We start from the raw sequence: 214,357 nt of genomic DNA, 5'->3' as shown, positions 1-214,357 counted from the left end.
TACCAAAATCAATCATTGTTTAAAGTCACCTTTTCCTTGAAGAACAAGCTGTCATGCTGTGAGAATGAGCAGGACCAAAATGCAGGCAGGAGAATGGGAGCCACATGGTGAGTCAACAAGATTTAATTAATATAATCAAACACTTACACAGGCAGGGAAACAGACAGGAACACTGAGACGTGGAACTAGGGAGGTATGCAACAGCAAGTGCAGTAATGCAGAGTAATCCAGTAGCGAACAAAGAAAAACAGAGAACTTAAATACTGATGGAAATACAAGGAGAATGAATGAGCTAGGAGGGGAACCAATCAGGAGAAACATGAAACAGCTGGTAGACAAGGGCTGCACAACACCGGGAGAGAACGACTAATTAATGTGAAGAACATGGAGGAAGATGACCAGAAGAGAAGTAAGCAATGACTACATTGAACATAAAGGAGGGACCAGATCTATATGAAAACATATAAACTAAACACAATACCGGGACGCAGGAAGTAACAAAATAACCAGAAGGAATCCAAATAAACCTGAACAGAAAAGCACCTGGCTAAGCAGAAAGTAAACGACACAAAAACCTAACAGGCAGATCCTGACACAAGCAGTAAATGAAGGACTACCGTGATAATCCTTTCTCATTTTCACTAGTTGCACTCTGTGTTATCTTCTTCACAGAAAGCTAAGATGTTTTGTAGCTTACCCTTGCTGGACAACTATACAGGTCCTTCTCAAAATATTAGCATATTGTGATAAAGTTAATTATTTTCCATAATGTCATGATGAAAATTTAACATTCATATATTTTAGATTCATTGCACACTAACTGAAATATTTCAGGTCTTTTATTGTCTTAATACGGATGATTTTGGCATACAGCTCATGAAAACCCAAAATTCCTATCTCACAAAATTAGCATATCATTAAAATGGTCTCTAAACGAGCTATGAACCTAATCATCTGAATCAACGAGTTAACTCTAAACACCTGCAAAAGATTCCTGAGGCCTTTAAAACTCCCAGCCTGGTTCATCACTCAAAACCCCAATCATGGGTAAGACTGCCGACCTGACTGCTGTCCAGAAGGCCACTATTGACACTCTCAAGCAAGAGGGTAAGACACAGAAAGAAATTTCTGAACAAATAGGCTGTTCCCAGAGTGCTGTATCAAGGCACCTCAGTGGGAAGTCTGTGGGAAGGAAAAAGTGTGGCAGAAAACGCTGCACAACGAGAAGAGGTGACCGGACCTTGAGGAAGATTGTGGAGAAGGGCCGATTCCAGACCTTGTGGGACCTGCGGAAGCAGTGGACTGAGTCTGGAGTAGAAACATCCAGAGCCACCGTGCACAGGCGTGTGCAGGAAATGGGCTACAGGTGCCGCATTCCCCAGACCTGGGCTACAGAGAAGCAGCACTGGACTGTTGCTCAGTGGTCCAAAGTACTTTTTTCGGATGAAAGCAAATTCTGCATGTCATTCGGAAATCAAGGTGCCAGAGTCTGGAGGAAGACTGGGGAGAAGGAAATGCCAAAATGCCAGAAGTCCAGTGTCAAGTACCCACAGTCAGTGATGGTCTGGGGTGCCGTGTCAGCTGCTGGTGTTGGTCCACTGTGTTTTATCAAGGGCAGGGTCAATGCAGCTAGCTATCAGGAGATTTTGGAGCACTTCATGCTTCCATCTGCTGAAAAGCTTTATGGAGATGAAGATTTCATTTTTCAGCACGACCTGGCACCTGCTCACAGTGCCAAAACCACTGGTAAATGGTTTACTAACCATGGTATCACTGTGCTCAATTGGCCTGCCAACTCTCCTGACCTGAACCCCATAGAGAATCTGTGGGATATTGTGAAGAGAACGTTGAGAGACTCAAGACCCAACACTCTGGATGAGCTAAAGGCCGCTATCGAAGCATCCTGGGCCTCCATAAGACCTCAGCAGTGCCACAGGGTGATTGCCTCCATGCCACGCCGCATTGAAGCAGTCATTTCTGCAAAAGGATTCCCGGCCAAGTATTGAGTGCATAACTGTACATGATTATTTGAAGGTTGACGTTTTTTGTATTAAAAACACTTTTCTTTTATTGGTCGGATGACATATGCAAATTTTGTGAGATAGGAATTTTGGGTTTTCATGAGCTGTATGCCAAAATCATCCGTATTAAGACAATAAAAGACCTGAAATATTTCAGTTAGTGTGCAATGAATCTAAAATATATGAATGTTAAATTTTCATCATTACATTATGGAAAATAATGAACTTCATCACAATATGCTAATATTTTGAGAAGGACCTGTAAAGTCAGCAATCTTCCCTATTGTGTAGTCCAGAAGATGCCAATAACTGACCATTTTGGTACTAAAAATCATTTTTTTAATTGGTTTTTTGCTGTACCCCGCCTCCTACCCATAGACTGCTGGAGATAGGCACCAGCTTCCCTGTGACCCATTATGGAAGAAGAGGTATAGAAAATGACTGACTGACTGACTGACTTTTAAAAAGCATTTTATTGTTATACCTTAACGCATCACTCATTTGATTATCACTATTAATCTGAGTTGACTTAGCGTAATTGTTTTATTTGCTATATCTTTCCCATGTATTTTTATTTGCTCTGACTAGAACATATTCAGTTGAAGCATTTTAATTATGTTGTGCAATTGGGCAGTGGGTGACAATAAATAAAATTAGATAGATAGATAGATAGATAGATAGATGACGTGTTAGTTTCTCTTTTTGAACTGAATTACTGAAAAAAATAGTTTTCTGTTTGCTCAGATGTATTCATATTGTTTAGAAAAAAATCACATATTTGGTATTTAAAGAAGGGCTTCATGAAGGTCGGTTCCCAAGCAGTTCCTAACTTAGGCAATAGAGAGCAGCATTGCATCATGAAAGCTTTTATTTTCACTGTAGCTCTGTAACCGATATTTAGATTAGTCCATTGTCTTAAAGCACAGAACAAAATAAGTATTTCTTTGTATTCAAAGACGTTTAATCAAGTTTAAAGTGATTCTATTTCTTATTTATCAGTACATCTTGAATTATTTTACGGGATGTTTTTAATTGCCTTTTATAATAAAATGTTAAGGATAGAACTGTCTACCTGCTCAGGTAACTCAAACATAAGAGGACGATGTTAAAATCACATCAACAACAGCTTTCTCATTAGACACAAGTTATTGTCATATTTATGTTTTTTTTGTTGTTGTTGTTGTTGTTGTTTTTACGTGTGTGTTTAACGTTTGCAGCGATGTGCAGCACTTTGTTTCAGCTGTGGTTGTTTTGAAATGTATTTATAAATAAACTTGATCTGGTGGGGCTGCACGGTGGCGCAGTTGGTAGCACTGTTGCCTTGCAGCAAGAAGGTCCTGGGTCTTGGGGTCTTTCTGCATGGAGTTTGCATGTTCTCCCCGTGCATGCGTGGGTTCTCACCGGGTACTCCGGCTTCCTCCCACAGTCCAAAGACATGCCTGTTAGGTTAATTGGTCACTCTAAATTGACCTTAGGTGTATGAATGAGTGTGTGCATGGTTGTTTGTGTGTTGCCCTGCGATGGACTGGCAACCTGTCCAGGGTGTACCCTGCCTCTCGCCCATAGACTGCTGGAGATAGGCACCAGCTCCCCCGCGACCCACTATGGAATAAGCGGTAGAAACTGACTGACTTGATCTGGTATGGTATTGTATGAGTATTTCAGAGTAAAATGCTTAAAAATGTTTGACGGGTTCCCATTATTAGTAAAGGAAATACAGCATTATCTGCCCAGAGATATGAGAACATTAATGCAGTTAGCATATTAATTCCCGCTCTCTCAGGCTTGCAGCGGAGCATCAGTTGTGCAGTATAAGCTTGTGTGGGCGCAGCAAGGCGCTGACCATGGTGCTGATCTAGACTCGCTGGAAATAGACCCTTCCGTGAGTTTTTTTTTTTTTTTTTTTTCGGGAAATTCCACCTCAGAGTGCAGATAGGGCGGACAAAAACAGCTTCAAATTCCCGGGCTAGACTCCATTCAGCCCCCTAATTGTTTGAATATTCGCGCTTTCACGTCCGTGTTGATAAGCCTGGTCGGTGACGTCAAAGATAAAAAAAATAAATAAATAAATAAAAACCGGCGGCCGCTGTTTCTGCGTTACACTGTCCCAGCCGATGCTGACACGCACACCTCCGCCGGGCGGCGAGCGGGGCGTACGCACACGGGCTTGACTGACACATGCTGCGGTATTCTCCCCGCTGTATGGCGGTGGATTAGGTGTATGCTAATATCGACAAGTAGAGCGGAGCCAGCGGGGTCTGAACGGGCTCCTTTGCAGCCATGGCTGAAGGCGGAGAAGGAGAGGATGAGATCCAGTTCCTCAGAACTGTAAGTAGCTACATTCACATTTCCTGCAGCTCATCCGGTGCCTGAGAAAATTTGTGATGTCCAGTCTTTCATGTATGGGACTGGGAGATTATTTCAATCGATTACCTGTCACTGACATGCTGTTTTCACCAGGTAGCTTTTGATAACCCTCTGCCTGTTCGCAGATTTTACAGGCGTTGTATTCCTCTTTTGTTTTGCGCATGGCACACGTTCAGCTATTGTGTTTTCCTGCAGTCTCTGTCTAAAGAAGTTATCAACAGCAATATTCCCGATGTGGTAAACTTGCCTTTGCACCTTGCTGCACCCTTTTTATCATCATGGGTTCACAGTTTTTACAGAAATATTTTGGTTTTAGTTAAAATATAAAAAAGAATCAGACATCTGTTTGAAAGCACTTGAGAAAAAAGGTAGACATGAAGCCGCTTTTTAATGAATTCAACTGTGCTGCACTGGCGGAATAAGATCCATGTCCCAGTGATAACCCCAGGGGTTCTTGCAGCATGAGCTAAGAGGCACATATCCAACCTCCCTAACCAGATCAATCACCCTTTTCAGTTGAAATAGTATTTCAACCTGGAAAACAATTTACTTGTAGGTGAAGTTGGGTAATCGAAAACAACAGACTTAACATACATGAGTACTGCTAATTCTGGTAAATAAATCATTAATTGAAATGAACATGTTTGAAACAATAGTGGAGTTTAATTAGTGAGCTCATTCATCCTGTGAATAAACATGCGTCCAACAGATGGCCCTTATTTAAGGACAAGTCAGAAAATGTTATACATGCTGGTTATCTGAGCGGGCTGCACTGTGGCATAGTTGGCAGCACAGTTGTCTTGCAGCAAAAAGGCCCTGGGTTCAAGTACTGGCTTGGTGTTTGCAGGTTATCCCCCTTACATGTCTGTGTTCCCTCCGGGTTCTCTGGCTTTACTGCCAAAGTCCAAAACATGACTGTTTATTGGTCCCTGCCTCTTGCCAATAACTACTGGAGATAGGCACCAGCTCCACATTGTGACTCTGCGTGGTGGGGCTGGTGGATTTAGAAAATGAATAGATGTATGATGGTTATAGTGTATACCTCTCCAATATCTGACAAAGACAGTCTTTTCAGTTATTGTTCAGAAGAATGGCAAAATTTAATTAAAAAGTTTATTGGAGGGAGTAAAACACATGGAGAACTCCAGAAAATCATAGGCTGTTTAGCTAAAATGATTTGAAAGGCCATAAAATGCAATCTGAAATCAGAAAGATATTGTAAAAAAAGGAAAATTACTATTCCAGCGGATTGAACATTGGACACTGCAGGAAGAAAAGCTAGCCAATGATCAGCTCCAGGGTGATCAAAGATCTACAGTCACCTATAACTACTGTGACAATAAGAACGTGCACATGTAAAGCCAGTATCAACAAGAAGCCCCTGCAAAGTTCTGTTGTTTAAAGAACCAACATGTGCTGAAAATATTTCAATTTGCCAAAGAACACATTGACTGGCCTAACTGAACTGATAAAAGCAAAATACTTTTTTTTTGTCTAAACAGTTTGTCTGACAACCCTCAAACATTGCACTGAAGCCCCTATATACTGGGACGAATCGTAGCACAGATGTCACGCTGTGGGAATGTTTCTTAGGTGTCAGGGCTATTTATCACATACTGGAGATTATGGATCAGATTAAATACATTTGAATACTTGAGGAGGTCATACTGCTTTATGCTAAGGATTAAATGACATTAAAATCTATATTTAAACAAGACTGCAAACCCAAACACACCAATCAGTGAGCAGCATCATGTTTCTAAACATGGTGTTTCTGAGGCAAAACCAAGAAAATACTGATGAGTGTACTGTAGTCCAATCATTCTGGGCTGGAATATGTTTCAAAGGTACCAGAAGTTTGATTAACTCCATGCGACACAGATATAAATCAATTCTCAGAGACCGGAGTTTACATCTGAAAATTCATTCAATAATTCACACAAAAGCAAAATCTTTAAAATAAAAATTCGATTTTTTTCTTTTTCACTTTAATTGATAACTGATACATTTCTTTCCATGTTTTAATCTACAGTACAATGTACAGTGTTTCCACTGCATTTTTGTGTATGAAAATTTAAGCTATTGTAAGGATTGTAAGCTTTACCCATTTTTTTAACACACTGCTGTTGTTTTTAACAAAATTGTGTTTCAGGAAAAAGACAGGCTTCAGAACAGGTTTTGTTCAGCTCTTAATGCTATGGTGCCATGCAGGCATTTGCGGTTTGGATTAAATGCATTTCTTTAGCAGAGGTATTGTATTTGAGTCTGTTGGCAACTGCTGACAAATACTGACAATGACATGATTAGTTAAAGTATAGTCAAAAGCATTTTGAGAGACATCATGACTGAAAATGTATGATTATACAGGATAGATGGAGGAGCCAAGAGCTGGAGGTCTTCCAGAGAGCCCCCCTGAGATAGTAGGAGGTGTTTGGTTGCACATATCACAAGCACTGCTGCTTGTGGTCTCTCTTTATTAAGCTCCTCACAGATGGCCAACTTATTGCTGATTGAGGCAACCACTGCATCACTGCTCTTCTTTTTTTCCAAGCCACTGCCAAATTCACTGATTAGATTTAAATTTTGAAATCTTGCAACAAGCTTTTAGCTTGCAGTAAAAAAAAGTCCTAGTATGAAAAATGCAAGTGTCTATAAAATGATCCAATATGGATTTTCACTGTTCTTTTGTCCACATAATTTCGTTCTAGACCTATCTGTCCAAGGAACATTATTCTTGAAGTGCTGGTCCTTGTCTTTATTTTTTGTGGCACACTTCAGTGTGATCTATGTGTTTTTCTTACAGAACAAATAATTCATTTTTGCACACCTCTAATGGATGTTAAACTTGTACAGTCTCTTTCTGATTGTAGAAGCATGCAGTAGGTCTCTTGATGAAATCTTAGGCTTTTTGGAGACAATCTTCGGTCTGAAGGCCAAATACAGCTCTTTTGGTCTTACTATGGTGGTCACTCTCACTTCAACGGTCAGGAGCACACCATCCTAAATCTTTGATCTTTATACAAGGCAAACCTCCTTCAAAATGTTTTAAAAGGTCTAATCAGTTTAATTCTTTGGTTTTACCACATGAATTTGAGTACTGTTAAAAATGTTATTGCAATGAATTAATATATTCATTATTACAAATATGTTGGAAAAGCACACAGCCCTGTGTAGGATGTCCTAATTTCTTTACATCACTGTAAAACATTCATATCCATCATCTCTTCAAGTCCAGGATATGTAATGCCATGTCATATTCCACAGTCTGCCTTTCCTGAATGCCCCAATAGTGTTCCTGTGCTCTGTGACTCCGTCTTTAAATTTTATTTTTGTCCATGCAATAACAAAACATGAACATCAGCATTCCGATCTGTAGATGACGTGTAGTGTTACAGTTTTAAATATGTTTCATCTGATGCACTTGGGATCTGCTCAGGTTCTTGTCTTCAGATGTAAAATGTTGATGCTCTCAACTGGCATTTGCATAGCAGAATCAGTTAGATTTATTTACCCTAATGACGGGAGCAAAAAGTGTCAGGCATGTACTTATAGAATTTGATAAAAATTTAAGCTGTTTCCTAGACTGACATTGAGTTTTCAAAGGTCCCTTCGTTTTTCTAAGAAAACCCGATACCTTTTTTGCTGCAGCTACACAACCTTTTAAACGCAGCACAAAGAGGTCAACACATCAGCATGTGTGCCACTTCAAAATAGAGCTGACATTTCAGTAGCATTTCTTCTCTTTATATGCCTTGAACTTAAATGCCACACACAATGTACACTACTTTCTTCTTCAGACAGCGGTGGTTGTTATAAATGTGTCATTCTGGTCTGCTTTATTCCAATTTGTCAGATTCACAGAAATAATCTGTTCCCCTCAGATCTTACTCTGGAAGAAGAAAACATGAAAACGAAACAACATTAACCAACGGAAAGCTCCAGTTGTTTTTAAATATATGGCTTTAACAGGTTGTTGCATTTCTCCATACCAAATCAGCTCAGAGACTGGATGATGTTTGGGTAAGCTTGGAGTTCATATGTGCAAAATTGTGTGTGCTGAATGCAAATGCAGAGCCCTTGCCGTGTGGCGCAGTCAGGCTGCAACAGACGTGCCACAGCAGAGCACAGTGCAGAAATAATTCAACATTTAAGCCAGATGCACTGTGTAACAGCCTAGGGTAGAGAAGAACCATAGATACAACCTTAAACATATGAATGTGGACATATGACTTAGGCATGCCTTTCTGCATTGCCTAAGTCAGTTTTGCAGAAACAAAAGCCCATCTTGATGCACAAATTCCCTATTCCAACAGATATATGCAGACACATCTTACCTTTATGTTGTGTGGATACTGAGAGACTGTATTTCTCACTAGAATTCAAATGTTTATCATTATTGAAGTTTGGGAGTGTAATAAATCAGTTTTCAAACTGTCTTTTCTCTAACAACACAAAGTAATTTCCCTGGAGTAGGAGCAGAAATTACCCCTACTGGACCGGTGCCTATAAACCCAGCTCAGTGGGAGGAGAGGTGGGAAGAGGAGAGAGTGAGAAGAGCAGGGATATCTCTCAGCCATGGGTAATTTGATGTTACAGGATGAGGAACGGTACTGATTGTGAGGCTGGAGATAAAAAGAGAATATTCTCCTACAAACTGCTGTCTAATTTCAAAGGGAGCAGCTAATAAGCCTTTAAATTATGTTTTGTCCTGTCTGCAAGCACCCTCAGATGGTTCATCTCCATCAGCAATGGCTTCATAACAAGCAGTAGAGTGAATAAAATATTACCCTATGGTTGAATTGCTCAGGGCACTCTTTATTTAAGGAGGCCTTTCCAAATGAATCGCTTTGTCTAGAGCACAAATTGAAATTTTATTTTATTTTATTTAAAATCATGATGATATTATATGTATTATTATGCAAAGATAAAATATGCTAATACACATGAACAGCATCTCTATTGTGAGGATTCCTGCTAGGTGATATCAAATTTTAGGTATCTATTAGTGGTTTGAGTGGGTGACTTTGAAAGGCCAGACTAGGGCTGTGACTAATGCACTGTGGCAGTGCAAGGCTTGTTTATGTGAAGGCACAGACCTCGCTTTGCATCCAGGCGATGATTATTGATGCAGCAGCACAGAGGAATAATGCAGTGAGCCGTGAAAAGCTGCTTCAGAATAAAGACGGAGAGTGGAAGAGCTGTGAAGCATTAATTTCGGATGAATCCTGGGCTTCAAATGTAGAGTTGTGTACATCCTAACTTGTCTCTGTTATGCACCTCTATTGATGTTTGCTTATTTTTCTTTAGTCAAAATTTGCATATGTTTGTGTTCCTTGTTTTGATTTTTTCTTGCATGTACAGACCTGCAGGGGCTTTGTATGTTATGAGTTAGTTTTGCTGGTAACTCAATGTACTCGTACCCGTACAGGTTGTACTCGTCCTCGTCCGCTTTATCCGGGACCGGGTCGTGGGGGCAGCAGACTCAGCAGAGAGGCCCAGACGTCCCTCTCCCCAGACAGCTCCTCCCGCTCCTCCGGGAGGAGCCCAAGGCTTTCCCAGGCCAGCCGAGAGACATAGTCCCTCCAGCGCGTCCTTGGGCGTCCCCTGGACCTCCTCCCGGTGGGCCTGCCTGGAACACCTCCCAAGGAAGGCGTCCAGGAGGCATCCGGTATAGATGCCCGAGCCACCTCAACTGGCTCCTCTCGATGTGGAGGAGCAGCGGCTCTACTCCGAGCCCCTCCCAGATGGCCGAGCTCCTCACCCTATCTCTAAGGGAATGCCCGGCCACCCTACGGAGGAAGCTTATTTCAGCCGCTTATATCCGGGATCTCGTTCTTTCGGTCATGACCCAAAGTTCATGGCCATAGGTAACAGTAGGAACGTAGACCGACCGGTAAATCGAGAGTTTCGCTTTTCGGCTCAGCTCTCTCTTCACCACAACGGACCGGCACAGCGCCCCCATTACTGCGGCAGCCGCACCGATCCGTCTGTCGATCTCCCGCTCCATTCTTCCCTCACTCGTGAACAAGACCCCGAGATACTTAAACTCCTCCACTTGAGGCAGGAACTCCACTCCAATCTGAAGAGGACAAGCCGCCATGCTTGTTAACTCAAGGAAAGCAAGCCAATACAGTTGTGAATATATGTGATGGCACCCCTGGAGACAGATTTTAGAATTATTAGAACCTCCAACAATCCTCTTAAAAAAAATTATTTAAACTTTCCTTTTTAATTTATTAGAGTTTCTAGGAATGTCCAGGGTATGGTAAAGCAGTCCAGCTGGGGTTGATGTGAAACAAAGGATGAATATGTGGAAAAGCACTTCATGGCCATTGTTAAATGGTGTCTGTGATGCTGTGGGTGTGTTTCTGTTGTAAATGCTCTGAGATGCTGTTAGAATGCATAACGGTATGAACTATTTCAAAAACCAAGGGATCATCAAAAAAAAATCTGATAGACTCTTTACAAAACAATTTTCATCACTGAGTCTTTCAACAGAATATTGATCCAAAACATGTGACCAAATCATCATAGACAGACAACACGGACACAAAGTCAATCTTCCGTCTCAGTCCCAAGACCTAAACTCAATTAAAAACCTATGGGGTTAGCTGAAGAGAAGAGTATATAAGAAAGAAGTTGGGATTATGTATGATCCAGACAGATTTTACAAACAGGACTGGTTAAAACTTCCTCTGTTTGAATTCTCCAAAATTGTAAAACATTATAGTGGCCTCTGGTTTTTATTACACCAGTCCTTAAATCACTGCCTCACAGTTCCTAAAATGATAGAGTTTAAACCAGAGGCAGAGAGATGCAGTGGAGAGTATTTTAATGATAAGATAGACAGGACGTGCAATAATGTAATGAAAGGAACAGGACATAGGACCATAGTGGAAAAACAGCCAGAGATGCAGCAACAGAGAGAGAAGCAGATGAATCCAGAGCAGATTAACAGAAGAATCCAGCAGTGAGTAAATATAATCAGAAACTTTAAATACTGAGGGAAGTGTGGAGAAAGGCATAACGTGCAGGTTAGAGCAATCAGGTGATAATGGGGAACAGCTAAGGCTGAAGGAAGCCAGAGGAGCTGATGAAGGGAGACTAATCAACACAGAGGCGCTGAACAGAAAAGCAAAGAAAACCCAGGGTAACATCTAACACAGATCTTACAGAAATAATTATTTGAGCTTTTCATTGGCTTAAATATTTTAATTTGAATGTTTCTTTCTTTTGTGTGATAATGTCTAATTTTTATATAGTTGTATGTGGTGCTCCATTCGTCATTTTGACATATCTGGTCTTTTTTTTTCTTGGTGAGATTATGGTACTGCAACAGAGTATTCATTTGTTTGAATGATTCTTTACACATCCTCTAAAGGTGGCAACACTTTTTTCAGCATTTGCTTCTGAGATGGTAAGAGAGTGAGACAGTGTCCAAATTAGTTCTATTCATAATTCAAAACTCTAACTAAAACATCTTTAGTAAAAGATGATCCCTGCTGCAAAATTATTGAGATAAAAAATTATTAAGATTAACATGAATTTATTCCCCAGCATGGGAATCCATCTCAGCACATCCATGCATTCTCTTTGACACTATTATAAGGTTTGCTGTCATTTCATGGCTAAGTTAAAGGAAGTAATAGCTTAGTTTCATTAAATGTAATGGTTGCAAAGCATCAAATGATGCAAAGAATCAGAATTGAGATACAAAGACACATATTTCGATGTGAACTAGTACCGGGAATGTTACATTGCCTTGTGTAGTTTGAAATGATTTCACAGAGAATATTTAGGGTTGTGGAATCTTGGCCATCCTCCTCTTCATTCACTGCCTTGCAAAAATATTCATACCCCTTAAGTTTTTTTTCACATTTTGTCATGTTAGAGCCACAAACTTTGCAATTTAGATGGGATTTTTAACCAAGGGTCCAACTTAAAGTAATGTATAATTGTGAAGGGGAAGGAAAAGTTTTTTACAAATACAAATATAAAAGTGTACTTTGCATTTGTTTTCGTTCCCTCTGAGTGAATTTGAAGGACCACCTTTTACTCAAATTAAAGCTCCAGCTCTTTGTTTAGATTCAGGTGTTAACAGATACACAAATGTTCTATATTGAGCCGCATTTACCACTAAATACATCTTGCATTGATAAGTATCATGCACCTTTCGGTAAAAAAGTTGTTAATATGAACATTTCTGCAGGTGTAGAAGCAAGCAGGGTGTTATCTTGTATTCCTTTCATCCTTCTTTCTTTCCTCCATTCTATTCTCCTTCTCTCCCCTTTTCCTTTTTGCCCCCTTTCTCTCTTTTGTGCTTCCTTTTTTTTCCTTTTTATTTCTGTCACCGTGTCCATAACAATTGAAATAATCCCAAACCAGTTTCTAATAAGGTTTCTTCTATAAATATCAAGCAGAGCTTCTAAGCGTTAGCTGTAATGCTCCACTTGTGAAAGTAAATTTGTTGAGTTTTTTCTTGACACTCAGACAACAATTCTAAGTGCTGCTCTGCTGGACAGGACGCAATAAAAAAAAAAAAAAAAAAAAAGCTACAGCTCTTTTAGGGCATGTCTCTACTGGGTTTGCTCATCTTGACACTAACGTTTTAGCGCATTTTGCTTTGGAAAAATAGCTCAAGTTCAGTCAGATTGGATGGAGACATTGAAGTCTTGCCACAGATTTCCCAATTGGATTTAGGTCTGGACTTTGACTGAGCCATTCCAACACATGAATGTGCTATGATATAAAACATTTAATTGTAGCTTTGGCTGTATGGTTGGGTCCATTGTTTTGCCTAAAGAAAAACATCCAGCTTCCGAATCCTGACTAAAGAAAAGCATCCCTACAGCATGATGCTGCTACTGCCATGTTTCAGTATGGGGGTGGGGCTTTCAGTATATTGTGCAGAATTAGTTTTCCTCCACAAAGAAAATTTTGCATGTAGGCAAATAAGGTTAATTTTGGTCTCATCTGACCAGAGCACTCCAATACATCACTGGGGGCAACCTTTAAACATAATTTCTCATTCCTTTCTTTTAACAATGGCTTATTTCTTGCCATTCTATCATATAGACCAGATTTGTTGTGTGCATGAATAATAGTTGTCCTCCTAACTGAATTTTGGATCTCTTGAGCTCTTAAAAGTTACCATGTGGCCTCTTGGCTGCTTCTCTGATTAATGCTCTCCTTGCCCAGCCTGACAGTTTAGGTTGACGGCCATGCCTTGGTAGGTTTGCAGTTGTGCCCTACTCTTTTCATTTTCTATGGATGAATTGTACATTACTCTGTGAGACTGGTGTTTTTGATTTATTCACTAATGTTTTCAAAAACTCATGTAAGGCCTTTTTGCATTTATGCAGGATTAAAATAAATACAGATGCTACAATTTACAAATTAAGTCCTTGTTAAGGGCAGCTGCTTTTACTGAATTCTTATTTAAAGGGATGAGAGTATAAAGAGCTGAATACAAATGCATGTCAAACTTTTCACATAAAATATTTTTAAACATTTGACCATGTAATATTTTCTTTCCACTTCACCCTTCTTTTGTGTCGGTCTGTCACATAAAATCCAGTGAAAAACATTGACGTTTGTGGTTGCAACTTTCGGGGTGTGAACACTTTTGCAAGGCACTGTAATGTTAAGCAGTTGTTTTTGACACTGGAAAAGTTTAAATATCAAATGAATAAAATTCTTAAAGTGGTTTAATTAAAAATGCCAAAATGCTAAAAGTATGTCAAACCTTATGGATAGAAGCTTTTCCTGAAATTCTGAACACGCTTTTTTTCTGTGCTGCACAAGACTCTCCAGCTGCAGTGTCAATTTCTCTCATTTGGTTTATTAACTCAAACTAAAATTTATTCACAGTTCTGAGAAATGCAATTTCAAGAGCTCAGCTTGCAGATAGTGTGTCCCAGGCGGTGTGTGTTCCAGTGAGTGTGTGCACGTGCCACTTTTGTGAATCGAAGTGTTGCTGTATGATGAAGATGGACACATCAGATAGACCTCTGATATAGTCACGAATTAAGCCAGCAGGTCTGCCTGGAGAACACCCCGTGTAAAGCTGCTGTAATGAGCTATTGATTGTGCCACTAAATTAAGAAATTTCCTTTGCAATGTTGGTGGCATGCAGTAAGCAGGCCTGAATGATCGGGTGTTTTAGACAATGAATATTTGATAAGGCTAAGTAGAAAACTTTCTCCCATAGAGAACCTTTCCTTCATAGATTAGAACCCCCAGCATTGCTGCCCTTTATGTTTTAGTTAATGTCCAAAGAGGTCTTTGTATGACTGTGCTGACTAATGTGTCTGTGATATCTTTTGTTTTGTCCCTCTGCAGCACACTTCATGCAATTTACAATACAGTTTTGGATAAAAGAAACTTCACATTATTAATTCAAATTACATTAATGTCAAACAACATCAATCAATCCTAATGCTCATATTTCAGTACTTTCTATGATTTGCAGGTAATTTAAACTGTGATTAAATACATACAGGTCTTAGTAAAAAAAACATCAGCTTGTATGAAATAAATATGGCAAATCCCTCAAAATTCCTAATGTTTTTATTTTTGGGGACAATTCCTCACATTAAAGTCCCCATATAAAAAAACCAAACACTATATTGCCAATTTTACACTGTATTGCCAAAAGTAGTTGCTTGTCTGCTTCCACAATAGTGTTTAATATGATGGCGGTCCACCCTCTTCTGGGAAGATTTTCCACAAGATTTAAAAATATTTTCATGGGAATTTTGACTATTCTTCCTGAAGCACATTTGTGAGGTCAGACACAGATGCTGGACAAGAAGACCCGGCTCACAGTTTCTGCATTAGTTCATCCTAAAGGTGTCCTGTCAGGTTAAAGTCAGGATTCTGTGTAGGTCAGTCAGTTCTTCTAATATAAAACTTATCATCCGTTTCTTTACTGACCTTGCTTTGTGCACTGTTGTACAGCCATGTTGAAACAGGAAGGGGCCATCCCCAAAAATGTTCCAATAAAGTTGCAAGCATAGAATTGTCCAAAATGTCTTGGACTGGAGAAGAATTAAGAGTTGTGCTGGAAATAAGGGTCTGAGTCTATCTCCTGAACAACACCCACAAACCATAATCTCTGCACTAAACTTTTCTCTTGGCAGAATGCAGTCAGCCAAGTACCATTCTCTTGACAGCTGTGAAACCCAGACATGTCAACTGGATAACCAGACAGAGCTTGGCAATGGAACCCCATTTCATGAAGTTTTCTATGCATTGTTCTTGAAGGGCATATAACATTTGGTGGTCTGTAGCTATTGATTCTGCAGAAAGTTGATCTCTGAGCAGTATGCACTCCTGCTTTGTTGCTTTGGTTTACTTTTCTTCCACTTTGTTATGAAACCACTAACAGTTATGGTTGGAATATTTAGTACCAAGGAATTTTCATGAGCTAACTTATTGCACAGGTGCATCTTGTCATGGTAACACACTGGAATCCACTGAGCTCTTAAGATGAGCCCATTCTTTCAGAGATGTTTGTAGAAGCAGTCTGCATGCCTTTGTGCTGGATGTTATACACCTGTGACCATGAAAGTGATTGTAGCACCTAAATTTAACATTTAGCGAGATTTTGTATTTCGGTGCAACATGCAGAATGACGTGCACATTTAATTCTAATAAGACAGTTATTTAAAAAAAATCATAATCACTCCCTCACAGAATATACAAAATATGACAAAAGAAAACACAATCTTAAATCTAAGATTAAACCACAGAAGAAAAATATTGTTTGCTTTGTTTCATGTTTGGGTTCTGTTGGGACTGGAGGTTTGATTGGATGAGAAGCAGATTAAACCCTAACCCTAAGGGCAAGCAGGCCAAACACAGAGACATATTAGAAGCACAAAGATGAAAAAAACATAATAAATATGTTTTCAGAATATGGGAAAAAAATTGTGAAAGGTTTCCAAAGGTTACCAACCTCAATCCATGATTAAATTCAAAATAGTTAAAATTAAAATAAACAGACAAAACCAGAAAAGACAAAGAATAAATCAAGAGAACACTTTAATGAACAAGTTATGAATCTACACTTTTAATAAATATGATGATAGATAACACAATATGGAAAATTAAATTTGACTAAAATGACATTTCCATAGCCCTGCGATGGACTGGCGACCTGTCCAGGGTGTACCCTGCCTCTCGCCCATAGACTGCTGGAGATGGGCACCAGCTCCCCCGTGACCCACTATGGAATAAGCGGTAGAAAATGACTGACTGACTGACATTTCCATATAATGTGACAAAATAAACAATGTGTCTGCAGGACTTAATGCTAAGACAATCTGTCAAGGAACATAAAAACGTATGTATACTGAAAATCTGATTTAGCAGATGCATAAAAGTGGAGGTAAAACAGGAAATGTAGCAAGTAAAATTGACCGGAAGTCATGAAAACTAGGAAATCAACTAAAGAGAAATCCAAATCTTTCTCAACTTTCCCAAATGACTTGCAGTTCATTTAGGATCGCGCTAGTTATGCAACTGACATCCCTGTTACTACAGAAACCATGTCAGCGCTTGTAGCATTTTACAGCGCATAAGAATCATTAAAAACACTGCTATTGGTTGTGCTTGTGAATCATTCCCCTCCTACATAAAGCAGCTCTGGTATCTGCTGCAATTAAGTCCAATGTTCTGTTTCCCCGCTGTGCCTCTAATAAAACCACTTAGACGAGCGTTTACTGCTTTAATCTGCTACTATTGAGGCTCGTTTGCAGAAGGAAGTTTAGTGACTTAAGATTCTTATGTAAACCAGAAAAGTCTAAAATTATAATGCTTGAGTGTAAGCTTTGGATGAAGCTCTTCTAATTTCACTAGTGACTTTAGTGATGGTCAGAGATGAATCAAACTGAATTGGCTGATGGTGTGTAAATGTGTAATTTTATGGTACTTGCACATCATTGCTGTGTGTCGGAACACAAGTTGCATTTATGGTAAATAAAAGGTTATTTTCATCTGATATTGACAGTGGGGATTGCTCATAAAAGATTCAAGATTGCACCACGGTGGCAGTGACAAGAGGAGTTTTTCACCTTTTTTATTGGGCTTATTGCTACAGAGTCAACAGTGCGTTATGAGAAAATGCACTCAGCAGCATGCAAGTCAAAAGATTCATGGTTGTTGCATTTGCAGCAAGTATAATCAGTTATACATACACTTGCTATCAGGTTCTGTTTTATACATTTTCAGTCATCAACAACAACATTCTTTGCAAGCATGTAGCTTTTCTTTTACTTTTTTTCAAGGCTCTGCAGTGCTTGTTTGGAAACTTTTACTGCTGTGTTTGTATCTAACCCTGCAGGTGAGAGACTGCACAAAGCTAGCTCTTAGGCTGTGCATCTCTGCAGCATTTCTCAGTTTCCCCAAACCCTTACTCCTGCTCCCTTTCAACTACAGCAGTATTTTTACTGAGGATCTGACACTTCATACATCCCTTAAGAGGCTTTCAATGGCTTTATCTTTAAATGCAAAATCATAGTCAAGAGAGTTGATTTTGTACTGTGGAAAATTCTCCTGGGAGAGGCTCTCTTATACGTTTTGTGCACAACCACACTCTTTTTCTGGATATTTATTTCAAGATGTTTCTCTGCACTGGTCAAACAAAGCCCTTGTTTTAATATTTCTACTTTTCATGGCTCTATTCTTTGAATCTCAGTTGACACCAGAGGCTTCTACCTTTCTGTCATCACCATTCTCTCATCAAATAAATTTTGTATTTAAAAGTAAAGTGCGACAGGTTGTAAAACAAAAGCATGGAGATTAGACTGAAAATACCCAGTCAGGTGAACCATTAAAATACATTTTTATCCATAAAAGGGTGATGCTGCTGTAGCAGTAGGCATGCTACAATCAACTGGAACCGATAACATGATCATGTACTAATTTTAGTTTAAACTACGCAAAGGCAAAAGACAAAGAAATCTAAAGAACAAGAAGGCTAGCATTACTTCTATTCTACTCACTCCCTGTTACAGGCTAAATGGTGATGTATATGGCTAGGGATTTGAATGTTCAAAATATTTTCTCACCTGATCCAACAAGTGAGATAATATCCAACAGTCGCTTCTTCATAAGATCCAACATTCACCAAACGTTTATAGAGTGAAGAAATACATTTTATGGAAATGAATTCTAACTTTAGTCTGAGAGGTGTTAGGGAAAGATCAGGAAGAATTCAAAGTCTTTATGCCACATTGGATGTATCACCTTTTAACATCAGAACAAGAAAATCAGGTGCCTACTCTGGTCTGAATCAGGCTATTGTCTAACACATAGGACTATGTAGATCACTCAGGCTAGAAAGGCTCTGGGTTTCCGTTTATTTGTTGGATGCCTTGAAGGTTTCTCCATATGGATTTAGAGCAAGGATGGATAGGATGTGGATTTTTCATTTAGAAAGTTACTAAGTGACACGCTGTACACATTCAAGGTGTGGAAAATCAAAAACCTCGATGAAACTTCACACAGACATTAGACAAACGTAGCAAAGCATATGATCCAAAAAACATTTATTGCTACCGAATCCGATAGGAGGATCAGGGCTGGCTCTGACCTGGTTGGCAACATTTTTTAATGGGTTCACTGGTTTTGTGTTGCTCACTCTCAATGGATTTAGCTCTTCCCTCGCCAGCATGTGCTTCTTGGAGATAAGAGGTTAGACAGACTATGAATACCATGGCTATTTCATAAGACACAGCCATGGAAAAATTGATTCAATTCCTTTTCTTTTTAAACGATTTTCTTTTGCCTAGAAAGAGACTAAGAATATCAATAACCTATTGCTGTAGTTAAAATGCCTATCTCATGACTGGGGTTGTTTTCACGTTTATTGTTTCAAACATGTAATTATTCTATTGCATATAAAGACTGGCTCACTTTCTAACAATTACTACATTTACTGAGTTATTGTCATATTGCATGGAGTAGATGGACCAATGTGCAGACAGCAACTTGGGAGGCGCATGGTGAGTAGAAATCTTTAATAATAATGGAACTGAGAACTTACAGAGGAGTGAACAGGATTTGGAGCATAGGCGATGAGACTGGCATGGAATGGGCTGGCAAACAGTAGAATTCAGTTGCAAATAAACACGGGCAAGGAGCAAGAGGAATGGATCAAACTAACGGGAGATCTTGGCAAAGAAACAATGACAACCAACTAGTATATATATACACAGTGAGAGTGGGAGAATGGCAGGGCGAACATGTGAGGGCAATCAAGTAAGAATGAGCAATAGCTGAGGAGAATTAAAGCAGGAAGCTGAGGGAGAGAGAGAGAATAATAGCAGGGGCGGACGGGGAAGAACATGGGGAAGAAATCTCACAGAACATAATGAATAAAACAAGGCAGGAGCATAAACTATAAACTAAGGGCAAATGAATGAACTTATAAGGCAGCATCTAACAAAGATACAAGATGTAAATAAGGAAACAGGGTCATAAAATAAAACTCAAAACCACCCACAGATCCTGACCGTTGTCTAATCATGATCAGTTATCATTACAAATGCATTTGAATTTCTAAATGAGCAATCCAAATTATTTAAAATCTTATTTCTCTTCAAGATCCATAAATAAAATAAATATATATTTTTTCTACTTTCTGGATAAATTCAAAATGAAACAGTCTTAATAATGAAACTGTAAATTCCTCCAGGTTTTAGGACATAGACATCTGTAAAAATAAAACCTAAATATAAATAAATGCATGTTGTGTGGTGAATGTTTGCATTCTCTGTATCAAAACTATGAATTAACACATTTGGAATTATATATTGAATAGGTGGATACAGTACACAGCTGATAGTCCTACTGAATAGACTGTTAGAATTTGTATTATGGCAAGAAAAAAGCAGCTAAGTAAAGAAAAACGAGTGGCCATCATTACTTTAAGAAATGAAGGTCAGTCAGTCCGAACAATTAGGAAAACTTTGAAAGTGTCCCCAAGTGCAGTCACAAAAACCATCAAGCGCTACAAAGAAACTGGCTCACATGAGGACCGCCCCAGGAAAGGAAGACCAAGAGTCACCTCTGCTGCGGATGATAAGTTCATCCAAGTCACCAGACTCAGAAATCGCAGGTTAACAGCAGCTCAGATTAGAGAACAGGTCAATGCCACACAGAGTTCTAGCAGCAGACACATCTCTAGAACAACTGTTAAGAGGAGACTGTGTGAATCAGTGTGGGGGTGCTTTGCTGGTGACACTGTTGGGGATTTATTCAAAATGGAAGGCATACTGAACCAGCATGGCTACCACAGCATCTTGCAGCGGCATGCTATTCCATCCGGTTTGCGTTTAGTTGGACCATCATTTATTTTTCAACAGGACAATGACCCCAAACACACCTCCAGGCTGTGTAAGGGCTATTTGACCAAGAAGGAGAGTGATGGGTTGCTGCGCCAGATGACCTGGCCTCTACAGTCAACGGACCTGAACCCAATCGAGATGGTTTGGGGTGAGCTGGACCGCAGAGTGAAGGCAAAAGGGCCAACAAGTGCTAAGCATCTCTGGGAACTCCTTCAAGACTGTTGGAAAACCATTTCAGGTGACTACCTCTTGAAGCTCATCAACAGAATGCCAAGAGCACAGGAGCAGTAATCAAAGCAAAAGGTGGCTACTTTGAAGAACCTAGAATATAAAACATATTTTCAGTTGTTTCACACTTTTTTGTTCAGTATATAATTCCACATGTGTTAATTCATAGTTTTGATGCCTTCAGTGTGAAGCTACAATATTCATAGTCATGAAAATAAAGAAAACTCTTTTTTCTTGTAAATAAATAAACAAATTAATATTTACAATGTTTTTACAAAAGAGGAAGACAACTTAGACAACATACTTGTGTTCAATATGTGTGGGATCTGCCAAGATGTTAGCTGCCCTTTTCCTGACTTTAACCCTGTAGAAGTCCTGCTGATCTTCTATGTGGACGTAATTGTTTGTTGTAGTTTGGACCTGTCCTGTTTTGTAAATGAGCCAAACCACACTGTGATGGGCAAACAAAGGACAGACTGCATAATGGCGGTGAAGAGAACTACCAGCAGCTCCTGTACAAGGTTGCACTTTTTGAGTTGCTGAAGGATTTATTGTCTCTGCTCTCTATGTGTGAGGACCAGCTCAGGTCCCAAAAAAGGGTTGTTCCTAGGGACTGGAAGTAATCCACAGCTGACACAGAGTTGAGAATAGTGAGGGAAGGTGGTGCGGGGGTTTGCTCTCCGGAAGTCCACATTCATTTCCAAAGTCTTGACCAGGTTAAGCTTCAAGTGGTTCTGATCACAGTGGACCAGCTGATCCACCTCCTGTGTGTATGCAGACCCATTAGTCTCTATCTGATTCTGCACAGCTTCCAGTGAACCAGTTTATTGTTTTTGTATGTGCGAAAGGTTTTGGTCTGCAAACCCCAGTCCTCTCAAAAACTAATATAGGAAGTCACTGTTTCAGCATGCAAATATGATGTTTTGTTTGCTTATTGACTTAAAACCAACAGAGTTACCACAACTGATATAAAAAGACTAGAGTCGCAGTAAAATATTGTGATATCTGTAAATAAATGAATGATGTCAGGCCCATCACAAATGTTTGCCAAGTAACAGGTCGACAAAGCGCATAAAAGTGACCTAACCAGTTTCTAACAACTGGATTACTTTTCATAAAAAGAAACATAAAACATATCGATAATGCTATCTCAGGTAATTGATGCTTCCCCAAAGAATATCCAAACAATGGGTTTTAAAGAATGATATAGACTGAACTGTTGTAGGTTTTGAGAGCATAATGCCATTTTCTTTGAAGATTAGACACAGGCTGTGGAAATTGGCTAAATCAATATCAGCCATACCTAACATTGATCTTCTAGACTATAGCCAGTTCCTTTACTTCCATGGCCTTTGTTTATTTTTCTGTGCTGTGCTACAATGTCTGTGAATTCACTCAGGAATGAGGCAGCGTTTTGTCAACAGAAACAGTGGACAAGAGAAATACTTTACACCTTTTGTTCTCTAAAGCCTACTGCTGTGCAGTAACATTGTGCCCCTCAGCATCACCTGTGCTATTTTGTAGTCAGTGAGAGAGTGCAATAACATAGCAACTAATATCCCAAGGTAATTGTATTGCCTCAACTTCAACCTTTTGGGAACAGTACAAACATTAATGTCCTGTGTTGTTCTTTCATATTTTAAGTACGTGCAGTTGAAGCCCTAGGGCAATTGTACACAAGTCAGACAATAGATTATTGGAAACATCTGGAGCATTGATGAACACCGGTCTCCCTTTTCTTATTGGAATGAAATCCAGCATAGGCAGTGTTCGACCTTGTGGATATTTTTGAACCAGTTGAACACGCTTGATCAGTAGCAGATTTGTTTGTTAAAGAGACCCCTTTTTCCTTGAAGGACAGGGATATCTCTGTAGGAGCAAATAACATAAGGATGAGATGTATTCCACACCATATGGTAGGATGAGTGAAAATAAAGCCAGAACTGTGCTAATGGCTTGATTAAGTGAGCTCTAGCAATATTTTCACAGCAAAACTCCAAAAGGCACAAAAGCATTAACAGTTAAAGAGAATATAACATTTTTACAACCTTTCAGTTGTACTGTTCAGACATGAAGTGTACAAGTTGTGTTAATTTCTGTGTCCGAAATCAAGAAATATGAAAAAGAGAAAACAAAAACAGTGTGAAAGGAGAAAAGGTAGCACAAGGCAGCAGAAAATGCCACCAAAAGCTTCTGAATGACTATATTTTGTCTGGAACTCAATGTCCACTCACGATAACGTTTGCAGCTTAAATTTAAATAATATAATATAATAAAATGCCAACATGTAATAACATAATTGGTCTGTGTCACAGGCAGAGCTAGAGGGGTGGCCAAGGTAGACTGGTCACTACACATGGTGTTGAAAGATGCATGATTAGTTAAAAAAGATGAAGACAGATATGATTTATGGTCATTTCAATGTGCAAGGCAACATGCGTAATATGTGCACTGGTACACACTGTTTTTGGAAGGTTTAGCCGGGCCCTTCGGCCGGTCCCACACATCCCCATTTTTGTAACAGTCTAAGAGTGGTGCTCACCAAACAGGAAGAGCAGTAAGGTAGAGTCTGAAAGCATGTCAAGTTTTACCACCATATGCAAGAATAAATAAAAATATGGAGGGAATCATTACTGCTAATGTTTTATGGACTGAACTGAAAACAGCTAAAAAGTTACACTTATGAGACCAAGACCAATCTTTTTAGTAAGAGATGTACTAGGAATGCACTTCCATTATTCTGCTATCAATAGTGAAATATAGGCAGATTTTATCTTTATTTTATCAGTGCCACACACTGTTTAACATAAGAACTACAGCAGTCCATCTGTGCCTCAAGCATGTATAGCCAAAACATGAAGAAGTTACATGAGAACACATTATCTGTTAATTTGTTACTCTCTAAGTGCATGTAGAAAAAAGGCAGTTGAGGAAAATCAAAGTTACATTAACAAAAATGCAGAAGTTGTATCTTTAACTGCAACTCATAATACTGGACTCATTCTGAAACTTATAACTGACAATGAGGGTAATTTTTCTTGGCTATTTTGGATCAAATCGCAAAGCATAACCCCTGCTAGTGCGAGAAGCCAAGATGCACATGGAAATGCAAAGTAAAGAGAGAGAGAGATACATAGACACATAAAAGTAAAAAGCAGAGAAAACAATTGTCTTAAGTGATACACTTTATACCCGCAAACACTAGCTGTGGCCACTATAGTGGTCTGGTTGGGTGGCTGGGTTGGTGGGTAGATGAGTGGGTGGGTGAGGAAAAATCAACCCTTATCTCCCTGTTTACTTCCAGAAAGCTCACCAGCGTTCCTACATAGATGATATTTGCAGCACTCCATCTTTTTTCTGTTTTGCCAGTAATCAGCCACACACCCATCCAGCATAGCTGTCTTAACATTTTTTTCATAAGAAAAATACCCATGTCCTTTATAAAAATAGTCCAGATCCAGATGCTGGCACTTGTACCGTGTTCTCAAGAGAGGTGTGGCCACAAAAATGTAGTCCTAAAGACCTTTCAAAATGTAATATCTGTTTTTCATATTCCATATATTTAATATTTGTTAGTTTTATGGAAGTTATGATATTTGTCCTTTAAATCGGAAATAACCAGGCTGGTGGTTTTTAGTCTCATTTACTGACAGGCTACATCTGAAAAATTGACAGAAATATTAGTGGGCCCTCTGACCTTTTACAATTGTGGCTCATAATGTCTTTTCTGAGTGTAGGATTTATATGAGCCCTACAGTAAGAAAGAAGGGAATTAAACACTTAGCTATTATTTAAAACCACTGCCAACAAAGGCAGAGTACTGCTGTAAGGTGCTGAAAAACATTTTATAACCTTCCTGCTGAGAAGTTCAGCCAGCCTTAAAGCATCCAGACTAAGGGAGTGTCTCAGTCTGCACACAGGGCTCACTTATATGCCATATAAGCTTTCTCCTCAGACGACCTGCTATACAACAGCCCTCATTCTCAACACACTTTGACTTGTTTGCCAAAATCTGCACACCGCAAAACAAAAACCTAAAGCAACTACAAAAAACATTTGAGAGTTAGCTGCTTTTCACTGCAGGCTATTTGTCTCACAGAGATCACCATACCTGTCTAATCTGGAAGATGGATTGCCTTGGCCCATATGGTTGCTGCTGTTTCACCGCTGTATAGTCTGGCGTATTGTGACTGGGTAATTATGTTGCCCACAGTGATTAGACTATCCAGGTCTGAGGCACAATATTTGCCAGACGACTTACATATACACACCTACACACACCCAAACAGCTTTAGAAAATCAATTATGCACACAACTGTTGAGCTGCCTCATTTTAATTTGTCCTCTAGTGATATGAGAGTATATTTTCTACTGGAATTCAAGATGAGCTTGGTGTAGGATTTTGATTGGACTGGTTGATGATGTCTTACTCTTATGGGCTTATATGTGAGCTAGAAATCTAAACTAATGTTGCATATCATAGAATTAGATCTTAAGCACAAAGTGTAGAAATAAATTGAGCCAATCTCTTCAGAGTAAAACCTCCCAGCTGCATGCAGTTTTTGCCTTCAGCTAGTAGACCCTTGCACCCTTCAGCAACAAGATGTAATTGTCGTGAAGCGACATCTTTGGTCTTTGTTGTGGTGTTGTGTTTTCGACCTTTCATTTAGTTTGGGTTTTGTCTAAGTTCCTTTAGTGGTTTCTTTTCTATTACTTGTTATGGTTTTCTTATGACTATTATTATATTTGTTGTTATTCTAGCTCCTTTGTCTTCCTTGTAGTTTCTAGTTTAGTTTCCCATTTAGTATATCTGTGTTTATTTATGTGTTAGTATTTGTTCACCTGCGCTCTTTGTTTACTAGTTTATTTTCTCTGTTCCTTCTCGTCCTGGTTCCCTTTCTGTGGATTAGGTTTTATTTACAGTCAGGGTTTCTTTATGGGTTCTTTGTTAAATATTAGGTTTTGGTGTTTCTTCTATTCCCTCTAGTTTCTCAGTTTACTTTAGTTAATAATTATTCTAGGTTCTTATGTCTCTTTTGGTTTATTATCTTCGTCTATAGTTTTGCTTAGGTCTGTTTCCCTGAGTTTTGTTATTTATAGTTTTGTTTTTGTAGTCAGGTTTCTTTGGTCATGTTATTGCCTAGCTTCCCTCATGTTCCCTTTCTATTCTAGTTTGGTCACCTTAGCAACCATCCAGATTCCCTTAGTTCTCTATAGCCTGGTCCACACCTGATTTCCATTCTCATCTGATTACCTGCCTCAGTATCTCATTGGTCCATACTCCACTTCCCTCTGTTCATAAGCTTGTTTGTTCTTCCCTGGTTCCTTTGTTCGTTCACCTTTCCTCGTCTAAAGCTTTGACTACTATGTTCCTGCAGAGTCAACTCTGTAGGTTTTTGGAGTTTCGACTTGTGTTTTTGTACCTGCAGTGATTTTTGCTACATTCTTGCTACGTTTGGAAAATGTTTTGAACTTATCTTTGAATAAAAGAAGAAGACTCCTTTAAACATGCAGCTGCTGAGCTCTTGTCTTTGCTTTGGTCACTCTAAACCTCAGAACGCGACACTAATGCTGCCAACCTCTGGAAAGAGCTTAAAGGAAGGCCAAAATTTCCCCACATCAGCTTTAATTTGCTGTGTACTCTCGGCCTGGCGTTGTTGCTGATGTGTCTGTCTACGTGTAAGCTCTTCTCTCCTTCTGTGTGTGCACTGGGGGCAACATGTTCAGCAGTATTCCCCAAGATGAGAGTATTAGCAGTCCCATTTACACAGCAACACTGAGTCATGAGAACAAAGCCTTCCTCCTCTGGTCCAAAGTTTTTTTTTTGTTCCCTTTCTCTTTCCATCTCCACTGCTGTCATACCACAGTGTGTGAGCGCATTAGGCTACAAGGTTGTGAATCACTCCAACAGTAGACCAGCAGAGAGCTGTAATCTCTACCAGAATATTCTGGAACAAACATATCTCGCCTAACAGGGCTTCTTCTAATATTGGAACAACATAATATGAAATGATCTATGTATTGTATATGACTAGCTGTTTTTATCATCCAGTCATTATCATCAAATATGGTTATGTGCAACAATAGTTTTATTTTAATATGTTTACATAAATATATACAGTACTTTGCAAAAGTCACAGGTCATGAGTCAATTCTTATATTTTGTTTTCATTTCAAATCAGACTTTCTTATAATCTTTTTTTAATCCCAATTTCTAGTATTTCTTCAGGCTTTCTGAATATTATCCAACATTTTCTTTGGACAGTATCTAACTCCTTTTAATTCTGGCCTTTGAACCATTCAAGAATAACAGGAGCTTGTAAAGCTCCTTGCAATGTTATTCACACTTCATGAACACATGATTTTAAGGCAAAGGATTTGGAGTTTTCTTAATTTTACAAATAAACATTTGAAAATTTTTGCCTCCTTTTGCTGCATTAAAGTTGTACGTTTTTGAAATATGTCTCAACCATCTTTGCACATCTGTAGACTGAAAGTGCTGGCTGTTGTACTACACAATTGCACAAGATAAGTAAGACTAAATGATCATAGAGTCTGTAAACGTCAGATTGCTTGTTTTGCCAAAGATTCTTAACTTGACTTGGGTCTGCACGTTGGCTCAGCCATTCTAAGACATGAATATGCTTTGATTGAAATCATCCTGTATACCTGTGGCTGAATTTTTAAGGTTGATTTCCTGCTGGAAAGTGAAAGTCTGCCTCAGTCTGAAGTCTTTTGCTGCCTCTAACAGCCTTTCTTTCAGGACTTTGTATTCAGCTCCATATATCTTCACATTACCATGCCATCCTTGGCAGGTTCATGAAATAATGGTCTTCTTTCCCGATATTTTTCTGTTTTCAGATGCTGGATTGAACAGTCCCCTAAAAGATGCTCAAAGCTTGGATTATTGTTTTGTAACCTAAACCTGCTAAACTTCACTTTATCCTTTACCTGTGTGTTGTGTTCATTGATTATCATTATGCAATTCAATCACTAATGTTCTTTAACATACCTCTGACGTCTTTGCAAAGCAGCTGTTTTCACTTTGATTAAATTACACATAAGTAGACTACTTAGAATTATGTAACTTAAGACATCTAGCTGTACTGGATTTTATTTAGAAATATTAGAGTAAAAGAAGCTACATACAAATACATGCCACACCTTTCAGAGTTTTATTTGTACAAAAAGAATTAAATACCATGTATCAGTTTCCTACATGTTCACAAATATGCTCTACGTTCTGATGGTGTCAGTCAGTCAGTCATTTTCTACCGCTTATTCCATAGTGGGTCACGGGAGAGTTGGTGCCTATCTCCAGCAGTCTATGGGCGAGAGGCAGGATACACCCTGGACAGGTCGCCAGTCCGTCGCAGGGCAACACACAAACAACCATGCACACACTTATTCATACACCTAAGGGCAATTTAGAGTGACCAATTAACTTAACAGAATGTCTTTGGACTGTGGGAGGAAGCCGGAGTACCCGGTGAGAACCCACACATGCACGGGGAGAACATGCAAACTCCATGCAGAAAGATCCCTGGCCGGGAATCGGACCCAGGACCTTCGTGCTGCAAGGCAACAGTGCTACCAACTGTGCCACCGTGCAGCCCGTTCTGATGGTGTTTCACATTAAAATATCGGAAATGTTTTCAGAATCAGAATTTCTGGTGAATAAACTGATTCCCAGCATCTTATTAACTGAATCCAATTTCTTAAAGACAAGACTTTCCAGTATCATTCATCTTCTGCACATAGTTTTTAGGCCTTATAGTCCTTCGTTTTACCTCCATTTGTCCACTTTCCTTATATTTAGCACACTGCTAAATATAAAGTCATTGCCAGGTACAATGACTAAACTGCCAAATCCCAAAGAAAACCTTTGAAAAATCGTTAGAAAGTCCCTTGGCAAGACCATTGTAAGAGATTACAAGAGATTACTCCCTAAAAAGGGTTGTGAAACAAAATTTACTTTTGTAGAGCACAGAAAAATAATAACATAATTTTTGTCAGTCAATAGTTCTCTAAATCCCAAATCCCCACAGTTTTTAAAAGTCTGTAATAAATAAAATCCAGTTATCTCCTCTTCTGCTTTACTAATAGTAGATAACTTAAAATGGGGCTGAAGAACTCCAGGTCTTTCTATCTATTGTCTGAACATATATGTGTGTGTGTGTGTGTGTTTGTATGTGATATAAGAAAGTTGATGAAGGAGTGTGTGTTTGAAGAAGGTATAACCAGTGCCCATCCAGCAGTGTCAATCTGTCCTGGAGCAAAGTCTCTGCATTTGAGCCAGTCTCTATTTAGTGTTCACAGGAAGCATGCTCTGGGTGATGATGAAGATTTATTACCCATTACGTTGCAAAGCAGTGCCACATGGGGACAAAAACAAGTGGAGGCAAGTTCAGCAATTTCCTGCTCTACTGTGTATGTGGCTCTGATCTTTTTCCATCACTGTACCTTCTTCTATCCCTTTCTTCCTCCTTTTCCTTCTGTGTGTCTCTGTAACCTTGAGCCTCCTCCCAAGGGTGCACTTGGGTTAGCTTGATGTTGATTCACCAGATTCTTTGGCACGGCATCAAGCTAAAGAGGACAGAGCAAATCTGACTTCAAAGAGCGAGGCTGAAAGATGTTGCAGCTGGTGGAGAGGAGTCTGGATTTTATCACCACAGGTCTTTACTTTAATGGAATATACTTAGCAATAGCAATTTCCTCTTAATGGGGGGTATAATCGACTTTTCTGTATGAGTGTCATTTAGGTTTTTACATACCATGCTGAAGTTGAACACTGTTTTGAAAACTTTATTTTACATTTTAGCATAGATCTGTCCATGCAATGCAAAATGTAATGACAATTATGCAAAAAGTATTATCACACATAGTCAGATGCATTAATTTCTTTGTCGAATTTATATATGCTTTTTCACAGCACTGGGTGCTTAAGGCTCTTATTGTAAGAAAGTCATTTTATTATTTTGCCTGTCTTGCCGAGTGTAAGCAGACCCTCAGCTATAATTCCAGTGGTCCAACAAATCTGACAAATAGGTAACAAGTTCAACAGACAAACCAGACTATTCTGAAGACCACAAATATCCAACTAAAAGTTAACTCACTTTGGCTGCTGAAGTTGCTGGAGAGGGTTACTCATGTTGTTTCTTTTTGCTTGTTGTTTCGACAAAAACATTTTCAAAAAGTTGTCTTTACATTTAGATGTTGCTGTCTTTGCTGGTTGACGTATCCCTGCTTTAAATTCACTGTTTTCTGCTTGCATCTGAGATACTGTGTTTGATAAGCAATGGGAAAATAAAGGTTTTTATCTTTATTGTCACCTGTTTAAATGGTATTTTTAAAACCACAAGACAGGCCATGTCAAACTTTTCAATGGTAGCCATTAAAACCCATAGGTGTCTCTTCTTTGCATTGGGCCATGTGCTCACAGTGTGCTTTTTTGACTTGGACAGATTACAAATTTAAACAAACCATAGATACAGTGGTGCCCCCAGGAAATGCAGAGGAACTCAAAGTGACAGCATATTAAATGTTGTTGTAGCTCATATTATACAGTTTTCTTCAAAGAGCCGTTGTAGATGATGAAGGCTGTGGGCAGGAAGGATCTCCTGTAGCGGTCTATCTTGAATGAATGTTGTTAAATCTATTTTTTAGGCACTAAAGTTGTATTACAATATAAGCTGATACAATGTCAGCACAAACATTGAATTTAAACACTTTTGATATTTTCCCGAGGACATATGGCTTTTTTTGTTTTATTTTCTGCAGCCTGCAGTAAAGTAGCATCTTCCAAAGAGGCATCCTCTCATCCCTCCTATTAAAAACAATGAGTCTAGGCCCACTAAGCATTCATGTTGTGTTTATAGTTAAAATAAAGCACACTATTTATATACTTAGATTTTAGAACAAAGAAAGACAAAAACAGAATAAATATATATTCTTGAAAGTTACTTTCCATGTGGAAAATGAAGGACATGAGAATTCATTATTCCATTATTTTGTTGTGGAAGGTCTACGCAGATATTTCATAAAAAAACAATACAAAACATAGGAAAACTACTAAAACAAATTACTGTTATATTTTGAACACTGCTCAGGTCTGTATCATTTCTGGCCATGTTGCCGATTCAGTCTATCATAATTTTCCAATAAAAACCTTTTTGTTTTGTTAGTTTGTTTTGTTGAAGTCCGTGGCTGTAATGAGACAAAGTGAGAAAAAGTTTATTTCAAGCACTGTATTTGTCGGGATCTGGGTTGTGTTTGTGTATTTTGTGCTTGCAACTTGTGTTTCAGTGTTTCCAGACTGTGCTGAAGTTCGCAGGTGTGCTGGGTGACAGGTGCGACTTATCCTGCTGATTGCTTGGTGGAGTATTTAAGCAGGTGGCTGCCAGTACTTCGATACCAGAGTGTTTGCCTTCTGTGGTAACAAGCTCAGCCAATGCAAAGTCTATGCTTCATCTCTTGTTTTTGGATTAACTTTGTTCATGTGTTTTTGCAGACCAAGTACCAGGACCTTTTGGATTTACATCTCTGAACCACGGATTCTGTGAGCTAAGTGTTTCCTGGTTAAACTTCGTTTTGTGGATTTCGTTCTCTACTTCGTTTTGGTCTGGATCTTCGACCAAGCTGGCAGTTTCCTGCAACCTTCATCTCCTGGACCAAGAACTAAGCGTAACCTGTCCACCCTCCACCGCAAGTATCAGCACAAGGAAACAACCTCACCTTTTCACCAAGCACAATTAAGTCACAACCAAGTGATCAACTAAGTAGACTGGATTTCAACAACCCGAATCCCTCTATCACTGGCGACCTGACCACATCCATTCATTAAGCCGGATGTTTCCTTCCCGAAATTTCTTGTTTATTGCCATCTCCATGTGTTCCCTGTATTTACCAATTCTCTTCCCCAACAGTTGGAGTTTTGCCTGTTTACGTTCCCTATTCATTTTGTTCCCAAATAAACAACTTTTATTACTTTTCATTCTTTCTCCAGAGTGTTCTCTGTATGTGGGTCAGAGCTATTTTGAAAATAATGACAGTATTAGAAATGTGTTAGTTATTTAGTTAGTTATGTCAGTTTTTCAAATTTAATCACCAAGGGTAGAGTAAATTTGAAAGAGGTTTTCTGGGACCCGTTTCTCTCTTTGCGTTTCTTTGCATCACTCAGTTGAGGCTCGAACTTTTGTTTCTTCATTAGAGCCACATTGCAAACATATTTAGGCAGCCTAGCTGACAGTGGCAGAATCTCTGAGTCAAATATTTTCCTCAGATCTTAGTAACTGAGTCATTCCAAATTAGGGAGAGCATCGTCTTTCATGCAACCTAATGTCTCTGTGTATGACTGATAGTAGTGAGTCCTCTGATTCCCTACTGTGTGTAAGTCAAGTACTACAGGGGATGAGTAAGTAAAGCTTAAGTGTAGGAAGAATGAGACCGAAGCAAATTCTGTTTGCAATGAGTGGATCAATATGGTCCTTCTGTGGGCCGAATCAGCCCGGTGCTTTCTCACCCAACAATGAGACTAATGGTATGTTCTGTCCAAGCCAAGTGTTGGGTTGCCATAAAGGGCTATTAATTTCAATCTACATCTGAGTTGAATAACATTTTTATATTGATTTGTGCCACTTGGCATCATCCAAATCCTTTCCAATAACTGCTATGAATGACACTATCAGATCCAGTAGTGGGTGTTTGCTCAAGTGTTTCCCTCCTAGCAGCATGCAGAGTAAAACGTAGTATGGATAAAAACACAAACTATAAACATAAACCTTTACAGACTTAAATGGAGTTCAAATGAAAATTCAGAATGAAAGACACCCTCGCCGTCTCCACCGTCCAATGACTTCCCCGTGCGTCTCCCGGCCTTCCAATCAGCATCCTGTCTGCCTGATTCATCATCCAATCACCTTCCGACGCCTTGTTTTTAAAGGACCTTCAGCTGTGATCCTCCTCGCTTGTCAGCTGAGCTCATCCCTCTTCCACCCCACCTCCACCATCTTTCTTCACATCTACTCCTGGCTTCCTCGCTCCCAGGCTGCCAATCCACCACCAGTGTCGGATCAGGGGGAATACATCTCTAAATATAAGCCTTACAAATGTTCATCTTAGCTCATGTCATTCTCAGCATTCATGTCTTCCTCCTAGGTCTGAGCGCCAAAGATATAATAATGTAATTTCACATCATTAAAACTTTTCTAATTGCCAACCCTTTCTTTGTGAGTCTTTTCAGATTGAATTAATAGTTCAACTGAAGGTCTTTCAAAGTCTGTCATGTTTTGTTGTTTTTTTTGTATCCAGTCAGGACAGCATATTGTTCAATGTGTGCTTAAAAAAACAAGGAAAGTGGACAACTGCAGGAAAAAGAAATAGTTTAAACCTTAGCACCGGAAACATGTACCTGTGACTTGAACTTTAAACTACATAACTCTGTTTTTGCAAATCACTTCAAATAGCCTTGTAGAACTAGTTTAATCATAACAAAATCTAACACATGGAAGAAGTGTCAAAACATGTTAAAACATGAGGGGTATCAAGCTTCAATCAAGCTGTTTATCTACAAGCTGGACAGCTAATGTAAGTTTTTCATATGGGGCTGATTAAAAATAATTTTATTAAGGTTGACAATTCTGTTTTGTTTGGCTTAGAATACAGAAAGCTGATTGATAATTGTATCAAACCTTTTATATGTTTCAGGTTACAGGGTGGAGACTGAATGTAAAAACATGAGTCATGGCATAATTATAATGACTGGTCCCAAACACTAAAAGTATTTGAAAATCATAAAACTATATATTTAATCAAGAAATAGATGCTAATAAAGATATACATGATGAGAAAAATTTTTATGTTTCAAATACATAGAAAAGGGGTAAATCAAAATAAAAATGTATTTCACCCAACTGGTTATACATTGTTTTAAATCACAACTGTACAATACATTTAAATAAATGAAAGACTATTAAAAGCAATAGAAATCCAAAGTAACAGTATTGTACATACAGTATTGTATTTTGAGTGTTTGTTTCCTGGTCAAAAAGTAGCATTTGGATTAGTTGTAGAGTTGTTTTATTCATTAATAGTTTTTTTGACTGATAAAAATCAGAAAATGTATCAATTTAGTTCCTGATTTTATTGGTGATGTCAATTTCTAGGTTTTTACCTAAAGATTTGTTCATTGGATTAATTTAAATTATTTTTAATTCTAAGGATAAAATAGAGATCTCATTCTTCTTGGTTATGCGTCTAATGAGGTCAGCTCACCAGAAAGAAAATATTCAGCCTTAAGACTGCATTTGAGAAATTATGAGATAGATTGATTCAGGAATATTAATGCAAAATGATGGCCCTTAACTTTACTACAAATTTAAAAGATTATCATAAGGAAAGATAGGAAGAAACGAGTTAGGACTCAAAACTATTGAAAAAGAAGTTTAACTATTTTGATGAAATATTTATTTCCAGAATTGTGTTACCTACTAAAGTAACTATTATTGACTTTATATTTTTATTGCCAGTAACTAAGCCTTTATAATTTCACTTCTTTAAGAAAACATTTTTTTATAAAAGTTATAAGACAACAGCAGCGTACACATTTGCAGGTTGTGGTTGTCATGGCCCTAGGGCTTGTCATAGTGATTTTCATAGTGTGCTTCTGCAGGCATTATCTCCTTGAGCTCTCTAGTGCTTCTCTTCCCTATTTCTGACTATGTGCTGCAAACGCAGTGTGCTGCAATGTAACGCTATAAAAGAGTGCTTCACTGTTACTACCACTAGTGCTGCTGCACACTGCTCTCAGCACAATTCCCTCACATTAAATAATGGAGCTGGCAATTGTGCAGAAGCCCCCCCTCTGGCTGTCCCAAAGCAGTCGATATCAGCAACTTTCTGCTTGCTCTGCTGTAATAAAGAGTAACTATGTCCATTTCAGCATTTACAAGGCCAATGCTTTAAACATAGTCAAGTCTTAAAGACAGCAGTGTCATCAGATGTTTGTTTTAAGACATGGAGACCCAACAGAAAGTTGCAGTTCAATTTCATTTATTTATTATTTTATTATTTTAATTATTCTGTTCATTAACCTAAATGCTGCACACAATTGACAGTTATGAATACTTCACTGGCAGGCATTGGCCATAAACAGTAGTTAAAGTAAAAGTTTCAGTGGAGGATAACACAATGCCAATTAAAATAATGATTAAAACCTCATCATGTTAGTGAATGTTATTCATTTTGGGACTTTAAACATTCATTAGAACGTTTTTTCAACTTTAATGACATCAAAAACCACTGCACAAGTTTGAATTTGTTGTGAATTTTCTCTTAACTCCCACATACTTCTAAATTATACATACTAACTCCAATGTATATCTACAGGTCTACTAATACTGTATTGCATTAGATGTTGTTTAAAACATCTAATAATACTACACCTAAATCATGCGCTTTTTGTAGCCATAATTCTCGCTAAATACTTGAGCCCTCTGCTTGACAGAATTGGTACTTACTTAAACAATAGTTGCTTTCCTGGAAAGGTCTTGGCTTCAAAGTGCAGCAAATTTTTATAAGGTTAATGTTAGCTTTCTTTATCCATTCAAAAACGAGTTTGTAATCATTGTCCAGTTGGAAAATCCAGTTTTGTCTAAGTTTCAGTAGTCCATCGTGGTAAAATTGAAGAGTTTGGAGCTGGTCCTCCTTCTCCATTATCTCAACTGGTTGGTGAAACGCACAACTACCACTGACAGCAAAAAGCCCCACAACATGATGCTACCACCACCATGCTTGACAGTTGTTAATGTTCTTTGATTAGAAATTCACATGTTCATTCCTTCACACATTTGTCAGTTTAAACAGTTTTCTTCATTCTGACACATTAAAATGCTTTTGAAATGGCCTTTCCAAAGCCTAAATATGTGGACAATGCTTCCCAGGATCTTAAAACATGAGGAGTATACAATTTTGCTTAGTAGTTATTTTCAAGCTGTTTATCTATGTGCCTAACAGCGAATGTAAAAGTATTTTATATGGAGCTGGTTAAAAATAGCATTCAGATGGTTCTGGTCCACATAACCATCCAATTGAAATTAGTCTTCTTTATAGATGTAAATTTTTAAGGGACATTTAGTCAGATAAAATTAAACAGGGTGTGTGTATGTATATTTTACAATGTAAATATAATACAGATAAATGTGGATTTGCATCCAGAATCCAAAATAAATCCAACTTCCATTAGCTATAGCTGCTTAGTCTTGCAGGGTTGTAGGTCGATGGGGGCCTCTCTCCTGCGGTCACTGGGTGAAAGTCTGGGTACACCCTGGACAGTGTGCCAGTTCATCACAGGGCAACACGGAAAATACAACAATCTATGCACCTAAGGACAAATGACTAATTCACCCAACAGTCATTTTGCTATGTCAGAGGAAGCAGGAGTACCAGTAAACAACCAATGCATTCACAAGGAGAACATGCTTTCTTGCTTTAAGATAATCGTGCTCACAGCTGCACCACTAAATCCAACGTTTTTTCTTGTCTTTGAAACTCACTAAAATCGTTGTATTATCAGTCCATCCTGGAAAGAAATGGTCCAAATGCATTAATATTCCTACCCATGATGAGTCATATGATGAAAATCTTTCACCAGCACTGCATACTCACACAAATGCACACACAATGCCGCACATTGTTATTATACTAATGCAATATGAAAGGCTTTCAGTGACTTGCTTTACGTACATAAAGACATTCAGTTAACTGTCTCATTGTTTAAATGCTGCAGCCAATTTTACTCTAGTGTATTTGTAAAGTTAAAGAAGTTTGGGTGAAGAGAATAAAGAGATCAGCTATAACTATAATCACTGTCTGATTGATTGATTGATTGATTGATCCACTTCTTAGTATTTATCTTCTTGCAGTACAAGAGTCATGCAGAAAGATATGCCAAAGTTTTTTTTTTTATTGATAAAGGGGCTATATATCTCCTCGCGAAGATGTTGAAGTGATCACATATGCTTACTTTGGCTTTTTCATATTTTCACACCTGTATTAGCCTTTTTAACAAAGCAATCACATTATAAAAAAGCTTTTCAAGCAATGTTTTTTTACACTGATACCTTCCTACAACCCCTTGCAAAAACCTTACACAACTCTCATCAATAATATGTAAAACAGGAGAAAAAATAACACAATGTCAGTAAAAACCTTAATATTTTTCCGCTCTAAACTGTACTTTAAATGGAGAAATACAATAAATGGAGAAACAGCACTACCTTTTATTTTAAATAAGCTTTTATTCTTTTAGATAACCTTAAGGATAAAAATAAGGATAAAAATAAGCTGCAGTTTTTATCAGTATGGTTCTGACCTTCTAAATGATTTTGTTTTGTTAAGGATCGTTTTTCCAGCTTCCACCATGAATTTGTCAGCATGGGATCTACACTCATTGTTGGCCAAGTAATTGAGTTGAAGTACTTGAAAAAGTTGTTGAAAAAATATTTTTGCAGCAATTGTTGCCTTAAAAGATGAGTCATTTTATTAATTTTGGATTCCAACAAAATCTGAACACTTCAGCATTTATTAATTTGCACTGGTTCTCCCAAGTTGGGCTTTTGGGCACATAGAAACAAACAATATTGTACAAAGTTTAAAATATTAAATGGGTATAAACATAACACTCATAAAGACCCAATAGCACATATAAACAAATCACAATACTATCAAATCGATAAATAAAATAGTGTAAATCATTTATGACCAGATATCAGGTCTTTCTCTGAAAACACCTGTGTTAATTTCTCAAAACAATTTTCTCTTTTCACTTATTAAAACCCATTTTTTATGGTTTAAAATGCGCTATTTAAATAACATTAAACTAATCTTAAATTCATATTTGATAACTTAAAAAATATCTCATGGTTTAAAGTGTGCCTTTTTAAAAACTGCTCTATTTAATCCCAGTGAAATTATTCTGGGCTGCACAGTGGCGCAGTTGGTAGCACTGTTGCCTTGCAGCAAGTAGGTCCTGGGTTTGACTCCTGGCCGGGAGTCTTTTTGTATGGAGTTTGCATGTTCTCTCCGTGCATGCGTGGATTCTCTCCGGGTACTCCGGCTTCCTCCCACAGTCCAAAGACATGCCTGTAAGGTTAATTGGTCTCTCTAAATTGCCCATAGGTGTATGAATGAGTGTGTGCTTGGTTGTTTGTGTGTTGCCCTGCGATGGACTGGTGACTTGTCCAGGGTTTACCCCGCCTCCCGCCCATAGACTGCTGGAGATAGGCACCAGCTCCCCCGCGACCCACTATGGAAGAAGCGGTATAGAAAATGACTGACTGACTGAAATTATTTAATCTGTTTCATAGAGAAGCAATTAGCAAACTCTGAGAACATATATATGTATATTTATAATTTTTCAAGTACTGAATTAACTCCCAGTAGATTAATTTGTTGAAAAGTGAACACATACTTGTGAGAAATCAGGAGGATCAAAGCTACAATGAGCTCTGTGACAATGTAAAAAAATCATTGAACTCTTTCTATTAGCTGTAAATGACAAATTTTTTGCATTTACTGTTTTTACTTATCTAAAGGTTTAATCATACAGTTTATTTTCCATGCTCTAACATAAAGTTTACCCTAACCATACCTACTATCGTTATGATGTTTTGACTTCTTCTGTAGTGTACTGTATGTTTTCTCGTTCCAGCCTTCTGGTTTTGTCTTTACTTGCTTCAGGAGCCAGCAACTTTAATTTCTTCTTAAAGGAATTAGCTGATTATTTACATTGTTTCACCTGAAAGCTCTCATGTTGTGGCCTTGTTACCCATCAGTCGGCCTGGTGCATCTTGATCGACTCTGAAAGAAAATAGTTTTTTCCAAACTGAAGATTTAATGGAGTTCTTGAGGTGCAGTGTTTAATTTATAAATAAAATTACTTTATAAATCTGCTATCTGCTGTATTTGTAGTACAATTGTGTTTGTACTTTTTTTTCCTATATGAGATCTAAAAAACATTTGAAATTGCCATTAATTATGATAATCAGTTTAATTGCTGGTGCTTTTTCTTCTTGTGTGGCAAGAAATAGTCTTCATATCCATATAATTAATAAACCTAATGAAGGTTTATTTCAAGGGTTATGATTTACTATTTACTGTCATGGTTTGTTTATGTGGATCATGCCATTTAACTACCTCTAATACTGGTTTAGGATTCTAACCTAGATCCTCAGTATGCCTCTGAACCTTACAAACAGGGTGGCAATCCTGTTAAAGAAGAATGCTCTTCAAAAACTTGGAGTTAGTAATTACAACCTTACAACTTTCTCCTGGCATATACTATATTCTGCAGAAACAGATGTTTTGCCATTATCCATTTTTTCCCCTTGCTCTAGACTACATGCAGTATATTATAAGTTCAGTTCAACCCTCATTCATTTAGAGTTTTTTTATTCTGTCTCCTTCTGTTTTCTTTTTTTAACCACTGTTTGAAAAAAGTTCTTCACTCACAAACCAACACTGTACAAGAATCTCCTCTGATTGATGAGCTAGAATTGGCATGCATGTGGGTGAATGTGGTTTCTCTCAGGATGTGACACCCAAACACACACACACACACACACAGTCAAACAGAACTGTTGTTTGCACAGAGACACAGTTTGAAGTCAGTTTTGTCTTGGCAGGATGATGAAGTGGTGCTCCAGTGTGTGGCGTGCATCCAGAAGGAGAATCGCAAGTTCTGCCTGGCTGCTGAAGGGCTGGGCAATCGCTTATGTTACCTGGAGCCTACATCTGAGGCGAAGGTAGGCTGACTCCGTTGATGGCGCCATTTAAATCTGAAAAAAAAATTGTTCTGTGGAACCCAGATGCATGTTACTGAAGCGAGGCAGCTCTGCTCAGAATCATGCACTTAATTTGATTAAATTTGTTTGCATTGCATTTACATAATAAACCCTATGGTCATGCACACATTCACTAACGGAATCAACAAATGCCACATAAAGCAGAATGCATAAAATGTGGATTGCATGAAAGGATCCATCCATTTAGATAAGAGACATCTGTGAACTGTGTTCTTATTTTGGACCAGACAATTAGTGAAGCCAGGCTACGAAGCCTAAAGAGGCAGTTCAATGTTTCCTCAAAGCAAAAGCAAAGCAGCTTTAATTGACCGCGGTCTCACTGATGAGTTTCTCCTAAAAAGGTTCAGCTACAGCATCATATCTCTGTGGGGCTGCTGTAAGATGATAAAAAAAAAACTGGAAATACACGCTTGGATGTGTTTGAGGAATTCTTCTAAAGAAGCGTTACCTGTAATTGCCTATTTTTGTTATTACAATTACATTTGCAGTTTTGCGTGACCAAGTAATTAGGAAAATGTAATTGTTTCACTTTGTAAACAGCTGGTTGCCACCTTAATACATTTATTAGTACAGCATCCATGTTATAAGCCCACCCACAGTCAGGTGTTCCTCTTATTAGTTGGAAATGCCTCATTGTTGCATTTCACTTTATTGTTTGTCCATCTGTATGAGATTAAGCCAGTTTAAGATAGCACCATTGATGAGGTTAAAAATTAAAGATACAAGATAGTAGGAAATAGGTGAAGCTAAAGAGTTTAATTTAAATTTGCATAAGACCAGAGATCCATAACCTGGTAAAGTTTGGTATGGTCTCTCCTTCAGGTCTCCCAACCTGTATGTGTGTTAGAGCGGGAGGTTAGGCTTTCACTCCATATTGGATGGTAATTACACCTGACAAGTATGATGGATATTTTCTCTTTCTTGCACTTTGTCTTCATTACCTGCTGTTTTTATGAAAGGCATCACCCCATTTTTGGGAGCAATGACAGAGATTTGAAAAAACACCCCAAAGAGGCAATTTAGAGGTGTGCGATTCAATAGGAGGACTCCTTTTCCAGGGTAAACTAATGTGCTAATGAAGCACATAACCTGGTTGATTACACGAGAGCATAGTTTAAATAGCAGCATCAATTGGTCTGTGAACATCTGCTTGAATGTGATTTAGAACCAACAGCTTTTGTCTGTTAGAAACCTAATATTATGACCACTGGAGATAGGTCCACTTACCATTGCATCAGTAATACTATGTCTTTGTTTTGTACCCAGTTTGACAGTCAGTACCTACAAAATGCATATTATTAACTTAAGATACCTTCTTTACTAATCATCTGTTTTACCCTTGCAAAGGTTTTCACTTCTCTGTAACTTTTGCACATTTTGTAACATCCCACGGCTCCATTACAATAAAGCAGATTCAGCATATTTTCCTTGAAAGATTTGGTTTAACTTAACACTGAAGACTGCCTTTAAATGATACAACAAAGCTGGTTATCAACTTGCTAACAGTTTGCTAGGGATTTTAGCTCATTCCTCCAGACAGAACTGCTGTAACTGAATTGCATTTGTAGGCCGCATTGCTCACGCGCACCTTTTCAGCTTTGGCCACAATTGTTTTGCCCCGTTTTCCGTCTAAATTTAACAGTAGTCATTATGGCCAGACACTTGAGTTTTTGCTTCTTTAGACCACAGCACATGTATGCAAAAAGCCATGGTCTTTCTGGCTGAATGCATCTGCAAACTGTAATCTGCTTTTAGAGAAACGGTTTTTTTGTGAGCTCTACAAGTCTGGTTTATCTTTTGGTTTAATTTACAGATGCCTGAAGGTGCCATGTTTATCTGTTTAAACAAATATGCAAGTATAAACACAATGGGAATATCCAGCTATCATACAATCATCAGGAAGCAGATGGGTTTTGTAACGTAAAGTGATCAACAGGTTTTGGTGGGAAATGTGCCTATCAACTCCAGAACAAAAGAGCTCCGTCATTATCCACAGTACAAATATGGCTGAAGGGATACACACAATGTTTAACCCATGTCATACAGATTAACATGCACGTTTACTAAATATTGAGGAGAAAATGTCTAAAAACGTCTGGATATGAAGAAATTAGGGGAAGAAAACATTTAAAACAACTACCTCTCTTACTGTTCTTGGATTTTGCAAATAGAAATAATTCTGGTAATCCTAACTGAGAAAAAACAGGACAGTTTAAGCCTCATTTTATGTCAGACAGTAAGAAAAAAAGGTATGTGTCTTTATACAATGAATGTAAACATCTCATTTCAATTGTTTTAGTTCTGCTGACATCACTCACAAAGATTTCAACAAGTAATTAAAAAAGCAATATTTTTATTTTAATTTAGGTATCTTGTACTTTAAACAACCAGACTTTGAAGAGTGTAAAAGTTAGCATTAAACGAGGTTAGATTGACCTGCATGGATGATCTACTTAAAAAGGAGTTCAGAACTGAAATAGGAGGCAGGCAGAGTTTTCAGGTTGGTACCATTTATCTTGTAGCCACAATGTCCCCACAGCAGCTTCCCCATTCTGTCAGTTATTTAGCTGGCCTGTCTGGTGCTGGTCTGAATTGGATTTTGGAATGCAATTTGGCAACTTTTCAAATTTTCTTATTGAGCTTCTTCTAAGACTTATCTGCTATATACACATACTGAGATCATCCAGAGAGAAATTAATGTTAATCTCTTTAAAGTACTGTTTAATTAATGTCACCCACACATTTAGGATGAACTTTCTTTGAAACAAGTAGAAGTGCAGCAGTCAGCTGTGATTTTATGAGTGGGAATCTAATCATAGTATCCCTACAGACCTGGGAGCAACTTTCTTTTCTGGCTTTTCTGGGTTTCTTTTCTGGCAACCACAATAAGACTTGTTCAACAACTGACAACAAGTTTCTGTTGTATTTTTGTCCTTTATAGTTTTCTGATTATAAGGATAATCTACGTTTCTGAGTTCTTGATATTTTCCTTTTTCATCTTTATTATTATTACTTAATTCAAAATCTGTTTTTAACATGGAATAAAATATTCTAAATGTTTAAATCTGCCAAACTAGGATATCACACTAGCAATCATTCAATCAGTAATCACGGCTTAAAGAAACAGATTATTGATATCATGACGATATTTTAAATGTTTTAAAGCCTGTGTTGGTTGTTGTTGCAGTATGTGCCCCCAGACCTGTGCATCTGTACCTTTGTGCTGGAGCAGTCTCTGTCTGTTCGGGCTCTACAGGAAATGCTTGCTAAAAGCGGACAGAACAGCGAAGGGGTGAGTGCTGAGATGCACACACTGATATATACACCACTATACTTCAGCTTACCATTAACCATCATCCCTACAGTGCACACATTAGAAAACAATTTCACTTTTCTAGCCTTCAAAACAATAATTTAGGCTGCTGAGGTCTATTACTGGAAAGCTTAAAAATCAATGAAGAACGCCTTTTTGTTTTGGGCCCTCAAGTCTCATTCAAGGAGTTGTTCAGATTTGCAGGAAAAAAGTTTGTCATTTTCTTGTTTTCTATTCCATCAAATTTTGCTGCTCTAATGTCATCTTAAAGGTTTGGAAGATAACACGTTTTTTTTTTTTTTTTTTCCTTCAAAGTTTGAGGTCCTATGTTTCTCTAAACCTTGATAGAAATCATGAAATAATACTGTATTATTGCTTTCTTTGTAGTGTTTCATTTGCAAGATAGAAAATTTGACTTTTTTGTGTAGTTCATTGTTCACTTCAGTCAGAAGATAGACAATTAAGAAATTTGTTCAAAAAAGCAATAGTTGTTTACATTAGACCTTATAATTTCGAGAAAACCTGCGGAGTCCAGGATCTATGGAGCAGATGTGTGACCAAGAAAGTGTGACTGACTATTGTATGTATCTATGCTTCAATGTATCTTCAGTTCGATGTTTATGCCCTACAAATGTTTTAATAATAATAACAGAGAATAAAAGAAAACAAATGTAATGTGAGAGATAGTTTTAAAGATGCTTTTGTGATGATTATTATATCTTTTTCCTATTCCCTTTCCCAAGAGTAATGGTGGTAGTTTGGCTAGCTCATATCAGCTAGTTAACTGGAGTCAGTCACTTAACAGACATGTAACGTATTTTGCCATCTGTACCTGCATTGAAAATAGTTCTAAGTGATGATCCTTCAATTTTAAATTTTAAATTTTAAATAAGGTGTTTCCCATGCGTTGATATATTTCCAAACAGCCAAATTTGTCCTTGTCCCTGTTTAATAAGGAAAAGGCAGAGCATTTTACCATCTTACCAACAGTGCCCAGCAAAAGTTTGGAAAGGAACGGTTTTTAACCTGACTATATTGATGTTACTTATGATTTGTTTCCACTGTACAATGTTTTACCAGGGAAACTTGCACAATTAAATGCAGGAAATACAATAAACACATTGCAGGGTGGTGTTAGACAAAGCCCACAGAGCTTAAGTACGTATTCCACCCAAATAATTTTAAAAAACAGAGAAAAAAAATTATACTGTTGTAAAAAACTGTATTGTAAAAAACTGTATCATTAATGATAAAGAGTGCAGAAAATACGAAGACTACCTTTCAAATTTTGCTACAAGAATAATTAAAATAAGATGAATGTCTAAGCTTGGTTGCTGCCATATTGTGACATTTCTGGCTTGGTACTGTAAGCTGGTCTGAAGTGTGTCTTTCTGACATTGACACTAAATAGGCCCTGCAAAAATAAGAGAAGGTGCAAATAGTTTTGCAGTCTCCTAAAAGCACCTTTAAAGAAAAATGGTCCATATACGAGCTGTAAAACAGGGTCTTGGTATTGTGAATCTGTTAGCACATCAGACATTTCATGGAGACCTTGTGAAGCTTTTATCTGAAAATGAGAAAGCAGTATAGAATGTGTCTTGTAGCTCTTGTTTTACAGGCCCCACTTTGTTGCTAGACTTCAGAGAGGCAGTTGTAATGAGCACAGTTAAGTTCAAGATTCTTAGCTTGTCCAGTCACTGTGAGGAAATTAAAAGGCCAAATGGGCCTATCACATTGGTATGGGCACTCTGAATGTGGAGAGGTCAGGCAACGATGAATAATGATAAGGATGGAGGGTATGCCGACATTGTTTTCAGTACCTGGATGCTCTTTTTTGACCATTTCAGTGAGATGCTTTGATCATACGACAAAAGTGACCTTGAACTAAATTCGACCCATTAAGTTAGTGGTAGATCTGTAGATAAAATCTGCATGTTTCATCAATATCATTTGGATGTAATAAGTCACAATTTATCAAATCAATCTGAGCCACTGACAATATGTTGGTAGGCTTCTTCTTTAAGTTTAGCCATGCAGTGACAGATGTGTAATTCTCCACTGTTTATCTTCTGTTTTCTGTGTATAATCTTCATCCTGTGCATGATAGACACGCGGCCCGGATCGATGGGTATGTTCACCAATCATGCCATTACCCTTGCATCCCTTGTGCATGCATTGCACATCAGATAAATAACAATACATAAAATACTATTCTGTTCTCTCCTCATTCAGTCCTTGTGGTTTCTCCACCACATTTCATCACTGAATATTAACAAATAGTTTGAAAGTGTAGTTTTCTCACACATGAATTGGTTATAGGAAATGATGGATGTCTCTTGCGGATTTTTCTGTATTTCTGTACTATTGTTTAATAGGATTTTGTTTACTAGTGTGGCTTCAATAATGAATTAGCATCAGATTAACACTTAATAATTCACATCCCACTGCATAGGATGAGCCCTCGTTTGTCACAGTATTTTCCTCCAATCAGAGTGGTTCTAAAAATGTAATGAAATGATGCAAATAGCCCAGATGGCACAAATATTTCTATAATGAAAAGAAAATGTTTACAAGTGATGTGGTCATAAATGACTCCCAGCATGATCCTATTTAGTGTTTCCCTGTTGCCTCTGATGCTGCAAGGCTAAGGATCTTCTTAAATCCAGACTCCTTAACGCACAAATACAGAGATGAAAGAAGGCGTCAGGAATAGAGGTTGTTACCACAGGGGACTGTTTGTGCACCAGAGTGATGCATGTCAAGACCATTTATTTCACTGCTGTTTTTGAGACTGTTGGCTTAAGCTGGAGATGACAGCTTGAGATAATTACATCAAATGCCCACTTATGTATTTCATATATAATATGTAATATTTATAATTCCTTGTTTCATTCAGGAGTTGCTCTGTTTACGGTCAAAATGACCTCTTTTTAATTCAATGAAATGTCCTAGTTTGTGAAAAATGTATTAATACTTATTTACAAATGTTTGCAAAAGTATTCACACCCATTAACCTTTTCTCATTTCCAGCTACAAACTTCATGTTACAGACCAACACAAAGTAATACCTAATTGTGAATTAAAATGAAAATCTTTTTTTTTCAACATTCTTTTTTGATCTACTTTTTTATATCCAGAAATCTACAGTATTCTAGCACTTACCCCAAGGCATGATCACAGTGTGAAATTCTCAGAGTGTAATAAGAAGTAAAAAAGCCACACTTTCATGGTTTTTACACAAAAAATATAATACAGGATCTCATTGCTTTTATTTAAAACACAATAGCACCAATGACTCAGTTTTCTAGAGGACATCCTTAATGTGCCAAATATTAAGACATGCTAATGAGTTGTGAGGACCCAAATACAGAAATCAACAGGTAGGAATGGATAAATTTGCATTTTCAATAATGTAACAGCAGGCATGGAGACAAAAACGAAGAAACATTCATGCACAACAAATTCCAAAAGGAAACAGGTGGAACTGACATTAAATTAAGAATCCAGGGAAGTGAGATTTTAGAGGGTGATTGCTAGAATACATTAGTCTGATGAACTGAATGAAGGGAAAATGTCATAATGTAAGTACATGTGAGGGAAATCTGAGATCAGGGAACAAATCTAAGCATGGGTAAAATGATCTGAAGCATGCAAAACCCCCAAAACAAAGACTATAAGGTAAACACAAGGAAAACAATGTGATTTACTTGGCAATGATTAAACTGAACAAAAAAAGCAAAACAAAATACATAAAACCACTAAAATTCAATTCAGTTTATTTATATAGCACCAATTCACAACACATGTTGTCTCAAGGCACTTCACAAAAGTCAGGTACATACAATCCAATTAATCGTAACCATTGAACAGTGCAGTCAGATTCAGTTATTTATTCAAATTGGATAAAAAGTTTTTCTATCTAAGGAAACCCAGCAGATTGCATCCAGTCAGTGACTTGCAGCATTCCCTCCTCCTGGATGAGCATGTAGAGACAGTGGACAGTCACTAGCGTTGACTTTGCAGCAATCCCTCATACTGAGCATGCATGTAGCGACAGTGGAGAGGAAAAACTCCCTTTTAACAGGAAGAAACCTCCAGCAGAACCAGGCTCAGTGTGAGCGGCCGTCTACCACGACCGACTGAGGGTTTGAGAGAACAGAGCAGACACTCAAAGAGAACAAAGAAGCACTGATCCAGAAGTACTTTCTATGGGAAGGAAAAGTAAATGTTAATGGATGTAGCTCCTTTAGTCGTTTCACCTAGAAAGAAAGAGCAGATAAACTCTGAGCCAGGTTTCAAGGTTAGAGTCTGAAAGAGAGCACATAGAGTTAGTCACTGTAAAAGCTCAGTCAATCGCCATGTCTAGGAGAGAGAAAGGGTTAAACACTGAAAGACAGGGCTATGTGGATCATCGGTAGAGGGTGAGCATTAAGTTGTTGCCAACAGAAGTTTGGACGATGCCCTTCTCCAGAAAGGTGTCACAGGTAGACACAGAGCCAGGCCAGGTGTAGCTTCTAGGAAGAGAAAAGAGAGAACAAAGTTAAAAGCTGAAATAACAGCAAATAATGCAAAATTGGAGAGTAGTGTGAGAATGTAGTGAAGAGAATGAAAGTGATCATTATGTCCTCCAGCAGCCTAAGCCTATAGCAGCATAACTAGCTCAGGTTAACCTAAGCCACTCTAACTATAAGCTTTATCAAAAAGGAAAGTTTTAAGCCTAGCCTTAAAAGTAGACAGTTTGTCCATCTAGAAAATACAAAGAGAATCTAAAATTACTTAAAAATGAACTCAAATTTGAAAAATCGCTTAGCTAGGCTGTTGTGGTTGTGAGCCTGCAGTAGTTTGCTTCATAGACATACAGCTCATAGCTTGCCATTTGTAGTGTTAATATAGCTGGAGAAACCTGCTCATTAGCTCACTTTCTTGGGCATTTCATTTCAAGGTCTTTACCAAGTAACAATAATAGTTGTAATAGTATGACGGAAAATTTTGTTGATTTCGGAACTGCAACTTTTAAAACCTTGAGACACCTTGATACGGTAACTGGCACATGCTCACTTACAAGCAAAAATTTTCAAATGTATTCATATTTAAATCTAGTCTATCACTTCTAACAACTTAACTTGTGTTTTTATTTATTCATTTTTTTGGCAGTTGACCATTGTTTTTATTTAGTTACTGAAAATGTAAAAAAAAAGAATCCTACTTTCCAAGCTTTTGACCTTAATATCACAAAGAAATGAAGCAAGTTCTGTTTTATTGTGTACAATTATGTTTGAAATATCATCTCACTTGATAATACCTAACTTGCATATTTGAAGCCAGCAAATATAGCAGCATAAAAACTCTTGGCAATCTCATCTAGGTAAGTTTAAATGCTTGTTTAGTTGCATCAGTCAGATTATTATACTTCCTGTGGCTTGAAATAGCCATTTTCAAGCTTCATGTTAACAGTGTATTCTCTTGGCTCACATGTATCAGTGTTCAATATCTTATACCTCTTCATCATTCTTTGATATCACAGGAAGCAACAACAGAGGGGAAATGGAGTTTGAATATGTCTCATCTGAGACTCTAAAATCAATACTCCATCGAACAGATGGGCTTATCAATAGACAGTGGCTAGGGCAAATGGGTAGTTCAGGCTGATTTAGCTAGAAGGCAGTGAGACACACTGAGGGCCTGCAACACAAAACAAAAACACACTGGTGGACATTCCATCCCTATATTTAACACAGTATCAAAACAGAGCTGACTGACCTGTTGTGGGGGGTGCTGGTTTTTTCCTGTCCTATTTACATCCCTCCTTTAGTGTGAAAAGCCACAGCCGTGTATCCATGAATAAACTACCTTAGGGCTCGCACTCCATGAGGATGCATTTTCCAAAATGTCATACTGCTAAACTGAAATTAAGGTGCCACATGTGGGCAAACGTCTTTCCCTATTTGGTTGATTAAGCCAAGAGTTTTCTGCAATTTGCTGTAAGACATTTAGGATTGTTTTTTCTTGCCTTCAGCACTGAAAGTAGCATCTAGACCCAGATTTATTGGTTGGGGTGATTGCAGCTCGATGTGCCTCGCCGCATTAAGCTCAGTGCCTCAGCCAGCAAATCGGAGCAAGCAGCAGAACAAAGGTAGCCTGGAAACCAGTGCTGCAGTCTGCGTAGCACAACTGCATCAAGTCACAGGCGGGTTATTTTCCCAGTAGAAAGTCAAGGCAGGTAGAGATTGGAGGAAGAAAGAGAATGAGGAAAAACAAAACATATTGAAGCCAAGGAAACCATGTTATAATTAGCAGTGAAATGTTAGGGGAGCATAATTTTGCAAAACAAATGTCACTGTAGGCATTTGTAACAGCTGTATTTTGCTTCAGTTCATTTTAACATATTTTTGTGAAATATTACTTTTTAAGAGTTTCTTGATGGCATGACAATGACTATGTTTTGTAAACTGGCAAAACAAGTCAGCTTGTTTCCCTTTACTCCCTTCACTTTTTTTTAAATAAGCTCAGAACCAGAAACAGTGCCTTTAAAAGTATTCACACCCCTTAAATTTTTTCTCATTTCATGTATTTCATTGGGATTGTATGTGATAGACCAACACAAAGAAGTGCATAAATGTAAAGTGAAAAGAAAAATGAGGCATGGTTTTCTAAACCGTTTTCCAATAAAAATCATAAATGGGTCATGTGCATTTGTACTCATCTACTCTGCATCAATACATTGCAAAATAAAATTTTGTTCCAATTGCAGCTGCAACACTTTGAGGTATGTCTCCACCAGCAGTGGCACTTTCTGATATGGACTGTATGGTGCAGGTGCAGGGGGCTTAGATAATAAAATAATAGTTATCTGGCAATTCTGTCCTGAACAAGTTTTCTACTGCTTTTATGCATGTTTAGTGTAGTTATCCTCTGCTTGCTGCTGAGAATAGGGATTTCTGTACGACCATATAGAATTCTAACTGGAAGGATAATTTCCATCCTAGTCTCTAGTCTTTTGCAGTCCCTAAGAGGATTTCTTCTAGGATGGCCCGATATTTACCTTAATCCATCTTTCCATCAACTCTGACCACATTCCCTTACCCTGTTGAAGAAAAGCATGCTCACAACATGGTGCTGCCATCCACATTTCTCACTTTGGGAATGGTATGTTAAGACAGTTTGTTTTCTGAAGGTAATAGGTTACACAGGTTTTTCTTTAGGGGTATCATAAATGTATACCACACTTTTTAGATTTGTATATCTATACAAGAATTTGAAAACCATGAATCAGTTTTTTTCACTTAACAATGAACTACTTTATGTTAAACTATCTCATTAAACCCCAATCCAACCCCTCTGGAGTTCATGTTTTTAATGTGGTAATATGTGGAAAAGTTTAAGAGGTATGAATAATATACTAACAAAAGCAATAAGGCGCAGGCTATCAATAAAGCTCTGTTAATAATGACACTCTTTCTTACATTTATGCTTCCTAGAGGCTCATAAGGAAGGTGAGTAAGATAGAAGAAGCTGGCCGAAAAGATCAACAAAACCTCCTCCTACATTTCTCCTCTTACATTTAAAACCAACACTAAAAACTATGGAGCATAAGCATCCCTTGCTAACACCAACACTGCATCAACAGCTGACTAGAGACATCCATCCTTCCCACAAGTCTGTAGTGGGGAAAGATGAGCCCGTATCTGGTTTGCGTCTGGATACAGGTGCCAGTAGCACCATCTTCTTGTGGGCGTGTCAGATTGCATGTTTTCATTGGTGAGAGATATTCCCCCTGCCTGAGGTCATACACAGTCGGCAAGAAGAGCCTCGCTGAGGTCAACAACCAATGTCAGAGGTCAGATGAAGATGGAAGAAGCCGAATGAAAGACCGTTGGGGTTGCTGTGGGTGGAGCTCGTTCTAAACTGTGTTTTGTATTTATGTCTTTGTGTGGGTCTGAATGATGTCTACAGGCAGCGCACAGCGGTGGACACAAGACTCTGCTCTATGGACACGCCATCCTTTTGCGGCATTCGTTCAGCTCTATGGTTAGACATCGATCACAACTAACAAATATTTCAGCAAAGCTTTAAACCTCCTATAGATATTATGTTATATATCACCACTCTTTCATGACGTCTTTTGTGACTCAACGTGTCTGTTGACCACAGTACTTGGCCTGTTTAAAGACATCAAGGTCCCAGACAGATAAGCTCTCCTTTGATGTTGGCCTCCAGGAGGATTCAACAGGTAAGACAAAAGCTTTACAACAGCTTTGCTTTTGTTCTTATAATTTCCACTTTTTATTTCCGCTTTTGCTATTTCCCCCTGTCTTTGTTTTTATCTCTGTCAGGTAACTTCACTGTAATTTTCTCTCTGGTGTCTCAGTGCCCACCTCTTTATCTATCCCTCCGTATTTGCTCATGAGTCAGTTATAGCTTCTTTTTTACATTTCAGTTATTATTCCCTCAGGAGCACTGTACACTCAAAGTGGGCCTCTGTTGTCAGCAATGATTACATCTTGGCTGCATGTTTGAAAGTCTTGTTGTAATATCATGATACTTGCAGCCATTTTTCCCTTGCTGCTGCTGTTATTTCTGTGCTGTGCAGTATTTTAATGAGCAGTTGTTTCAGTATGATGTTAAAAGATTGTTTCTGTGACACATTTTTCACATCCACCTTCCTGTTGGCTGTAATCATGTTGCACTGTTAACAATGATACAATACCTCAGCATAATGTAGTTGAGCTTAAACACAATCGTATATATATTTTTAAGTTTCTATTGTTTTTTTAGAAGGACTTCAACAACAAAAGTACATTATTGAAGCCTACTTTGCACTACCGATGCATTGATGAGAATGTTATGGCCGGATCCAATCTCTGGCTTTTTAAAGCTTTAACCTGCCTATTTAGCTTCAAGAACTTTGCATCAACAGATTTATTTTTATTATTATGCTCCTTTTTCATTTTAAATGCTAAATGGACTGAATTTTTATATCACCTTTCAGGTCATATGACCACTCCAAGCCCTTTACACTAAAGCCACTTTCTGTCAATGCCAATCACAAACACGCAAACATTCATACACTAATACGCAGGTTTGTAGGCAACTTGGGGTTAAGTGCCTTTGCAGGAAGAAGCTGGAATCACACCTACAACTTTTGGATTGCTAAAGAGCTGCTCTAACCACTAAGCCATAGCAGGTAGACTTGAATGCTTCATTAGTTATGGATAAAACTAAACACAAGCTAAATAAATACATTAATACATAAAAGGATCATAATGGGAAATTTTAATGATTTTTTTTAATGTTTCTTAGTGTTGCCTTGCAAGAAGGGACCTGGGTTTGAATCTTAGCTTGGACCTTTCTGTCGCTCTCTTTGAAACCCTGCATGAATTATGAGGGTATATAAATGGATATATGGATGAAATTGAAGTAGTCAGTATGTATAACTGTGTTTGGCATTGTAGGTGAAGCCTGCTGGTGGACAATCCATCCTGCCTCAAAACAGAGATCAGAAGGAGAGAAAGTGCGCATCGGTGATGACCTCATCCTTGTTAGCGTGTCCTCTGAGCGATACCTTGTAAGTTTAATGTTTGCCATTTGATCCTTAAACACCTTCACCTTGCTCGATGTATTTGTGTTTATTAGGGCTTGGAAGGAAAATACTGACTCTTCTTAACCTTATGTGATGAAATGTTATAGCTTAATCCCAATTGATTTAGCACATGCCATCATCCTGAAACCTCTCTCCAGAAGTAGTTTTAGATTTTTTTTTCTTTTTGCATAACTGCAAGACTGCTTTGATTAAATTAAACTTGATATGTACTGGAAGTGTCTGGATCAGAGGATTATAATTTTATGAGACATGACTGATTTTAAATCAGCCTCTTCTATTTCCATCCTCGTCACATTCATCCCCCATTAATGATAGTAATGAGATTTTTGCACTTTTTAAATGACCCAAGAGCCTCTTTTAATATTTGACTTGCCTTATTGTGTCACTGTACTTAACCCAGAGAACATTTCTTGCGATTCATATACAGTTGTTGACAGCTTCCAGGCAACGTTTGCCCCCCAACTGTGGCTGATTCATGGACAGATGACCTCTGTCGCCTTATAGTCACCAATGTCAATCTCGTTGTGTGTCCCAGCTGTCACATGCATGATAATATATAGAAACAGGCAGCACCTAAGGCCTGCAAAGCACTCCAGGGAGCAGGAATGATAAGGACACAGCTGTCTTAAAATACAGTATGTTTTTAGGATTCATAAAGACTGTGTCGAAGACATTTATTTAATTAACATCGTCATGGAGACAAAAACCTCCGAACAATTAACATGCCTTCAACTCAGCTTTATGGTTTGAAGAAAATGCAGATTTAAAAATCAAATATTTCCTTTTTAGCGAGAAGTATACTTTATTTCCCTTCTTTTGACTAATTAAAGTACCAACTGTTGTATCACTGTGTATAAATGATTGACTCCTCCATGTGGCGTCTCTTGCAGCACTTATCTATCTCCAATGGCAACATCCAGGTGGATGCCTCCTTCATGCAGACTCTGTGGAATGTCCACCCCATCTGTTCTGGTAGCAACATAGAAGAAGGTAGAGACTTCACATATTCATTTTATTCAAGGTATTCTCAGAACATATTGACTACCAGACGAATGTAAAACACTTGTCTTAGATTCATTTAAAATTTGGCTTTACTTTAGTCTGTTCTCTGTATCTGATGATATAAATGCTGTATCATTGTACTGTGGCTTGCAGAGGTATTCATGTCCCTTAAGAGTTTTCACATATTCTCAGATTCTCACTATACACTTCGGGGTATTTTACTGGTATTTTATACGATAGAACAATAAAAAGTAGTGGATGATTGTGAATAGACAGAAAAATGTAAATGGTGGTCAAAATGATTACAAACAAAAAACTGGGCCAGTTCCCAGCCGAGTGTGAAGCAGCTGGCATGAAGATCAGCTCCTCCAAGTCCGGGGCCATGGTTCTCGACCGGAAAAGGGTGGCTTGTTCTCTTCAGGTTGGAGCGAAGTTCCTGCCTCAAGTGGAGGAGTTCAAGTATCTTGGGGTGTTGTTCATGAGTGAAGGGAGAATGGAGTGGGAGATGGACAGATAGGTCGATGCGGCTGCTGCAGTAATGAGAATGCTGTGCCGGTCCGTTGTGGTGAAGAGAGAGCTGAGCCGAAAAGCGAAGCTCTCGATGTACCGGTTGGTCTACGTTCCTACCCTCACCTATGGCCATGAACTTTGGGTCATGACTGAAAAAACGAGATGCCGGATACAAAGGCTGAAATTAGCTTCCTCGTAGGGTGGTCGGGCGCTCCCTTAGAGAAAGGGTGAGAAGCTCGGTCATCTGGGAGGGGCTCGGAGTAGAGCCGCTGCTCCTCCACATCGAGAGGAGCCAGTTGAGGTGGCTCGGGCATCTATACCGGATGCCTCCTGGACGCCTTCCTCGGGAGGTGTTCCAGGCACGTCCCACCGGGAGGAGGCCCAGGACACACTGGAGGGACTATGTCTCTCGGCTGGCCTGGGAACTCCTTGGGCTCCCCACGCAGGAGCTGGAGGAGGTGTCTGGTGTCTCTACTGACTCTGCTGCCCCCGCGACCCAATCCCGGATGAAGCGGAAGATGACGAGTACGAGTACTAAACACTGAAAAGTATAAGATGCATGTGTGCTCAACTTTACTCTAATAACCCTAAATAAAATTCCAGTGCAACTACTTTCCTGCAGGATTCAGCTAATAGTAAATAGTCTGCCTGTGTGTAACTTAATTCCTGTATAAATACAACATCTTTGCTGAAGATGTCAGATTGATAAAGACCAAGGAACACACCAGATATGTCAGGGATAAAATTAAGGAGCTGCAGAGATAGTAACCTTTTGGTCTATATGCGAAAAACTGTGTGGCAGAACACTACCTGTACTTTACCTTGGGCATACCATTGTACATATATTAAAAACAGGTGGTGGAAGCATTATGTTGGGGGGATGCCTTTCTTTAGCAGGGACAGTGAAGGTGGACAGGGTTGTTGCATATAGCTAAACACAAGGGAATCCTGTTGGAGGCTTTAAAATATTTGAGACTGGGGCAGAGGTTCACCTTCCTTAATTGTTTAGAGCTATAATGCAATGGTGTGATAAAGCAAATAAGTTTTCAGACTGGCCCCATCAAAATCCAGACCTAAATCCAACTAAGAACATGTACTTAACTTGATAATTGATGTTCACAGAATCTATTCTGCCCATTCTTCTTTTGAAAAGAATGGTCAGAATTTTCTGTCTCTGTATGTGTAAATCTGGGAGCATTCTACAAAGTATTTACTTGGGGAGTATTAATACAAATACACCAAATGTAAATTATGGTGCTTCTTTGTCTATCACATGTGCTACTTTGTATTGGTCTATCACACACAATCCAAGTAAAATACACTGAAGTCTGTAGTTGTAACATGACAAAATAGTTAAGTATTTAAGGGGTATTAATACTTTTGCCAAGTCACTGCAAAAGTGTTGTTTTAATTCATACAATGATTCTGTAGCAGCAGCAAAAAACAGAAGAGAGCCTCTTTTTAATTAATCTTGTGCTCCTCTATCTCCAATAGGTTACCTGTTGGGTGGCCATGTGATGCGCCTATTCCACGGTCATGACGAGGTGGTGAGCATCCCAGGATCAGACCAGAGTGAAGAACAGCAGAGGTGTGAAACAGAGGCAAAATACCACACAAGAGCTCAGAGTTAACTATTGCCTTTGCCTTCATCTCCCTTTAATAAAATGTCTGACCAGCATAAAAACACAAAAGATGGCAGGATTAAAACAGAGATGAGGCAGGAAGAATAAAAAAACAAAACATACAGGGCTTGAAGTGGGTCATAACTACAGGCATGGCCATACACACACCCAACAAGGTGCTAGGAGACGTGCTTCTTCCTGCTATTGGACACACAGACACACAGTGTCTATTTTTAGAACAGAGCATAGCAAACATGAGAGCAGGATTGGATAATTCATTTTAAGCTTTGGCTTTTCTCCTATTGTTGTCCTTGAAATTTACCAAAAGCAGATTTCTTTTAAGACACATTCAATTTTTACAATCCTGACCAAACATACTGCGAGCTCATTGGTGGTCACAGGGTGATGTGTGTTCTCTTTTATCTCTGAGCCCAGTCACCCATATATCGCTGATAGACATTGTCGCTATGGGATATCAGAACACACGTGTCTCTGTTTGAACAATGGTGTGCTGTTGTCACAAGGAATGAATGCTCCCTATATATTAGTGTGTGTTTACCTGTTTGAGCCCAACATCTCTAGAAATTGGGGTGATGAATGAGGGCTGTAGTAAGGGAAGAGGTTCTTCAGAACTAGAATGAAGGACCTTGATTGTGGCATTCACAGTCAGATCAAACACTTATGTGTCTCTGGCTTCCCCAGGATAGTCAACTATGAGACTGGTAAAGCAGGGGCCAAAGCGAGGTCTTTGTGGAGGCTGGAGCCACTACGAATCAGGTTGGTAATATTTCCTTCTTTCCTTTCCATTTTACCACTTCTACGTCTTCTATGTTTCCACTTTACATGTATTTGTCTTACATTAGTTTGGACTTTCGCCATCTTCCTGTCTGTAATTTTGTTTTTCTCAAATGTTCCTTTTATTATCTTACACCAAACCTTTTTTCCTGTCACAAATATTTTATCATTTTTTCTACTTTTGACCCTGTTGAACTTATTATAATAAAAATATTATTAATTGCAATTTTCTTTGTCACATCAACACAAGATACACAGCCTTGCAACATTATTTATACATGTCTTTCAGGATTGCCCTGTGTTTAGCAACATCATCTCTGACCAGGTTTCCTTTCCCTGTTGAAGCTTAACGTTGTCACCATGTTTCGTTCTGGGGATGGTGTTTTCAGTAAGATGCAGAGTTAGTTTCCCACCACAGATTATGTTTTGTCAGCCTAAAAGCTCAATTTTTGTTTTACCTGGCCAGAGCACATTCTTCCACGTCCTTGTTGTGTCCCCTAAATAGCTTATCACAAACTTTAAAAGGGACTTCTTGTGGCTTTCTTCCAACAAATTCTTCCATAAAGACCAGATTTGTGTTGTGCACAATTAATAGTTTTCCTTTCATTACACCCACCTGAGCTGTGGATCCCTGCAGCACCTCAAAAGTTAACATGGATCGCTGGGCTGCTTCTGTGATTAAAGCTGTGCTTGCCGGACCTTCATGATAATGTTTGTTCAGTGTTCAGTGTTCTCAAACCTCTGAGTCCTTCGCAGAATACAATAAATGACACAATTTAACTTACTAAATGGGGAATTATGAAAGCAGTTGGTTGCACTAGAATTTATTTAGGGGTATCAGAGTAAAGTGAGATAAATCCACAAGTCATGTCATTAATACCACATTTTCAAATTTTGTTTGTTGTAAAACATTTTGTAAACCATGAATCACTTTCCTTCCATTTCACAGTTTGAACTGCTTTGTGTCCGTCTCTCACCAAAAATTCACAACATATTCATCTGTCTGAGTTTATAATGTGACAAAAAAGTTTAAGATGTTTTAACACTTCTGCAATGCACTGTAACCTGTCACCAATGCAAAGATAATAAATTTATCTATCCTTTGCAGTTGGAGTGGAAGCCACATCCGCTGGGGACAGCCTTTTCGACTACGTCACCTGACGACGGGTCACTACCTGGCCTTGACTGAGGACAGGGGGTTGGTGCTGCAGGACCGGGAAAAGTCGGACACCATTTCCACAGCTTTCTGCTTTAGAGCATCGAAGGCAAGTACATGCACACAGAGCTGTAATTGCACACACATTCATTAGCAAAATATATGCCCTTCAAAGTGTTCCTCAATATGCATTACATGGGATCTGGCAAATCACCTCTGAATCTACGAAGCAGCTTATTTTAGATTTGAAATTGATTTAATTGATCTTATACTTTTGTATAATGTGTTTTTTGGTTGATATTCTGACAAATAAAATAACAATAGAAATGATTGACTATAACAGTCTATTAGTGTTGAAATTAAAAATGTCCCTGAATGTAATTTATTGCTGCAATTTTCATAACCACAATGGGATCATAACAGCTGGTCAGCTCCGTGAACAGTGATGGGTTGAGCCATTAAGAGCAGATGCAGTTGACATTTGGCTGTTTGGGTTAGATGCTTTGTGTGCTTGTTTGGTTTCGTGCAATTGTTCCTGTCTGTTTCACATGACAGCTTTCTTCATTCTCTCCTCAACCTGAACAGGAGAAGCTGGAGCAGAGCCCCAAGCGGGATGTCGAGGGCATGGGGGTGGCAGAGATTAAATATGGAGACTCGGTCTGCTTCATCATGCACGTAGCCACAGGTCTGTGGCTCTCCTACCAGGCGCCTGATGTCAAATCTACTCGACTGGGTCCCCTCAAGAGAAGAGTGAGCCCTGGCACACAGAAGCATAAACATAAACAAACAAAAAAGATAAATAAGAATCCTTGGAGCAGATAATTACTCCAGGAATAATGAGCACAGTGGATACAATGATGGTTAATGGCATTTTATTTTAGTTCCATTAAATCTGAGAAACTTCTTCTCTTGGATTTGTTCCTGTCAAAAATAATACACATTGAACCTTTTTACATTTGTCATATTACAAACACAAACAGTGTATTGTATTTGAATTTTACCTCTTATATTTAGTTGAAATACGACCAAATGTAGAGAGGTTTGAGGGTTAGAGTACCCTTGCAAAGCATTGTATGCATTCAGTAATTCCTGTACAATCAGATAACCTACAGTTTTCAGCTATGTTCTTGGTATTGTGTCTCAGTGCTTTCTGAGGACGCTCAAATCTTTTTCTTGCTGTCTTTGCTTTTGACTTTTATTCTACAGGTCCTTCTCAAAATATTAGCATATTGTGATAAAGTTCATTATTTTCCATAATGTAATTACAAAAATTTAACATTCATATATTTTAGATTCATTGCACACTAACTGAAATATTTCAGGTCTTTTATTGTCTTAATATGGATGATTTTGGCATACAGCTCATGAAAACCCAAAATTCCTATCTCACAAAATTAGCATATTTCATCCGACCAATAAAAAAAAGTGTTTTTAATACAAAAAACGTCAACCTTCAAATAATCATGTACAGTTATGCACTCAATACTTGGTCGGGAATCCTTTGGCAGAAATGACTGCTTCAATGCGGCGTGGCATGGAGGCAATCAGCCTGTGGCACTGCTGAGGTCTTATGGAGGCCCAGGATGCTTCGATAGCGGCCTTTAGCTCATCCAGAGTGTTGGGTCTTGAGTCTCTCAACGTTCTCTTCACAATATCCCACAGATTCTCTATGGGGTTCAGGTCAGGAGAGTTGGCAGGCCAATTGAGCACAGTAATACCATGGTCAGTAAACCATTTACCAGTGGTTTAGGCACTGTGAGCAATTTACCAGTGGTTTAGGCACTGTGAGCAGGTGCCAGGTCGTACTGAAAAATAAAATCTTCATCTCCATAAAGCTTTTCAGCAGATGGAAGCATGAAGTGCTCCAAAATCTCCTGATAGCTAGCTGCATTGACCCTGCCCTTGATAAAACACAGTGGACCAACACCAGCAGCTGACACGGCACCCCAGACCATCACTGACTGTGGGTACTTGACACTGGACTTCTGGCATTTTGGCATTTCCTTCTCCACAGTCTTCCTCCAGACTCTGGCACCTTGATTTCCGAATGACATGCAGAATTTGCTTTCATCCGAAAAAAGTACTTTGGACCACTGAGCAACAGTCCAGTGCTGCTTCTCTGTAGCCCAGGTCAGGCGCTTCTGCCGCTGTTTCTGGTTCAAAAGTGGCTTGACCTGGGGAATGCGGCACCTGTAGCCCATTTCCTGCACACGCCTGTGCACGGTGGCTCTGGATGTTTCTACTCCAGACTCAGTCCACTGCTTCTGCAGGTCCCCCAAGGTCTGGAATCAGACCTTCTCAACAATCTTCCTCAGGGTCCGGTCACCTCTTCTCGTTGTGCAGCGTTTTCTGCCACACTTTTTCCTTCCCACAGACTTCCCACTGAGGTGCCTTGATACAGCACTCTGGGAACAGCGTACTCATTCAGAAATTTCTTTCTGTGTCTTACCCTCTTGCTTGAGGGTGTTAATAGTGGCCTTCTGGACAGCAGTCAGGTCGGCAGTCTTACTCATGATTGGGGTTTTGAGTGATGTACCAGGCTGGGAGTTTTAAAGGCCTCAGGAATCTTTTGCAGGTGTTTAGAGTTAACTTGTTGATTCAGATGATTAGGTTCATAGCTCGTTTAGAGACCCTTTTAATGATATGCTAATTTTGTGAGATAGGAATTTTGGGTTTTCATGAGCTGTATGCCAAAATCATCCGTATTAAGACAATAAAAGACCTGAAATATTTCAGTTAGTGTGCAATGAATCTAAAATATATGAATGTTAAATTTTCATCGTGACATTATGGAAAATAATGAACTTTATCACAATATGCCAATATTTTGAGAAGGACCTGTATATCATCTGATCATCTGTGTTTCCCTCAAGGCTTGCCTTCATTCTGAGGGCCACATGGATGACGGATTAACCCTGCAGCGCTGTCAACACGAAGAGTCTCGAGCCGCGAGAATCATCCGCAACACAACGCTGCTCTTTAACCGATTCATCAGGTATGCGACACATTATTCATCTATGTGTAGAAGGATGTGGAAATTACCCATTAAATTCAAATTATCCACTTAAAACCAATTAGAGATATCTTGAGACGGTTTATCAAAGACATGCAGGTAATTTAAGCACCTGCTGATAATGAAGTAGCATAACTATTAAACACAATACAGCCCATTCTCTGATAGACCATGATGCGAAGAACATAGCGGAAGCCTGAACATTGATCTCTCAAAGCAACTTCAGTCTTTCTCACAGTCACACATCGTGAATGTCACCAGTGGAAAGTAGTGCTTTAGGCCTGTGAGTTTTGACTGAGTGAGAAACCAAAGCTACAGACAGCTCGCTCAGTGGACCTATCTTATGCTTGTAAACAGGCAACTACTTTAGCAGAGATGGAGGCCAGCTTCAAAAAGAGACCATTATAACTGAATCCTATTTTTATTTGTTATCAAAGATCACTCTATCCCTCTGGGTCCCTTTTGTGTCAACATATGAGGAAGTGTTAGACTCTCTCCTGTGTCTGTGACACATACATCCCCCCCTTTATCCCTCCCCCGCATATGACCGAAGCTATTTTTAGCACATCAGCGGAAATCAGTTATTCAACATGAATGAACTTGTGGGTTAAACACTGCTAGTCATCACTGACTCTGGTTACATCCGCACAGCCTCCCAGTAGGAGGGCATTTTATTGCCATTATGATGTATGGGGCAATTTTAAAACTATAAATGATCGTAATTCTCAGAGAGAATTGTTGTAATTATGTGTCTTGCTTCTGTGTCTCCATCACAGAGACCTTGACAGCCTGAGCGCTAAGAACAGGACCCCTGTAGCCTTGCCTGTCGAGGAGGTGCTCCAAACACTGAACGACCTCATCACCTATTTCCAGCTCCCTGATGCTGAGCTGGAGCATGAAGAAAGGCAGATCAAGCTGCGCTCACTCAAGAACAGGCAGAACCTCTTCAAACAAGAAGTGAGTGCTACCATTACAAAGGCCTGAGTAAAGTTGTGGCTCTAACATTTAAGCCTTCATCATACAATACCCAAAAACCAAAACAGCCTTGATGCGTTCTCCAACCCACAAACAAAACCAATCCATGATGCCGAAAGGTCGCTGTTGTGACTGAAAACCTTCTAAGCTTTAACTAAAGCCACACTCCCAATATTTAAAGTGAACCTTTTATTTCAAAGCAGATCTGTGATAAACCGACAGCACAACCAGTCAACCAGTGTACATATATTTCAAAACTGATAGCTACCAACACAATTACACTGAACAGATTACCTATAGTTTCTCTTATTTAAACAAATGTCACTTTGGAACCTTAGCCTATGATCCAAACTGCCTATATAATGCAAATGTTTTTAAAAACGCATATCTTTTATGGTTTAATCTTCTTGGAAAGGGGTCCTTTATTATTTAACCTTTCTACAACCACCAAATCCAAAGCTGTTTTACAAGGGTGACCTGGCTAAGAGGTTAACAACATAAATCATAGCTCTAAGTATGAAAGACAGATTCTAAAATATTCTGCAAATTTTTTTTTTTTTGTGTCCCCTTGGCGGTTTTTTCAGTGACCTTAAAAGTTTCCTACCAGCACCAGTTTGGTCTCCTATAAAAATCAAAGGGCCAGTTAGAATATCTTGGACCAGTGAAGAACATACCCACTGATTAAAGATCTAAATATGGCTGGCTATGTTATGGCTTGCGAGATAGAGGACCCCAGAATGCAGACTAGAAGGCAGCATGTCGGTAAGTAAAAAGGTTTAATAACAAAAACTCACTCACAGCTGGAGGCAGGAACAAAACTTCTAACAGGCAGGCGAGACAGGAATGGCATAATCCAAAGCAAGACTTGGTTTGAGAACAAGACATGATATGAGAAATGTTTCCGCGATGACTAACTGAACAGGTGTGTATATATGGAGTGAAAACCAGGTGGAACAAGGAGACAGATTAACTTGGAGCAGGTGAACCGAATAAACTTAATTGACAGACAGAACAAAACGTGGCTGCGGCAAAAACAGACTCTAATTTACAAACAAAACCAAACTTGACAAAACATGAACAAGACTAAAACATGACCAGAAAAATAATAAACAGAAGCATGATTCAAAATCTAAGAATAATAATAATAAATAATAATAATAAACAAAAGAACGATTCAAAACCTTAACTGTGAAAAACATAAGAAGAAACCCGAAACCAAAAACCAAACAACCCCAAATCATAACAGGCTAATCAAAACATCTATCGGGCCTTACAGTTATTTGGTTTAAGATTTATGGCTAGACATATACAAGGGTCTGCAGTCACTTAGAGTCTTTTTGGAGTCTTTGATTGGCTTATTATTTTCCAAAATCTTTTTAGGGCACAGATCTCAGACAGAAAACTCTATTCTTCTTTGTTCAGTATTTTTTTTCTTCACTTTCCATAAAAATGGAATTCAATAAAATGTTATTCAATTTCTATTTGTAAAGGTATGACTTCTTTCTTGCCTAATAACAACAATTTTGTTCTTAACCATAAAACAAAATATTTTCTCAACTTGATTTATTTTATTAATAAAAAATATATAAGCTTTTTTTTTGAAGGGTCATGTAGTTTTTGTGGCCCTAGGAAAATTTTATTTAGCTGGATCATGAACAAAAATGTTTGTCTGAATTGTAAAAGTTACTGACCTCTGACTTATGACCTGACTTATATCTTGAAACCCCTGGCGGCTCACCGATGCCAATTAATATGCGGAACTAAACATTACAAACCATGACTGAAAACCAGCGATTTCTATGATTTTACTGCATGTTTGTATGAGCTGAAAGAAGAAGGAAACCTGCAGAAGTGTGAGAGTGGTAAAAGCAATTGATCCTCAGAGGATGTTTCATTGCTGTTCCGGATTTGGAGGCACTGGAAATTAAGGTGTCAGCAGTTTCAGTGTTATAAGTTTTCCCTGAAGCTAGGATGAGCACACTGAAACTGCTAAGTTTCCAGAGCCTAAATTATTTTTATTAATTATACAGTATGTCAGCTGGTACACTGAGTAGCCCTTTGACATCAAACATGCAAACTTTATTTGTTCTGCATCAATATACATAACATCACCTAATCTTAAGGAGATCCATCCATCTATTTTCTATTACTGCTTCTTTCATAGAAGGTCAGGGGGGAGCTGGTGCCTATGTCCAGCAGTCTATGGGTGAGAGGCAGTGTACACCAGGCCAGTCCATCACAGAGCAACACACAGAACAAACAACCATGCACACACCCATTCACACCTAAGGGCAATTTAGAGAGACCAATTAACCTAGCAGTCATGTTTTTTGACTGTGGGAGGAAGCCAGAGTACCTGGAGAGAACCCACGCGTGCACAAGGAGAACAGGCAAACTCCATGCAGAAAGACTCCCGGCCGGGAGTCAAACCGAGGACCTTCCTTCTGCAAGGCAACAGTGCTACCAACTGTGCCACCATGAAGCTCATCTCAAAGAGATATTACCATCAAATATTTACAGCTTTCAATCTTACTTTTTTATGGCTAATATGATAAAATGAAAGCCCCTGTGTAGTTCCTGATATATTGCCTTCTGAAGGTTAATTTGTCAATGCACAAAGCTGACTCATGATTTTTGCTGGCATTATAAATCATCTAAAATTTCCATTTGGTCTTTTTTTTAACGCCCTCCGTTTTGCATATAAGATCACTGTAGATATTCCTCTGTGGCATTAATCACTGTCACACGTTAGAAGAGAGAAAGTTGCATCTTTGATGGTCCTGCTAATTGAAATCTGGAGACAGGTTTCACAAATGAAGTTCTATAAATTATTAATTAGAGCGTGTCTTCGATATGAGATGTCTTGATGTTTAATTGTGTGGAATTTGGAGTCCACTTAACTACAAAACAAAGAAAATAAAACAATACAACTTTTGCACATTGCTGTCAAGTATTTGGTTGCACGAGTACTGCTGCAGTACTTAAAGGACATATCATCAGGGAGCCAGCTGCTGATCTATTCTGAACAAGTTAAATGAGATCCTTTTTAAGATACATAAAGATCAGATATTTGCTTGTTGCAGATGGTGTGGTTTTGTTGGCCTCTTCAGAATATAACCTTCTGCAGGCACTGGAATGGTTCGCCATAAAGTGTAAAGCAATTGGGAGGAGAGTTAGTTTCTCCACATCTATGGTCATGTTTTCCACCAGAGGAAAGGTGGACTACTCCTGCTAGATTTAGCTCAGTCTTTGCCTCAAGTGAAGGAGTTCTTGGTGCCTTGTTCTCAAGTGATGGCAGGATGGAGCGGGAGATGCATGACCCTCTGTCATGGTGAGCAGAACCCAGGTTTGTTGGGTTCACTTAAAACTAAGATCCAACTTAAAATTAACTTATCTGAAGGAGCAAAGACAGGCATTTGGAGGGAAGGAGAAGGACTATCTAAGCAAAATGGTTTAAGGGTGGAGTCGGATGTCCGACCCTGCCCAATATTTGAACCCTAGCCCAAACCCAGCTAATTCTCGAGCCCCACCCCTCCGCCCTATAACAATGGCAGCTTTACTAGTACCCCTCCAGTGCACTCATGAATAAAGTGCGTTCCTGTTACTGACAACATTGGCTCATCTATTTGCTTCAGTCACTTTCAGGAATGTCCATCACTTTATCTGTTTTTCTAAAAAAAAAAGTTTCTTCTGGTATTTCTTATCGTGTCTTGACACAAGCTTGTGAATTTTATTCAGCAGTGGTGACCATTTTTCAACCTTCACTGCCTTTAGCGCTCTCTGAAAGACATTCAGAGAGCACTTCTTATGCTTCTGAATGTTTTCAGAAGTACAAGAAGCTCTTGTACTTCTGTGAATCAGTTCGAACCTGATGATAATGTTTGCCTTTATGCTAGGGCTGCATTAGCAAAATATCACTTTATGCTATATCCGTATTGAGAAAAACTGCATGAACTGCAATAAATGTTAACTAATTATTGTCATACTATGCTTTCAGGCTCTTGATGCCTTTAATATACTAGGTGACACTTGTTTTTTAATGCATCATGAAAGGTTTTAGAAGAAAGGAAGAGGTAGTGAAGTGGTCAGGTCATTAACAACCTTTTTATAAAACCTTAGATGGAAACAATATATTTCTTTTTCTTGTAGCTGGATAGACTGCTCATTATCTGGGGTTTATGTTTGCTACTAACCCAGAGTGTCAATATAAGGCACAGATGATTTAACAGTTTTTAATAATTTTTTTATTTATTGCAAATCATATTATTATGTCCCAAGTAGCAATGTACATCGAAATTATAAATGTAAGTCACAGTAGTCCAGCTCACCCATAGGTTAATCTTTTCAGAATTGTGGGTCAACTAATTACAATTTAGCTTTATATTGTTTAGATAAAAAAAATGCAAATCTACTAAAATCTTTAGTAACAAAAATTGAACAGTTAAGGTCTGTGATTTCTGTATGTATCTTAGGGCATGCTGACCCTTGTCTCCAACTGCATCGACCGGCTAAACGTCTACAACAGTGCGGCCCATTTTGGGGAGTGTGCTGGGCCAGAGGTCGGAGCAGCCTGGAAAGACATTCTCAACTTGCTTTATGAGCTGCTGGGTAATAAACTGGTTTCACAACAATCCCTCATACACACACATACAAACACATATGTATGGATAAGCACATTTAGACTAACTCTGTACTGTAATGAGTCTCAGAGATGGGAGGTTTTGAGATATAAAGTGGCTGGAACTATGATTATTTATTTCCCTGCTGATCTGGCAGCTAACTGAGATGACAGCAAACCAGCTATTCAACTATAGATGAACTGAGAAGTCAGCTGTTCTTTGGACTTGGCCAATTTTTTAGGTTGAATAACCCTGTCCATTGACCCAACTGTGGGAAACTCAAAAATCTTCTCTTTTTATAACCAAAAACTGCAATGAAAGCACTCTTTGGTCTGAATGCTGTTTTATCCTTTTTTCAACCTCGCATGGAATGTTTGGAAATGTTTCCAGTCTTTTGAAAAATCTTTGTTATCTACATTCTCCTCAGAGTACAGTTGTATTTGTAATGCTGGCCATGCTAACTGTGCTGATCGCTAATATAAGATGCTAAAGTCTGATTAAAATGTGAACTCTGTAATCATTATGTCTTTGCGTAATAAACAAAAACAGTAAAACACAGTTTTATAGCAACTATTCTTTCACACAGAAGATGCAAAATTGCCCTAATCCTAATATAAGTATTTATATAAGTATTTATAGGCCACTTATGTTAGGAAGGCTAGACAAAAATATGTTGTTTTCTTATATCTTCTTATATTACAATTCTTACAGATAAATCAGAGTTAGCATGTCATGTCTTTACAAAAAAATCAAAAACCAGAAACTGTCCAGAAACACCAATCGGTGCATCTCTGAGTTAAACACTAGTGGGTATGTATCCCACTGGATACAAAGGCATTGGGAACCTTACAAAAGTAAGGTTCCTAATGCAGCTATCCCCCTGGCACACACCACATAGGAAACCTCTGTGTCCCTTCTTTGCTCCTTTTAGTCAATAAATGTCAATTTTCATCATTATCTTGTCTATCTGTTTTGTTCTTGCCATGTTCTTCACATGACCCAGTGTCATGGCCCTCCTGTCCAACAATCACTTTTAACTTCTTGTACTCTCCTGTTATAATCTGTCTAACATATTTCAGTAGACTGGCCCAGCCTATTTATTGTATACTTTCACTCTCCCACTATGTCTGCACATCCTGCTACCTTATGCAAAGTTTATCTTTCATCCTGCCAAACTGAAGTCTTTCTGCCCTTCAAGAATGTCCTTCATGCTCTTGTTTATACTGACTTCACCTGCTGACTGAAATTAGTCTCCCAGCCACGTCTCTCTCTCACGCCCCTGTTCCCTCCCCCACACACCTGATGTAGCGCAGCGCAAACTGGATTTGAGATGCCTTCTTCCTTTCTTCCCTGTCTGTCTGCATCCCATGACCCTGTCTTTTTGCTGCTAGGGCATTCATTAGGTTGGTTTATTTGGCAGAAAGTGTTGATGTCTTCTCCTTGTCCTACCTCTTTCATCTACCTTAGGCACCTTCACAGATTAATATTTATAAGAATGCCAAAGCAGAACCTCTCACTTAACTGGCTTTGGCATTAATTTAAGGTGTCTCCTTTTGGACGACCTTGCTATGTATCATGTAACTGCTGAAATGGACCCATCAAACCTGTTAATTCCTTGGTGCAAAGTCTGACTCACCCAAACGTCTTGTGACTTGCAGCGGCGTTAATCAGAGGAAACCGAAACAACTGTACCCAGTTCTCAAACAATTTGGACTGGCTGGTGAGCAAGTTGGAAAGACTTGAGTCTTCTTCAGGTACTCCCCATCATTCTTGTAGTTATTGTACTGTGCATCCTGTAAGAGAAAAGCTTTTCAAGATAACAGCTGAGAAACATTCCCTTGCCTAAATGAACCTTTGAACTGTTGGCAGCTTTTATAAGTAGAGATATGTATGCACCAGCAGGGTTTCCTGTTGGTCAATGCATGTTGTCTCTTTGACAAATGTCCTCTCCTTTGTCTTTCCCTTCCTCTGTTGTTAACTAATTGATTAATTTTGCTGCTGTGCAGGCATCTTAGAGGTTCTGCACTGCATCCTAATCGAGAGCCCTGAGGCGCTCAATATCGTCCAGAAAGGACATATTAAGTCCATCATATCCCTGCTCTACAAGCATGGTCGGAACCACAAGGTAAGCACTACTAGCTATGCTGCAGTCAGTTTTAATGTGTGACATCATTGCAATGTGAAATACACCTCTAGGTTTTAGTGTTGACATGCAAGTTAATGCAAGATAGATACGGTGCCTTGTGGAAGTATTCAAACTCCTTACATTTCTTTCTTTTTTGTCATGTTACATCACAAACAATGATGTATTTTATTGGGATTTAAAGTAACAGACAAGCACATAGTAGCACATAATTGTTATGTGAAAGAAAAAAAAAACAACTGTATGCATTTTTATTCAACCCTACCTGAATCATTACTTTGCAGAACCAACTTTTACTGCAGCTATAATAGCTATAGTTTGGATGGAAGGCTTCTGTGCTCAGTAATTTTCAAGTCTTGCCACCAATTCTCAATTAGATTTAGGTCTGGGCTTTGACTAGACCATTCTAACACATGTATATAGATTGATCTAAACTTATTCCATTGTAGCTGTACAGGCTGTATCTTTAGGATTGCTGCCCCAGTCTGAAGTCTTTTGTAGCTTTGAACAGGTTTCTTCCAGCACTGTCCTGTATTTTGCTCTAACCTCAACTGGAACCGACTTCCCTGTGCCTGCTGAAGAAAAGCATCACTACAGTGTGAGGGTGCTACCACAATGTTATATGGCTGGGATGGTGTGTTTAGGTTGCCATTTTGTGTTGAAATCTAGTAAAATGTTTGTGGTTATTATGTGACAAATGTAAAAAAAGGTTTAGGTGTATGAATACTTTTCCAAGGCACTGTAGAAAGCATATAAAGTTGGACACATGTATAGGTGGAAAATGCAACATTGCATATGCTGTCACAACTAAGAATAAAAAACGTGTGCTGTTTTGATGATTTGGTTACAGATTTTATTTTTTAAATATTTCTTTAATCTATTGTTGTATGAAAATAAAACATATTATATATAGGACATGACAATGTGGTCCAAATACAGTACATTATACATATCCAAAAAAATTGACATGATATTTTAGAGTCTGGATTGCAAGATGGAGTATTGCTTTAGGTTTTTTCTTTAATACTTTTACACAATATACGATCTGTTGTATTTTTGTAAACTTGATGTTGGCTTTAAATAATGGTACAGCTTGGTAAGGACATAGTTATCATGTCGTATAGAAAACTCTAGAATGGAAACAGGTTTTTTTACCATGTAAGAGGGCAGTAGTTTGAGGTTCCTCCTGGGGCTACCATGTTAATTTGAGACATTAACAATTTTAAAGTGGTCAGTAAAATTTCCAAAATGCAAAAGGTAGAACAATCTCAAGTAACGCCCTAAATTCTCAAGGAAAACAAAACAAAAAATATTTAAATGGATGCGCAATTTTTACATAAGCAGCTCAGATTTCGAGGTGTTAGTTCTGCTTTAGACCACTGGCATCTGTTAGTTCACTTTAATGTAAGCTTTGTTCACCATTCAGCCACAATGAAGGTTGGTTGGTGGTTTATTTGTCTTATATTGTCACAGGTATCACAAGATGAATAGGAAGAATTGTGAGTTTATGGTAAACAGCCACATTTAAGCCAATCTTTGAAGACTGTTGAGATACAGTTAACAGTACAGTAGCTCATCTTGTAGATTAGTGTTGTGTTGTGTACGCTCATTCATTGAGTTAGTGTCTATATACACATTATTACTAAGCTAAGTGTTTCTAATTTTCCTATCTATATGTGAGATTTTGTTAAATAAAATAGCATCACTTTAGCCAAGCAGGGAGAGTAACATCAGACCTTAAACTAGGATTTTGTGAAAACTGTGCTTGCATTTATCTTCATGCTGTCCTTACCTAAAGGTTATACTCAACTCACATTTAATTCAAAACAAGTTTTCCCTGGAACTCTGAGTTTTTCTTCTTCTCTTAGCTATTTATTGACTGTACAAATCTTGTACCAGCATAAACCTCCACCCCTGGCAGAGGGTTTCTGGGATGTTAGGTTGTGTCGTCTTCCTGATATAAATAAAACTGTTTACCACTGTAATAAAATCACATAGCAGACACTTGGCTAAGCCAGGTCATAAATCTGCCTGAATATATAATTTTTCAATGGAGGCAGAAGGAAAAGGTCAATGATTAAGTGGCCTGTCACCCTTGGCTGAGCTGAACCTCCCTGACCATTTAATTCTGTGCTTTGTTAAGTGAATATTATTGGACATGTTTTTTACCTCCAAGAAGCATCACAGAGTAATTATGCCATGGTTAAATGAAAACTGGCTGTCCCCAGAGCAGCAACCTAAACAATGATTAGCACCGCAGGCCAGTAGCCATTTGTGGAAAAGTATAGATTCATATCTATGTGCTTAATAAATAAATGAATAAAGAATAGATTTAATCAGCTTCTGGGGAGCTGTTGTGGTCTTTGTTATTTCTTATTATACGTCCTGCTGACTCGCTCTCTTTTTCAGATTCTGGATGTGCTCTGTTCGCTATGTGTGTGTAATGGTGTAGCTGTGCGAACCAATCAGAACCTCATTTGTGATCACTTGCTGCCCAAAAGAGATCTGCTTATGCAAACCCAACTGGTCAATGATGTCCAGAGGTGAGAAAACTATTCATTCACCCCAATGCCAATCATATCTCTTAGATATTTTACTTCAGTGATTATTTTATTACCAACTGAAAGCAGTGAAAAGTACAAACACACTGTCACTGGAGCCAAGCAACTGTCTAAACTCATATATAAACTAAAAGATTGTTGACAGTTTTAGTTTAGTTTTAGTTGTAAATCCCTTTGTAAACACAGTTCTGCAGGGAAACAAACTCTTATTGAAGGTATTTTCTGCTTATATCACTTTGTTTTGCGATGGAATTTCAGAGAAAAAAAGAAAACAGTTGTGTTTTGCGTCTTCAAAGAAAGGAATGTAACACACCAGTTAGAAAGCCATAAACTGTTAAAATACTTATCTACGTCATCACAAGCTATTCTGGGCAGACAGTAATAGTAGGAACAGATCAAATAGATATTTAGGATGGCTTAAGCACATAACCTTACAGTAACATGACAACAAGCAACGTCTAAAGGTTATTTTTGCAACAAATCAGCCTATGAGTATATCGTTCCCACCAGGCTACAAGGAAACACAGCTGTTTGTAAACCTTCTGGATAAAAATTGGATCAAAATGTGCACTTTTTTTTAAAGGGATTTCAATAGACTCCATGAAGTGACTTGTTGGAGAAGTTGTCATTAGTTTTTTGTTTTTTTTTACCACCGGGGTTTGCTTGCACGCAGTCACTATAAGATAACAGGTATTATAACATTTTTGTCTATCACAGCTCTCACTAAAATTAAGCGATTCGTCTTCCTCTTATGGTTCATCCTTCTAACTCTGTTAGTGTTTTTTGTTTATTTTGAGTTTAACAGGTGCTTCTACCCTGTTCTCTTCAGTCTGTAATTGCTCCCAAGTTTGATAGAGTTTTAATTGCAGTGACATTTTGAGGTTTTTTTGTACATTTGAGTTTAGTAAAACATATCACCAATCATTTTAAGGACCCCTGTTTAATTTTTCATTAACACAAATAAGAAATCGACATATCACATGGCAGCAACTGAAATCATTTAGGCATGTAGACATGGTCAAGATGACTTGCTTATGTTCTAACAGATCTTAGGATTTTCTCACACAACCATCTCCCAGGTTTTCAGAGAATGGTCTAAAAAGCGAACCGAAGACCACATCTTGGTCTTCTCAAAATGGCTCTTTACTTCAGCTGGGACGTTTAGATGGTGGGGTCACAATTTGATGTAAAAACATGGAAGCATTCATCCATCCTGCTTTGTATTAACAGTTCAGGCTGGTGGTGGAAGTGTAATGGTCTGAGAGATATTTTCTTGGCACAATTCAGGTCATTTGGTACCAGTTGAGCATTGTTTAAATACTAAAGTGTGCTGTAGTCCATTCCCTTTATGACCACAATGTACCTATCTTTTGATAGTACCTACCAGCAAGATAATGTCCAAGTGACAAATCATCTCATCATCTTTCTTGAACACGACAGCGAGTTCACTGTGCTCAACATTCATCAGATCTGAGTCTTCAGACTTCTTTTGGGATGTGGTGGAATGGAAGATTCTCATAAGTGATTTGTAGCTGGCAAATCTGCAGCAACTCAGGTCCATCTGGACCAAAATCATACTCATAAAGGTATCATTATGGCAGGCTGACATAAGTCATCACTAAGAGAATATAGTACTAGAGCAGTTGATAAGTTTACAGAAGGCACAACACAGAAAGGAAACACAAAAACAAACTTAAAACAATCAAACTCATCTTTAGATAACAAACAATAAATTTCCTGCAGTTTTTAATAAAGGTATTTAAATTAAAACTGTTGGCACTTAGACTTATCTTTTTTGCCTTATGTGCACTATTCTCGAGGATAAACTTTCACATTTACAGTACAGTTCTGGCAACATGCTCTGATGCACATTAATTATTTGACATTTCACTTCATTTTCAGCACGAGACCAAACATCTTCCTTGGGGTCAGTGAGGGCTCTGCTCAGTATAAAAAGTGGTACTACGAGCTGATGATTGACCAGGTGGACCACTTTGTCACCAGCGAGCCCTCCCACCTCAGAGTAGGCTGGGCCAACACCAAAGGATATGCACCCTATCCTGGAGGAGGGGAGGGCTGGGGGGGCAATGGAGTTGGGGATGACCTCTACTCGTATGGCTTTGATGGGCTCCACCTCTGGTCAGGTGAGTGAGAGAAATAAATTTGTGAAAGTGTGTTTGGTTGTTACAGTAATAACCTAACAAATAAAAGATGAGAGGTATTCCTGGGAGTCAGCCAGGTTATATCCAGACAGTCAGTACCCTGCAGGGGTGACTTCCTTGCCCAGACTGTGTGTAGAGGTGTGTAAATGTGCTCCATCCTGTTTCTGTTGGAAAGATCTGGTCTGTGCCAGCACAGTTCACCAGGTTCACATTCACACACTGGTGTGTTTGCCTCCCAAACAGGTCGCATCCCGCGAGCTGTTGCGTCTGTAAACCAGCATATCCTGACTTCAGAAGATGTGGTGAGCTGTTGTCTGGACCTGGGAGCTCCCAGCATTTCCTTCAGGATAAACGGACAGCCGGTCCAGGGCATGTTTGAAAATTTTAACACAGATGGACTCTTTTTCCCCGTCGTCAGCTTTTCTGCAGGGATCAAGTGAGTGTTTATTCCCTTCTGCTCTGAGTTGTTGGATGAATCTACTCTTCTTGACACAGACATCAGTGTTTTACCCAGAACCTACAAAACCTAAAATTCTACCCAAACGAACAGTTGTGCTCAGAGCCTTTTTGCTATGAAATATATAAGAAAACACTAAACAAACGAAGAAAGGGGATAACCAGGTATTGGACTTACACATGTTGGTTTTGTAATATAATCCAATAGTGCACAAAGTTTTAAATGAACACAGGGAAACATACCAACAACTTCCACAGGCTGTAAAACAATTTAAATTAAAACAAATTTGGAGCCACAAACAAATGGGTTAAACTTGTTTGATTATTGTATAGATTTCACTTTGGACTTTTTTTAAAATAACCTTTATATTATATTGATTCATTACACAAGGAGTGATAGATTTCAAATTTTTATCTCTGTTAATTTAAACCATTTTGACAGTGATTGAATACCCAAAATTTTGTATCACAGAACATACGAATATTACATAGGGCAGGTAAGAAACATCTTTTTACAGAAATGTTATGCTGTTACTATGTTACAGTCTAAAAACATTTATGGGGAAGACCACTAATTTATAATTGTCCTATAGACCTTTACAGTTCACTCGGAGGAATAGCCACAATAGCTCATCGTAAAGAACATGGCTATTCACAGAGTGCTGTATCCAAAGTTTTCTTTTCAGAAAAAAGTAAGTTCTGCATTTCCTTTAGAAATTAAAGTCTGGAGGAAAAGTAGAGAGACACAGAGTCCCAGCTGCTTGTGGTCTTCTGTAAAGTCTTCACAGTCGGTGATGATTTGGGGAGCCATGTCATGTTCTGAAGTATTATTAAGAAGAAGATCAGAAACACCAGATCCTACAATGCAGATGAGCTTAAGGCCATTATTAAAGCCACCTGGACTTCTTTAACACCTCAGTAGAGCCACAGGCTGATCGTCTCCATGCCATGCCACAGTGATGCAGTAATTCATGCAAAATGAGCCCCAATCAAGTGTTGTGTCCATGCACTGTCCTGTAAATAGATATGCTTGTCAATAGGCTGACCTCTCTATCTTAAAGACTTCTGGTTGACATTGTTTTATTTCATATGTACAATGCTAGTGTGAACACTGCTGAATGGGTTAAACACCAACAAGCTTGTGCTTGCAACTGACCCAGTGAACGATTCCATGGATTTAAACATGTCGTGAAGTGACAGTCACAACTTTGTGCTCAATAATTGAGGGCTGCAGTCAGAGTGAGGCTTGGTTATGTCATCTCTAGTACTCGAGAAGCTATTTTGGGTAGCCCCTTGAGGTATACCCTTTATAGTCATGGCAAAAAAACAACTTTTTTTCTGTCAGAGTTCAGCTTGCCCCTGATTGATGGGGATTAAGAGATGTTATTTTTTCTGGGTTTTTTAATATTACTATCTTTTTGTGAAATATTCTTTTATTCTTTTATTCTTTTTTTCCCTGATAGAAGATAACAGAGGACCTGTTTTTTTCTTTTAAGGGTACGCTTCTTGTTGGGTGGCCGACATGGCGACTTTAAGTTTCTGCCCCCATCAAGTTATGCTCCGTGTTATGAGGCTTTGCTGCCCAAAGAGAAGATGAAAGTAGAGCCTGTGAAAGAGTACAAAAGAGATGTGGAGGGAGTCCGGGATCTGCTTGGAACCACCCAGTTCACCTCACAGGCCTCCTTCATTCCCACTCCTGTGGAGACCAGCCAGGTAACCTCATGAGATCAGTTTGAAGATTCACTTTGCAACAGGAAGAATTCAAAATAATTTCTCTGCCTCAGGTTGTCATGCCGCCTCACTTAGAAAAAGTTCGGGATAAGCTGGCTGAAAACATACATGAACTGTGGGGCATGAATAAGATTGAGTTGGGATGGACTTACGGCAAGGTAGGAGGACTCCCACAGCATTTTCTTATTTTCATCTCTTTGACAGAAAGATAAAAAGCATGCTCCATACATTTTGCCACATTTGTCAAAAAACAAATAAATTAACATCCGTATTGCATATTTTCTAAATACAAAAAAAAATAAATCAATAAAGTGGAAAAGCATTAGTTTTAAGAAGCAATAACATCTCAAAAGCCTGTACGTCATCTTGCTTTCTCTTCTATAATTTGCTCTTCACTCCTAAAAGAGGGTAAGTGGAAAAAAGATCACTAATTTTGTTTATGTCTATTGCTTTTCATATCCCTCATTTAGATGCTTCCTTCCAGTTTGTTTGTGGATTGCAAACTTGTTTTGTTTTGTGTGTTTTAGTACTAGTCATGAATTATTGTTTCACCCAAGAGAGTTTGAGAATTTAAAAGTAAAGTCTGGTTTTTAATTTGCTCCATTAACATTTTTATTTTCTTTGTAAAGAAAAACCCCTTGTCTGAAAACAAGTGTGATTTTTCTCATACAATCATTTAAATGTAAAGGGCGGATGGTTTCACAATTCAAAACTGCTGAAAACCTGTTTTTGTGGAGAACTGATTTTATGTCATGTAAAATTATTTTCTGCAAAAGTTAAATATAAGTATTTGCACAGCTTCATATGCTGGAGCTGACAATGGTTAACTTAGCATAAAAAGCTAAGGAGCTGGCTTGACACTTTTTAATTTAAGCTCTTGCAATTGTTTCAGTTATTTAGTTTTCAACAAATGTCTTACTGAAATCAAAACAGGAGTGACATTGTTCTTATCTGAAGGTTTAATGAGTTATAGGCACTACTAATGTTTTGCTAACTTAAAACTTACCTAGCAGGGCTCTTTTGAAATTTAAAATCTTCAACAATTTTCATATTTTTCTTTTATGAGGTTTACTGTCGATATTGATTGTTTTTAAACAAGCTTTAAATATTAGGAAATACTCCTGTTATATTAGACTAGTTCTTTTGCTCCATTGTTTTAGTAAAACTCTGAGCGGCTGATTTGTATTTTATCCTATTTCAATGTTTTTTTTTACTTCTAGTAACTGATAATATAATTAAAGTTTTTGTCATACCTGAAAGCACAGGAGTGCATCATATTACAATATATTTTTTCTACAATATCAGTTTCAAATAAATACTATCTTTGTCAAGCTATTTGCGAGGGAAATGCTCTGATTTAACTTTTAGACATGTTAAACTGTTAAATCATTCATTTATTCATTTACTGCAAACATACAGCAGCCTTATGAAGCATTTATGTAACCGATCATTAATTACACTTATTAGGAGTATTTTTAACAGCTGTTACAGCTTTGGAGTTAAACAGGAGTTCAGTATGTTTTCAAGACAACAACAAAAGATAACAAAGGTGACATTTAAAATCTTATTTAACATCATATATTAGTGATTAGCATGGTTATCATTACTAACTGTGAAGAGAAGCCTTTGTGATTTCCATGTAGAGGAAGTAAAAACCTTAATTTAGATTTCCAAAAGACAACATTTTAAAATCCAGTTTGTGTCATGAGAGAAAATTCAGTTTTCTTGCTAAAAGCTTTTTATGCCTTTTAGGCTTCCTCTGATTTTATTTTAATTGCCTAATTGATATGGAAAATAGCTTATTTTGAATCTTCTTACAGCAGTACCAACTTTCACATTGAAGTGTGTTGTGGTTAGTGTGAAAGATGGTGCTTTCACTGACAATAAAAAGAGAAGACACCTAGTTTCCAAGCAGCTGATCAAGGATAATTGCTAATCAAGCATGACATAGCCCTATTCTGGTCACTATGAGACTTCCTGGCACATCTTTACATCATTACCGAGGAAAGACGTCATTAAAACTCAAAACAGCTTATAAATAAATCTTTTTATAATGATGAAGTGGAGAAGAACCTCTTTCAGATGATTTTCTGTAACCGAATATTGTTATTTACACGATTTATATAACCTAATGTGAAGATGGAGGCTCTGCTGACATTTCAAAATTGTGAAATTTCTGTTTTGTTAAAGTGGACATATCATGCTTATAAATCCTTCCTTTTCACACCTAAATCATTCAGTTGTGGTCTTTATAAAGTGGAACTGCAATGCATTGGTCTGAATTCCTTGTTATTGTAGCTCCACAGGCCCCTCTTCTGAGGTGCGTCTAAGAGCAACTCGTGTGGTCTCTTTAAATGCTGTTGAGGCGCTTCACACCCCAACCCCCTCCAGGTCAAGGTGCTCTTCAATTTAACCTGTTCTGACATTTTTGTAGTTTAATAACAATTATCTAGCGCCGCAGAAACAAGACAAAGACAGCAAAAACATTGCAAAACTGTTTATGTAATAATACTATTCCAAACATGCAGTATGGTTATGTCCTCAAGAACCTAAACGCAGCACACAGCGCTAACATAAGCAGAAGGCATGATGACACTGCTATCAAAACAATGGCCAGGACATCATATCAACACACAATAAATTCATATCTAAAATAATGTTTGTTTAGCATTCCGTGTTATTTTCAGCTTATGGCTTTGCTGTGTCTGTCGTTTCCGTAGACAGAAGGGACTGACCTCTTAATCAAAGGAAGTCTTTCAGCAAATCCTTCTTGATACTGGTGGAGGTCACTGAAGGCACTCGTCCTTGAAGTGGGGGAAATATGAATTTCCCCACTGATGTCGGTAGATTTCCATGAAAAAAAAAAAAAAAACAGGCACTTCCAAGAGGTTCTGATGCTGGGGGAACGGTGTAATGAACTGTGTGGGTTAATACACCAAACAACCAAACCGAACTCATCCTCTTTCAGTGTAGGCATACTTGAGCTTGGACTAAATCGTAGCGAGAAATAACTATGGCGGACACGCGAAATTGATCAGCCGGAGGTCCATGACTGTATTTAGCTGTTCCATAGCAAATACAGTGACGTAACAGTTGGAAAAACATAACAGATGATAGAGAAATCTGAACTGACTGAAAAATATGACCCACATGTATAAGGCTTAACAAGTGGATTTTTCTTGCTATGTTCCGTTTAAGCTACTGTAAATGTTTGTTTCATCTTAGTTTCAGTTTTTACAGCTATCTGTTGGGAAACAACCACAGCTACATATTTATACATAATACATAGACTTGCATGTTTTCTTAACAAATACTCACCATTGTCATGTTGTCTCTAATGAACAGCATTGCCAAAGGGATTATTTGGCATAAAGTGCAGCATTGAGGGATGCATTAAAGTGCTTAGTATTCCAGTCGCACACCTCTCTATTTCAATCCCTGAAGAAAACATGCTTCCCCGTTCCTCTTCCATAACATGTTCACTAAAGAGCAATGCCTTATCATTGCCAGCAGTTGCACCCTAAACCTAGACCTCATGCCTGCCCCCTTGTTAACTCACAGTGACTTACAAGGATGTAGTTTCCATATGCATTTATTTACAAAGACTTTTTATACGTTAAAAATTAATATAGTGTTAATGACGAGTAACCATAATAAAAATGCACAAAGACTGACATGTTTTCACCCTTACAGATAAGAGAAGATAACAAACGACAGCATCCATGCCTTGTTGATTTCTCCAAGTTGCCAGAAACAGAGAAGAACTACAACCTGCAGATGTCAACAGAAACTCTAAAGTATGTTGAGGTTTTGAGTGGACTTTGCTTACTGTTAAAATTTTTGTTTTTGAAGAATGGAGGCTAGATGCAAAAATAGTCTCACTCTAATCTGCCTTTTGTGAGAGACTTAAAGTGTGTTGCCTATAGCAATTTGTAAGAGTATGATATATAGGGATCCTTTTACAGTTTTCTTCCACTTCACAATTATGTACTACTTTATGTTGGATTGTTTGGTATTTATTCTCAATCAGATTGGATCAGGGCCAATTAGAACTCTTTCTTTTATTTGTGATGAGATGTACAGTCTCATCAGTGGTCATGTTAAAGTGATGAATGAACAAAATCTGCAAACTTCCATTTGTTTATTTATTTTTTTCTCCATAGGACCTTGCTAGCATTAGGTTGCCGTATTGCTCAGGTGAATCCAAACGCAGAGGACTCCCTCAAAAAAATAAAATTACCCAAGAAGTAAGTTGCAATTTTTGTAGAATCAGAGACAACTGTTAAAATATGACTTATTTCAAAGGATGTGTTATAAACATGCATTTTAGATGCATGTACTGTACATGCCTCTGTGAGATCATGCGGAGCATTTCCAGCCACGAAAGGCAAAAAAAGGATGTTATTGTTGATTAAAAACTCTGATCTGATGTTAAGATGCACATCCAGCTTTAAATATTAGCAAAGAACTGATCCCTGTGGATTTATTCTCAAATACTATAGACCTATACCTGAGGTAGAAATACTCATTATTTTCCCCCCTACCAGCTACATGATGTCCAACAGCTATAAACCATCCCCTCTGGACCTGTCTGACATCAAACTGACACCAGGTCAGGAGCTGCTGGTGGACAGACTAGCAGAGAATGCACACAATGTGTGGGCCAAAGACCGCATCAAGCAGGGATGGACTTACGGCATTCAACAGGTTTGCTCAGATATATTTTATACAGTTTCCTTCTACCAAAGCAGACACAAGCAGAGTTTTTTCATAACAATATTTTTTTTCTTAATAATGTATTTCTTCCCAAGCTTGTTTATTTATGTACCACATCTATGTGTAGCTTCTTAGAGCATCCACTTAAGAGTCTGACTTTTCATTGCTGTAACCTTTCAGTACGCAGTAAGGTATTCTGTTGGGACAGAACATGCTGTGCAGAACACAATCACATTTAGTTAAAAGCAACAAGTACTCAAACTGTGTACACACAGCTGCAGATTTTCTTTAGCTGGATGTTTTAATACTGTTTCCATGATTTTGAATAACGTTTATATCATGTCTTTGTTCCGTCTGTAAATAAATAATTTGTCCGTTTTGCACACTCGCTATGATTGCGCTATCATTTATAATTTATTTTACAAACGTTTTACTAGTACAGTTTTACAATTTATTTCAAATGTTTTTTTTTTCTGTTAATTTGAATGATTATGGCTAACAGCTATTGAAAATGAAAAAATCAGTTTCTCAGAAAAGTTTAATTTTAGATGACCAATAAAAAAAGTATTTTTCGTACAAAAATGTTACATTATATTATGTAATGATTTTTAAGAAGTTAAGAACTTCTCATGTTTTTACAATGTAAATAACTGCAGTCGGCATAATTACATTACAAGCCCAAAAGCACTAATTGTCTAATTAACCTTGAAATTAACGGGCCTGACAGCAAAGTTAACACAACACAGTTTTCATCACTGAGCCGACTCTTGATAGCATAAAGCTGATGAGACAATTGTTTGTGAAAGATTCATATCAAATAGGTATATAGATCTCCTCCTTATGGCCTGTTCTCCATACAGGACCTGAAGAGCAAGCGTAACCCTCGTCTGGTTCCCTATGTGCTGCTGGATGAACGTACCAAGAAGTCCAACAGGGACAGCCTGCGGGAGGCTATTCGCACCATGATTGGTTACGGATACAACATAGAGCCTTCAGACCAGGAAGGAGGTTAGTTTTACCATACCACTGCTTATTAAAATATACTGTTTGTACAGTGTATTTTGTACACAGATTTTGTGGTACACAACAAATTGCTGATTGCATTATGTCCTTTCTTAATTTTACAATGCAAATGTGTGATTTTAGCAACTCATTCTATTAATTTAGGTAGATAGAGAAAAATGATAGGGGCATGCAACCACAGGGCAATTACTATCATTCTCTTAATTAATGTTTTTTTCTGTACTTGTTGCCTTTACAATACGCTATCTGGCATGGCCTCTGTCCTCCTGGCCCTGAAGGCCAAGTGGTTGAACGACTCAGCATTGATAAGATCCGCTTCTTCAGAGTCGAAAGAACATACGCGGTGAAGACTGGAAAGTGGTACTTTGAATTTGAAGCAGTCACTGGAGGAGACATGCGAGTAGGCTGGGCCAGGCCTGGATGCAAACCTGATGTGGAGCTTGGTACAGATAAGCTTGCTTTCGTCTTTGATGGGTATAGGGTAAGCTTTAAATTAGACCAGAATCAGTCTGTTGTTGTGGTCTTCATATTCAAGCCTGTTTCTCTATGCATGTGTTGCACACAGGGCCACTGTCTGAACATGGGTAGCAGGTTGTTTGGGCGCTGCTGGCACGCTGGGGATGTAGTCGGCTGCATGATCAACATGGAGGACAAGTCTATGATTTTTACCCTTAACGGAGAGATCCTGATTACCAGCAAGGGCTCTGAACTCTGCTTCACTGACTTTGAAACTGAGGATGGTGAGAAAGCTCACATTTAATTATCTGACTCACTCATACTTGCTTTAGATCTAGGAATGTCAAACTGATAAGTTGATGATAGGAAAAACTGTTAGGCATAAAACATATGTTTAAAATAAGTAGTTCCCAGGAACAAATTCTCTCTTATTATGACAAAAGTCTCACTGCAAATGTTGAATTGATTTTCCTCCAGCTTCTGTTCCCTTTATGTTCTTAGAGTCTCATTGTTTAATCCCTCCGGTTTCTTTTCTTCTCTCCTCCTTACTTCTTTTCTTTGGCTGTCCTTCAGGGTTTATTCCAGTCTGTAGTCTCGGCCTAGCTCAGGTGGGACGCATGAATCTGGGGAAAGATGCGAGCAGCTTCAAATACTACACCACATGTGGACTGCAGGAGGGATTTGAACCCTTTGCCGTCAACATGAACCGGGAAGTCACAATGTGGTTCAGCAAGCGTCTGCCCACATTTGTCAACGTGCCGAAGGACCACAACCTCATTGCAGTAAGATGGAAGTGCATTTCAGTAAGATTTGGTGGTTAGAAATACAAAACCAGTGAGAATTGAAAGCTTTTCTCCCCATTTGCAGGTAACAAGGATTGACGGCACCATCGACAGCCCCCCATGTCTAAAGGTCACCCACAAGGCGTTTGGCACCCAGAACAGTAATGCTGACATGGTGTTCTGTCGTCTCAGCATGCCGGTAGAGTTTCACTCCTTCTTCAAGCAGAGCCCTGTGGTAGACATAAACGGCGTGCATGAAGAGGATATGCTCAAGGTTAAACACAGGTGCTGGATCTCGTAGAAATATAATTTAAAGTCTTAATGCAATAATGAAACTATTATGTCACATTGGTTTCTGTAAGTACAGCATACAGTGCCTTGCAGAAGTTTTCACCACCCCCTCCCCTTAAACTTTTTCACATTTTGTTACTTTTCAACCAAAATCTCTAGTGTATTGCGATTTTGTGCAATAGACAGATACAAAATAGTATATAAATATGAAGTGGATGAAAGAAATTATACATCATTAATTTATACTTCTTTACAAATAAAATCTCAAAAGTGTGCTGTGCATTTGTATTTAGCTTTGCTGAGTCAATATTTGTTGGAACCATCTTTCCTTGCATCTACAGCTGTATTTTGTCATATTGTAGCTGTGGTTGTATTTAAGATCATGAGTCGTAATGGAAAGTGAAACTCTGCTCTATTCTCAAGTCTTTTGCAACCAGCTAACTGATTTTCTTCTAGTATTCCACAATGTTTAACATCCCCACAGCATGATGCTTCCAGCACCATGTTTCATGCAAGGGATAGTTTGCTTAGAGTAATGTGCAGTGCTAGTTTTCCACCATACAGTCTTTTGCACGTAGACCAAGAGGTTCAATTTTGGCCTCATATGACCAGATCACCTTCTTCCACATGCTTGCTCTGTCCCCCGTATGATTTGTAGCAGACTGAAAACTGGACCTCTTATGAGATTTCCTCTTGTCGCAAGTTACGTGGAGTACAGAACAGGTAGCTGTCCAGTCAAGACATTCTCCACCAGAGCCGCGGATCTCGGCAGCTCTTTCAGAGCCACCATGGGCTTCTTGATTGCCGCGCTCCATTCTCTCCTTGTCTATTTTTTATGTTTATGTGGACAGCTATATTTTGGAGTTGAGGTGACTTTTGAAGGCAATTGGTTGCAATGGATTTATTTAGGGGTATCAAAGTAAATGGATGGATACAGATTTATGCCAAACCTTTCTGATTTTTATTTGTAAAAACCTTTGAAAACCATGAATTTTTAGCAACGAAACCCTACTTTGTATTAATCTATCACATATAATTGCCATAAAATAAATAGATGTTTCTGTTTGTTAAGATACAACATGTGAAAACATTGTTTCTGAATGATCTAAGTATTATACCTTATCTAGTATTTTCTATCAATCATAATGACCAATAATCTGTCATTACCTTTTTAAATTGGCCTTGTGTAGATATCCATTGAGATCAGTGCGGCAAAGTGAAGAAAGTAGACGAGTGGACTACAGCAGCATCACCATGGTATCAGAAATTCTTCTCTAATGGTACCTTGTATTTGAAACCTCCATTTCTCATTAGCTCATTAGTTCTTTGTTTTGTAACAGTACTACCACTCAGTGAGAATCTTCGCTGGTCAGGACCCTTCCGGTGTGTGGGTTGGATGGGTTACCCCCGACTACCATTACTATAGCAACAATTACAACCTCAGCAAGAACAGAGCAGTGACTGTAACCTTGGGTGACGAACGTGGACGAGTTCATGAAAGGTAAGCCTCCTTGTCCTGATTTCATGTACTTTAAGTTTTCTGTGTTGTAAATGCTGAAAAAAATGGTAATTTCTGCTCATACATGAACAGTGTGAAGAGGAGTAACTGCTACATGGTGTGGGGTGGTGACGTGACCAGTGCCACACACACCTCCAGCCGCAGTAACGTCGACCTGGAGATTGGCTGTTTAATAGACCTGGCCACTGGCCTGGTGACGTTCACTGTCAATGGAAAGGAGATATCCACATCCTACCAGGTGCAGATTTAATCATTAAGCATTTTGATTTTAATAGGTTCTTCTGTTTCTAGTGCAACATACTAATTCTAAATGAGTGTCAAGACTAAAGATAAATTCTTCAAAAATACTACAAAATGACAAAATGAAATGCAAGAAGAGGAACTCAAGTCTAATTCTTGTTTTGTGCTAACATATTCCAAAATATTTGATTAATCATATGATCCAATTTACTAGTATTTGGTGCTCTCTAGCCTGCAGTGTCATAATTTTTTTAAACTGGTTAGACGTGAAGGTTAGAGTCTAATTTACCTTTCATATTTTTGAGCTATGACAGGAAGAATAATTATATTTTCTTCATTTAATTGTCATTCAACTGTCTCTAAATGGCAACTTTGGAAATTGATAACTGGGGACAGCTTGTGAAATAACAAATAATACAGTTTTGTAGTAAGTGAATATTCAGTAATTTTTTGTAGTTAATATGCTACCCATAGAAAGGACAACAGTTATTTTTATCCCTGGAGATTACAGTGAGAAATATACATACTCTCAGCATGGGCATTAACGTCTTTAATTTATTAATTAAGGGCTATGACTGACTCCTGTGAACCAAAAAAAAAACTTCTGCTCCAAAATCAACATCTTCCAGTGTGACCTAAACTAGCTACTTCCAACATGGACTACCCAAATCCCTTATGAGGAAATATTTATGGTCTTTTTTGGTCCTAGTGACAAGAATTATCGTTGGAGGAGTGAATGTAAGTGTAGAAAATGACTAGCAGGTCCTAGTGGAAGGTTGTACTTCTGGAGTTGCACAGATAGTATAGTGTTTGCTGGGCCTTCTTCAGAACTGTGCCTATATGTGAAGTCCATCTCTGGTCCTGAGAAAGGGTGGTTCCTAGGAACCAGAAGTGATCAAAAGGGTAAAGTGTTGTTGAAGATGGTAAGGAGAGGGAGTATGAGGGGTGTTTTCTGGCTGTTTACCATAATCTCCACACTCTTGAGCAGGTTAAGTTCAGGTAGTTCTAATCGTACCAGTGGACCAGCCGATCCACCTCCTGTCTGTATGCAGACCTGGTCCTGGATCAGATCAATAGCAATGGCGTCAACTGCAAACCTCATGAGTTTCGCAAACATGTCCGCTGAGGTGCAGTCATTTGTGTACAGAGAGGAGTGGGAAAAGAACACACCCCTGGGGGCGCTGGTGCTGATGGTTCGTGTGCGAGAGAAGATGCTTCAGAAATAGCAGGCTTACTTGAAGCCATGGCCATGACCTCAACCCTATTGAAAATATATGGTCTATGCTTGAAAGCTGAGTTTGTGTCAGTTTAAATGAACTCCAATTCAAGCAAGGTGGGTGGTTAAATATCAAATGGCCTGAAAGGCCTGAACTTGTATCGTGCTTTATCAAGTCACCAGCGACCCCAAGTGACATCAAGCCTTGAAGAGATAATGGTTAAAAAAAATCATTAAAAGCACAAACAAATATGACAGTCATGCCCATGATGAGTGTATGTTGACTGGAACTGTATATGATGTTTACAATGATTTTATTTTATTAAATAAACAATTGCAATGCTTTATGTCATGCATAATTTAAATCTCAGCTCAACATTTCTTTTGTTTAGTTTTTTGATCTGCAAAAAAAAAAAGATATGAAACATTTGTATTAGGTAATGAATGTGTGTGGTCATTTCATTTAGGTCAATTTAAAGTTTTAATAGCTAATGCTATAAGCATGAATTTAGTTAGAACTGTTTTTATTTATATTTTAAAGCCTTTTATGTATTTATACAAGTCTCTCTTTAAACCTTGGTAAAGTCATAATGGGTTAGAAATATAATATATATAGTATAATTTAGTAAATTGTTATCTAATGCTTTTTGATATTACACTTAAAATATAATGGTGTACGTATATTTTCATTAACATGTCCTGTGTTGGAAATAACACAAAGTTTGATAATTTTTGCCCAATATTCAGGCTGGTTTCATATGTTTTTAAAGTTTCTTTACCCCAACCAGTCATTTAAAATTAGCTCCTTTTTAAATTTTCCGCTCTGCCCACTCTGTCTGCAGTTTAGCGTGTAGCTTGAGAGTCAGTCGCTCTACAGCTTTGCATATTTTCCTGACAGAGAAATGACGTCTGTATTGTTGAACTCCTGACTTTGGAATATGCTTTTTCTGGACGTACTTAGAGAGTTAAACCTTGAATAGCTTTTGAAGCAGTATAATCTTCTTACATTTTCTCCTTGCCTAAAGTCTGTGAGGCTGCACCCAGTACTGACTCACCCTACCAGTCAACACTCAAATGATCACACACACACTTCTTCACTAAGTAATACTTTTACATGACGCATCACTAAACTGCTTTCTGCAAGTCCTTCTCTCTTGTTCCTACCAAAACTTTTATGTTTATTTATTCTTTACTTCTTCTTTTCTCTGCTCCAGGTGGAACCAAACACAAAGCTCTTCCCTGCTGTATTTGTGCGACCCACCAGCCCAAACCTCTTTCAGTTTGAGCTGGCTAAAATAAAGGTGGACTCCTTTGTTTTTTCCATTACAACGTTATTGTTTAACCATTTTAAACATTTCGATGTATCTATCTATTCCAGAAGATGTTATTTTTTGTATTAACTGAAACATTCTCAAAGAGCTTAAACGTTTTTTTTATATATTTGCTTGTGCTGCACAGAATGCAATGCCACTGTCATCAGCCATCTTTAAGAGTGAACACAAGAATCCGGTGCCCCAGTGTCCGCCCCGACTAGATGTCCAGACAATCAATGCAGTGCTGTGGAGCCGGATGCCCAACACCTTCCTCAAAGTGGAAACAGCCAGAGTGAACGAGAGACAAGGCTGGGTGGTTCAGTGTGTGGAGCCCCTGCAGATGTTGGCAGTTCACATCCCTGAGGAGAACAGGTTGTGCATCGGATTCAATTAACTGATTGATAAAAAGCACACAAGTCCTTACTTTTTCTATTAATTATACATTTCATATTTATAAATCATTATAGGAGATGTGTATGGTGTTTATGAAATGTTAACATTTACAGGTGGCCAATTGCTGAAGGGGACAACAACATGTAACATAATAAAATAACTTACACATTCTACAATAGTATGGAATTTAATTTTGTATTTTTCTGGTCTAGTAAGATATGTTTAAGGAAAATAGAGTTTGAGAAAATATTTGTTTCAAGACATTTTTCCTTCCTTCCTTCCTTCCTTTGGAACACTGTCCACTATCTATATATATCTATATATATATATATATATATATATATATATATATATATATATATATATATATATATATATATCTATATATATACACTGCTCAAAAAAATAAAGGGAACACTCAAATAACACATCCTAGATCTGAATGAATGAAATATTCTCATTGAACTCTTTGTTCTGTATAAAGTTGAATTTGCTGACAACAAAATCACACAAAAATCATCAATGGAAATCAAATTTATTAACCAATGGAGGCCTGGATTTAGAGTCACACACAAAATTAAAGTGGAAAAACACACTACAGGCTGATCCAACTTTGATGTAATGTCCTTAAAACAAGTCAAAATGAGGCTCAGTATTGTGTGTGGCCTCCACGTGCCTGTATGACCTCCCTACAACGCCTGGACATGCTCCTGATGAGACGGCGGATGGTCTCCTGAGGGATCTCCTCCCAGACCTGGACTAAAGCATCCGCCAACTCTTGGACAGTCTGTGGTGCAACGTGACGGTGAATGGACAGAGACATAATGTCCCAGAATCGGATTCAGGTCTGGGGAACGGGCGGGCCAGACCATAGCTTCAGTGTCTTCATCTTGCAGGAACTGCTGACACACTCCAGCCACATGAGGTCTAGCATTGTCCTGCATTAGGAGGAACCCAGGGCCAACCGCACCAGCATATGGTCTCACAAGGGGTCTGAGGATCTCATATTGGTACCTAATGGCAGTCAGGCTACCTCTGGCGAGCAAATGGAGAGCCATGTGCCCTCCAAAGAAATGCCACCCCACACCATTACTGACCCACTGCCAAACCGGTCATGCTGAAGGATGTTGCAGGCAGCAGATTGTTCTCCACGGTGTCTCCAGACTCTGTCACGTCTGTCACATGTGCTCAGTGTGAACCTGCTTTCATCTGTGAAGAGCACAGGGCGCCAGTGGCGACTTAGCCAATCCTGTTGTTCTCTGGCAAATGCCAAGCGTCCTGCACGATGTTGGGCTGTGAGCACAACCCCCATTTGTGGACGTCGGGCCCTCATACCATCCTCATGGAGTTGGTTTCTAACTGTTTGTGCAGACTCATTTTGCAGGGCTCTGGCAGTGCTCCTCTTGTTCCTCCTTGCACAAAGGCGGAGGTAGCGGTCCTGCTGCTGGGTTGTTGCCCTCCTATGGCTTCCTCCACATCTCCTGGTGTACTGGCCTGTCTCCTGGTAGCGCCTCCAGGCTCTGGACACTACGCTGACAGACACAACAAACCTTCTTGCCACAGCTCGCATTGATGTGCCATCCTGGATGAGCTGCACTACCTGAGCCACTTGTGTGGGTTGTAGAGTCCGTCTCATGCTGCCACGAGTGTGAAAGCACCACCAACATTCAAAAGTGACCAAAACATCATCCAGAAAGCATAGGTACTGAGAAGTGGTGTGTGGTCTCCACCTGCAGAACCACTCCTTTATTGAGTGTCTTGCTAATCACCAAAGATTTCCCCGTGTTGTCTATTCCATTTGAACAACAGCTGTGAAATTGATTGTCAATCAGTGTTGCTTCCTAAGTGGACAGTTTGATTTCACAGAAGTTTGATTTACTTCGAGTTATATTGTGTTGTTTAAGTCTTCCATTTATTTTTTTGTTTTACAAAATCAGATGTTTCATCTAAGGACTGCTGTTCTACAGAATTCAGGTTTGTGGAAACGAATCAGCTAGTTGATGCCAAGAGTTAGTTGCCATCAGTCTGGGATGGGTTCTCAGGCTATTACTACGCTGTTTGACAGCACAGCACAAAACATTCACAAGTGGAAAACATCCATAAATGATGACAATCCTCGACGTAATCTGTGAAATTTATCTATGATGGCGTGTTCAGAGTGATATGCAGTGTTCATTTTTTTTATCTTTTTTTACTTTTTTTTTTTTTTTACTAATAGGGCTACTTCTGAAGACAGTTGCACTGGATTTAAGTTAGGATATCAGAGTAAAATGTTTCTAGGCTCTCACATGCTAGAAATATATTTATTGAGTTAATTGGTCACTCTAATTTTCCCTTTGGTAAGAGTGTGTCTGTGCATGGTTGTTTGTCCTGTGTGTCTCTGAGTTCTCCTTTGATGGACAGGGTAGGTATTCAGGGCGGTGCCCGATGACCGCTGCGAGATAGACACTGCTCTCCCTCCCAACCCCACCCGACCCTGCATGGGTGGGTGGATGGATGGATGGATGGATGGATGGATGGATGGATGGATGGTATAAACTATAAACCCCACACTTTTCAATTTTTTTAAAGTAGGAAAACAAAACCAGGAACACAAAAAATTGAATATATCCTTTTCCTTCCACTTGCACAATTTTGCACCCCTTTGTGTTTATTTTTCCCACAAAATCCAGTTAAAGTACTTTCATGTTTGTTGTTGTACTTTGACATGATGAAAAAAACAATTAGGGGGTATGAAGTTATATTTTTATGTTTACTATCCAGAGATCATATTCAGCTGGATACATCTTGTTGAAGAATTGCACAAAAATCTAAATATTATTGTAAATGTTGTATATATCTTTTCCTTTGCTTTCAAAGGTGTGTAGACATTATGGAGCTGTCAGAGCAGGAGGACATGAGAAAGTTCCACTATCACACCTTGAAGCTCTACTGTGCTCTCTGCGCACTGGGAAACACCCGCGTTGCCCATGCCCTCTGCAGCCATCTGGACCAGTCGCAGCTTTTATACACCATCGATAATCAGTACCTCTCTGGCATGTTGCGGGAGGGCTTCTACAATGTTCTGATCAGCATCCACTTAGAGACAGCCAAGGAGGCCAGACTCATGATGAAAGACGAGTTTATCATTCCAGTCACAACTGAGACACGTTCAATTCGTCTTTTTTCCAGTGCTTCCAAAAAGCACAGCCCGCCAGGGGTGGGGCTCAGCACCTCCCTAAAACCCCGACTCAACTTTACCCCACCATGCTTCATCAGCACTAAAAGGGATTATCTGTTCAGTCCCCAAATCCCTCTGGATGCACTTAAGGAAAAAGCTATTTCAATGTTGACAGAAGCTGTTCAAGGCGGCGGGCACCACATTCGAGATCCTGTTGGAGGAGGCGTAGAGTATCAGTTTGTGCCAATCCTGAAGCTCATTAGTACCTTGCTGACGATGGGAGTTTTAGGTAGCGAGGATGTTCAAAAGATTTTACTACTCATTGACCCAAATGTGTTCAGAGATATGCGTGAAGAAGGGGTCACAGGACCCACAGACAAAGAGGGACTCACTGGGACTGAGGGAAAGACTGTTGAAGCAGGAGAGGAGGAGGCAGCCAAGGAGGCCAAACAACCAATGAAAGGACTTCTGGAGAAGAGGCTGCCAGAGCCCGTCAAGCGACTGGTAATAATTAAAACTAGAAGTATAAAACAAAACAGCATTGCAGCAAAGCAGTTTCTGCAAAACTGAACCATGGGTTTATGTGTGCTGTAAGCCAAAATAATCAAAATCAACAGAAATAACATTTGGAGTATGTCGCTTTGTGTAATAAATCTATATAATACATCAGTTTTGAGTTATGAATTGAACAGCTGACATAAAGTTATTATTCTCATAATAACTTTATGAGAATATAAGGATTTATTGAGAGTGAGTACTAATTTCCTGCTAAAAATGGCCACAGCTTTGTTCTCAACCACATACTCAATAAATGCTTCACTGTAATATGCCTTTTAGAGCTCATTCAAACATGAAATTATGTCTTTTTGTGTGGAATGATGTAAAAGCTCAAAGGCATCTGAGTGTTTTATCAAAGTCTTTATTGTAAAAGAACACAAAAAAGTACTGAAAACCATCTTAATCTCTGACAATTCTGTCATCTCCTTTTTTCTGTTCTCCAGATGTGTGAGCTGCTTCATTATTTCTGCGACTGCGAGCTGAAGCACCGTATCGAGGCTATTGTGTCCTTTTCAGACAGCTTTGTCTCCAAACTGCAGTGCAACCAGAAGTTCCGCTACAATGAGCTCATGCTGGCTCTCAATATGTCTGCTGCTGTTACGGCAAAGAAGACAAAAGAGTTCAGATCGCCTCCTCAGGAGCAGGTGAAACACAGCCACAGTTAAAAAGGACTTGAAATAAATTTGAATGTTGGACATCAGAAACAAAATTGTGAGCTGGCATCCACATTTTGACTAAATCAGTCAAAGTCTGTGTTTATTTGAAACTATGGTTCTTTAGACAGAGCCAACCAATGACTGTAACTGAACATAACCGGCTTATGCAGCAGTCATATACGCACAGACACTTCCTGTAGACTGCAACCAGGGGACTTTCCTCAAATACAGCAGTTTGCTTTTTTAAATAATTTAGCAAAATGCAAAAAATTACAGCCATCAAGATTATGTTACGCAAAACTATTGCTGTTTATGGATTATTATATTCAATTTCATCCAGTACAAATTCACCAATAAGAAATATAATAAGGTGGACACAAAACTGAGGAACACATCCAACAGAAAATCTTTAACTGACATGCTATAAGACAACGAAGGAGACGCTTGTTAGTTTGCACATACTGTCCTGACATTTGCTCGTTCATTCAGTATATGACAATGTTTTTCTCCAGTATGTGCATTCATATTCTTTGCCAACCTATCGATATTACCCCTAGCATAACTTCTTTACACACATTTGTCAAACAAACAAAATTTACTATGGAAAACCCTTTTACTACCTCTATATGTGGCTAATAGGCTCAACAACTTTGACTCCTCATTCCCAGTTGCAATCTGTAATCCCACACATCCCAAACAATGTGTGGGTGTGCAAAGCCTGTAATTTAGTCATTGTTTCTCTTGAATGTTTAATTTACCCACAGATCAGAACAAAATAAATATATGTGAACTGATGTTTTTATTACGCACGGTCCTATAAGGTTTCAAAACAAATCTGGTGAAAATACTTTTTTACCCTGTTAAAATAATTGTGTTGCATTTTTTATAATAGAAGATAAATAGCTATGAATGTCTGATCAGAACTTTTTGTCCCAGATACAGGTTAGAGTAATTTAAAAATGACTATTCTTCTTTCTACTATAAATGCTTGATGCTTTTCTTGACAACAAATTATATTTTCTTCCAACCAGAGTTTCTACAGGTCAGCTTTATTATACTTCTCCAACTTAACTTGGTTTAGAAAGCGACAATAATGTTCTGTGAACACATCACTTAAAACGTGCTTAGTTTTTATTAATTTTTAAAGATATATCTGACTTAACACATACAAGTGCATTCTCAATTAAGTACCAACAGTTTTCATTTATCACAGTTTGCTTTAGTGGTAGGATAATATTAGGATGTTTACTCTGTTTTCATATGACCTGTTGATAATTCAGCAAGTGACAGATTTCTTGCTGGTCCAGTTAATCATGTGCAGACATAATTTAAAGAAGAAATTGTTCTGCTCCTTTTGAATGTTGCAAAACCTAATGACAATGACTTATTTGTTGTACAGCAGGAGCTGTCTGTGCCATTTTAAGTGCTAAAGGCAGAATAGGTCACACAACACAGACTGACAGGAAGCTACAGCTGCCTTTCTTTCACAGTAATGGCCATATAAAAGAGTGAAAAAGGCTTAGATCTCTAGCCAAAAACATATTTTGTCAACAAAATAATATAAAAGAAATGTATGAATTTTCAAAGCTGTAAACATGAAAATAGGCAGTGGTTGTTAAAACATGGCTGCGCATCTCACTGGAAGTTCATCGGACAACAGATCGAAAACAGTTCTTGAGAGCTGGGTTTTGTCAGGAAGTCCTGATATAATCATTTAAATAATAAAAAAATGCCACGATCAAGACCTTAAGACAATGCCTGAAATTGGATTGATTAATCTAGAACATTATCATTTTTCAGAACAGTATTAATGAGTCCTAACTTGATTGGATAGTAGGACCATGAGTTTGTGCACTTCTTTTCTTCAATCAGTGCATGTCTCTGCTTTACCATGTTTCGTGTTCCTAGCTTAAAAGTGTTGTAAAAAGAAGTCAGTCATGTGACCATAACTAATTTATTATGAAATGTTTACGGGGTTGTTTATAGGGTATATAGGTTGCAAATTTTAAAACCCTTTGCACATCTTTTATATTAGTACGCACATCTCCTGTTGCATTTTTTTCACACTTCTATTCCTGTTTGCCAAATTATCTAAAACAGGCAAATTGTTAAATCACATAGCAAATTGAAAGGCTTCTTCTGAAGCTACAATATGTGGTCAAAAAGAGAGTCTTGCAGGCACCCTGTCTCATACTGTGGATGTAACTAGATAGCGCCTATAATTTTTGCGTATGAATGGGTAATTTCCCATCCAACCAGTCGTCTATAGAGGTTTGAATCATTAATCTTTCAATTATGCTTTTTGGCCTCAAGAGAGTGACAGTTGCCCCTTGCTCCAAATGTTTCTGAAACTGTCCCATATTTTCAATAAACCTTAAAGGCAAATTCATCTTGTGCAGCGCTGAGAAGGCGCTCTCAGCCGAGGAATCACACAAACTTTCAGTTTAGTGCCTCTTAAAAGTCACAGCTGGAGACAAAGTACACCACTTCACTTAAACGTCTTGCATCCCCCTTGTTTGCCACTGCAAAGAGCTATTACCCACTAAAGCAAATTGTTTTTGCATTTTTGTGAATCTGACTTCGATACATCATGAGATGACATTCAAAATGAAAAGCAGGATGAGTCATCAGTTAAAACATAAACCTTTAATAGAGAGGAACAATTTCATTGAAACTCAACTGCATATATTTTAGAGTGAATACACTTGTCTGATTTTATATTTTATCTAATTTCAGATCAACATGCTGCTGAGTTTCAGTATGGGAGACGACTGTCCGTGTCCTTCGGAAATACAGGAGGAGCTATATGAGTTCCACAACCAGCTGCAGCTTCACTGTGGTAAGACGCAGACAAGAAAAACTTTATGAGCTTCTTCATTGGTTGTGCTTACTGTATAAATGTTTTTTTTTTATACATTGCAGTGAAGATATATTGCACTAATCAAAATTAGAATGTACTGCAGACAATGGCACCATAACCTGTTGCTATAGATGAACAATACACAGTAGGCTTGATTAAAAATAAGTAGGCATTAAGATCAAGACTTTGGCTCTTTCTGTACTTCTTTATGTCATATAAACTTGGGTATCAGACAAAGGGCCTTATAAAGTATCCACAACACTTACACTTTTTCACATTTTGTTTAATTATTACCATTATTACCTCAGGATTTTATGTAATATTATTGAAAGAAAGTATTGCCTAATTGTAAATTGTAAAGAAAAATGACATGTTTTTTTTTACAAATTAAAATCTGGAAAACATGGTTTGCACTGGTATTCAGCTCTCTGAGTCAATACTTTGTTGAAACAAAAACTTTAAAAAATGTTTTGAAAAGCATGTATTATTTTTGCAATTATGGTGTTCTATCAAATGAAGTGGCAATAAAATACATAAAAAATATTCAAAAGAAACATTAAGGTGTATGAATTTCTGCAAGGCACTGTAAAATCTAATCAGATATTTGCAAAAGCTTTTGGAGAGAAAGACTAGCTGGACACTTGAACAGGAGCTCAGTGGGCAGAGAGATTTATATCGGGGGCTCTGAATCTCCCTCTTTCTCAGTGGACGGCATGGTGAAAACTGGCCAGTAAATCCTAGATGTATTTAGTTCTAAGACCCTGTAAGGCTTTAAAGGTGAGTAATGACTTGGTCCATTGTTTCATTGCTCACCTGATTTACACTAAACTTACAGGTTCTTTTCAAACACGAGATTTGTGGTAAGGTAAGAGAGCTGAACTTTTTTGAATAGCGTTTTGGGGCCTGTTGTTGTTGCTCTATTTAAACATTTAAAAGACAGAGAAATATTCATAAATGGCAATTTTTTGCATCTTATATTATACCAAAAATGCTATTTTGTGTCCTGATGTGTTATCTACAGTGGCTGTAAAAGGTTTTTTTGACCTAAAAAAGAACATGAAAAACATTTGCCACCTTTAATGTTACAATATCTTATTTAATGTAACTGAGAAACACACACGTTTTTAGGGAAAAATATCAGAAGTAAAAAAGGTTCAATAAGTGTGCCCACTCTTACACTCTTATATATTTTTAAAGCACCTTTGAATCAACCCAGCACATCTTAAATTGCTGATATTTGCCCACTACCTTGTGTACTACATTCTCTAAATCTGTCAAATAGTGACATCTCATGTCCACTGCCGGCTTCAGATGACTCCACAGATTTTCTTTCAGATTTAATTATGGACAAAGTAAACATTTTTACCAGGTGGTCATTGTAAATAAGAAATACATTTTTAATAAATGACCTTGTTAAAAAAAGGTTAAATCTGTAAAAAAAATAAAAATAGACCTCACTGTAATCCTGCAAAATGAATCCCCCCTTTACCATCAGCTTTCTCACAGATGTAAAGGTGGATTTACACTTATATTTGGAAACAAATATAATTTTATCCCCCCTGATGAAAACTGATGAAAACTGTTTCCATGTGAGGAAAAACAACCCCTGATAATGATGCTGATGCTACTGTGTTTCATTGCAGGCATGGTTATTATTTAGTGATGTGCAATGTTGTTTTTGTGCCAAACTTACTTTGGAATTGTGGCCCAAACACTTAAGTTTTGTTTTATCAGATCATAACCCATTCTCCCACAAGCTTTTAGACCTCCTTAATATGCTTGTCAAATACACAAAGGTTTTTCATTTTGTCAGTACATTGTACAACAACACAGAGAAACATTTTCAAATACAGTAGATGATGCAATTTTTTAGGCCTATTGATCATCATCTCTGTCTTAGCAGAGTGTGTGCCTAAGAAGACTAAATATTAAAACAAAGTATTTCTCTAAGGGTGTGGACATGATTTGTCATGCTGCATTTTTATTCTTATTTTAATTTGTTGTATCATAAAGGCTTGGCTATTTAACACGGCTGTGTACAGTTTTGAGAGCCACTGTATTTCTTTATTACCAACCCATATATGATCGTTTTTAAGGCCGATTTGACCCACATGCAGAGAACACTCAAACAGAGAAACGTTTAAAGAATTTATTAACAATGTGTGAAATGTACAAGGAGCAAAGTTTCCAGGAAGGCCGTCTGACTGGAAGGGAAAACAACAAGGTGAGTTCAGATTGGGATACAGACTTGCTAATTCTGTGGTTAGGCTTACTATTCGGGTGGGCGATCCGCCAGGGGGGAGATGGTTGGGAGTCTGGGACAGTGAGGTAGTGCTGATTCCGTTGGGGCTTCTTGATGATTCAGGAGGAACCGTGGGAGGGTGGACAAGGTTTGCTTAACCAGACAGAGAGGTATCCAGGGCAGCCTGCTGCATGGAATGAATCCAGAGTCCAGACTGTGATCAGAGGTTTTCTTGAGATCTCCAACAAGGAGCAAGGCTGAGGTGCCTAAGACAAGGTAAACAGACTTAGTAAAAATCCTCATAAAACAATCACAAGATACAAGGTATATGGCCAGGGAGTACTACCATGAAGGGCAAAAACACTCAGGCGAAGACGTGCAGGTGAGCCGCCCTCATATAGTCCTCTGAACTGATGAGTCAATGAAGAACACCTGTCACACCTTCGGTCCTCCAGCTCCGCGGCCCCTAGAGGTGGAAAAAGGAAGCAGCAGGCACGGAGACAACCAGACTCTGACACCATATTGTGAAATGTCAGCATCAGCAGTATTGTTTACAAAAAAAGCTCTCCCAGCAGAGGATTTATAGTTCAGTGCTTCTCCAATTGTTCTGACATCTTGATGTTTTCTTAAATAATTTAATTACCCAATCCTACTGCTGAGTGAACAGCGGACCCAGCTGTGCTGCATAGCGCCAACCTGTCCTGGTATGCCTCCCCCATCTCCTATTCATAAAACAATAAATTATGACTTAATACTGCCAAGAAATTGGGAGAGTGGTGGTTTACATATTGTTTTTTGAATCGAACACAGATATTTTTCTTTACATGCTCAAAAACATAAGTAAAATTCTGTTCTAATCCTAAATGGATATTGTGTTTGTCCTTTTGTGCCGTCTAGGAATCCCGATGGAGGAAGATGAAGAAGAACGGGATACATCTATTAAAGGTCGCCTCCTTATGCTGGTGAACAAGATTAAAAGTCAGTCTTATAAAGCACAAGAACCAAAAGAGAAGAAACAAGCTGCACCATGTGAGGAAATCCTTACTTTTCTCCTATCACTGTAATTATTCCTAGAGCTGGAGTGCTTGCTAAATGTAGAATGTAGACTGGCCCAGTGGCTTGGATTAAATTTGATTTATATGCCCAATGGAAAAAAATCGCAGGAATTATAACGATTGAGCTGAGAAATAAATGAGAGCATGTTACATCTATAAATGTTCAACATTTAATAACAAGCTCTTTTGCAAGACAGAAAACTGTATTTCTTTTGATTGTTTTAACACAAAATGTTGTTCATAATGCTTTGTATTTTTTTTACATAAAAGCAAAAGCTTTATTTATTTCTGTTCCTATTACTCCACGACATTTTGCCTCTTTTTGTGCAGTAAGGTACTTTACACACACACACATATATATGTATATATATATATATGCGACCCTTTTTTCAGTTACTGGCCATAACTCTGTAATTGGTGTCACATTCATATAAATGCAATGTTTTCAAGGCACAATTAGCCCACTGTGTTTGACACAGGTGAATGTGTGCAGATGCAGAAATAGAGAAGAGAAGGCAATGAGATTTATTCTTTACAATGTGGTTTCAAAATAAACGTCTAGTGTATTAGATGTTTGTTTCAACGCAAAGTTAAGGAACAAACTACTAAAATAAGTAATAATATATTATTAATAACTAATGAGATTTATTTTCAAAAACTGTCAAAAACTAAACACTGAATTTCTTCAAGAACTGAATGACTTTATTAATTGACAATGACAATTTCTCAACAAGCAATATATTAATGTACAAATCCCATTTGCCACACTGTTTAAAAGTGCAAACATTTATGTATATGCAAATCAATTCCACACTACTGTGTCTTCTCCATCTTTTAAAATGCTAAATGCTGACCGCACATAATGCCTGTTAGACCACAGGTATGGTCTGTCTCACTGAATATAAAACCTACCTTAATCATTGTTATTGACATTTTCTGTTTCTTTCTAAATTATTGAAACTGTTTTCTTGCTCAAAACTACAACATTTACGCAAAAAGGTTAACCAAAAATATACAACATGAACTCATTTTTTATAACAGCTTAATAATTGTCGTTTTGACTTATATGTTGAGTATTACAGTAATAATAGTGTTTTCTGTAACATTTAAATATTATTTTTTTAAACTTGATTTTTTTAGCTGTTTTGAACACACAAATAAAACATAAAAGGGATGTCATGAAACCATAACATGGAGTTTAAACAAAAATTCAACATGGAAGACTCACCACCTTGTCTTACCCAATCACTCCTCTCTGGCTGCTCCAATCAACAGCAGGTCCGCACTCCTTCTTGGCCAATCATCTCCCAGGGCATCACTTTTAAAGACCATCTGCATGAAAAATACCGCTCTTCTGCTGAGCTTTGACCCTCCTCCACCCCTTCTCCACCATAGGCTCCCAACTCCTTCCATACCAAGGCCTACGCCACCACCAGGATCGGATCCCAGGGGGGAAGACGTACCTAATCATAATCATAAGATGTTTATTCAAACTCATTTCATCCTCAGCGTTCACGGCTTCCTCAGGGATCTGAGCGCCAAAGAAATAATCTTTCATTAATAAACTCTTTAACCGTCTTCTTGTTGTTTCTCCATTATGTGAGTCTTTCCAGGTTGAATTATTAAAACCATGGTAAACCTTGATCATAGTAACTGGCCCAGGCCTAGTTTGATGTTTCACCCTTATTTTGACATTTCCTGGAAGCTTACAGCTGATGTTGTATTGTTTCTACTGATCTATCAGACTCTTTTTAGAGATACACATTTGCCCTCATTTACAATCAAGGTGTACTTCCCTTAAGCCTTAAATATATATTTAGCTAAATATAATAAATGACATGTGTCTAAAAAACATTTTGGTCCTGAAAACCGTTTCCTCTCCCTTGATGTTTCAGTACTCTAAGAACCAACCTACAGTACTCTTCACACACACAAGCATAACTTATTGATCCAATTTTATTGAAGCATTAGGGGTAACCCACATGAGTGCTGTCCAAACAGATGTCTTCTTTTTAAAAGCACTATTAGCAGTGTTAATTTTACCGCAAAAAAGCCTGGAAAGGTTTTTTTGTAAACCCAGTAATGTACAACAAGGATTAAAAGACAATGGCACTGCTTTAAAATATATTTGATGTTCTCAGACAGCTGTAAGTTACAGCCACTTTCAAATCTTGGCCTGATAAACACCCATTGTTATTGATACTTTTTTGGGGGATAATTTTAACATGTTTTCTCTCAGGATGTTGGTTTTGTTGCCAATAATTAAGATGGGTTGTATAATAATTTAAACAAAGCAAGTGCTCCTTTAGCATGATTTAAATGGTTAAAAATGTTCTGTTGTTAAAATGATACTGAGTGATCTTAACTCGACTTTCTCTTCAGCTAACCTGAAGGAGCTCATCTCTCAGACGATGGTCAGCTGGGCCCAGGAGTGTCACATCCAAGACCCCAAGCTCGTTCGCAAGATGTTCAGCCTGCTCAGGAGGCAGTATGACAGCGTCGGGGAGCTTCTCCGGGCAATGAGGAAGACCTACACCATCAGTGCCACCTCGGTTCAGGATACCATCAACCTCCTGGCCTCCCTCGGTCAGATCAGGTCTCTACTGTCTGTTCGCATGGGCAAAGAGGAGGAGAAGCTCATGATTGATGGACTCAGGTAGGTTGCTGGATCTGCTAACTAACCTTTTCGGGGTTTATTTTCTTCTAAAATATAAAATGCCTTGCAAGAGTAATCATACCAGTTGAACTGTCTTAGTTTTGTTATTTAAATGTAGTTTTGAGATCTTTTGTGATAGACCAACACAAAGTGGCGTATGAATGTATGTATTAGTATGATTACTAAAGTATGATTACAAAATTCTGTTCTGTTATTTTTTGTTATCCGCTTCTAGTCACAACCAATGTTCCTTATTTTACTTTGCAGTAACATCATGAACAACAAGGTGTTTTACCAGCACCCGAACTTGATGAGAATTCTGGGAATGCACGAGACTGTAATGGAGGTCATGGTGAACGTGCTCGGAGGCGACAAGTCTCAGGTTTGAAAACATCTACCTTATCATTAGGTGTCAGTCAGTCAGAGAGACACCCACAAAACACCCCCTTACTAGTAACAATATTGCCCATATCATCATGAAGTTTGGCCATTTTCAAGCATAGTGTGCAATGCTTTGTGTGTGAATTATGGTTAGCTTAATGACATGGTTCTGACAGCATCTTGGCAGAAAGACAGGAAAAGCAGAATGTGCCTGCGAGAGTGTGTCAGGCCTTGTAAATATCAACAAGGAATGAAAGCATGTGGGAGTATTTAATGTTAGAAACCGGGTGTGCCCGGATTAAAACACCATGTCTAAATCAGCCTTATCTTGCAAGATGACAGCCTAATGCATTTAAATTCACAGTTAATGTTGTTGTGTAAAATACTTAAAAAAAACAAAAACATATTGGCTACAAAAACAAATTAAAGTAATGATATTGTTTGTATATGCCACTTTACAGGAAATTGCCTTTCCCAAAATGGTGGCCAGTTGTTGTCGCTTCCTGTGCTACTTCTGCCGTATCAGCCGACAGAACCAGAAAGCCATGTTTGACCACCTCAGCTACCTGCTGGAGAACAGTAGCGTAGGGCTTGGTACGTACAGTTCTGTTTTGTAGCCCAATCATGTATTGAATAAGCTCACCTGCCACATGATTTTAATGCTTGTAGAAGACAAGCTAGTTTGGAGTAAATCAAAATATTCTGGATAAATAATTCTTGACTGAAGAGCACTGATAAGAGTTTTCTATTTTAACATTGAGTGTTTCATTCCAGTGGAGTTCCTAAGGAATTAATCCTCAGACATATTCCTATTTCTCTGTACCTGTTGTCTTTGGGGTCTACAGTATTCTGAAAACAAACAACACGTCTCTTCCACTGCTATGCAGATGATTGCCAGATTTGTTTGTCTCTAGAACCAAATGATAAGTTCTCCATCCAGCCTTTACTAAAATAACTTAATGATAACAAGGCATGGATGATTGTGAAATTTCTGAGATTCAATAAAAAAACAAAACATTTTATGAACCCTATACTCTGTCACATAACTCTTGTAGTCATCTTGGTTCTCTGGAGCCATATCTCTGGTGTATGCTGCAAATCATATAATGGATCTGGATTTTAAATTTAATAGAAAGATCACCTTCGTTTTGCAGAAAAGCTTCTTTCAGTTAGGATTATAGAGCAAACTGAAGTCAGTTTGGTCACCTCTGTGGTATGTTTGTTTATGCCTTGTATTTTGTCTGGTACATATTTTTGCTGTGCAGCACTTTGTTGCACATTACCTTGTTTTAAAAATGTACTCTTTAAATTGAACATGCATTATAGAAGTACCATAAGAAGTTCCAAGTACCACCATACAGATGTTTTAAAACAGTAATAAAACACAACTTCTCATTCAGGTCTTATTAAAACAAAAACAAAAATGTATGCTTAATTTAAGGATGAAGTTTAATTTTGAATTCTATTTAGTGAAAATTTCCCAGTTGCTATTTGATGAAAGGAAGATCCTCTAAAGTTAGATATTAAAGTTCGAGATTTCTCATCAGCCCTTGGCCCAAAATCCAAAATAACTGTTGTCACATATAGTGGCAGTTGCAGTAATAAAGATTTTTTTTGTTGGGGTTTTTTGTAATTCAGATTTTTTTGTATCTTATTAAATACATAAAACATACACTCTTTTTGTTGCTTGTATTGCTGATAGTAGTTGCTGACTGTGCTCAGTCACTGCTGTATTTCCCGACTTGCAGCCAGGTCATGGTGGGTTTGAGGTATTTTCCAAATACGTATTCTGACTTTAGAGGCAAGCAAAATGAGAGGGTCCAACTGTTTAATCTTTGACCTCTTTATTCCCACCTGCACTTTTCTTCTACTCTTTTGAGTAGTTTCTGTTTGTCAAGGATCAGTGTGCTGGAGTAATCCATCTTTTTGGCTGTTTGTACTTATTGTCATTTGATTTGTTTTTCTGTGTCTGTATCTGTGTTTATTTTCTTTGTGATTGTATTGTAATTGTTCTTCCTCATGGACAGCATTTTGAATGTCTTGTTACTGAAAAGCGCTATATAAATAAACTTACCTTACCTTACCTTACCTTACCTAAAAGCTCTACATTGAATTTGTGTTAACTTTGTAAATGATTGACACCAACATTTCCTCTATCTTTGAAGGAAAATCCAAATAACACCGTTGTTACTTCCACCAACCGTGGTACCAGGGGGTGTCGAATGACGAAATGTTATAAAGGGGAAATAGCACCCCCTGCTGCTTGTTGAGATTTTGCTGTAGTGTGCATCAAAGGGAACTCACATGAAAATATAACAGTCACCAGTATCTGACTTTATGTGTCCTTGGCATTTTAGCTTCACCAGCGATGAGAGGATCTACTCCTTTAGATGTAGCTGCATCCTCTGTGATGGATAACAACGGCCTAGCTCTGGCACTGGAGGAACCTGATCTTGACAAGGTAGGAGTTGGGACTTCTTGCCGCTTAGTGCAAAGTTAATCTGTTTGATTCTAAGACACAAATTAAGATGATGGATAAATGCAAAGATATCCAACAAATATGTTTCCTTCATTTTTGTCCTTATATAATGAAAACCCCATTTCTTATCTGTAGGTGGTCACATACCTGGCTGGATGTGGTTTGCAGAGCTGTCCAATGCTTCTGGCTAAAGGCTATCCAGACATTGGCTGGAACCCCATAGAAGGAGAGCGTTATCTCTCCTTCCTGCGTTTTGCAGTCTTCGTCAACGGTATGACTGCTTTTACCCACCAGTTTCTCTTTCATTCAATATGTCACTGTTTTTTTCTGCTTGTTTTCCCTATGTAAACATCAAAGGCTTCAAATAACTTAATTTACCTGCCTATGGCAGACCAGCAAATGGTGGTGTATGTATGATAAACATGTATTTATAAAGAGCAAGCTTGCTGTATTTTCTTGTCCAAGCTCACAGGGTTTTGTGTTTGTATTCAAGGAGAGAGTGTGGAGGAGAACTCAAGCGTTGTGGTCAAACTGCTCATCCGTCGTCCAGAGTGTTTTGGTCCTGCCCTGAGAGGAGAGGGAGGAAACGGCCTGCTGGCTGCGATGAAGGAGGCTATTAAGATCTCTGAGACTCCCGCTTTGGACCTGCCAGGCTCTGTGCATCGAGTCAGCTCTGATCTGTAAGCCAAAGATATTAAATAGATCTAAGTGAAGATCAGTGGCTCATCATTTGACGCCTAAGTCATTTTATAGTGCCCTTTGAAAAATGTTATTTTCATTTTCTTTTATTTATTTTTTCTCTGACAGGTCTGCAGATGGTGATGATGAGGAGGAGGTGGTCCACATGGGCAATGCAATCATGTCATTCTACTCTGCCCTCATTGACCTGTTAGGACGCTGTGCCCCAGAGATGCATGTATGCATTTTTTGGATGTTGTGACATTTTGTTGCTTCTGCTAAACATTTGATTCAAGATGCACTGATCAGAGATTTGTCGCTGATTTTCAATCTCTGGTTTTGGTGAAGCTCTGACCTGGAGATGCTAGTTTGGGATGTTTCTGATTTCTCTTTAAGAACTATAAATACCGGCATTCAGAAATTTTTTTCTAGCCTTCTTGCTGTGAGCAGGAAGCAATTAGTTATGCTGGTACCAGAGGTTATGTTACACCATGTGTGTGAGAAAAGTAAGATAGGGTTTTACAAATATTTTAAAACAAGACAAACATCATACAAGGGACATTTTAAGCTGCAATGCAAAGGACATATTTATAATATATTACCGGTTAGTACGATTTGCATGTTTTTTGTTTTTTACAAACTGTAAGCACCGTTGTCTCTGTGTATTACCTGGACAATAAAGACAGTTCCCTCTGAGATTTCCCAAAGGGAGCCAACATTTTTGAAGCCCCCATGTTGTATGACATAGAGATGTTGAAAGCTTAGAAGGATAAAACAGATCAAATTTGCCGTAATATGGTCAGCCTTCCTGGTTTTTACTAAAGCAGGCCGTTTGCCAATTTGATTAAACACCTGCAAGGCCAATACACAATGATACCATGTAGTGGAGGACTTAAAACGACCAAAAAGGCAGAAGTGTGAAATGGCAAAGTCTTGCTCTGATCAGCTTAAAGGGCTCGACTTACCTCTCAGTGTCTAATCACCTGAGCTTCTTGTACCACATAGACTAGTGTGCATGTGCAAATGAAAACAGTTATATCACACAGGCTTTGCAGTGAAGAGGGCTATAACTATAAATTAGGCTTTAATGAACATATGACCTCCCTCAGTAGTAAATTGTTTCCTTTTAAACCACTTCTAAAACCTTTTGTCATTGCTCTGACATAATTTCAAACACCTCACAGATAATAAAAAATAGCTACATACAAGTGTCCTACGCAAGGTAAAAACTTCAACACCATAAAGTGATCTTACTGCAACCTGTTAGGACTTTGGTATGCTGCGTTCACATATTGGAAGAAAATATGTATATTTTTAAGTTTGCGACCTCACCTTCACCACTCATGGCTGGTCAAGCTGATTGTCTCATCCTTATTAGCTATTGTGTATGTATGAGAAGCTATGCAGTGTTAGTGTGCAGTATTGGAATGTCTTGAAGGTCTAAGCTCTTTGGGTTTTTGTATTTGCGTCTCCTGAGACCCTGCGTCCTCAAGCGAGGACTTTGCATTTTTGCTTCTCTGTGCCATGGTACTTTTTTTTTTTTTGTCAACTTTAACCCATTGGCCTCAGTACTAGACACTACCAGCACCGCCTAGTGGTCAAATCACAGCATAACCCTCATTTTAGTAAAACAACATGGCGGGAATTCCAGTACAAAGCTTCTACAACAACTCTCGTCAGAAAAAAGGGCAAGGTAAAAATTCTAATTATATTTCATGCTTGAAACTAGTGTATTTAGTGAGGCATGAAATTTTAACAAATTCTTGCATTTGTAGCAAAGTACAATGCCGGTAAAGACAAAGTACTCATTTGAGGACGGTTGGATAAACCTGGGAATATTTGTAAGAGTTAATAAATATACATAGTTATTGTAAATGGTGTTTGTCCAGAAAATTTGGTTAGATAAATATAGGAAAATCTAAATCACTTCACAAGCGTAAATAGTTCAGTTATCTAGCAAGATACATCATTCATTAGCCACCTTTCTCTGGTATAGATTTTGATTTGAATTTGGGGTTTATATTATCATTATAGGGAAACTTACATTGTCAAGGGCAGAACAAATGTTCATGGCAATTGTAGACAACTCTGAGGTTGAAGATTTATCAGATGGTGAAGAGAATGATCCTGCTGTTGATGAATACATTCCTGATTTTGACACATTGCCTGATGATTCTGAATATGATTATTCACCTCCTGATTCACCAGAACATGATTCTGATGATTACACATCATCTGATGCAGCAGAAGCTAATCACTACAACAGTAATGATAGTGACAGCGAGAATAGGAGTGAGCTACCACATTCACAAGCACGCAAGCGTAAACAACAGCATGGTGAGCTAGAATCCTATCCCAGGCATGAACCTCAAAATGCTGGATGTAGAGATCGTTGGAAATATGCTCCTTTCACCCCTAACTTAATCCTGTTTCAGGGTGAAGATGATAGCCTGAAAAATGAGCGGGCAGATTGGCAGCCACAGGATTATGTGGAGCACTATTGCGACTCAGAGCTGATGAAACTGGTGGCTGATTGTACAAAGGACATGTCACTGGCTAAGAGTGGGAGATCTCTCAACACTTCTGTTGATGAGATTTATTACTGTTGTGGGGCAGCAATCTTGATGTCTTGTGTACATTACCCACAAACAAGGATGTTCTGGTCAAATGCTCTGTGAGTTCCTGCCATTAGCGATACAATGTCACGTGATCGGTTTTTCAAACTGAGGAGCAATCTGAAAGTTTTCATTGACAACGATGTTCCAGGAGACAAGAGAGACATTGACAAGTTCTGGAGGGTGAGACCCTTTATGAATCGCATACTAAATGGCTGCCACCTTTAGGCTCGACTGGAATGTGTCTCAATAGATGAGCAGATGATCCCATTCACTGGAGCATGCCCATTCCGACAGTATGTGCCATCAAAGCCCAATCCAGTTGGAATAAAGAACTTTGTTCTGGCATCAGTGGATGGAATTTTGCTGGACTTTGAGGTCTACTAAGGTGCAAAGACACTGAGCTCACAAATTCAAGATTCTGAGGGATTGGGTTTAGAAGCCTTGGTTATCAAACATTTGTCTGAAACGTTGCCTGCTGGTACAAAAGTGTATTGTGATCGATTCTTCATGACCATACCAGCTGTGGATCACATGCTGAAAAAGCAGGTGTATCTGACTGGGACAGTGATGAAGAACCGTGTCCCCAAAGCAATGCATAAGCTGCCAAGTGACCCAAATCTGAAATGGCAAGGAAGATTTACTTCAGCAACAGTCACAAGGGCAGATGAGCAGCTTTGTGTAGTCAAGTGGTATGGCAATAAGCCAATTGTCATGCTTTCTTCTGCTCATGCAGAACAGCCTGAAGACACCTGCCAGCAAAGGTCAAAGAAGGACAAAAAATATGTGACTGACGGCCAAGCATTGTGCAAGAGTACAACACCAAGATGGGTGGGGTTGGCATGTCAGACAGGATGATAAGCTACTACAGAATGAGTGTCCGCACCAAGAAATGGACAATTCGTGTTCTGATGCACTTCATTGATCTTGCTCTTGTCAACAGCTGGCTTCTTTATCGCCAAGTCAGGAAAATGGTAGCCCCAGAAAAGCTATCATGAAGTTTCTTGAGTTTCGCATGGTAGTGGCTCAGGTATTCCTTAACAAGCATGATGTTCTTAACAAAGATGCTCATGTCGCAGATGCAGTGGGAGAGAACGCACACATTCAACAGTCAAGGAAAGGATCTCGGGTCACCCCAGTCCCACATGTCTCGGTCCAAACATGTTCTGTTGCCCATCTCCCAGAGATTGCTGACCTGAAAAATCCGATGTGTTGCAGAGGGCAGGGCTGCCCTGGGAAATCCCGTGTTCGGTGTACTAAATGCAATGTGTTCCTCTGCTTGCAGAATCAACGCAACTGCTTTGCAGAATTTCACAAAGGCCGATAGGGCTGTTCTGGAAGGGAAGATCATTTTCTGTAAAGGTGTTTTACACTGTAATGTTTGAAAAGCCTTGTTTAGGGCCTGATGTACCCACCTGTTTGCACTTTTGAAAATTTCTCCAAAGACAGTAAATCTGTTCTGGAAGGACAGACTGTTGTTGCTGATGTTTTGCACTTTTATTGTTATAAAGCCACATTTAGGGCCTAAAGTTCCCGGCTCTTCGCACTTTTTAAAGTTTCTCAAAGGCCAGGAGGACTGTTCTAGATTGACAGATTGTTCTAAAGGTGTTTTGCACTGAAATGTTTGAAAAGCCATGTTGGGGCCGGATACACCCACCTGTTTACACTTTTGAAAATGTCTCAAAAGCCAGTAGGGCTGTTTTGTAAGGGCAGACTGCTTTTTGCAGAGGTCTTCTGCTGCTTATACCTTTGTGTAGCCATGCCATTTTTTCCTGAAATACAACATTTTTACTCTTTTGTTTTCTGCTCCACTGGAAGATAGATTCAATGTCCCCATATGGGGACATGGACCTTTTTGGAGAATGCTTATTGTAGAAAGCTGAAATTTTGTATTTATAGTAATTTGGACTTTGTGATTCCAATTTGCGAATACAAATTCTAAATACAAAGATAAACCGACTGTCCTCATATGAGGACATCACTTTTTGCAAAAACCACTTCATGTATCATGACAGAGTCTAGTTATTAACATATTAGGTCCTGCTAATCCCATTTAGCTTGGAAAAAGAAAAAAATGTAAACCAAACAAAATCTTGGGTCTCAGGAGGTTAAAGCAAGAACATAAAGTAAAACTCATCTGTTGTGGTCAAAATGTCAATCCAACATCCAACTCTCCATTCTTGATGTTTTATGGCTCTAATTTGCCTGAATTTACTTTCTTCAGCTCATCAACAAGGGAAAAGGTGAAGCTTTGCGTATTCGGGCCATTCTGCGTTCTCTAGTGCCGACCGAGGACCTTGTAGGAATTATCAGCATTCCCCTAAAAACACCCATTATTACCAAAGGTCTGTCTGAATGTTTGTCTTTTTTATATTTACTTTTTTATATATATAAAAATAATATATTTACTGTATGATATATATTTAGCTTTTATATTTACTTGTTATATGCATGCATATCAGGATGCCTAAAAAAGGGTTACAAAGCTGTGCAAATTTCATGCAGAGCATGCAGTTATGAATTTTATTTCCCTGCTCTTGTCTTTTTAATCAGCACTTTGCTTTACGGCACACTCCCATGACTCAGAGTAAGCCAGATGATTTCTATGATAGGCTGTCTTGCTCTATTGATTGATCTGCACAAGTATGACAAGATTGGCTCTTAAATTTGCTGCTTTGAGAACTGGCACACCAGTTTTATCACCAGCCAAACAAGGAAAACAGCAAGCTGAGGATCCAGCACCAGAAAACTGCCAGTGTAAACATGGCTCTCCTAATGAGAAAAGATTTGCCATTATGTACTGTACGCATTTTCCTAGCTATTTCTACCATGTTATACATGTGTGAACAAAGCTGTTTAAAATGTGTGCTGCCTTTTTCTGTCTATTTTGGTTCTTTTCAGGTGGATCAATGACTGAGCCTGACATGTCAGCAAGCTTCTGTCCAGACCACAAAGCCCCGATGGTGCTGTTTTTAGACAGGGTCTACGGTATTGAAGAGCAAAGCTTTCTGCTTCATCTGCTTGAAGTTGGTTTCCTCCCCGACCTGAGGGTGGCCACTACTCTGGATACGGTAATTAGGGTTGACAGCAGTGTGGGAGACAAAAATAACTCAGCTATGATAACATGAACTTTTGGACCAGTAATCTTTGGGGAGATACATCAGCTCCTCATAAGGCTATGGAATGTGCTCTGTATTGAGGGTTGTTCTGAAAGTTTATGTCTGAATTTCTATGTCTTGTTGTAATTCATAGTTTTGAGTTACCTCAAACACATAGATATAAACATGGCTGATATGTGTTTTCTCTTGTAAGGAGAGTCTGTGTACCACTGAGACCGCACTGGCTATGAATCGCTACATTGGCTCAGCCATGCTGCCCCTCCTTACCCGCTGTGCACCTCTGTTTGCTGGCACCGAGCACTACGCCACCCTAATCGACTCCACCCTGCACACTATCTACCGGCTATCCAAGGGCCGCTCACTGACCAAGGCACAGAGGGATGCCATTGAAGAGTGTTTGCTGTCTATTTGCAAGTAAGAAACACAAGAAAAGATTGAAAGTTTCCCCTGCTAATTATAAAACGTTTTGCAACTGGAAATACGAACTGCGTTTTTCATTGACTTTCAAGGTAAATTATATAATAACTCTGAGCTTGTGAACTTGATCAGAGTTTGAAGATGCCCAGGTCAAAAGCATTATCTCTGTCTAATCCTACTGTGCAGGCATCTACGTCCCTCCATGCTGCAGCAGCTCCTGCACCGTCTCGTCTTTGATGTGCCCTTGCTGACTGAATACTGCAAGATGCCTCTAAGGGTTAGTAACAATATCATTTTCTGGATTTCTTTGTCTAATAAAATAACCTCTTTTATCTTGAATCCAGTGTTTTGAATCCCTCAATTTTTCCCTCCTCTCTACAGATTCTAACCTTTTGTATTTCTGTGTAGTTTCCTTATGGTCACACTTTGTTCCTTTTGGGAAAATACTACAATCAGCTCAATTGACAGTGTATCTTTAAAGCAATAAAACTGCAGGTTACCAATCTACTTTTTTCCCCACTTTAACTCTGAGACATGGTAAACCTGGTAACACATTTACAGTACCTAAAATCTGGGTTTGACATTTGAGGAGAAAAACAAACATATTAGGTGTTAGGCTTTGTGATTACATGCCTGTTAGCTACACAGCCTCTCTTCATCTATCAGCACATTAGAAAGAAATGTAGTAGTTAACGACTAGCCTTTAAATCTATAGAAACTCTTTTTCCTACCCTCATGTTCATAAACTATGTCTGTTTATTACAATAAGTGTTCCTCTTTGTATTCATTGCATCCAGCTGTTAACCAACCACTACGAGCAGAACTGGAAGTACTACTGCCTCCCCTCGGGATGGGGCAGCTTCGGCACAGCATCTGAAGATGAACTTCTGCTCACCAAGAGGATCTTCTGGGGTGTGTTTGATTCTCTGTCCCAGAGGGTAAGGTGCTCTTTTGTTGCATTTTTTCATGACTTGTTGAGTATTTTCATGGAAAGAAAACACGAATGCCAGGCAAGGAAAATAACAAGTGAGAATTCGTGATCACATGTGACTTTGGTTTTGAATCGTTTGATGGTATAATGTGTGAAACCTAAATAACCCCAGGATATTTTACATGGCAAATCTCCTGGGGTTTTAAGTGATGCCAATCTAAAACTCATTGAATTACATGAAAAAAATGATGCATGAACCTAAGTGGTGTATAGCGGTTTCCTAGTCATACCAACCACACAGTGTGCTTTTAATAAGTCTCCTTCAACCAGCTGCACTCACAAATACTCATATTTACACACCAAGCTCTGTCTGTCTTGTCTTGTCTTGTCTTATCTTATTGTGTGAATACTTTACACCATTCACACAATAGTGTTCCTGTTTCTCTTATTATGTACAGTACAGACCAAACGTTTGGACACACCTTCTCATTCAAAGAGTTTTCTTTATTTTCATGACTATGAATATTGTAGCTTCACACTGAAGGCATCAAAACTATGAATTAACACATGTGGAATTATATACTGAACAAAAAAGTGTGAAACAACTGAAAATATGTCTTATATTCTAGGTTCTCCAAAGTAGCCACCTTTTGCTTTGATTACTGCTCTGCGGACTCTTGGCATTCTGTTGATGAGCTTCAAGAGGTAGTCACCTGAAAAGCTTTTTCAACAGTCTTGAAGGAGTTCCCAGAGATGCTTAGCACTTGTTGGCCCTTTTGCCTTCACTCTGTGGTCCGGCTCACACCAAACCATCTCGATTGGGTTCAGGTCCGGTGACTGTGGAGGCCGGGTTATCTGGCGCAGCACCCCATCACTCTCCTTCTTGGTCAAATAGCCCTTACACAGCCTGGAGGTGTGTTTGGGGTCATAGTCCTGTTGAAAAATAAATGATGGTCCAACTAAACGCAAACCGGATGGAATAGCATGCCGCTGCAAGATGCTGTGGTAGCCATGTTGGTTCAGTATGCCTCCAAATTCGAATAAATCCCCAACAGTGTCACCAGCAAAGCACCCCCACACCATCACACCTCCTCCTCCATGCTTCACGGTGGGAACCAGGCATGTAGAGTCCATCCGTTCACTTCTTCTGCGCTGCACAAAGACACGGTGGTTGTAACCAAAGATCTAAAACTTGGACTCATCAGACCAAAGCACAGATTTCCACTGGTCTAATGTCCATTCCTTGTGTTCTTTAGCCCAAACAAGTCTCTTCTGCTTGTTGCCTGTCCTCAGCAGTGGTTTCCTAGCAGCTATTTTACCATAAAGGCCTGATTCACACAGTCTCCTCTTAACAATTGTTTTAAAGATGTATCTGCTGCTAGAACTCTGTGTGGCATTGACCTGTTCTCTAATCTGAGCCGCTGTTAACCTGCGATTTCTGAGGCTGGTGACTCGGATGAACTTATCGTCCGCAGCAGAGGTGACTCTTGGTCTTCCTTTCCTTGGGCGGTCCTCATGTGAGCCAGTTTTTTTGTAGCGCTTGATGGTTTTTGCGACTGCACTTGGGGACACTTTCAAAGTTTTCCCAATTGTTCGGACTGACTGACCTTCATTTCTTAAAGTAATGATGGCCACTCGTTTTTCTTAACTTAGCTGCTTTTTTCTTGCCATAATACAAATTCTAACAGTCTATTCAGTAGCACTATCAGCTGTGTACTGTATCCACCTCCTGCACAACACAACTGATGGTCCCAACCCAATTTATAAGGCTTGAAATCCCACTTATTAAACCTGACAGGGCACACCTGTGAAGTCAAAACCAATTCAGGTGACTACCTCTTGAAGCTCATCAACAGAATGCCAAGAGTGTGCGGAGCAGTAATCAAAGCAAAAGGTGGCTACTTTGAAGAACCTAGAATATAAGACATATTTTCAGTTGTTTCACACTTTTTTGTTCAGTATATAATTCCACATGTGTTAATTCATAGTTTTGATGCCTTCAGTGTGAAGCTACAATATTCATAGTCATGAAAATAAAGAAAACTCTTTGAATGAGAAGGTGTGTCCAAACTTTTGGTCTGTACTGTATATCTAACACTTTTTTTGGTACTTACAGGGGTTGGACAATTAAACTGAAACACCTGGTTTTAGACCACAATGATTTATTAGTATGGTGTAGGGCCTCCTTTTGCGGCCAATACAGCGTCAATTCGTCTTGGGAATGGCATATACAAGTCCTGCACAGTGGTCAGAGGGATTTTAAGCCATTCTTCTTGCAGGATATTGGCCAGGTCACTACGTGATACTGGTGGAGGAAAGCGTTTCCTGACTCGCTCCTCCAAAACACCCCAAAATGGCTCAATAATATTTAGATCTGGTGACTGTGCAGGCCATAGGAGATGTTCAACTTCACTTTCATGTTCATCAAACCAATCTTTCACCAGTCTTGCTGTGTGTATTGGTGCACCGCCTTCAGGATACAATGTTTGAACCATTGGATGCACATGGTCCTCAAGAATGGTTGGGTAGTCCTTGGCAGTGACGCGCCCATCTAGCACAAGTATTGGGCCAAGGGAATGCCATGATATGGCAGCCCAAATCATCACTGATCCACCCCCATGCTTCACTCTGGGCATGCAACAGTCTGGGTGGTACGCTTCTTTGGGGCATCTCCACACCGTAACTCTCCTGGATGTGGGAAAAACAGTAAAGGTGGACTCATCAGAGAACAATACATGTTTCACATTGTCCACAGCCCAAGATTTGCGCTCCTTGCACCATTGAAACTGACATTTGGCATTGGCATGAGTGACCAAAGGTTTGGCTATAGCAGCCCGGCCTTGTATATTGACCCTGAGGAGCTCCCAACGGACAGTTCTGGTGGAAACAGGAGAGTTGAGGTGCACATTTAATTCTGCTGTGATTTGGGCAGCCGTGGTTTTATGTTTTTTGGATACAATCCGGGTTAGCACCCGAACATCCCTTTCAGACAGCTTCCTCTTGCGTCCACAGTTAATCCTGTTGGATGTGGTTCGTCCTTCTTGGTGGTATGCTGACATTACCCTGGATACCGTGGCTCTTGATACATCACAAAGACTTGCTGTCTTGGTCACAGATGCGCCAGCAAGACGTGCACCAACAATTTGTCCTCTTTTGAACTCTGGTATGTCACCCATAATGTTGTGTGCATTTCAATATTTTGAGCAAAACTGTGCTCTTACCGTGCTAATTGAACCTTCACACTCTGCTCTTACTGGTACAATGTGCAATCAATGAAGACTGGCTACCAGGCTGGTCCAATTTAGCCATGAAACCTCCCACATTAAATGACAGGTGTTTCAGTTTCATTGTCCATCCCCTGTATCTCCTCCTTCATTCTTTGTGCTATTTCAGCCATTCAACTTTTAAAATGTTCAGCTCATTTAGGACATTACGGCTATGACTTTTGGTATTAATACTTTTTATTCTTTTTAAAATCTTCAGCTTTTTGTGCTGATTTTTGGCACATTGAAAGAAATGGAAAATCTTAAAAATTCCGCAAAATTTAGCTAAAACTTTGGGCTCTTTCACAACTTACTACTTCTACATACTTTCAGCTAGAAATCCCATTCAACTTTTAAAATGTTCACAAGCCATTAAGCTATCTTGAAATAATTAAACTTTTTCATATCTGTTACGGTTCTTCTACAATCGCGATTCAAATTGTACGCAAGATTTTTGAAGTTTTATAATGTAATCCAATTGCTGAATTCGGCAGATGCTAGAGTGTACACTCTCGGTTTTTGAATAACCTGAGAAAGAACAAACAAACTCTCCTCACTCGCTCAATTTTCACTCTACTGACACAAAGTATATATCAAAACGTAGGATTCTCTTTCACGATTCAGAAAATGTCACCCTCATTAACATGGGACTAACAGTTTTCCGGCAACACGCCCCAAAGCAACGCAAAGTCAACATACAATGAATGGGCCATCTATAGGAATTTGAGAAAAAAATCCGAGCAGAAAATCCTTAAACTCACATGTTTTCGAATTGTCGCCTCCCCTAAACTGTTCGATGTACAGACATGAGCTTTGCACCAATTAATCTTGAGAGCTTGCTGGCGCTCACAGTAAAGGAATTATTTTTGACATCCTTTACCGTTTTGTCATAAAATAGGTTTGTTTCAGAGTACCAAATCTGTCCAGAAGCTCTATTACATTACGCCAGTCTTGACTGGCAGGCGGAAGTGATGTCTGCTCTCATGGGAGGGACTTCCTCCCAGTATAAAAAACCTGACATCACGTAGGTGATCTTCAGTCCAGTAAGCACACCTCTTCCTCGCTCCCTACAAGGAGGGTGATCTGGTCCTGAAAGGCTTTTACTCGGTCCGCTGAGAGGCGCGCTCTGAACTCGACTGAATTCAGTGACAGACCAATGAAGGTGATTGCTTGTACTGGGGTTACTGGTTTTTCCCAATTTATTGGGAATCCCAGAGCTGTCAGATGTGAAGTAAGCATCTCGGAATGCGTCATGAGCTCCCCTAGAGACTGAGCTGCAATCAGCCAATCGTCTATATACGTCGCCAGATGCATCCCCCTTTCCCTTAGAGGCGCGATGGCTGCCCCGGTGCATTTCACGAAAACACAAGGGCTCAGTGAGAGGCCAAAGGGAAATACCAGATACTCGTATATCTTTCCCTGAAACGCAAATCCGAGGTATTTTCTGTGAGGGGGGTATATAGGGATATGGAAATATGCGTCTTTCAAGTCTACGGAGATAAACCAGTCTCCTTGACGCACAAACCTTATCAGAGCTGCGTGTGTCAGCATCCTGAACGAATACCGTCTCAGATACGTGTTCGGAGCTTGCAGATCTATTATCGGTTCCAGACCCCCGCCTCTTTTCGACACGAGAGAGTAAAAACCGTCTCTGTTTTGCTCCTGTGGTACCAACCGAACAGCCCTTTCATGCTGCAGATAAATTATTTGCTCCTGCAGGACGCGAGCAGCAGCTTAGTTTTGTTTGCCAGTGGACCTAAAGGTGCTTCTGTGTAAACACTGCGCAGCACCGGCTGAGGGATCTACTGTTCTGCTACAACTTCTAGCTGCGCTCGCCCCAGGCCTGCTTCTTCCACAGAAAGAGCCGCCAGCCGTGCTAGAGATAGGGTGAGAGCTTCCTCTTGAGGCCTCATGTGCAGCTGTGGCAAGGGTGGAGCAAGAGCTCCCCCCTGCCACTGTGCCGAAGTTGGAGCGAGAGCTTCCCCTCGTGGCCTCATGTGCAGCTGCACGGCCACGTCCTTTCCGTGTGTTATTTTTAACATATTTTTTATGTTTTTTTGTTGTGGCCGCGCCCTCGGCTCCAGGCCTGGATGCGTGCCGGAAAACAACTTTATTGAACATGTTGTGAAGGGGAATGTCGTGTTTTTAGACACTGGCATGTGTTTGTGCACTGGTGTGCGCTTTCTGGCCACACTTGCGGCTCCACTGAGCTCTTGGTGGCTTTGATCTTCCTCCACTTCGGTCAGCTCTGAACGAAGAGCTCCAACGTCGGTTCTGTAGGCCATTTGAGTTGCCTTGAACGAGGCATTCTGAACTTGAACTGGGACAGGACGTGTCCTGGTAGGGGGGGTGCAGGTGTCTGGCAGAGCCTGCTCTCCCACTCCGAAGACAGCTCCCTAGGTAGCGCACCTCTTTTTCTTTGCGCTCACAGTGGCAGAAGGGGTCGCTTGGTTTCCCGGTGTCGCTGGGGGAGCGAGTGGCTTCCTTCCCCCAAGCACCTTTTGTCATTGTGTTGTAGGAGAAGGAGATTTACAGATTGCCAATTAGGGACTCCCTGAAAAGCATGCTGGCCATGGCCTGGAGCATCGACAGGACAAAGGATGGAGAATGCATGTCTCTGCAGAGGGAAAATGAGAAAATGAGGAAAATATCTCAAGCTTCTCAGGTACAGTTCAGTTCATTTACTTTTTGTCAATGAAATGAAAGACACAAATGCTGAAGTCATTACACCAGATCAATAACAACATATTTAAAAAGATTAAAATTTGTTTGTGCCTAATTGCATTTTTACTAGTGAATCAGAGCCAGAACGTGGGAACGAAGTTTTTGTTTCTCTGTTACCATAACAACACAAAACTTTGCTGCTGGTACGATGACACTGAATTTTAAAAACATGTCCAGTCCTTGGAAAACATATATTACACAGCCTTTCAAGAGTGTCCATACACCTCAAACTTTTAAAATATTTTGTCTTGTAATAAACACGAACATTAACATATGTAGTATGATTTTAAGTGATAGAAGAACATAAAGTAGGGCATTTGCATCCTGGAGAGGCCACAAGTAACCTGGTTCGAATCCCACAGCCTGCCACTCTGGGTCCATGAACAATACCCCTGAATTCTCCCCAGGTGCCGCAAAATGGCGGCCCACTGCTCCCTAAGGGGTGGGTTAAATGCACGGGATAATTTCTCCATTATGAGATCAATAAAGTCTAAATTATTAATCTTATAATTGTGAATTGGAGGAAAATAATACATACATACACAAAAGTATGATGTGTATATGTATTCAGCAGCATTTACTCTGATACCCCTAAATAAAATGCAGCGCAACTAATTGTGTTAAGAATTCACTATATTGCTAAATGGTGTCGCGGGGGAGCGAGTGGCTTCCTTCCCCAAGCACCTTTGAGCTCGGTCTGTTTCCCATGGTCCGCTGACTGCGGCTGAGGCTGGTATTTGGGGATGCGGTAGGCCGGTCAAGCCGCCGCTTGAGCAAACGGCACACGGGGTGATGGGGGGGGGGGGGGGGGGGGAGAGAGAGGCTGCGCTTTTCTGGGCAGACACAGCTTTAGCGCTTCTCTCTTTTTGTCCTCACAGCATTTTTGCATGGGTGCCACGGTGGGGCCGAATAAGCTCTTCGGGTCCACGGTGGTGTCGAGGAGCTGGTTCTTCTCTCTTTGAGACTGGCTAGACAGGTTCAGCCATCTAGCTGTCTCCTGAGTGACCATCAGGGCCATGGCTCTCCCGGAAGCTTGGACAGCGCTTCTGTGGAGACGCAGGCATAAGTCCTTCACCGCGCACAACTTGTCCCACAAATCAGCCATTGGTGTACCAGTCATCTGCTCCTAAAACTCTGCTTGCTAAGCGAGGAGAAGTGCAACTTACACAACTTTGTAAGCTCCGTTGAGATTGCATCTAGTTTAGTGACCAGTTGCAGCGCTGCTGTTTGATGACAGACCAGCATTGGAAAAGACTCAGAGCAGTCGAGCACAGTTATTGAGAAGCGTTCGGGGCCAAGTTGTTAGGTCGCTCTGTGAACAGTTAAGCTAACTCAGTAGTTACTGTAATGACCGTCTGAGAGGCGCTTCTGGGAGCGAGAAGAGGTGTTTGACTGAAGATCACCTACTTGACAGCAGGTTTTTTTATACTGGGAGGAAGTCCCTCCCATGAGAGCGGACGTCACTACCGCCTGCCAATCTGTAACTGTAATAGAGCTTCTGGGGGACAGGCACTGGAGGTGTGTCCCATAGTGAGATACCGAAACGAATGTTGAAAGAGAACTATATATTTGGGAGTCGTTTGAGAGGAGATGCTTCAGCAGCTTACACTAACGATTACCAAGAACAAACTTCCATCAGAACCAGGTCCAAACTCTCCCAGAAGCTGTAACAAATGTCCATCAGAACCATATCCATACTCCATCAGAACCAGGAAGAAACCTCTATCAGAACCTTGTAAAATTCTTCATCAGAACCAGGTACAAACCTGTATCAGAACCACTTCCAAACTCCATCAGAACCAGGAAGAAACCTTAATCAAATCCAGTTCCCAAGTCCACCAGAACCTGGCAAAAATCTCCATAGGTACCTTGAACAAATCTACACCAGAACCATGTACAAGCATCCATCAGAAACAGGTCCAAACTCTATCAGAACCAGAATGAAACCACTACTCTGTGACTTATGATGATAAGACCATCTTCATAGGTCCCAGTGGAGCAACAAAACAGTGACCATTTGATGTCAGCTACTTAAACAGCTTCTACTGCTGTTCCAACACCTGAACAAGAGTGAATAATTTTAAACGGCAATTTCATAGACTTTTGAATATAGGCTGTAGTAAGCATTAGCATTTTAGCTAATTTTAGTTTATACATTGCTTTTTGCATAGTAGATGGGTTAAATTAATATCAGCCTTCATGTTAGTGATAGCCAATATGCTAATGTTAGCATTTTAGCTTCTCTTTCTCCTCTCTTCTCTCTTAACTGAAGAACACTTTTGCCTTTTTTTTGGCAATTTGTTGTCTGTTTTTGTGTTTCTTCAGCGTATTTGTTAGTTCATTCTTTTTCTGAATTTTCTGCTATTTGTTTTAATGTATTTTAGTACTGACTTTAACTTCTTAGGCTATATTTTTGCTTCAGTCTGTGCTTTTTCAGCTCATTTATGGGCAGCTCTTTCCTGCTTTTTTAAAGCTTTTGTCAGTTCTTGCATTTCAACAACTGTTTCAACAAGTAGTTTTGAGGTAACTTTACATTGTTAAGCTGTTTTATAGCTAATAGCCTTCCTGCTTAAACAGATCACATAACAGTTTTTCTTTGCTAATGTTTCTGCTATTTCTACTAGAATATCAGATTTCAGCTGATATTCTGCTGTCAACCTTAACCACTTTCTGCCAGCTTTCAACAGGAGTTTAGCATTTCTGTTTTCTTCTAATTCATTACATTTCAGCAGATTTTCTGCAGTCAATTTCAGCTTGTTTCTGCCAGCTTTCAACTAAAAAATCCAGCTTACAGCATTCTTATCTTATGTATTTATTTTGTGGTAAAAACATCTGACCACAGTGTTGGGAAAACATAAACTTTATTTGTTTTTCTCTATAAAATTAAGACTTCATTTTTGACCAGCCTTTATTTGCACCACTTTGCCTTCCTGGTGTTATTAGTTGTTATTGGCCATTAAAATTGCTTAAGCAAAGTAGATTTGAAAACTGTTCTACAGTTCAAGAAAAACCACGAACCACCATGAATTCATTAGTCTTTTATTAACTTGTATGTATGCAAGGGACCATTTCCGACCTGTTAGCAATGCAGATAGCTGGGCTCAGCACATCTCACTAAATGCCCCGTCACGAAAACAGGCTGTGCAAAGAGTTGGGCTGAAAACATCAATATCTGGACATCATTGATCCAAGCCCTTGGTTCTTCAGGCTTTAGAATAATTCTTCATTAATATCTCTTCCTCTGGCCCATTCCGATTAAATTAAATGTACAATTTGTTGAGGACAATTCCTTCTCTGTGAAATGTTGTACAACAGAATTTAATAGATAAATTATGTCTTTTTTCTTTCCTGTTGCAGAAGTATGACCCAGAGTTATTTAAGATGGCCATGCCTTGTCTCTGTGCTATAGCTGGAGCTTTGCCACCAGACTATGTGGATGCCTCCATTAGTACGACTGTTGAAAAGCCTGTTTCTGTGGATGCTCAGGGAAACTTTGACCCCAAACCCATCATCACTGCTAAGTAAGCCATTATAGAGTCCAAAATCTATGAGAAAAAGTGCATCATTGAGTATGTTAATAACTTTGCTAACATGTATCAGCTCACGCATTCAGAGTAATTGTCACCCTCTTTTTCTAGTATTGTGTTACCGGAAAAGCTTGAACATTTCACGAACAAATATGCTGAGCATTGCCACGAAAAATGGTCTGCAGAGAAGGTAATGTAAAACATGAGAGCTTTGAATGTGGGTGAAGTTTGAAAAAATATGGGTTGTTAAATTGGAGAGAACTGCTATCAAAACATGATGACCATTATAAGAAGATGATTAGGACACTACAAATGTTCCTCCTTGGGGAAGAATATGATGTAAAATAACTGAAAGGTGACTTTCTGGCAAAGGTTCTTATCCCATTTTTTAGTGTATGCTCAGACTGCATTATCGTGTTTGTTGAAAATTCAAGTAAAACTTACAATAGCAAGTGCTGAATGTATCATAACTCTTTAATTTGTGGTGTGTAGTTAACCTTAAAATAAATTTTTGAAAAAATACATTTAGTGAACAAAGGACCATTAAAGGATCAGAGAATTTTATTCCTCTTTTAGCTTTTTTTCTCTGCCTGTGTCTCAGGTGTTGCTGGGGTGGAAATATGGGGATTTTGTGGATGAGAAAGTGAAAACTCACCCTCAATTAAGGACTTACAAAGCCCTGACAGAAAAGGTGAAAAGAAAGCTGTGCAGCACATCAGAGTAATAACGCAAAGACAAACGCCGCTTTGTTTATACTCTGTTCTAATTTTTTGTCATTGTGTTGTAGGAGAAGGAGATTTACAGATTGCCAATTAGGGACTCCCTGAAAAGCATGCTGGCCATGGCCTGGAGCATCGACAGGACAAAGGATGGAGAATGCATGTCTCTGCAGAGGGAAAATGAGAAAATGAGGAAAATATCTCAAGCTTCTCAGGTACAGTTCATTTACTTTTTGTCAATGAAATGAAAGACACAAATGCTGAAGTCATTACACCAGATCAATAACAACATATTTAAAAAGATTAAAATTTGTTTGTGCCTAATTGCATTTTTACTAGTGAATCAGAGCCAGAACGTGGGAACGAAGTTTTTGTTTCTCTGTTACCATAACAACACAAAACTTTGCTGCTGGTACGATGACACTGAATTTTAAAAACATGTCCAGTCCTTGGAAAACATATATTACACAGCCTTTCAAGAGTGTCCATACACCTCAAACTTTTAAAATATTTTGTCTTGTAATAAACACGAACATTAACATATGTAGTATGATTTTAAGTGATAGAAGAACATAAAGTAGGGCATTTGCATCCTGGAGAGGCCACAAGTAACCTGGTTCGAATCCCACAGCCTGCCACTCTGGGTCCATGAACAATACCCCTGAATGCTCCCCGGGTGCCGCAAAATGGCGGCCCACTGCTCCCTAAGGGGTGGGTTAAATGCACGGGATAATTTCTCCATTATGAGATCAATAAAGCCTAAATTATTAATTTTATAATTGTGAATTGGAGGAAAATAATACATACATACACAGAAGTATGATGTGTATATGTATTCAGCAGCGTTTACTCTGATACCCCTAAATAAAATGCAGCGCAACTAATTGTGTTAAGAATTCACTATATTGCTAAATGGAGTCTAACAGTGTGTCATTTATTGTCAGTACAGCTGTTCTGTGAAGGTCTCAGAGGTTTGTTAGAGAATATTAGTGAACAAACTGCATAATTAAAACCAAGAAACGCAGCAGACAGGTCAAGGAGAAGGTTGTGGAGACATTTAAAGCAGAGATAAGGTTGTAGAACATCAGCCAAATCTTTTGACACCCTTCTAAGCCCTGTTTAATTCATCATCTAAAAATTGAAATACTATGGAACAACTGACCAAGTCAGTTCATCTAAACTGGGAGGCTGGACATGAAGAGCAACAGAGAAGCAACCAAAAGGCCCATGGAAATCTTGGGAGAAGGTGCAAAGATCAAAAGTTCAGGTGGGTGAATCTGGCCTTTCTGGAAGAGTGGCATAAAAAAACATGGTCAAAAGAAATCTAATAAAATTCCCATTTGTGTCTTGCTACAAATACACCTGTGCAAGAAGGTTCTCTAAATAGGTGAGACCAAAATTGATGTTTTTGTCCAACATTCAAAATACTATCTGTGGGGAAAAAACACTGTACAAAAACCTGAAAACACTGTTACTATGGTGACAGAGGCTGGTGGCTGCATCATACAGTGGTAATATTGTTTTCAGCAAGGACATGGAAGCTGATTAAAGTTGAAGGGAAAATGGATGGAAGGAAAAACAGATAAAGCTAAGTACAGGGAAATCCGGGAAATAATCTTTGGGGGCCTTGAAAAGATTTCAGACTTGGATGGAAGTTCAGCTTTCAGCAGGATAACGGTACTGAACATGTAGCCAGAGCTAAAATGATAGCTTTAGATCATATTCTTGTGACTTAAATACCAATTTTACAATATGTTCTCCATCCAATCTAACTGAAGTTCTTTAGATGTGCAAATTTAGGATTAGGACAGACATACCCCAAAAGACTTGCAGCTGCAACTGCAGAAAAAGGTGCTTTTATAAAGATTTGATCCAAAGGCATGCCGCCCATATTTTATTTTGGGGTGACTAAAAAAAACCTCAAAAATGATGTATGGTCTTCTTTTCACTTTATTATCACGCCTGACTTTGTGAGGGTCTGTTACACAAAATAAATAAATACATGATAAAATGTGAAAAGGGTATGAATATTTTAGCAGAACACCAAGACCCCTTTTAAATTATGACTAGAAACTTTAGGTTAAGGATTTAACCCCGGTTCTCTGAAACATGAGTGAGGTATCTCACTATGGGACACGCCTCCAGCGCCTGTCCCCCAGAAGCTCTATTACATTATGCCAGTCTTGACTAGCAGGCGGAAGTGACGTCCGCTCCCATGGGAGGGACTTTCTCCCAGTATAGAAGCCGACGTCACATAGGTGATCTTCAGTTTAGTAAGCACACCTCTTCCTCGCTCCCTGCAAGGAGGGTGATCTGGTGAGATACCTCACTCATGTTTCAGAGAACCGGGGTTAAATCCTTAACCTAAAGTTCTCTTTCAACATTCATTTCGGTATCTCACTATGGGATATTTCTGCTCCCGTATTGCCAGATAAGCTCACTTGAAGACCAACAGATGCATCCTGCATTCATGGCAATGTGGAACCCACACCCAGAACCGTGTGAGCCAGTGTGGGCCTGGTGACATCCAGTTTATAGAACCTAGTGAAGGTGTGAGGGGTCGTCCAGCTGGCACCCTCACATATTTCCTCCACAGGTATACCCTGGAACAATGCCCAGGATAAGGCCACACCGCGAGTGGAGTGAGCCCACAGACCTGCAGGGGTGCAAGGCCTCTGCTCTCATAAGCCAGAGTAACAGCCCCCACTACCCAATGCGAAAGACGTTGCTTTGTGAGAGGCTTTCCTTTATGTGATGAAGCCCACGACACAAACAGCTGTTCTGATTTGCGAAAATCCGCTGTTTTTTCCACATATAACCGCAGAGCTCGTACTGGGCAGAGCGTATGCAGTCGTTCATGCTCCTGAGAGGAGAATGGTGGTGGGTAGATAGCCATTAATTCAAGGGCACGGCATGGCAGAGCCGTAGCAACCTTAGGTATAAAGGCAGGATTAGGTTTCAGTAAAACCCTTGACACCCAGAAACTGCATGCAGGACAGGTTAACTGAAAGCGCTTGAATGTGACTCACACGCTTAGCAGAAACCAGAGCAATCAATAAGGCCGTTTTAAAGGAAAGCACTTTGAGCTCAACTTGCTGCAACGGTTCGAACGGTGCACGTGACAACGCATCGAGTACCATAGGTAAATCCCATGAAGTAGTGAGGCTCCTCGACACTGGACGGAGCCGTCATGCACCTTTCATGAATTGACACACCAGGGGGTGGTGCCCCACTGTTTTGTCACCAAAGCCAACATGACAGGCTGAAATAGCAGCCAGGTACACCTTCACAGTGGAAAAAGCCAAGCCTTTATCCAACAGTGCCTGCAGAAAAGTTAAAACGTCCGACACAGGGCTTCGCATTACGCTCACCACAGGTTTTGCGCACCAACCCATGAATGCCTGCCATTTACCCTCATACACGTTACGCGTGGAAACGGCCCTTGCATTTTTAATTGTGTCAATAACGTTCTGAGGAACCCCACTGGCAGCCAGATTTAACCCCTCACAGGCCAGGCCCATAGGGCCATGCGCTCTGGATGCGGAGGAAATATTTCTCCGCGTGCCTGCGTCTGGAGATCTCTGCGGAGGGGAAGCCGCCATGGCTCGCCGTGTAGCATCTGAAAAATCTCCGCTAGCCAGTGTTTCCCTGGCCAGTGGGGAGCTATCAGAATGAGTGAATGTTTTCCCTCTCGCACCCTGGCGAGAGTAGGAATGATCAGTTCCAGCGGGGGAAAGGCGGACAGTAGGACCGGCGGCCATTTGTGCGCTAGCACATCCAGTCCAAGCGGAGCCTGTCGCTCTGTCAGTGAGAGAAACATCGGACACTGAGCGTTTTCCCCTGATGCGAAGAGGTCGACCTCCGCTCAGCCGTACCTCCTCCATATCTGGGACATCACCTCGCTGTGGAGTTTCCACTCTTTGTAGCGGGGATTGCCCCTTAACAGCAGATCCGCGCCTCTGTTCATTACCCCTGGCACGTGAGTTGCTCTTAGCGACAGCAAATGTGAGCTGGTCCAGATTATCAGTCTGTATGCCAGCTCGTGTAAATGACGTGAGCGCAGACCCCTCTGTCTGTTGATGTAAGCAACTACTGTTGTGTTGTCTGTTCTAACCAAAACATGGTGCCCTTTGATAAAGGGCAGAAAGTGTCTCAGTGCCAGCATCACGGCCAGGAGTTCCAAACAATTTATGTGAGCTGTCTTTGTTTGTGGACTCCAAACGCCGTTTACCATCATCCCCTCGTGACTGGCTCCCCAACATGTCAGCGAGGCGTCTGTGGTAAGTACCTTCTTCGTCAGGATGGTTCCCATGGTAACGCTGGTGTTGAGAAAACGGGCGCTTCCATGGGCTCCGCGCGCATGCACATATGAGAGAAACCAGGACGTTGCGGTGAGCATAGCGTGTGGGGCTCAAGCTGAGTGACGCCACCCACCTCTGAAACGGGCGCCTGTGTAGACGGCTGAGTGTGATGACCGCAAGCGCAGACGCCATCAGACCCAGCAGTCTGAGGCATAACCTGAATTTCACCTGTGTGCTTCTGCGAAAGAGTGCCAGACAAGCCTGAAAGGCTTTTACTCGGTCCACTGAGAGGCGCGCTCTGAACTTGACTGAATTCAGGGACAGGCCAATGAAGGTGATTGTTTGTACTGGGGTTAAAATGCTCTTTTCCCAGTTTATTGTGAATCCCAGAGCTGTCAGGTGTAAAGTAAGCATCTCGGTGTGCGTCATGAGCTCCTCTAAAGACTGAGCTGCAATCAGCCAATCGTCTATATACAGACGCATTCCCCTTTCCTTCAGAGGCACGATGGCTGCCTCGGTGCATTTCATGAACACACAAGGGCTCAGTGAGAGGCCAAATGGAAATTCCAGATACTCGTATATCTTTCCCTGAAACGCAAATCTGAGGTATTTTCTGTGAGGGGAGTATATAGGGATATGGAAATATGCGTCTTTCAAGTCTATGGAGACAAACCAGTCTCCTTGACGCACAAACTTTATCAGAGCTGCGTGTGTTAGCATCCTGAACAAATACCGTCTCAGATATGTGTTCAGAGCCTGCAAATCCAATATCGGTCGCAGACCCTTGCCCCTTTTCGACACGAGAAAGTATCTTGAGTAAAACCTGTTTCTGCTTTGCTCCTGCGGTACCAGCCGGACAGCTCTTTTGTGCTGCAGGGAAATTATTTCCTCTTGCAGAACGAGAGCGGACTCTCCCCGGGCGTGTGACTGTACTATGCCCTTGAAACGGGGTGGGGCTGTCACAAATTGGAGCCTGTATCCCTTGGATGCAGTCTTTATCACCCAATCTGACGCTCCACACGCTCGCCACAGCTGAGTGTTGTTTGCCAGTGGACCTAAAGGTGCTTTTGTGTAAACACTGCGCAACACCGGCTGAGGGATCTGCTGTTCCGCCACAACTACTAGCTGTGCTCCACCCAGGTCTGCTTCTTCCACAGAAAAAGCAGCCTGCTGTGTTAGAGGTAGGGTGAGAGCTCCCCCTTGAGGCCTCTGTGCAGCTGTGGCAATGGTGGAGTGAGAGCTCCAGCCTGCCGCTGTGCCAAGGTTGGACCGAGAGCTCCCCCTTGTGGCCTCATGTGCAGCTGCATGGCCACGTCCTGTCCATGTGTTATTTTTAACATATTTGTCATGTTTTTTCGTTGTGGCTGCGCCCTCGGCTCCAGCCCTGGATGAGTGCCAGAAAACAACTTTATTGAACATGTTGTGAAGGGGGAAGGTTGTGTTTTTATACACTAGCATGTGTTTGTGCACTGGTGTGTGCGTTCTGGCCACAGCTGTGGCTCCACTGAGCTCTCGGTGGCTTTGATCCTCCTCCGCTTCGGTCGGCTCTGAACGATGAGCTCCAACGTCAGCTCTGCAGGCCGTTTGAGTTGCCTTGAACATGGCGTTCTGAACTCAAACTGGGACAGGACGTGTCCTGGTAGGGGGGGTGCAGGTGTCTGGCAGATCCTGCCCTCCCACCCCGAAGACGGCTCCCTAAGTAACGTGCCTCTTTTTCTTTGCACTCACAGTAGCGGAAGAGGTCGCTTGGTTTCCCGGTGTTGCTTGGGGAGCAAGTGGCTTCCTTCCCCAAGCACCTTTCAGCTCAGTTTGTTTCCCACGGTTTGCTGACTGCGGCCGAGGCTGGGTTTGGGTATGCGGTAGGCCGGTCGAGCCGCCGCTTGAACAAACGGCACACAGGGTGCTGGGGGGGGGGAGGCTGCATTTCCTGGGCAGACAAAGCTTTAGCACTTCACCTTCTCTCTTTTTCTCCTCACAGCATTTTTGCACGGCCGGATAAGCTCTTCGGGTCCACGGGGGTGTCGAGGAGCTGGTTCTTCTTTCTTTGAGACAGGCTAGACAGGTTCAGCCATCTAGCTCTCTCCTGAGTGACCATCAGGGCCATGGCTCTCCCGGAGGCTTGAACAGCGCTTCTGTGGAGACGCAGGCATAGGTCTGTCACCACGCACAACTCGTCCCACAAATCGCCCATCAGTGTGCCTGTCATCTGCTCTTGTAAGTCCGCTTGGTAAGCAAGGAGAAGAGATGAAGCGTTTAAGGCTTTAACAGATTCAGCCACCGCCTTGTAGCTTTTCTCATTCAGAGACTGAAAAGAATCAGCTTTGAAGGGAAGGGTGGGTCCTGCCACTATCATGGCTGACTTCTGCAATGGGTGCAGGTGAGATGCCAGCAGAGGTTCTACGGGAGGCAGATGTGAAAAACTGCCAGCCTCCATGCCCGTCCAGTCCAGCGCTGACCCTCCCAGGGCTGGGTTCTTGGCGGTGAGAGGATTGCTCCAGGACCGGGTTCTTCCTCGAGGCACTCGGGAAAGACCGGCAACAGCTCTCTGCTGAAAGATTTGGCTCTCGGAAGCCGCTTCCCCTTGTATCGAGATGTGGTAGTTTCAGTGAGGCTTTCCGGCCACTCGATACCCAGCTTCTATGCTGCCCTTCTGCAGATATCATGCAGGTCCGTTGCAGTCGGGTTTGGGGAACCGCAGCGACTGGTGTCATCCGTCACCGAGGGCGTTGCAGCCGACGGGATGGCATAAGGCCCGCAATCCAGCTCGTCGTCGTCAGACCCGAGACTGATGGACTCCACTTCAGATTCGGACTCAGCATTAGCAAGAGTGCTGAAAACTGGAAGTGCGGCCTCGTCTTCCTCTGAGTCAGTCAGTGGCGCGACAGAGTCGAGTTGATCACCCCAACTGGCTCCAGCCAAAGTGGGCTCTCTCTCTCTGACCTCTGACAGGCTAGCTTGGCGTGCTAGCCTGCGCCAATGAGATTTAAGGGAGAGCCGTGCACAGTGCTCGCAGCTCGCCGGTGAGGCTAACCCGTCCTGGGCATGTTGCAGCCCCAGACACGAAGCGTGTATCTGCATTACGCTGCTATGAGATTGTCACATGTGCAGGTTCTAGATGGTGGTTTGACTCTGTTCATGGTGAGAACGAGTGCAAGTTACACAACTTCGTAAGCTCTGTTAAGATTGCAGGTAGTTTGGTGACCAGTTGCAGCGCTGCTGTTTAGCAACAGACCAGCAATAAAAAGGACTCAGAATGGTCGAGCAGTTATTGACAAGCGCTCAGCGACCGAGTTGTTAGCTCGCTCTGTGAACAGTTAAGCTAACTCAAGTTACTGTACTGACCGTCTGAGAGGTGCTTCTGGGAGCGAGAAGAGGTGTTAGACTGAAGTTCACCTGCGTGACGTCGGCTTCTGTACTGGGAGGAAGTCCCTCCCATGGGAGCGGACATCACTGTCAAGACTGGCGTAATGTAATAGAGCTTCTGGGGGACAGGCGCTGGAGGCGTGTTCCATAGTGAGATACCGAAACGAATGTGGAAAGAGAACCTGTGTTACAAACGTTCCATGGTACAGTTTTTACTATTTGTCCAACAGTGATTGTTATCATCTTGAGTTTATAGCTGTTAAATGCTCCTATTTTCACTGCCGTGCCACTCATTGGCATTAATGTAGACCACTCATTCTGTTGCTAATCTCCTTCCACAGAGTAGGCAGAACGCTTGTCTTATTCAATTCAATTCAATTCAGTTTATTTAGCACCAATTCACAACACATGTCGTCTCAAGGCACTTCACAAAAGTCAGGTACATACAGGTCCTTCTCAAAAGATTTGCATATTGTGATAAAGTTCATTATTTTCCATAATGTCATGATGAAAATTTAACATTCATATATTTTAGATTCATTGCACACTAACTGAAATATTTCAGGTCTTTCATTGTCTTAATACGGATGATTTTGGCATACAGCTCATGAAAACCCAAAATTCCTATCTCACAAAATTAGCATATCATTAAAAGGGTCTCTAAACAAGCTATGAACCTAATCATCTGAATCAACAAGTTAACTCTAAACACCTGCAAAAGATTCCTGAGGCCTTTAAAACTCCCAGCCTGGTTCATCACTCAAAACCCCAATCATGGGTAAGACTGCCGACCTGACTGCTGTCCAGAAGGCCACTATTGACACCCTCACGCAAGAGGGTAAGACACAGAAAGAAATTTCTGAACGAATAGGCTGTTCCCAGAGTGCTGTATCAAGGCACCTCAGTGGGAAGTCTGTGGGAAGGAAAAAGTGTGGCAGAAAACGCTGCACAACGAGAAGAGGTGACCGGACCCTGAGGAAGATTGTGGAGAAGGGCCGATTCCAGACCTTGGCGGACCTGCGGAACCAGTGGACTGAGTCTGGAGTAGAAACATCCAGAGCCACCGTGCACAGACGTGTGCAGGAAATGGGCTACAAGTGCCGCATTCCCAAGACCTGGGCTACAGAGAAGCAGCACTGGACTGTTGCTCAGTGGTCCAAAGTACTTTTTTCGGATGAAAGCAAATTCTGCATGTCATTCGGAAATCAAGGTGCCAGAGTCTGGAGGAAGACTGTGGAGAAGGAAATGACAAAATGCCAGAAGTCCAGTGTCAAGTACCCACAGTCAGTGATGGTCTGGGGTGCCATGTCAGCTGCTGGTGTTGGTCCACTGTGTTTTATCAAGGGCAGGGTCAATGCAGCTAGCTATCAGGAGATTTTGGAGCACTTCATGCTTCCATCTGCTGAAAAGCTTTATGGAGATGAAGATTTCATTTTTCAGCACGACCTGGCACCTGCTCATAGTGCCAAAACCACTGGTAAATGGTTTACTGACCATGGTATCACTGTGCTCAATTGGCCTGCCAACTCTCCTGACTTGAACCTCATAGAGAATATGTGGGATATTGTGAAGAGAACGTTGAGAGACTCAAGATCCAACACTCTGGATGAGCTAAAGGCCGCTATCGAAGCATCCTGGGCCTCCATAAGACCTCAGTGCCACAGGCTGATTGCCTCCATGCCACGCCATTGAAGCAGTCATTTCTGCAAAAGGATTCCCGACCAAGTATTGAGTGCATAGCTGTACGTGATTATTTGAAGGTTGACGTTTTTTGTATTAAAAACACTTTTCTTTTATTGGTCGGATGAAATATGCTAATTTTGTGAGATAGGAATTGTGGGTCTTCATGAGCTGTATGCCACAATCATCCATATTAAGACAATGAAAAACCTGAAATATTTCAGTTAGTGTGCAATGAATCTAAAATATATGAATGTTAAATTTTCATCATTACATTATAGAAAATAATGAACTTTATCACTATATGCTAATTTTTTGAGAAGGACCTGTACATTCCAATTAATCCTAATCATTGAACAGTGCAGTCAGATTCAGTTATTTATTCAAATTGGATAAAAAGTTTTTCTGTCTAAGGAAACCCAGCAGATTGCATCCAGTCAGAGACTTACAGCATTCCCTCCTCCCAGATGAGCATGTAGAGACAGTGGACAGTCACTGGCGTTAACGTAGCAGCAATCCCTCATACTGAGCATGCATGTAGCGACAGTGGAGAGGAAAAACTCCCTTTTAACAGGAAGAAACCTCCAGCAGAACCAGGCTCAGTGTGAGCGGCCATCTGCCACGACCGACTGGGGGTTTGAGAGAACAGAGCAGAGACACAAAGAGAACAAACAAGCACTGATCCAGGAGTCCTTTCTATGGGAAGGAAAAGTAAATGTTAATGGATGTAGCTCCTTTAGTCGTTTCACCTAGAAAGAAAGAACAGATAAACTCTGAGCCAGTTTTCAAGGATAGAGTCTGAAAGAGAGCACATAGAGTTAGTTACAGTTAAGCTCAGTCAATCGCCATGTCTAGGAGAGAGAAAGTGTTAAACACTGAAAGACAGGGCCATGTGGGTCATCGGTAGAGGGTGAGCATTAAGTTGTTGCCAGTAGAAGCTTGGACGATGCCCCTCTCCAGAAAGGTGTCACAGGTAGACACAGAGTCAGGCCAGGTGTAGCTTCTAGGAAGAGAAAAGAGAGAGAACAAAGTTAAAAGCTGAAATAACAGCAAACAATGCAAGAGTGGAGAGTAGTGTGAGAATGTAGCGAAGAGGGTGAAAGTGGTCATTATGTCGTCCAGCAGCCTAAGCCTATAGCAGCATAACTACAGAGATAGCTCAGGATAACCTAAGCCAATAACTATAAGCTTTATCAAAAAGGAAAGTTTTAAGCCTAGCCTTAAAAGTAGACAGGCTGTCTTCCTCACGGACTAAAACTGGGAGCTTGTTCCACAGGAGAGGAGCTTAGCAACTAAAGGATCTGCCTCCCATTCTACTTCTAGAGACTCTAGGAACCACCAGTAAACCTGCAGTGTGAGAACGAAGTGCTCTGTTAGGAACATATGGAACAATCAGATCTCTGATATATGATGAAGCTAGATCATTAAGGGCTTTATATGTGAGGAGGAGAATTTTAAATTCTATTCTGGATTTAACAGGGAGCCAATGAAGGGAAGCTAAAGTAGGGGAAATATGATTTCTCTTTTTAATTTTCATCAGAACTCTTGCTGCAGCATTTTCAATCAGCTGAAGGCTTTTAACTGCATTTTGTGGACATCCTGATAGTAAAGAATTACAATAGTCCAGCCTTGAAGTAACAAATGCATGGACTAGTTTTTCAGCGTCACTCCTGGATAGAATATTTCTAATTTTGGCAATGTTCCGGAGATGAAAGAAGGAAATCCTGGAAACCTGTTTAATATGGGATTTAAATGACATGTCCTGGTCAAAAATAACACCATGGTTTTTTACTTTATTATCGGAGGTCAATTTAATGCCATCCAGGTTAAGTGATTGACTAAGCAGTTTATTTTTTAAAGAATCCGGTCCAAAGACGTCAACTTCTGTCTTGTCTGAATTTAGAAGCAGAAAATTTTAAGTCATCAAAGTTTTTATGTCTTCAAGTCATGCTTGTAGTCTATCTAACTGGTTGGGCTCATCAGGATTCATGGATAAGTAAAGCTGAGTGTCATCAGCGTAACAGTGAAAATTTATTCTATGCTGCCTGATAATTTTACCTATTGGAAGCATATATATAGTAAAGAGAATTGGCGCAAGTACTGAACCCTGTGGTACTCCACAATTAACCCTGGAGTTTGAAGATGATTTATAATTTACATGAACAAACTGGAATCTGTCAGACAAATAAGATTCAAACCAGCTTAGCGCTGTTGCCCTGATCCCTACAGCATATTCCAGCCTTTCTAAGAGAATATTGTGGTCGACTGTATCAAATGCAGCACTGAGATCTAACAGGACAAGTACAGACACAAGTCCATATCAAAATGTTTATTTGTTGCCGAAAGCTGACACTGGCTCATTCTGAACCTACATGTGTTTCCAGGCTAATGGCTTTAATCCCAGCCCAATAGATACAAGCAATGTGATTTTGTCCAGAGAACTGCAGGTGAGAAACTCCACATTAGCTTTTTAGTATTTTTTCTTTTGAATTCAAATGAGCTTGTACATGCACTTGAGATCAAAGCAGTCTATCCTGAATGTGAATGAGTTTTGTAGACGGGAAAAGAGTTCCTCACTGAGCTTATCCCTTTTTGTCTTTGCTCCAAGGGGATGGTGGAAGTAATGGCTGAGAATTACCATAACATCTGGGCCAAGAAGAAGAAAAGTGACCCTGGAAGCAGAGGTGAATAGTTAATGAAGTGCATTAGGAATGCAAACTGCCAAACAGACAGGGAAAGATTGTTTGTGTATGTGTGTGGGTGGGTTAAAAGCTCTGTATGGCTGTCATTGTAGTCTTTTTATCTACATCTGTACATATGCATGAGTGCCTCAGTGTTCTTGACAAAATAAGTTCAGGCCCTCTTTTGGCCCTCACACATTGAGTAGAGAGAGAGTAAACCACATCTGATCACAGGGCCAATTGTCATTTCAGGTGGAGGAACGCATCCTCTCCTAGTGCCCTATGACACGCTGACAGCCAAGGAGAAGGCCCGAGATCGAGAGAAGGCCCTGGACATTTTTCGCTTCCTGCAAATTAATGGCTATAGCATCACAAGGTCAATATGCTGTGACTATGTCACTGGTGTTATGTCAAGATCTTAGCAGCATTTTATATCACTGGCTGATGGACTGCTTTATTAAATGCTATCAAAACTCAATAAAGTGATATAAGAATGGTAAATTACAGACAGGGTCTTATGTTGCAGAGGTTTGAATGACTTGGAGCAGGATTCCTCCTCCATGGAGAAAAGGTTTGCATATAAATTCCTCAAGAAACTGTTGAAGTATGTCGATTCAGCCCAGGACTTCATCGCCCACTTAGGTATGATACTGTAACACAACATTAAAAGAGACCTGCAGAATTCCTGCTAGTTAAATAAAACATATTTTATCTATACAGAGGCAATGGCTGCAAGTGGAAAAACAGACAGATCACCTCATGAACAAGAAATCAAGTTTTTTGCTAAAGTAACAAAATATAACAAATACTAATATCTAAATATAAATAACATTGTTAATTGTTTCAATAGAGTCAATGTAGTCTCACAGTTAGAGTTGGTCTTCTTCAGGTTCTTCTCCCACTCATCGATCAATACTTCAAGAACCACTCTCTGTATTTCCTCTCCTCTCCCAACAAGAACCTAAGCAGCAGTGGTTATGCATCTAACAAAGAGAAGGAAATGGTCACCAGGTAGCAACTTACACATCTACTCACAGCAGCTCTGCATGATATTAGTGTGCCCTTTTTATATGCTTTCTGCCTGATATCTCAATTAATTAATGTCTGAAGGTCACTGTAATTTTTGGTTTTCTCCCTGTTTCTGTTCTTCATGCTCCAGCCTGTTCTGTAAACTGGCAGCTCTTGTCAGACATAGAATTTCTCTTTTTGGTAAGCTGATACGTATTAGTCAGTGATGTGCTTGCCTGTCTTTTTTGTGTTACAGCCTTTATAAATCATACCCTACACCCTTTTGTTTAACAATTTAAAGAACATCTATCTGTAAAATTGCCATTGGACCTAAATAGTATGACTGCATGATAGTGAAAAATAATGCAATGGCAAAATCCTTGACAAATATTGTGATAATATCAGTTGCCATGAATCCAAATTTTTCTTACTCTTTCTCTCTTATCTGCCTCTGACATTCTCTGTGACTTTTATCATTCTCCAACCAAAAGGCAAAATTTATTTAATTGGACTCATTTTTGAAGGTATGAGTGTTCAGTATAAACATTTATTGCCAAAGTTAATTTAAATGTCAGCCCTAATTGGGTTATTGATTACATAAAAACGAAAAATGTAATATATGGTTAAAAATTCATTTGCATAACAAAGCAACAACATTAAACTAATTAGGACCACACAACGCAAAACAAAAAGAAAAGAAAAAATACATCAGTATGTAAAGTGTGAGCTCACTAGACACTTAGAATATGCAGTCAAATGCAGTGTATTAAAATATGCGTTCTCTTTCAACATTTGTTTTGGTATCTCACTATGGGACACGCCTCCAGCGCCTGTCCCCCAGAAGCTCTTATTATATTACGCCAGTCTTGACTGGCAGGCGGAAGTGACGTCCGCTCCCATGGGAAGGACTTCCTCCCAGTACAGAAGCCGACGTCACGTTGGTGATCTTGAGTCTAACACCTCTTCTCGCTCCCAGAAGCACCTCTCAGATGGTCATTACAGTAACTTGAGTTAGCTTAACTGTTCACAGAGCGAGCTAACAACTCAGTCGCTGAGCACTTCTCAATAACTGTGCTCGACCGTTCTGAGTCCTTTTCAATGCTGGTCTGTCGCCAAACACCAGTGCTGCAACTGGTCACGAAACTAGCTACAATCTTAATGGAGCTTACGAAGTTGTGTAACTTGCACTCGTTCTCATCATGAACCTTAGTCAAACCACCATCTAGAACCTGCACATGTGGCAGTCTCATAGCTGGGGCAGATACACGCTTCGTGTCTGGGGCTGCAACATGCCCAGGATGGGTTAGCTTCACTGGCGAGCTGCGAGCACTGTGCACGGCTCTCCCTTAAATCTCATTGGCGCAGGCTAGCACACCAAGCTAGCCTGTCGGAGGTTGATCCTATGATGGGGTAGCCAATCCCCTGCCACCGGAGCTTCCTGGTACTGATGAGAGAGAGCCCACTTTGGCTGGAGCCAGTTGGGGTGATCAACTCGACGCTGTCGCGCCACTGACTGACCCAGAGGAAGACGAGGCCGCACTTCCAGTTTTCAGCACTCTTGCTAATGCTGAGTCCGAATCTGAAGTGGAGTCCATCAGTCTCGGGTCTGACGACGACGAGCTGGATTGCGGTCCTCATGCCATCCCGTCGGCTGCAACGCCCTCGGTGACGGATGACACCAGTCGCTGCGGTTCCCCAAACCCGACTGCAACGGAGCTGCATGATATCTGCAGAAGGGCAGCATAGAAGCTGGGTATCGAATGGCCGGAAAGCCTCACCGAAACTACCACATCTCGATACAAGGGGAAGCGGCTTCCGAGAGCCAAATCTTTCAGCAGACAGCTGTTGCCGGTCTTTCCCGAGTGCCTCGAGGAAGCAACCCGGTCTTACAAGAGCAGATGACTGGCACACTGATGGCCGATTTGTGGGACGAGTTGTGCGTGGTGACAGACCTATGCCTGCGTCTCCACAGAAGCGCTGTTTAAGCCTCTGGGAGAGCCATGGCCCTGATGGTCACTCAGGAGAGAGCTGAATGCTGGATGGCTGAACCTGTCTAGCCTGTCTCAAAGAAAGAAGAACCAGCTCCTTGATACCCCCGTGGACCCAAAGAGCTTATTCGGCCCCACCGTGGCAACCATGCAAAAACGCTGTGAGGAGAAAAAGAGGGAAGGTGAAGCGCTAAAGCTGTGTCTGCCCAGGAAAGCGCAGCCTCCTCCCGCCCCAGCACCCCATGTGCCGTTTGCTCAAGCAGCGGCTCAACCGGCCTACCGCATCCCCAAACGCCAGCCTCAGCCGCAGTCAGCGAACCGTGGGAAACAAACCGAGCTCAAAGGAGGTGCACTACCTAGGGAGCTGTCTTCGGGGTGGGAGAGCAGGATCTGCCAGACACCTGCACCCCCCCTACCAGGACACATCCTGTCCCAGTTTGAGTTCAGAACGCCACGTTCAAGGCAACTCAAACGGCCTGCAGAGCCGACGTTGGAGCTCATCGTTCAGAGCTGACCGAAGCGGAGGAGGATCAAAGCCACCGAGAGCTCAGTGGAGCCACAGCTGTGGCCAGAACGCACACACCAGTGCACAAACACATGCTAGTGTATAAAAACACAACCTTCCCCCTTCACAACATGTTCAATAAAGTTGTTTTCTGGCACTCATCCAGGCCTGGAGCCGAGGGCGCAGCCACAACAAAAAAACATAAATATGTTAAAAATAACACACGGAAAGGACGTGGCCATGCAGCTGCACATGAGGCCACAAGGGGGAGCTCTCGCACCAACTTTGGCACAGCAGCAGGCTGGAGCTCTCGCTCCACCATTGCCACAGCTGCACATGAGCCCTCAAGGGGGAGCTCTCACCCTACCTCTAACACAGCAGGCTGCTTTTTCTGTGGAAGAAGCAGACCTGGGTGGGGCGCAGCTAACAGTTGTAGCGGAACAGCAGATCCCTCAGCCGGTGTTGCGCAGTGATTATGCGCCCGTTTCAGAGGTGGGTGGCGTCACTCAGCTTGCCCCATACGCCATGCTCACCGCAGCGTCCTGGTTTCTGTCAAATGTGTACGCGCGCTGAGCCCGTGGAAGCGCCCCAGTTTTCTCAACACCAGCGTTACCATGGGAACCATCCTGACGAGGAAGTTACTTACCACAGATGCCTCGCTGACAGGCTGGGGAGCCACTCACGAGGGCATGATGGTAAACGGTGTTTGGAGTCCACAAACACAGACAGCTCACATAAATTGTTTGGAACTCCTGGCCGTGATGCTAGCACTGAGACACTTTCTGCCCTTTATCAAAGGGCACCATGTTTTGGTTAGAACGGACAACACAACAGTGGTTGCTTACATCAACAGACAGGGGGGTCTGCGCTCACGTCATTTACACGAGCTGGCATACAGACTGATAATCTGGACCAGCTCACACTTGCTGTCGCTAAGAGCAACTCACGTGCCAGGGGTAATGAACAGAGGCGCGGATCTGCTGTTAAGGGGCAATCCCCGCTACAAAGAGTGGAAACTCCACAGCGAGGTGATGTCCCAGATATGGAGGAGGTACGGCCGAGCGCAGGTCAACCTCTTCACATCAGGGCAAGACGCTCAGTGTCCGATGTTTTTCTCACTGACAGAGCGACAGGCTCCGCTTGGACTGGATGTGCTAGCGCACAAATGGCTGCCGGTCCTACTGTCCGCCTTTCCCCCGCTGGAACTGATCATTCCTACTCTCGCCAGGGTGCGAGAGGGAAAACATTCACTCATTCTGATAGCTCCCCGCTGGCCAGGGAAACATTGGCTAGCGGAGATTTTTCAGATGCTAGACGGCAAACCTTGGCGGCTTCCCCTCCGCAGAGATCTCCAGATGCAGGCACGCAGAGAAATATTTCCTCCGCATCCGAAGCGCATGGCCCTATGGGCCTGGCCTGTGAGGGGTTAAATCTGGCTGCCAGTGGGGTTCCCCAGAACGTTATTGACACAATTCAAAATGCAAGGGCCGTTTCCACGCGTAACGTGTATGAGGGTAAATGGCAGGCATTCGTGGGTTGGTGCGCAAAACCTGTGGTGAGCGTAATGCAAAGCCCTGTGTCAGACGTTTTAACTTTTCTGCAAGCACTGTTGGATAAAGGCTTGGCTTTTTCCACTGTGAAGGTGTACCTGGCTGCTATTTCAGCCTGTCATGTTGGCTTTGGTGACAAAACAGTGGGGCACCACCCCCTAGTGTGTCAATTCATGAAAGGTGCATGACGGCTCCGTCCAGTGTCGAGGAGCCTCACTCCTTCATGGGATTTGCAGCAGGTTGAGCTCAAAGTGCTTTCCTTTAAAACGGCCTTATTGATTGCTCTGGTTTCTGCTAAGCGTGTGAGTCACACTCAAGCGCTTTCAGTTAACTTGTCCTGCATGCAGTTTCTGGGTGTCAAGGGTTTTACTGAAACCTAATCCTGCCTTTATACCTAAGGTTGCTACGGCTTTGCCATGCCGTGCCCTTGAATTAATGGCTTTCTACCCACCACCACTCTCCTCTCAGGAGCATGAACGACTGCATACGCTCTGCCCAGTACGAGCTCTGCGGTTATATGTGGAAAAAACAGCGGATTTTCGCAAATCAGAGCAGCTGTTTGTGTCGTGGGATTCATCACATAAAGGAAAGCCTCTCACAAAGCAACGTCTTTCGCATTGGGTAGTGGGGGCTGTTACTCTGGTTTATGAGAGCAGAGGCCTTGCACCCCTGCAGGTCTGTGGGTTCACTCCACTCGTGGTGTGGCCTCATCCTGGGCATTGTTCCAGGGGATACCTGTGGAGGAAATATGTGAGGCTGCCAGCTGGATGACCCCTCACACCTTCACTAGGTTCTATAAACTGGATGTCACCAGGCCCACACTGGCTCACACGGTTCTGGGTGTCGGTTCCACATTGCCATGAATGCAGGATGCCTCTGTTGGTCTTCGAGTGAGCTTATCTGGCATTACGGGAGCAGAAATATCCCATAGTGAGATACCGAAACGAATGTTGAAAGAGAACTTTAGGTTAAGGATTTAATCCCGGTTCTCTGAAACATGAGTGAGGTATCTCACCAGATCACCCTCCTTGCAGGGAGCGAGGAAGAGGTGTGCTTACTAAACTGAAGATCACCTATGTGACGTCGGCTTCTATACTGGGAGGAAATCCCTCCCATGGGAGCGGACGTCACTTCCACCTGCCAGTCAAGACTGGCGTAATGTAATAGAGCTTCTGGGGGACAGGCGCTGGAGGCGTGTCCCATAGTGAGATACCTCACTCATGTTTCAGAGAACCGGGGTTAAATCCTTAACCTAAAGTTCTTAGGAGACTTGCAGGTATTACACATATGATCTGTTTCTTGTAGATCTGATGTAATATTCAATTCAATTCAGTTTATTTATATAGCGACAATTCATAACACATGTTGTCTCAAGGCACTTCACAAAAGTCAGGTACATACATTCCAATTAATCCTAACCATTCTAATCTTAAATGTTTTCATAAGCTGTAAACTGAAAATCATATTTAACAGAAATAAAGGATGAAACCATCAGTCTGTGTGTAATTAATCTATATTATGCATTTCACTTATTGAATTAAGTTATTGAAATGAATGAGCTTTTTAATAATTTCCTCATTTATTGAATATAATAAATGAGACAGGTCAGGGATAAAGTTGTGAAAATGTTTTAAGCAGTTTTAGGTTAAAAACTAAATCTTAACCTTTTGACAGCTCATGGAGGACTGTTCAAGCTTTCAAAATTGAAAGATTATGGTAAAGCCGCAAACCTACTAAGACATGGCTATCCCCTCTAAACTGGCATTAATCAGAGAAGCAGCTGATGGTGTGGACTGTGGACTGGAGGAGCTGCAGATACTGTATCACAGCTCAGGTGGAATAGCTGTTTTCGGGACATCTTATTTTTCTGCATTCCATGAATCTGACCTTTATGGTACAGTTTCAAGAAGAAAATCATTGTCAAAAGAAAGCATATAGAGCTTTTGTAATTTGCCAACAGGCACATGAGAGTCACAGCAAAACATGTGAAAGCAGGTCAAAAGAGACCGCAACTTAGCTTTTAGCCTTGGACACCTGGGCCCAATGTCTTCAGCCAATAAAAGTCCCAACTCTCCTTTGTTTAGGGGGGAGTTATTTTCTCTCCTATTGTTTTATTTTGTATCCAACACCTGCATGATCCTCCACTTCTGAGCACATTCATTTCTGTTCCACTGATTTTCACAAGTTATCGTTTTGCTCATCATAACTTTAATGAATGTTCAAGAGTCTATGAAAGAAAATCCCAAATAAATTTAATTTGCAAGAACGATCTAGTGGTATGAATTATTTTTCTATGCACTGTATTTGCATGCATATGAATAAAAACGTAACAGATATAGAGGAAACAAAAGCAAAAATATGATAGACTAGATTTACATAAAGATAATTACATAGCGATACTTACCTTAATACATTTTGTATCTAATAAACTGTAGCACATAAAATTAATTGTTTTCTTTCGTTACAGTCAAGTTGTCAAAAGTGGACAGAAAATGCTGCTTTGTATTCATACTGTTGACTTTTGTGTTGTTTTGTAGGGAGTGACTCCACCACCATGGTTAGCTGTCTGCACATCCTGGCACATACTCTGGATACCAGGTGGGCACAAAACACACAAGAAACTTGGCAGCTAAAACATTGTTAATAATTTATTAGGCCCGAGCAGGAAAACTGCAAGGGCCTATTGTAATCGCTCGAATTCTTATTATTATTCTTTTTTCCGGGGACTTTTGGCGGGGCAATATGGGGACTTTGCCAAGCCCCTAGATGCACACGCTTTTACCCAAAATTGTCGCCCGCGTGAAATGTTCTTTCTTTAATGTCGTCATCGGTGGGCGTGGCCAAACCACTTAGCCCCCAAACGTGAGATAGCCCAAACCGTAAGTTGTAGAGATCTGAAAATCGGCACAATGCTACAACTCCTCAAAATAAGAAAAAAAGTATCTTGAGGGTATGCCCTAAAATGCACAGGAAGTCGGCCATTTTGGGTCAAAGGCCGATTTTTGCCCGTTTTTCACTTTTACTCACCTCGAACTTTAACGAACTCCTAGGGATTTTGAGCTATCGGGTTCATATTTGGTCAACATGCAGTTAAGGGATGGGGGATTAAAAGTTATCAAAATCTTGAGTTTTTGAGCATGTTTAGGGGGCGTGGCCGGGGCACAAACTTGGCATTCGCGCCAAAAGTGAAAAATTGCAATAACTTTCCAAAAAAAAATACAAATCACACCAAAGTTGGCATGAAGGAGGGCCTTCGGCTTCCCGACGATCCTATGGAGTCATATGCTGACATCATCAAAGCCACGCCCCCTCAGAACCGGAAGTCACTTTTTTCACTTGGAAAGGTGCCTCTCTGACCCTCTTCACCCAATCAACTTGAATCTGTGTCAGAAGACAGATAACTAGTGGGTCTAACTTCGTTTGAAGCACAGTAACTTTTCATAAAAGGGCGTGGCCGTGGCGGCGATGCGAAGTCAGACGTCACGCCATGGCCATACGTTTGGCTCTAATTTACACATAGATCATCTGATCTGCACCAAATTCAATGTGATTGATCCTTGTCCAGACCCCAACAGAGATCTGATGACATATTCGGTGGGCGTGGCCTAATTCGTCCACAGCGCCCCCTACAAAATTAGAAAAAGTCAGCCCCAAGCCATGCTTTGACCGAGGAATCTGAAATTCTCAGGACCTACAAAAAACTCTATTGGAGCATTGGTCCAAACCCAACAGGAAGTCGGCCATTTTGGATTGAAGTTGCCATTTTGACCCAGTTTTGACCGTTTCTAGCACGCATATCTGAGCGAACTCCTCCTACAGCTTTTGACTTACAGACTTCAAAATCACTCAGTATACTCTTAAGGGATTGGGGATGAAAAGTTATCAAAAGCTTTTTGATACATGAAAGCGTGTGGGCGTGGCCACGCCTCAAAATATGACTTCTCGCCATAAAACACTAAATTGATATAGCTCCTACAAGGAAAGTCACAGACAAATGAAACCTTCTGGGATTGATCTGCCTCTAGGCCTGAACAATATTCACTTGTCAGATGCTGACATCTTCGAAGCCCCGCCCCCTGAAAACAGAAAGTGTCCCGTTTTCCTTTACAGAATCAGTGTTTGATGTTCTTCACCTAATCAATGTGAAACTGTCCCAAGTAACAGATAACATGATGGTCTTAGACAGTCGCCAGTACTTATTGCTTTAGCTGGAGAGTGTGGCTATGATGGCGTGGCGTATTATGATGTCACGCCACGGCCATACGTTTGCCTCTAAATTACACATGCATGGTCCGATTCACTCCAAACTGAATATGCTTGATCTTTGTCAGCCCCCAAACAGCTCTATTGGATTACATTTAAATTTGGATCAATAGCGCCCCCTAGGACACTTCAAGGGCTATATCTCCCTCATTTATCATCGGATTCACTTGAAATGTAATATACATGATCGTGACTTAATGATGGACATGTTGACACAGTCAATTGATGATGTCTTTTTAGCCCCACCCACAAATAAACAAGCGAGTGCAGCTTCCATCTGGAAGGTCAGATTTACTCGAAATTTTGAATGCTTTTTGCCAGACCGAAACTCTGCATGACCGAAGATCATATGACATGTTGCTCACAGTACCACTTAGTGACGACGTGTTGAAGTGAAGCGGTGTCATCGTCGGTGGCGTGTATGAGGCGATGCCAGGCTCCTGCGGTCGCTCAACAGCCCGAGTTGCGCTGAGGGTTGCGAGGGCCTTCAAAGCTGCTTGCAGGTTTCTAGTTACATTTATAATGCACCTTACATTCTAAAATCGGTGCTACTGGATGAAAAAAGTCAGTAAAATGAAATTGAACAAGCACTAAAAGCAGTATAAAAGATCATTTAAACTGTGTAACATTTTTATAAAGGAAAGTCATCAGTTCTTTCTAAAACCAGTCTGTGGCATCCTCAGATTGTCGGGTAGAGCATTTCACCGACAAGGTGCAGCATTTCAGAAGGCCCTGTTACCAGTGGTGTGGGTTTTAGTCCCTGGGAAATGGAGACGGTATGTTTGTTGAATGGAGGGATTGTGTTAATAACTGTGAAGTAAGGAGTTCTTTCAAATACAGTAGGATGGAGTATTGCCACGTATGCGTTGATGGGTAGACAGAGACACTTTTTTTTCTATCAAGGGTGGCAGAGGGAGCCAGTGGAGTGACTGAAGCATTGGGGTAATGTGTTTGTGTTTCCATTGTCTCATCAGAATTTGTTTTGTATGTACTGAAGTTTTGAGATGTGTTTAGTTGGTGCTCTGTGGAAAAGTTAATTGCAGTTAACAAAACTTGAAGTCTGTTTCAAATGTAAGGTGAGAGTTGAATCTTACACCAAGGTTAGAGAGCTATAGTTACAGTAGAAATGGTGGTTGACTGAATCTGATTAGAGGTGCCAACTAGCATGGCTTCTGTTTTGGAGGTGTTTAGTTGGAGTTCATCCATGCTCTTACCTCTTCAAGATAGGTGGTGAGAGAGAATACTGATGATGGTATCCAGCTTTGATTTTCCTCCTGAAAGAAAGAAAAACCTAAAGTGCTATCATTTTAGTTAATCGTGAACCGTTTTGAAAGTTATTCAAGCTTTTTCTTTAAGTGGCTCTCATGTGACCTGGATCCTTAGTAGCACGTAGTTTTTTGAGACAAAATTGTTTTCGGAGATACTGGCATTAATACAGAGCTTCCACACACATTAACATAAGACAAAACACATTTCATGCTGCATTGGTTGCTTGAGGCTATGATGCTCTTTAGAGACAGTGTACTGTTTGTTAGAATCAGAATCAGAATCAGAAAAGCTTTATTGCCAAGTACGTTTTTGGACATACAAGGAATTTGTTTTGGCGTAGTCGGTGCAATACAGTACAAATTAAACAGTATAAACATATCTACAATATAATATAAATATATGTGCACAGTTTTAAGTGAGTGAGAGTAAATATAGAGCAGTATAAGATGCAAGAGCAATACAACAGTGCAGGTGATCATTGTGCAAGTAAAGCAGGAGTCCAAGCTGAGCGTTAATGTAACACATAGAGTTACAAGTTACAAGTGTCCTGTCAGCAAAAAAAGGGGGGGTGTGGGGGAAAGGGACAGTGTCAGGGTGGTTTCCGGGCTTTGTTAACCAGGCTGGTGGCAGATGGGAAAAAACTGTTCTTGTGGCGTGAGGTTTTGGTCCGGATGGACCGCAGCCTCCTGCCAGAGGGGAGAGTCTCAAAGAGTCTGTGACCGGGGTGGGAGGGATCAGCCAGAATCTTCCCTGCCCGTTTCAGGGTCCTGGAGGTGTACAGTTCCTGGAGCGACAGTAGACTGCAGCCAATCACCTTCTCAGCAGACCGAATGACACGCTGCAGCCTGCCCTTATCCTTGGCTGTAGCAGCGGCGTACCAGATGGTGATGGAGGAGGTGAGGATGGACTCAATGATGGCTGTGTAGAAGTGCACCATCATAGTCTTTGGCAGGTTGAATTTCTTCAGCTGCCGCAGGAAGAACATCCTCTGCTGGGCTTTCTTGATGAGGGAGCTGATGTTTGGCTCCCACTTGAGATCCTGGGAGATGATGGTTCCCAGGAAGCGGAAAGATTCCACAGTGTCAATTGTGGAGTCACAGAGGGTGATGGGGGCAGGTGGGGCTGGGTTCTGCCTGAAGTTCACAACCATCTCCACTGTCTTTAGAGCGTTGAGCTCAAGGTTGTTCTGGCTGCACCAGTCCAACAGATGGTCCACCTCCCATCTGTACGCAGACTCATCACCATCAGAGATGAGTCCGATCAGGGTGGTGTCGTCCGCAAACTTCAGAAGCTTGACAGACTGGTGACTGGAGGTGCAGCTGTTGGTGTACAGGGAGAAGAGCAGAGGAGAGAGAACACAGCCTTGGGGGGAACCGGTGCTGATGGTCAGGGAGTCAGAGACGTGCTTCCCCAGCCTCACGCGCTGCTTCCTGTCAGACAGGAAGTCAGTGATCCACCTGCAGGTGGAGTCGGGCACACTCAGCTGGGAGAGCTTCTCCTGTAGCAGAACTGGGACGATGGTGTTGAAGGCAGAGCTGAAATCCACAAACAGGATCCTGGCATAGGTTCCTGTGGAGTCCAGGTGCCGGAGTGCAGCTCATACCTAATGAGGCTAAATAAACAATGCATTATGGTGTCTTGTTTATGCTAAAGAGCTACAATTGATGCCCATAGAAGGGTTTCTCATCTCTCCTTTCGTCCTTCCCTGACACATCAAGGCCTATCAATGGGTAATTTATTTACTTATGTTATGAACAGTGAAATGCTGAAAATGAACACACCTATCATATTAATGCATTGTGCTGCTTCATGGAGTTTATTTCCAAGCTCCAGAAATGGCAGACTCACCTTGAATTTTATTTTTCTCCTAGTTCACTGGATAAATAATTTATGACAGTATTCAGACAGACAGGCTAATGCTTGGGTATTTTATATCATGTGTGAAACTATTTCAGACTGTAGTAATTGAATATACATATCAAGTAGTATTTGTGCTATGCACACCAGCCTTTCCGTACCAGTTTCTTTGCTTTGAGTAATTTTTGATGCTATTTTGAAATCTAACAGGACAGTGATGAAGTCAGGCACGGAGCAGGTCAGGGTGGGGCTGAGGACGTTCTATGAGAATGCTGCCGAGGACTTGGAGAAGACCTTTGAGAACCTGAAGTTGGGGAAGTTCACTCACTCTCGCTCACAGATGAAAGGCGTGTCACAGAATATCAACTACACCACTGTGGCTTTGCTTCCCATCCTAACTGCTCTGTTTGAGCACATCACTCAACACCACTTCGGAGTAGATCTGCTTTGTAAGTCCTGACAGAGAAGGAAATGATCAAAGGTGGTGGGTTTTTTCTTTGTTTTGATGCTAGACAAACTCGTATCAACTGTGAAGTCTTTTATAACAGTTGATTAAACAGTTCTTACATGTAAGACATTTTCCAGTATGCTACAGAATACTGTGCTTGTGTTACAAAGATAATTTCTGAATAGTTTATAATGGTTAAATTGGTTTAACCTTGACTATATATTCACACAGAGGGGATCTATTGTGATATTTTAATTTTCTTGTTTTTATGACCTGTTGTAGCAGCTTAAGCAAACAGTATGGTGGGTTTGATTGTATTACAGTGTGCTCCACGCTGTAAATGTAAGTGGGGTAAAAAAGTAGTAGACTGTGTTCAGACACATATATATATAAATAGATCCTGCGGAGTTCAAACGTTTAAAGGCTGGGGTTTTGTTGATCGCCAGAATACCAAGCTGGAAACCTTCATTGAGACCTCATTCAGATTTCCGCATCCATCACCACGCTGCAGCATCAATCCACAGTGGTTAACAAAGAATCCCGGATTGGTTTCCCAGATATGTGGAATGGAGTCGACGGTCGGCCTTATGGCCTGCTACTTTGGATATGTTGTACTTTACCTCCCGAGGTAAGGAGGCAATGTTGACCTCCCTTTCAACCGGCCGTGCCCAGGAGTGGGCAGCAGCCCTCTATAATTCCAAATCACCTACATGCAATAACTGTACTAGATTTGTGGAGGAATTGAAGAAAACCCTTGTTTCACCTAGTACAGAAGTGGAAGTGGAGACTCAGTTGCTTTGCTTATGTCAGAGAGAACAACCAGTCTGCTCTTTTCCTTTAGAATTTCGGACTTTGGGAGCCAAGCTAAACTGAGGAGATGCGGCTCTCCGCTAAATCTTTATAGATGGCTTGACTGATTATATCCACGACGAAATGACGGGCCTCAAAGCACCCAAACAAGTTGACCTTGCTCTCAAAATAGATCACCATATACTATCACAGCCTCACACCTTTACGTCCTACCAATACCACTGGTCTACAGCCTCCTCTCTCCTCCCTTCTCTGAAGGAGCATCTGCTAACCTTAGCACTCAGCTAACAGAGGAACCAATGTAACTAGGAAGATTGTCTAAAGAGAAGCGAGACATACAGGCCTTCACACCAGCGCCGTGATGTGAAGGCCTATATGCCTACTGTGGGTCAGACAAACATCGTCACCCACAGTATCCCCTGCGACCGAGAAATGGCAAAGCCAGGTAGACCTTGGGGGAGGCACCACTCCCCCCATAAATCTCTCCCACTTTTTGCTTCAGGTAGTTCTTCAGCTGGGACATTAACAGTTTTCCGTTGAGGCTCTCTTGTTTCCGTTGAGGCTCTCTTGGATACTGGTGCGGTTGAGAACTTAATAGATCAGACTCTAACCTATCAACCGGGTGTCCCTTTGAACTCGGCAGATCGTTTCACCCTGTCACTTCTGTCGATGGGCACCCTTTTCAACCCTACCCCATCCAACACCAGACTCAGCCCATACAAATGTCCATAGTGGACCATCTGGAGGAAATCCAGTTTCTCATTTCCTTGTTTCCTCCCCCCTCATCGTGGGCTATTCTTGGTTCTCTAGACATGGCCTCTAAATCTCCTGGTCTTCCTGTCAGATCCTTGACTGGGATCCTAACAGCCAATCTCATTGTTTCATTTTCAAGAACAGATCATGCTCCCTTGACATGGAAAAGATCCCTCCTGCCTAAAGTGATCTTTCAGAGTTTTGCAGTAAAAAGTGGGCTTCTGCCCCTCGCCCATACCGCTCCTAAGACATGACCATCAAATGCCTTCCTGAAGCTGTAGCTCCCCGTCTTTTTCCCGTGTCCTCTGAGGAGACCAAGGCCACGGAGGAGTACATCACAGAGGCCCTTCAGCAGGGTTTTATTCGTCCCTCCACCTCTCAAGCTGCTGAAGGGAAAAAGAAGGATGGGGGATTTCGCCCCTGCATTGATTATAGGTGTCTAAACAAGGTCACTGTTAAGAACCACTACGACTTTCCTCTGCTTTAGACCATGCTTGATTCTCTCTCCCATGCCGAAATGTTCTCCAAACTGGACCTGCGCTCTGCCTACAATTTGGTTCGCATCATGGAAGTGGATGAGTGGAAGATGGCCTTTATCACTCAAAACGGCCATTGGGAATATTTGATGATGCCTTTCGGCCTGTGCAACAGTCCTGCCTTCTTCCAGCACCCATTCAATAACGTTTTCTGAGAGATGCTTGGCCGGTGGTCTTCACTGGCCATTGGCGGACTTTATCTGTGCTGCCCTGCCGACCAAGCCTGCACCCCTTGAGGCTCCTGCTGGCCATCTTTATATTCCCTCACAGTGTTGACAAGAGGCCTTGACTTGGGCCCACTTTTCACCACTCTCAGGTCATCCTGGCCCGGGTAGGACCCTTCGCCTCCTCAATCGTGCTCTCTGGTGGCCTTCCATAAGTCGTGATATCTGTGAGTTTGTTTTGGCTAGTGACGTTTGCGTTCAAGCTATATCCTCATCCAGCCTCCTGCAGGGGACCTTCAACCCTTTCCTGTCCCTAGGTGACCCTGGTCCCTTGTCAGGCTAGAATTTGTCACTGGTGTTCCATCGGTGGATGGTCTCTACACTGTCCTCACCATTGTGGTTTCTAAGACAGTCCACCTGGTGGGTTTACAGGGCCTCCCTTCAGCCAAGAACGTCTCCTGGAGCGTGTCGTGTAACTACATGGTTTCCCCAAAGACATTGTCTCAGACAAACTACCCCAATTTACTGCAAGGTTCTGGAAGGCTTTTTGTCGTCCGATTTGGGCGTCTCCCAGCTTTTCCGCTGGTTATCATCTGTGGACCAATGGTCAAATGGAACGAGCCAACCAACAATTGGATCACTTTTTAAGATGTTTTGCGTCTGCCCAACCGTCCCAGTGGCCTCGCTACCTACTTTGGGCGAATCGGTCTCATAACGTCCATGTCTCTTCATCCACAGGACTCTTCCCTTTTGAAGCCATGGTTTCTACCCTCCTATCTTCGACCATCAGAACACTGTGGTTGAGTTACCATCCTGGCTGGTTGGCCTGGATCAAAGCACGGGCTGCTGTTATTGTTTAACATTGTCACCAACACCACACTGGACCCTAGTTTCAACCCGGGAACCGAGTCTGGCTCTCCACGTCTCACCTCAAGCTCTGGACTCACTTCACCGGGGCCGGGGACATCAGTATTTGGTGGACTGAGCTGGCTATGGCGCTTAGGAGTATTTATGAATTCCATCCCATTTCATCCTGGATTAGTCTCTGATCATGGACTTATATCGTTGTCACCTAGGACCGTCAGACGGTCAGAATATAAGACATATTTTCAGTTGTTTCACACTTTTTTGTTCAGTATATAATTCCACATGTGTTAATTAATAGTTTTGATGCCTTCAGTTTGAAGCTACAATATTCATAGTCATGAAAATAAAGAAAACTCTTTGAATGAGAAGGTGTGTCCAAACCTTTGGTCTGTACTGTATATATATATATATATATATATATACGCTGCTCAAAAAAAGGGAGCATTCAAATAACACATCCTAGATCTGAATGAATGAAATATTCTCATTGAACACTTTGTTCTGTACAAAGCTGAATTTGCTGACAACAAAATCACACAAAAATCATCAATGGAAATAAAATTTATTAATCAATGGAGGCCTGGATTTGGAGTCACACACAAAATTAAATTGGAAAAACACACTACAGGCTGATCCAACTTTGATGTAATGTCCTTAAAACAAGTCAAAATGAGGCTCAGTATTGTGTGTGGCCTCCACGTGTCTGTATGACCTCCCTACAACGCCTGGGCATGCTCCTGATGAGACGGCGGATGGTCTCCTGAGGAATCTCCTCCCAGACCTGGACTAAAGCATCCGCCAACTCCTGGACAGTCTGTGGTGCAACGTGACGTTGGTGGATGGAGCGAGACATGATGTCCCAGATGTGCACAATCGGATTCAGGTCTGGGGAACGGGCGGGCCAGACCATAGCTTCAATGTCTTCATCTTGTAGGAACTGCTGACACAGTCCAGCAACATGAGGTCTACCATTGTCCTGCATTAGGAGGAACCCAGGGCCAACCGCACTAGCATATGGTCTCACAAGGGGTCTGAGGATCTCATCTCAGTACCTGATGGCAGTCAGGCTACCTCTGGCGAGCAAATGGAGAGCCGTGCGGCCCTCCAAAGAAATGCCACCCCACACCATTAATGACCCACTGCCAAACCGGCCATGCTGAAGGATGTTGCAGGCAGCGGATCGCTCTCCACGGTGTCTCCAGACTCTGTCACGTCTGTCACATGTACTCAGTGTGAACCTGCTTTCATCTGTGAAGAGCACAGGGCGCCAGTGGCGAATTTGCCAATCCTGTTGTTCTCTGGCAAATGCCAAGCGTCCTGCACAGTGTTGGGCTGTGAGCACAACCCCTATTTGTGGACGTCGGGCCCTCATACCATCCTCATGGAGTCTATTTCTAACCGTTTGTGCAGACACATGCACATTTGTGGCCTGCTGGAGGTCATTTTGCAGGGCTCTGGCAGTGCTCCTCCTGTTCCTCCTTGCACAAAGGCGGAGGTAGCGGTCCTGCTGCTGGGTTGTTGACCTCCTACAACCTCCTCCATGTCCCTTGGTGTACTGAACTGTCTCCTGGTAGCGCCTCCAGGCTCTGGACACTACGCTGACAGACACAACAAACCTTCTTGCCACAGCTCGCATTGATGTGCCATCCTGGATGAGCTGCACTACCTGAGCCACTTGTATGGGTTGTAGAGTCCGTCTCATGTTACCACGAGTGTGAAAGCACCACCAACATTCAAAAGTGACCAAAACATCAGCCAGAAAGCATAGGTACTGAGAAGTGGTCTGTGGTCCCCACCTGCAGAACCACTCCTTTATTGAGTGTGTCTTGCTAATCGCCAAAGATTTCCCCCTGTTGTCTATTTCATTTGCACAACAGAATGTGAAATTGATTGTCAATCAGTGTTGCTTCCTAAGTGGACAGTTTGATTTCACAGAAGTTTGATTCATTTGGTGTTATATTGTATTGTTTAAGTGTTCCCTTTAGTTTTTTGAGCAGTGTATATATATATATATATATATACAGAGAGAGAGAGCGACAGAGATCAATAGACAGATTTCTTTCCAGTTTTACGTGCAACCACTTGTAGGTTTCTTGTTTAATTCCTTTTCCAATTTTTTCCATAGTGGATGATGTCCAGGTGTCCTGCTATCGAATCCTGACTAGCCTCTATGCACTTGGCACTGGAAAAAACATCTATGTGGAAAGGTATCCTCAGCATACATTTTGAATTGAAGATAATAACTTAGCAAAAGAAAAAAGCTCATTGCTAATTAATAACTTTTGTATCTCTAAGGCAGCTGCCAGCTCTCGGTCAGTGTCTGGCCACCCTTGCTGGAGCCATGCCTGTAGCCTTCCTGGAGCCAAAGCTCAACAAGCACAACCCTTGCTCTGTGTTTAACACCAAGAGTTCCAGAGATCGAGCTGGTGAGTTACAAATTGATAATAAAAGTCAGGCATTTATTATAGAAAAAGGGCCTCCATTACCAAAAGTCAAGCGTAAAAACTGTTGATACAAAAGTTGCTGCAAAACCATGTGTGAATGAAACCCTTGTATTGTTTTAGTCCTGGGAATACGAGAATCGGTTGAGGAGATGTGTCCAGGGATGCCTCGGCTTGACGGGCTCATGAAAGACATCAATGACATGGCTGAGTCTGGAGCGCGGTACACTGAAATGCCCCATGTGATTGAGGTGGTGCTACCCATGCTGTGTAACTATCTGTCCTACTGGTGGGAGAGGGGCCCCGAAAACCAGCCCGCCAGTGGTGGAAGCATTTGCTGCACTACTGTCACTTCAGAGCATCTCAGCCTTATCCTTGGCAACATCCTGAAGATCCTCAATAATAATCTGGGCATTGATGAAGCCTCGTGGATGAAGAGAATTGCAGGTACTGATGGAAGTTATATGCTTAGGAGATATAAAAACTCTAAAAATTGTTGTATTGCTTAATTGTTAATTATTTTAAGTATTTATATCTATCTTCTTTTTCACTGTTCAGTTTATGTGCAACCCATCATCAGTAAAGCCCGTGCAGATCTGCTAAAAAGCCACTTCTTGCCCACCCTGGAGAAACTAAAGAAGAAAACTGTAAAAGTGGTGGCTGAAGAGGAGCTTCTGAAGGCAGACAGTAAAGGAGACACCCAGGAGGCTGAGCTGCTCATTTTAGATGAGTTTGCTGTGCTGTGCAGGGATCTCTATGCATTTTACCCCATGCTCATTCGCTATGTGGACAACAACAGGTGAAATAAGTGATGGAGTTGTCTTTTATGGTTGAGATGTTCCAAATGAAAGGATGAAGGGTATATCATTTCTTTCTTCTTTTTCAGGTCTAGGTGGCTGAAAGAACCAGATTCAGACTCCAATGAGCTATTTAGAATGGTTGCAGAGATTTTCATCCTCTGGTGCAAGTCACATGTAAATGATCAAATCACACAGTTCTTTATCAACTTACACCACATATCATATTTACAGTGCCTTGGAAAAGTATTCATACCCCTTAAACATATGTTTGATTGAATTTGATGTGATGTACAAACACAAAGTAGTGTATAAATAAGTAGATGGTTTACACTTATTTTATCAATGAAAACCTAACAAGTGTGTGCATCTGTATTTAGAAACCTTTATTCTATTACCCCTGATTAAAATCCAATGCAACCTTTTAGGATCTTTTTGTTGTTTTCTCAGTTTGAGATTGAAATGAGGCAAGCTGTCCAGAAACATGAAATTTCTCCTGTTTCTGACCCAGCTGTTGTGAAAGTTAAATTGTTTTTCAGCAACTCAGGAAGTGGAGTCTCGTTTCTTGGCCACTGCTGAAATGTTGTTTGTCCAAGTCAGATTGTGGAAAGTGAACTCTGAGGTACCTCCACCTGTTGGCCATCAGTGTAGATGAGTATATGAATGTTGGGCTTACCTTCCCTGAACTCCAGGGTCATAATCTTTGTTTTTGTTGCAGTCAGGAGTAGGGTGTTTTCTTGGCTCCAACTGTCTTCAAAAGTCTCCTTAATAGCACATAACTAATAACAAAACTAACGCAGCATATCAGTCGGAACACACCATTACCATGGATAAGCATGGTGGTGGCAGCATCATGCTGTGGGGATGCTTTGCTCTAGCAGGGACAGGGAAGCTGGTCAGAGTAAACGTTAAGATAGATGGAGCTAAATACAAGGCCATCCTGAAAGAAAAACCTGATATAGGTTGCAAACGACTCAAGAAAGAGGTTTACCCTCCACCATGACAAAAACCCTAAACACATAAACAGACCTACTTTGGAATGATTTAGACCAAAGGATATTTTTATGACCCAATTCTAATAGAGAGCTGAAAAGTGATTTTCACAGATGCTCTTTACATATCCTTTCTTTCCAGTCTGATTGAGCTTTAGCTATTTTGCAAAGGACAATGGGTAAAACACCTGCAACTGTAATTGCAGCAATATGTCATTTTATGGTATTGACTCAGGTGGGCTGTATATAATTTGTGTTCCTCTTCAAAGTTATGCACAACTTTGTGTTGGTCCATCACATAAAATCTCAATAAAAGACATTGGTGTTGTAAGTTTGTAATGTTGTGGTTATAACTTGATAAAATGTGAAAACTCTCAAGTAGTATGAATACAATTAATGTTTATTATTTCCCTTTTTTCAGAATTTTAAAAGAGAAGAGCAAAACTTTGTGGTGCAGAACGAAATCAACAATCTTTCCTTTTTGACTGGAGACAATAAAACAAAGATGTCAAAGGTTCGTTTTTTCTTGGCATATTTCTTCTCATCGCCTTAATGTTTAACATTCTTGATTTTACATGCTGCAGATTGATGATCTTTAAGAAAATCTCAGTATTTCACTGTTTCCATGAGTTGAAAAAAGAGCAAACCGACTATAAACATGGGCATTAGGAAGAGTCATGTTAGCATGTCCTCTGCCATGTAAGAACCATTATTTTGTCTTTACATGTGCTCATATGTTAACATGACAATGCTATGAAAATATCACAGAACCAATCAGTTAACACCTACAACAATACACACACATCTGTGACGATTTAGAAATCTAAATATCGTTGGCCTTATAGCATAATTAGCCAAAATATGACTTAGGCAACTACGCTATGAGGCTAACGATAGTCAAAAGGAATACAATATGGAGCTATTGGAAATTATATAAAACCTATTAAATCTTCCATATTTGTGTGTATATTCTGTTCGTGTGGGAAAATAAAAACATATGCATGCTCATAACAAAAAAGACACTAATTTTCATTCCTCAGCTCCAACACGTCTGCCTGGTACAGCACTTCGAAGGAATATAAAATGTTTTTCATTGCACTGCATGTCCATATGAGGAGGACTTTGTGCCTCCGTTATTAACTGCCCTTTCACCCTTTTTCCCCAACTGCTTCTTTCTGTCTGTCTCTCTCTATCCCTCTAACTCAAACAGTCCTTTAAGGAAAAGGTAGAGTGATGCAGTGCATGTGCTGTTAACCTGCCAGCTTATTGGCTTGTATGTGCTTTTTGCCAAGCAGAAAAGCCAATAGCTTGTGCCCAATGTGCTATATAGTCTATAGTGTAGTTATATATTATGTTACATTGTTTTTGAGGCCTGCATTTGTCACTGTGTGTGACCTGGTCAGTTTGTTCATTCCTCTCTGCTGTATGGGTCGAAGAAAGTTCATCTGGTATAAAATGCTCTGCCGTTCTGCAGTGTATTATGTGGTTATGTTTGTGTTTGCAGTTTTATGATGATACCCCTCTGTCTTTAGTCCATAGTCAAACGATATCTGTGTGTTTTGTCATCAGTTTGTAATTAGGTTGTGTATGTGTGTGTTTGTCAGTGTTTATACGCTTTTTTTCAATATGCATTAATATTTATAAGGAAAGAGTTGTTTTTACTGAGCCAGTTGTGGAGTTTTGCATACAGTAATTGCTTTTTTAAATCAAATCCTTTTGAATGCTACCAGCAGCTGTATTTTGGTATTTCTCAAATACCTGTAAACTTAAATTTTAATCTGAAAATTACAGCTTCTGGGTTTCATTCGCCACTACTTGTTTTTTGACTTGTCATTGTAAACTTTTTAGTCTGGAGGACAAGACCAGGAGAGGAAACATAAGAAGAGACGCGGCGAGTTTTACTCCATTCAGACCTCATTAATTGTAGCCGCTCTAAAAAAGATGCTGCCAATCGGTCTCAACATGTGCACCCCTGGGGATCAGGAACTGATTTCTCTTGCCAAGACTCGTTACCTCATGGTGAGAAAGCATTTGAAAGAAGATTGAAACACTTGCATGAGAACACCACTGCAGAAAGAGATACAAATGGCTGCTGTAATAGCAAAAAAGTATCATGTTTATAGTGACACCTTCACAGAAAAGTACTTGAATGTTTTGCAGAATTTTTGATATCCCTTTAACTTTTTTTATGGGGATCTTGTGTGGTATACCAACACAATGTACTGCAAAAAGTACTTCTAAGTGCTGCATTGCATTAAAAAAAAAATCTTGGAATTCAAGCATTTGTATTTGTATACAGTCCCCTGAATGAAACTCTACAGAACCATTGTGCACCTCGGTGCAGTTATACCTGCCGGTCTTTTCAGGTATGTCTTCACCAGCTATGTACAGGAAGAAACTGAAATGTTTACACTTTCTTTTTTGCAATGTAAATCAGTCGGATAGGATGGAAAGCATCAGTGAGCATAATGTTTAAGTTTTTTTCTCATATTCCAGATTTAGGTTTGGAATTTGACTAGGCCATTCTAACATAAACCTAAACCTTTCTGTTCTAGCTCTGGCTGTATGTTTGCACTAGAAGGTGAATCTCCAGCTCAGTCTCAAGTCTTAAGCCTTATTTGCTTCTTCAGACTTGACAATTTGTAACCTTATTTTCTTAAATAGCTTTGCTGAACCTTGTAGTGCTTGGTGCTGGCTGACATCCTTTATCCTGCATGGTTTCTGTAGCAAGTCTCTCTCTCTCTCTTTGTCTCTGTCTTACAGAAAGATACAGATGACGAGGTCAAAGACCATATACGTCAAAATTTGCACCTTCGAGAAAAGGTACAAATGTAAAAAATGTTGTACATTTCTACAGATTAATCAAGGTTTTTTTTCATACTTTGTGTTTACAACAATGTGTGAAATATTGTTTTAGTCAGAGGACCCTGCTGTGCGGTGGCAGCTGAACCTGTATAAGGACATAGTGATGAAGATTGAGAGCCCACCTGACCCTGAACGGGTGGTTGATCGTATCCAGAGAATCTCTGCTGCCATCTTCAACCTGGAACAGGTCAGAACAAATGCAAATTTCACCTTGCTGGATGTAAAAGCAATAACTATTTCATATCAAAAACAAACAAAAAAAAAACAGTTGGAATGATGTCAATAGAACAAAGCTATTATGCTAATCAAGTTGTAAATTTAATGGAAGGCATAGAAATAATTAAACATCTTCAACAGATAGTGTAGACCTTATTATTGCTTTGCAATAAAAGAAACCAGGCAGTTACACACATAAGGTTACCTACAAATTACATGGATGTCAATGTAATATTATTATTTGTCTTATAATGATTCTTTTAACTGTTGTTTTGTAGGCTGTAATTATGACACAGCACAAAACTTAATTTTATTTAAAAACAACAATCAGATGCAGGAGTTTGAATTTATTGGGGATCTTTTGCAACCCACTAAGGTTCAAAAATTTAACTTACAGACTCAAATGCATACATGCACCCCAATAGTTCAATAAATGTACCTTAGCAAGTTGCAGAGAAACTACACACATTCAGTCATCATCCACAAGGTTCTGTCATAATTCTGGCAGGACATTTGTCCACTTTTTTTTTTAACCAGAAATGGTAGAACTTTTAAATTAGTTGGTTTTTGGTACAGCCTGCATTTATAGTCCATGAATTTTCAATAGGGTTGAGGTTAGGTTAATTCCATAAGGCAAACATTGGCCTGGCTTGTTCATTCCAAAAGTAATGTTGATGTGTGTTTGGAATCATTGTCCGGTTGGAACGCCCAACTGTGTTCAAGTTTTAGCCATCTTGCTGTTGATTTAAGATTAAATGATACATTTGGAGCTAGTTCTTTATCTTTATTCTATCCATTTTGTGCAATGTACCAGTGCTATTGACAGCAAAACAGATCCTTAGCATGCTGCTACCACCACCGTGCATGACAGTTGATACAGTGTTCTGAGGTTTAAAGACCCACCTTGACTCCTTCAAAAACTTTTCCTCTCATTGTAACAAAGCAGCTCAATATTTGTCTCATCTGGCCTTATAACCTTTCTCCAGAAGACATTTGGCTTTTCCATCTGGACCGCTGCAAATTTCAATTGCGTGGTTTCAATTTTGCTACAGGGCTTCTTTCTTGGGCCGCACCCTTTCAGCCTATGGTGTTGTTACACTCCTTTCACTGGTGACACCTACACTGGTCAAGTTAACGATCTGCTTTACCTGTGGAGGTTCTTGAGTTGTTACTGCATAATTTAACTAATTTATGGTAGTTTATCTGATGGTAAGAGTTTGGGTCAGATGGTAGAAACTTGGACACAGTGTGTTGTTTAAAGTAACAGGACGATGACCCCAAACACACAACGAAAACGGGTTTTGGACGGCTTCCTGAATGGCCTCTCCAAAGCCCTGACCTCGGTCCTGTTGGAAAAGTATAAGCTGCGCTTAAAAGCAGGGTCCATGTCATGAAACCATGAATGAACCCATCCATTTCTGACCAGAGCAATGGACAAATATCCAGCCAGAATTATGCCATGACTTTGCTTATGGCAAAAAAACAAAAACAACCCTGGCTTCTCTGCTTGTTGCTAAGGAGCATCAAAGCTAAATATTACTGTATGGTGCATGTATATGGTGACTGTATTTTGTGTTTTAAAGAACATTTGTCTCAAATTCAAACATTTGCATCCAGTTCCTGCTTTTAAAATCATTGAGTTTGTATGTAATTATAATTCATTTCTGAAAAAAAACAATGCCCCATTAAAAACCTAAAATCATGTTTTAGATGCTGATGCTGAATGTATGTTTAATTTTGACTTTCACTGTATAAGAGATAATTTATCCATATGGCTTAAAAAGCTCTCATTTAATACTTTTCTACCCTCATTAGGTGGAGCAGCCACTGAGATCCAAGAAGTGCGTATGGCAAAAATTGCTCTCCAAACAGAGAAAGCGAGCAGTTGTTGCCTGCTTCCGAATGGCCCCGCTTTATAATCTACCAAGGTACTGTTGTGCACAGTTAAACCAAAAACATACACAGTCCCCCTCCTCTTTAAAAGGTTTCCATCTAACCCTTTTTAATGGCAATCAGTTAATGGCAAAAATCTACAGGTAGTCCCTTGGTACTTGGTGAAGATTTGAAAAAATGAAGTGAATGTTTTAGGATTTGTTTCCCATTAAAATGTCCTCTTTTGCCTTCTCTCACAGCTTTTATTTGTCTCTTCCTGGTTCCAGACCCTGCATTAATAAACTGCCTCTCTTTGTTTAGAGTATACATTCATAGCCTATAGCTGCTATTGTCTTATGAAAAAAGGAATGAGAATGGGCAGTGGTAATTTTATGGCCTGCTGCTCTGTACCTCAATCAGATGAAGTCAGATAGAGCGCTTGCAGCTTCAAGGAAAACAATTAACAAGCCCAGTACCTCACAGTGGCCGTCTTCAATATGTGCTCAGACCCAGCCCGCTTCCTGACAGCATGACTCATTTATTCAGAATTGTTGACAGTAAAATATGACTCAGCAGAGGTAATAACTATTGTATGTTATGCGCAAAGCTGAGGCATCTCATTTTCCTGTAGAGAGTTATATAAGAAGTGAGGAAATGAAGCATCTCTGTAACACAGAATGCTTTCTTAGATATCATCTTTTCTTATTTGTCTCACCTTTGAGTGCTTGTTCTGTCCCCTATCTCAGACTTTGTTGTACCTGTGCCTCATCCCCTTAGGCACAAAAACAATAATTACTTCACGAATTCCTACCAACACATTTGGTTGGGGATAAAGTATGAGAACACAGACTATAACAGTCTACTTTCAGTGATGACGGTAAAGAAGCTCTAACCTAGTGCTGCTCTTTGGGTTGTGGCTATGCTTGTTTCCCTCCGGACACAGTTTCTGCCTCAGTTCATCTCTGGATTTTTCACTGGTCCACACATTTACAGTAACAAGTTGAGTCTGAAACCATTGTTTTGCAGGGTAGCGTGTAATTTGGTCCTTGGAAACTTAAAGTTACACAAAGTATATAACTCACATATGCCCCTTTTCCACTGGCTCTATTTAGGCTGTCTTCACTCCACTTGGCCCGCTTTGCGAGCATTTACATTATCATTGTTTTTCCATACCGTTACCTTCTTCTTTCGTCCGTTAGTGGGTCAATGGAAACACAATGGGTTCTGTGCGGAGTGGAGCAAGACTGAGTGGGCAATGTTAATGTCAGTCCAGTTCCTAAGTTTTTAGAAACATTTTATCAACTTAATTTCTTCCTTTTCATTATCAATTCACAAGAAAACTATTTCAGAGGAAAACTGTTTAATAAGGTGTGCATTTCGATACATTTTAATATTATAAATAAGTTATTTATTTTTCAGTCGTTAATTAAAACATGTAAAACATTGAGCCAGGTTCTGCTGGAGGGTTCTTCCTATTACAGCTTGTAAGCTGTCCCATCACAGACATCCTCCACATGGAGGGTAAGCCATACAAGATCATTAAATAAGCTGTCTGTTATTTCTCATATTTTTGGAAGGTCGAGTGGAATGAAAAAATATGGCAGAAAAACATGCACAATCATCAATTTTTTTTAAATAAATCAAATTAGGAAAGGTTAGAATGTTTACTTATTTAATTGTCCCTTAGTGGGGAAAATTCACAGTGTAATAAGCAGCAAGGTAATTTTCATGACAATCATATTTTTTGAGAGTCACCTGTATGTAGATTCTGTACCTGTTGTGCTCGGTGACTCATTTGGTAACATATTCAACCACACACCTCTGTAAGTGTACTTCAACCAAAAGCTGAGAACTTATAAATAATAACAATGGTGGTAGGCAGACTGTACATGTAAAGAGACCAGCTGGATATGCCAGTACCCTAAACTAACCAGCATCAACCCTCTGTGAAAGGGACCTATCCTCCTTTGCCTCTTCCTTCCTATTTAACCCAGGCTTAATCTCCTCTCACCCCTCCCTAGGCATCGTTCTATTAACCTCTTCCTCCTGGCCTATCAGAGAATATGGATAGAAACAGAGGAGTACTCCTTTGAGGAGAAGCTGGTGCAGGACCTCGCAGTAAGTAGTCATGCTTCCCACCTCCCCAGTTCTCCTTATGTCGGTACCTATGAGCTGTTCATTGTTTATATGCAACAGCCCTCATCTTGTCAGTGTCATGCCATTATAGTCACTCTGTGTAACTGAGTCACTACTTGTTTTCCATGTAGTGAAGAGATGTATTCCAGGTAAGCATGACATCTCTGCTGATGTCAGGGCAATTCGATGTGTTCTGTTAAACACGGGTAAGGAAGCATCCTATCACAATTCTTAAACTTACCAGTGAAGTTTATGAAGTTTGACTGTTTTGTACACCAATAAATCTTCATCCTTTTATTTTTTTTGTTGTGGTTGAAGCTCAAAAACGGACACCACAGACACCCCACAAACATGGAAAATTAAACAAACTTAAGCAGAAAATAAAAACTTTAAATATGTTCCAAGACATAAAAAGCAAAATAAGCATTTGTGGAAACATAAAACATTATGAAAATGCTTTGCAAGAGGTTTCACAAGCTTGTAAAACTTCTTGCAAAGCATTTTCCATGCTTTTTCACAAGTATAAGAACAAAATTAAACATCCACCAATCAATCAGTACGAAGCTGGAATTCGATCTTCCCTTTATGGTCTCTAAATTGTGATCGGCAAGACAAATAGTGAAACATTTTCCGTATTCACCAAAGTAAAGAACTCGCACCATTTTTGGTCTATAAATACATCCATCAGCAGCATGAATGTTGGTGCTCTTTTATGCTCTTTAATTAGTTCAATCTAAAAATAGAAACTAGTATTGTGCTTTTTTCTACTTTGTGTTAATGTCCTTAAAAAGTCCAAATTAATCTAAATCTACATTGGAATCGATAGAAAGCAGAAATTGGTATCAGCCAGGAGAAGCCTGATTACTGCATAACAAAAAAAAAAACCTACAAGAGAGCAATGTAAAAAGGGGCACATTACAAAACATGAAGATTTACAAAACAAAACAAATCTTTAGAAGGTTGGATTTTGTCTCTTTTGTTTATGTGGACTGTATTTATTACCATATGAACCAGTTTTTGTCCATTTTAGGCCTGCCATTATTTAGGACTATCATGAATGTAAACTGAAACAATATAAGATCTTATTTTGCATTAGTTAAAGCCATCAGAAGTCTGGCAGAATAGCACTCACTTTTTGTATGAGTGCCAAGAAGAAGCCCAACAGATTTACTTTCACAAGTGGAGCATTACGACTGACGCTATAATGCTCCACTTGAGATATATATATATATATTAAAAATCTTTATTGGAAACTGCTTTGTGATCTGTATCTGTTAACATCTGAATCCAAACACCTGTGGGTGTAAGTGTGAGCGTGCTTGTGTATAAAAGGTTTCTCTATAAAAATATACAATAGCAACTATGAGGAGCCACAGACCTGCCCACCTGGACTCGAGACAGACATGGAGGAGATCTGAACCGCAGACATACAAAGACGGGTCTAACTGGTCCAAACGAGCCCGCCAACCGGAGCCGTCCCAGGATGAAGCAGTCCAAACACCCCAACGAATTCCAATTTCAACTTCATGAACCCCCCACCCTCTATGAACCCTAACATGAACTTCCCCACAGTCCCAGCCACAACCAGGACACAGATATTGAACATTGATTTTGATACATACATTGAAGCAAAAACATAGAATTCATTCTTGAATGAACATAGGATGTTTATTGCACAAATACCCTCTTTTTGCTTTTCTGTTCTTTATAGGGTAACGCTGTAGGGCTTTAACAAGCGGATATTAACAGCTTAATTAGTTATCAACTTGCCAACTGTAGCTTTAAAAAGTGTTTCCTTTAGAAGAGCAAACACTCTGCTGTCTTATAGTCTCCACATAATGGCACCTGGCCGGGTTTTTCACATCCAGAAATCTTTCCTACAGCCAAATTTGTCTTTGTTGCAAGCGAGAAAGAAGCCTAGCCATATTCACACATATATACGGATATTTGTATTAAATATCTGTAACAAGAGTGTCATGCTTAACTCCATCCATATTCAACATCATCATCTGTGAATGCATTTGTGTGCCAGATTGTGTGTATAAAATATGCCTGTCAATATTTTCATGCATGTGGTCTGTATAGTGCATGTTAGCAAATGTTCGGTTGAAACATGGTACAACATTAATGCTTCCAAAGCTGGTTTAACTGTTCAGTATAGGAAGTATCTGTCTGGGTTACAATGCTTATTGTTCCCTTTGTGCAGAAAACACAGCCTAAAGTGGAAGAAGAGGAAGAGGAGGAGGTCCGAAAGCAACCGGACCCTTTACACCAGCTCATACTTCATTTCAGTCACAATGCTCTGACTGAATGCAGGTAAATACACAGTCAGACACACACCTGGCACTGGCACAAGCTGATCCATCTGTGATGCATAATTGCTTTGGATCTCTTCACAACTAATAAAGAAGGCATAAGTGTGAATTGCCCATATTTTATATAAAGAAAGGAGACTTCATTAATGTTGTTGTGGAGCAAGTGGCTAAAATGATTATTTATAGATAGGATGTAAATGTAAGATGTGCAAAGTCTAACCAGAAATGTGTTTTTCTGTTTTATTAGTTCATTGGAAGAGGATCCCTTGTATATTGCATATGCAGATATGATGGCAAAGGTACAACATCTCCTTCACTGATCCAGTGTGCTGCCTTGCAAAGTGTGCAGGTTTAATCTTTACCTTGCATTTCAGAGTTGTGCTGAGGGTGAAGAGGAAGAAGAAGAAAAAGAGAAAACATTTGAGGTATTAATACCTTTAGGGAGAATGGGTGTATCTCTCAGTTTTATATCAGTTTAAATATTTTTTTACAAACATTCCCTGATTTCTAATAGGAAAAGGAAATGGAGAAACAAAAGATGCTGTATCAGCAAGCCCGACTGCACGACCGAGGAGCAGCAGAGATGGTTCTTCAAATGATTAGTGCGAGCAAAGGTAGAAAAACACCCACAAACCTGTGTGCTGTCCTGCAGCAGCCATAATTGGTCAAATGATCATCTCTCACAAATATGTATAATTTCAGGTCGGCTTGCTGCCACTGTGATTTTCACCCTCAAACTGGGCATCTCCATTCTCAACGGTGGAAACATCCTGGTCCAACAAGTATGCAGCAGTTCTTGTATTAACCGTTTACCAATTTCAGTTTAACTACTAATCTGGCTTTTATTTTCATGCAGAAAATGCTGGATTATCTCAAGGAAAAAAGAGATGTGGGGTTTTTCAAAAGTTTGTCTGGATTGATGATGTCGTGCAGGTAATGGAGATACAATGTTTATGCAATAAATATAGTTCACTTTTTGTTTCTAATCATGGTACAGCTTGTTTTTTATAGAACTGTAATAGAAAATTGGCTTTTCATAGCAACATGGTGAGTTTACATATCAGGATTTATGCACAGTATGTAAAAGTATGAAATTTGATTTAGACATTTTTCAGATCTTGAAAAGACATTATTCCCTATCCCATTGTGTACAAAGTTCCTTCCTTCCTTCCTTCCTAGGTTTTGTAGCCATATCCTTCTGTATACTGAAAACAGTAACGTTTTGTATTTGTAACTTAAGAAGGATGAATACTCTGTAAATATGAGTCTAGATAAGTCTGGGATTTTGGTATTAAAAGTGTTGGAATCCTGAAACATGCTAAAAAGTTACTTTCCAGTTCTTAAACAATTTCTTTAATTTTCACACTTTTGTTCTTTCATTTGATTTTCTGGTGATGGTTCCAATGAGACAAACATCTGTGTTCATCTAGTTTTAAAAAGGATAGTGCTAATTTGAAATGTTTGCCATAAATGTTTATTAACTTAAGGTATTTAAAATGGCAACGTTCACTACAGCATAATTTTCTGTTAAATTTGACAAGTTTAATGGGAGTGTAGTAGCAGATTTTTTTTTCTTCCCTTACCCAACTCAGTAGAAGTTTAAAAAGACGTTGATGTATATGTTGGAAAAATACAGTCAAAAGAGATTCAGTCTGTTAAACTTCAGTTTGTGTTTTTCCTTTCTCACAGTGTCCTGGATTTGAATGCCTTTGAAAGGCAAAATAAAGCTGAAGGCCTGGGAATGGTTACTGAAGAGGGCTCAAGTAAGTCAGGATGATAAACGTGGTAAAATCTTCTTTTTAACCCTGGCTCTTCTTGAACATTGCAATGGACTTATTTTTCCTGCTATGGAGGATCGTTACTTTATTGAAAGTGTTGTAAATAGGTCAGTTTGAAATGTGCTTAAAATGGACTGCAAATTGATATATTTGTGTCAGTGTTAAAAAGTTACACTGTAGACACAACATCAATAGTAAAGGTTCAGCAGTTCATTTGTTGTATCTATATGCACATGGTCTCCTAATAGATAAGTATCTCCATTAAAATGGAAACTAAATCCAGGTGTTGAAATCTGTGGCTTTATTTGAGCAGCCGAAGGGGTATTCAGCCATTACTGATACTGTATTTTTTACAAATTATTTGCTCAATCTGCTTTGCCCCAGCTGGTAGTGACGTCACCCAGTTAACCACCCCTTATTTTTACATGATGGGCTTCATTCTGACCCATAATGGTTTCCAAGATTGACTGCAAGACAAACAAGGCAGGATTAGCTTGCAAGAACATTTGCTCTTGGGTTTGTTATTGCTCAAGTCCATCTCCATTTCATGTGTTTCTTGTTTCATGTCGTCATGTCATCCTGCAGACAAACCTGTGCTACTGTATGTCAAAGTCCTGTCTGAGTCCTAAAAACCACACACACAAAAACATCCACAGCTACTGTTGGGTTGGACAAAATGGATGGGTTGCATACAGTATAATAACTTTTTTTAATCATACATAACCCAGCTCATTTTCACTTCATAAGGTCAGGCATAAGTGATGGTAACTGTTTTTGTCTAAACTCCTGCCCAGTGAGCAACCCGTATTTTCTGTAAGACTGTAATAATTGTTACTGTATGTCAGTGTTGCCAATCAGTGTATGTAAATTATATATAGAGAGAGAGTCCTATCATTTTATTCCCCTTTTCCTACCTATTCTGATAAAAATTCAATGTCTTCTCCTTTGCTTATGTCTGCTTTTGTTTTGTTTGTTTGTTTGTTTTCTTCTGATCATGTTTTTATGTCATCGGTCGCAGTCAACGTGAGTGAGCGGGGTAAATACACGGTTTAGATTCTACTCATTGTATGCTGTGCTGACATCTTGACTGCTCTAGTTCCCTTTTTCTCCCCTTCTTTATTTCCTCCCAGTTCCTCTTTCCTCCTCCTCCTTTTTTATGAATGCGATACAATCTCCGTATTTCAACCCTGGACTGAATAAACTAATGCATGCTCTTTTGCTCTACGGATTCAGGCTCCTATAACTCATTGAAATGTTTTAGTTTTTTTCTTTTAGAAGAAAACAGTGCTTGCTCCTTTCTTTGGGACCATTATTTTTTTTGTTATAGATTTTTACAATACTAACTAGCATAAATTATTAGCTAAATCTTCCAAAGCTTTGTTGGAATGAACAACAAAGCTCAGTCCTCTTCTTGTATTGTTTTAAATTTTGGATTGATGCACTTGACCTTGTATGTGTGCTCTAAACAATATAGTGCATAATATTTAGGGCTGTTTGACAACAAGGCAGCAGCTTTATAAGAAGTCAAAAGTTGAAAAAGCTTGTATGCCTGTATAGATATAAAAGCACTGATCATTTGACATTTAAACTAAAAATATTGTTTTACGTCTTGTTCTCAGGTTCCAAGGTTCTGCAAAATGATGAGTTCACGAAGGATCTCTTCAGGTTTTTGCAACTTCTCTGTGAAGGTCATAACAATGGTAAGTGGGCTTTTAAATGTCAACATTTTAAACAATGTTGGATAGAGCCCAATCTAGATGATGGACTTGGGGTATATAAAGTACTTCAGCAAGGAAAGATATTTATACTCCTTGAAGTTTTTCAAACTTTGTCACACAAATGTATTTCATATGACTGTATTTCATATGATAGATCAACACTTAGTACTTTATACATGGGGTGAAAGAAAAATTATAAATGGTTCTTCAATTTGTTTTAATTACAAATGCGAAAAGTGTGGCGTGCATTTTTTAGGCCTCCTTACGGTGATACCTATAAAAAAAGGTCTCTGAGGTTTGCTAGAAAACATTAGCCAACAAACAACATCAAGCAGACCAAGGACAGGCCAGGGATAAAGTTGTGGAGACGTTAGGTTATGAAACAAAATCCCCACTTCTGAATATCTTATAGAGCACTGTTAAATCCATCATCTAAAAAAGAGGCCCATTGTAACAGTGGAAGTGATGCAGAGATGCAGCTCAGATAGAAGAATATGTTGGCATGAAATCTTTAATAACAGCTATGCACTGTACACATCTTTCCTTTATGGAAGAGTGGGAAAAAGAAAGCCATAAAAATTACTGTTTGAGGTTTGGTACAAGTTATATAGAGTAAACATCAAACATGTTGAAGAATATGTTCTGATCTAATGAGACCAAAATTTTACTTTTTATGCCAATAAACTAAGCTTGCACCCTGATACCAAATTTCCATCCGCATGATATGGTGATGGGAGCATCATGCTGTGGGGATGGTTTTCTTCTGCCAAGACTGGGAAGCTGATCTAAATTGATGGGAAGATAAATATGACAAAATGTGAAGAAGGCTGAGGAGTATGAATACTTTTGCAAGGTGCTATACTCTAACTCATTCTTTATGCTTTATTTTCTGTAATGTGCTTCTCAGATTTTCAGAATTTCCTGAGGACCCAGACAGGGAATACCACCACAGTCAATATCATCATCAGCACAGTTGACTACCTGCTAAGACTCCAGGTAGCACATTGTTGCAAATAGACCTCCTGTATTTCTTTTATAAAAATCAACAATCACCTTATTAGTTCCTCTTTTAGGAGTCCATCAGTGATTTCTACTGGTATTATTCTGGCAAAGATGTCATTGATGAGGCTGGGCAGAGGAACTTCTCCAGAGCGCTAGCAGTGGCCAAACAGGTCTTCAACTCTTTAACGGAGTATATACAGGTACTTTATCAAAACACACTGCTCCACAGTTACCCATGTCTCTCTTTTCTTTGTGTCAACCATATGCTTTGTACTTCAGGGTCCATGCATAGGTAATCAGCAGAGTCTGGCTCACAGCAGGCTGTGGGATGCAGTTGTGGGCTTCCTGCATGTTTTTGCCAACATGCAGATGAAGTTATCCCAGGTATTTACTTTATGTCAGCAGTGAAGCTGCAGAGATAAATTTGATCCTTATTGTTCTGATTTGTGTGATTGACAACCACTTCCCAAAATGAAGCTGAAATATTTGACTTTGCTAAGGGAAATCTATTCATTCTATAGACATTATTTGCAGGACAACTTTTGGGAAGATAAATGTTTTTGCTAATTTACCCATCACTTGATATTTTAACTAGTATTTAGATTAAATAATATATTTGTCAATATTCCAGTTCTCTATAAATAATGCAGCTGTAAAAACTTAGCCACAAAGCCAAGGTATCAGCTGCAAAAAGTCATCTCAAAGCAATAAGAAGCCTGATCTGAAATTCTCTAAGTTGGAAGTAAAATCCAATACTAGTTAATGTCAGTCGAACTGCATTGTCTGTCGTAAATATTTCTTTCTATAGATACATAAATAGTTTCGAAATGTTGCTTTAAATAAATCTAGATATGTAATTTGGATATATAAGCTGCTTTTAGTCAAAATTTAAATGCATGAATGATTGCTTATATGGAACCACTGATGCAGTGAAAATTAGAAAACCTAAACAGCATTAATGTTTTCTATAACACCACTAGAGGTCCCTCCAGCCTCAAGAATAACATCATGTTCCTGCAGTACAATCACGTCAGCCAATTTAGCTAACTGATATATGACCTGATCTATTCATCTCAAAGGCTTAAGGTCTGACTGTAGATGGAAGGATGTTGCAGGTGAAGGGGTTGAATTTAGCCCATCAAAGTTAGGTTTAGATTTATGGCATGGTTAATACAAGATCCAGAGAGACTCTAAATGAGTCAGAGTGAAACGGCCATCTGCTCCTGAATGGTGAAATAACATCGACCCTGGTGATGATGGATGGATGTTGTGTTGAGGGACTGTCTGGCCCCCAGCAGAATTTGAAGCAGCCTTGATCGGTTGGAATGCAGCTCAGGGTTATCAAAGAGTGCAGAACAGTCCTTACAGGAAGGCCGTCAGTGGTCTGAGTAATATACTCTGTTTTGCTCCTCTCTCAACAGGACTCCAGTCAGATTGAATTACTGAAGGAGCTGCTGGACTTGCAGAAGGACATGATCGTCATGATGCTCTCTCTTTTAGAAGGTTTGACCAATACATGATTAGAAATGCATATAACCAACTGTTAAATCCACAGAACCTTACAAACATATTCATACCGCTTGCACTTTTTCACATTTTGCCAAGTTAAAACCCCTGACCTCAATGTATGTTGTTGTGATTATTATAGGATAGACCAACACAAAGAAATATATAATTGCAATTGGGAGAGAAAAAGAAAGATGGTTTTCAAAATCTTTAAATAAATAAAATTCTGAAAAGCGTGACTTGCAATAGTATTACACCCCCTTCACTCTGATATTACTAAATAAAATACAGTACACGCAATGACCTTAAGATGTTGCTTGTAAGTAAGCCCCCCTGTTTATAATTTAGACTCAGCATAAATCCAGCTGTTCTATGAGTGCCTCAGAGTTTTGTTAGAGAACATTAGTGAACAAACAGCCTAATGAAGACCAAGGAACATTGCAGACCAGACAGAGATAATGAAGTGTTGGGCCATCAAACAGTGTCCCAATCTTTAAATCTCACACAAAGCACTTTCAAATCTGTCATTTTATAACGGTTGGCACGCCTGCCACCCTACATGACGTGGTAACTTTGTGGGAGCTGCAGAAAACCACAGCTCGATTGGGAGAAACTCTGGACAGGACAACAGTTAGTTGTGAACTCAACAAATCTTGACTTTATGGAAGAGTGGCAAGAAGAAAGCCATTGCTGGAAGGAGGAAGTGCTGAATAATATTTGGCCCATGCCTTGTAGGAGTCAGACTAAATATGTTTAGGGATGTGCTTCGGGCAGATGAGAAAAAATAAAACATGGTGGTATCAACATGCTGTTGATGTTTCTCTTCAGTGGAGACAGAAAAGTTGGTCAGAGTTGAGGGGAAACTTCCAGCAGGACAACACCATTAAAAATAAAGGCAGTTAAATGCTTTAAGTCAAAGCATATATTCATGTCTTATAACCCAGTCAAAGCCCAGATCTAAACCAAGGCTTGAAAATAGATAGCACCAATTTTAGTTTCTAGAGATTCAAAGCTGGGGTAGACATACAAAAAACTTGTAGCTGTAATTGCAGCAAAAGGTGGTTTTATAAAGTCATCTCAGTTTAACCGAAAACAAATGCAAACCATTCTTTTAAGATATTAATTTGTAAATAATTTAGAAATGTGTCATTTCCAGTGCTTTGTCAGTCTATCACATAAAATCATTACACTGAGGTTTGTGGTTGGAACATGACAAAATGTGAAAAGGTTCGGCTCTACACCTTTTTCTGTTTCTGTATTTTCTGACATTCCCTTATTCGATTGCCTTGTTACTTAACAGGTAACGTTGTCAACGGAACTATCGGCAAGCAAATGGTTGACACCTTGGTGGAGTCTTCAAGTAATGTGGAGATGATTCTGAAATTTTTCGACATGTTCCTCAAGCTGAAGGACTTGACAACTTCCGACAGTTTTAAGGAGTACGACTCAGAGAGTAAAGGGGTCATCTCCAAGAAGGATTTTCAGAAGTCCATGGAGAACCAGAAGCAGTACTCTCAGCCTGAAATCGAGTTTCTTCTCTCCTGTGCTGAGGCTGATGAGAATGACATGTTCAGCTACAAGCAGTTTGTGGAGAGATTTCATGAACCAGCAAAGGACATTGGCTTCAATGTAGCTGTGCTGCTCACCAACCTCTCAGAGCATATGCCTCATGATGCTCGCCTGTCGACGTTCCTTAACCTGGCTGAAAGCGTCCTCAGCTACTTCGAGCCCTATTTGGGTCGTATTGAGATCATGGGTGGAGCCAAGCGCATCGAGAGAGTCTACTTCGAGATCAGCGAGTCGAGTCGCACGCAGTGGGAAAAGCCTCAGGTGAAAGAGTCGAAACGGCAGTTCATATTCGATGTGGTCAATGAGGGTGGAGAGAGTGAGAAGATGGAGCTGTTTGTCAACTTCTGTGAGGACACTATCTTTGAAATGCAACTGGCTTCTCAGATTTCAGAGCCTGATCCTGTTGAGCGTTCTGACGAAGACGAGGATGAGAACCAGACTACAGTGGAAAACCAGGAGAAGGAAGAAGAGGAGAACATCATGTTGGAGTCTTCCTCAGCATTCACAATTGCCTGTATTTCCATGAGAAAGAGCTTATGTCATTTTCGACAGTTGCTTACTCTGAAAAGCATGCGGCGTCAGTACCGGAGATTCAGGAAGATGAGTGTAAGGGAGATGGTGAGGGGCTTCTTCTCTTTCTTCTGGATGATCATCATTGGTCTGTTCCACTTTATCTACAGCCTGGTTTGGGGTTTTTTCCACATCTTGTGGACCACTATGTTTGGGGGTGGCCTGGTTGAAGGGGCAAAGAACATGAAGGTGACTGATATTTTGGGAAATATGCCGGACCCCACTCAGTTTGGGATCCACGGAGATGTGCTGGAACCAGAAAAAATGGAAGTCAGCGGTGCATCGGCTTTGGAGGAGATGGGTCAGATGGCTCAGGGTGATGCAACAGAGGCTGACCTGCTGGCAGAACTGCTCAACATACAGCCCAAGAGGGAGGGCAAGCATGGGAGTGAGCCAGGTTTGGGGGACATTTCGGAGGTGGTGGTCGGAGACGCTCCGTCAATAGCCAGCGCTGTCAGGCAGAAGAAGGCACAGGTCAGTAATAATACCTTGCAAAATATTTATACCAATTCAACTTTTGTCAGTGTACAACCACACACTTTAATGTGTTTTATTGAATATTTTGCGATAGACCAATACAAAATTGAGCATAGAGGGGAGTGGAAGGAAAATGATACATGGATTTCAATTTTTGAAATAGAAATCTGAATTGCGCAGCATGCGATGAACCCATTAATAAGTCCCTTGTTTTCTGATACCCCTAAATAAAATCTTGTGCCAGCAATTACCTGTAGAATCCACCAGACTGATTTTGTGTGGCCCCAACTGAAGTTTAATAAGGGTATACTGCACGCCAGCACAGGCAGCTATCTATGCAGATAGAGCAATATTTTGAATTTGAGCTAAGTTTTAACTGACAAACTGAAACCTGCCTAAAATGGAAAATGATATATACAACCCAAAGTATTCACCTTTTTTATAATCATGCTTTTGCTTTCTTTTTAATTTTATATTAAATAGGACCCAGCAACTCAAAAGCAGACCTGGGTGCACCCAAATCTTCATTTAATGAATTTATTAAATATAGCTAACATTTTTTTTAAAAAGAGTAACCTAAATCCTCTTTGTGTTGGTGAGAAGAGACTTTTCTTTCCAAGGCCAAGAAAATAAAAATCAGTTGACCCCTCCCCCTAAAAATTTAACGACTATATGCTTTTCTTTTAATAAGTAAAAACCTTTTTTATATTTAAAACCTAAAAGGAACAGGTCCCTTCGCCACAAAAATAAGACTACTTCAATGGTTTCTCTAAAATATAGCATGTTTAGTTTAATGTTTAGCATGTAAAGAAAAATATTCACAAGATGTTTTTTTGTTTTTAAATAAAAAATATATATTTTATGGCCCGCAAGCACTTTTGATTTTTCTTATCCTGGCACACGTGGCAAAATGTATGGACAGTGCCCTAGAGATTTGTTAGGGAACCTTTGTGAACAATCAGCATTATAAATACCAAAGAACACAGCAGACAGTTCAGAGATAAAGTTATGAAGAAGTTTAAAGCCGGATAAGATTTGAAGATCATTCGAACATGAGGTCTATCGATTCCATCATCCAAAATGCAATGACAATGGCTAAACTGAAAACATACCAAAACATGGCATAAACTGTAAAGCTGGGTAAGTAGAGCCAACTCTCACGGTGAAACATAGTGGTAGCAGCATCATGCTGTGGACTTGCTTTTAGTAACCAGGGTTAGGGAAGCTGGTCAGAGTTGAATGGAGGATGAATTCAACTCAACAAAGGGCGATGTTGGAAGCAATTCTGTGAGAGCCTGCAATAGTCTGACAAAAGTTCTTATAGTGCCATAATTTCTTTTGCACTTCAGTATTTTCAACTTAAAAATAAATGTTGAAAACATAATTTTTTAACAGATGGCTGCAAAGAAGAAGGCTTCAAATGGAGACTACAGATCAGACTCAGAGAAGGGAGAGTGAGTGTAATTTTTCATAAACCAAATTTTGTGTTTGTATGTGTTACATACACTATTGCATGCACTCTTTATCCTCAAACACTTCTCCTCACAGACTGTACACTCTGTCACTAGCAGAATTTATGTCCGCAGTTCAGAGGATGGTGAGAAAAAGGACCACGACAAGGCCAAGGATGAATCTCCCCCAAAGCCTTCAGCAGAGGAGAGGAGAGCACCGAAGAAGAGGCTCGGCCTGAGGAAAGAACCACCAAAGGCCTTCATGGCCAGCTTTCTGGCTGGCTTAGAAATTTACCAGACTAAGATGCTGGTTAGATGTTTACCCAAAAATACTCTTAACACCAGGGCCTAGTTTATAAAAATGTTCCAAGATCCAGTCTGCAGATTATGTTCTAATCTTCTTTTTTAAATCCATAATTATGGGTGAATTGATAGCACATACTTTGCTATATTATCTGACGTAATACTGTCTCAAATGAGAGACTGGTAAAAAATTTGCTCTAGGCAGATAAACCATTTTGGCTGATTAAAACATGTAAAAAATTGTTATGGGTGACAGATAAATAAGGAAATATGCACTGTTTTTGGATTTATTAGTGGATAAACAAACACCCACACGTTACGTGGGAAGTAACATGACAAAAGAAAAAGGCAAACCGCAGACAAATACCGACATCATGGGAAAAACAAAAACAAAAAAAAACCATTCCTTTCTTCTGTTTGGAGGTTTTTATCTACTTAAAAGTATTTAAAAAGCTCCTCTGTCTTGTTTATGAACAACTATAGATCTACATAACCTGTTACATCAAGTTTAAACAGAAAAACCCGATCCCCTGATAAGAAGGATATACAAAGATGTATTGCTTACAAGAAATGTAGTATAAGTTCCTTTTTATAAATTAAGCCCTAGAACTGTAAAGAACAACTGCCTATGTTGTATGTAAAATAACTCATGCAGAAAATATTCTTATCATATTTTTATAGAACTATCTGGCTAGAAATTTCTACAACTTGCGCTTTCTGGCACTTTTCGTTGCCTTTGCAATCAACTTCATACTTCTCTTCTACAAGGTACTTTTGTTTCTGAACCATCCTAATATTTAGATTGATGGTTTGACCTTGTTTGCTGTATTAAACGTTAATAAACTCGTCTTTTAGGTGACCGGTGATTACTCTGAGGATGAAGACCCCTGGAACCGCAGAGGCAGAGTCGGAGAGGAGGAGGATGAAGGAGCGCTAGAGTACTTTGTCCTGCAGGAAAGCACTGGTTACATGGCACCAACACTTTGTTGTTTGGCAATACTACATACCATCATATCTTTCCTGTGTGTAGTGGGATACTATTATTTGAAGGTACAGTGACAAAAAAAACAAAAAACTTTATTAAATATCTAATTGTGTAATAAAAGTCGCTTCCAACTTTTGCAGTATTCGTCACAGTACAACAACATATATTTTGTTGGGATTTTATGTGATAGTTCAACACAAAGTAGCACATAATTGAAAAATGGAAGGAAAATAACAACTGCCAGCCTATCAAGACAAGAAGCTGCAGATATCCACAGCTCAGGTGGGGTAATCCATTGACAGGACAACTGTCCTCTCCACTAGTTTGTCCTGTATAGTCGTGTTCAATGAGCAGGAAAGCTGAAACTCTTAGAATGAACAAATATATACATTTACACCCTTGACCTAATAAGTAACTGTACCAATAATTAATGATTACAGCAATAAGTAATTAAACTACAGGGATGGGCTCACATGATCTTTTCAATTGAGGATGCAGACATACAGTATTTAAAAGAGGTAAACAATATGATTTAGGTAAAATTTTTATTTTAATTAGAAAATGACATACAGCATTATTTTAGGGGGGTGGCATGTTATAGAACAAGAGCTGTGATCACCAAAATCAATTAAAATATTTTGGGAATAAAGTTAAAAAACAAACAGTCGGAACTTTGAGTCTATTTAATGAGGTTGCAACAGTGACTACATGGTAGGGTCCACTTTACCCTCGTCTACCGGATGTGAAATGGATTTCATAAAGGAATGAAATTATAAACTACCATCCACACAACTAAACCCACCAATAAAAACTCTCACAGGAATCATATGGTCATTCAACTTTGATCTAATAGTTTTCACTAGTGGCCTAGTGGTTAGAACAGGAGGTTTGTGTTCTGGAAGGGACACAAGGGGCCAGGTTTGTATCCCACAGATTACCACTCTGGGTCCCTGAGCAAGACCCTTAGCCCCAGAATGCTCCCCAGGTGCCGCATAATGGCAGCCCACTGCTCCCTATAAGGGATGGGTTAAATGCAGAGGACAAATTTTGTTGTAATGTACATGTGCAATGACCAATAAAGATGATTTAAAAAAAATATATATATATTTTTGATTTTGACTTCTTTAGCATGACCTGAAATACAATTTTATTTTCTCTATATCTCTAAAAAATCTGTTATTAACTTATATGAATGCTGAATGCATGTAACATACGTGTTTCTATCATAAGTCCACCTTGTGTACACAAAAATGTATCCTAAAAATGTATCTTTCTGTACCTAAGGTGCCTCTGGTAGTGTTTAAGCGGGAAAAGGAGATAGCACGGAAGTTGGAGTTTGCAGGCCTGTATATCACCGAGCAGCCGTCTGATGACGACATTAAAGGACAATGGGACCGACTGGTTATCAATACTCCGTAAGTCAATCACATGACTGTTATCTCTGAGTTGTAATCTTTAAATGCTTTAATTTTGATGGGTATTTTTGTGGGTTTTGTCAGCTCCTTTCCCAACAACTACTGGGATAAATTTGTCAAACGCAAAGTAAGTTGCTTAATGTATTCGTTTTCTTGGTTAAATCTATAATCCACACAAGCTTTAAAGTAAATCAGACAACACCTTCTAAAGATAAGCATAACTGTCCCTCCTTTCTATTGTTTCTTTGTTTTTGTCGCTGCTGTTTGCAGGTGATTAAAAAGTATGGAGACCTGTACGGAGCAGAGAGGATAGCAGAGCTGCTGGGGTTGGATAAGAGTGCTCTGGATTTCAACCCCACAGAGGAAACGGTTGCCAAGGAGGCGTCGCTAGTGTCATGGTGTGAGATTGAAGCAATAAATAGCTACTAGGCTGGAACTGCATGTGCAAAAATAGAGGGCAAACAGAAAAATATGAGTGCCTTATATCAGCTTCTTTCCTTTTCCAGGCTGAGCTCAATCGATACAAAATACCACGTCTGGAAAATGGGGGTGGTGTTTACAGACAATGTAAGTTTGACGTAAAATGCAAATATTAATCATTGTAAGCTGTGATTTTCTTAATGAGTAATTGATTCTGATTGTGTCTGCAATAGTCATTCCTGTATCTTGTTTGGTACACCACCATGTCCATTCTGGGACACTACAACAACTTCTTCTTTGCTGCCCATCTGCTGGACATCGCCATGGGCTTCAAGACCCTTCGCACAATCCTCTCCTCTGTCACTCATAATGGCAAACAGGTAAGAAGAAGGAAGCAAGTCTTCTGCTAAACGGCAGGGGTCACTGCTGAGTTATGGAATGAGGTGGAGGATTGTGTAAGGTGCATGATGTAGTTTCAGTCCACAGGGCAACAATCAGTAAAACATAGTCACAGATTTGTTATATGGGCTGTATCTTACACATTTCGCTTGCTTTGGAAAATAATACAGAGCCGTAAAATCATCAACAGTCTATAACTGTTGTTTTGTAATTGAAAGAAGTGCTGAAAATATTATATTTCCGTCCTGCACTTGAAGAGTAGTACCCTTTAATTGAAGTATTTTAAACAATAAAGCAAAGGTAATCATATCACTGTTGATGAACTATGTTGTTAAATTTAGGTCTTCTGTTTTTTTGGGTTTTTTTTCACACTTAAGTGTGCCACCAAGCAAATTTTAGTATTAGATAAAGATAACCTGAGTAAACACAAAAACTGTTCTCAAATTATGATTTTTTTTTTCTTCAGGGTACAAAGCTATCCAAACCAACCTGCCCCTATGTGATAAAGGAATTTTGTTAAATCATAAATTAAATGCATTTCTGCAGCATTTCTTTTCATTCAGTTTAACTACCTACTACCAGGACTGTTTACTGCCAAATCTGTAGAATCAAGAAATTACTTGAAAAGAACCTGTCAGATGACATGAAGTAGACTAAAATATTTTAAAAACAACACGTTATGACCCGATCCAAAGAATTTTAATAAATCATGTGAAACAGTCATTGACATAGAACAGTTTGGAGAGTTATAAAGCCATTTCTAAGGCTTTGAGACTTAAGCCAACCACAGTGAGAGCCATTATCCACAGATGCAAAAAACATGGAACAGTGTTGAACCTTCCCAGACCAAAATTAGTCCAAAGGTTCATCGAAGAGTGATCCAGGAGTCATAAAAGAATCCAGAACATCTGAAGCACTGCAGGCCTTCACGATTCTACAATAACAAAGCCACTGAGCAAAAATTACATCCATGAGAGAGTTCCAAGTTGAAAACTACTACTGACCAAAAGAAGCCAGAGGGCCAGTCTTTAATTTCCCAAAAAAGCATTTTGAGAAATCCTTTCGCTCTCTCCCAGAAATCCTGTAAGATCATTTCCCACCAAAACAAGAAACAAGTGAAAATTTTATCCTGGCCCTGTCAAAGTCTGGACTTAAATTTGGTTGAGGTGCTGTAACATGAACTGAAAGCAAAGCTTTATTTTTAGATTCTTCTTTAAGATAATTCCGACCACAACAGTGACATTTTACACATACCTGTTACAAACATTTTATAAAGCCATAAAAGTTACATGCACGAATGCATATTAAAATAGAGTTTAAGATAATCAACACTTGCAAAGCTATAATTAAGAACAGAAGCCTTATTAAAAACAAAAGCACGATTAAGAAACAGGAGCCTATTGCCATTTTTTCAGTACTGGCATGTGACTGGCATATTAAATTCACCCAGATAAATCAGATTACAGAGTTTCAGCTCATTTTTGAGGTGCTTCCAGGTTAATGGTGCAGAGTAAAAGAAGACTTTCTTCCCTTATTGTTTTCAAACTGAGGGAACACAGAGAGTAATGATATCCTGTGATCAGTGGTTGTGACTGAGGTGTTTGGGTGACATATAGGAAGATAAATATGAGGACAACAAGCCAAGAATGAATTCATAGATAAACTTGTACCAATGGAAGGCTGCTCAGAGGAAAATAAGTCAATTTAAGTAAAGAACACATAGTGCAATCATGCGTACGATTGTTACACTTAGATGTAATTGGAATCGAATGACTGAAGAGTACATGCAGGGGCATTCAAATATAAAATGTCCCTATAGTCTAAAGAGACAAGAAGCTGGCAGCAGCAAGTTGTTTTTTGCCTTAAGAAAAACATGATCTGTTTCTATAGAAACAGGTCAGTTTTTCCAAAAGCTTTAAATGTTATGTTTTCAATTACAATGACCAATTATGTAGAAGACAAAAGCTCAATGGAGGAACCTTCTAAGGATAAAATACAGGGTAGGACAGCAGGAACTTTCTTTTTGTTAGAAGAAAGCATGACCTGAGTTTTGTCTGTTTAGTACCAGTCTGAGCTGTTGTAGTTGTAACTGAATGTGATTAAATGCAGACTGCAGATGCTCAAAAGCTTGTGCAGCAGTGTGAGCTCAACAGTAAACAATAGTGTCATCGGCATAAAGATAGATGGATGCATCTGTGTCGTGACCTGTATTATTGATATACATAGCAAAAAGATCTTTTGAACTTATTTAATTACTGACTTACAAAATGCTGGAATATTTTTAAATTAACTGTTGTTAGCTCCTGGAAGTTTAAAAAGTTGAATATTTTAAGATACCTGCACAACTTATTTGTATTTCTTTTCATAAGTTTTGGTTAGCAGATTCTTAAACAATGTATGTATATCATTTGATTGAGCTGAGTCTGGGTAGATGTAAAATAAAATGTTGTTTGACATTGTATCTATTACTAGCAAAAAATTATTGAAGCTCTTTTGATCCCACCTGCTCTTCTCTAAGACAGAGAGATCCTGTGGTGCTCCTTGTTAAAGAGAACAAATGGGACTGTCAAATCTGTCTCTGCTGAGGCTAATTAGGTTTACAACCAAAACATGTAAAAAGTACACTCTGAGGTTATAATGACTGTTCTCCATATTCCTGTGTAGCTGGTGTTGACAGTCGGCCTGCTGGCAGTCGTGGTCTATCTCTACACTGTGGTTGCCTTTAACTTCTTCAGGAAGTTCTACAACAAGAGCGCAGATGACGATGAGCCGGACATGAAATGTGATGACATGATGACGGTGAATGGAAGTCGTCATTTATTTGTTTGTGCTCCAACTCAAATTGTGTCTTATTCTCACACTTACAGCAATTCTCAATTTTGTTTCCATAGTGCTACCTGTTCCACATGTACGTTGGGGTGAGAGCAGGAGGTGGCATCGGGGATGAAATCGAGGACCCAGCGGGTGACCCATATGAGCTTTATCGCATCCTTTTTGACATCACGTTCTTCTTCTTTGTTATTGTCATCCTGCTGGCTATCATTCAGGGTAGGTTTGTCATGTGTAAACGTACGGTCTTTATCAAAGTTAACATATTTGGATAAAAGATAAAGCATCAGGAACATGGAAACTGGTCAGATGAATGGATGAAAGTGAAATTCGGGCTGCACGATTTTGTAAACATTTTTTATTGTAGCACTATTGCTGAAAAGTTTTATATTGATTACGATTATACCCAATTTTCAGGGCACTTTCATTATCATTACATAATGTCCCAACCACTCTCCGAAAGCTTTAGCATTTCAGCCATCAAGGAAATACACCAGGGGTGGCCATCCATGCGACTGGCTAAATATATTAACACATGACACTTTAAATATCATTTTCTACATATTATTGCTTCAAAACACTCCATTGCAAATGCTGATAATTATTATATATTGTGCATAACTCAGTGAAATTCATAAAAATTCTGGGAGAAAACCTGTCGGAGACAAAGGTCTCGAGACGCTTAAGGTTCATGATAAGTTTATAATAAAAAAAGATCTTATCAACTAGCGCTTCTTGAGTAGTTGAAGAATGCCATTTAATTATGTGACATTCTTTTTCTTAAGTTGAAATTTCCAAGTTTATATTATTATATTCCAGATGGGAAAGTCAGGATTTCTCACCAACTACTCATCTGTTTTATCTATTGGTGATTATTGGTTACATTATTGGTTACCTTGCAAACATGTTTAAATATACCAATATTTCTTATGAGAACCACTGAAGGCAGTTCAATTACTACTAGTTTAAGGAGCATAGGTTTAGACCATAGCATATTAATGTATTAGAATAGCCCAGTCAAACTCTGACTGAGCTTGTGCTATTCTGTAATAAAGAATGAGCAAAAATGCGGTCTCTCTAGATGGGTAAAGCTAACAGAAACATACAGCAAAAGATGGTTCTACAAAGTAATTACTAAGGGGGTGTAATTACAATCTGAATATCTACAGTTTTCAGATTGTTTGTACAATACATTTGAAAACCATTAATGCTTTTTATCACTTAACTCTATCACTTAACCCCCCCAACCCCCCTCCCCCAAAAAAACTTGACTTTTGCAGCTGCAACATGAAAAATGTGAAATAGTTCAAATGTACATTTGCAGAGCACTGTTTATCTTTAGGATTATGTTTATTTGTACCCACAACATCTCCTTGTGGACACAGGTTTGATCATTGATGCCTTTGGAGAACTGAGAGACCAGCAGGAACAAGTCAAAGAGGACATGGAGGTGAGTGGATATTTGGGTCATTTATGGGGAAATTATAAAGGGAAAGAGATTTTTATGTGAATAGTTTGGAATTCATATGCACAATCTTAGACAAAATATAAGAATGAGGAAAAAAAATATTGCTCCTCTCACGTACAACATATACTACCTAACATGCCTTCTTCAGAGTAATTTTACTAAATACAACACATCTCATACAGCAAAATAACATTAATTGTATAATCATATTTTTATCTTCTTCCCTCAGACCAAGTGTTTCATTTGCGGCATTGGTAATGACTACTTTGACACAACGCCTCATGGCTTCGAGACTCACACCTTGCAAGAGCACAATTTGGCTAACTACCTGTAAGTACAAACCTAAAATGGTAATTATTGTGCTCATTTTCCCCCCATTATGTGTTGCTTCTGTTCTGTAACCATTTGATTGATAGTTTTAGCACATTAGCACAGTACTTGAGCCAAAGTCAGTAATAGCTGCAGTGATCCAGATCACTCGATCCAGGAGATGTTTCCTCCCCCCCATGTGCCACTTTCGAGGTCCCTGTTTAGCCACTGCTTCTGAATAACATCACCAACAACAGAAAGTCTCAGTCCATTTGCTCTAACAGTCAGCTAGCCGGTGGATCCGAGACGACCTCATTATCTTGCTTCATTACTATTTAATGCTAGGGACTTTATTGGAAAATAGGTTTGCGATAGTGCACTCTCATGCAGTATTCATTATGAACCGGCATGATGTGACACCCACAGAGATACTGTGGCCTGTTGCCATTTACTTCTGGTTTTGGAAGCAGCAGGTGTTTCAGGTATGGAGACTGAGTTGTGTTGCTTTGTTTAGACTCTCACATCAGAATTTGACTTTCTAGAAACAAAGTGACATGTAAACACAGCACAGTTTATTTTCTTGGTCTCTTGTCTGTGTGTAATGTGGGAAATCTGTAGATTGTTATCAACTAACAGTGATATCTTTTGCGTTTTTTAAGGTTTTTCCTGATGTACCTCATCAATAAGGATGAAACAGAGCACACTGGACAGGTAGAGTATCTTCTCTATACAAAAAGCCTTTTGCTGAGGAATCCTTAAAGGGATATTTGAGCTTTTCTGAAGAAGTTATGAAGTGCTTCTATTAAAAAAATCTAAATATCATCAAATATGTAGTTATGTTTATGTGGACATTGTGGTCATCAGTAAGAAAGATTCAACCATAGTTACTTAAAGCATAACTATTGAAACTATTTTTAAGCGTGTATAATATTCATTAACAAGTTCTGTATTTATAATGGGGACCTAGTAAAAGAGATAATCAATAATATACTGTACCAACCAAGAGCAATTTCAGTTTGTTGAGAAATAAATCCTCTATCAGACAGAATTGCTCCCTCTGATGTGATTTTTGTAAACTTTTGCAAACCTTTATCATTTAAAGAAAGGTGCAGTAAAAGCAAGATATAACACAAATGTCCTGTAAGGGATTCTAATGCTTTTATTTAAGTTGGCTTTTTAAAGATTTATACAAAACTATCCATTCCTGTTGTCCAGGAGTCCCAGGTGTGGAAGATGTATCAGGAGCGCTGCTGGGATTTCTTTCCGGCTGGAGATTGCTTCAGGAAGCAGTACGAAGACCAGCTTGGATAGCAAGATGCATTTTTGTCTCCTCTATCCAGACGGATACAACACACACACAGAGTCAACCCAGCAATGCTTTGGATATGTTTGACAGGAAACTTAAAAAAATGTTTTTATTAAAAACAAAAGAGGAGGTCATGTTGATCGCAACTGTTGGTACAGAAAAAAGAAAAGGACCTCTGACTTAGACTTGTTTGATCTGTTTTAGATTCAGGACATGTTATTGACGTGTGTTGCCTTTTCAACAACATAACCCCAAGTTATTGCACAATTCTTTTTACATTATTATTTATTTCTAGTGTTTTGGAAAAATAGTGGGTGTGTGGGGTTATCAGACTATGTGTCAGTCAATATTATGCACAATGTATGAATGTCGAACCTGAGACTTAATGCCAAAAGAAAAGCAGAGAAGTATAGTAGATATACTTAGTGGGCTAAATGTGTTTAAAGAAAAGTTTTATTCAGATGTTGTAACATTGCGAAATAAAGTGACGTTTCTAGAAAGAAGTGGCAAAAGGTAAATAAATGCCTAAACTTCTTTATGAAGTGCCTTACAGTACTGTATCTACATTACAATGAAGCTATGCAAAACCTTTGTTTTTTTTCTTTGTTGTATGTAATACAATAGTGTTACTGGAACAGTGATCTGATAACTGACCAGATACAGTACCTAGTTTGTGGTTAAACATGGAAGAAAAACGTTGGTATTTCCTATTTTGTTGCTGAATGCAGCATAACTTCAAATGTTCGAGATACAGTGTAAAATCAACAAATGGAATAAACCGATTACCCCTCAAACATGAACAAAAAAAATAAGGAACTGCTATTGTTTGGCGATTTGTATGTAATAGCTTTGCTGATCTGTGCATTTCTTTTGATGGAAAAAAATAAAATGTTGAACAAATAATAATGTTCATTCCTCTTTCTAGTTGTAGAACTCCTTTCAAACGCATAATTGCAAGATATGCCAAGATTTGTTTGAGGTCATCACAAAAGCTCTCCATTTTTCTATATGCAATTTTCGCGTCTTCATAATAATGTAGCGATGTTAGGCTACCTGAAAACAGATTGATGTTCATAAATAAGTCTCATAGCTTCTCAAAATCAGTCTAAAGGATGACTATTTAGACTTAGTTTAAATTCTTTATTTAAACTACAACTTCTTTTAAAATGTAACAATCATTAAAATTAAATCTACTGTCAAGCCACCTAAACATAATCAACTAATAAACAAAACGCACACTAATTTTAATCTATACTCTACAAATTAAAGAAAATGTATTAAGCACGAGAAAAACTCAAAACTACAATAGTGGCATGTAATAAGAAGTGAACGTTGTATCGAGAGTATGGACAAATCATCATAGTAATCAATATTATCAATAATAATAATATTATTAATAAAAGAGTATCAGCGAGAATGAAAGTAAAGGTGTACAAGATGTATGATTTAGAGATGGTGGCACTGAGGAAGCGACAGGAGGCAGAGCTGGAGATAGCAGTGATGAAAATGTTGAGGTTCTTTTTGGGAATGACAATGATGGATAGGTTCATGAATGAGTAAATCAGAGGGACAGCTCATGTTAGATGTGTTGAAGATAATGCCAATGAGGCTAGACAGTTTGGACATGTAAAGAGGAGGGATAGTGAGTTCATCGGTAGAAGGATGCTAAGGCTGGAACTGCCAGGCAGGAGGCCTTGAGGAAGACCAAAGAGGGGATTGATGGATGGAGTGAAAGAGGACATGAAGGCAGGTGGTGTGAGAGAAGAAGATGCAGAATCTAGGGTTAGATGGAGACAGAAAAAGGAAAAGGACCTCTGACTTAAAATTGTTTCATCTGTTTTAGATTCGCGACATGTTATTGACATGTGTTGCCTTTTCAGCAACATAACCAACCCCAAGTTATTGCACAGTTCTTTGTAATTTTTCCTGTTAGGGGTCTGTGGTGACCCCTGACAAGCAAACGCTGAGAGAAAAAGAAGAAGAATTATTATTATTATTATCAGCATAAAAGTTGCCTTAGAATAAACCTCTAAGCTGCTGGAGGCAAAGGATCACTCATTGTTTACTTCGGCATGCACATGGTCAAAGATTTCTTTCAAAGGCCTGATTTGCACAAAGATTAAGTCCAAAATACAGCTATATTCAAAACTTATTGCTCTTTGGTAGTTGATACATCTCAATTTCCCTTATGCTGTGTTCGGTGGATGATAAAATAACTTGAGCGGTAATCACATTCTCTAATTGTAACTTCATTTTGAAACAGTAATACTAACTGAAAGATTCAAGATTCTTTATTGTCATTAAATCACTATAATGAAATTTAACTGAGACCTGGCTCAAAAGATACACATGTAGGTTATAGACACAAAATTTAAAAACACTTATAGAAAAAGAGAACATAGTTACATGGAATGTGGCATGTAGTATGTACTATTTACATAAGTGCAGCTTGTGCTGAAATGGTCTATGAGATGGACTGGTGGTTTGTTTGATTGTCAGCAGGGATGTTTAGTGTCTGCCTGAAGGGGGACAATTGCCTTCACTGCTTTGGGAAAGAAACTGTTTCTGAGTCTATGTGTTTTTGATGTGATGGTCCTAAATCGTTTCAGTCTGCCTGGACCTCCTGTAATCCACTGTCACTTCCTTGGTCTTGCTGGTGTTCAGGATGAGGTTGTTCCTGGAGCACCACTCAGATTGTGGACCTCCTGTCTGTAGTGGGTCTCATCATTGTTAGACATGAGACCCACCACAGTGGTGTCGTCTGCAAATTTCCCAACCATCTTTGTTTTGTGAATAGCAGAGCAGTCGAGTGTGAATAGGGTAAGGAGCGCAGGGCTGAGGACGCAACCCTGCGACGTGGCAGTGTTGAGGATCAGTGGGGCAGATGTGAGTTTCCCTATCCTCACCACCTGGGGCCTGTTGGTGAGGAAGTCGCCTAAAGGTCATGGTATTAATGGAAAAACAAATGTTTCATCATTTATCTAATTGTAAGTCCTGACTTCATGTCAAAGACATGGCATAGAAACTTTCACATGTCATGCTGTTAAGATCCCAGATTATACTGGATAACAACAACCTAGAAAGGTTATATACTATGTACATGTTCTAAGATCCTTGTCCATCACCAATGTGGATAAGAATTTGCTTTGGCTAAACGTATGGTACCACGAGTGATGAGTGATGATTGACCTACCAAAAGACATTTATGTAGGTTAATGTTTGTTGCTATAACATGCCAGCTGTGTGCACACAGCTTTTACCTTTACTTGGGAATTAATTTAAGTCACAGCGCACCTCAAAGCTACATCCCAGTTGTGACTTTGCTGCAGCTTTCAATCACATTGCAGTAATGAGCATAAAGTGGCTGAGTAGGTGAGCACATTTGGTCGGCCAGAGTGATAGGAATGGGTCTCAGCAGGCCGCGTGATGGGAGTTTTAGCCCTTTTACCCACAGTGCCACCTGTCAGCCCACATCATGTCACCACACCTTAGGCACCACACAGTGCTGCAGCCTGCTGCTGAGAGCATCTCTGGAAGAAGCAGCTTTGCCAAGATTCTGAATGTCCCAATGAATATTTTACACTCCTTTGAAATCTAAATGTGAACCATTACTATTCTTCTCCCATGAAATTACTTCAAACTATGGCATTAAAAAAATGTAATTCAATAGAAACCTTACCAAAAACTCATCTATCAAGGATAAAGACATTTTTAATAAATCATATTTTGAGTGTGGCATGTTAAGCTGTGTTGATCTTAGACAGACATCTGTAGACAAAAGCATTTTTTTTATCATGTTCTATGGTCAAAACAGAAGAAACCGACATTTCCATGCTCAGAGATATGACCTTTGAAAGCTGTGGGCAGCATTGCCTGACAGGAAATGGCTGCAATTAAATCATCAAATAAGTACAGACATTGTAAAGTGTAGTTGCAACAGTTTGAGTTTAGGACTGAAACTCTTTTCTGATCAGTGGCTTGCACAGGAAGCTGAAATATGCTCTTGCTTTAACTTGACATATTTTATCAGGCTGAGTAACGTAGCAACATCATCTTATTAACAAAATACACAGGCCTGGATCGTGTTCATTCAATACACAGATGACTAAATTATAATGAAGCTTTGAGGATGTGCAAATATTTATTGTGGCTAATTAGGTTTTATTGCTAATTTAGCCCTCTCATTGTTTATTTATAACAATTTTCCACATTCACATGCTGTTAATTTTTTCCTGCCTACAGTTGGATGAGGAAATTGTCAACACTCTGAGAATTGTCTGTTAAACATCAACATTCAGTGGGAGTTAATTTGCATGGCTGAAATAAGAAACAGGAAAATAAATTAACCAACAACCCTTTAAGAGTCCAGTCACAACTTAGTGTATCTCAAAAGGTGTGGAAACAAAGAGCAGTAAAGACATTGCATTCACTAACTGTATTAAAATATAGAAATTCAGACTTAATTATGCCACAGGATGAGAATTAGAAACATTGCTGTTTAATTAGAGTTGTGCTTTTTACAAATTTAAAATACGATTCTATTATAAAATCAGCAGTCATCTTTTTTAGGTTAAATGTGTTGCTCTTCAGAAATGCTTTGAAATATGCATGGAAAATTCAATAATAAAAACAAAAAAGTAAATCCTAGTTTTCTCAGTTCACACATTAAACTATTTGTGTGAATTTTACACAGAAACTCCATTACAATACCTTTAAGAAAGGGGAGAAGCAACTAGAAGGTCACACTTCACTTTTTTTTTCCTTAGACCAGATGGAAGAGTTGCAAACTATGAGCCTTTACATTAGTTATAAAACTACTTAGTTAAAGCCATACAAACCAAAGTTCCTACATCTGTCTTATTCTAAAAATTCTAGAAAATACCAGCTCCTACAATTGCACTGCCAAGGAGATATTATTTATCTGCACAGAGGCAGGTTGTCCACATTTACAGATTTCTTCGTTTTTTTTTTTTCTTTTTGGTCACACTCAAATGTTTCAAATCATCAAACTCATTTAAATATCAAACAAAGAAAACCTGAATAAAAATAAAATACAATGCTCAAAAAAATAAAGGGAACACTGAAATAACACATCCTAGATCTGAATGAATGAAATATTCTCATTGAATACTTTGTTCTGTACAAAGTTGAATGTGCTGACAACAAAATCACACAAAAATCATCAATGGAAATCAAATGTATTAACCAATGGAGGCCTGGATTTGGAGTCACACACAAATTAAAGTGGAAAAACACTACAGGCTGATCCAACTTTGATGTAACGTCCTTAAAACAAGTAGAAATGAGGCTCAGTATTGTGTGTGGCCTCCACGTGCCTGTATGACCTCCCTACAACGCCTGGGCATGCTCCTGATGAGACGGTGGATGGTCTCCTGAGGGATCTCCTCCCATACCTGGACTAAAGCATCCGCCATTTCCTGGACAGTCTGGTGCAACGTGACGTTGGTGGATGGAGTGAGACATGATGTTCCAGATGTGCTCAATCGGATTCAGGTCTGGGGAACAGGCGGGCCAGTCCATAGCTTCAATGTCTTCATCTTGTAGGAACTGCTGACACACTCCAGCCACATGAGGTCTAACATTGTCCTGCATTAGGAGGAACCCAGGGCCAACCGCACCAGCATATGGTCTCACAAGGGGTCTGAGGATCTCATCTCGGTACCTAATGGCAGTCAGGCTACCTCTGGCGAGCCCATGGAGGGCCATGCAGCCCTCCAAAGAAATGCCACCCCACGCCATTACTGACCCACTGCCAAACCAGTCATGCTGAAGGATGTTGCAGGCAGCAGATCGCTCTCCACGGTGTCTCCAGACTCTGTCACGTCTGTCACGTGTGCTCAGTGTGAACCTGCTTTCATTTGTGAAGAGCACAGGGCGCTAGTGGCGAATTTGCCAATCCTGGTGTTCTCTGGCAAATGCCAAGCGTCCTGCACGATGTTGGGCTGTGAGCACAACCCCCATTTGTGGACGTCGGGTCCTCATACCATCCTCATGGAGACGGTTTCTAACCGTTTGTACAGACACATGCACATTTGTGGCCTCCATGGAGGTCATTTTGCAGGGCTCTGGCAGTGCTCCTCTTGTTCCTCCATGCACAAAGGCGTAGGTAGCAGTCCTGCTGCTGGGTTGTTGCCCTCCTATGGCCTCCTCCACATCTCCTGGTGTACTGGCCTGTCTCCTGGTAGCGCCTCCAGGCTCTGGACACTACGCTGACAGACACAGCAAACCTTCTTGCCACAGCTCGCATTGATGTACCATCCTGGATGAGCTGCACTACCTGAGCCACTTGTGTGGGTTGTAGAGTCCATCTCATGCTACCACGAGTGTGAAAGCACCACCAACATTCAAAAGTGACCAAAATATCAGCCAGAAAGCATAGGTACTGAGAAGTGGTCTGTGGTCCCCACCTGCAGAACCATTCCTTTATTGAGTGTGTCTTGCTAATCGCCAAAGATTTCCCCCTGTTGTCTATTCCATTTGCACAACAGGATGTGAAATTGATTGTCAATCAGTGTTGCTTCCTAAGTGGACAGTTTGATTTCACAGAAGTTTGATTTACTTGGAGTTATATTGTGTTGTTTAACTGTTCCCTTTATTTTTTTGAGCAGTGTACATTTTTCAACTAATTTCACTAGTGGAAAAATCTATTTAAACCAACAAGTCCCAAATGAAAAAAGTAAATCCCCACCCCCACTGTGAAAACATAAATTAACTGTGATTATCATGGCAGTTTTTGTGAAACAATTTTGCTTCTGAGTGCAACACAAGATAACATAAGCATCTGTCCAGGTGTAAAAATCTTCAATTCTGTTTAACAGCATTTGAGCCTAAGACTATGACATTTTCTTAGGGTGGTGTAATAATTTGCCCTTAGCTGTGTATCTATTTCCTCTGAAAATATTTGCTAGTTGCTCACATCTTCTGCACTGATGGACTTGTTTGAATTACCAGGCAGAGCAATGTGCATTGATAATACAGTGCAAACATGGAGCAGACATTTTTTTCCCAAGAAAGGTAAAACAAGCAAAAAGACAATTTTGTGACAGTCTTTCTAAAAAAAAACTTTAAAGACCCTTAAGGGGGACACAACACAGGCAGCATTTTGGGATAACTCTGAGAATCGCCAATCCCTTTCTCTGAAGGTCTTAGCTTCTTTTTCCCCTCTCTGTATGACTTCCATGATACCAACAGTTGATGTAATGTGGGTGAAAGTTGTATCTGGCCTGTCAGCATGGGCCCTTGCATTGTGCATGGCTATTGTGGAGTGACAGATTGCTTGGGAGTTAAAAAAAAGCAAGCAGCTTGAATCTGTGCTGTCACCTAGAGCAGACCACCTGCAGACAAGCCACCAAATGGTCATGAGAAACCACGTACAGTACAGTTCCATTGTGATTCTTGTCAGGTGCTTTTCATACAACACTACACATCAAACAACACCCCATAGTAGCTAAAACAGCTTTTAGGTAATTGTGGACCCATTGTCTTGTTGCTCTTAGGTCAGAATCAGATTTAGAATCAGCTTTATTGCCAAGTTTGTACAGACAAACAAATAACTTGACCCTGGTACACTTGGCTTTCAATAATAAAGAATACTTTACAATGTAATATAATGTGAGATCAGTCCAAGTATGCATGATTTGTTCTGGAACCCTGACTTTCAAGTGTTCATCAGAGAAACAACCTGGGGGAAGAAACTGTCTCGGTGGCAGCTGGTTTTAGCATACAGTGTGACCTGAAGGTAAAAAGATAATTGATGATTAAATTGATTTAGTTCATGTGTAAACTTGAAAGCAGCACCTCAAAAAACAAACTCAACCAAACAGCCAAACGGTATGCCTGGAAATCTGATTTACTTGAATTTACATCCTGAATCTCTCTCTAAACCCCAAGACATCTTCCCATTGTATCCCATTGAATAGCTAATAATTAGGTTTGGATTAGTTTGGGTAAGTAAACCAATTATTTATAGGATTTGGTTCTTGCTTATTTTGGTTCTTAAACCACATGGACAAACAACAAACGCATTTATATCAACAACAATGTCATTGAAAAAGTTAATCCAACATGTATGTAGTGGCAACTGCAGCTCAATATAAAGTATATGTTTATATCTATGCATCTGTAAACACCTGAATCCAAAACCCTGTGGATATATGAGTGAACGTGCTTGTGTATGAAAGGTTTCTCCATAAGAATATTCAATACGGGGCGTGACAAGCAACAGATTTTCCTCCCACAACCCAAGGCAGACACGGATGAGATATGAGCCACAGGCATCCAAAGCCCGGGGAAACCACCTAAAAGCCAAAGTGTCAAAGTCCCAGGGAGCTGCAGCCCAGCATATCCAGCCATGGCTCAAGAGACCCGAGGCCCAGGGGCACACAGCCTCCAACCAGGGACGGGCACCGTCTGAACCTGAACACACAACCCTGGCCCAGACCCTGACCCTGCCCCCCAACAGCCCCGACCCCATCCAGAATCCCCCTCCACAGGGGCACACCCACGCAAGAGAGCACCACCCCAGCGTGAGCCCCACACACAGCCCTTGCTCCAAGCACTCCCCACTGAAACCCCCAACAACACACGCACCGCGATGGCCAGGCAATGGCTCTGCTCGACACACCCCAGCCACTACAAGCAAGCGCAACAATGCAGACACCACCGAGCCCACACTGCACCCCCGACCACATTTGTTGGTCTATGACGGGTTCAACTTGCCCACCAAGATGTCCCTGGCAAGGGCCCTCCACTATTTCCCCACAAACACATAAACACACCACATCACCGCCACTGCAACATCAGCTCAGCAAGAACCACCAACCAGCTCAGTCTCACTGTCACCACCTGGCCATACTCGAAAAGCGATACAACCTCCCCACCACATTTCCACATATGCTCCGCAACACCCCAGGCCAGCACTCCATTGCACTCAGTCGCCGCAGCCATCCAACTCTGACCACAGCCCAGTTCCAGTCCGGGAGCCACAGCCACAGCAAGAAGTAACAGAGGAAGGCTGCCGCAGTCTGCCAAATACAGGGCACCCCACCATACCCGCACCATGAACCCGGAGGCGCCCAGTCACGCCGGCTGCGCACATCCCCCGTTACAAGGCCACACCGAGTTGGCCGGTCAGTCCCTCCACCAAAATGAAGCCACCCCCTTAACCGCCGCCACACACTGCCCACCCAATCCCTCCCCACTGGAACCTGGAGGTCCCCCCAGCCGGCATACTGGACACGCCAGCCCCAGCGCAAATCGACTCCCCAACCAGATGGCCTGCTTCTCCTCCCCGCATCCAATCCCGGGTGGCAAAAAGAGAATCGAGGTATGGAAATACCCCAAGCCTGCCTCCGCCAACTCAAATGTGGTGTCGATGCAAGTTGTTCATGAAATTTAACATTTAGAGGTGCGTGCAGCCACCAGAGTTGGGGCCAATTAAATAGATTCCTCTCTGGTTGCCATGAGACCGTGGAAATAGAAAACCCTCCCCACCCCCCAATGACGCACCATCCAAAGCCCCATCACTACCATTTATGTGGTAGTGTGATGAAGAAGGTGGAGTGTAGGACTGGGGGGCAAAATGCTCTCCCAGGGAGCCAGCTGCCCCAGGGACCCTAAGAGGCACCCTGTTCACCGAGATCCACTGAGGAACGGAGGCACCAGTAAATCCACCCCAGGGATAACGGCAGCAGCTCCACTGAACCCCACATAGGCCAAGGCTAGGGATGGGCATCAAGCCCTGAGAACCAGCCGGAATCAGGACCATCACCTGAACCCCTCCAGAGTTGTTCTAAACCCTCAAACCCCGTTCCCCAGCCCAAACACCAAACTGCCGACTGAAGAAGCCATCAAACCCCAACAAAGAGGAACCAGCTAGAAGCACGCAGCAGTGGCCAAGAGCCCCACAGCCCCACCCCAAAAAAAGAGCTGACAGCCCACCCAGCGCAACACCAGTAACAAGACCACATCGCGGAGGGTGCACAACCAACACAGTCAAACACCCTTAGAACCACTGCACAGAACCAACAGAGCACCCAGTCCCCAACCAACAAGCCACACCTGACCCAAAATGGTGGACCAATCCAAATACAAACTCCAAGCCAGCATGACGTAAGAACATATACCCCTCTGAAGACAAACGACCCGAAACCGCCAGCACCAGCCAGTCAGCCATGCAAACCCTGCGACACGCCCCCCTGGCCACCACCGCACCCAAGGGAAAAACACCGGCCCAGCAAACCGAAGAGCACCACAGAAAGGCCACAGCCCGCACATGACAAAAGGGCCACACCCCCTCCCAGACACCTAATCACCAACATCCAGGACAGCCAAGCAACAACGATAGAGCCAAACCAAGCCACTCAGTTCCCGCTGAGCCAATGCCACAGCAACAGTGACACCACATATCCATTCGGACACTGTGAAAATCATCAATCCCAACAAACAACCCACCAGGAACCACCTAGCATACAATCTAACCCAAGGCAAGAGATTTTCTGCTATAGCAGATGCTCTCTCACAGTATAACGCACCATGCAGGGAGTGCAGAAAACAGTCTAAAGCACCTATAATATTATTCATTAAAAATCCTGTAATATACTGATGCTTTTACAATCTTATGCATTGCAAAAGTATTAATGTCATTTTTCCACATTTTCCATTTTACCCCCCTACACTTTGGTGTCTTTTGGGGAATATCTCCACCAGCTTTGCACATATACTAACATTATTTTAACCCATTCATTGCAAAATAGTTCATAATGGCTCATAATGCTTCCAAGACGGAGACCATCAGTGAACATAAGACTGTGTTTCTGCAAGATCTGTATGTGCGCAAATATTTTTTACAGTACTGTGTGTGGGATGTTAAACTCGGGAATATTGGAGCAAACATCATTGGTATAATTTACAGTCATATTCAATAAATCATAATATACGTTTCAATGAGGCTCTTTTGTCAGACTTAAAGTACCTTTTGAAAAAAGTAACCTATAAGCAGGTATTAAGCCCACATTTCTGTTTGAAAAGGATCTTTAATTGGTCTGATTTAATATTCTAATCCTAAATGCCATGTTTTCATTAGCTATAAGCTAAAAATGATCATTATAAACAAAAATAAAGGCTTGAAAACATCACTCTGTGTGTAATTAATACTTATAATGTGTCTCATTTAATGACTTGAGTTATTGAAATAAAAGAACTTTTCAATGTGATTTAAATTTATTGAATATGACTATGCATTTCTTATATTTTTATTGAATCCACACCAGATTCTAGCAACAACCTCAGTAATCTAAACAAATTAGTCCACAGCTAAAGGTATGGGCAATTGGAACACCAGAAGGAATAAGTATTAAATGCACTTACAGAAAAAGACGTGAAAAACAGTATAGAGAGCAAAGATTCATTCATTGTAAGATTAATTTATTGAAAGAGCAAATGTATTTCTTTCAAACATGGGATTTACCCAGTTTATCATACAGTATGTACATCCTTGCATAATATACATAATTCACAATGTAGTTTTTGAGCCATTTTAAAAAGACGTTTTTTTTCTCCAAACTTGCAAACAAGAATAAACCGTCCTTAAGTCGTCTTTTCCTAATGACAGCATGGCAAATCCAGTATTAACTTCTGTCATGATTTGTTTGTAAATGAACTAGAAGGAAGACACAGTGAAGAGGAATGATAATGGTTTAAAATGGTTATTGTGCACAAAATAAATAATATCTCTTGGATGTTCTACAGGTTGAATGAGATCACCTGGTCTGAAACAAGGTGAAACAATTATAGTAGTTTAGGTGGGACTTTAATAATAGGTAGAATAGAATGATTTGTCTTAATTGGCTTGCTGTAGAGAACTTGAACTGAATTAAAAGCTGCTGAGAGGTGTAAAAGCAAGAGAAACCAGCCTTATCAGGTTTGTGTTTTGTTCTCACTGGCTGTATATTATGACATCTACCAATAAATACCTAACTGAACTGTTCTGTAGCCCAAAGGAACTTTTGATTAGAAGTAAATTGGGTTGTTGTAAACAGATATCTATTAGAGCCGCTGACATTGCTGGAGGCTCGAGGTCAGATCTGATGGTGTTTATTGTCTAGATACAACAACTTCTTTCACAGCCTGTTTTTTTATTTCTGCAAAGTGTTATTATTTGGTTGCACCATGAACTGGATTGATGTATCTATGTTATTTAAACAGACAAAGGCTCATGATTAAAATAACCATTGCTGAGGTTTATTTTATTCTTCCTTCATAATGTGCATGCTTCATGCCAGACAACCCAATCTTTTTATATTTACAACACTTCCAGAAGTACTACATTCAAACATTTCTGCTTTAACGGAGAGCTTCGTGCTTAGATTTCTGCAGAGAAATTGGTCCTTGTCCCATGATTTGCATCATGTTCAAGGTTAGAGAAAGACACACATGCCAGAGGCCATTGAGAAACTAAATGCTGCAGGGCCAGCATTGTGGACGAACACTGATGCAAGGTGAGTGGTGCTGAGTTAGGGGTTCAAGTGAGCTGAACAGACTGCTTCTTACTCCATGGGTGTTCTATTTTGCTGACACGGCAGTAGACAATTCAAGAACAGATCCAGCTCTGATACCTTGGACTAAACCTCTCTACAGATGATGAATGCGGGCTTAGAGGATTGTGCAAAAGTAGATTTTCAGACTCATGTATTTTAGGCTTAAATATTTATAGAATGTGTTCATCAACTAGAAAATCTGAAAAACATAATCCATAATGTTTTTGTCATCCTTAATATGTGCATGAATTTGGGGTTAGCAGGACAATGACCCTGCATACCTTTTTTGAACTCCTAAACAATCTCCTACTTTCACAGCAGTGTCATTAATGACATTAAATGTTATACAACTGTAAATTCAATTGAATTTACAGTTGTATAACATTTAAGCACCTTGTTATATTTTACAGTTTAAGGCAATAGATAGCGCAGCTACAAGAATATTCCCCACAAACACACCACATCACCGCCACTGCACTTTAATAACTGTATAGAAGTTATTAAAGCTCAGCATTTAATAACTTCTATAAAGTTAAAACTCAGCATCCTCTCCTTGAACCGCAACCTTAACGTGGTGGAGAGGTTTGAGTGCTCAAACGATCCTAGAGGCTAAATTGTCTGGGGCTTAAATGCCCCTGGTAGGGCCTCCCATGGCAAACAGGCTCTAATGTGACGGGTCAGACAAAGAGCGGTTCAAGAATCCTTCATGAGGACTAGTAGATCGAGGCACGTGACGTAGCCCAGTATGGCGGAGCCGGGGTCCCACCCTGGAGCCAGGCCTGGGGTTGGGACTTGCCGGAGAGCGCCTAGTGGCCGGGTTGCTCCTCGCGGGACCTGGCCGGGCCAAGCCCGAACGAGAGACGCGAGGCCATCCCCCAGTGGGCCCATCACCTGTAGGCGGAACTGTGAGGGACCGGTGCAAAGAGGATTGGGTGGCGGACGAAGGTGGAGACCTCGGCAGCCCGATCCCTGGATGCTTAGGTTGGCTCTAGGGACGTGGAATGTCACCTCACTGGAGGGGAAGGAGCCTGAGCTTGTGCGGGAGGTTGAGAGATATTAACTAAAAATAGTCGGGCTCACCTCCACGCACAGCGTGGGCTCTGGAACCCATTTCCTCGAGAGGGGCTGGACTCTCTTCTACTCTGGAGTTGCCCATGGGGAGAGGCGGCAGGGTGGGGTTGGTTTGCTTATTGCCCCCCAGCTCAGCCGTCTCGTGTTGGGGTTTACCCCAGTAGATGAGAGGGTCACATCCCTGCGCTTCGGGTTGGGGACAGGTCTTTTTGGTGTCCTCGTCGGGGGTGCTGGATAGTGCCCCTCCCGGGGACTCCGTTATTCTGCTGGGGGACTTCAACGCCCACGTGGGAAACGACAGTGACACCTGGAGAGGCGTGATCGGGAAGAATGGCCTCCCCGATCTGAATCCGAGTGGTGCTTTCTCATTGGACTTCTGTGGTAGTCACGGATTGTCCATAATGAACACCATGTTCAAACATAAGGGTGTCCATCAGCACACTTGGCACCAGGACACCCTAGGCAGAAGGTCAATGATCGACTTTGTTGTCGTATCAGCAGATCTTCAGCCGCATGTTTTGGACACTCGGGTGAAGAGAGCGGCTGAGCTGTCCACAGATCACCACCTGGTGGTGAGTTGGATCCACTGGAGGAGGAGAAAGCCGGACAGACTTGGCAGGCCCAAGTGCATATTGAGGGTCTAAAGGGAACGTCTGGCGGAGCCCTCGGCCAGGAATGTATTCAACTCCCACCTCCGGGAGAGCTTTGACCAGATTCCGGGGGATGTTGGAGACATAGAGTCTGAGTGGACCATGTTCTCCGCATCTATTGTCGATGCTACTGCCCGTAGCTGCGGCCATAAGGTCTGTGGTGCCTGTCGCGGCGGCAATCCCAGAACCCGGTGGTGGACACCGGCATTAAGGGATGCTGTCAAGCTGAAGGAGTCCTACCGGTTGTAGCTGGCTTGTGGGACTCCTGAGGCAGCTGACGGGTACTGTGAGGCCAAGCATGCCATGGCCCGGGCTGTGGCAGAGGCAAAACCTCGGGCCTGGGAGGAGTTCAGTGAGGCCATGGAGAAGGACTACCGGTTGGCCTCGAAGCGATTCTGGCAAACTGTCCGGCGCCTCAGGAGGGGGAAGCAGTGCTTCGCCAACACTGTTTATAGTGGGGGTGGGAGGCTGCTGACCTCGACTGAGGACATTATCGGGCAGTGGAAGGAGTACTTCGAGGATCTCCTCAATCCTTCCATCATGCATTCCCTGCTGGAAACAGAGGCTGGGGACTCGGGGTTGGACTCTTTCATCACCCAGGCTGAAGTCACCAAGGTGGTTAAAAAGCTCCACGGTGACAGGGCTTCGAGGGTGGATGAGATCCGCCCTGAGTACCTCAAACCTCTGGATGCTGTGGGGCTGTCGTGGTTGACACGCCTCTTCAACGTTGCGTGGCGGTCGGGGACAGTGCCTCTGGACTGGCAGACTGGAGTGGTGGTCCCCCTTCATAAGAAGGGTGACCGGAGGTTGTGTTCCAACTATAAGGGGATCACACTCCTCAGCCTCCCTGGTAAGGCCTACGCCAGGGTATTGGAGAGGAGAGTCCGGCCGAGAGTCGAACCTCGGCTTCAGGAGGAGCAGTGTCGTTTTCGTCCCAGCCGTGGAACACTGGACCAGCTCTATACCCTCTACAAGGTACTCGAGGGTTCATGGGAGTTTGCCCAACTGGTCCACATGTGTTTTGTGGACCTTGAGAAAGCATTCGACTGTGTCCCTCGTGATGCCCTGTGGAGGGTGCTCCCGGAGTATGGAATCGGGGGCCCTTTATTAGGGGCCATCCAGTCCCTGTACAAGCGGAGCAAGAGTTTGGTCCGCATTGCCGGCACTAAGTCGGACTTGTTCCCGGTGCATGTTGGACTCCGGTAAGGCTGCCCTTTGTCACCGGTCGTGTTCATAACTTTTATGGACAGGATTTCTAGACGCAGCCAAGGGCCGGAAGGGGTCTGGTTTGGGGACCAGAGGATTTCGTCTCTTCTTTTTGTAGATTATGTGGTCCTGCTGGCCCCCTCTAGCCAAGACCTACAGCATGCGCTGGGGCGGTTCGCAGCCGAGTGTGAAGCGGCTGGGATGAGGATCAGCTCCTCCATGGAAAAGGGTGGCTTGTCCTCTTCAGGTTGGAGCGGAGTTCCTGCCTCAAGTGGAGGAGTTCAAGTATCTCGGGGTTTTGTTCACGAGCGAGGGAAGAATGGAGCGGGAGATCGACAGACGGATCGGTGCGGCTGCCGCAGTAATGGGGGCACTGTGCCGGTCCGTTGTGGTGAAGAGAGAGCTGAGCCGAAAAGCGAAGCTCTCGATTTACCGGTCGGTCTACGTTCCTACCCTCACCTCTGGCCATGAACTTTAGGTCATGACCGAAAGAACGAGATCCCGGATACAAGCGGCTGAAATGAGCTTCCTCCGTAGGGTGGCCGGGCATTCCCTTAGAGATAGGGTGAGGAGCTTGGCCATCCGGGAGGGGCTCGGAGTAGAGGCACTGCTCTTCTACATCGAGAGGAGCCAGTTAAGTTGGCTCGGGCATCTATACCGGATGCCTCCTGGACGCCTTCCTCGGGAGGTGTTCCAGGCACGTCCCACCGGGAGGAGGCCCAGGGGACGGCCCAGGATATGCTGGGGGGACTATGTCCCTCGGCTGGCCTGGGAACGCCTTGGGCTCCCCCCCGGAGGAGCTGGAGGAGGTGTCTGTGGAGAGGGACGTCTGGGTGTCTCTGCTGAGTCTGCTGCCCCCGTGACCCAGTCCCGGATAAGACGATGAGTAAGATTAAAGCTCAGCATGTGGTAATAGAAAGAATACCATCCCTGTGTAACCACGACACATTTGTAGACAAGAAAACAGACATCTTCAGGCCACCAGGCCAGATTAATTTACCATCAGAGCTGTGCTCATTTATTCATATGGGCGATTTTCTATTGAAAGAACAATACCATTACAATTTTTCTTGTTGTGTGAAATGATTTAAAAATTTTTTTAAATCTCAATATTTATCGCACAAACAAAAAAAGGGCAGGCACATATTTGCCTTGAATTGCACATGTTTCTTCAGAACAAGACAAGGCCTTGCACAAGTATTCATACCACTTCAACTTTTTCACATTTGTCATGTTAAATTCACAGTTTCCACATCACTGGAATTTTTGTTATACACTCACATAAAGTAGTACATAATTGTAAAGTGGAAGGAAAATTTATGTATGCACCCTCCTTCACTTTCCTAAAAGTAAATATAAAACAAACTGTCACAAATTGCATTCAGAAATCACCTAACAATTAAACTGAGTCAGTGTTAGGTTATAAAACAATATTCTAAATTGTAAGATCAACAACTCAGGCAGGAGAAGTTGTTGATGGGACACTTTACAAATCTGGATGTTAAGGAATAGTTGCAAGGTAGAAAGCCAAGAGAAAGACACTTAAAAGTTTTCTATAAACCCTGTAGCAAACATGTGGAAGAAGATGCTCAGATGGTACTAAAATTGAACTTTTAGACCTAGGTGCCGTGACAATGCCCAACACTTCCCATCATCATGTAAGGATTATGATTATTGATTAATTAATATTCATCAAGAATTATAATTTAAAATCATAATTTGAAAAAATTTATTTCTTAACCAAAAATCATTACTTACGAATAGAAATCAGAGATGTCCTCTGGTGTTGTGATTATGGGCTCAAAGCTCTTTAATAATTACAAATTATTAACCAAACCACAAATTTTCACTGTTTATTCAACTTCTTTCATCGAAGGTGGGGGAACTTCGACTTTGTTTTGACAGATAAATCACTCTTGCACAAAATAAACACAAATGCTTCTCTTAATTATATATATGAAGATTTATTGAAGCCAAATAATCCTGATATACCATTATTCTGGTCCAAAAACCTTCACCTAACTAACAAGCACCATTCTACACAAAGGGGATAAAAATAACTACCTAACAATGATAATAAAAGAAAAATATATAAATGCGCATTTAGTGTCTATGAAGATCAAACCAGTAGTTTTATGGACAAAATGTGTAATTTGGGTTAAAAGGAAAGAAATCCTCCTGTCGTGCTGACGTCTCGATCGCAGCACGACGTGAAAAAAACGTGCTACTACATCTGTGAACTTCATCGACAACTTTAATATTTTTTGGGAAAGAAGACAACTCTTCAAGCAAGATGGTTTCTGTTTGAACAAGCCGGGAGCCAGACGTCTCACATCTAATCTCTTCTATTCAGTAAATAATCCGCCAGCAGCTTTGACCTTCAGCAGAGAACATGGAGTATCAACAAAAATGATAACGCTGCCTCCAACAGCTCCAGCAGAGACAACTAGCCAGTTGGCTGAGAAAGAGAGGTCATCACAAAAGGTCTCCCCGTCGAAATCCACAGGAGAAGTGGAGCCCCCCATTAAACCCCCCTCACCCCAGACTAGAGGCTGACATTTATTCGGGAGTCCCACGGGTCATGGGATTCCCATGGGAATCCTGCGGGATGAGAGACAGCATTAGTAAAGATCACGTGATTGGGACGGTAGAGGATAAAAAATGAACGGGAGCGGACGGGAATGGGAGCTAACCAATAGGAGGGAAAATAAACTAGGATCAATTGTCCTTGGAAATGTAAAACTGAGACTTTGTTATAAACTTTAAGGAAAAAAAACTTGGCTCGACGTTGTGTAGTTTTTTTCCAAGAAGCCTATACTATAATGCGAGTCAAACAATCTACACGACCCACAAGCCAACAGTGCTTCTGATCGAGGTTTTCCACCTGCGTTCAGAATGGAGGGAACAAATGCAGGTGGAGATCTGGACGTGGTAAAATTGGATTTGTAACGTAAAGTCAGAAATAAGGACTTATCTATTAAACTCATAGAGCTGACAGGAAAGTCGCAAATATTAACAAACTTCAGGAGAGTTGAATGCAGCGGTGTTAACACGCAGTATGCTGTTTATGAAACGTGTTTAGTTGTAAGTACACCAGTGATTAAGGGACACTTGTAAGGCAGATTCTGGATTGAATCAGTCCTGCATCTCTTCATTCGTCAAACGCAAAGTACCATCATGTGTCAAGTCTCATCTGACCAACAAAACTACTGCATGTGCACTAAAGATTTAAGAGCCAGTGCCACAGTAGAGGGGAAAGGCCTTATCAAGGGAAGATATTAAATAAATACATTGTGAAATAGAAAAAAATTTAATGTACCATTAAATGTATAACTTATTTTAATACATCATTAAATATTAAGTGTACCACTAATTACGTCATGTCGTCTTTAAAATGATACTTAATTATTCAGTGGCACATTTAATTGCATAATAGTCCATTTCATGATATAATGGTACATTTATTGTTTCTAATGATTTATTAAATAAATAAATGGTACCTTTAATTTAATGGCACATTTAATGTTACATTTCTTTCATGTTACATTTGCTTCACTTATGGGACATTCACAACATTTATTTATTTAATGATGATTTTATTGTATTAATTTTGTCCAGTTTGACCCTCCATTCTTGATGCCTGTATAAGAGGTCATGTCAGAATTTGAATCAGGTGTTCTAGAGCAGAAACATCTAAAACTTGCAGAGAAGGGGTCCCTGAGGACCAGGGCTGTGAACATTGAGGTACAGTTTCTAAATTGTGAAGGTTTTGCCTTTTTGCCCTTTTGTTCAACAAGTACAGTTCTCTTACTAGGTGCATTTTTCTTTCGTTTCAGCAATTTGAAACATAAAAGTAATGTCACTGTTCAAAGGAAACAATCACTTAATACTTGAGTAAAATACAATTATGTAAATTTTGTTTATTCAGCTGAGATAGGCATGGTCTGTTTCATTGTTTGATATTTCATTATTTCTTCATTATTATTCTTTTTACATTAACTGGCCTTTACTACAGCTAAAAACAGGGACCTAACTGGTCCTTCAAAGAAATTTCCAAAAGATTAAATGAAGAAAACTGGGAGTGTCACAGGAGTGGGAGTTGTTCTAAATGGGAGCGGGATGGGAGTGGGAGTCAATTTACCAGGAGTGGGACGGGACAGGATTTTTTGTTTTATGCTGGCCTGGGATTGGGATGGGACAAGACATTTTTCTGTGGGAGCGGGATGGGACAGGATAGAAAATCCACTCCCGTGTCACCCTATACCCCAGACACCGACCCAGACTGCACAGAACAAAATACTTCTGTTAGTCTATAAATCACTGAATGACGTAGCACCAAAATACATTACATACTTGTTGTCAGTGTACCACCCAGACCTCTCAGGTCTTATGGCTCAAATCTACTCTGCATACCCAGAACCAGAACCAAACATGGAGAAGCAGCTTTTAGTTCTTATGCTCCACTAATCTGGAATAAACTCCCAGAAAACTGTAAAAGCGCCAAAACCCTAAGTTGCTTTAAATCAAGATTTAAAACCTATTTGTTTGGAGTGGCCTTTGAATGTCTTATCTCAACATTATTAGTTAAGTTTTCAGTCCAATTTTCCTTTCATTTTCTTATCCATCATTCCATTCTCTTTATTTTTTTAATTACCTCTGTTGTTTGATTTCCTGTATCATTGTAATGTTTTTCCTTATGTACAGTGCCTTGAGTGCCTTGTTGCTGAAAAGCGCTAAATAAATAAACTTGACTTGACTTGAGTTATTAAGAGTTGCCAAAAATTTAAATGCCTTGATGTACAAAGCGTGTATTTGCAGCTGGCTGTTGATTTTACAAGGTTATGACTCAGGGGGAGCTAAAAAAGAATGCATGCCTCACAGTTAGATTTTCTTAATTGAAGGTAACTATCAGCACAAAGTTGCACAATGATTTTCTGCAAGAACCCCCACCTTCCACCAATCCCTATTCTGAAGAGCAGCCTCTGAGAAGAGAAAGACTGCTAAACTCTATAGCATGTGGTTATTAAATGAAAGTCCAGCTTTTAGGAGATTAAGGGGTAGTATTTACTCAAGGAAGTTGTCTTTTTATGTTCAAGGGAGGAGCACAATGGTTATACTGGCACAGGGGCGGTTTGCATCGGCCTGCTTAGGGTGGATGCAGACAGTATAATTTTCTCTGCCCGGTAATTTGGCAGCTTGGTGATTTTGGGTCTCAGTCTTGTGATAAAAGAAATGTGTTTATTGCTATTCTCTTTTTTTCAAAATTACTGGGGCTTTTAAGATGATACTGTGTTATCTCAAATCACTGGCTGTGATTGAATTGTGCCTGTGATAAAACATGGACTACTTCCATTTCTCCTACTGAACCATATTTGGTGATTTTTGTGTAATTCTATTAAAGGTTATCTTTCTTTCAGCTTTGTTTCTTTTAAACTATCATGGTTTGCTCTGCCTGAATGTTTGCCATTGTGGTAAGTTCTATTGGCCAGAACTATTGTTTTCCTTCTTAAGAAAGAGTAGTACTTACCTCCTTGCTGAGCTCCCTCCCAGGTGACTTCCAAGTCCTGGCCCAGTTCCCATGTGATACCCTGACAAGGTTCAAGAATTCAAGTCTCCAAGAAATCTCTCTCGGATCAGACTCCAGGTGGCAGCCCAAGCCCCTCGATTCCAAGGACTCAAGTAATTGAACCCTGCTCACCCTTCATCAAGCTCCACTGAAAAGACTTCCACTCCGACGTCCAAGAATCCGCACCAGGAGTTACCTCTCACTCTGTTGTCCTCCTACAAGGAGAAAGTGCTACCATGTGCTCACCCAAAGACCTCCACCAATGCTGTGATCATTCACCTTGGATTTAACCGTAAGCAAACCCATAACTCGTCAACAAAGATTCTCATCCTGCTATATATCCAGCCTTACCTAATCTCCTTCTCCATACAGTGTGGTGTTTCCAGTCCTGGGTCCAACTCCATTATTCATTCCTGCAAAAATAAACTTTTAAAACTTTTTCTCTGCCTCCTGAGTGTTTACCTGCATGTGGGTCAAATCCGTCAACAAAACCATGACAGTGCAGTATTCAACATGGAGTTATGCAAGACTATTTCTTGTTTGCAGCAAACCTTTTTTCAGTTGTTTGCCTGTACCCCTGTGCCCTGAATTAATGTATATATTAATGCACTTATTCAACAGTTATAGCCAATGGAAGACACAGGAGGGTTACTTTCAACCGTCATATTTCGATATATCATCTATATTATTTAGATTCCTTTTTGTTGTTTTACAGAAATGTCAAACTGCAGTAAATATTGTGAAAGCGCATGACATGATTTTCTATATTGTCAGATTTTACATGCCAAAACCCTTATGAGAAAAGGCAAAAAGGTATAGAAAAAAGAGAACAATAGAGCATAACTGGAACTGTCATTTTACCTGAAGAGATAAAATTAAAACATGCTAAGCCTAGAAAGGACCATTCGAATGTGTCAAATTCTGCTATGTGTGCAGACGTCCCTTGTAACCGTTTCACTCATTTACTGCTGCCTCATACTTTATTCATTCCAACACTGAACCTGTATTGTTGCAGCATAAATACAGGAAAAATTGCCATTAGTCATCCAAATTAATTGCAAAGAGGTGCTGCAGTGGGGTGGAATAATTTCCTGCAGAGCTTGTTGCAGAGGAAAAAAGTCTCTGACTGGTGACACACATTTAATCTCTATGCTGTGTAAAAGTGTCCAGTGTTGTCCATCATTTTAACAACTTTTAAAAACTAGGGTCATGAGTTTTTTTTTTGCTGTACCCCATTCGGATGAAAAAAATGTCTCACGGGTTTTCGACACTTATTTGCCACCGTACACAAACCTCTGACATTGGTGAGAGGAACGTTTGCCCCACCCCCCACTTTCAGTCTTGAGATGTTTGAGGGCTTTCTTGCTTGTACAGCCCGTTTCAATCTGGGCTTTGACTTCACAGTCCTTGTTGGATTTATCGCTATGTTTTGAGTCATTGTTGTGTTGCAAGGTCCGGTCCTGCTTCGGCTTGAAATTCTTTAATAAATGGTCTCACTATCAAGTATTAGGATTATCTGATACTTGATCTGATTATCTGATACATTCTGTGATGTTGAGCTGGCCAGCTCATGCTGCAGTTAAGCATTCCCAATCCATAACACTTCCAACTCTGCTTCACAGGTGATATGAGGTTCATTTGTCGGAATGCAATGTGATTGTGGATGCATTGTTGATCAGTTTTGACAAAATTAGTGGTAATGTTTACATTTATAACCATTGTTGTGGCTAGTCTTTCTCCTTTTGTCAGACTCAACAGCTAAAGGTTTTTATCTGCACCTCACCCATCCTCCATGGAGAATATTTTGGTTGGTAAGTCCTCAGTCTGCTTTAAATACCATCTTTGATATCATTTCTCTTCCCCTTAGAAAAATCAGAGGCCACATAAATTCTTCCAAAATGTCAGCCATTTCCTTTAATGTGCAATATATAAAAACATATATTTTTACTGTGTAATCTTAATCCTGATCATGCTCCACGGGCTACAAACCTTCAGGTATGACTGAAATAAAAGTAAGCCTTTGCCTGTGGATGGATTGGAGCACAGAGAAGAGGAAGGTGAGAGGATTAAACAGAATCAGACGGAAGAAGAACAAGTGTGTCAGGCAGGAACAGGGATAGAGAAAATGTCACAGATAACACCACTTTGCTTTAATCTTTTCTCATTCCAGCCCATCTAAAATGTTAAAGCATATACAGGAATGACACAAAGCTAAAAGAAACATGTAAAGATATCATCTACCTGTCAGAGAACTAAATGGATGCTTGTAATCAAGCTAATTGTCCTGTGATTGTTAACGTGTAGTAATGATTCATTTAAGTCTAATCACCAGGTTGTCATTCAAAGTGCTGCAGGCTTCATGAATGATGATTTTAAGGAAAGTTGCAACAGGCCACTTCACAAAGACAAAAATAATCACAGCTTGCTCTCATTATGTGATTTACAACTGATGAATCACAACAAAAAAACACTTAACAAGCAAAACTGGTTAATTGGAGATGTTCATGAAGTCAGTGATTGCATAGTTACATCTGAAAGGTTCTTCTTCAGGTCTGCGTGGTAATACTGTTAGGACTGCTGCCCCACAGCAATGAAGGTCTAGGGTTTGGATTACATGCATTAGTTATCTTTAGGTATTTTAGCTTTTTTCCACAGTCAAAAAATTTGCATGTTAGGTTAACATGTCCACTCCAAACAGTGCCGAGATGTGAATGTGTGCATATGTGGTTCTGTGTCTCAGTGTTGCCCTGTGTGTTCCCTGTCTGTCACCCCCTGACGGCTAGAGATAGGTATCAGGGTTTGCAGTCGATCTGCAGAAAATAAGTGGAAAATGACTAGATAAAAGATCTTCCTTATCTCTATACATTGCATATGAATATTATTTGACAAAATGGTTTGCTGACCTTTACAAATACAAGTATACAAGGATGAAGCTTTCTAAAAAGATTCCATTGTTTTAGACTGTTTTGAATTTCCACTTTATGCTCCATTTGCTCCTTCCTAGAAAATCATAGAAATCATGTTTTTTTATAGCGTCAAAGCGTTTTTATGTAAAGGAAAGGAAAAGTGGATTGGACTGGGTAGATGCACACGCTATGCCATTAGACTGATTGGTTTTAAAATCTTGAAATAGAATGTGCTAAAGAAAGATCAAAGCTTAAGAGAAACAAAAAATAAGGATAAAATGTCTCTGCCAACTAAATATATTATTATGACTTTAGCTGTCATTAGTTTATGAGGTTTTTAAAATTGGTATAGCAGAGCTTGAGGTGTAAATAAAGAAAATAGGCAATTTTAGCATGCCCATCAATTGCTATGCTGGCTTTTTACACGGCCATTACCTGTTGATGTGACCTGATAAATAAATATCATTGCTAAATGATGACTACCAACAAATTGCAGCTAGCTGATTTTAACAGCCTGCATCACTGTCCAGAAGACAACCGGAAAAAAGAATAACACTTAAATAATGATATGAATCATACTCGGTGGATCTAGTGTAGACTAAGTCTCAGAAAGAAAAAGGAGCTGTGAGCAGATCCATGGGTCATAGAAATAGGTCACTCTCTCTGTAAGACCATTAATCTGAAGGCACATTTTGATCTCATTTTAATGTTAAATTTATTTGTTTAATTGAAATATTGTGGGGCAGAAATGCAATATTGTCATTGAATTTACTGCAAATAATATCAATATTATTAGGAGTATATTTCTTTATATATATTTAAATATATTTATACATTTGATATTTAAGTTTGGTGTATTTCTTTAGTGAATTATATATATATATATATATATATACACACATATACATATATATACAAATTTATATGATTTTATCTGTAAAACATGACATTACAAAAACAGAAAGAAACGTAAGAAAAATAGAATTGAAATACACATTATGTGCATTAAGTGTAGTTTGTTTCCAAAATCATTTTGTCATTTTCACAAATATAATGTAGTCTTGACTAAAATAATCCTGACTACTATTTGTTCCATAATAAAGCTCAATATAAGGATATCTGAAGGCATTTGTGGGAAGAAACCAAGTACAGAGACTGAACCAGAACATATACAAAGCCCTGAGAGTTGTTTTGCTTATGTCTTAGAAATTAGTGGCAAATAAGGGATTTAGTCAGTTAGGGAGGTGGAATTATTGTTATGGCTGATCAGTCTCCACAGTTTAAGGGCTTTTCATTGTCTCAAGTAAATTTTTTACTATTGCAGTCAAATTTCGAGATATCAAGACACTAAATTTCTAAGAGAAAGGAGGTGCTCAGTTTTTATTACAGTCGTGAGACTGTCTAAACAGAAAGGCTGTTTAGACCGTTTCTAAAGGCTGTTTAGAAACCTAACTGCAAACAGGGTTGTGATCCAAATATATATTAAAACCGTTTTTCAGAAAACAGAACCCATTATTGCAACATGGTTTCACAATTAACATTTCAGCTTTGATCTTTAAAGTTTATTCATTTAATTTATGCTTGCTCCATTTTCTCTGTATTGGTCTTGCATCTGTTTAACCACCTGGGGCATGCTAGTGTGTGATGTTTCACAAGAGGCTGTTGCAACCTGTACACAAAAGTGAGGAAGCTTCAGCACCTGATACTGGCAGCTACTTATAATTCTCTGCAGCCCTGGAGTAAAAAGATAGACAAATTATTTAATTTTGCTCTAGACAGCACTGTGGCTCTAAAGCAAGATATGACAATGCCATTTGATTCACTGTGGAAGCCTTAAGTGCTCACTGCAGGTTATTTTACTAGCTTATACAAGTAATTTGCTAGTGTTTTTCCATACAGCCTTTAAGATTTTCCAGCCACAGGACTTGGCTCAAACAACTTTAGGTTGTACTATTTAGGAAAACAATTAAGGCAGTTCTTCCAAAAGCTTCACAAACAAGTACTAAAGTTACCTAAACCTGGATTTCTGTTTATTCTTGCAGATAAATAAACATAGCATTAATCTATTTACTCATTATACAGGAGTTGTTGGCATGGTGGAATGGGACTTTGTTTTCTTGTTTACTTTAATTTTAACTTCACATTTATATTACTCCAGTAAACAAGCAGCTGGAATAACCGTTAGAGACCAGATTGGACATGATGACTGCAGCACTGCGGTGCTTCTTCAACTCAAACTTCAATCATAGTGTGAGGGAAAAAAGGCTATTAAAAGCATTCCCTGGCTTAGGTTTTAATATCTAAACTTGGCCAAGCAATACGTGAAACAAGTAAAACAGAAAATAAAAATAAACAAAAAGTAAATATTTACCAAACAGATATCAAACTGAGGTAAACCAGTTAGTACTATAACTTGGCCATTCTAAATGGCTAAAAAAAGTTGTAGATTTCAGGTCCAAATCATTTAGAAATTTATTTTATTGATTCTGATTAAATTAGTTAATTGTCAGGCATATAGCACATGCTTGAAAACATGCATGAGTAAGAGGAATAATCTATTCAACCGTAACATTTTGGATTAAGGCATTAGATTTTAATTCCAAAGCAGAGCACCCCACATTTTAAAAGACGCAGTGGTGATTTCATGAAGCAGCACAATCTCCTTCATGTTTGGCAACCTCTTTGCATCCACTGATTGCACTAAATAAATGCTGACACAAGCATGATCATCAAACCCTGCAGGTGTGAAAAATTGGCACCTAGACTTGCGTCAGCTTGTAATTGTCTTCTTTCCACAATCACAAATACAATGAATGGAGAAGTTATCAAAGAGTGTGAGATAGAAACACTTAATCACACTATTATTATTATTATTAACAGAAAACGTCTGACCTTCCTAGAACAGACAGGATGGATTCACCTTTTCCCAGCCCCTTTTTTTTTATATAGTCAGCATTACAGCAAGATCCTTTTTACTTTTTTTTTTTCTCCTACATCAAAACGATGTCATGAAAACAGCTCTGTACTTGTATGTGAAGATATTTGCCATTGTGTTAAATAAAGGAAATATACATAATTATTGGTGACTTTCCTTTTGTCATCATGTCTGGGTTTTGTTGCAACTATGCCTTTTTTAATATGCATCATAAATGAAAGGAAATCTGAATTAACAGCAGTATATGGAACAAAATTGATTGTCATTTATATGTTTTGCCACTGCTCCTAATACATCATGTACAGAAAAAACTTGCAACACTTTTAGCTGCACATCCCATCTAAGTTATCAAATACCTTGTCAGACAGCTGCTGCTTCAGTACAACTTAAACCAATTAGCAGAGTGCATTACAGGAAAAGGAATCCCATCAATAAACGATGGCACATTATTTAGGATGGAACTGAAAGATTCATGCTTGATACATCCTAAAAAGACAAGCATGGCACTTAAAGCTGTGCTTTTTTGGGATTCTTTGGGCTTGATTCGTCCCCAGACTTTTGGAGAGATGTCACTTCTGATATTTTCTCAGTGGCCCCGTGGTGTGAGGCCATACCTCTGACAGCCGATGCATCAGGAGTTCTCAGCAGTTGGGAAGGCCATCTGTGTTTATTTTCCATTAAGGGCAGCTCCCTCATCTTATCTCTGCTCTCATTTATCATCATCATGGATCCACTTTACATTAAATGTATCAATTATTTATTTGGGTAAACTGAAACAAGCTAATCTCACTAATGAAAAGAAAATAACCATGTGTAGTAATTAGTTCGCATTGTGCATACATGTTCACAAAGCCTCATCAAGGAGTTCTCATTTATACATGTAGTAATTGCCTGCACAAAGGTATTAGGAAAAACTTTGTTGAGGCTAACCACAGCAGGAACCTTTCAAACTGGGAATTCAGTTGAGCTTTAATGCCAAATTTACACCTTAGGCAGTTGCTCTGAGGTAGAATTTGCTGGTTTATGGTGGGATGCTAAATTGTCTTTCCGTAGGATGCAGGACCACATTAAGGGCACTAGCTGGACTCCGAGAATAAACACTCCGGCAAAATGTTGGGGTGGTGCTGGGTAAATGGCCTGCAGGTTTCAGCCCAGCAAGAACTCCTGACAGACATCTCACCCAATTAGCATTCTGCACCTATTGTGCAGCTTTGGGCAACAAACACTATTTTAGCACAGAATAATGTTAATCAAATGAAGGCAGGGTGACTATTGCCTGCACTAAGTATAAAAAGACATTGAGCAAGTCCAGAGATGAACTCAAGAAACATGCCAACACAAGGTGTTTAAGAATAGCTTTATTACCAAGCCTTTAGTTAGTGGCTGAAATTTTATGAGAGCCACTTTATGAGATACTGCTTGGTATTACAGTGGTTGGCCACCTTTTCCTTCAGAACTGCCTTAATTCTTTGTGACGTAGATTCAACAGGGTGTGGGAAAAAATGTCGATTTTGACATGGTAGCATTAAACAGTTGTTGTATCTTTATCAGCTGCACAGATATGATGATTGTGGAGTGAAGTTAAGTCATTGTCCTATAGAAACTAGTTTGATATAATTAGAGCTCTGTAAGAATGTGCATTATCCTGCTGGAAGTCTCCATCAGAAGATGAGTACTCTGTAGTAATAAAGGGATCAACACGGTCAGTAATTAATGCCTAACTGGTCCTAAAGGGCTTACATTTTACCAAGAAAATATCCCCCACACTATTTATTACATTACCAACACCAGCCTTTTTCCAATCTGTCATTTTCTAATTTGGGTTAGCCTATGTGAATTAAACACAAGCTCTGTAATTCATGCAGGCTGACAGAAGTGGGTATTGAGTGTATACCTGAAGTTAACATTGATAGAGAGTTTAAAGCATTTAAGCAGTTGCAGGAGGATCAGGGAGCAGAGCTTGCATCACAAATTAATAGTCACAACCTCCTGTCATCTGTAGCCAGGAGAATTAATGCTGACCACATTTTCAGTACATGATAACCAGTGGTCCATCTTTACCATTATCCAACTCAGGTCACATGTTTTATGTTTCTCTGGACAATGCTTTAAACCAACAGTTGATTAGAGGAAAACAGAAATGTAGTTTTTCAAACTAATGTGTTTTTGTTTAACCTTTTTCTCTCTTCTTTTATTTGCGTCCTTTGTACAACAATATTCGGCACCCTGCTGTGCTTGTATGTCTCTAAGGTTAAGAAAAGGTCATGCAGCTCTTGCCCCGCAGGTCTGATCTCTTTGGCTTGCTCAGTGGATTAAACAACATCCTCCCAAGTCATACTGCACAGTCACAACCTTTCTGCATATTTGGCATCCTGATTGAACCCCAAGTAAGTTTTAATGTTCACTTTGTTTTTTGGAAAATCACTTGTGTTATTTCTGCCCCTGCTCTGTTGGTCTTGAGTCTGTTTTTTGCCCCTAAGCAGATTTTTTTATATCATTACAAATGTAACTTGAGAATTGAGGAATAAATCAGGATCTTTTAAAGGAGATTCTGCTAAAAGTGTAGAAGCAGGTAATATCACAGGAAATAACTCTCTTTGGCTCATCATTTCAAAGATGGCCAGAGGCTGAAGTTTGTCTGAGAGAGGCCGAGACCAAAGCAGAATTCTACCGTCTTAAAACAATACCGATTTCAGAAACATCATAGCTCTTTGTGCAAATGCCAGTGTATGAAAATTTCAGTTGTCATCATATTTGTTTTAGGTGATTATTTATTCAGAAACAAATTATTATTTACATGGGACATGAAGGCAGGAGGCCTATCTTGATTGTCATGTTTGAAACAGACTTAGAACAAAACATGTAAATAATCATCTGCTTCTGTGAAAAAAACCCACAAAGCAAATGTGTTGAAAGATTCATAAAACAACTTTTGCATAAACTGTTACGAATGTTTTGAAATTTGACCTGTTTTATGAAGACAGAAACCTAGTTTGTTCATGATCATATTAGCAGGTAGCTTTAGCCTCCAGAACCCCTAAAATTAGGTTTTCCAGCAATTATTTAATTTCTATCATTTACTAGAACATCACTTCAGAAATCCTAATCTATCCATATTGTCCATAGATTATATTCATTACTGCTATAAGTGGACTTTAAGTTGTGTCAGTGATCTTTTTATTGTTATTTTCCATCAGTCATAATCTGTTATGGTTTGGTCAGTTAAGACTGTTACTACGCAGTTCAACAGCCATCGCAGCTTTGACGTCACCGGAGTTTGAGTTGCCATTTCCAGCCATATTGTGCCAATACTATGCTCGGAGTTGATCTCTGGAGTAAACCTGCCTGCCAGCTTCGGTCTTCCCAATCGATCTTCGGTCTTCCCAATCGAAGACCAAAGACCAATTCCCTGGCGAAGGTGGAAACCTCAGAGGGTTCCCCAAGATGAGAAGGTAACCGTTTAGAGAGTTTGTTGAAGCGCAACACTTGCTGCTCATAACTTCACCCTTCCTTGAAGGAGGCCTACTCACCAGCTCCCCTTTTTCAGAGTGTTCAACAACAAGTAAACTCATTTTGTTTCCTATAACTTTCCTTGGCTTAACTGAACGTGATTTAGGATTTATTTAATCGTTTATTAACTTGTTGCTGTAATACCGGCTTGTGTTTTTGTTATATTACCTGGTCTAGTCCTTTGTTTTCTGTCTCCCTGCACCCCAAGCCCACACCTGTTCTGTGTTCTCCCCTGATTGTCTTGTCATGCTTGTCATTGGTTTCCCCTGCTGTTCAGTTTTTGTATTTAAGCCCGTTTGTTCCCTTTGTTCCCTGCTGGTTCTTTATGTTATGTGTATGTGTGATCTCGTGTGTTGGCTACCCTGTCTGTGTCCTGCCATGGATAATAAAGACTCATCTTACCTGAAAACCTTGGGCTTCAGGAGTTCTTCCCTGCATTTTGGTCCATCAAAAACCCACTTTATAACAGAAGGAACCAGCCAACGGGACCAAGCAGGAGGAATGGTGAGGGAATTCAAGAGGGGCGAGACACCCCGATCCTGTTTCTGTTCCTGTTCCGGAGGGGTCCCAAGCTGAGCCACCCTCACACTTTGTTCCTGTCCATGAGGGGCTTGTGGATGGACTGCCTCCACTCCCTGCTCATGTTCCCGGTCCTGTCCTGGAGGGCTCCGAGGACGAACTGCCTCCATCCCTTGTTCCCGTTCTGGAGGAGTTCGTGGAGGACCTTTCTCCACTTCCTGTTCCTGTCCCTGAGGGGTGCGAGGACGCAACCTCTCCTCCTGCTGTGTCTCGGCGGCTCCTCCGCAGATCTCCACGGCCTCGCCGAAGGTCCCAGCGGTCTCCGCACCGCGCCTCTGAGCTCCACCGTGGGTTCTCCTGGTCCCGCCGCCGGCCGTCTGATCATCGGCTCCTACGACGCCGGCCTGCAGATCGCCTGCCCCATACATCGCCAGCCTGCTGATCGCCTGCACCTACGTCGCCGGCCGTCTGAACTCTTGATCTGTTTTTTTTGTTTGTTGTCTGTGTTTTTGTTATATTACCTGGTCTAGTCCTTTGTTTTCTGTCTCCCTGCACCCCAAGCCCACACCTGTTCTGTGTTTTCCCCTGATTGTCTTCTCATATTTGTCATTGGTTCCCCCTTCTGTTCAGTTTTTGTATTTAACCCCGTTTGTTTCCTTTGCTCCCCGCTGGTTCCTTATGTTATGTGTATGTGCGATTTTGTGTATTGGCTACCATGTCTGTGTCCTGCCAAGGATAATAAAGACTCATCTTACCTGAAAACCTCAAGCTTCAGGAGT

The 214,357-nt window shown here is 40.2% G+C and overlaps 1 protein-coding gene and 1 long non-coding RNA gene across 2 annotated transcripts; both read left to right on the top strand.

Annotated features, from left to right (window-relative positions):
- The first annotated feature begins 31,200 nt into the window (after positions 1-31,200).
- On the top strand, positions 31,201-31,961 carry LOC124856029. The gene is made up of 2 exons (XR_007035223.1): positions 31,201-31,402; positions 31,479-31,961. It is a non-coding gene; the product is annotated as an uncharacterized LOC124856029 (long non-coding RNA).
- Positions 31,962-39,524: 7,563 nt separating this feature from the next.
- On the top strand, positions 39,525-183,561 carry LOC124855599 (ryanodine receptor 3-like). The gene is made up of 104 exons (XM_047345570.1): positions 39,525-39,530; positions 39,649-39,768; positions 43,016-43,120; positions 51,095-51,169; positions 51,293-51,371; positions 52,594-52,706; positions 53,633-53,732; positions 55,749-55,842; positions 56,579-56,653; positions 57,780-57,936; positions 58,413-58,577; positions 60,701-60,822; positions 61,617-61,797; positions 66,288-66,423; positions 68,093-68,188; positions 68,441-68,559; positions 70,987-71,120; positions 73,041-73,282; positions 73,544-73,736; positions 75,253-75,469; positions 75,541-75,645; positions 79,181-79,284; positions 79,651-79,734; positions 80,035-80,194; positions 81,064-81,211; positions 81,505-81,707; positions 81,792-81,966; positions 82,256-82,464; positions 82,550-82,749; positions 83,946-84,012; positions 84,096-84,256; positions 84,347-84,512; positions 86,945-87,031; positions 87,189-87,415; positions 90,296-91,100; positions 91,598-91,798; positions 94,547-94,649; positions 97,810-97,941; positions 100,350-100,623; positions 100,891-101,005; positions 101,466-101,598; positions 103,362-103,465; positions 103,619-103,754; positions 103,977-104,163; positions 104,291-104,399; positions 109,001-109,121; positions 109,678-109,847; positions 110,089-110,309; positions 110,499-110,589; positions 111,110-111,250; positions 120,588-120,751; positions 120,869-120,947; positions 121,359-121,448; positions 121,545-121,691; positions 133,205-133,267; positions 133,429-133,504; positions 133,754-133,877; positions 134,028-134,143; positions 134,222-134,289; positions 134,391-134,512; positions 134,661-134,710; positions 141,090-141,150; positions 146,152-146,390; positions 151,645-151,726; positions 151,815-151,945; positions 152,084-152,407; positions 152,519-152,759; positions 152,847-152,934; positions 154,171-154,263; positions 154,960-154,974; positions 155,598-155,768; positions 156,513-156,572; positions 156,667-156,801; positions 158,646-158,758; positions 160,724-160,820; positions 163,045-163,154; positions 163,401-163,452; positions 163,528-163,578; positions 163,668-163,767; positions 163,856-163,935; positions 164,010-164,086; positions 164,843-164,916; positions 165,950-165,967; positions 166,551-166,631; positions 167,557-167,645; positions 167,723-167,851; positions 167,931-168,035; positions 169,073-169,154; positions 170,458-171,770; positions 173,169-173,227; positions 173,360-173,534; positions 174,209-174,295; positions 174,383-174,577; positions 175,797-175,927; positions 176,012-176,054; positions 176,198-176,325; positions 176,434-176,494; positions 176,581-176,727; positions 179,411-179,545; positions 179,638-179,794; positions 180,961-181,025; positions 181,273-181,373; positions 182,012-182,063; positions 182,568-183,561. The coding sequence occupies exons 1-104, from the start codon at positions 39,525-39,527 to the stop codon at positions 182,661-182,663; spliced, it is 14,610 nt and encodes a 4,869-aa protein (XP_047201526.1). The 3' UTR covers positions 182,664-183,561.
- Positions 183,562-214,357: the final 30,796 nt, after the last annotated feature.

Source organism: Girardinichthys multiradiatus, chromosome 19 (assembly GCF_021462225.1).
Source record: "Girardinichthys multiradiatus isolate DD_20200921_A chromosome 19, DD_fGirMul_XY1, whole genome shotgun sequence".
Taxonomy (NCBI): Eukaryota; Metazoa; Chordata; class Actinopteri; order Cyprinodontiformes; family Goodeidae; genus Girardinichthys; species Girardinichthys multiradiatus.
This window is presented reverse-complemented; position numbering and strand designations above follow the sequence as displayed.

What these genes read in the sequence shown, in the direction of transcription:
- LOC124855599 (XM_047345570.1), top strand. An exon ending in TCAGACTCAGAGAAGGGAGA is followed by an intron (nt 173,228 to 173,359) that starts GTGAGTGTAATT and finishes TTATGTCCGCAG; the next exon opens with TTCAGAGGATGGTGAGAAAA. An exon ending in AAGTCAAAGAGGACATGGAG is followed by an intron (nt 181,026 to 181,272) that starts GTGAGTGGATAT and finishes TTCTTCCCTCAG; the next exon opens with ACCAAGTGTTTCATTTGCGG.